Source organism: Lepisosteus oculatus, chromosome 4, assembly GCF_040954835.1.
Source record: "Lepisosteus oculatus isolate fLepOcu1 chromosome 4, fLepOcu1.hap2, whole genome shotgun sequence".
NCBI classification, from domain to species: domain Eukaryota; kingdom Metazoa; phylum Chordata; class Actinopteri; order Semionotiformes; family Lepisosteidae; genus Lepisosteus; species Lepisosteus oculatus.
In genome coordinates this window covers 42564718-42853075 of record NC_090699.1, presented here as the reverse complement: position 1 = coordinate 42853075, position 288358 = coordinate 42564718, and the positions used below count along the sequence as shown (strand labels likewise).

General features: G+C 36.8%; 3 protein-coding genes across 3 annotated transcripts; 2 read left to right on the top strand and 1 right to left on the bottom strand.

Annotated features, from left to right (window-relative positions):
* The first annotated feature begins 133352 nt into the window (after nt 1–133352).
* Nucleotides 133353–143604, top strand: LOC107077408 (uncharacterized). The gene is made up of 6 exons (XM_015347670.2): nt 133353–133541; nt 134302–134384; nt 135277–135391; nt 136715–136827; nt 142171–142285; nt 142828–143604. The coding sequence occupies exons 1-6, from the start codon at nt 133490–133492 to the stop codon at nt 143001–143003; spliced, it is 654 nt and encodes a 217-aa protein (XP_015203156.2). The 5' UTR covers nt 133353–133489; the 3' UTR covers nt 143004–143604.
* A 13774-nt stretch (nt 143605–157378) lies between these two features.
* ccdc172 (coiled-coil domain containing 172) lies at nt 157379–187207 on the bottom strand. Its single transcript, XM_015347681.2, has 8 exons — nt 187053–187207; nt 183508–183593; nt 180200–180316; nt 179448–179613; nt 170421–170522; nt 169772–169874; nt 160679–160766; nt 157379–157760 (listed from the first exon to the last, which is right to left on the bottom strand). Exons 1-8 carry the CDS (start codon nt 187129–187131, stop codon nt 157716–157718), a joined length of 786 nt encoding a protein of 261 aa, XP_015203167.1. The 5' UTR covers nt 187132–187207; the 3' UTR covers nt 157379–157715.
* Nucleotides 187208–194969: 7762 nt separating this feature from the next.
* On the top strand, nt 194970–282766 carry LOC102690596 (GDNF family receptor alpha-1). The gene is made up of 9 exons (XM_015347899.2): nt 194970–196048; nt 196721–197023; nt 198273–198356; nt 253725–254076; nt 258718–258827; nt 260817–260951; nt 271012–271211; nt 278575–278619; nt 279997–282766. The coding sequence occupies exons 1-9, from the start codon at nt 196009–196011 to the stop codon at nt 280147–280149; spliced, it is 1422 nt and encodes a 473-aa protein (XP_015203385.1). The 5' UTR covers nt 194970–196008; the 3' UTR covers nt 280150–282766.
* The last annotated feature ends 5592 nt before the right edge of the window (nt 282767–288358 follow it).

Below are 288358 nucleotides of genomic sequence, written 5' to 3'. Positions count from 1 at the left end.
CACCTACAGTATTAACTTTTTAGGAGTTAAAAATATGCTCAATCTACACAGAAAAAAAAACGTCTCTAACTTTGTTTCTTCTTATACTTTAAAAAAGAATAAGACCTACAGAATGCATTAGCCATCAACTGTTTATAAAACCAGTTTATAACTTTGACATGGCACTGTTTGTAGGGTTCTAAAAGCACCAAATGGGTGGGCACATCATTTAACACTGTATATCATGACCAGAAAGTTGCAGTGCTTTCTTTTGATACAGAGAAGGCATTCAATTACAGTACATATGGAACTACATACCAGATATTACATTATTGGAAATTAATGGTTTTTGTCATTAATTACTTAAGATGACTCATGTTTTATACATTAGATCAACCACTTGTGTACAAATTGGGTCAGTGATATCTCTACTGTATGTTCACATTCTGCAGAGACTTAAGATGATTCTCTGTTATCAGCATTAATACTGTATGTATTATTTCATTAAAACTGTTAGCAGAGGCTGTTATACAAAAACCTAGCATTTCTCCTATTGACAGGCATCCAAACTCCATTTTCTATGCTGTTCCGATGATACAGTATTACCCTATTTCTTTCTGCTATTGATAGTTTATTCCCCCACTCTTTAAACTAATAACTTTGGTTGCATTTCTGCTTTGAAAATCATCCTTATGTCTTTCAATCCCACTGATATAATATTCAATAAGAGTTTTTGGATTATTTTGGTATTAAAGTCTCTCTTAATTTTCAGCAGATTCATAAAAAGAGTATATTTGAGATCTTGAGTAAAATGAAATCAGATTTGACTACATTAGCAGTAGGGAGCCTTGGCACTTCTGTTACATTTAGAGCCTTTGTTATAGCAAATCTTTAATTATCAAAGTAATCTTCAGCACCTGGTTTAATTAATGAAGTAATTAAGTATGCAATGTGGTTTGTTCCAAATGTCCACAAAAATAATGCACTTACCTGCTCCCAAATAAGGAATTGGTAAGGTAAAATGAACTTTTAATTATTCTTATTATTTGTAAATGTTAGATTTGTATCCTGGATTGGTCTTCTATCGACAGTTCACTAAGGCGCAAAACCACATTCAGTGATGGGACAAGATAATAACCTACAGCAGTACAAAGAGTAAGAGGATGGCTACTCATCAGTTTTTATAGTTCTCCATTTTAAAGGACAAGAGCTATCCATTTTCCTTCACAGCAGTGTGACTCATTACAGGGTTTTTACTGAAATGTGTACATATGAGATGAATCTACATACATATTGTACATACTTGTTTGGCAAAGCTGTTTTAACTATTTTGTAATATTTTTTTATATGGGCAGCAGCCATATCGCCCTTCAACTCACAGATGCCAGCTACTGAAGTTAAGCAGTTTTGAGCCTGGTTAGTTCCTGGATGATGGACCTCCTGGGAAAAAAACAAAGTTTGCTGTTGGAAGAGGTATTAAAGCAGCCAGTAGGGGGCACTCACATCACAGTCTGTGTGGGTCCCAATGCCCCAGTATAGTGATGGGTATGCTATACTGTAAAAAGGTGCCTTCCTTTAGTTGAGACATAAAACCAAGGTTCTGACCCTCATTCAGGACACTCCATTCCTGGTTTACGTATCTCAAAGACCTGTTCAAGCTAATGTAAATGCGAGGTGTTAAATGAAGACTGTGTTGCTCTCTCAGCAGGTGGTCAGATGGTTTAGTCCCTTCTCTAAAAGGACATGGTTTAATGCAGTAGTACCATACACCCACAAATACAGTTTACCTGAAATAAGAGCAGCTTTTTTGGATAAGTGTATAATCCTGACTAAAAAAAAGTATTTTTTCCCTATAATGATCGATGGTCAAAATGATGCATGTAATGAAAACCCAGGAGAGGGAGAAAACCTAATGTTGCAATTAACTGGACTTTGTCCGATTTGTACTACTTAGGGATAACTTAAAAATAGTTGAAATGTAAGACCACAGACACAGTAGCTCACAAAGCTTCCTTTGTAAGTGAACTGACAGTTGAGGCTGATGGTGGCATCTTTCATGTTTAAGCTCCTGAAAATTTCATAGGTGTATAGTATGATTAACTCACCTAATATTCAGCTAAAAACATCAAGATATCAATCAGGGTACTTCAGGGATACTGATCTAAAGAAATGATTACAGTATTTAGCACATCTGCTGCTGCCTCAATGTAAGTCAATGTACAGGAATGACAACTGAAAAACAGAAAACAGCATCACAGCTGAGCCATCACACAACAGACATTTCCAATACAGAAAGCAGAACGCCTGCTATCAAGGGAAGTTAGTGGGATTGGCTCCTTTTAAATGTAATTTTTTAAAGCTATTAGGTGTAACTGAGGTTGACATTGACATTGGGACAGCGTCTCACTTAAAGATAGTATGCAAGAGGTGTCAGCATGGAAGAATGAGGGAGCAATTACTCTCATCCCCCAGAGTCAAGGCTTGAATACACTCTTCTTTCCAGAAAGTAAACGACTAGGGAGAGTGATAGCATACTGTAAGTCAAAGTGATCAGTAAATGAATCAAAGGCATTATTTAGAATAATGTTCTTAGAAAAAGCTTTACAGGAAGTAGGGACACTGTTAACTGAGGGTAAGGGAGAATTTTAAGTATGTTTAAAGTATACTGTGCCAGGGGCTTTTCAATGGGTTCAGTGAAAATCGGACATCTACAGTACTTAACATCTCCATACTTAACAATGGTGAGATGTCAGTTTGGTTTCCCTGGTCTATTGAAAGAAATGTCAAAAACTAACCTTTCAATACACTTTCCAACATTAAACAATACAGACTACACATTCTGTCCTATTGGCGTTTGTATATTACTGTGTTGCTGACAATTCAATGGAGAGGGACAATTGCCTCATTGCTTATTTTATGTTAGATCTCTACTAGTTTAACCCTGACAGATCTGTCAAAATTGTGCGCTGTTATATTAATGAAGTCTGTTCGTTAGGGAATTCAATCAAATGCTTCTGTTTATTTCATACATGCTATTGTACAGTTATTGCAATGACTAGGGTTTATGTGTTCTCATGTGTACAAGCTTGAACAAGTTTTACAGCAGCAACTATCAGGCTAATTGGTCACTTAATTGGTGTATTTTCTCAGTTCCACCTTTCCATGGTTTCAAAAATAACCTTCTGTGCATACATTACTGACAAAAACTTGTTTGATTGATCAACATGTTTCCACCTCCCAGTAGTTGTCTAAATAACTTAGAAGAAGCTACTAATTGATCATTGTTGGCACTAAAGTCCGTGGGAATTACACAGTCCTATTATAGGCTCTTTTATTAAGGCTGTAGTAGTTCAGGTGGGTAGCTGCATCAGCATGTGTAGGCTGCAAAGGAACTAGTAATAGGTTTATTCCATAAACCTATTACTTGTTCTTTTATTAAGGGTTGGGCACATTTTTTCCTAGCACCCTTTCAGAGAAACTAGGTTTTCTTTTCATTTTACCCAGCAGCCATATCACCCTACAATTCACAACTAGTAACCTACTGAAGCTCAGCAGGTGTGAGCCTGGTCAGTACCTGCATGGGAGACCTCCTGGGAAAAAAAGGTTGCTGCTGTATGTCCTAATGCCCCAGTATAGTGACAGGGACACTATACTGTAAAAAGGTGCCTTCATTTGGATGAGATGTAAAACTGAGGTCCCGACTCTCTGGGGTTATTATATCCCAGAGTGATTTTTGAAAAGAATAGGGATGTAACCCTGGCATCCTGACCAAATATCCCATTGGCCCTTACCAATCGTGGCATCCTAATAATCCCCATCTTTAAATTGGCTTTATTACTCTGCTCTCCTCCCCACTGATAGCTGATGTGTGGTGAGCGTTCTGGCGCACTATGGCTGCCGTCACATCATCCAGGTGGGGCTGCACATTGGTGGTGGTGGAAGGGAGTCCCCATTACCTGTAAAGCGCTTTGAGTGGAGTGTCCAGAAAAGCGCTATATAAATGTAAGCAATTATTATTCCAGTTATTTGGACAGGATTAAAATCATAATGTGTAATACAATGCAACTTTCTAAGAACTCAAAAAAGTTCACTTAGATTTAGTTGCAAACAGCATAATCCAAGGGTTTTCTGATGTTAAGATAAAACAAAAATAAGAGTAAGAAGAAGAGGAAAACAGTGCAAAGGCCACACTTTCTTGTTATCTGTGGGGAATAACATTACATCCAACACATTAGTGTATTAATATCCATTTATTTGGCAATGGGTTTCATTTTGCATGAAGAAACATAGATCACATTTATAAAACGAAACTGGGTTAATAAAGAAGTGGCTGAAATACTGTATGCATTAAGAAATTATTATATGTTCTCCATAATTTTGCTTTGTGGTTATTCCAATCCAGACAATATGGTTAATTTCAACTACATTATTTTTGGCTGTAGTCTTTGTCACCATGACAGGTCATGAGATTTATTTGTGGAGGCATGAAATATTAATTCTTGAAAAATAATGAATTACTGAAATATTTTATGAAGTATTTTATTTGTATTTACATTTTTCCCCAACAGTAATTGGTACCTTGTATAGTTATTTTGGCCAGGTTTCTTGTAATTGTAATACATTACTTTTTTAAAGTAACATCCCAGTAGTGCTTGTTTTAATGGAGGGGATTCTGTAGACTGTGCCCTGAATTCACAAGTCTGTTTCACTCCCATGAGCTGAAGAATTAGAAGATGAAACTTCCGCCAAGTGTCACAATCAGTAGTGACAATTTTCTTTTCTCACCCTGTCTGGTTTCACACTTCAGGATCTATCTGATGGATTCCAGACCTCTCTTGTCTCTATCTCCCACGCACATAAACGCAAAACCCAAAGGGACTTTGACAACTACTTTTAGGCACGTGTTGTTTCAGGTGATCACAAATTGAGTCACTGTTTATTTTGGCAAAAGCCCAGAACACTGCAAAAGTAAGGAACATTTATCACTATAACACTGATGATGTTGTCATATTTGCTTCAATCTGTCATGTGCAAGGACCATTTAGTCAAGGTCAGATAAAAATGACTTGGTAGCATTTTGACATTTGTAACTATAAAGAACATGTTTTAGTCGTAGTGTAATTACATTACAAAAACATGAAAAGTCTAGTCTTAAGTTATGCTTGAAGATTACAAGAAATTACACATAAAAGGTCAAATGGTCAATTTTTGGAAAATATGCCTAAGTACAATTATGCAATACACAAAGCACAGACAACTATAGCCAGAGAGATGCAGCAAAATGCAAAAATCAACCAAAGAGTGGAAAAACATATTCCAAACTTTATATGGCAAGCACTGATGGTAATGTTTATAGTCCCCCACTTATTAATTTTATAATACAAGCAGGGGTTTGCTGATAAGAGATTCCTGAATAATGAATTGATTGTTTTCCAAAGGGTTTGCTCATGTTTGAATTTCTTATGAGCCACATTTTGTTTAAAGGATGAAAGATGAAGCTGTACTTGCTGAACTGCTCCTTCCCTGGTGCTCTCACCTCTAGTGCTGCTCCCTGCACCAATGCTCTGCCATCTCACCGCTGATCAGCTGCAACACTGCTGCAGTCTTGTGACATTACCACTGAAGACTGAATCTTAATAAAAAAAGCCCCAGTGCAGATTCATTAATTAAAGCTGTGTTCTGCACCAGCTAACATCCAGACACAGCAATAATATACATTAAACCGCACACGTTAGGGAGAAAATTAATGTTAACTAATTCACATTCTGCCCGATCGCCACCCATTTGCATACTTAGAAAGACTGTTTTTCATGAAGCAGCACTGTGTAAAACAGATAAGGACATTAAAACCAAAAAGAGTGATGGTTTCCTCCATCTGTGTTCATTTATATTTTGAGGCTTTTCATCTCCCAGCCGAAATGCATGACTGGGGAAAGGGGGTATTAAAGTTCTCTACAATTACCACTGAACTCCAAGAGAATTTGATCATTTCAGAGTAGTATGGCTGCGCTTACAGAAATCTCTAGAGTTATGCATATTCTTCAGCATAATAACTTTAAATAAAGAAACATGCATTGTATTGAAGGGTTTCTATAAGTGCTACCAGCCTACTCACCTCCCCTGCTTTGCCAGAATACACAGGTTTTTAATCTACAGTACTATTGCACAAATATGAAAGTACTACAGAGAAAAATTAGACAAAAACTGCTTGCAGCCTTCATTGAATGCTATAGAATTTTATATTTTTAAAGAAATAAATAATGCATTCAGTTTAATTATTTATGATGTTTTGCTTGCAAAATATTATTTCTGTAACTAAACCTGGAGTGCTGTTTATTGCATGACTGTATAATATTGATTTTAACTCCTTTCAATATGTTGCAAAGTTGGCAACCATTATTTGAGGTACATTCTGATTTTGGGCAAGGGGACCTGAAACAATAGAATAATAGATAAATAATGCAGTGAGAGTCATTAGTAAGGAACATACGCTTGTGAGGTGTTTTACAGTCTATTCCTTAAGCACAAAAGCCACATCATCACTAAATATGTTTACATGAATATCAGAATGAGATGCATTATCCTTCTTAATATGAGATCCTTGAATTGCAGAGCTGTGAGAAAACCAATTTTGTTATACAAATTCTCTCAAAAGACCTTGGTGGCATTATTTTGCATGTGGAAACAAAAATACCTTGGGGTTTACAGTATAACTATACCACAGGAAATTTAAATCCACAATCCATAGTAGTCAATGTAACAACAATAATAAAACAACCACTTCAACACTGCATGTTTCAAGCCCAGGGTTCCTTAATAAGAGGTATCCCATATAATTTAAATACATTTGTAATCTCCTGGTACAGCATCTCTCAGTCAAATGTGTATAATTTCAAACCGAGTTTTTCAGAAACATTAACAATTTAATAACATACAGTAATGAAATAAGGCGTTAAACAAAACACTGTTGCGTACTGAACAAGAGACAAAATCAACATTTTAAATGTAGTTTTCCCACACCATTTGAAGAACAATGTAAATAATTTATGTAAGAAATACCTATTTATTTCAATAGAAGATTGTAGCATAATAGCCATGTAACATGAAACGCATTTATAAAAAATAAGATTCTTAAATGCCACTTAAATTACTTTGTATGGGGTTAATAACAATCAATTTAACCCCTATAGCAATAGCAAGCACAAGAATATTAAATATATTTAAAAGGGTATTTCTGAACAAGTCCCGTTTTAAAGCATATCTTCTTTATTTAGAAATTACCACTTTATTATTATTATTCTGTCATTCTTGCTATTGGACAAAGTATAACGCATTAATGTGAAAAGTAAAGCCAACTGATTTCCCCAACACATCTAACATATTATCCAGAAAAATAAATGTGTTTGTCTAATATTATTAATTCATCATTTGGGATGAAATATTCAAAATGTTGCAGATAAATTACTTTCACATAATAGAGACAGGAATGGTAAGAGTGGCAACAACTGTGTTGGTCCTGGCACTATTTCTTCTCTCTCATCTTCTTTACATATAAAATACAGTAGTAAATACCTGGGATTCAAATAAGTCAATTCAGGATATAATGCAAATTAAATGCACTGTACAAGTAGGTTATGAGTGGCAGGCTTACTCTCTGTGACAGGGTGAGGGGCTCAGCAATCCGGGAGGACTTTGGAGCAGAGTTGCGGTTCCTCTGGATCCAGCTGAGGTGTTTCGGGCATCTTGTGATGATGCCCCACATCCTGCTGGATGTGTATGAGGCATGGCCCACTGAGAATAGACCCTGTACCTGGGAATTCCTCAGAAGGACCTGGAGCTAGGAAAGGGAAGACAGGTCTGCTCTGCTCAGCCTGTTACCCCACAACTCTCATAAGAAGTAAGTGGTTAGAAAATGGATGCTGAGTAAACAATCAAAGACAAAATCTGTAACGGCAGATTAAATGAACTGGATCTGTTTAGTCTCAACCCAAGAAAGGATTTTATATTATAACAGTACAGTGGACCCCCTTTATAAACGGTGTGCACACTTATGCAACCAAGGCATTGAAAGCTTTTTATTTTTAATTCTTTTTCTTAAAACTGATCCATTTGTTTTTCACTTAAATATTGTTTTTAAGATCTTAAAGGTGAAAAAATGTCTGATATGATTTGTTTTGATTTCTACCTTTATATCCACAAAAGCTGAAATTTCAATAAGGATGTGTAGACGTTTGATAACTACTGTTTATACTATAAACGTTGAGTAACAAGACTTTACCATGCTGCTTGATGAAAAACAGTAGCTCATATTACTACTTCTTTAATATTATACAAGCTATAATAATTGTATTAAATAACTATTTCGCAAAAGGTTAAAGGAGGTCCCTAAGTATTGAGCAATTTTGGCATAACAAACACTGAGGTATTACAGGAACCAGGAAAGGCCAAAAATAATAAATCACTGGTGCTTGATGGTATTTTCCCAGCTGTGTACTGAATGGAATGAGGGATCTTATTCCTAGACATTCAGCTAGAGTATTTCTACTGTCACTAAGGATTGGAGCTGTATCTACAGATCTGAGAAGTGCAAAGGTAACACCAATGCATAAAAAAGAGAGACAAAACTGGTGAAATTATATGCTAAAATGAATGTTGCAATATACAGGTATTAAATAGACAAATTTAAATAGTGAGAAAAGTAGATCTTAACTTATCTTTGAACAACTAAATGATTTACCATATTTAGATTTTCAGAAACCACCGATTGTCTCCCCCATTAAAGGTGATTTCTGACAATAAAAGGCATGAGATGCCAAGATACTGTATGCGCAATATAATGAATAGGAAAGTAAAATGAAGTTAAACAGGAAGACAAGTCATTTTAATGAGTATAAAGTGTAGCCTGGGGCAATTTTAAACAGTGGTGCACAACAATCATCTAAGCCATTTAAACCATTCCTCTCCATGAAGTATATTGTTTTAATTAATCTAATTTTACAATTTTTTTTGTTACATGTACCCAATTTGAAATAGTTAAATTTATGTTTTTCACAGCTTGGCACACGGTTCCAAACTACAGTATATACAGGGAAGAATAAAGAAGATTAATATTGTGAGTCACGTCCATGTGATGTATCAGCAATGTGTTTGGGTATACAGTATTACAAGCGGGTTCAGTCTTGGTATTTTCAAAACGAAAGAAAATTATGTTTTTTTGGGGGTGGAATTTGGCTGTGATTTTTTTTAGATTGGAAGGTCATAATTCTCAATTCTGAATCTTGATTTCCCACCTGATAGCAGATACTAAAAATATCAGAATCCCCTGAAAGCTGTGAATATTTCTAAAGGCATGAAAATAACAGGCCATTAGAATAAGTAGTTTCTCGGTCGATTTACATGATAAAGATACCTCTAGCAACATTTAGAGTGGGGGGCAAGAAAATCATAAGATTCATTGATGTTCATGGTTTTATAAGAAATCTAATATGCATTTTTATATATTCATTTATATAAAGCACATATTTATGTAATAGAACAAGTAATAGGTTTATTCCATGCTGTAAAAAAGAAGAACACATGCTGATGCAGTTACCCACCTGAACTATTTATATAATATATAAATACACATTTATATATTAATGGCATGATTTGTTTTACATATTTTAAAATAACATTGTTAGAAATTGTTAGACTGTTAGTCTAATGTTAGTATTCGACATACTACCAAATCAAAACTTTTTCAAAGTAGAAATTAGAGCAAAAGAACTTCTGAAGACTTCAGAATGGCTGCCCAGCTCACAGAAGCATTTCACACTATTGTGTGAAACTACAGTACTGTAATCCATTTTTATTGGGGATGTAGTGTATCAGATATTACAGAGAGAATAATATATTTTTGTTAAGATTCATCAAATATCTACAATGCATTGTGTGGAATGAACTGGTTTAAAAAGCTTCTAGAATGTCCTGATTTGGGGCATAGTACACACACTCATACTGTACCATGGAGGAAAAAGGTGGAGAACAGGTGTAACATATAAACTCTGAAACCCACTGACAGGATGTGTCTGAAAAGAGTGTTTGGTTTGTTTCTCTTTAGCTGGTATAGTGATAATTATATTGAAAATTAGTTTCATTTTCCATTACATCTCAAAGTGAGAACGAGGAGGCTGGAACCTCAGCAAAGTGAGAAGTGACCAAGTGTTACATGTAGCTGTAAAGGAGGAAATGGGTAGGGGAAGGGGTATCACAGATGAAATGTACTGTAAAAAAGAGGGATTTGATATCAATGAGAAAGTAAAAGAGACAGGTCATGCTGTAATATGGTTATACTTTACCTGAACACCTTTTGCACTAAGACTAGTATTAATGCAAATGGAACTCTGCTTAGGGCACTATTTCAGCATACATATATCCTGTATATAAGTGCAATAATCTAGATACAATGGGTATCACCTGGCTTGAATAAAAATTTCCAGTTCCAGTTCTTTTAAACAAAGGGGAGGTTTGTGGAGGTACAGTATAGGTTTCTGAGATTCAGTGATCAAAGCAATTTTAAAGCTTACCTGGGTAAACCTTGATTAACTAAGTTTTGGATAAATGATGGAGTGTCGGTCAACCGTTCAGGAAAAGAGCATTAAACAGCTAGACAGAAAGGAGAAAGAGAGAGGGGGGTGACAAGAGACAGAAAGGCAGGATGCGAGAGCTCCTTGTCCTGGTTATTCATAAAGACCAGAATGGAGTTAAGTGTTTGAGTCTTGTTAAGAGAGCTTTCTATTCTTTTGTTGTTACAGAACTCTGTGATTTCCTGTGTAAACAATCCTGGTTAAAAACAACTTCTCCTGGGTATTGCTTACATTTGTACAATACAGAGGTTCCCATTCATTTTGCAGCATCCAGGTTTACAAAGAGAGATTTAACGGTCTCTGTAGTGTTATATAAGAGTTTAAATACTTTGTAGAAGTCTGGGGTTTTCTGGGTAGTTAGGACATAGCCCCCTTGATTTTATTGTGTGTAGAGTTGTAAATCGCATAACTTTGTATGTTTGAGTGTTGTATGTTTATGTTGTGTGTAGTTTAGTGTGTGTTATTGTCATTGTTAATTAATATTTGTTTAATCCAGTGGGACTGAGTTATTACTCTTTTCACCAAAGCTGTGCTAGAGAACAAAGAACTATTGTGTCTCTCATACCAACTGCTCTGGTAAATTCTTTGCAGAATATGTAATATTATATTTAATATTTTAATTACTGATTTATCTGCTTGGTTCTTTCTTATTCTTTGCATTTTCCCACTTATGTGGGGTCTGCTTGTTTGCACCGATTTTTCCACTTCGTACGGTCTGCGGCATCGCGGTACGTGACTCTTGTGAGGTGCATTTCATCTTTCAGCCGATCCAGTCAGCGCTGGTCGTCCACGGGGCCGGCAGCCTTCCACATTCAATTAAAAGGTGGTCTTTGCCACTGATGTGTCATTGCTATGGAGCACGTGTCCATACCATCGCAGGCGCGATTCCCTCATTTTCTCAGTGATTGGGGCGACTTTGAGTGTTTTTCGCACTTCGTCATTCATGACATGGTCTAGTCCATCACAGCATCTTCTGCTCTGCTCCATCGTATGGAGTGCCTGTTCATGTTTCTTTGTTGTTGGCCAGCATTTAGTTCTGTATAGGACCACTGGTCTGAACACTGAGTGGTAGGCTTTGGATTTTAAGTGCAAAGGGATCTTCTTGTTGCACAGTACTCCAGTGACCTGCAGCCATTTCATTTATCTGCTTGGTTATTTTCTGTTATTCACCATTTTGGTACCCCCTATTTGTAACATTATTTGTGCAATAATTGTTGCATTAAAATGCAATGCTGTCTCGAGTAAATGCAACATTTCTTTTCTCTGTGATGCCAATAAGCTTCTGGAGAGTCCTGCAGGTCTCCCCCTATTATAAAGTATTTTGAGTACTATCTCTGATATGTGGGGACAAGACGCATATTTACAATATTGTTGGATATTGTGAGTGGCATTTATTAATTTTGCATTTCTTAAATTATTTTTTAGTTTTATTCAAATATTTGTTTAAAATGGAACTGGGCGTACCAAGAAAAGGACTACTTTACCGTAGATTTGCATTGTATAGTACAGCGTGTGAACCAAATACCTTGACACCAAAAACTACTTTCCACAGAGGTTAAAGAATTTTGTGAATATCTACAGATATATATATATACTGTACATCAACTACAGTATTACTACCATTCACATACTGTACATTGACTTCATCTAGATGCAATGATTAACACCACCATGGTTTTTACACCACCATGGTTCAGCGTTTCATACCTCAACAGTATAAGGGCAACTAACTTCAATTGTTTTCATTAATATATATAGTCTCTCCATGAAATACCTTGTTGAATTCCATTAAAGCAGGCACATTAATAATAGAAGGTCCAATACAGTCTTTGTTCATGGCATGTAATCCCCTTTTCAGGAAAAAATACTGTACAGCCATGGTTCTTTTTAAAACAGTAACTGGGCTATGTATTTTATATATATTTACATATAATATAATGTCATGTGGTTCATGGCATATGACTATAATACTAAGAAAAATACACATTAAATGAAGCTGCCATTTTATTAATATCTAACAAAAGATTTTGTTCTGACCAGTGAAAGGCTGATTGCATTACATCGCTGTAATACAGTGAGCATCCCGTTAATGCAAGATTTGATTAACATTCTAGTTGTCTGCATCTGTACAGTATGTGGTGCTTTCAGTACTACACCAATGCATGGACAATTATGTTATATTTTTTAAATTAATTTATATGCTGTTTGTATCTATTATGAATGTAACAATTAATTTCAGAGCTGTAAACCAACAGATGAATGGAATGATGAATCAAGTGTCAACTACCAAAGTAACAGTTTATGAGTATTTCCTGAGGTGAGAAAAATACACTAGATTTAAATTCTTATTACTAAAGTCAATTTGCTTGATCCATCTTTACCTCGCATATTAGGTAAAAACACTTTTCTAAACATTTAGCCTGTATTTCATATACTGTACATATTTAATTTTATTTTCTGTTTTTGTGGACATTTAACTTCTTGCACCCATACAATCACACACTTAAATTCAAGATTTAATTAAAATATTATTTTGTATAAATGTGTGTACACTATTCGCAGTTCAATACAATAAAGCATCACTGGAAGGGGGTGAATACTTTTACAAGGTACTGTATAGGAGGGGACACTTCAGTAATTATGTACCAGCTCACCCACTACACAATGTGGCATAAGGTGGAGTAGTGAGAAATGGCTTCATACTGTAAGTTGAATTTCAGTCTGCCAAATTGTGAAAGCTCAAGTTCAAAACTTGCCAAGGCACTGGGGTTTAGCACACATTCTGGTATGTTAGGGATGTTTCACGGCCCTCATGTGACACACTGGCTGAGCAGACGAGATAGTTTAGATGTTAACAAGAAGAGAGCAGGCTTCTATGTCTCTTCCGCCAAAAAAAAAAGTCTATCAGTTTTGATTGATTTACTGTATAAGTATGCAATTGTGTCTTTCTCTAAAACTACATTGAAGTGTGTTCGGGTTCAGAGAAGTCAGCAGAATAGTTTTCATAACTTCCGGACTGTCTTAGAGAATAATATTTCAGAATTCCCTCACAGGAACTCACTGACAATGTTGGCCAGAACAGAAATGACTAAGGTACTAAAATTACATGGTACTAAAATGCTTGTTTGTAGTCCTGTATTTCTGGTTCGAAAGCATTAATGGATTGTTTTGTTTTTGAAGTGTGTAAATTTTACCTTTAAATCAATTTTAAGGGAAGGTAATGAACCTGCAAACTAGTTATATTTTGGATCGCAATAAATAGTTCCAGGATATTTGTGGCTGCAATGCAATAATGCAAAGGAGCCTACAGCAGCAGTGCGATTGCGAACAGTGTGAGACCTACTGATTCCTGTCAGACAATATACGAGACACAGGATGGGTAGAATTCAGAAGTGAAAAGCACAGAAACCAGTGAATTGGGACTGGAGTTCATACAGGTTCATCTTTATAACTCTTCCTCAAATAGATTCAATTTTTTTTTCAGAAGTGGCTGATTGAACCCCAGATTCATGGGTGAAATACTGTAAGCTTCTGAGCGATTCCAATCAGAGCACAGGTTGTCCTATAGTCCAGAGGTCTGTGCTTAAGATCAGGGCTCTATTAGTAGCTGCCTGTAAATAGGAATCTTTAAGTGGAAGAGGACATTTAGCCAAGGGGAACCAGGGCTTCTTTACAGATCAGTACCCTGTGGGTTGCTGGGCGCCTATGAACATTTGGTGTTATAACTGAAAGCCCTGTCAATCCTCCTTCCAACACTACTGTGCACCTTTTCACTGCCATGAAAAAGATGTGTGTTATGGCAGAACATGTAGTTACTACATCTTTTTTGTCGGTATGAGGGGTATAGCAAAGATCTGAGTCTGTTAGCAAGTATTTGCTTCAAGACTCGATGATACAGTAGGTAAGGAAATAAAGTTTGCACCTGCTATTTTAAAAATACAATTTCCCAGTATGGAAGTTAGTAGGCTTTCTTCAGTGGACATAAAATGTCTGGACTTAATTCTAATTTTTATGGATAAGTACAGATTCAGCCATTCAAAATGCACGGTACAATCCCGTACCGCGCACAACTACCCACAAGCCACCGCAGCGTACTGCAGTACATGATTGGCTGGCCAAAATGACCGACGGGCACTTGTGGTGAATTGGTCGGTAGTAAAAAGATTTAATCATTTAATCTCTTTACTGTGCACATTTTAATCCGCTAAATCTTGAATATTTATATGGATTTTTACAACTAAAGGGACATTTTAGTAGCTGAGCATAAAAAGAAGAGGAGTGTAACACATCTGAAGGTCTTAAACAATATTAATTTAGGAACATAAACATATTATGAAACTGTATATGGCTGGTATTGGTAGTTTAAAGAAAAAATACAAACCAGTATTCCATTTCTCCCTAAGCATTTTAAGCAAAGTCTTACATGTGGTTATTTTGGAAACGTTTTCATGTGCTCCTTCTGACCATATTACGTTTATATACTTTGTGAGAAAAGTGATAGTTTTAACCTTTTCTGCAAATATACTTTTTATCGGAGTAAACAAAAGCATACTTTTAGAATTTGATTAATAGGGTATTTTATATGGAATCGCGTATCTAAAGAAATTAATAACTATATAATTATATTCACATACTGTAGCTTAAATCCTGCTAAACTAAAAATTAGGCACAAGAAGAGTATTATTGGACAATGTTGTGAGGCTCTGGTGAAATTTCTCTGTAAACTGAAGATTTGAAGATATTATTAATAATGAAGCGAATTCGGGTTTGGCGAGGATCGACACATAGACTCAGACTTTGTGGAGTGAAAAAGGGCGTTTTATTTATTTTCGCCACAAACAGCCAGACAGCACTCCCGTGCGCCAGAGAGAGAGCAACACACAGGGGTGCAAAACCAGGGAACTATTTACACGAAAACAGGCGATCTCCCCAGACTGTATGCCCATTTCACAGTGGGTCAGCTGCACTGGTCAGCGGCTTTCCCAATCCCGTCCCGCCCCTCACCACATACCCCATCTGGGTGCTCTTGGGCCGCAGCACAAGGCGAATGAGCTACATTAATGTAGGGCTTTCAGGCTCACGTGGGTTTGCGCCCTACACCCTGCGGTACCGTACATACAGTACAAACATGTTGTGATATTTAGAACTATAAAAATGTCAATATATTGTCCATAATATTTGCTATTTTAGTTTTAAAGAAATGTTTATTTGTTAAAAGAAAACTCATAGGGATAGCTGGATTTGAATACCCAACCTCAGGCTTATAAGTCAGTCACTTAAGCCATCACGCCACAGACGCATAGTGGTGAAACAACCATACACATATCAAAAGAAAGTCTTATACTACTGTTTCTGCTACAGTACCTTAATATAATTATATGGTTATTAATTTTTTAGATACACGTAAGCTTTTGTTTACTCTGATAACGAGCATATTCGCAGAAAAGGTTAAAACCATCACTTTTCTCACAAAGTATATAAAAGTAATATGGTCAGAAAGAGCACGTAAAAACTTTTCTGAAATAACCGAATGTAAAATTTTGATGCTTAAAATGTTTAGGGAGAAATGGAATACTGGTGTGTATTTTTTCTTTAAACTACCAATACCAGCAATATACAGTTTACATAATATGTTTATGTTCCTAAAATAATATCATTTATGAGCATGTGAAAGGCATAGTGAATTTGAGATTCTCAAAACTTACTTTGTATGATTGGAAACGAATATGTGATCAGATCAACGAAATGCTGTAGTGTCACTTTTTGTCAATGAAAAAATAAAGTATTTTCGTTTACAAAGAAGGTTACAAAGAAACTGGAACAGAGTAATTCTTTAAGTTTACAGCTTGTCCAAGGTCATTCATTATCAATACTATTAGTAATATCTTTGGTAAAGACTTTGATGCATACAATATTTCAGCATAATTAAAATATTTATGATCAAGCTGGTAGGTTGTGTACGTTTGTCCAACTGAGCAATCTTGCTTTCATAAAATATACCAGCTTTTTAATGTTTAATGATTAACATGATGTAATACACAGTTTACATTTAAAAGTCTAAAGAGTATACAACTTAAATTCTTAATTGAATAAAGATTGTCCCTCAGCAGTGATTGGGATTCAAAACCGGGTGTTTTCTGGTAACAGCTCAAATGCTGTACATGAGAGGTTAAGCTTTATTAGCTCCACCTGGTGGTGATTGCTGATACTATTAACATAATCTAATTTGCATGCGGTAAAATGCGGTAAGATGTGAAATGACGTGTAAATGTGCGTTTTGATGCAACACACCCACTGCGTTGTACCGCAGCGTACGTCTTGAATGGCTGCATCTGTATATGCCACTGTTGCTATTTCTGTTGTAACCTAGTTTACAGTATTTTAAAAAGCCACTTACAAAAAGTTAATTATTAGCAAAACTTGAGCTACAGTACTGTGCATGGATACAGCAAAAATATACAAAGGAATACATTCACATCAAGTGGATTTTGTTTGTTCTGTTATTCATGCTCTTTTAGAGCCTCTAAAAGAGTACCGGGCCATAATTAAAATATAATCTCAGTGGCTGGAGCCTCAGCTGTCATCCTGCTTTGCAACTTCAAATAAACCCTTTGGATCAAAACGATTGATCTTAGTTGTGTGGCTTCTTATAATGAGCTAAAACAAGCTACCAAAAAGGGAGGAAGAGCTTCACTTGAGCTTATTCTAGCCACCAAAGTCAGCAGCATGGCAGAATGATAGAGATGATGATAATAATGAGGAAAACATTAATAGAGCTAGCAGTCAGGACTCCAGAAGATGTTGCGAATGCTAACATTTCCCAATGGGGCAGTTCAGCACAAGAGCTGCAATGTAAGAGGAAAGTCTCCCACATGAGCATTCTAACTTCAAATGGAATAAGATGCAAGCTTCACTTAGGGCCACTAAACACATACTGTGTGGACAATGGCAACGAAATAAGACATTCCTATCAATCTGCCATGTCTTAATTAGGGAGGGGCAGAGGGTTCTTGTCTGGCTTTCACTTTAAGTTTCCATTTTGACAATCCAAAGGTAGATGATAAAGGGGTTTCCAAACCCATATTTTATTTTTCCTGTTTGCCTTTCTGAATCAGTACTGGCTTGGTTTCTCTCAGAAAAAACTCTGAAGCAAGCTCATGCTTGAAATGGACAAGAATTATTCTGCTATGGAACTCATAAGGGACTGATGACCACTTTCTTCTAATAATCAGTTGACAAAGCTTTATGTAAGCTTGGTAATTCCCTTGACATTGTTTTATTGCTTTAACAGAGCATCCTAACCGTGGGAGTAAACACGGTTAATGTTCCTTTATATGTAATTCAATGTTTTAGAAACACTAACAAATACCTGCTATTAATTGCGATGATATGATAAGGAGCTGTAATTTACTAGATAGATAATTAATAGATAAGATCTCTTATCAGTACCCTTGCAGCAGTTTTGAGTTCCTGTCACAGCAAGTTCCTCCCATACAAACTGTAAATATTTTACAAAGAGATATGCCAATGTAATTTTAGTCACTACGTTGAGCTTACAGCTATCCCACTTTACTGGGTATTTTTTTTCTCCAATCCTTTCTTTTTCTCCTGCATCCTGCTGCATTCCTACTTTTAAACAGAAACAAAGGATGACAAACATGGTTCCAATTTGGATTACCTTGCAATCAAATCTCTGACACGGCAGAGTCAGCAGAATGCTTTCTAGGTAAAGATCCACACAAAGATATACACCTCTTGATTTAAAAAAAAATACTGAATCTAATATGTGACTCACATTGTAAACCTGGGTCCTGTAAGAGATCTCAGGTCTGAGCTGCATGTTAAGCTAACCATGAATGAAATTGACCAAAGTGAAGCACATACTGTAGTTGGTAAAGCACTACCAACTGTGAACATAACCCATTATCAGTGAAAACTGCATTAGCTCCCCTTCTAAATGCTTTAAATATAATGTTGGTGGTCTGGAGCCCATGATATAAGCCATGGATGACTGGGGAGCACACATTTCAGAGTATGTGGATTGAAATCTGTTTCTCCCATGCTACAGTGAAGGTTTGTGCAGTTAGCTAGGTATCCATTTCTGAAGCTAAGTCAAAGAGAATGAAAAATAATTGCATAATGCATTAATCATTTAATGCATAACTTGCAGCAAAGGTATCTACTATTTCAGTGCCAGCCAGTTACAATTGTGGTACAATTTTGCAGAAAATGCTAGTGAAACTAGATTGCCAAAAATGTAGTATGTTCTGGCCAGTCAGTAACATCTGTTACATGTAATTCCTCTCACGTGTCAGAACCTAGCAAAAAGGATTGCAAATTTACTGAGAGACAGAAAATGTCCAGTTTTTTATGGGAACTAATATAGTGAGCATTATGTATAGGATGTCCACTAACTTCATGAAAGCCAAGAAACTATTTCCCTGCAGTTCAATAAGCACATAATTCAAATAATCAAATAATACATTTTCCTTAATCTGGTGTTAGAAAACAGCAAAAGCTTTACAAAAGATTAACACATTAACAAAGCGGATTTCACTGATCAAAAATGGCAAGAAAGGTGCAATGAAATATTCTAAATGTAAGGAACTCTGAAAGCTTCCTTAGTTCTCCTTTATAAAGGAGGGAATTTATCTGTACTGGGAATGAGATCAAACTTCTTTGTGCATAGCATTTCTAAACATTTGAATGTTTGAAAGTGTGAAAAGAAACATTTGAAAATATAATGAAAATAATTTTGCTTTATATTCAAACACATTGTCAATATATTATACAGTATGTGTGGATCGTGAATTAGAGCTTGTTTGGAAAGAAATTGATATATTTTTATTCATCCTTATTCATTTCCAAGCACTGCTTAATTGAATATATGGTGGCAGTGAAAAGAGGGGCAATTTAGAGATATAACATGTTATTGGACTGTGGGAGGAGACTGGAGCACCAGGAGAAAACCCACACTGCCAGACAGAACATGGAAACTTTACACGGACAATGGTTCTGATCAAACTCAAGACCCAAGATTTATGGGATAGCAAATTGTGCTGTCTGTATACGTTTATAATTTATTATATGTAATAGATTACTGTTCGCACATATCCAAATCAGAAACCGTGGATAAATGGTGAGATACGTGCCAAACTGAACACTAGGACAGTTGCTTTGAATTCTGGTGATATGGGTAAATACAAAAAATCCAGATACGACCTCAGGAAAGCCATCAGAAGAGCTAAATACAACTACAGAGTAAAACTAGAGTCATATTATCACGGCTGCAACACACGGACCATGTGGAGTGGTATACGCACCATTACGGACTACAAAACGCAACCCAGCTATATCGCACAACAGTCTGCCTCTCTTCCTGATGAGCTAAATTCATTCTATGCTCGGTTTGAGGTCAGCAACGCAGATCCAGTCAGGAAGATTCCAGAAACGCAAGACGGAAACCCACTGATCATATCCAGAGCGGATGTGTGTAAAGTTTTTAAAAAGACCAATCCACGCAAGGCTCCTGGCCCTGATGCCATCCCTGGCCGCGTTCTAAAGGCATGTGCAGACCAGCTGGCAGATGTCTTCTTGGACATATTCAATCTCTCTCTAGCTCAGTCTATAGTTCCTTCCTGCTTTAAGAAAACCACCATTGTCCCTGTTGAACACCTCCCTCTGTAATTGGATCCTGGACTTCTTGATGGAATGTCCGCAGGTGGTGAGGGTGGGCACCAACATATCCTCTACCCTGACTCTAAACACTGGAGCCCCCCAAGGCTGCGTGCTTAGTCCTGTCCTCTACTCCTTATTTACCCATGATTGTGTCACCAGGCATAACTCAAACTCCATCATCAAGTTTGCGGGTGATACAACAGTCATTGGCCTGATCACAGATGGTGAGGAGTCAGCATACAGGGAGGAGGTTGAAACCCTGGCAGTATGGTGCCAGGAGAACAACCTCTCTCTGAACATCAGTAAGACTAAGGAGATTATTGTGGACTATAGGAAACATCAGGGTGGAGACCACACACTTATTCACATCAATAGGACTGCAGTGGAGAGGGTCAGCAGTATTACGTTCCTGGGAGTTAACATCTCAGAGGATTTAACCTGGACCCACCACACCAACACCGTGGTCAAGACAGCACGGCAGCGCCTGTTCTTTCTCCGCAGGCTTAAGAAGTTCGGCATGCTGTCACATATCCAGGCCAATTTATACAGGTGCACTATTGAGAGCATCCTGACTGGTTGCATCACTGCCTGGTATGGGAGCTGCTCCGCACGGGATCGCAAAGTATTGCAGAGGGTGGTGAAGTCAGCGCAGCTTATCACCAGCTGTGAGCTACCAAGCATCCAGGAGATCTACTCAGCTAGATGTCTGAAGAAGGCCAGGTCCATTCTCAAGGACCCCAGTCATCCCAGTCACAAACTGTTTTCCCTCCTACCGTCCGGTTAACGGTATCAAAACATTCGGTCCTAGTCCAACAGACTACAGAACAGCTTCTACCTCCAGGCAATAAGACTGCTAAATAGCCAACCCGCAGCTCCTTAGCAAATCACCTGTAATGGCTAGATGGACACACAATTCTCACTATATTCAGCATAACTGCACTACATGTATATATTGCATTCACCATGGACACATAACAGCTCTACTCACATTGAGTTTTATTCAATTTCAAAAATGTAACCTGTGATTTTTGTGAATTTTTGTGATTTTTGTGATTCTTGTAATTTTTGTGAACTCGCAGAAAAAGACAATTCATTGCCAGCAACTACTGCTGCATGCTGTATTGTTGTGCATTTGATAAATAAACTTTGATTTGATTTGATTTGATATGGATTAGTATAGGTACTATATAGTATTGAATGTGTATTGGTATAATATTCAGTACCCTTGATTGTCAGTAACCCTTGTTTCCCTTTAGTTAGTTCACAATTACAGTTAAACACTATCCCCATCCTTAACACTAGATGGCAACCGATAATTTAATGTATTCATTAAAATAAAGGAGTTCCATTTGTAGAAGGTGTAAATACCAAACAAAAAATGCTATGAGCTACTTTCATTATCAGGAAGGTCCTTTAACAATGTGAGCAGTACATATGGAGAGTCAGCTGCTCCTTGCCAAGAATAGTGTGCTGCCAAGTTAAGATGTAAATCAAACAGACTTTCTGCTGTAACCTTGAGAGGCTCAAGAACACTGACTCAATCTGTATACATGAATCCTTTATTGTTACTCAGAAATCAAATAATTCTGCCTTCTGTTGACAGGAAAATTGCCAGCGCTACACAAAGTCATTTCTCTCACACCTTCTCTCTCCCTCACTCTCTGTACAGATCCAGCTATTCAGAATGGGCAGGGGATACTGTAGTAGTTTGCAGTTCAGGGGCTACAGGGTACCACAGCTTTAAAAAATACTCATTTGTGGGGCTGCACTACTTTGCAAAACCGCCAGGTGGAGCAGTGAAATTTAACTTTAAATTTAGAATTTTAAACCATATATTGTACAATACAGTACTGTGCAGTCCAAGGTTTACTGGGAGGTTTTTTCTGGCATAATTGGCTCCAGCATGAGTGTGTGTATCTGAATGAATTATTTAAAGTGATGGTTTAGTGATTCAGGATTTCTTCATGGAATTCTTTGAGCTAAACAATGGAGGGAAGAAGGGTTATTTTTACAGTTGCCATTAACTGGAGAATACAGTAAATACAGCAAATACATTAAAACCGTATCATTACATTGAAGACAGACGTGTTACACCTTTAAGCGAGCCAGTGACTCACCCTTGTTTACTTACTGCATGTACACTGTCTACCAATGGTCTTGTTACACAAAATAGACCACAAATTTTAGTCCAAAGCACTTGCTTATTAAACTCAGAGATCCTGGCTGATTTTACTTTATACTCGCCTCATTTAGCAGCAACAGAAAAAGAAGACGTACACTAATTAAAATTATTGGAGGGCGCTCTGTTTCATTAATTTCGACTCAAACCTGTCGAAAGCGATATAGAAGTGGGTAATGTCTCCCCCATTAAACAATGTGCTTATTCCGTGAATGCTGCTAAACTAGAAGCATTGCCGAAGGTGATATACTATACATTTGCTGGAGCATGGTTTAGTTCAAAAAAGGAAGTCTGTTGAGTTCCCTCTGTTTATTGGTACCAAACCCTGATGGGACATCACGGTTCTATACAGATTACAGAAAAGTGAATGTTGCAACTCCACCAGACACCGTATGTACTGTTTAACCGTAATCAAGGATCAATGTGCTGTTCCCTTTTTGTAATAGGGTTATTCCCTAGAAAATAGACACAAGAAGGGCATGGACAATGTTATGTGGCTCTGCAGGACTTTTCTGTAAACTGAAGAGTTAAAGGAGACACGTTGTTATAATGTTAAAATGTTGCAATTTAAACGTAATACGGAATATATTATTAATAATATTAATCATGAATGACCGTGGACGAGGTGTAAACTGAAGAATTATAGAGAAGAAACATTGAGTTTTGTCTTTTCAGCATGGAATTAACCTCTAGAGCAGTGGTTCTCAACCTGTGGGCCGTGGTGGTACTGCAGTGGGGCTGTCAAATCAGGGCCGACGCTACGGTGGGTGCAATGAGTGCAACTGCACCCGGGCCCAGATCTAAGGGGGGCCTGTTGCTAACGTCATTAAAATGACAGCTTTTAGTTTTAGAAAAGACCATCTGTATTTGTATTTCTATGCGTCCCTGAGGAATATCGTCCAAGTTTGATGAGTTTGCACAAGGAAAAAGATACCTTTTTGGAAGTTGTGTACTGTGCAAAGTAGGTGAATTTGACAAACAGCTAATGTTGCTTAAAGAACTTAAAATCTATCTGACTGTACTGTAGCTCTCATGTAATTGAGCAGAAAGTCACCTTGCTCTCGCAAGCGGCTTGGTTAGACTTTGTGTTAACACACTGCACCCTTTTGAGTGGCTTTTTATCACCTTTGTGTGCATGGGACATGGGGGTTGTATCCCTTCCTCAGTTTAACATCTGATAAGTCCCCAGTAAACTGAGAGTCTAAAACACCTGCCTTGTGACATTTCTCAAACTGCTCCAAAGTTGGGCGCAGAGTAAAATCCTCAAAACTAAAAGCCATGATGGACACTACAATTACCAATAACACAAACTGTAGTACTGTAATACAAAGGACCACTACAAACAAAAACCATCCCAAGTACAGCACGTGTGAGCCAAGGAAACAAATATTGGCTCCACAAAACAAATCAAAGATCCTGAACAAGCCAAATATACCAAATATACTGGATCCGCACTGTAGATACAGCAAGTTTAAAAAACTGGGATTTTTAAAGAAAATCTAAAATAAGAAAAAATGACATGTCCCTGCCTAACTTAGACATTACGTGACTTTAAAAGTTGAAACTTTAAAGAGTAGGACCTCATTTATATTCACCATTGTATTAAGAGTTACAACAGATACCATACAAATCTTAACACAAATCCCAAAACTTTTAAAACAGAAGCTGTGAACTCTACTTCACACTGGCATGTTAAGATCTCGGTGTGCCCAGCAGCTCTTTTGTTTGGATTATAGTATGAATGACTCCCAGAAGCAAATCCAAGGTTTCAAAATTTAAAAAAAAATCAAACCTTTGGATGAGAGAAATGGTTATCTTTTGAGATGTTGTGTACTGATTGCAGAGATCTGAATCCACACAAATTGGATGAGTATTCAACATTCTGCATTACAGCTCGATAATTCAATTGTTACCTCAACCTGAGTTGATATCAATTTAATTACTAAGAATGATGTACTTGCTTTTGAGTATCTAGTGTAGAAGAATCCAAGTTCATTTACGAAACGGTCTAAATGAATGATATACTGACTGTATGTCCCTCTTTTGTACTCTGCTAACCCTCACTATAAGATCTGTTATGTTTATATGCACATTTTATGCATAATAAATGTATTCTCGTGTATGAGTATCCGTGTGTGTGCGTTGTTTGAGTTATCCCGCAAGGTTGATTCTAATAGCCATCAAAGAATAATTTTGTGACTTACTGCTACAATGAATAATTGTCCCAGTAAATGCACAAACCCCTACATTTATTGGTGCCTCGTGAGAGGATGCCTACAGAACATTATATTGTTTTGCACTTGTTAAACTCCAAGATCCTGACTGATTTGACTTTATATTTGCCCCATTAAGCTGAAACAGAAAATCGAATCTTTAAAAAAATATATATTTTAAATTGTTAATCTTGGAATTTGATTTATTATTGTTTATAATAGTTATATTATAAAATCTCTAACATCAACAGAGGTGTTGCTGTTTATAGCCTCTCATTAAAAAAAATGCACTGAACTCTGCCACAGGCACCCCTTTGAATTTTTAACACCTTTAACTGTACAGGGGGTGGGATCCCCAGTACCCCGCATGAGAACATGAATGTGGATTGAACATTTAAATACTGTTATATATAAAATTAATACCCTGATACAACCAGCTAAATACATATCAATAGATTAATACAGTACTTAACAGCAGTCAGAAACTTATTGGTAGCAAATTCTTCAAAAATTAAGAAACTTCATAATTCAGAAATGTCATGATTGTTACACAAGAAATGTGACAATGTGTTACAGTTAAGATCAGGAGAAAAAACGTTTGTGTTTATCTGTGGCGGCTGCAGATGCACTTTGCAATGGCTGAATAGTTAACCCTTCCCAATTGCTTTGTCAGTCTGTCAGTGGGGGAAGAGGGGTGTGCGTCTCCTTAACATCCGACACTCCTCTGTATGCTTAAGTGATTGTGAATGTCAAGTAGATAGTGATATATAAAAATGATAAAAACATCAATGTAAACATCATATTTACAATTGGTTTAATTTGACAATGCAATTCAAACTTGCGTCACACAGAAAATAAAAATGGTTGTTAAGTTCTCCAAAGTCAAGAACTGAGAGTTCAAGTAGGGATCTGCGTCAGTATGTGATGCCTAGGCTGCAGAGGAACAACTAAAGGTTTATTCCATGCTGAAAAGGGAAGAAAAACACAGTGTTTCAGGTGTGAAGAATAGAGTTCCAATTCAATTGCAGCCTAAACCTTCCCCCATACACCCTCCCCCACAAAGAAAGCACTGAAAACTTTATATGTGTTTTGCATACATAGGAAAAGTAATTCTCGCATTATGAACTTGCTTACAGCTGGGATCCGCTTTATTCAAAATAAGGTTTCTGAAAATGTAAAAAAGGTACAATATGCTGTTTATATAAAAGTTAGGAAAATTTTCACAAATTGTGATCTTTAAAATGCCTGTGGTTTAAAGGCTCCATGTCATTTGTTGGCAAAATTATTGACATCTGAAGCATCCCGTCTGAAAAATAGGCGTTTTATATATAGTGACAAATGAACCTGAACAAAATAGTTTGAAAATGTTACCATTAAGAATTTAACAAAATTATTGACATCTGAAGCATCCCGTCTGAAAAATAGGCATTTTATATATAGTGACAAATGAACCTGAACAAAATAGTTTGAAAATGTTACCATTAAGAATTTAATATTGTTAATAGTGATCAGATACGTTATTATAGTTCTGTTTCAGTGGTGTTTCTCTTTATTATTCCTGATTATAAACGAAATATAAACTATTTCGTTTTAAGACTTGTTGCAAAGGCTTGTCTTGAATTGCCCCATTGGGATGCAGTATTTTGAATTGAATTAAACCGGTTGAACTGTTTTTTCTCCCACTGTTGACAATATTCACATTTGCTCATACATATTTTCAATTTATTGAACATGTTGTGATGTATAAAAATAAAATGTGAATATATAGTACATAATATTTACTACTTTATTCTTTTTTAAAAAACGAGTCTTTGTTAAAAGAAAAACATGTGCCTTGACAGGGAATCAAACACTGAGCTCTGGGTGGACAAAGCAAGCACCCAATCCACTGTACCAAAGGATAAGAGACAATGCTGAAACAGACAGGTTAAAATGTTTCCAACTTAATCACAAGCGAATGAGTCAAAGAAATTGATGTGGAATACGGTAATGCTTTGAGCTATATAAATATATAATATTTAGATCCTTAAATTAATATCGTTATTAATGTCTTTAGATATGCGATTCCATATTATATTCCTTATTAAGCAGATTCTAAAAAGTACACAGTTTTTACTGCAATAACAAGCACAAGTATTCATAGAAAAGTTTAAAACATTATAGCTTTTTATAAAGTATATACACTTAATATTGTCAGAACGAACACGTCAAAACTTTTCCAAAGTAACCAGTTAGTTACTTTGATGCATAAAATGTTCATGAAGAAAGTGGAATACTGGTGCTTTTTTTAAAACTACCACTGCCAGCCATATACAGTTTGTAGAATATATTTATATTCCTAAATCTATATCATTTATGACATTCAGAAAAATTATGCTCCTGTTATTTTTATGCTCAGCTACCAAAATTTCCCAAAATTCCATATTAAGTGATTTAAACATGCACAGTAGAGACAATGAAGCAATCATTTAACTATCATCTAATGCAGTATTCACAGTGCCACCTGTCAATCATCTATGGCCAGCAAATCACATGTGTAGCGGCAAGGCTTATTAAAAATACAGGAATTAACTTTGCTGCTCCCCTGCCAGTCTCACTCTCCCTCATCTCATTGGTGCTGGACACAGAGAGGCCATTCCATTTGGTTCAGATTTAAGGTGTTTTTCTAGCTGATAGAGTTCCTGATAAGGAACAACTCCCAAGGCTTAGATTCTCCAGCCACCCTAATAAATGGTAATCTCTAGCGCGTTACTGTCTGGGAGATTCCAAGGGAGAGTCTCATCCCAGGTTGTTTACAACCTTTATGTCAGAGAGCATTGTTACTCATTCTCCACCTTGATCGGCCAATCAGGAACTGGTAGGACAGGGTAACCCCACGTGGGTCTTAAATCGAGTCGAGAATGGAGATAACCAAAGTATCCGCCTGAGGTTTGCCCAGCAGCAAGCCTTGTGAACTGCCGGTACCCCACTGGAAACGCTTGCCTGATCAACGAGTGAACTACAGTTGGAACTGTTGACCGCTGAATCTCAGTATTCAGGACTAAGAGCTACATTGGGAACGAACGCGTCTTCTTCCCGTCTAATCAGCATGACTTGCTTGGATCCGCAGTCACTCTTCATGTGCACAAACTGCTAGTTCAGCCAGGACTAACTAGCCGGTCCTCAGAGAGTCACTGCCAGTGCACCGCAGCAGGAATCTCTCCCTCCTTTTCCCATACCTCCTGACAATACTCAAATATACATCCATACCAAACCTGACACTGATGTGGCTGTCTCTATTCTATCTAATTGCATCTCTGACATAAAAATTTGGATGACTCAAAACGTTCTCTATCTTAACTGCAACAAGACTGAAGTCAAGTTTATTGGCACCCCCCATCAACTTCGTAAAGCCAGTCCTGTAACCCTATCTGTAGATGTACTTGAGCTTCAATCAAAATTGAAAAACCTTGGGGTTATTTTTGATTCTGGCTTAACATTCGACCCCCATATGCAGCATACTGTCAAAACATCTTTTTTTCACCATAGAAATATCGCTAGACTACGCCCTATGCTATCTTTAACTGTGGCTGAAAAGCTAATCACCACATTTGTATTTTCTCGAATCGACTACTGTAATGCTCTACTCGTTGGGGTATCTAAATCTACTCTGAACAAACTGCAGTATGTCCAAAATTCAGCAGCCAGAATCCTGACCAGGTCTAGTGCAAGTGATCACATCACTCCTATCCTGGAGTCCTTGCACTGGCTCCCAGTCAAATTCCGTGTAGACTTTAAAATCCTCATGCTCACCTATAAGGCTCTGCATGGCTTGAAACCTCAGTACCTGTCTGAACTATTATCGCCCTACTCCCCACCTCGCAACCTTCGCTCTTCTAATTCTGCTCTCCTTACTGTCCCCCAAGCCCGTCTACATTGTATGTGTGACAGGGCCTTCTCCTGTTATGCCCCCAAACTCTGGAACTCTCTCCCCAAGGATATCAGAGAGTCACCTTCTCTAAACTCCTTCAAATCCAGACTCAAAACCCTCTTTTTCAGAAAAGCCTTTACTTTACTGGTTCTATTCTTCACCCCTCTGCTTTTCCTAGTTCCACCATCCACGGTCTCCTCTATATATATTGTAATTGTGTTTTATCTTGTGTATTCTTCTTATTTATTGTTGTTGTCACCTGTAAATCGCTTTGAGTAGCCACCTTTAAAGGTGCTATATAAAATAAAGTTTATTATTTATTTTTTTTCTTTGTTGCAGATAGAGCAATTTCAGAATCTACAGGTCCTACTTGTCTTAGTATCTGATATGAGCCTTGCCATCTTGCCAGTAGCTTATTCTCTGAATTAGGTAACAACAGCAGAACATTTCTCCTGCCTTGAGCTGTCTTTCTTTGGCATGTCTATTGTACTATTTACTTTGACTTGAGCCTGCTCAGGTTTTCCTTGGCCAGATTTCCTAGCAATCTTTTCCCTCATGTTGATGATATAGCATATTTATGTTGGTGGAGTCTGCAATATGACCTTTCCAGCTCTCCTTAATAAGATCTAATGGACCATGAGGCTGTCGACCATATAACATCTCAAATGGAGAAAATTCTGTAGATTCCTAAGGCACTTCTCAAAAGGCAAATAGCAGGTAAGGCAACATCTTGTCCCACTGTTTAGGCTCTGTGTGGACATATTTTTTAGCATATGCTTCATGGTCTGATTCATTCTTTCCACCAGTCTATCTGATAAGATCACTTAGCCATATACAATTTCTTGCATTAGGAATTTGTCTTTTCGCATACCCCAGCTTGCTCTCCATGAGACACAGAGGCACACAGGAGAGAGAAGCTTGGGGTCAGAGCTTAGGGTCAGCCAATTATATGGTGTCACTGGAGCAGCTGGGGTTAAGTGCCTTTTTCAGGGGCCCCAGAGAGTAGGGTTTCTCGGCCTGTCTGAGGATGATAAGGGCTACCTCTTAATGCTGAAATATCGAGATGTTTATATAGTTCCTTCAACAGGGATGATGTGTAATTGGTACCTTGATAATTCAAAATTTCCCTGGGTATACACACCCAACTAAACAACTTGACCATTTCCTCTGCAACCCATTTAGCAGTTGCTGTTCTCAGAGGAACTGCTTCCAGATATCTGGTCATATAATCACTGCTGACTAATATATATTTATTACCTGGAACTGGGAGATAAAGGACCCAATATCCATTGCAATTCTTTCAAAAAGGAGTATCTAGCACAGGAAAAGGAATTAAGGTATGACAGTTCCTTGCTAATTCTGGTGCCACTAATTGGCAGTCTTTACAGGACTTACAATATTCAGCTACATCTGGCCTGGAGAGGGACAATGAGCTGAATCTTTTCTTCAACAGATTCAATACAGGGTCCACTGTCCATTCACCTCACAGGCCTGTACCCCAGACACCCTCTTCCTGTAATCAGTCACCCCATCATGAAATCCCTCCCCTCCTCTGCCTGTCCATCACAGCTGACCAGGTCAGAAGGGAGTTGAGGAGACTCCATTCAGGGAAAGCAGATTATTTTGTATATTTTCACCTAAATAACTGAAGGATTATGGAAAGTCTTTGAGCAAAGCATAGCCCTAACTTAAGCCATTTAGACATTTCTGGTTGACATGGCTGTGTTTTAGGACAGAAAAGGAATTTAGGAAAAGTGATATGTCTGAGTTTTTACTTTTTTTTTTACCTGTAGGCCTTATATACTGAACACTACTTGGATCTACAATGGAACGTTGTCTATGATGCCCAGAAAGCAAAAGATTCAAGGTAAGTGATCATGTTTAAACCTTTCATTTGATATTGAATGCATGGATATATTAACAAATAAAGCTTCAAAGAAAGCAACTATATGTTTCAAACTCTTGCCTTTGGATTTGACTGCACAGGAACATGAACAAATAAAGCCAAAGTTTAAGGGGTATTCCTGACTCTAAGACTAACATAAGCTTGGAACCATGCTCATTGAGTCCACAATTCAGCCTAAAATTCCAATTACACAACACTGGTCAAAAATAGAATTTCACAATTATTGATTCCCTCTCTTTGGTTAGGTGAGGTACAGTAGCTCAGTCATTTCAGGCTAATATTTGCATTCTGTGAAGTATATTTTCACCTAAATTAGTGAAGGATTGTTGAAAGCCTTTGAACAAAGTCTTAACCCTAACCCTACCCTAAGCTACTTCCAAAGCTAGGATTCCCACAATTCCCACATAGACTTTTTGGGTGGCATGGCTGTGTTTAAGGACAGAAAAGGAATTTAGGAAATGTGATATGTCAGTATTATCTAGGCTATTGTTTCTTAGTCTTTCAGGGAAATCACATACAGTACTGTACATTTATGATACCTGCTTACAGTGATACCCAGAGAAAATGACTTACTAAATTTGCTTAGCCCCACCATAATTCAGTTGAATAACAATCTAGTAATGAAGATAGCTAATAACAGCAATTCATTTATGAAATAAACTATAATTGAGCCTCCAAATAACAAACATTTTATTTTATCCGCTGAGTGAGCTTTTATTGTAGGACTCCTCATCTCCATTCCAACTTCCTTCTCATCTACTTTTATTGCCCTGATAAGTTCACTACCCACAATTTGCAATGGTTCCATTACAACTCTAGTATCATTCATTATCAGAACACAACTTATTGCTGGTCAGAGTCATGGTAATAAAGATACAAGAGCTACAATACAGTATGAGACAGAGCTACGAGTTTCACCATCATGACACTGTAATGGCCAGTTTCATGAAGAGAAATTCAAGACCTCTACCAGACATATGACACTTTTTAGAAATATATTTGTAGAAGAAGAAGTTAAAAATATAATAAACTGCGGATTAAAATAAAAGAGCAAAATGTTTTTTTTTCATTATAATATAGTAAATCTGGAGTTACTATCCTTATACAGTATGTGCGCCTTGTGTTACTGGCAATATTCAAAGCACTTTTCTTTCTTTCGACAACTAAAACGGGCAACTAGATAAAGGACAGAAAAACAAAACATACAGAAACAGAGCTACTCTGTTTGATCAAAATGAGTGAGTTTTTTTGCTCAATTTTGGAGACCTGCAATAGTTATAATAATTTAAATAGTTTTAATAATTTTAAATATTCTTTGTTGGAACATGACACTGTAAGGGATGAGATTTCTTTTAGTTTGATTCCATACATTTGGAGACTCTACGTAAAACCAACTATTAGTAAATCACCCCCCTTTAACTACAACAACATTTATCTTGTTTAAATTTATATTAGAAAGAATCCTGGAAGATTCCTTCACAGCAAAATGTTGTCATTTGGGCCATCTAGGCATATCCCTTGATAGTAAATATTTGCGTTTTTCTTCCATTATCCAAGCTTCTAAGCAGTGTAACTAATAAAATAGGTCATTTTTATTCCCCATGGGACTTTTGAGATGGATTCAAAATTGCAAAAACAATTTAAACACAACCAATTTTAAATAGCAGTGCTTTTGCTGCCAAAAAATTAAGTTCTACTTTCTTAAACTGTCTAGCTGCAACCCTAACCTTTACAGTGTTTCTAATGGATCCATTACAATCTCTGTATTTTAAATGAACCTTGTATATAATAGCTTTAGCGATACTTGTTTAATAGTGATGTCAATAAAGCACTTTGGAACTAAACTGCAGAAAAAGGGGAGGCCAATGAAATAGAGATATACTGTAAAGGGTGTGTTAATAGCCACATAGAAGTTAAAGCTATTTTAAATTGTTACCACAACAAATGCAGCCTACCAAAAGTCTTTTCTTAAGATATCATCAAATTGTCAATAATGCACATTCATGCGGCATTGTGTTCAACAAAGCTTCATAGCATTTATTTTCTTAGCAGATGCAACTTAATCCAGAATGACACTACAGTGTTGAGGACTATGCAACACCAGCTTTTGCAGAGCCACTTATAATGCACTAAGAGCTTGGGTTTAGGAGTCATTCCTAGTGTGGAACAATAAGATTAGTTACTTGATCAAAGTTACACGGAGTTCAGCCTATAGCAAACCCAGGGCTTGAATTTAATACCTGTACATCACACAGTTCTCTTATCCTTAACCAATGTACCGTACCTCAAAATATCTATAGCCAAGGATGATATGCATTCTGGTCTTTTTCATACCAGAAAAGAAGCTTTGTTTTTCTCCAAACCAATAAAGTCTCAAATCATATCCTTTAAGAAACATAATTGAATATACAATAAAATCTTGTAATGTAATAACACTATGAAAGCTGTGAGAACAGCTTCCTGTGTCAGTATGCGCGGGGGAACATGCTGTGACTGAGTCCATTTTTAAATGTATTGCTGTCTTGCACATTATTTGTGGTGATGGCCCATGCTGTTTGCTTTCTTTTCTTCACTGTGTGAAATATTACATTATATTTATGCTGAATCTTGCAGTTTGTTAACCCCTCCACTTAGTATTCTGCTATGCAACTTTATCTCTAACATTTTTACATTTCCTTCAAGTGTATAATATTTCCTCATAAATAATGTATACAGTATGTATCATTTAATATAAGTCTTTCTGGGTAAAAATGTCAGTCAAATTAATAAATAATAATAAAATTATTGTTCCATTCTTGCTGCTGCTGAACAAGAAACCTCTATGATAGGTAACACAGTGAACATTTCCAGAAATGCTTTTGCAATTATAATAAAATAACTGCTTATAGTGATCAATATCACACTATGTTATAAGTACAAGATAGAAATGACAATGTAGAAACACCTTTTATAACGTTTATATTATACATTTAAATGATGTCTTTCCTACCAAGTCTGGAATTACTTAAAGAGGTTCTAGCAGTAGCAGTTTGAAGTTTTTTTTTTGTGTAACATTTTGATGAATTTGCATTCAGCCATTTGTTACAGTGCTCACTATGACAGTACTACAAAATGATAGGAAGGCCATTACATAAATTGATCTTAGCTTTGAATGTTTTGTGCGGTTCAGTGTACATTTTATCAGCTAATATTGGTCATGTTTTTTATACATGCAATATTCTTATCTTATAATTCATCATTTATTTAACAATTTAGCAGCTGAATAGAATACAATGGCACACAGAGCCAAGCAGACATAGGAAGTACCGAAATATCATATTTTAAAAGTATTATTGATTGTTTTAGAAATAATACAACTCCACATGATAAGATATTTTCTCAGAATAAAACAAATTACTGCATATAAAATCATTATGATTATTTCCTTAGTTAATTTGCTTGGAAAAAAACATAACTTCTGTTGTGGAATACACAGATGCAGATGCTTTTCTTGGTTCCCTTTTTAGCTACGTGTTACTTTTTTTGGTCGTAATAAACTGCACTGATCATTCTTGATCCAGCCTAGTTTATTTTAATTATTTTCTATATGTTGAAAAATAGGGCTTGGAATTCTAGTGCAGAGTAGGCTTTGGAAGTCCTGTAATAGGTCAACCACAATTGTTAGCGATCATATAAATTCTGCTAGGAAATATTTAACAGGTCTCCATTTTGCAGCGTGTGCTGTATTGAAATGTAAATTATTCAGTTGACCCTGTGTATGTTTGATTTTTTTTTCAGTTATGCTGATCAGCTGAGTTTTCTCAAAGTGAGTGACTCATTGACTTCAACTTAATCTGATGAGCACCCTGTAGTCCAAAGCATTATTGTTTTTAGAAGGTCTTATTTAATAAGATGTAAACTTGGGGTAACTTGATTATCTGCAGTCATCTTTTTACCCACTCATTTCTGTTTGTCCTGCTAGGAATCTTTATAAACAATTCAGTGAGCAGAAAATGACAGAAATTGAACCTAATTCAATTTGCTGCTTGCTCTCCTTGTAAAAAACAAGAATAAAAAACAAAGAAACCAATCAAGAAAGCAAGTATTTCTGTTGTCCTAGCCTTGCATCAGCATACAAACAGATGCTGGTTAATGACAGGTTCTGTTCTGTGGACAGAAAGAGTGGGGCAGGGGCAGACATTCTCAGAAGTGCACTGTTAAGCAGCTGCACGTGCCTGCCCATTATTTTCTCTCATTAAAACAAATAGCCTTTTGCAATACACTCTATAGATCGACAGTGCTGCCGCCATAAATAACTACGGAGGAGTATCCAAAAGCTTCTTTAAAAATTGAAACACAGCAGCAATATTTAAACAGATGGATTCTTAAACATTAATTACTGCATTGGTGCACACTGTGAATAATGCATGTTCCCACAGAGCTGCTATGAGGGACCAATTGCACCCATAGGCCTCACACAGCTCCTTGAATCCATCTGATTGTGATGACGTGGGACAATCACACTTGAATTAAAGGTGAAGTTTGCCAGAAGCACTGATACAATATAAAGGGTGCTCAACAAGCAACAATCACACCAGATATGCTCCACACCTCTTTTGTCCCTTTTTAATCTGTAAATCACACTGAGAGTAGTGGAGCAGAAAACAGACTTTAACATTCATTTATGTACACTATTGCCCACCACAATGCGAAAAATGATATTGTTCTTATGGAAAACATCCAAAGAAAGAATATTACCTAGATCAAAAGAATCTCCTACACTGACAGGCTAAAAGAACCAAACTCTATTTTGCCTTGAATAGAGAAAGATATAGTATGAGGGATTCTGATAAAAGTATTCAAAATCCTAAAATGCTTTCACAATGTCAACTCAACGGACTTCTTCGGAATCAATAGTGAAACACAAACCAGAGGACACAAAATGAAACTAAAAGGACTTAAATTATAACACTGAATAGAAGGCACTGCTTTTTAGTACATATAGTACACTGCTTTATTTATTAGGAACAGGCTGCCCAGATTTGTTGTCAAAGAAGATACTTTTGATTTTTTTTATGAAACGACTGTATAAAATCCTCAGATTAAATGCCTAACAGGCTACTGTATATGGACTGTACTGTATGACTTCTCATTAGAAAATTGTCCTAAGTTCTTAATATAGTGGAACTGTAATTAAGTAATCCTTAATTAGAATCAACCAGTTTTTGGAGTTGATCATGTTACTGTTGCCATACTATTGTAATCTTTAAAGTTTATCAATTGAAGAGCTTGCTTCTTATAATCTCATGAAAATGAAGAAAAACTGTACTGCAAAGTAATGCATGACACTACAGCACAGGGTGGGGTGGTGACTATGTGGCTAAGGAGCTGCACCTGTGGCTGGAAGGTTGCTGGTTCAAATCCTCCAGCTGGCAGAGGAATCCTACTCCATTGTAGGAAAAAGCAAAACTATCTTCTTTGACAACAAATCTGCTCCAGGGGTGCTGTACAATGGCAGACCCTGCACTCTGACCCCAGGCTCTCTCCCTGTCTGTGTGTCTCATGGAGAGCAAGCTGCAGTATGCAAAAAGATCATTCCTAATGCAAGAAATTGTAAAGGGTTAATAAAGTGATGTTATTATTATTAGCATGACATTTCTGATTTTAAACATTGCGTTACTTAATCAAACCCAGAATTTATGGGGGTTACAGTAGAAGGTGACTTTATAATGAAATCAAGATGAACCCTGGTTGTAGGGCAGGGGAGAGCTACTGTACAGTATGTTCTTTATATACTGTACCACATGAGGATCCAGTTCCAGCAAAAACAACAAAGTATGGAATGAGCTCAGCTTTGTGGGCTTCTGGATGATGGAGTTTGTTTCTTCAATGTTCTGTGAGCAGTTAACAATATCATGCTCTGTAACTCCTGCAATTTCGGTAAAATTCTCTAGTTGAAAGTTGAAATACAGATATACAGTTTACGTATTCATTGGATTATGTCAATACCTACTGATTTAGAATGTGACCTGGCATTTAGTACAGATGATTTCAGGTTTTACAAGCAATTTATAGTATTTAAACTTAGCATAAACCAGCATGACTTAGTTTTTCATCAATTACAACATTCAACACTTTAAAATCCTCTGCCTATACCTAAAACACCACGGTCTCACTGACAATTCAATGTTTTGTTTTCTTTTAAAAAGAGGAAAGATAATCTGAAATCCAGTAACTAGAGAAAAGAAAATCTGAGAACAGACAAATTCATTGCAGTAGGTCAGTTCTATGGAGAGAAATGTCTGGGGGCTTAGTGGATTATCACAATCTATAAAATGCACAGTCATATAGCCAGAAATACATAATGGATATAGATGGTTAGAGAAGCGATAGGACCTAATTCAAACATACAGCACGCAAAGCCCCCAATTCCCTGGAATAATTAATTTCCCAGAAGCCTAGCACCAGATATCGACACTACAGCAGGGATGCAGTGGATATCATTTTTAAAGTCAGCTCTCAGCTGAAGGTTGTGAAAGAAGAGAGTTGAGGGGGGGAGGTTGAGGGAAGGAGGGGGGGGGGTTAATTGAAAAGCAGGTTTGTGTCAGGATTGTAGTGTGTGTCCTGAATCCTTAGAGTCAGCACTGATCAGCTTTGCTTTACTGAAAGATCAAATGCTGCATTTCAAACTGGAAAGCAAAGATGGAGGAGAGAGAGAAAAAAACTACATTTTGCCGACTATTGAATTTTAATCTCTCCCACTTCAGTTTAATTAGAAGAGATTTTAAACAATTATGTACCCCTCCTCTTCCCTAGCACTTGCTCCTCTGGGCAGAATGTCAGCAGCTTTCTGGAAGAAAATCTCCAGGAAAAGCAGGTAAACGTGTTGTGGTTACCATGTCGTGTAGCTCAGCTCTGTTTTCTACTCTTGGTAATTTTTCAACTGTGTATTAGCCTTATATGTTCAGCAGGTAAGAAAAGGAAGGCCTGACTGGGGTAGTTTGTAAATGGCATTCTCTTTAAAACGGGTGTAGAGATGCAAGATGTCAAATCACAGTTCAGTGAAGGTTTGAAAATTATTTTATTTACTTTATTTATTGTATTTAGAAAATTATTTTAATTGGTTTATTTGGTAATGAAGAGACCTCATTGAGATCACATTGGACAGAGCATTTTTCTCTCCTTATCTCATCCCCTCAATTACCATACACTGTATTTAAGGAAACACGATTATATTAGCCCTTTGATCCTTCATATGGTACAGATGTCCATTTGCGAGACAATGGTATACCTTACTTATCCTAACTGCCACATTCCTAGTAAATACAGCATAACACAGGTGTTTGTCTCTCATGCACAGCATTTAATCACCATACATAAAAAATCTCTCACAAAAAATTCCTAAACAAATCCAACAAGGGATTTACCAAAGGTTCATGGTAAGTATTTTATTGGATTTAAAGTAACTACTGGTTTTGGCCTTAGGTTCTGTTTGCCATATCCCATGTAAACCTTATATAAAACACTTTCTCATAACAAACAAGAGGAAAGAAAACTCTATTACGAAGGTAAACAAATGTAAAGCTCCATTGAAGGTCAGAGGCAGGAAAGACTGCATCTGAAAACTGAAAAATCAAAAGGCATTTCCTTTCTAAGAAAGTCTTATTCTTTTTTCCACCTAACAACAATAAGCTTTCATAAGAGAAGTAACTTTGTGAACAGCTCCACTTCTGGCCTTAGCTTACATACTGTATGTAGTAGAAATGAAATCACCTCTTATTAATAAGTCAAAGGAATTTAATTTTTTGTTGTGAAATCAATTAATAAAAAATGATACTTTCAACAGTTAAATTTCCTTTGCAGTAATATATCTACTCTATATAATAGGTGAGGCAAACTCTCCAGGGTACTGTCTAGGAAATAACTGAAAGCTGACAAGTGGTTTGTTTTAATTAATAATAATAATAATAATAATAATAATAATAATAATAATAATAATAATAAAAATAATAATAATAATACAATAATAATTGTCATTAATTTTCTTTTCTGAAAAAGGGCAGTTATGGAAAATAGCTATAATCAAAGCTAAACACTAAGTCAAGCAAGAAAAAGTAAATTGCAAAATGTTGGAGGCTTAACCCAGTTTGATTGATCAATGAGCATGCTAGATGACATACAGTGCATCCCTCCCAATAACATCACTTTGGTGTATGTCTGTCAGTATCACCCCCAGGTTTCCAAGACAGTGTTCTCCCTATTCCGCAACAAAAACTAATTGACTCCCAAAGCAAACAAGACCAGCAGATACAGTACATATGGGCATGCACCAATAGGCAGGTTTGCATTCACGGTTTTTGCTGAGCAAATGGATATAAATAGCTTTTCAGAGGTGAGAGAATGAGAAGCTGTCTCTAAGGATGATATCCTTGTTGGTTGCTGTGTTTTGAGTACCACTGAGCCTCTCAGTGAATCAGACAGAGTTTCAGGGGTACTGTTTTTTTGGACAATGCAGCCACCTTTCAGCTGCAATGAGCAAGTAACTGGAAAGTTATTAGTACAGTACCTCTCTAAGGCTGCAGCATGGTTCAACAGAGACCTGCTTTCAGACCTCATACTGTAACCCCAAGCTTTTTAATCACTCTCTCTTCTCCTGCAGGCACCTCCATGTCTGTGGGAAACACTCCACTTCTGTCTCACACACAGATTAGTCTCAGAAGATCATTCACATCGTGATCATGCCCTATTGTGTTCTAAATTCTTCAGGTAGTTTATTTAAATTGCTTTACAAGTTGCTTTACAGTTTTGACTTAGTGGAAAAGCAGATCTATTCTGCAAAGTGTCTTTTCTGATTTATAGCCTAAAAGACATAAAAAAAAACAAAATTAGGCAACTCAATGCTATTTACTGAATACCTGTCCACCTGGTTCCATTTTGGCAAAAAGCTTAAAATCTGAAAAACTTTAATGTGTAACAACTTGCTTTCTGACTATGACAATCTATGTTTAATGAGCACATTGATGTTAAACAATGTTAACTGTCTACACAGAGCTTGCAAACATTTCCGAAACCTAGAAAAACAATTGCATGTCTTTAGCAGCTATTCAAGGGCAGGTACCTTAGAATGATTCATTAATTGAAATTTAACTAACAAAGGAATGCATTGTTGCATCAAAAAGAAAACTCAACCTTTCACCTAGCAACATGACCAGTAATAACTTGTTTTTAAAGGCTATCATTTAAAAATATACTTTTTTTTTAAATCACTAACATTTATGTAGGGCGCAGACCTTTTCATTCCATCAGAAAATTACTTTCACTGGGAGAAATTATGATGATGATGAAGAAATTACTACTCTCTGGGGATTTTCTTTTACAGCCCACCTAATGACAGGGACACTAAAATGCAACTGGAATGGCTTTGAAAGCATTTAACTACTAATGCAATACCTGATATGTACTTACCACTCTGATTGCGTGTGCTGGACAAATAGGTTTCTATTTAGATTAGCAAGAAAAGTAATAAAATGGAGGATAGCTATCACATATTCTGCCTTTCTACCTGCTACAATTACCAGGACTCAAAAGTAATACTATATTTCATCACACCCAGATACACCATCTCTACCTAATCACAACTGATTGTTCCTAGCATTTCCTTTTCATTTTTTTTAAACTGAGAGAACTAAAATCACTAATCATGCAATTCTTAAAGAACTTTTGTCACTTTGAAATCCTTGTGCAAGCAGAAAGAGTTCTGAAGACAATATACATGCCCACTCCAAAACACACACTATCATCTGCTTTTTCTCACTCAAGCACATACTGTACAACAGGGCTAAGACATCATTCAAGGAATTCACACTTAGCACCCCCGGTGCTAAACTTCTAAGATTAGGTCATTATAGTGCAAGACATTTAGGAAAACTTTTTGAACCCACTCAAACCCACTGTCATTTGAAAACTAGTATACTACTTTTTGAAGAATACACATCACAAAATTCAATGAAGTTTTAAATTAGCTACAAATCATTACGCTATCCAATGTTCTGATAAAACTGGTATAACAGCTGTGCTCAGGGAAGAACAGTCATATATTATAACCAACAGAATGTCAATCAAAAGTGATATTCTCAGATGGAAGTAGACAAATCTGCAAAGGAAAAAGAGCATATGTTTAGAAAAGGGAACATAAGATCAAATGCCTATACACTATGAATAAATCTATGAGATGTTAGGTTCTGAAATTACATTCACCTTTCCATTTTTTGTATAGCTCAAAATACTATATTTGAAAAATAATTAAAACAGCAGAATATACCCAATTATGTCCAATTGTTAGAATGTCTCCAAACATTTATTTATATTATTATTAACCACTATAATTCATATCAGTTTAGACTAAAAAATCACCTTCATTTTTTTCAAAAATATTCGTACAGTACAGTACATTGTTGGGTTTTTTTATAGACAGGTCACCCCTGAATACCCCTGGACGTCATTATTCCATTTATACATGCACACATAGTTTAATTACAATATCAGAAAACATTTGCTAGGAGGGCATATTCCTGTATTGCCAAACAGATTAAAATTACAAGTCTGATGAACAGCTATTCTGATGAGGTCAGATTTCAGGACCATGGACAGCTGCACACAATCTAGTCAGTCGATACCATAATGGGACTTCTTTTAAATTTTTAACAATGCAGAGATCCGTGGACTGGCTTCTTGAGTGCTGAAGCCATATTTTAAATAAATGTTATTTAAATTTCACCATTATCTAAGGATTGTGTCAATGTAGGAATGATATGCATCAAGAGAACATGGTGTTTTGAAAAAGGTTTTAGCTTTTTCAGGCACTGGAAAGATTTCTATGGCAAAGGCTATCCCTACAGATATTATAGACTATAGCACATCTGAGAATGAGAATAGCACTGGCTGGATTTCCACAGGATCAACAGACAAATTTTTAAGCTATAACAAAAGGGGTGGTACTGTATCTAAAGAATATGTGCAAGGGAGTCAGAACCAAGCCTCAAGGGAAAAACAAAGCATCAGAGCACCAGGTAATTAAGTGCCTATGCCTAATTGCTTGGGATTCCTAAGAACAAGTTGCAAGAAAAAGAAGCTTCTACATTAGCATGTAATTATGATGTGATTGGAATCACTGAAACATGGCTATCAGAAGATGATGGTGATGAATACAACATTAGTGGATCAACAGCATTCTGAAGAGAAAGGAAAGGGGGAGGAAGGGAAAAGTGTAGTACAATATATGTAAAAGAGCATTTATGTACAGGAACTAAACCTAACTGTAGCAAGAGTCTCACAAATTATATGGGACATTTATTAAAAATGTTCAAATTAGTATATGACTCATCACCAAATTCAAGTTATTACTTAGAATTCATCATTGCATAATGAAATTAAGAACAATATGTGTAAAGGAAGAAATGTTTTTCATTAGCGAGTTTAATTTTCCTCACGTACATTTGAAAAACCAATTGGAATGTCAGCACCAGAAGGTGAAATAGTACATATGACTAACGACTGCTTTCATACTTGGTTTGTTAGAGTACCTTTAACAGGGAATGCCTGTATTGATCTAGACTTTTCTTGCAATCAAGACAGAGAAAGAAAAACGGAGAGAACCATTAGGGAAACTTACCAAGATCCAAAATAATTTCAGAAAAGAAGAAATTATTACATAAAGGAATGTGATTACAAGAATGAAGAAGAAGAATAGTACAGGATACTGGAGGCATTAAATATAGATGTCAGCAATTTAAAGTACTGTGCTTAAAGCACAATACAGGTATATCATACAGTACTGTACATGTCAAAAATGCAGTGGACCAAATGGTTTAATAAATTAATTAAGGTTCAAGTAAAGGCATAACTTAAGGTTAAGTTTTAATATAATGCCTTAGCTTCAACAAACAAAACTGGAAAAGCCGTCTAAAATATAAACACATTTTACAGACAATGAGCACATTCTAAAGCTCAACTGCACTTTCCAACTGAATAAAATATTTGTACTTTTTATCTTGTTTATAAATAAAGACTGAATAAATGTAACTAATACATTTTCATTTTAGCCGCATTAGTTCAATGATTCTTGCAGATAGTGACAAACTAGTGTATTTGTGAATGGAAATTGCATGTTTATTGGTGTATGTACAGCAAGTGCGATTGGGTATGTTCTCCTTTAATAGACTGTATTTAAAACTGAGTATTTTAAGGATTTCATACACTTCTAGCTTCTTACGCTTCTGGAAAGAACTAATTCTGGAAACAAAGGATCATCAATCATCACAGGGCACAAATACACCAATCAGATCTGGTCACCATATCTTTGGTAGGTGTGAAGAAATCAGAACACCTGGTAATCAAATTCCAGAGCACCTGGAAAAAACCCACACGAGCACAGAATCAAACCCAGGGTCAAAGAACCATAAGGAAGCAGTCCTAATCACCATACCAACCATTGATCATAGACTTGCTAGCGAAAATATTAGGAAGCTTCCAAATAAAGTTCTGGAACCTTTGAATCTGAAAGCAGCTAGAGTAGGATGTGGCATGTATTCCACAATGTTCTGAAATATTTGCAGCCCATCACCATTCTATTTCTCTAGCACAATTATATTTAGGTGAGGTTGTGACATATGTGGGATTGATCCACACATACCACCGGTTTACAATCTGGAGATTGTTCTAACAAGGGAAAATTACAGAAGTCTACTTCTCTCAAGCAAAACAATAAGGACCTCACACTGAGGGAGTCTATTCTAATAGTGTAGCCAGTGAGTAAATTAATACCTCTCTATACAGCTGAGTACCAGGAATTGTAGTAAATCACCAGGTTATATACAACAAGTAAGTTTATTACCATGTTACACTTACAACTGAAAAGTAGAAAAGAAAACACCAATCTGCTGTTGAGCCTTCTCCACTTGTTCCTTTGAAACCAAGGCATGCCTACTCAGTTCACGACCAAGTAATATACATAAAAATATTATTTCCATTTTTAACTACCAGTTACATTTCTAAAAATAAGCTTGAAGTCCACTGCCTTCTCACCTTAAAAGGTGTGTTCTTGAGAATGCTGACTAATATCACTCAAACCTGGCAGAGACTATCAACTTTTCTGAGCTTGATGTGATGGAAATATCACATGTGCAGGTTGTACCCAACCAGGATTCAATCAACAGTCTCTAAGGAATCTCCTGGCAGCCAAAGCCACAAAGTGTATAGGCAGGCAAACAAACTCAGTGAAGCACAAAGCCAGCCATGTGCCAGCAGTTTTGCCACGCCTTTCGATTTGCAGTGTCCGACACCACTATACCAACTCCCACGGATTGAACCCTGCTACAGACACACATGTCATGCAATTGCAAATGGCATCACAGATACCTCAGAATACCCAACCATGATTACAATGCAAGATGAGCCTCGAAAGGCAAAGTGATGGACTTGCATTTTCTTCAAAGCACAACTGTCAAGATGTGAACTGTCTAAAGAGATGTTGCAGGAACATTTCCTAAATAGCTATCCAAAAATACATTGCCACTACCAGTCCAAAGAAAGGAGGCAGAAAGTAATCCCTCTTTCTGTCTGTCTGACTGTACATGTTAGCCACCTAGTTCTCATGCCTGCATTATTTACATTTTTCTCAGTGCATAATCTATACACCTCAGGATCTGAGCAGGAAAAGGGGTTGAGTTCTGCTGAAAAACCTGAAATGTTCATTTAACCGAAAGAAAAAAAAACAAAAGTCTCGCAGATTGTCAGATAGCAGGGAGAGAGTAATGATTAAAGAAAGTGTTTTTTAACTACTACATTAGTTGAACAGTTTGCATTGCAGTCACATCGCCAACCTGCTAATCCAATTACACTCATTTAAGAGAAAAGCAATCTGTTTTTGCAAATACACAGCAGCAAGAAAAAAGTGCTTATGCAGCAGTGTGTTCAGCTGAAGCACAGGCCAGGGAGCCGGAGGGCAGGCAGGCATCACAGGCAAGAGAATAAATTACACATTCCAGCCACTCAAGATGTGTTTACAGCTCACAGAGCCACGGAGAAAGCAGGTTGGCTGCCAAACAAAAGCAACACAAACAAAAGGAGGGAATATCCTGCCATTGTACCCTGCCATGTTTCTATGCCAATGGACCGTATGGCTAAGCTAGTGCCTCCATCAGTTCTTGTACCACTTTTTTATGCTATTCGCCAGGGAAAATCTTTTAAGTTTAACTACAAAGAAAAGGCCTAGATAAGCAACACAAAAGTAAAAGAAGTGGCACCGCGCTTTTTGTTTTTCTGTTATGTTTTGAAATAGTTACCTGCAACGTATTTCTGCTGACCAAATGTACCAGAGCAAAAGTGTGGGGTACTGTCTGTTAATGTTCTAAACCTGGGAAAAATCAAAATAGGGAAGCACAATGTTAGCATGTTTAGGCAGTTAGCATTGCAAACCCACATTTCTGCTTCACATGGGGCCCTTGGTCCAATTCCAATTGGTGCTATTTTCACCTAGTTTGTACTGTATATTCTCCCCGTATTCATGTGGGTTTCCTCCCACAATGTATATCTGTGTGTATCATGCAATGGACTGGCATCCTATCTAGGGTGTATCCCAGTTTGCACCCATTGCATAAACCCTGCATTGGAAAGAAGCAGTTAAGAAAAAATTAAAATTGTTAATCCAGCTGCCAGGGTTTATTTCTAACTCATTAAAAACCTGAATAACCAAATAGCATCACAGTACTTTCCCTGTGTCAATACAGTGATATAATATTTACTAACACAAATCTTTAGACTCTAGAGGATGCTGTCAAAGCATTGCAAACAATACTGAAAATGACATTTAGACATCCACATGATCATGTTATTATTTAATGCTGTTGCAACACTGAGGCAGAATTATTCTTCTCCTCAGACAACAGAGTTATACAAGATTTTGGCAAAGCTCATAATGTAGACTGCAAAATGACATTTATATTAACCTATTCCAGGATCAAATCTCAAATAATCAAACACAGAGAATGAATATTTGCTTTATTTTAAATTAATGCAGCTAAATAACCCATATACGCTACTGTTAATTATCAAAGATGAAGACTCCAGCACTGACTCCTTAGCTGGCAATGGGGGTTGCTACAAAACTTATTTAAGCTTTGCACTGCATAGGGAATCAAAGGGATAATTCCAATCAAATTAAAATGTGTGGACAAATATGCAGACATGATTAATAATAAATGTGCTACAAGAGTGAATATTTGCAAGCAATAATGACCGCTATATTACCACATGCATATAACCATATTCTGGAACATTATGACACCATGTGCACCTGTGTGGTTGTAACGTAACAAGCACTTTCATTTATATGTCTTGTGCATTGACCAAATTCTCTTTTATAAAGTTACATTTTGCACATCTTGAATAACCAAACAAACAGGATTAATTAAAACCTTCAGATAAGGGCCTCCTAAACCTGCACTTGGATTTTAAAGCCATTCAACACAAAGGCTCAAACTCAGTTCCAGAGGGACCTAATTTATTGTGTTTTTTTCCACCTGAACTCTCCATTAAATAGTTTGTCCTATTATTAAACTGCATAATTCTAATTAATAGCCAGGCTTCAATGTGTTTTTAGGTAACTGTGAAATTCATATTTTAAGTAATCTACTATAAAAGAACTTAAGATATACAGTATGTAATCCTACAGTATGTACTGTATGTATATTGTAAGAAACATAATTAGATTAATTGTTGAACTGATTACTCAACTTGGAAGAAAAACCAAAAGACATTGGCACACTGGACCAAAAGACCCTGCAGGAGTTTAGAATCCCTGATGTAATGTCTTTCTGCTTCACAAGTCTTTTGCTTATTACTTCTGTGTCAGCTATTGTTTACCCATTTCCTCAACTTTGCATGGTTCTGTTGTTACAGCTGAAGTGCAAAGTTGTTGCAGTGTTTGCAAAGCATTGATTAGCAATGTCACCATGTGAAACCATTTTGCATCATTGATGTTCAGGGCTTTGACAGTGTTGTATAAATATTGTAGACATATAGTACAGTACCATGCAACATCATTACATGCTGCTTTGGGGCAACATTACATAATTCTCAGAACCAAAGTATAATGTTCATACAATTGTACTGTAATGTTAAATGTGTGTTAGTGACATTTTAACATTGTAATAACATCTACAGTATACTGTAAATTATTCTAAAGTAACATCTTTGGGAAAACTACACATAAGACTTACAGTACAGTATAATGTTTTGGAACATTGAAATTTTTCACTAAAGCATTTTCTCTGGCACAACCAATAGTGCCAACATACATTGATTTTTAATGTACTTTAGGTCCCAGGTTTTCTATCCTTCAAAATAAGAATAATAAAGAATAAAGAAAATAATAATAAAGAATGAACATAATGAGTCACAATTGAATTACGAATAAGTGAAGTCTCTAATATGTAGAAATGTGTACATGATGTTACTATGTAACATTCAGAGAACATTTAATCAGAACATTGATTAAACATTTATATACAATACTTCATGCTGAACTGTTCAGCAATATTTTGTTATTATACCATGTACAACGCAACCAAAATATCAACTTAGGTTGAATTGCCAGAACATAATGTGTGTGATTCTAACACCATGAATTGCAATGGGTTTATCATACAGTATATAGGTGAATTATTTAGAGATAAGGCAATAACTTAACAAACAACATTAAATTCTAACTTCATGGCAGTGCAATAAAAAAAACACATTTGAAAGCTATTCTAAAGAAGTCTTATTTTAATGTCTTTGAGCTTATTTCAGATTTTTAGAACATTTTTGGCTTCATTCATGTAACCAGGAGCAGGAGATCTCTTTGGAAAGTGTGCGTCTCTTTGGATGGACATTGCCTACATAGTACAGTAAGCATATTGGTCACTGTAGTAGTGAAAATCATTTGAACATTTGAATTTCTATGGTGTACCAAGTATATAGAAAGCACTCAGACTATTTCAAAATATAATCAACATTATGATTATATCCATGGATTAGATCACAAGAACAGACTGGTTGAGAAACAGCAAGCAGGTTCACATTTTCTGTCAAATGCTCAGTGCTCACTGTCTTAAGCCTTTGCCAGTCCAGGGCTATATGGAAGACTCACCACGTTTCTTCCACATACTTGTTTAATCAGGAATTTGCATCCATCATGTTCCTGCCAACCTTGGCTTCATCTTGACGTCCACCACAAAATCATATTTCTTGGTCATTTTACTGGCTTCCCAGATTCTGCCCAGTGTTGTCGTCATGAGGACCCATTCTTTTAGATTGTGTGTTGCCAACAGTTTCCTCATTCTTGCAGTGATGTGTTTTTAATAACAGCCACCTTTCTATGCATCTCAGCACTGCATATGTTTTTTTTTAATATGTGCAATTCAGAGTCTGGAGTTGTCATGTAAAGACATAAAGGACAGCTGGAATGTAATTGCAATTCTTATCAGACATTCAATTTTGCAGTGTCTCTTCACAAATACTAATGTCAGTATAAGAACAGCCTTTCTGAACCACTCTTCTGTGACTACACTGTGTCTTAAATAATACATTGAAAACAATGTTAAAAACAATACTGAAGTATTTTTGTTAAATAAAAATAAATGGTAAGTTAATCTGAACTTTGAAATAAATGGTCTGTCTTCATCTGCTGCTTATGATGAAAATGTAATCAGAATGCTTCAATTATTCTTTAATCATTTGAAGCAATAACAAAAACTCTTCTTTGCTCTGTTCTCATTAGTGTTCAAAAACCACTGCTTTAACTGCTTTTTTTAATTCATACAAAGCTTCAATAAATAACATAGGGATGAGGAGAGAAAGGGCAGGTAAGATTGCAAAGAGAAGAAGATGGAAGCAATGTAATAAAGGGTCACATACAGTACAACGTAAAGCACAACAATATATAGTACTTTGCATTAAATAAGTTAAGGATGATTTAACTAAGGCTACTTTAAAGAAATAATTTAATATTAACATGTCTTAATATAACAATTCTATTCTATTTATACTATTTATACTCCCATGAAACTCCCATGCAGAAGAATGGGGGGAACAGCTGACTGGTAAAGCACAACAATATATAGTACTTTGCATTAAATAAGTTAAGGATGATTTAGATGTGAAACAAGCTGTTTTAAACAAACTGAAACCCATCAGATAAAACTGCTAAGCAAACAGCATTCTTACCTTCCAATAACTTTAATCTGTATCTACAGGACATTAAATGAATATAAAGTAGTTACAGATCTGTATTTAATAAATATGAAGCAAAATATTTTTGTGGCTTTGGCACTTCGGCCACTGGATTGAATGTTTTGCAAAAGTGTGCTTCTTCCAGGAAGAATGATATACAGGTTTTTCTTGCCAATTCTTCACAGAATGCTCATAATAAGAGCTGATCAAAGGAGTAAAGGACAATACATTATTCACACAGCATCTGTGCAGTATATCACATTCTCCCTAAATACTATTGCTTTAACAAGTGTGTCTGCCCTCAGAGGTTATTCAACACAAATGTTTTCATAACTTTTTTTGTATCATTTCAAAACTGGCACTAAAATAACCTCCTCCAGCTCCTTAGGAGTACCAGATATTGACTCCTTCTATCTATAACAGGTGCCATATGCAGGCTGAGCAAAATGGCCCAGATGTCACAAGTTTGAGGCATAACCAGTCACAATCTGTTACAAATCCCTGTACTCCCTTTATAAAAGGAAAAATGTTTAAAAAGCACAGCAAGGTAAACTTATAGAGGCATGGCACACCTTGACAAATGTAACAACACAATGGTTTTAAAATGCATTCTAAGCATGCTTGAAAAAACTACCTGTGTATTTTTATATTGTATTGTATTTTGTAGGGGTTTTGTGAACTTATTGGCACAAAACTTACTTTAGTTTGGTTACTAAGAATCAGTCGGCAGATCGACAAGGGGTCTTCACAAGGATTCAAAACACATGGAATGTATTTATCAATTCATAAAGCAATGTGCAGAGAAAAGCTTTCAAAATATCAGGTGTATATACAAAATAGATATCAAACTGAACCAATATCAGCCTTACTATGTTTAGAATACAGCTGGTTACACTAACTTCTTATCAGTCTTATTAACATAATCAACATTCAGGTGCTCATAAGTAACTAAGGCTACTTTAAAGAAATAATTTAATATTAACATGTCTTAATATAACAATTCTATTCTATTTATACTATTTATACTCCCATGAAACTCCCATGCAGAAGAATGGGGGGAACAGCTGACTGGGTTCATTGTAGAGCTATCCAATCTTGGAGCAGGCTCAAGCAGTGAACATCCATCCTAAAGGTATATTGACTGTGGAATTGGACTGTCCTGGGAAAGACCCTCACTAACCCTCATTGTTACTTAATATCACTTAATTCTAAGTGAAATAAAAAGCCTTTTCTCTACAATATGCAGAGAGAAACCTGTAATCCATGTCAGTTCAACAGAATAGCAAAACTATGTGAAAAACAGGCAATTCCAACTATAATATATAATACAGTTTTGTAATGCTGTAAGACATAATGTGTCCCCACGACAACCTTAGAGCTCTGTACTGTCTTGGGTCTTTAAAAAAAAATGACTTTTGACTCTGGCATATTAATGATGCAAATTCCAGAGAAAAGAAGACTGATAATTTAATGTCCTATAACCCACACATCATTTACAATCTCTCTTTCCTAGCGTTAATCCCGCATCAGCAGGGTCCGCTTGTCAGCACACCAGTCTCCATTTGGTGGTTTGAACCAAATCTTTGAACTGACGTTGCCATTAACTGCGACTGAATTGGACTGGGAGGGGAACAACGTAACGTAGCCAATTCATAGAGGGAGATTAGGAGGCATGGGAAATTTGGCCAGGATACCGGGGTTACACCCCTACTCTTTTCGAGAAACACCCTGGGATTTTTAATGACCACAGAGAGTCAGGATCTCGGTTTTATGTCTCATCCGAAGGACGGCCCTTATTTACAGTATAGTGTCACATCATTTACAATCAAATATCCTTAAAAGCTCGAACTCTTGAACAACATAAAAGACAACATAAAAGTGGGAGAGTAAGGTAATAGCCTGTAGTGGCTTAATCAGTCCAAGTGGGAGTAAGTTTCAATTGTTGATGAACTCAAAGTGAGTCAGGTTTGCTTTGTCTTTATTCTTGTGTTGCATAATCCTTGGCTGTATATTAAATAGCAATGAACTTAAAAGAGAAAGTTCTGTTCAGCTGTTTCAGGAGCTCCCACAGGTGCCACTCATACGGAGGTATTTTATTCCTATTTTTGTGGTTTACAGGGCTCATCAAGTTCTGCTGGTACATTATGTGGAATAAATCTCTGTTAAACTTGTGAGTGAAAAACAAATCCCATTATAGACTCACTTACTGGAGCAACATAAACTAATTAAGCAAAACAAAGAACACTTTACTTCATACACCAAGGCAAAGCTGGTTTAGTGTTTAAAAAAATACATCAAATTGGTACATTAACTCAAATGACACTTTCCCAGTTTTGAAGAAAATAGCCCTACAAGGCAGAGATGTAATTGAATTGCTTAGTGACAAACCACATTGCTAACAAGTCAATTACATGGAGTCTGGGCTCTTCTTTAGGTGAAGGCTAATCCATTCCTTGGCAAAGAAACATGTTTCCAGAAATGGTGCATGATGATTAATGTTGCACAATCCAAAGAATGCTGGAAATCTGGACTTTGCTCCATGGTGCTAGGCTAATGATACAGTAGGTGTTTGAACAATGAAGATGCCAAACCAAGAGGAGTGAGGAGCACTATAATCTCTCAACTAACACAAAATCCTTCAGTAGATCATTTGAGTTTTCTGACTTACATACGAAATAATGCATATTTAGTAAAATTCTTATTTTTATGGGAGATAGATTTCCACTATTGTTTTTACGTTTATGTACAAATATAATATATTTGCTTGTGAGTGCATTGGCCTGAGTGCTTAGAGCCAAGGTGTCAATCTTCTTAATTAGACATATAAAGGATATTTAAAATCCTTTAAAGTTAATTAGTGAAAAAAACATTTCAGGAAAAATATAGGCACCCTTAAAACACCTTTAGGCCTGGTTAGAAATATTAACAATTATGCTGTTGATTAAAAGGTGAAGTATGTAACTGAGAGCTCAGGTGGAATGAAAACCAGAGGATATTGTGCCCCCCAGGAATTCAGTTTGACAACCAAGGCTTAAAAGCTTAAGAAAGTCCCATGGGGTTAGTGAATGCTGTAGATCCAGGGCATGTTTTGGATCTTATTTTCACTCTAGACATATGGTACTATAAGAAATCTGCCACAGTATGGTCATTTACCCTAATAGGGGTATTGGGAACATTACTGTACTGTATGTCTTTTTCTGTAGTCCAAATATGTCAAATGTATGAGTAAAGCAACCACTGCCTTCAGTAGCTTTTGCATTTTTAGCATTAGGGTTTATTAGGTGAGTTTAAGTCCAAACATCCCTTTTATTTTTTAAGTTTAGTTAATAATTGTCAGTTATAAAAAGAATAGTTAATATTCAGCACTGTACATTAAGTCTCAATTTATATTTTTTGAACTAATCATTACAAAATCTTCTAAATGTACAAAAAAGGAATCATCTAAATCTATAAACAGTATCACAGGGATAACAGTGAAAATGTCACTGCCTATAGAATTATTGGTGAAATGTTCATTAGAAACTATTAACAGATATCAAAACATTAATCAGAAGTGTTTACTACACTATACTGAATGCACATCATAATAAAAAAAGCTTTAGGCATTAAAAACAAACTAAATTTCAACTGAATTAAACCAATACATCTATACCATCCTTGAGCTACAGATAACAGAAATGTTTATCTGCAATTCAAGTGACTAAATGCAGTACACCAAAGATTAGCTCATTAATTGCTCTGTGATTAGTTCTGTACTGCTACTTTACAGTCACGGCCCAATGCCGAGCCTAATTAGCACCTGTAGGCCTTATTCTGCACACTTCAGCTTAATTATGCAAAGCAAAGGTTACCTACATATGTACAAAACACATTCTGCTTACAAGCAAAATCCTGAAAAGAAAGTACTCATTGTTACTCAAATTGCCATAAAATAACAGCACATGAAGTGTATATCTACAGTAGCAGGTGATCTGTGCTCTACTGAGACTTACAGCAGAAGTAGAATGAATTCAGCCTAGAGAAATCATGCTAACAGGTATTTATTAATCTTTGAATTTTGAAAGCATATGATTAGTATTTGACTATTCTTTTTGAGGTTATGCTGGCAACCTTTTTGAGGTTATGCTGAGGTTATGCCTTAAATTCTTGCCTGACAAGTGGCAATCAATGGGAAGTGTTGCTGTATAATTACAACCCTCAACATTTGATAAAGCCAAAAAAGAAGGTGGAGTCTGGGAAGGAGTAGGTAGTAACAAAGCAAAATTATTTGATGAAATCAGAAATCTCCTTTTTTGTCATTCACTCTGTGTAATTACCAAATGAGAACTGAACCTCTGGTAGTCTAATGACCTATAGTAAGTTACATTTAAAAGTGATGTGAAAATGTCTGTGTTATATAGTACCAGTATAAGTGTGTTGCTTCCCTGCATCAACACCATGTTTGATTTGTGCTGGTCTAAACAGAGTACACTTTTTTGTTCCCACAATATAGAGGCGTATTTTCCACTCCCAGTCCATTTATGCCCAGAATCATCAAGCTGATGCAGTGCATTTGGTCTGACATCACTTGCAGTTGAGGGAATTAAGTAAAAGTTTTCACCAAAAGTTTGTATTATATCATGTTAATTACAGTATGTATCTTTTTACTTATATTTTACTAAATCCGTCCCAGGATGTCTGGTCTCAAAAGATAACATAGCCACATGGGGTCTCTACGCATAAAGACCTGGCATAGTTCTCAGGGAAATGACCAGTGACCTCTCCGGGAACAAATGGTCTATTCAGCAGAAGGGGCTGCTTGTCACGCAAGCTGGCAGTAAAGAAAATATATGTATTGGTCATCTTTCTAGAATGACCATACTGTATATACCCACAATGCAAGCAGAGAGTCATGTGGGAGTGTATATTGCATAGTTTGTTTCACTGTATAAAAGAGCACTGTAAGCGTTGTCTTTTACTGTAACTCTTGTGTCAAAAAGCAAGACTTCCATATGCATATGAAATAAAGACGACTTTCAACACACAAACTCTCAGCTGATGCCCTTTGTTTGGCACAACACAGTGAATGCTGTATGTTGGTCTGCATTTGGGTTTTTGTATTTTATAATTAATAGTAATGTAATCTACAATAATTATAAATGTTAGTTAGATTGCCATGTTTAAACTGTGGCTCATATTGATAGCTAATACTGAAAAGATTTCCAGATCACAAAAACTTAAAAACCTTTGCTCTGATGACATCAGTATGTGTTTCTAAAACATGACCACAATAGAAGTTGAATGGTCAATATAATATATTCTGGAAAGAGAAAGTAATAAGCAGTGTCCCTCTGTAATTAAGTGTTCCACAGTGAGAGGAGTGTTAGATTAGTAGAACAGTAGGAACTGCAGGCAAATGGGTTTTCTGTGCTGCAAATACAAAAGACTGTGCTGGAAATACAAAAAACACATCAGCTTTCAAGCACCGCTGGCAACAGATTCTTTTTTATGAGCCACAAGAAAGAAATAAGATGCCAGAACTTTCTATTCTTCTTCTACCAATTTATCTTTTTGTAAAGCAAAAAAACTACTATCCCTTTTCTTCAAATTACTTGAAATAGATTCTTTTTGTCACCAACAATCAGCACAGTACTTTACTGCACTCCAGCCACAGTCAATACCTCAGCACTGCTCTGCTTACCACTTAGTCTGAGAGAAGATAAGAGAAGGGCAATGGCAGAACAATTACACACTTTGGCTTTATTTCCCCGTACACAGACTCTTGCGAAACAATTTCAGCTCTTAAATCTTATTACTGCCATTGTGAATGATGATGTGCATTTGCACAATGAATTATAAGATTGTAATTCAGTGAGGGTCTGCTTGCTCTGTACACTCTGTACCTTGTGCAGTAACACACAGTACAGTGACAATGAAAACTAAAAATAACATGAAACTGAATGAAGCAAAATGAAATAAATCACTCAAACAGAAGTTTTTAAAAAAATTGAGAATAATATCAGGCCTTCTAGGGAGGGAATGTTCTTAACATTGTAAAGCTCATTCTGAATTTAGAGTATCTCCAATGTTCTTTCAGTCCTATCTCAAAAAGAAGAATCTACTCTATCTTTTTGTAGATCGAATCTTTGGTCCATCTTAAAATCCATCTTTGCATTAATGTTCAACAGATTCAGTTTGTTAATTGAATAATATGATGTAGCTAAATACATGAAAAGCTTTAAAGTTTAAAATCCTGGTCAGATTTTAAAGACTTACCTGTTCATGTATGTTAAACAGAATACTAGAGCAAGCAATTATTTATTTTTTAAATTAAATCTTCAGTCAAAATATATTTTACACTGCAGCAATGGGTCAGAAGCAAAGTGTTACCAACTAACCCGTTAATTCCAGAGACACAATAAAACTATGAAAGAAGTATAGAATTTAACTCTTGTAACAAAGTTTATTTTTGCCTCTGCATTCTATAGAAAAATGCATTGACAAGAAAAAAAATCATCTCAATTATTTTGGTTATCATCATTCACTATTTTAGTGTTGAATTTACCCATATTTTAAAGTTGACATCCTTCCTTTTATAGTTACCCATTAGTAATGAATTGGCTTGTTTTTCAGCAACTCTTCTGATGAAATACTATATGTAATACTGATCAGACATTTACTTTTTCCCTCACTAGAAGTACTGTAAGTGCTGCAGACCAGCTCTTCTACTGATCACTATGCTGGTACTTCATGATCAGAGTGAATCTGTGCATTAAAATAGAATACAGTATGTGCAGCCCAAGATCAGGTTCAGGACTTGGGTTCAGAGGCACCACAACCATGTTCCTCTTGAACGTGTAGTGAGGGTGTGATGCTAAGCTCTCTTCTGCAGACATGGACCAATTCTCAGACCCTGGCAGCATTGGCTACCAAGTCTCTCCTGGAAAAGCATGGCTAAGAAATAAACATAAAAGATTAGTTGCATTTATTTAATTATCATTATACAAGGTGAAATGCTTGGTTTAGGGTTTCTTTTATTTTCAGGCATTTTAGAACCTTCTCCTAGGAATAATAAATACAGCTGGTAATGTTTAGTAAGGGACTTGCATGTGTTGAGATCTGTAGTAAGTGCAGCTACCAATGAGAAGACAAATTGAGGAATTATTTATAGAAGAATTAGATGCATCTGTGGATATTAATTGAGTGCTAAGGTATAGTGAGATATGACATACGCCCCTTGGCTGAAGCCTTGCTCATTGGCCATAGAATGCTATACTTCAGATAAGACCTTCAATTAAATGGGGAAAATGAAGGAAAATTGCTGAGGTTTTTTTTTTAATCTATTTTTACAACTAAGGTAACAATTAAATCTACAGTACAAATCCAGCTGGAAAACATAGGTACACTATTTGAAACTACACTGTAGGGCTCCTGGATTTTTACAAATATATAGATTGTGATTCAAATAAGATATTAGTACCACCATGACTAAGAACAACATGAGTAATCTTGATGGCTAGGCAGAGCTCTGTTAGCCTGCGGTTGCGGGACAGGGGAGGAGTGGTTATCAGCTTCACGTGTTAGCCTGCAATTGCAGGACAGCGGAGGGGTGGTTATCAGATCAGGCAGAATCTGATGGTTGTTGAGAAGGAAAAAAGAGAGAAAATGAGTTGGTCCAAGGAGAAGTTAATGGATGTTTCTTACTGGGTGTCAGAGAAAAAAACTAGGAGAATGCGAGTAGAAATTGAACAAGAAATATGGCTTTTCTGACAGTGTGTGGACAGAGCAGGAGTGTAGAAAAGTGTATGAGTACTGGAATAAAAATAAGCAAACTGAGTCAGCGTTCATATTAGGAAACACCTGAGATGTAGACAGAATATTATCGAAAAGACCGAATGGGATAAAACACAGAAGTCCCTGACAGAAAAATTAAAAGCAATAGCAGAACGAAATGAGGTTCTGTTTGCAGAAATGGAAAAAGCTAAGGGAGAATTTTATAAGCTAAATAAGGAAGTAGAAAAATGCAGCGACATAAATATAAGACCCAAATAATATCCTGACTGGCCTTATCCTGAAGGTCATACCTTGGGATGATTGGGATGATATGGGGTCGTGCCCACCTGGTTTAAAATTGTTCCCAACAACAAGAAGCAAGGGCACGAAACCAGACAGGAAGAAATGCCTAAGGTTGAAGATCCCCCGAGCGGATCTTGCATTAAAGAATATAAACCTAAGCCCGAAGATATAGACCTGTAGCGGCAAGGCTTAATAATAATACAGGAATTAACTTTGCTGCTCTCTTGCCAGTCCCTCTCTCCCTCATCTTAGTGGTGCTGGACACAGAGAGGCCATTTCATTTGGTTTAGAGTTAAGGTGTTTTTCTAGTTGATAGAGTTTCCTGATAAGGAACACCTCCCAAGGCTGAGGTTCTCAAGCCACCCTAATAAATGGTCATCTCTGGCGCCTTACTGTCTGGGAGATTCCAAGGGAGAGTCTCATCCCAGGTTGTTTACAACCCTAATGTCTGAGAGCATTGTTACTCATCCTCCACCTCGATCAGCCAATCAGGAACTGGTAGGGCAGGGTAACCCCATGTGGGTCTCGAATGCCCACAGAACTTTCAACCAATGGATGACCACAGTTCCTCCAGATAAAAGAGGCAGCACAGGGCCCAGAAAGTGCCTCCCCAGGACATTCTCAGACTGAGCTAGGACAATCATCTGATGGCCAGTGTGTCCGAGTGCATGGACTTTTCTTTGTTCTAATAGTCGAGACCGGAGGTCGTCTGCACGTAACCAAAGGATCTACCCGAGATTAGCCCAGCAGCAAGCCTCATGAAGTGCCGGTACCCCACCACAAATGCTCGCCTGATCAATGAGTGAACTACGGTCGGAACTGGCGACAGCTGAATTTCCGTATTCAGGACAAGCGCTACAACGGGAATGAACCGGTCTTAATCCTGTCTAAAAAGTGTGACTTGCTTGGACCCGCAGTCACTTTTCCATGTGCACAAACACTGCTAGTGCAGCCAGGACTAACTAGCCAGCCTGTTGCTGTTCCTTTGTGTTCGGGGAAGATCTGAATCCACAGAGATTGGATGAGTATTCAACATTCTCCATTAGAGCTCGAGAATTCAATTGTTACCTTAACCCCAGTTGATATCAATTTAATTCCTATGAGTGGCGTACTTGCTTTTGAGTATCTAGTGTAGACATTGTAATCAAAGCTCCTTAATGAAACGGTATAAATAAATGGTATACTGAATGTATGTCTCTTGGTTTGTAACTCTTCGTGATTGAATATATACAGATGCAGCCATTCAAAACAAGCGGGGTATGCTGTGGTATAACACAGTGGGCATGTCGCAGTAAACCGCATCATACCGTATGCAAATTAGATTATCTTAATATTATCCGGAATCACCTTGTAAAACCGGCAGGTGGAGCTAATAAAGCTTAACCTCTCATGTACAGCATTTGAGCTGTCACCAGAAAATATCTGGTTTCGAATCCTGATCACTGCTGAGGGACAATCTTTATTCAATTAAGAATTTAAGTTGCATACCCTTTAGACTTTTAAATTTAAACTGTGTATTACAGCATGTTAATCATTATACATTAAAACGTTGGTATATTGTACGAAAGCAAGATTGCTCAGTTGGACAAAAGTACACAACCTATCACCTTTATCATAAATATCTTAATTATGCAGAAATATTTTATGCACCAAAGTCTTTACCTAAGATATTACTAATAGTATTAATAATGAATGACCTTGGACAAGCTGTAAACTCAAAGTATTACCCTGGTCCACATTCTTTGTAACCGTCTTGGTAACCAAAAGACTTTATATTTTCATTCACAAAAAGTAACACCACAGCATTTCGTTGATCCGATCACACATTCTTTTCCAAGTAAGTCTTGAGAATCTCCTATTCACCATGCCTTTCACATGCTCATAAAAGATATTAATTTAGGAACATAAACATATTGTATGTAAACTGTACTGTATATGGCTGGTCTTGGTAATTTAAAGAAAAAATACACACCAGTATTCCATTTCACCCTAAATATTTTAAGCATCAAAGTTTTATAAAACGTCCCAAAATATGCGATTGCTGTATAGAATACATTTTTTTTTATTTATTTAACACCAAAATTAAGCTATTTACATCTTCCGCCTGAGAATATAGTCCCTCGTTGCTATGCAATGCAGAAACACAGTCACCAGTAACTTGCAAAGAGAGGACATTAGCTAGCCAATATGATAAAGGAATAAATGACTTGTTTTTTTATTTCTTTAGCACATTTATTTGAACATTTCCATCGATTGTACAAGCACTGAAAAACTGTCCGATCCCTAGTTTGTCAGGTATTTTCTTTTACTATAATGGACAAAAACTCCCTTGCTTTTAACAGAGCGTTTCATAATTTCTAAGAATGAAAATAATTTAAACTATGCGACACTTATCATTCAATGAGAGCTCAAAATATCACAAGGATCCTCAAGAGCACAACAAAGACAGCAGAAAAAGATATCAGATACATAAGAATCCAAGCTTTTTTATTTACGCTAAGAAGTAGTCTTTAAAATTTCTTTATCACACGGTGAAGTCAAAATTCCGGGATGTGCATATATTAGAGAATTTAGCTTCGAATGTGTGTCAGCCAATCAGATTTCTGGACTGGAATTATCCATTTTATAATAGGGAATATATTGAGGAATCCCGTATCTAAAGAAATTAATAATGATATTAATTTAAGGATCTTAATATCTAAAAAATATGTATCTATATAGCAGGTAGTATTGGTGTATTCCACTTTCATCACAGAAAAACAGATTCACAACGCGAAGCTGTGTCACTCTTCTGTGTAAAAAAAACGCTTTGAACACCGTGTTTTTAATAAGCTGCTGAGTAAAGAATGAGTAAAGGAAAGAGTTAAAAATAGGAATGTTCCTGCTGTCAGTCTTTACCGAAGATATCACTAATAGTATAGTGACACCATGCCTTTCACATGCTCATTAACGATATTAATTTAGGAACAAATTATGTAAACAGTACTGTATATTGCTGGTCTTGGTAGTTTAAAGAAATGTGGTTATTTCTGAAACGTTTTTACGTGCTGCCTTACACCCGTTGCTTGACAGGATAGGCTCAGCTCCCCCGCAACCCCTTGAATTGAATGAAAAAAAATTGAAAATGGTTGGATGGATATCAAATCATTTGGTTACAAAACTAATGAAAGTTTTTGAGGACATCATACTTGTAATAGTGTGGTACTGTACATAATGCAATGTGTTTTGTAATCAGTTACAAAACTGATTACTTAATTGTATATTAAGACTAAAGAATTCTGTAATTCTAATAATAAATGCATTTCTTTACATTTGTAACAAAATTTATTTTACAAAGTTTTCACACAACCAGAAATGTTCATGATAAACAATTGCCGATATCATCCCATAGCACTTACTGTAGAAGTGTAGTACTATAGACCTCGTAATTCACAATCATAATGACTGTATTTCAACCAATAATTAATTTCCTTTTTGTTTTGACATTGTACTCTCTGGGGGGTAATACAGCATACTGTAGAAGAGGTGCTTTAGAAGGTGGAGAGTGACTCTAAAAGCACCCAGGTCTGGGTGATTAATCTCCATCTCAGTGCAAAGGGGCAGGATCTCTGATAATACACTCTGGATGGGTACTAATACCTTTCAATTTATCTCATTTATGGTTCTGTTAGCAAACCCTTTCATGCCAAAAACACTAACTTCACTCACATAAGCCCTCTCCTCTCCTTGCCTGAAAACCGTGTCACTTATGACTACTAAAGGCATTTTCTGTATTGGTTCTCACACACCATTTAGATTAAAGAACAGTCTCTCAATATGTCTTGAAAATATGTTCATCGATAAAGTACACAGTCTAATTTTAGTTATGATCATTATCACAATGCCTTTTTATTCGATTTTTATTTTTCTGAATGATTATTTTGTTTTTCATCATAAGAATGTTTAATCTGAACTGTACGTCCCAAGTAATCAATTGTGTCCTAGAGAAAAACCCATGAAAAGATTAGTCTAGGTTGACTGTTTTGGTAAAACAAGTACAGTACAAGGTTATAAAGCTCCACCTGGCTCAGAAGACAGTCTAAAGTGTATTTAATAATATTTTATATTCAAAGCCAAGTTAAGTCTGTCTTACTCATGGCTTAGAAGGCTTGAAGGGGTGCATCATTCTTCCTGCTTTAAGCAAGAGATGAGCCTGTAAATACAACAAACTAATTTTCTGTGCTGTATAAATAAGGTTTATTTGAAAAAAAAATGACTTGAATTATTATTTACTAGTTTGAGTAAAAAAGTTCCTGCGCTTACATGAAGTACCAGTGATGAACATCAGAGTTTCTCTGTGTATAATTCTGAGAAAGTTCATTAAAAAAACAGTGAACAATCAGCAAACGAGCTCCTGCAGAGATGCATTTGATTTTTAAGAATTAAAAATTAAGATTGACACAAACTATTATTATATCATATTTATAACATTATTTTCCAATATTGAAATAATGATTGATGGTCATTTTTCAAGGAGAGAATTCTGAACTCAGTACAGAATATCAAGAGTTGTCACAAAATTCATTCTAAAAACTTCTGATTGATACAAGAAGTTTCATGAAGGAGGTCAGAGTATCAATTTTAAGAACACTGTTGCTTTACCCACGCTCCTTTGTATAGAAATTGTCTTATTTTCTCCATTTCAAAAGCAATTCCTCTTAGATTCCTTTTGTGCTCCCTGGTTTGCATTTCACTGTTGATTTTGAAGAAGTCTCTTAGGCTGATCTTAACATAGCATGCTGTGAGGTACAGCATAACATAGCATGTTGCTGTTTTTTTCTCACAGTGTGCCAGTGGGTTTTGGCACCAGCGATCTGCTCTCTAAGCTACAGTATGACATTTCTATTACAGCAGCAGTTTCCTGTGACTCTCACTACCTCACCACTTCATTAATGATCATCCACACCACCATCAAGACAAAACAATTTCTCTCTTCAGTCATTACTCAGTTTTGAAGTTTGCTCTTGTCTCAGTTTTCTCTCTACACCTGTTGTTCTCGGTACCTTTGGTTTTGACCCTCACTTGCTACAGACCTTGGCTTTTGTGGTGCTCTTGGATTTCACCCTCACCTGGTCTTAGGCTTCTAGTTGTACAGTAGTTTTTGCCTTGTGTTTGTGTTACTGTTTCCCAGACTCTGAACCACGCCTATCTCTGCTGCTGGCCTATCCTCCCATGGGATCCTACTCAATCATTACACACTGTATCCTTTCATTTAAACTCTTCACTTTTCATTTTTCATCCTATGATTGTTAATTAAATACATTTACAGTTTATATTTCTTTTACCTACATATTGTGTTTTGTTTTTGTCTAAATTAAATGTCAATTTCCAGGTGTCCATTGCTGCCTATAAAGTACAGGAGCTGGTTCTGGATGCTGAGATATTGAAAATTCCAAATTGGCAAATAAAATGAAAAAATACAAAGAAATGCAAAACAAATATTTTTTTTATTTCAATGTAAAAAGTAAAACATAATTAAAAAAATATATTTTTTATAAAATATCTTATATATAAGAAAGGGTCAAGTTCACAGGCTTCAGGCTGGTTACCATGGTGGCATACATTTCTGTCTCCCATGAACCTTTTGATAGATATTTAATCTTGGTCTAAATATTGGAGAATCTGTCTCCAAAAAAATTAACTTTTTATACTAATCAAGTCAATATTTTACAGTGCTCACTTTCAGCTAAATGTTAAATCTACCCAGTTGCTACATATACAAAATCCCAGTGCTGATCTTGCCCTTACTTGTGACCCATTGAGTACAGAATGTGCAATTTCACTGCTATGCTTTCGAGTTACTGTCCTAATTTGATAGTATGAAAATGGGCTACCAACCTGAATAAATAAAGTACGTTAAGTGCTGTCTTTCATAGTAAAATGTCTGCTGTTTGAAAAGCTATCGACATCTTGTACTGAGCTTTACATACAAGATGAGTGATGAATTAGGTGTGGTTCAAGTCAGTAGCTGTGTGAATACAGACTCTTCCTGCTAGACAAGCAAAGGGATTGTGGCTCGGCTCTGCTAAGAGATTTTTCTCTTGTAGTAAACAGTCTTATAAATCTCTTCTGCTTTTCCAGGGAGTCACTGTAGACTGAGTTCAGCAGTAATGATCAATCTCTCTCTAGCTACTCTGCTTGTAATTGGGAAGGGCCTAAAGGGAAGCGGGGGAATTGGGAGGCAGAGATCTTCAGAACATGGGTATCTTTTATTGACTCCCCATCAATCCCTGATGATGATGAGAAGCTCCTGTTATTCCAAACTTTGAAACCGACGAGAACTTGGTGAAAGACTAGATAAGCTTCATTTTCAAGCTCCACTGTCTTTTGGACTTGGGTTTTTTAAATTATGCATCTCTTCTGGACCCTTACAAAAAAGCTCCTATTCACCCAGTATCAGCCATGAACTAGCGGGATGTTTGGCTGGTACAATTCAGTGCAAGACATCTCATGTGACTTATAAAATAAAAATAACTTTCCATCTTCCTTCAAAAAACACCAACCTTTGCAAGAGAAGGCCAAATATAATTAGAAAACATTACAGTAAATAATTGGACCAGGTTTATCTGTAGATGTAGATGTAACAGACCAGACCCTGCCTTGCCTTGCCCTGCCTTGCCTTGCCTTGCCTTGCCTTGCCTTGCCTTGCCTTGCCTTGCCTGTCCCATGGTCTGCCAAATAACATAATGAGAAACAAACTCAGCACTCACAAACACCCCACAGCCCTACACAGCCTTTTTAAACCAAACAAAAAGCTTAATTGCATCCATGTGAAAATGTAAAGTACTAAACCCTTTACCAATTAATAATGACCTAATTCACCTCTAGTGGGGCTATTTACTAGTATTTTAAAGTCCTATAGCAGCCTCTAGTGGCAGGTCAACTATAATTACAGTCTTGCCAAAACTGGCCTGTCACAATGCCTTCCACTGATATTTGAACAAATCCATGACAAACTTTCTTACTTCCCTCTGGACACTACCTAATACTTGGGCTATGAATACACATTTGAACACCTGTTTTTTTTATATCTCCTCAGGAAAAAAGTTTGTAAACACACACATATTGCACATTACAGGAATCAATCTGTGTTCAGACTGACAGTAAATCGAGCTTAAACTAACATTTTACACATGTCACATGCAAGGCCACCTCATGGCGTGCTTACAACTTTATATAAATACTTTGCTTTACTTTTAATCTTATTTCCCATTTAACATTTTTGGGATTTTGTTTTAAAAATAAAGTTACAAAATTACAATTAAAAAGCCAATACAATACAAAAACACTATACAATACATCATTTAATAATTTTGTCAAAATGCAGAGTGAAGAAAAAAGAAGGAAAAAAAGACTTTCACAATTACCATGCATTTTAATCGCATCAGCCCATTGCATCCAGGTAATCTCATTGCAAATGCTGAGTGGAACTCTATCAGCACAGATTTTAACACTGATCATCAAATAAGCTACACAGGAAACTTGAAATGTGATTAAATCCCTTCCACAGAAAGCAAAAAAAAATACACTCAATAAAGGAGTGCATGTGAGAGATATGAACTGGCCTGTGCTGTCTGCCAAGAAACAGTGGATTTACTGGTCAGAGAGTCTTATCACCGAGCGCAGCAGAGCAGGGCAGACCCCTCATCCGGCTCCACCACCTCTCCCTTCTCCCACAGGCCCATATCCATCACCTTTATTCCCTTGCCATTCCATCTCTCGTTTTAGTCATGTCATTTTTAGTGCAGGGAAGGAGGGCAGCACAGAAGTAGGGGGAAGGGACCAATAAAAAACTACCATAAGATGTTTCAAAAGTCTGGTGCTTTGTTCTAAAGAAAAGAGGTAAGAGTTATCAGCACATTATTACAAAATACGAACAATGAACTCCTCTTTGTGGTTTGCAGAAAGTTGTAGCCTCCAGAATGGACCCCAGTAGATTTGAAAATATTTGAAAATAACTAGTGTTGTCTATAACAGCAGTTATCTGCCAGAGCCACATTTAAGGTATTGTCAGGGATGATAAAACCTGTAATATTTCCAATATGGTAAACCAAGCTGTTTTATCTATTGCTTAAATAAACATTAAACAATAAAAAGTGCAGCAAAAAAAGTATTTGCCCCTATCTGATTTTCTGCATATTTTAACATTTTTCCAATGAATCTGGTCAGATCATTTTTGTGAATTGTAGTAGTTTATAGAAGTGAGCCTGAGAGAAAAAATACCCAAATGTTTGGTGCTTCTTCCATTTCTTTGGTGTGGAAGGTAATCAAACACGCAATCTTGAGGTATAAAAAAGTGTTTACCCCCCCCAGTGAACTCAACCCCATTAAGAAGGTAATTAGGGTCAGCTGTTTAAATACTTTGGTTAACAAGTATGCCTTATTTAGGCCAACGCTACTGAATATACTTTAAATCTGACTAACTTTGGGTCTTACCATCTGAGTGAAGTTGTCAGTACACAGGTCCTAGAGGCACATCATGCTATGATCAAAAGAAATTCCTGAAAACTTCTATTGTTGCTACCTATCAGTCTGGAAAGAGTTACAATGCAATTTCTAAGGCCTTGGGGCTTCACAGAACCACAATGAGAGCCATATTGACAAAATGGAGAATGTTTGGGACAGTAGTGAATCTTTCCAGGAGTGGCCATCCTGCCAAAACCTCTCCAAGAGTAAGGTGTAAAATTGCCAAGGAAGTCACCAAGAACCCAAGAACAGCATCTAGGGAATCTGCAGAATTGCTTTGCCTTGGCTAAGGTCATTGCTCCTGACACCACCGTCAGAAAGCCACTTGGCAAAAATGGGATCCATAGCAGAGTAGCAAGGCGGAAACCACTGCTGACAAAAAGAAGATGAGTATTCGCCAAAATGCCTGTGGATGATCCTTAATAGTTCTGGAATAATGTTCTCTCAACATCTGAATCAAAAGGAGAATGTTGTGGACAACACGGGCCTTGTTATGTCTGGCAAAAAACAAACACTACAGTATATTCCAAAGTAAGAACCTCATACGAATGGTCAAGCATGGTGGTGGGAGTGTCATGGCTTTGTGGTGTTTTGGATAACTTGGCATCACTTAAGCAGCCATGAATTCTGCTCTGAATTAGAGAATTCTACAAGAGAATGTCAGGCCATCCGTCTGTTGACTGAAGTTGAAGCACAGCTGGGTAATGCAGCAAAACAATGATCCGAAGCACAATAACATGTTGAAGTAAAACATTGAGTTTTGGAATGGCCTAGTTTAAGCCTGGACCTAAAGCCAATTGAGATTTTGTGGCAGGACCTGACAAACGCAGTTCATGCTTGAAAACATACAAATGTGACTAAGTTGAAGTAGTTCTGCATGGAGGAGTGAGGAGTTTTAATAAATACATGAAATAAGTATCAAAATATTTGTTAATTCAAGATCTCTTTTATCTTTTTTTACACTTTGATTGATGATCTGATCAAATTCACTGTGAAAAAAACAGTATGCAATAATGTAGAAAACCGTACAAGGGGAAATACGTTTTTCATGGTACTGTATATGCATGACTTTAATGACATGTGCAGATTACAGATTTGTAAATCAGTAAATTAGAGATTCTCTATAATCTGCATCAACACCACATCAACAAGTCATATAAGACATTGTATAAATATTTAGTAGAAATGTATATGTGATGTACTTTACAAGTACAAGTGTACTTTACTCTTCAGTAGAACCATTTACTTAGTATCCAAAGAGATTTCAGCTTTAGAAAAGGTTTTAGCATTGTACAGTATGTTCTATTGGAAAAGATGATTTAATTCTTGATCATGAATTCATTATGGTGCAAAAGCCAGTAATTACATTAAAAAGAGAGTTGCAATTAAATAATCTGAAGGTCAGTTTTGTTTAAGAAACACTGGGCCAAATCTTGTTCTTGGTGTTCATTCCAGCTAAGCACACAGTAGCGCAACTGTAACTTGAAGTGAACTAACTTTAATTGTATTTTTGAATGTCTCCATATAAATATTGTTGGGATATTTCCTGTTCTTTGTAAAAATGTATGGAACTTTAAATATAAAAGAAATTGTGTACTGAACATCTAACAGGCCTCCGAAAGAAGTGCAGCCCACAAACAACTCCCCACTGCATCAATAACAAAAGCTCTACTCTCATCTGAGTAAAATTAAAATATCAGTTTTCATTAATATTTTGCTTGTGTCTGAGAAATCCCTGGCTTAGACTGAAACATCTGTTTAAAATACAGAAAAAAGGCACTACATGATATTGTAACTTAATCCAGAAGGGACCATTTTGTTTTGTTTTTGCATTTGAGTAAATTGAAATGTACTATTTTAACTTTATGAGAGGGCTTTATAAAGAGCATTATTAGGTTTAATTAAAGGTTGAAATCTGTTAAAACCAGATAACACTAGGGTATACTAGAATATGAATGACCTGCTGATTGTGTTTCTGGTTCACCGTCATAATGGCAGCAAGCTCCAATCTAAGACACAAAAACATCTCATAGGGATTGGTCTAAACCACATGGGAACAAATCGTCTCAACATTATTAGTGTTACATATTCAAAACACTCTGCTAAATCTTTACAATTATCGCTGATCTAAGCCTTTTTGCAGCATGTTTTCTAGTAAGGAACCAGAGGATATGTGATTTAACTGGCAATGCTATAATCATGTACTTTATTTAAACATGCAGAACTTTCCATGTGATATTAGAGTGAGATAATAAATAACCTGTATTCCCCTTGTAACTCACTCATTGTTGCAATCTGTTCTAGAATGAATTAGGCAACAGCTTCTTTTCTTTGAAATTATAATGTGATGGGGTTGTACAGTACATAGAGAGGAAACTGAAAATAAACCACTTCAAACTAAAAGGTCACAGAGATATTATCCAAGAAGGCAAGGGGAGACCCTGAAATTATCACGTATAATTGGTAAGTATCCACTATTCAAGATTGTTTTGACATTTTAAAAAATAGATTCAATAAAGAGAATTTGTTAACTCTCTTTTTGCTTTCAAAGTGAGAAGCAGCCTAGAATTAAAAGCAAATAGGAACAGATCCTTGGCATGATTGCCAAAGATTTTCTGTTCTTTACACTTCAGACTTGAAGGAGAAGTTTGTGCACTTTCTCGGGCTCAAGTGCACACCCGGACTTGACTGTAAAGATGGAGGATCAGTACCCTTCAGCATGGTTTATTTTACTTACATCCACGGAGTTACTTTTTTTTAAAGCAGTATGCAGAAAAATGTTTCTGAAATAAGCTTTAGGCAAGAAGGGACTCTTAACATTTAAAACATTTAAAGTTGCCAGAGTACTGACATCATTAGTTGTACTTGCAAAAATCTTATATTTTTTGTAGAATGTTTTGTGACATTTTCCAAATATTTTGCCACACTTCATGGTCATATTCAGGAATCTGTGGTCATTTTCTGCTAATTTAATTAAAGTGAGCTCTGTTTTCTTTAAAGTGCCAACTGCCACAGTATCTCTACATTTGTTACAGCTGACCCTTCAGGGAGCAATATACAGTTGTCCGTGATTCATACTGACCAGCACCACCATGGGCCTATGACTGCAATGACTGGACTTTGGTAAGCCTCATTTTAACTGGCAGCAACTTTCCCCTTTTACTTGCCTCATAAATACATCTTGCTGAAGTTATTAATAATAATCTTTTATTTTCAATGTTCCCCTATCCAGGGCTCCATTGTCCTGTTAATCCTTCACAAACTTGTCATTTGTCCATTATGGGACATCTGTACCCCCAGAATGAACATAAAGATCAGAGCCTGAGAACAGCTGTTTAAATGTCATAATGCTTTCCAATTTCCAGGCACATTGGAGACCTGGGATTTAACGTTTTGATAAAGTATTTCCTTGGCCGTTTTTCTGAATTTTACTTTCTGGAAAAAAGTAAAGTAGCTTCTCCGTACACTGGCTTCTGCTTCCTGAACACATCCTCATTTCAGAAAAACACTAACAGTTCCAAAAGTTAGTACTGCAATAGCAATATACACACAGGCTTCAAATGACATGTTTTAGCTAAAATACCTTATTAGTAAAAGCTCATATTTGTTTTGAATTCTAGTTAAAAAGCAATAAATAAACCATATATCAGCATGATTGTTGTGATGATAAAATCTTAGTGGTGACTGTGGTCACTTCCCAAATCTGCAGAGAATTCTGTTTAGTGACCAGCATTCCAGCATGCATATAGACACAAACACGCACACAATTACATCAAGGTCATTTTTCTCAGAAGCCAGGTAACCTACACGATTATTTTTGGAATGTGAAATTAAACTGGAGCACCCGGAGGAAACCCATGAGAACACAGAGAGAACATACAAACTCCACTCAGGCAGCACACCAGAACACAACTGAACCCTGGACTCCAGAACCACTACACCACCACACCTTCCACAAAAAAAGTACTGTATCATCTGTTGTAGTTTTTGCTGACCTAATTGCATACTACATACAACAGCCAGTGTCAATAAATAAATATAAAATAGATATGACAAGCTTTTAAAGCAATATGATACATTTAAGTATGAATATCTTATGTTAGGCTACACAATTTTCCTGTAAATTACACAATGTACAGACCCTTCTTAAAAACTGAATTGCACCCAATAAAAACCTCTTAAACTTTGCTAGTAATGCAGCTTTCATGAAAAGGTCAAAGTGAAGGCTGAATTTATTGCCGTCTGATGCATATCTGCATGCCCTCATGTACAGAACATCTAGCCTTTTCAAAAGTGTTTTTGTAGCTGTGTGATTAATTGCATCTACATATTGGACACTGCATGGACTCCTGGACTTCAATTTTAGGTCATTCTGAAGCCACCAAAATTTATTAGCAGCTCGATATCTCTTTCCTACCACCCAGTGTTATTATTCAGAAGTGGTGTTAAAGCCACAGAAGACTAATAAAAATCACACCATTGATTTTACTTCTGGTGTCCTTATAAAGATGCAGGATTAGAAAGAAAATACTCTGCTCTTGCCGGGGGCTATGACAGGAATTTTAACAAGTGGTAATTGTGTCTGAAGTGACTATTGGTTAAGACTGAAATAAGTCGGATGACTAAGACCACCATCACTTCAAAGTCACAACCTAAGGAAAAATTCAAATGGTCTTTAGAGATTCCTCTTCAGACACTTCTATTTTTTAATATCTCAACTTAATGTGAAATAGCTATAAATGATTAAATGTTTCCAATGCTATTTGAAGTCAAATTGATGAATAAATATTTCAATATTTCTGTTGAATTACTTAAATATTTTAAAACAATTCAGATAAACAGTCTGAAATATTTAAATGTTTCAAAATAATTATTTACTATTCTGTATTGGTTATCAATCCATCAATCAATTCAACAATTAGACAAATCTTTGGTGTGGAAGTCACTCATCAATAGAGATTTTCAAAATAATAAAATTTAATAATAATGTTTCTAGATCAAAAATGGACTCTCTGATGTATTATTCACCCCTCCTTGCTAATATAATTAAGACATTTTCCTGTTATGTCTAGTTTCTCTGCTCACATCCTAGCAGGTATTAGGATAACTTTTAAGTCGCAGGTAACTTTTTACTGCACTTCTCGCTGACTGTACTTACTGATTTGTGTTATGTATTATTGTATCATGTTGTTACACTGTGCTGTGTTGACCGTGCCAGGCTACTTGTTGCACTGTAATTTCCCTCATGAGATTAATAAAGTATCTATCTACTGTATCTACAGTAAGTCATCTTTTAATGATTTATTGAGCACTAAATTACAGTTTTCAATCGATTCACTTCATACACTCCTCACAATCTCTTCAATACCTCTTTTCTTGGTTTTATTACATTCTGAAGACCAGATTTTAATGACTATGAAATATAAAATATCCTGACTTGGGCGAGTTAAAAAAAGTACTGTCTGAAAGTACCATCTGCTGTGATCCCCAGTAAAGTCACTATTGGGACACAATCTTCAAAGCCCATCCCAGAGAAAATCCTCTCTGTTTTCCTTTGCCAGCATACAGTAGTAGAACTGTGTGATTACATACAATGAGAGGGGTTAAAATATAGTGCACCTTCTGAAAAAGATATTGCTGGAGAACAGAGTGACACAGGATTATTTAAATATCTGAAAAGCAGACTTTTGTATTTCTTAATTATTGAGTTCCAAAATATCATTAAATAAGTAGGAAATTAATATTCAAGACAATAATAATTTTAATATTTACAGTTCTGTGACATTGCGCTCAGCAATTCTTTAAAATATAAGTGTTTTTTGGTGGTGTCTGTAGTCGCTTGATGTTACTAGGGAAATGCTTTTCTATAAACCATCAAGCAATAAAGGCCTCCACAGTTAGAACATCTCAAAATGCTGACATCAGAGAAACACTAGCCTTGATTATATGACCTGTTCACAGTGAACTGGTATCTTGAGCATGAGGAAGACACACACTTAAGTTTTTTTTTTCAACTGCTTTTTAAAACTATATCTCACTTTCACAAAAACATGAAGTACAAAGGGGACTTATTATTATATTATAACCAGGCTGTTTGTGATTTTCTATAGACCAGAGATACATTTATCAATCATGCTTTCCTTTCAAACCTTTGATCCTTGATCCTTTCAGTCAAGACTGAAATGTACCATCTTATGTGTGATAACAAGATACATAAAAAAACATTAATGCATTAAAGAAACCAAGTCCTTATGTTCCAAAAGCTTTGTGGTTCAAGCAAATGTGTAGAAGAGTACATACAGTAAAATGTCATTACACAATATATTTCAGTACTGCACACATTTAATGGTTGAGTGCTGAATACATGAATTGATTTGTTTCTGTTATAGCTCTTTCCCTGTTTCTCCACTGTTCACTGTTTCAGTGGTCTGCTGAGCTCTTTGTGTAGCTAGCTGTTCGGGTTAGGGCTTGACTGTTAGTCTCCCGTGGTTTAATGCCACTGTGTATGATGTGTTTAGTCATCTTGAAATCTAGAAAGCGATCACTGCTCATTAAAGTTACTCATTAAAGTCTGTTATAATGTCTTATAAACCACTTTAATTTCTTATCAGCCTTCATCAGTCAGAGATTGTAGCAGAGAAAAAAAATATGTGAAATGACAGGAGCTGTTTTAAAGAGTACTTGTAGTGCTATTAAAGTGAAATCTTAAATTTGATGAGGGAAATTTGAAGTTCCCAATACAGACATTACTATAGTTTAAACATCTGTATTGCAAAATAATTACTATACATCATAGTTCAATCTGATGTCTCTATACTGCAACAATGTGAGAAACTAGTTACTGTACATGTGTCTATTCTTACTGTATGCTTTATTTTAGTAATACTAGTGGTAAAGGGGTTACATGAAAATAATTCCATATCCTTGCTGAAGGACTTTAGAGATTGACTTTAGCTAATGCCAGACATCAGACCATGGGACTGTGTGGTTAATAAGCAGGATGCATTTTTTTTCACAGGTGGTCTCCAGGGTTTTCAATAATCCTGGGTTGGATCACTCATCTTTTGGCTTTCATGAACTCCATTACAGCTCTGTGCACTTCAACAAAAGAGGTTTGGCACAGATAACAAAAAACCTAACCATTTTGCCATATGCTTGCTTGACACTTGATTTTTTTATTACATCTACAATTATCTTAGAAGTGTGCAATTGAAACCCCCTTGCTGTCACCTTGTATGAGTAGATAGTACAGAGCTATCTAGTGTATAATAACTAGCAAAACAGGGGTGGGACATAAATACTGACTAGCTTAAGTGAAATATTGACCATAAAACACATGTACAGTAACAGTCAAACATTAAAGGATAGTGCAGTCAGGACAATCTTAAACGGAGCTCTGTGTACTTCTTTGACCTTGATATTGTTGACCGGTTTCAGTTTTTTTTTGAGCTCATGTCATTTCCCATGTAAATCATATTATTCTTTTCCTGCTCTTTATTTTAAAGACCCTTATTTTTCTGTTACAGAGCATGTTATGCTCTTACTGGATTTCTTACTTTTGATCTATTTTAGTGATAGTATACAAAAGATTAACTTTTAAGGTTACAAACAAGAGGAGTTAATTTGGGCTTTTTAGCCCCTTTGATAATAGTTAACAGATTCAAGGATCTCAGACGTTTCTTTAAAGAAACCAGTATATTGGCTTCAATAACATATCTCGGTAGCTTGTCCATACTCTTAATTCCCTTTGGGTAAAGAATTGCTTTCTGTGCTCAGTTTTAAATGAACTTTCATGTAGTTACCATTTGTGCCCTCTGGTTCATGTTCCACAGTTCATTTTAAAAAATCTGTTGGGTTGACCTTGTCAATGCCTTTAGGGATTTTAGATGTTACAGGTCCCCACCTAAACGTTCCTGTTAAAAATTAAAAAAAGGTTCATTCCTTCAGCCTGTCAGTTTAGAACATTCCCTTAAGCCTTGGAATGTGACTGGTTTTGCTTCTCTGGATTGATTCCAATATATATATATATTTTATAAAATATTGACCAAACTTTTACACTATAAAGTAAACGAGGCCTTATTATTCATTATACAATTTGATTTCAATGGTATATTTTAATATGTATCCTAGCTTTTTGTTGGCCTTTTTGTTTCTCAACATTGCCTACTGTAGCAGATGTATCAATCTAAATACCCTTATATACAAAAACACTAGGTGAACTACTTATATATCTCTGAAACCTTACTCGAAACCTTACAATAAACCTTCCATGGGACCACCCCCAAAAGCTTTTATTCATTTTATTAATTTTCTTCACTTTCCTCCCCTTCTTATACACATCTAGTAAAACATCAAAGGTTGAAAAGATATCCAGTCACAGAATGGGCACTGGTCTAAATCAGTGCATATCATAAGTGGACAAGACTATTACTGTTGCCAATTTACACTTTATTATGAACCTTTACATATATACAGTATGTAAAGCCAGCAGCCATTTCATTCTGCAACTCACAACTGGGAACCCACTGAAGCTAAGCAGGTGTGAGCCTGGTCAGTGCCTGGATAGGAGACCTCATGGGAAAAACTAAGGTTGCTGCTGGAAGAGGTGTCAGTGGGGCCAGCAGGGGGCGCTCACCCTGCGGTCCATGTGGGTCCTAATGCCCCAGTATAGTGACGGGGACACCATACTGTAAACAGGTGTCATCTTTCGGATGAGACATAAAACCGAGGTCCTGACTCTGTGTGGTCATTAAAAATCCCAGGGCGTTTCTTGAAAAGAGTGGGAGTGTAACCCCGATGTCCTGGCCAAATTTCCTATTGGCCCTTATCATGCCTAATCATGACCTCCTAATAACCTCCATCTATGAATTGGCTTCATTACTCTGCTCTCCTCCCCACTAATAACTGATGTGTGGTGAGTGTTCTGGCACACTATGGCTGCTGTTGTATTATCCAGGTGGATGCTGCACATTGGTGGTGGAGGAGGGGAGTCCCCATTACCTGTAAAGTGCTTTGAGCGGAGTGTCCAGAAAAGCACTATATAAGTGTAACCATTTATAGCAATTATTATATCCAATCTGGAGCTGGCTCTGCTCATTACACTATCCTCTGTGTTATACTTTTAGCGAAATTTCAAAACAAATTATCAAAGTAAGCCTTACAACCCATTTAGAACTGTCATATGTCCAACAGCATATTAATCTGACCTCTGCACATTTTAAGTTATGTTTAAAGTGCAACTATTGAGCATACTGTATAAATGTACTGTACAGTATATAATTATTCTACAACAAAGAGAAAAAAAACAATTATAAACCATCAAATTGTTTTTTATTTGTACCTCAATTTATTGTCAAATACCATATGTGATATGAGATATCTCTACAGTATTTCACTATTTTTACAGACTTTCATTAATGGAAAATATTAAATAAATTTATGGAGCGGTGTGGTAGTTCTGTGACTAAGGATCTGGGCTGTGGCTGGAAGGTTGCCAGTTCGTATCCCACGCCTGGCAGAGGAATCCTACTCCGTTTTGGCCCCTGAGCAAGGCCCTTAACCCCAACTGCTCCAGGGATGCTGTATAAATGGCCGACCATGCGTTCTGACCCCAAGCATCTCTTCCTGTCTGTGGGTCTCATGGAATGCGAGTTGAGGTATGCAAAAAGGCAAATTCCTAATACAAGAATTTGTATATGGTCGATAAAGTGATCTATCTATCTAAATATTAATAAAATTATTCATGATTAAGCACTTAAGCACTTGCAGTGTTGTACTGTACGTTATTCCTCATGTAATTCATGTGTAGAATTCAGTGCAGAATTTGATCTTCCAATGAACAAAAAGTACAATTTTGTTTAGAAAATGTTTGATTTTGACAGCTATGTATAACATGCTGTATATACTTTAGTGTACATATATTCACAATGCTTTAGTTTGCAACATTAGTGCAGTCTTTCAGTGTCACACATCAAGAACTAGAGCTGTTTAGACATTTCTAAGAAATGCTATATGTGTCAATAGAATTATCCCCAAAGCGATTTTTTGAAAATTCTAAAATCAATACCTGTTTACCATGATGTTTCTGTCAAAGTAAAAAATAGAACCTTTACAAGCAGAATAGCAATAAAGAAGATAAGATTCAAGAACATTTTTTAGCTTGCCAGATTTAATGCTCTACATCTCTTTTAGGGAAGGCAAAGATCAGTGCCAGACTCTCTTAATGCTGATTACAGAGACTGTGAGTGGCACTGAAGGTTCATTTTAATCTATTACTCTTTAATATCTAAGAAGCCTGAGTCTGAATCGATTTTTAACCATTGAAACAATACTTAAGGTGTACCCAAAACAACTTGGTGCAACTTAAAACTTGAAAAAGGCAGGACAAAGTGGCACAGACAGTCTGATTAGGCTTTGACATCTGGAAAATTCACAAGTATCACTGATTTAAATTTACATCCAGGTCTGACAACCATCAGCACAAACACACAAATCTCCCCCCCACCCTGTCATTCAGCACTCAACATTGCCTGTTCTTCACTTTCCTTTTTTTTTTCGAATTCCAAGACTGCCAAGACTGCTGTGATATGCTCATGTGTCAGGCCTGTCTGCACCGGAGACAGCAAGCAACACGCAATGAGATGAAGGGATTGCCTGAGACACATAAAGCAAAAGGAGAAAAGAGCTGGAGAAAGAAGAGGCAAGGCAGAAGTAGATGTGAGCACTGAACTCAGAGGAGCTTGCTGGAGACAAAGACTGGTGAGGTGTAGGAATTAAAGGGATAAATTAGGAAGAAGACATGGATTTTCGCTTTGTGATCTAGTTTCTGCCCACTTTTTAGAACTCCATTGGCTAGGTTTGGCTAGGTTTGTGATTATATTTAAACCATACTTTTGCGTGCGCCTTGTAATATAGTGACACCCAGTATTTAATGTGTTTTATGCTCCAGGATAGGCTCTGAGATGCTGCAACCCTTATGAGAAACAATTAACGGATGGGATGGCTTCACTGAAGTTCAGGGTATCAGTCAAAATTGGGGCATTATAACAGATCATAGTTTTTACTTCAGCTGTAACCATCACAAAATATCACACACTGTACTGTAAATCAAATTATAAACTCAAGTGGATTCACCATCAATTATGGAGTTCTACTACGGAAAAATGTAAATTACTTGTGTTAAATATGAGATACTTTAAAGACAGAGGATGCGATTGAACACAGCTGTGCTATTAATGTATAAATGTGTTGACTGGAGACTGTTACCATCTCAAGCACCTCTCTCCACAAGAATCCAGACATCAACACACTTCCCATTCCATATTCACTTTTCATCTGTATTTGAACACACCCTCCCTGCTGTTCACAAATAATTTTTCATCACAGCCCTAATTCATGGTGGCACATGTAAAACAAACTAATGAATGTCTAGGTTGCTGTAAATTGCTCTCGGTATGTATATGTTCATTATACAGTAATTAATTCAATAAGCAAAATTACAGATCCCGGTAGAAAGGTGAATTTTGCTTAGCCCATTTTTTCAGCTTGTGTTTGTTTAATCACATTTCAGAATCCCCTGTTGCTTATTGTTTTTCTCCATGTGCTATTAATTAAGGTTTGTTTATACGTTGCTGTGTAGGAATTATGTGGGCGTCCTTCTTTCATTTGCCATTCATAGACAATTCGCAAAAGCTTTGAGCATTTAGTACTGCTGCATTATGAAGTCATACCGTTCATCAAAATTACAGAAGCACCATAGAAAAGAAATGTCTCAAGTATTATCAAAACACAAAAGAGGATAAGCCTTGAAGAGAGGACAGAGACAGAGAGACAGAAATAGAGTAGGGTGTCATTTCTAAAAACTGAAATGATATACTGTAACAAAAACAAGTCTCTGGTGGCTTACATTTTTATGTATGTTTTAATATTTTAAATAAACAACCGGTTCAAAAAGCATAACATTAATTATTCTACATGCATTTACAACAATCTATTATAATGTTCTTGTTGAACAAAGTTCATAGATCATGCATTAGAAGACCTACAGTAGGTATGACTACAGGTGTTATTCTGGAATTATCCACTAGATCAGTGGTTCTCAAACTTTTTGGACCAAGTACCAACCCTGATCAAACCTTAGCATCCCAGTACCTACAAGTCATCTTCCCAGAGGAACCACAGAAAATCTCAATGACCAACATGAGCGCACGCGCACACTCTCACATACACATAAAATAAAAATAGAGACACTTATAAAAATAACACTGAGCATTTACCATTTCAGTGAGAGGGGTGAGCTTGTTTAGTTGAGCAAAGCCTTGCAATGTCAGGGATGAGGGCAGTGAGCTTCAAACGCAGATCTGGCTCAGCATCCATTTTGCTGTGGTACTTTGTCTTGATTGCAGTGAGAGCAGAGAAGCCTTTCTCACAAAGGTAGGTAGTAGCAAAAGGCATCAAAAATTGCACAGCCTTTAATGAGAGGGCTGGGTATTCACTCCATCTTTGGATCCAGAAATGCAACAGTGACCGTCGTTTCAATTCTGACATCAGAGTCGCATCAGATGATAACTTGAGCAACTTCTCTTGCTCAGCACAGGAAAGATTCTTGGGTATTCCTTCGGCATCAACAGTAAAGGGGTTCCCGATCCACTCTGGTGTGGCCTCAACTGGAAAATACAATCACATCTCGAACAGCAGCATCAAGTTCCACACCATATGTGTGCAGATGGTTCTCCAGAGTTCACCTGCGTTGATTTTATTAACAAAAAGTTTCAGCTTTTTCTTCATAGCGGTGATCTTGTCAGACACATCAAAAATTGTTAAAGAGAGCCCCTGCAGTCCCATATTCAGCTCATTCAAAAGTGTGAATATATCAGCCAGGTAGGCCAATTTTACCAGCCACACCAGATCATCAAATAGACTTGCCAAGGGAGATTGCTGGTCATGCAAAAACATTTGTACCTCAGAGTGCAGCTTAAAGAGCCTCGTGAGCACTCTGCCCCTTGATAACCATCTCACTTCAGTATGTTGCAAAAGCTGCACATGTTCGCTGCCCATTTCATTACAAAGCAAACTGAACAGACGTGAATTCATTGGTCGAGCCTTGATAAAATTCACAACTTTGACAGCAGAGTCTGACACGGATTTCAAATCCTCAGACATTTTCTTGGCTGCCAAGGCCTCCCAGTGGATGCTGCAGGGCGTCCACTTCATATCTGGAGCAACCTCTCTAATTCGTGCAAAAACAATGCTGTGTCTGCCTGTCATCGCTCTAGCACGGTCTGTTCAAACTCCGACACATTTTTTCCAGTCAATGCCAATCTCTTCAATAAATTCATTCAGAAGCTGAAATATGTGCTCTCCTGTAGTTCTTGTTGGTAGCGGCTTGCAGTACAGAAAGTCCTCATGCGACATGCCCTCAAACTCATATCTAACGTAAACAAGCAAATTTGCCAAATTGACGACATCTTCAGACTCATCTAATTGCAGTGAAAAGCATCTGCTCATCTTAAAGTGCTCTATTTGCGTACTTTTGACATCGTCCGCCATATCAATAATTCTACGAGTGACTGTGTCATTCGAAAGGGCCACCAGGTCGAGCTGTTTAGCAGCTTTTTCTCCACACATAATAAGTATCAGCTCTTATGCCAACGGTAAACAAAGTTCTTACACAGGGCTTGCCTGTGTAGCGGCGAGGCTTATTAATAAGGCAGAATTAAGTGTTTCTGAGCTTCCCAAATGAGGCCCCATTTCTCTGTTCATCTCTGTGGTGCAGCCACAGAGAAACCATTCATGCAAGATGTTTTTTTTTATAAGGACAGCTTCCAAAGGGGGATGCACTTAGCTAAGCCTGGCTATCATGATCAATGGTCATCCATTGGCGCCTATCTGTCTAGGGAGTGCCAGTTGGACATCTGGACTGCATTACTAAGTGTCAGGAGTAAGTGACTCATATCTCACCTTGATCAACCAATCAGGAACTGGTAGGGCCGAATAACCCACGTGGGACTCTGATGCCCATGGAACTTTCAGCCAATCAATGAGCTGAAGTTCCTCCAGGTAAAAACAGGCAACACGGAGAGCCTGTGAGATTCAGATTCAGTAAGATTCAGTAAGATTCTGGAGAGGATTCTGTGGACTGTTCTAAAGGGAATTCAAAGGAGAATTCCAGGGCAGGACGGCCCAGGAGCAGAAGGCTCCCAGGGGCAGGACATTCTCGCAGCGCGCCTCCTGACCATCCTGAGACTCAGCCCGGACAACCACGGAACGGCCAGTGTGTCCGAGTGCCAGAACTTTCCTTTGTTCTAAGAGTCTAGAGTGGAGGTTGCCAGAGAGTAACCAGCAGCAGGCCTCGTGAACAGGTCGGAACTGTGAACAGCTGAATCACTATTCAGAACTAGCTCTTCATCAGGAACGAACCGGTCCTCTTCCTGACTTGCTGGGACCCACAGTCATCTTTTCTCCTGTGCACAAACTTTGCTAGTTAAAGCCAACACTAACTAGCCGGTCAGTGAGCATCAGCAGCGCACCGTCGCAAGCCGCACAGCACAGCCTGTAACTGAGCCAGAGAGCGCGGATTGGACAGCAACAACCTGCAACTGTTTCTTTGTGCCCGCAGGAGATCTGAATCCCCAGAGATTGGATGAGTATTCAACTTCAATGCATTACAGCTCGAAAATTCAATTGTTATCCCAACCAGTTGATATCAATTTAATTCCTAAGAGTTATGTACTTGTTTGAGTATCTAATGTAGAAGTTGTAACCAAGTTCACTTTACGAAACGGTCTTAATAAATGATATACTGAATGTATGTCCTCTTGATATGTGTAACACTTCGTAACTGACTGAATATATATCTTTTGGAACAAGTAATAGGTTTATTCCATGCTGAAAAAAAGAAGAAAGAGAACACAACGTTTCGGCCGTGGAGCCTTCTTCAGGCTTCTTCTTCACACCTGAAGAAGGCTCCACGGCCGAAACGTTGTGTTCTCTTTCTTCTTTTTTTCAGCATGGAATAAACCTATTACTTGTTCCTTTGCAGCCTACGCATGCTGACGCAGCTACCCACCTGAACTATATATCTTTTGTATTCTGATAACCCTCTCGATAAGATCTGTTAGGTTTATATGCATATTCTATGTATTAATAAATGTATCCTCATGTATTAGTACCTGTGTGTGCGCGTTGTTTGAGTTATGTCGCATGGTTGGATTCTAAAGCCATCAAAAGAATCAACTTTGTGATTTACTGCTACAATTAATAATTGTCTCAGTAAATGCCCAAACCCTACAGAACTGGTGCCTTCAGAGAGCCACTATGATTACATATTTGGCGTCCCTGAACCGGTTTTCCCTACATTATTTGGCGTCCCTGGGTCGGTTTAATCTACACCTGCTTTAGCAATCCGCAAGCTTGCATAGTAAGATGTTTCTTGGGCTTTGGAAATTGGAGTGGCAATCTCACAGCACACGACACACTGTGGTCTTCCTCTGTCCCGGTGCAAGTAAATCCCAAATTAAGATAATTTGGATCGTACCGCCTTGTAGCCATTTTCTGATGCTTGCTGACACTAGCAGGTTCAGCAACAGAGTTTGTGTCAGTGGCCGATATATAATCCTCCTAAATCTCAACAGGTGTGCATGATCTGTCGGAGCTGGCATCATTACTCTTGGTGTCTATTCCTTTCAGCCAGGACATAATACTTGATTTTTGAGAGGTATTCATTTTCAATAAATTGTTGATGAATGTGGCGCTGTTGGAGAAATATTTCCCGTTTCCCCTTTAAAGGCAGTCAGACGTCCGTCTCAGAAGTTTTTATTTCATGGGCATGGATGAGAAACAGAGATACTTCATGTATTTTTCTCAAACTAACCCAGAACAGTCCTTATATATTTTTCTGTTATCTATCACGCTTTCCCATGCTTACAAGATTGGTGTGTTCCAAGATCACACACATTCTCCCACCTTCCTATTTGCTGGAGATAGCTTTTTTTATAACTACAATTGGTCATTTAAGTTCATAGCATGCATTTCTATACTTTCCCACGCTTACAAGATTGGCGGTGTTCCAAGATCACGCACGTTCTCCTACCTCCCTATTTGCTGGAGATAGCGTTTTTTAAATACAATTGGTCACTTACTTCATAGCATGCATTCCTATAGAGTGGTATAGAATTACATTGTAGCTCTGTGTCCATTCAAGTATTAGCGCGCGCTGCACCGTAGTACGTAGGCTGCATATTGACACGTATTAAAATAGAAAATATGAAAACCCATCCCTATTTTTCAGCACACACAACACAGTTCCAGGGTCATTTGGTGTACCACCTGGCGGCACTCCGTGTACCACTGCAGGTAAGCGTACCACAGTTTGAGAACCACTGCACTAGATTATACACTAGATAATGACATAGGTAGTGACATGCACAACATAACACGGTCTAATTCTAATTATACTGTAATTCACAATTACTGTAGACAATTACTTAACACCCCTCAAGAGACTATATTTTTGTCTTTTTATTCAGCTATCCAAATAACATTGTAGCGACACTGTGCAGCTTTGTACAGACACATTATGGCCATGCATACTTGGAAACACTAGAGTATTTTGTATAATGCTGCCACAATGTTAACACAATGCTGGTGTAATATTTACTTGTCACTCTGGCAGTGTAATGTTCTTTCATCTTTATACTTATCTTTATATATTTCATAAAACATCACAATGTAGCATCTTCTAAAAACATATGCACAGTGTAAAACATCTTGCATATGTGTAACGAAGCTACAACTTTGTGTGTGAAAGTCTCACAAAAGCACACTGCTTTCCAAAAGATTTAGAAAAAACATCACAATGTTTTCTGTTAGCTGAGATAGTCACCTCTGAGACCTCTCTCAGACATCTATATCTACAACTGGACTTGATCATCCTGGAGTTTAGCTTACACACAAACGTTATCTGCAGAATGGATGAACCATCAGCAACAATATGGAACATTAAATTACAGGAGAGATATTGTGGATATGTAGCCAATATCAATTTTCTATCCCCAAAAAACTACAGTATAGCAGGCTGAAACAAAATGGATCATACCAAGCTCTTTCAATCTGACATGAGGCCAAAATACAGCAGTGAGAGAGAAGAACAGTGGATATTAAATGGTGTGAAATCTTGAAGAGGTAATTCCCCCTTCAGTTCTGGTACTCTGTACACACCTGAATGGTGTTGCCACAAGTGACCAATGCTCTCCTCAGTCATCAAACTGCAGTTTTATTTCTGTCCCCACTCCTTTACTTCTGTGGCCCATGTGTGAGAATTGTGTCTAATGAACTACCAGCTTTCAAACAAGCAAAATGGGACAAACAGCCTCTACCCATTTGTAACCCATTTGTTCTTATATGGTATATTTTTAGAAGACATACGTTCATTATACTTCTAAAATAGCTGCTTCCCCTGTAATGACCTGCTTTTCATCATACCTATCACAGTCTTATACTACATCTTTTTTCATGGGAGGAAAAGAATCAGAGCTGTGACTTGGTGTAGCACAGCGATAGTGGGAAGAATTTCAAAGAAACAAGGCATAACAAGGTTAAATAAAAGGCATAACTGCATCTGAGCTTTTGATATTTAATGATGGACTGTGGTGGTTAGCATTGCTGTCTCGCAGCGCTGGGGCCCGGGTTCACTTCTTGGGGTGTTATCTGTGTGGAGTTTGTTTGCTCTTTACATGACTGTTGAGATGTTCCCTGGGTGCTCCAGTTTCCTCCCACAGCCCAAAGACATAGTGGTAGGTTAACTGGCTTCTGGAAAAAATAGGTCTTGGCATGAGTATGTGTGTGTGTACTGTATGTCTGGCCTGCAATGGACTGGCTTCCAATCAAAGGCTGTAACTTGCCTTGCACCCACTTCTTGCTGGGTCAGACTCCAGTTCCCCCATGACCCTCTGTTGCGTAAAGTGGTAAAGAATGATGGATGAATGGATGATTATTTAATGTTTTCATTATCTTTTGTTCCAAGGTTTTTTTTTACCTCTGTGATTACTTATTTTGCAGCTTTGCTTTGCTATGCTCTGGCTATAGTTTTCAGCATGAGTGTGACAGCTGGGTTAACCCAGAAGAGCAGCAGTAGCTCTAAAGCAGTGTCTTTAAAGAAAAACCAAATGTTAGAGCATCTGGATCAAATACATATGTTTCACATGTGTATGCACAACAGCATTTTTACCCATTCATCAAGCACCTGACCATAAGCACAATACCAGATGGACTGAATATCGCAACTAACAATATGAAAGCATGCAATGTGAAATATCTAGGACAATTAGAATCATAGATACAGTATGTTTAAAAATAGCGACACTGCTTGTGAAATGATGGTTAAATTGCCATTTTATTCAAGAACAGTTTTGTTTATAACTATTCTCAAGACACTTTATCTAAAACGTAATATCAGTTGTGTTATTTACAGATGCAATTGTAATCACCACTAAATTTTTAAAAAAATAAAAAGCAATTAGGCATGCATTTGGACCGTAATATATTGGTTATATTACTTCTACATGGTATAATTGCAATAACGAATACAGAAGTGAGAGGAAAGGTTGAATACTGACTTGTGGGGGCACATTAGAGTAATTTCCTAAGGCAAGGGGCACCTTAGCAGCACTCCTTCAAAGTAAGGGTTGCATGAGAGGCATCTTTTTTATATAAACGTGCCCAAGAGGTATTCCTTCAAAGAATGGGAGGCATCAAATGCATACGGTACATATTACACACTGCAATAGGAATTGTAAACAGGTAAACAAAGTACCGTGTGAATTATTATACTTTAACTCAGGACTACACTATCATGATTTGGTACTTTAGAAATGCAGGGGAATATATTTCGTCTCTAACCATATGACTGAAAAAAACAAGAGAAGGTCATCATTTGTTCTGCATTATATCAGGCCATATGTCTGTTTCTGCAGGAAAAGTTCTCATTTTTAGTCAATAAAAAGACAGAAAGGCATAACTTTATCTCTAAAAGCAATAAGCCATTGTCTTTATTCATTAACACAATAAATGGATGGCAGATATCATACATTGTCTTATTTGGTCATGGCAGGGCTGGACCATTAAGAATATAAAGCGAATTCTGTTGATTGTATGCATCAATAAACTTAATTGACTTTAACACCTGCAAAGAAAATTCTGCTCCTGTAAATTACTTACAATATATTTTCTCTGCAAAAAGGAAGATCTAAAATTTGTGTTCCAGTTTTTTAGATAAAACCAAACAACTTATATATCCTACCTTTAATTTAAAGCCACTGGGAGACTGCTTCAGTCTCACTTTCTCTTCAAATCATTCAGTCTATATCATGCAGTTACTGTCTCAAATTAAGATTCTTTGTCTTCAGACTCTAGTCCATGTGCTATACACTCTGGCAGGGAGGCACACCTGTCATTGTCAGTTTATTAATCCAATTGTTATAATTTGGATGCGTGTAAGGGTCTGAGCTGGATTGAAATTATAAATGAGTGTTTATCTACATGGCAGGCTGCCACACGCTCCCCCCTTCGCTCTGATTGAGACACAAAGTGTGTCTCACTCACTCTCTCAGTAATGCAATATTAATGTGGCAAAGCTATAGGATTTGGAAGGGGTGATTAATGTGTGTCATGTCTTACGAACACAAGCAGCCTATAATAAGTGGTGTGCTCCAAACTAGGTGACAATAGAACTCCAAACACCTGGTTTTCTATCAGTTGAGCCAAGTGTGTAACTGTAAGACATGCTGAAGTGATAAAAAGTCTGCCCAGAACACAAAGTCAGACACATTTACAATAATACAGACAAATACACACTAGAACTCAATATATGTTTCTACTTTTCCAAATGGCACATACTGTACATAAATACAATTCAGTCACTTTGGACCCGTATCCCTACTTAAGACACACAGTAGCTACTTCTTCAGAATAAATTCCGAAATGTATTAACAATTATTCTGTTGTGTCACATTCTTAAAATACATTGTCACAACAGCAGGAATGAACACAAGACTAGTCAATTGTAATATATAGAGTATTATGAAGAAACAAACCTGAACAAAATGCAAAAAAGGCTCCTTATTATTTTGGCAAACTATTAATTAATGTTATTTGTAAATACATTCAGCGGACATTTCAGAATAATATTAAAACACATTCCTTCATCTCCACATATATTACATTAGAATCAGATACTTCTAAATTACACAGTAAACTGTTGCTAGCTACTCAGAAACAGTTTTTGTTTATTTCAGTACAAACACTTTGATAAATCTGCTAATTGGTTTATTTTTCTATTTTTCAAACACAATATTGTGTATCACCCTACATTATATTTATGGGCTCTCTTTATGTTCGCATTTGACACTTGACACCTTTATGTTTAATCAGGAATAAAGGTAGTAAGGCAGGAAAATGGTAAAACAACTACAGCGTTCATTTAATCTTTTAAGCATCTTCATTCCTTGAGCAAGAAAGTCAGCTCATGGCAAATTGGAGGCAAATCCTTGATTAATAAACCTCTATATCTCATAATCTTGACAAAACCAATTTTAAATGTGGAAATACGGCAATGATTTATCTCGTTAATCTGACATAACCAATTTGAGGTGTCAGAATCCCAAGATAATTTATCCTGTGATCTTGGCAAGGCTTGAAATGTTGAGTTCTGATGATCATTCTTCTTCCAATTCCGACACCTTCCCCTCCTGACTCTTAATACAGAGGCCCCACACATGTACACTTCAAAAGCAAAAAACCTTGAAAACCTTTATCACACCACAGCGTTCATTTTATCGTCACTATCACATTTGCTGTGACCATATATTGACTCAAAAATAGAAGCTTTTAATGCTTTTTTTTTACCAATAATGCCTTTTTTGACAACCTCTCTTTGTAAAAACCTCTCTTTGAAACACCAATTTTAAAGTGTCAGGTTGCAGCTTCTGGAATGTAGCATATCATCTCCAGGTGAGTTGGAAAGGGGCTAATGCATGGTTATTACAGAGTGCTGCTTTCACTCAGTGTGATAAGCCCTCCCAGTAAGGTGGCAGTAACACATGCTGGTGTAGCCACAGATTTAGTTAAGAATGAGTGATATGGTTCTAAATGACACAGTGTGAGACCTTCACAGTGATGGCTTTTTAAAATATACTATAAAAATAATAGCTTGGTAGTAGTGTGTACCTGTGTACCATATTGGTGTCAGTGACAACCCAAACTGGGGTTGCTGAAAGACCCAAACAAAACTTAACATGCAACTGATCAATGTTTTTCAAAGTAAAATGCAGTGGTTAAAATGAATAATTTTCAAAATACACATTCTACTCCCACATCCATTTATTGAGTTGAATTTGCTGGAACTACTGTATCTGTGGAATATACCTTGCTCAAAGCTGCAGTGTCCCTACTGTACCTAGAATTTTAGCCATCCAGTCATGATTACAGAGATTTTACCGCTATCCTATGCTTCCATTCATGAGAATAAATAGATCTTGTAAGAGGAATCAGAATATACCATTAAAAAAAGGAATTCTTCAGAAAAACACATTTTATTTTAAAAAAATGGCTATAAAGGAACATCAGGGAAAAATGGGGAACTTAAAAGTGTTTAATCACAACACTTGCATTTCTTCTGCCAGGAATTACCAGAGGTTTTCTTTTTCTTTTTATTGTCAGGCTGTTTTCACCCAACCATACAGTACATACAAAATCTCAGGGTTATAGTTCCCTTAGCCCTGTTGTGCCATGCAGGACTGAACCACGATACGCTCACCCTGACAGCACACAGGAGCTCCTTACACATTCCATTGCAAAAAAAGTTTTGCAACTTCACTTCCATGCACCTTTCACTACCAGTGGTCAGCTGACAAATTTCCATATTTTGCACATCTTTGAAGCAAATATTTGTTCATCTAAGAAAAAAGAAAAATCCAGCAAATGCCTTAATTAGCCTAGAGGTACAGTATAGTGATGTATCTTTAATGTACTGTACATTATGGGTTTATCTTGCAATAATACTGTCATCCCTATAGTCCCCGAGAGGTACTTCGAAGTTCTCTGAAGATGAGCACTTGGAAATAATTTAACACCACAGTAAAGAAATGACACAAGGCACATCTAAATAAATTACATGAACACTCATATAACTGATATTAAATCTACAAAGACAATACATACTCTAAGTATGAAAGAGATGGATTTATTTTCTTTAGTATAAACACAGATTTTAGTTCTTTTTTAATAGATTCTAGAATTTTAAAATCCCCTTGTTAAGAAATACAGAGACATTTTCCACAATATTTCTAAAATACTGAAACATATCTGCAGTGAAAGAGCAGGACATACAGTATGCAGCGGTATTGGTGTTTGGAGTCTGTCTTGATAGTTCAACTAAAATTTCAATTCAAAATGCTCTCTATGCGTCTCAGCTCTATGTGATCTGCAATCAATGCAACCAGGAATGCTGATGACATAGTGAAATCAAAAGCTCCTGTTTTAATTATAAATACATGATTTTTTTTTTCATTCATTCATGCAGGTGCCTGATTGTATACCCTTCAGTCCTGTTATCACACAGTTTGTTCTTATTGACAACAGGCAGATCTAGATGCATCTTTACGCCTGTTTCCAAGTGTTACCTTCATTAACAGCCGTCTAGAATATGCTAATATTTTCCAGCTCTTGTGAGATGCTAAGGGAGACTAATGAAAAAGCAAGTGTTCATTGCTTTAGAGAAAGAATTTTACCGAAGACACAATTCATCAGCATACTGCTCTGTCCTGCAGCTGTGATTTTTGTAGTATCTTTTAATGATAACATTGACACTCAAAAAACAAAGGCTTTTTCACTCTTCAACCTCCTTTTTTAAATCATTGATCAGTTTATTTTTCTTGGCAAAAAAAATAAAATAAGGAGAAACCTTAATGGCAAGATCTTGCCCTGTATGATGGATGGAGTGTTTAACATCTTAAAATACCTTTGGATTCTGTGACTGCAGGGACACTCGGCAGAATTATTTGTGCTGTCTTCTCTCATACTGCAAAATAGAGGAATTATAATACTATTGCAGCAGCTGGGGAATTTTCTTTGCCAGGGTTTTAAATATAGCTCCCCGGAGTCACACACAGACTGCCGCATTGCTGGTTCCCTCAATCGCTCCACAATCTTGCCCATTTAAGTGTGCCATGATCTTTAAGAAATGCACTTGGTAAAATCAGGAAAAAAAAGGGCATGCATGTTCCTATAACATACATTCTGTGGTATAATTAAGTACAAGAATTACAGATGCAGCCATTTGTCAAAACTCTTGTTAATGGTAAGCAAATTACGGTAAACTGTGATGTGTCACAACATACTAAATTTAGCATTTTAATAAAGAACGATTGGTGGCACATGTCTGTGTAGATTTTAGTGAAATTGTAGCCTCATTTAATCTGTTTTACTACTTTTTTTAAAAATCCACTTAATCTGGAAGATTAATCTGAAATCATGTAACTAAAGAACATTTCTGGAGCCGAAAATAAAAATTTGCCAAAGTATGACGTTTCTGAACATTATTAACAATATTAAGTTATGAATATAAACATAATATTCAGCCTTTTTCATTAACATTTTCTGCATTAAATTCTTTAATTTAGTCATTTGTTTTGATTATTTTGGGATACTTGCTTTTTGAATGAACACTTGCTACAGTAGGTCAAATAAAATACAGTAAAAACATGTTTATTCAGGTATAAGCTACTGTATATTCTGTAAGTACTTATAAACAGATAATCTCTGTTTAATTGTTACAATTAGTTACGTGTTTCATTGTCACACATATCAAGAATGAATAATGAAGATTTGCAATTCTTCCCTTGACCATTCAGTATTCATTTATTATTCCACTATTGAAACAGCAGAATTAAGACTCCAGTCAGTTCAGTAATTATCATCCAATATCAAATTTACAATAACATTTTTGGAAAAGGTTCTCAAATGGGCTGTTGCTGTTCAGTTACAAGCTCACTTATCTGCAAATAAGCTGTATGAGCCTTTTCAGTATATGATCAAATCAATGAATGCATAACACTGAACAGCTCTTATTAGGGTTACTAATGGTGTACTGATGACTGCTGGCTGACAAGAATTTTGTATCAATTCTTGTTCTACTGGAAGTCAGTGCTCCCTTTGATGCTATCAATTAAGTCATCTTGCTGATTCATTTAAAGATTGCCATTAGTCTTTTGAGGAACTTCTTTATCATAGTTGAAATTGTATTTAAAAAACAGAAAATAATTTGCTTTATTACTGATTCTTCCCTAAAAATGTTAGTTATATCTTGCATCCTGCAAGACTCTGTTCTTGGTCCCATTCTATTTCTTATGTGCACTTCGTATCAGATTCTTCACAATAATGGCATTAGTTATCATTTCGATGTTGATGTCACCCCAATTTATGTTATCACAAAACCTAGCATTAATCAAGCACTGTCTGCCTTGTCATACTGCATTAGTATTAAAAGTGGAGGCAAGAATTTTTTAAAATCTGAATTTGGAATAGTTTAAAGCAGTGGTTCTCAAACTGTGGTATGCGTACCAGTTGTGGTACGTGGATCGCTGCCAGGCAGTACACCATATGACCCTGGAACTTTGTTGTGCGCGCTGAAAAACTGGGACAGGTTTTCATATTTTCTATTTCAATCAAATTAGTTTGTGTCCAATACGCAGCCTAGAGTACGTACAACGATACAGAGCGCGCTAATACATGAGTGGACACAAGAGCTCCTACAGTATGTAATTCTGTACCATTGTATAGGAATGAAAGCGGACAATTGTTTTTAAAAAAGTTATCTCCAGCAAATAGGGATTTTGGAACAATGCCAATGTTATCAGCACAGGAAAGCATAGAAATGCATACTACAAACGGTGGCAATCTTGTGAGCACAGGAAAGCGTGATAGATAACAGAAAAATATTTAAGAACTGTTCTAGGTTAATTTGAGAAAAATACACAGAGCGTCTCTGTGTTTCGCTCCCATGCACATGAAATAAAAACTTCTTTTAACTTCTGAGACAAACTCCTGAAATGGAAACGGGGAAAAATACAACCTTGCAGATTGCTAAAGCAGGTAAGCCCCACACTACTTGTGAAGAACTTTGTTTACCGTTGGCAAAAGAATTGACACATATTATGTGTGGTGAAAAAGCTGCTAAACAGCTCAACCTGCTGCCCCCTCCGAAAGACACAGTCACTCATAGAATTATTCATATGGCGGATTATGTCAAAAGTATGCTGATAGAGTCCGTCAAGATGAGCAGATGCTTTTCACTGCAATACGATGAGTCTATAAATGGCGTTGATTTGGCCAATTTGCACGTTTACGTTCGATATGAGTTTAAGGGCATGTCCCATGAGGACTTTCTGTTCTGTAAGCCGCTACCAACAGGAACTACAGGAGAGCACATATAGTATTTCAGCTTCTGAATGAATTTATTGATGAGAATGGCATCGACTGGATAAAATGCGTCAGAGTTTGTATAGACGGTGCTAGAGCGATGACAAGCTGACACAGTGGTGTAGTTGCACAAATTAGAGATGTTGCTCCAGATATGACCTCCAGTATCCACCGCGAGGCCTTGGCCATTAAGAAAATGCCTGACGATTTAAAATTTGTTAGACTCTGTTGTGAATTGAATCAAGGCTCGACCAGTGAATTCAAATCTGCTATGTTCGGCTAAACAGGCTCACCCCTCTTAGTGAAATGGTGCTTTTTTATTGCTTATTTTTAATTGTTGTTGTTGTTCCTTTTGTCATTCTGTAAAGCTCTTTGAGAAGCCACCTTTAAAGGCGCTATATCAAATAAAGTTTATTATGATAATATTTATTAAATGTTGTGCATGCATGCGCGCTCATGTTGGTCATTGAGATTTTCTGGGGTTCTTATGAGAAGATGACTTGTAGGTGGTACTTGTATGCTTTGGTTTGATCAGGGGTAGTACTTGGTCCAAAAAGTTTGAGAACTACTGGTTTAAAGCTATGCTAATTGGCATTTAATGGCTGACTACTGCTGGTGCCTTAATTTAAGAACTGGGTTCAGCAATCTTGGTGTCATATTTCATCTGAGCTTAGCATTTTAACCTTATGTTCTCATTGCTGTGAAAGTAGATCACAATTTTGGGGATTTTAACTACAGTGCATGAGCGTGTATTTTCTGTTTTAGCTTCCTTGCAACAGGTCCCTGTAGATTTCAGAATTAATTCCTAAAAAAGCTCCTCACCTTTAAGGTCTTGAATGGCTTGGCTCTTAACTACATTCAATGAACTGTTAACTACTTAAACAAAGTTCTAAACCCTTGGAAACCATGCTACTGTTGCTCCAAGACTGTGGAATGATGTCCCAGCCTATTATACTATAGATCTTACATGTCAGTTAGTACTTTGACATCCTGTATAATAATGTATTTTTTATTCTGGCTTTTAATTGTTTCATTTACTGAATTACTTTATGTGTATACATATTCTGTTTGCCTTTGGCTTGTTTTTTTTTAAAGGGGTAAGTTTGAAAGGTACTGTGTAAGGAACAGCTTATTAATAAACTGAGCTCTCAATTAGCTTATGGATTTAATTATTCAGAAAAAAAAACATTTATTTTCCAAAATGTTTTAAAATGGATTTACATTGAGGTTACAAACAAGATGTGTTAGGTTAATTTTGTCTGTTTAGCAGTTAGCTTCAATGGTATGGCCAAGGAGATTCCAGACTCCAGACTACTACTCTAGTCTACTCTACTACTGCAACTACTCTACTGTGTGAATAAGTGTCTCCTGTTATCTGTCTTCAATGCTACTACTTTTTTACAGCATTGAGTATCTTGTTATCTTGTTTTATGGCACAACTCATGAAAGGGCACTGAATATGCACAACTCATGAAAGGGCACTAAATATGCATAAGAATAATAAGCACTATTGTCTTGCATATGCTGGTGCACTACTATTGGAAAAGATGGAAGGTATTTCACTGAAACAGCTGCCCTCACTGCACCGTCTGAAAAAGTGTTATGTACAAAACAGTACATATGTCATAGAGCTGTGTTCAATATATTAAATGGAACTCATAAAAGCTCTCAGAATAATACATTTTTCACTTTTCCCCCAACAATCAATAAAAAAGAAGTGGTGGGTTTTATTGAGGTGATTTTGTAAGCTAAGGTAGGTGCTTTATTTGCAGTATAATGCTCTTAACAGTCATTTATCATAACAAGATAATTTAAAAACAAAAAAGCCAATGTCCCGAACAGATCATTCAATAATATGCAAGTCCATAGAAGTAGTGCCTCCTTTGTCTGCTTTTAGAGGTCATTGTTTTACCCAAATAAACTACTGTATGTTGCCCAAAATACTACAGTTGAGGATTAATAAACCTGTTATAAATGGAAACATCTAAAAGTCCATTTAAAACTGAAAACATGAGGCACTTATTTGCCCAGAGGGTTGTAGGATAATGGAACAAGTTACTCTGTGAAGTTACTGAAGCCATTAGCATGGCTTCTTTCAAGAAACAGCTAGATGACAGCCTTGAATCAATAAGTTACTATCGAACGGACCAGATGTGCAAATTGACCTCCTCTTTTTTGTAACCTTTCTTATGTTCTTAAACCGTCAATTTCCTCAGAGCACTGCAAGAGAACTCCTTAACTGGCTGGGGTGAGCCTGTCTTTTATTTTAGGAGCTACTACTTCTTGTTACTTGCCAGAGGCCTCTTAAAGGCATTCTGCTCTTTACCTACACATTCTTCAATTTACAAAACCAAACCTTCTACACACATAACAACGACATTTTCTGTATGCTACATTTTCCTAAAAAATAATTGTTTACTAATTTTTGACTACTCACAATTAATTGATGGAGGGCAATCCTTTGAGTAAATGATGAGCCTCTGGTGTATTTAAATAGATAGGTAGCCCAGTTCATAACACTGCCTTTCCCCATATTATTAAGGAGTTATTAAACACTAATTACTCATGAATTCCCTACAGCAGATTATTCTGATAAAGCATTACCTTAAAACCTTGACCTGAGATGGCTATGAAAAATGCTGGGCCGTCAGCTGAGCTGCTATAATGTCAAACGATGCACCACAGCCTGAATGCAGAACAGTCTTTTTTTCCATACTCTCCCCGTCATTGTCTCATGGCAAAAGAACCTTTCAGAGTTGCTGTCAAAATGAGGGGCTTTCAGCTGTGATCCTTAACAATACTAATAAAGAGGGGTAGTAACAAGCATTCAAACATCTGTCAGTGCAACAATGAAAACACACTGTAAAACCCCTTTCCACGTGTACCTTCTATTGTTCTCTTTTATATTTAAGATATTTTGTTCTTGATGAAGTTTTCAAGGGTGGGAAAGAGCAGATCTGATCTGTTGATGGAGATAGAGACTACAAACATACAACAGGCTTGTTTACATTGCCATACAAGTGGAATTAAGCACAGAATATTCATCATGTCATACTGTCAATCAAGAGATCTCCAGTATGGCTGAAAGTAACAGCAAAAGCAATTTAATAAAAGGAGCAGTGGGAAAAATAGTATCACTCCCTAGAATAAATTATGGCTATGCTTAGTTTTTAGCGGATTAATCAAATGCAAAGACAAAACCCCCAGCCAGAGATAAGATAACTGTTTTTTGCTCTTGACAATTGGAAATCTTAATATAGCAGTAATTCCCTCATCAGATTTGTCTTCATTAGTTCTGTATTTGGTGTAAAGACTGATGATGAGAAATTCAGATATGATCATCTTCTCTTAAAACCTGCTTGAAAACAGAATTTAAAGCATCCTATTTCAGGGCTGGCTGTTAAACAAGGACTGTGTTTAGCCAGAGTGCTTCATTCTATTTCTAGTGTATCCTTGACACACACATTAAATGCTGACTGCTCGACAATTTGTCATTCAAGACTTCCAGCTTGCAATAAACTTTGTCCCCTCATCCACGGTCTTCCTGCAGCCAACCTGCCATAAAAACAAACAGTGTGCAAAGGGTTGCAGGAATTATTGTAGAACTACTGTATAATCTACCAAAGCAAACAACTGCAGCCAGGACATTCAGACAGCTCCATTTGTTTGTGTTCCTCTAACTCAGTGGAAGATTACATTAAATATTGCAATTTGTAGTTTAACAGAAACCTTTCTCCTCGAGGAAGAATGCTGTTAAAAGAATAATGGATTTTTTTTACACTGCTGTGAGATTGATCACCACATTAAAATTTTCATACTTTACTTATAAAGAGTCGCAACAGAGATAAAACCAATGAATAAAGAAGTGGCCTACAATCCTGGTCGTACAGTTTACAGAGCTCAGATCCTTCAGATATTATGGGTGGCTTTAGTAAGCTGCTATCATATTAATCTTGATTAATATAACAAAAGAGTAAGTTAGAGCTTGTCTGAAATGATCTTGTGCATTTTCTGGACCATGGTTGTCTCCTGGGATCAAGGTTTGTCACAATGTGGGGAATGTGTATGGCATCAACCTATTTGAATGCTAATGTGTAGAGCATCTGCCCAGAGTGATCTGTTCTACTTGAATCATTGATTTAAATTAGAGTACGTTAGCCTGCCAAGAAACTGTAACATACTGTAACTGTAACAAAACAATCTACTGTATGAATAGACCCACACCATATTTTCCAAAATCTTCAAATATGTACTGTATATAAGATGCTCACCCTACCTTGAATCAATTGCCAAATCCACTGTTTTCATTTATAAACAGTGAATACATAAGAAAAAATCACTGAGAAAAAACTCAGTGAAATAGTTCACTGAATGAACAAAGGCTCACATAAAAAAAACAATTTAATACAAGAAAAAGAAAATGACGTATCCACCTTTAGTCATACTTTGAAAAGATTAAATTTGACTTAAGAACCATTGTACCAATCACAATCTGAATGCTTTAATCACAATTCTCACATTCTAAATGCCAAAAGAATTAAATACCACATTCTTGATGTTGAAATTGAAATCCAAAGCGACCCCCAACATCAGGTGTCTAAATGTCTTTTCTAAAACTTTGCTTAGTAGTACTTTATTTCTGCCAAGGTTTCAGCATTTTTTTGTCTGCCTTTGCAAGCATTAATCAAAGACTCAGTTTCTGACAACATCTATTGAGTGTTAAAGAAAAACAAGTTGTTTGAAAAAACCTTTTGAAATGTTCCATTAGTACAAGCTGAATCACTAACACACGGCTTGCCTGTTGATTAGTGAAACTGCTAACGGCCCTGTCATTCAGGAATATGACAAAACAGTAAAACAGTGATAAAAGTGATAAATGCCTGTTAACTACATCTAGATTTTAGTTATTGCAGCAGTGAAAGGTATATTGCACAATGGAAGTTGTCAGCATACAGAAATTAAGATTAAAAAAGAGAACATATTCAGATGTATTTTTAAATTATATTTAATGGGCACTACATTGAAGAACTGTTGAATAGATCCATTAACAAAAGCTTTAAAATTTCCCATGGTATTTATGGTATAAATTAATATTATGAGTGCACAGGTTTTTCTTTTTCTTGTTTTTGACAACTAATTCGGTGAAAGCAATGCCTACTAAAATTGAATTGTAACTACAGGAGCCAAGTAATTAAAGTAGACAAGAAGATTAGGATTTGACTCTTGAGTTTATCTTTCTTGAAAGGCTAATTTGCAGGGGTGGTATTTGTAAAATACTCTTTAACAAAACATGTATTTCCTCTGTCTTTAAACAGGACAATTAGAATGTTAAAATGATAATAAATTGCAATCTAAATTCACACATTGAAGTCAAACAGCTTCTCTATATAACCACATGGTTCAGTGCTACAAAATAAGCAAAAACTGCTGAGGAAACACTATTATTATGTTCGTTTTAATATGTTAGTTTAATATTTATTAATACTGTATGTTCTCCACTGCAAGGTTTATACTGAGCATATAAAATGTCTTCTGTCTTACTTTACAGGGCAAAGGGCAAATACAATTGCCTACTGACACTGGACACTTCACTTAGTGAACTAAACATAAGCCAAACAGAGGCTTATTCCTGTTGGATTGTGAAAACTGATCAGCCTCAAGTGCTATTCAATTTTCCACTTTAAACATCTGGGCAGATTGTATTTCAGAAGAGAGTAAAATAAAGGCCTTTGCCATGAACAGCTTATAATAACCTGTCATGTATTACATTCCTACAGCTGTAGTAATGTTCTTTCAGAACATACAAACCACTGTTTGTCTGACAGGTTTAAAAGAAATACAATATATAAGCATTGCAAGCCCCAAAGTGCTCTGGAACACAACCAAAAAGTAAAGGGATATTTGAACAAAAAAATGTTTGCAAAAGTCACAGTATTAAAACAGTGCAATGATATTCACAGAACACAATAATTAATAATAATAATTGCTTACACTTATATAGCACTTTTCTGGACACTCCAATCAAAGCACTTTACAGGTAATGGGAACTCCCCTCCACCACCACCAATGTGCAGCATCCACCTGGATGATGGATGGTGGATTCAGTGCTAAAAAATAAGCAAAAACTGCTGAGGAAACATGCAGAAGGGTCTAAGTCATTGTTAAAGAACAAGTACTGTAACAATGTTACAGTACATGTTCTGTAGGACATTTAATCTTACTAAGAGAGAACATCTGGCTGCGTCTGTACTGAGCAACAAATACAGTAAGTAAGAAACACAACTCCAGAACTAACAGCAGTCCCTAATAAAGTAATCAGTAATCAATATACTGGATGTTGTCCATGTGGAGCTTTTTACCACACCTTCACTGCCTTATCAGCAGGTTAACAACACAATTTAACTAAAGACCTAGAAATATCTATTTACTGTATAATGTACCTTGTGTCAAAACTATGCACTTCAGTGCTAGAAATGGGTTAATTCTTTTCCTTTTCCTCTCTGTTTCTGAGTTTCCAGTGCCCAGCAGCATGTGGGTTCTTGACAGGTACAAATCACCACCTGCCACTCTGTGGATGGAAAATGACAGATAGATAACTGATTCAACTCTAAGAAAGAAAAAGATGTTAGCAGGGTGAAGAGGAGAAAAGAGAAAATTGTAGCAAAGAAAATGTGGAGATGGGGGCTAGGAGTGCTACTGAAATAAAGAATCAACTGAGGAGAGAGTTTGAGAGTTTTTAACAGATGTTAAAGAATAAGCAACTTGTGAAAGTGTATCGCAAGAATGTGAACATTGATTCTAATAGCCTATTATATTGTTAATAGAAGCCCTAACAATACAGGAACATGTATTACCCTGCTCCCAGTGCCATTAGGCTGTGTCTTCATTTACACCCAGTCTTTCTTCCTCACCCTTATCTTCCACAACTTTTTATGTTATGAAACAAACTCCTTCTTTCCGAGGTCAGTTGCTGATTTGCTAGCCCATTGAAGCTACACGCCTTACCTTTACTGTCATCATTTTTATTCAAAAGACACTTCAGATCATTAAGCTACTAGGCTACAACATCTAACTCCTCAAATCAAAGCAAACATTACTCAAGGTACAGGGAGCATTCTCTAGATTTCCTTTTCTTTCTTTTCAGCTCATTATCTTCACTCCTTTAATTATACATTCCAGCTCCCTCCTGCAAGCAGTCTCTTCCATCTGTGAGCAATAATAAGAGACACTAAGGCTGCATTTAACATTCTGTTTCAATAATCATTGTCAGCTTTCCCAGTTCTTTCCCACCTTAATCTCCTCAACAAGGAGAACAAGGGTCTTGATGAAAGCAGGTAAGAAAGGGTGTCTCATAAATGTGCAACAGAGACGCACAACAGGGCTCTGGGAATGTGTTCACAGAAAGAGAAAAAAGAGACAAGCTCTTCCAATGGACACAAGTTAACTACCTTGTGATAACCAACAGTGAGACTAAGACCCTTAACCCCATTTTTAAGCAAGGCATTTGATAACAATCCCACCTGTGTAAAAAAAAAATACAGTCGTTACACAGAAGTTGGGTTAAGAATTGTTTATCCTCAATATTTGACATGAACTCTTTGCTTGTGAAACGTTGGGGGTATGTGAGAAATGAAAAAGAAATTACATATTTCTGAATAAATTTCAATCTCTTCAAACCTCCAACCAATTATGGTAACGTCAGTAGGCTAATTAAGTGCTATAACAGCTCACACCTAAAGAGGAATTTATTATTAATAATACAGACTGTGTGGAAATAAAGCTCTAAGGACATGGGATTCATCTAACTGACCTCATCTGGTCAAGCTTTTAATTACCTGACAGGTGTAACTGACCAACTGCATATATCCTACAAAATTCTTTAAGTGAATGAGAAAAATATTTTGTGGATGCACTTAATGTTATGATGTGGCCAGTTACAGCCTCGAGAGTGGCGACACATCAGAACCCAAGCACAAGAGACTGGAGAGATGTGGAACACCCAAAGAGATCCAACTAATTGAGGGCTAGGATGCCCCAAAACAGACAGCTCATCCCAGCCCACTGACCAGAATCTGGGACCCTCAGCTCCAGGACAGAACCGTCTGGAAGCAGTTCAGAACCATAGTGTCACGATATTAGTCCCCACTACTTAAGGGTGCTCCAGCCCTTTCACTCAAGACTGTATTCGGTGCACCTGTTTCCCATTCCCAGCCCACCTTAAAGCCAGGCGCTGACGCTCTTCCGGTCTCTGCATCTGATTTCCATATCGTGCGAGTCCGGGACCTGGAAGCGCCTGGTCCCGTTAAGGTTTTAATCTCTGTTCCCGTTCCTGTTCCCTCTCTGCCGGTTCCGACCCGGCCTTCGTGGTTTTTAAATCCTTGTTCTGATGGATCTTCTGGTTTTGGACTTACCCTTGTGTTTTGGATATTCCCAAAGGACTACTCTCTCGGATTGTTCGCCTCGGCCACACCTCCCCAGTGCACCAGCGCACTTTGGACACGCCCCCCTGTCTTCAGCCCCGTATTCCTGCATGACGTTTCCCTAGTGTTTCCCCACTCCGTCAGACTGTGTCGTCCGCATTGGGTCCGGAAAGAACTGTTCGTTAAGGTGGAGGCCAGCAGAGAAGAGTCCAGGCTATCCAAAGCAGAGGCCAGGAGACACTGTGCAGTCAGGAAATGGAACAGAGCATCAAGGACGCACAGGGAGAGCTCCAGGGTCCTGGACAGCAGAAGCTGCCTCCTGGAAGTGGGATGGAGCACAGGGAAGGGAGGCCAGCAGAGAACAAGTCAAGGGAATCCATGGAGGAGGTCCTGGGCTACCGTGCAGTCAGATTCTGAAAGCAGAGTACAGTGGAATGGAGTCTGAGCAGACTGCCTAAGCAGAGAGAGGTTGGTCAGTGTCCAGCCTGGTGATCTCAACCCTGGTAAATCAGCCCATCGACAGGAATTGGGCAGCCTCGGCTATTGACCGGAATCCCATGCTGAGCTCCCAGGAAAAGGGTGTTTCTGTCTCGGAACAAGATTGGGATCCCTGAGGGAGAACAGGAATTCAACTTTGGAGCGGAATTCTGGTGTTGAGAACGAAAGGCAGGGGTGCAGACGGACTTGGGAACTCAAGGTGAGAAAACCACCTGGAGAGGCTGCAAAGGTATCTGCTCAGGGGATCAGAGAACAGAAGAGCAGACAAGACAGGGTCAAATAAATAAAAACAAAATGAAGGACAAAAGTGCAGACATGAAACTGCAAGGGTGTGAAAAGAACAATGATGGAGCACATTGTTAATTGAAGGCGGATCAACTAAAGGGGATTTAGTTTATACAACAAGCCCCGGAATACTGTGAGCACTTGTAAGAATGTGACAGTTTCCCAGGGCAACCGTTAGCCGAAGGACGCTGTGGGAACATGATCATAACACTTTGTAATCACTTTAATTTTAAATCATTTTCCTAAAGCCTACCAAGAGGTCTGCCTGTCTCTGGTTTGGTAGTACCAGTCACTTTGCTTCTATTTTAACGATCCTGTGTCTTAATTGTAATTGGAATCTGAATGGACTGAATCCCCTTCCTCCCTATGAGCAGTACAGTATGTTTCCCCTCCTTTCCTCAGGTTAAAGGGTATATTTGCCTGCAGGTACTGTAAGTAGATGATGGTTGGTGGGTTGGTTATTAATTTTGTAGAGCACTTTTGTAACTGGAAAGTTTTAATATAGGAAAAGACACTTTCTGAAGTACAGCTCACCCCTGGGAAGTACACACACAGATCCAGCAGTTCACTGCACAGTATAGCAGGTGAAAAAGTGAGGTATTATGTCACTAATTAAACATTTTAGGTGGGGTGAATTAAACTGAAATTTAGCCCCACCATATACAGTACTAGCCCACCTGGTCTAGCACTGTTGCTGTACATGTGTATAAGGCGTACTGTATACTGTATCACTGTAATGAAAGGCTACTATACCTTGCTCATTTTATTATCTGTTCTTGTACAATGGTTTTACAAAAGAAGAAATTAGAAATACTCATATACTTGCATGAAAGATTATTTAATGTGAATATGCAGTGAATGTAATCTTTTTTTTTGCAAATGAAAACTGGAAGTGTTAAAGTAAGTTCAACTCAAATCCTTTCAAATCACATAATATACAGTACATTGTATCGGATGGCATTGTGAACTGAGGTCTCCTTCAGAGGCATAATGCAAACTAATTATTACAGATCCGATCAGGATCCCTTCTCCTCTAGCTACTGGTTAACCTTCTCATTACTGCTTGTAAGGCTGTCCAGTCAGGCCAATGTTTATCAGAGTTTTTGTTTTCTTAATGAGTTTGACACCATTAAATGTTATCCTTTTTGTAGAACAGTACCAATGAATTACAGGTACTGCTGCAGATCAAGATGAACAGAGGTGCCTGTAATGACATGGTAAAAAGATTTGTGCTATTCTTACAATGGCAGCATTTTTACTAACTGCTGAAATTTGTTTTTCCTTGATTTTTGTGAATATTAAACAATGAAATGGGATTAGCCTGAATTAATCTATTACAATGCATGAAAATTCAAGCTGATGTGATGATAGGTTCCCACACTGGTCTATATTGTATATAAAGATTGTGATCAAGAAACTCGTTAAATGTTTTATACTGTCTTCTTAATTGTCTCTTCTTCATTGTTCATGTGTGGAAACATTCTCCGGAAAGTTTTCTTTGCTTTTCAAAGAGTAAAGAGGATGGTGCATTTGTCAGTTTGTTCTGCTGATTTGTCTCTTCTTCTTGTCATTACACATAGTAAATCACTTTTAATTCATTTCATCCATGTCTAGGGAATGACACTGTTCTACAATGTCTCCATATTCAGACAGCGCACTGCTCTTATGCTCTATTATTAGTCTTGATGGATACCTGAGATATTAAACTGTACTTCTCCTTTAAGCCAACACACATGTTTTTTATAAGATTTTTATTATTTTATTTTTATAAGACTCTTGCTTATAAAATCAGTGTGGGTTACACGTGTAAGACCATTTGTTTCCCATGTTGGCTTTTAATTTGTTGACTGCTTTAATAAACATTTTTTCTAAAATAAAGTTATGTTGCCCTCATGACATTTTGTTGACTAGGATCAATTCGAGATTTTGCATCAGGTATGTTTTATTCACAGTATTTAAAATGACATACTTAACATTTTTAGTTCCCATTTAATCTTCACTGTCTCAATCAAAAAAGAATTGTACAATCTTTAATCTTTCAGAATGTCTGAACCACAGCTAGAGACATGGTCAAACAGAGAGAAAGAAAAAAATGAATTCCTGAGAGTAAAAGCTTGTGTGTACTAGTTGAAAGGGGAAGCGGGAAAGAAAAAGGACCCATTTTTCCATGCATAAAAAGTGTTTAAATATTTAAAGAGTTTTCTGTTCATATAAACATCAGATATATCAGATATTAAAACAAGAAGAACATTTTTATTAAAATTCATCAAATATCTACAATGCAGTGAATGGATTGAACTGGGAAATACATACAGTAAACATACTGTATAAACTCCACACCCAGGGAAAAATCTGATGTTTATCAGTTTGTTTAACTCTACCTGGCCTAGCCTTTTCCTTACACCTAAAAGTGGCATTATAAAGACATCAAAATTATTTCAAAATGACCCAAAGCTGAATAGCTGGCTTTACAGCATGAAGAACTTTTGGTTTGTGTCACGATATTAGTTCCCCCTCCTTAAGGGTGCTCCAGCCCTTTCACTCAAGACTGTATTCTATGCACCTGCTCCCTATTCCCAGCCCACCTTAAAAGCCAGGCGCTGACGCTCATCCGGCCTCTGCATCTGATTTCCATATCGTGCGAGTCCGGGACCTGGAAGCGCCTGGTCCCGTTAAGGTTTAAACTCTGTTCCTGTTCCCCGTCCGCCGGTTCCGACCCGGCCTTCGTGGTTTTTAATTCTTTGTTCTGATGGATCTCCTGGTTTTGGACTTACTCTTGCGTTTTGGATATTCCCTAAGGACTACTCTCTCGGATTGTTCGCCTCGGCCACACCTTCCCCGTGCACCAGCGCACCTTGGACACGCCCCCTTGTCTTCAGCCCCGTTTTCCTGCATGACGTTTCCCTAGTGTTTCCCCACTCCGTCGGACTGTCGTCCGCATAGGGCACAGAAAGAACTGTTCGTTACAGTTTGTGCTTCTTCACAAGTCAAGGAAATAAAAGGGCTGTGGCCCACCCACTGCAAGAAAAACAATTCAACTATTAAGAAGCAAGACACAGCTGCGTTACATCTGGTGTTTTGCTGAAACGGGTACCAAATTGTCTGATAACAACATATACTGTAGCTGTGGTACTTTTACAGATTCAATGTAGAAAGCAATTTGCAATTTACAATTTCAATTGTTTTGATAAGTTTATAGTCTCTCCATGAAATTCATTGTTTTCTAAGGTGCATTAAAACAATGAACATTAAAAAACAAGGGCTAATTCTGGCTATAAGGATGGCATATGATCCCCTTTTTGAAAAAAGAAAACAGAACACCCACAATACATTTTAGAATACTTGCTGTTCTATGTACATATGTTTATATAAGTTGGAAAATATGTTGTATTTTCAAGAAATATGATTATTAGATTAATATAAAATGAGTAAAGCTTCCAGCTTCCATGCGTTTTGACACAAAAACTATCAATAACAACTTAGTGAAAAAAGAACCAGGAACTTCTTATATGCCTCCATTCAGAATGCAGGTTGTGCCCTATATTTAACAGACTGCTGGTTCAGATCTGAGCAATGTCAATGCACAGCAAGTCAAGTGCCACCAGGGTTGAGTAGGGACATCATCCAGGGCATCTTCTGCCTGCAGTGGTACAGTTGTCACTGTGTTTTGCTTGCTCTCTCTACTGACTTATTGTGAAACGTATAGAACTGCTGCTTGTGCTATGGGTCATGCATTGATAAATGTAGTAATATTTGTTTCAGAGAATTCATGCATTTACAGTACTCTAACATCCCCCTACCAGTGATACAAGAGCTACAGCGGTCAGCTGAGCTGAGGTGATTAGCAAGTGACAATTACAATACTTGGGGTATATATAAACAAATTAGAAATTCAAAATTTGTTTGAAAATCAGTTTTATCTTTTAATCTACCAGTGTCAGTCCTATTCTATACCACAGATCAGCTGTGTTAAAGACTGCTTTACAATTCTGGATATATACCATTAGACATGCAAGCCTCCAGCTGTGGAACTACTCAGATGTAACCATTTTAATGCTAAGCTGGCAGTAAATTTATCTGCCTTTCTGCATGATGGGTGAGAAGCCCTGACACTGGCTGGAGGCACTGTTCAGGTGCACACCATTCTCTAGTCAGCAGCATTTTTTCATAGCTCTGCAAACAACTTTCAAGCCTGACCTCAACAGCTGTTGCCAAGCTGTCTTCCAACAAAACTTTCCGAGAGGGGGTTTCACAACTTTGCTATCAGGTTAAGAGAAGAACACTTCACATTTAAATCAAAGTTACAAGACAAGAAATCCCAAAGTCTAGTTAATGTACTCAGCAATATATAATGTAACTTTTCTTACACAGAGTTATTAACAGCCAGATTCTGTACATTAACGCTACAGTACTAATGAGAGTGACTCAACTAATAAAGGTGCCCACTTCTATTGTACATTATGCTCAGTGGTTCAGTCCTCACACATTCGGGTCTCGTTCATATCATCAGCTGACTGTTACCAGTTTTTCTCAAGTGGCAGAGTGCCGGCAGGATAGGTTTGGTCAGCTATGGTTCTCCTTCACCAAAAGCTACCATCCTCTCATGTCAGTAAGTGATATGCAACTCCTCCAATCAACATTCCCTCACCTGTTAGACAGTATTGAAATGATGTGTGGCTCTTCTCTCATTTAATTCTCATCGACATTCATACTGTACATGAAACATTAGTGGAAAACCACATCTGATAACAAGTCTTCATGTAAAAAATGGATGGGTATACAGTATAATAAAAATAAGTGGTGCATCTAATTTTTCTTTCAATAAATAAATAGTCCAGCACAGAAAATGGCAGCTTACTGTATGTACTGTAGGTGTGCTTTCAAATTATATATAAAGATCCATTTCAAGTCCTTAGACTAAAACTCTGCCTGTGATCTGCAAATAACTTTCAAAAGGAGATAGCAACAACACCACTTTTAAATAACTTAATGGAAATACAAATAAATCATCAAAAGAAATCGTTCAGATCCAAGATTCCGATTCACAAGATTTCAGTGAGAACACACTCTGACTCAGCTCTTCTTTACTAAATGAAGCTGGCTTGCTTTAATCAGAAAATAGAGTATTAAATATATTAAAATAATGTACCAACATTTCAGCATTGCAGCCTTATTTAGACAATTGTTCAACTGTGCAAGTAATCCCAAAGTAGAATGACATTTTCAAAAACAGACTCATTGCAAAACATCTGCACACCTAGTTCCACTCATTTTGCCTGTAGGTATGAAAGATAAAGTGAGATTAAAAATCCAAAAACTGTTTCTAATACATTAGATGGTAACATTAATAACAGATTTCACTAGGAATGACAACGCCCCAGGATCATAGTGTTATGAACTATTATGGAGCGAATATTGGCTTAACCCGCTTGGCTGAGGGCCGACCTCCTGGCCATAGGACATGGAGGTCAGGACTCCCACGTAGGGTGACCAAGGGTTAGCTGCAGAGGTGGAGTTGGGGTGGAGATGCAAAAGTCATATGCGAGGGAGAGTAGGAAAACACATTGATATTTATAGCATTTGGTGGAGGAAGGATGACGGGTTGGCTAAAGGATGATGGCTAATTACTGACAGCTGAGTACGATTGAGTGTGGTTGTTGTCATCCCTCCCAAACATTCGTTATAAACTCCATATAAAAGTCCACTGCTACTGCTACTTTTCTTCTCTAACAGACTGATGATGAGTAATGAAGAAACTGCAGAATGAACAGATTTATTTGCATCTGTCCTTCAGACATACTACCTAAATTAATGGAACAAGTAATAGGTTTATTCCATGCTGAAAAAAAGAAGAAAGAGAACACAACGTTTCGGCCGTGGAGCCTTCTTCAGGTGTGACACGGCCGAAACGTTGTGTTCTCTTTCTTCTTTTTTTCAGCATGGAATAAACCTATTACTTGTTCCTTTGCAGCCTACGCATGCTGACGCAGCTACCCACCTGAACTACAACTACCTAAATTAATGACAACTTTATCTTCTAATATAGTCATGGGCACCTCCAGTTTTCTCTGGTTTTTATTCCATCTCAGACCCCATTCATTTACTTGAAAATAATCAAACTATCATTTAATGGTGGTATGATTGTTGATGTTTAGAACTAGAGTTACACTACCCCTAATAAACTTTGTAATGGTAAATGTATTCCAAGTGAAAGCAACTCTGATGTAAACAATTTTTTTGTTAAAATAATTAATGCAGGGAACACATTCTAGTTGAGAACCATGGTGTTAAAGAACAGGAGGTTGTTTCTGGAATCTGACAGGCTTTTCATTCAGGCCTCTTTCCAGCTCTGCTAAGGGTAAAGAACAATGTGACAGAGCCAGTACCCTCCTCACTGCCACAGTAATTTTTGATCAGTAAACAGGTGCCCTTAAGGAAGGGCATCAGAGGAATGATGTCTCAAACCAATGATTATGCTACCTATTCATATACAGTAAATAATAATAATAATAGCTTACACTTATATAGCACTTTTCTGGACACTCCACTCAAAACGCTTTACAGGTAATGGGGACTCCCCTCCACCACCACCAATGTGCAGCATCCACCTGGATGATGCGACGGCAGCCATAGTGCGCCAGAACGCTCACCACACATCAACTATCAGTGAGGAGGAGAGCAGAGTAATGAAGCCAATTCATAGATGGGGATTATTAGGAGGCCATGATTGGTAAGTGCCAATGGGAAATTTGGCCAGGACGCCGGGGTTACACCTCTACTCTTTTCGAGAAACGCCCTGGGATTTTTAATGATTCTTCATCCGAAGGACGGCGCCTGTTTTACAGTATAGTGTCCCCATCACTATACTGGGGCATTAGGACCCACATGGACTGCAGGGTGAGCGCCCCCTGCTGGCCCCACTAACACCTCTTCCAGGAGCAACCGTTTTTCCCAGGAGGTCTCTCATCCAGGTATTGACCAGGCTCACACCTGCTTAGCGTCAGTGGGTTGCCAGTTGTGAGATGCAGGGTGATCTGGCTGCTGGCTAATAAGTAAGATACAGTAAGTAATATACCTTTCTTATTTCCACATTATCATGGTGTAAGACTGTCATAGAAAGCAAAGAGAGGTCAATATGAAAATAAATTAGCTTCAGCATGGGAGGTCACCAGATGTTACTGGTATTATCTGTACCTTTTCATATTGTGTGTGAGTTGTTTGTGTCTGAACAAACACGGTAGTAAGTGATCTCTAATCTTCTATGTATGAGCACGCTCTACTGAGCCAACACCATTGCTTGCTTCTTTTTCTAATGAACTCTCAAATGATGCCAGTAATCATTATGCACTTGATTAACACAACTGTATATACTGTATATTAGTTTAGGCTATATTACTTAGTAGACTTTCATACAGGTTACACAGCTTATATGGAAATTATAAGCATTTTAAGATTGTCATTAGAAAATATAAACATTCCTGGTTAATTTAGAATCTGTAAGAAAGATAGACTGTATTATGTAAAAAGAAGACTTGCAATGAAAAGACAGAATAAACCAGATGAAAGTAGTCTAGATATCTAATAAAGGAGACTAAGTCAAAATAATTTTTACTTGACAATTATCTGTGTATTCAAATTTGGTGAGAAGGCATTTGAAGTCACTAAAGAGCACATTATATTACAAAAGCATTGTTCAGATCTAGAAGCACATCAAGTCAATTTATGAGGGCAGAATCACTAATTCAATGCAAATTTTCATGATCCAGGAATTTTAGCTATGAGGATATAAAGTTGTAGTCATTAATATTGACAGAGTCAATTATCTAACTGTGGCTAGAGAAGAGCTGACAAAGAACAATAACTACAAACAATATAAGTATGATTTTATGAAACATTATCATATATAAACAGCTCAGCTTTTTATGATAAAGACATTCAGATTCAAATCAATGAATATCTACTGTATAAACACCCAAGGATGGTACAGTACCTACAAATGGACTTCTGATCCCAGAAGAGTGCATAAAAAGAAATGTGTCTCTAAAGACAATGGAATACAATGAATTGAACCACGAGAAATAGCATGATTACATGCCTGATGCACAGATAGAATGTTTAGAGCATTACATGTAAAGAGCATAAGTGAGTGAGGAATTCCATTATCTTTCAGGTTAATGAAATTATTTTCTGAAGGACACCTCTACACTTGAGTATTTATAGATTTTGTATACATTCAACCACAGAAATATGGTAAGTTTTAATGCCGTGCTGAGAAAATGAGGGGTGGGGTGGCTGATCTTCATTTATTCTGTATTGATTAATCACTTTAAGTATCTACTGCTAGAAAAAGAGTACATGCTTCCTGAAACAAAAGCATTGTTATGCTAGGTCACTGGTATTTTACACTGAATCTAAGTGATCAATTTTAAAAGAGCTAATTTTTTAAAGAGCTAAAAGTAAATAGTAAAGCCTGGCGTGGGAGTCCACTTGGGTCTGGATGTTCGATTGCTTGGCATCCAGCCATGTGCACCGAGAAACCATCCTCTCTATACCACATTGCCATCTACTGGACAACCACGTCACTGGTCCGGTCACAGACGTCAGAAACACAAAGCACTGCATGACGTGGAAATAACAAAACCGGCATTCTAGCAACAGATCCAATTCCCAATGCGATGGTGTCTACATGCTGAAGATGGTATTATGTTGCATTGAAAAGCAACAGAAGGTTATTTTCAAAGCACATTCTACCCAGTACAGGAAGACACAAATCAGACCTACAGTATCATATTCAGCTTTTTCTTCAATGCTAAGTCATCTTTCTTAGGTCCAGTACCAAATGTACTGGACCTAAACAGCAGAAAGAAAGGATGTTGGAGTAGTTCATCCACTAGAGACATTCATTTGGAGTATAGGCTATAGCTACGGTCCATCACCACTGCAGACAAATATTTCTAGTTTGGGCTACAGTATGTCATTTCCCACCTGGGACTGAGATCTTCCAAGTGCACAACAGGATGGGTGAGATAAAGTTGGCCAAGGTGTCCTCATTTTGCCATGTAACAACAACTGGAGTGACCTGCTATGTGTAATGTGATACCAATGTGTCCTGTAAGCACTCACTTTCCCCTGAGCTGGGACAGGGGTCACAGCCATCAGCAATCCTGACCAAAAACTGAAGATTTCAATCAAAGGAGTATAGGATGAAAATAACTGGAAGCACCCAACACAACAAAGGCTATTATTAAACCTATTAATATGCCTTACATTTTCTATTTGAGGCCTTAAAAAAAAGCAATTGATACACAATGTGCTAGTATTTCTTTTTTTGCAGGAATTGAGTTCTATAAATTTTCTAGGCTGCTCTCTTTATGTTTTTTTCCCCTGCTGCATTAGCTTAAGTATTTTAATTCAATAAAATCACTACAGTGCTTAGAACTATTTGCTGCACTGGAGGTCTTGTTGAGCATACTGTATACTGTATATGAGGCAGCTTTTCAATATGACTGTGATGGTTTTGTCAATATTCACTAATGAAAGCCATTTTAAAAATATATCAGTTATTCACTATGAAATATGATATTTAATGTTAAGTTATACTTCTTTTTTAATTGATCCAGTAAAAAAAGTCGAATTCCTTGCTTCATCTGTACTAGTACAGACTGTAAACACAAAATCTGAAGATATTCTATTTTTCCATAAATCTAGAACTCACCAATATTTCAATCCACCCACCTGATTTGGAATAGCCAATTGTGTTTTCACGTCTCAGCTCACAGCTACGAACGCTACAACTGCACACAGGGGAGAATGAGGAAGTGTAGGAAGACTCCTGCAACCCTTCCACCTTCAAGTCATTTGTCTTCAAACACATTAAGTGTCCAAGAGGCGACAGGAGTCACTACAATATATACTGTACGTAGCTAAGAAAAGAGGCAGACTACAGAAATTAAACCCTACAGTACCTTTAATGGCACTGTGTACCATGTGTACCGTGATTTGGGGTATTCTGGTCACAGCTGGCCCTTGACATTACCTAGGCTCAAACCTGTTTATAGAGCTCAACCTGCATACCTCTGCAGTTAAGCCGCTCGGGATGTCCTGATCATTCTTCAGATTTAAGGCTTTTTTTCAAATTAAAATTATGTTAAAATTGACCATGACTTATCAAATGTCTGAATACAATCTTTAAGTGACCTTTGACAGTGGAATAGCATTGTAAATATGAGTTCAATAAGGTGAAGTAAAGAACAACAACATAGCACAGTCAAGTCACACATTCGATTTGAGCTTTCAGTGATCTTGCCCTTCTGTAATCGTTATTTTCTGATTTTTGCCTTTGTTCATAACACAGCTGTTTGTAGGATCACCCTTGCATATTGCCTTTTATTTCTTTTTACCCACATGTATGTACACCTATACTGTATATTGTAGCTTTTATTTCTACTGAACACACTACTCAACAATTTTAGTGTCTGTCAGACACATAGTGGTATATAAAGGGGGAATGCATTATGTCAATTGAGAATTCTGCAAGGGAGATCATTTAAAACCTTTGTCTCACTCCTCAGCTCTTTTTTTTTAAACAAGCTCACGGAATCTGCTGTGATGGGACTCAAGACCCAGTGTCTTTTCTGGATCCCTAGGGACACCCTACTTAAATGATAAAGTCTGCATCGAATCAAACACTGAACCACCTTGCAGGAGCCCCACACTGTGCAGCACTGCCACTCATCAACTTGATATTCACAGCCTTCCCGGCTAATAGAATTAAATATAAACTGACAAAGCCATTTAGAGGCATAATGTACAGAAGGAAAAGAGCAGAAGCAATAATCCAAATTACTGGGGAATTAATTGAAAAGTACCAATAAAGGCTAAGATGGAAGTGATGCTTAATTAATGAGATGCAGTGTACACACTGTATGAACTGAGGTGTGAGCGTGAAAGTATGCCGAGCACGTGCTCTCCAATCAGAAAGAATGCAAGGGGGGGAGGGGCCAGCTGGCTGCCATGGTGATCAGTGGTGTGCTGTGGAACAGGTGATTGATTGCTCGCTCACTGTTTGCGAAGAGAGAGCATGCCAACTGCAACCTTGCCATGCCGTCTCACACACATCCTTCACAAGCAGATGGCTCCATTCAAATCCTGATCAGGATTCACACTCGGGTCTTTCATCAGAATCCTGGGTGTGAGCTATAGGCTGTCATCCCCAGAATAGCGGGCATAATTTCCTGACAGACTACATGGGACCTGCAGAGCAATCAATATTAAATAAAGGGTTGAATATTAAATATTCAAATAATTGGTTTGGGTTTCCTTTCACTACTATCCCTGTATGTCCATGACACAACACAATTAAAATACCACTGTTCACAACATTTTGTTGTTATTCAAGAAAATAAATAGAATGCCACTGTATGCACAGCTTAGTTTCACAAAGGGATTTCAAAAACAATCTCCCAGTGAATCTCCCACCTTTAATCGGCACAATTCATATTAAAATAGTTAATAGTAATAGTAATAGGTAACAGTGCTTCCAGGAGGTCTGCATCATGGAACACAAACAATAGTTTCAATTATTTTCTCTACAAAAAAAGTTGTTACACACAAGGGAAATAAATATAGTAAATATAGCAAATTTATAACAGATAATTCAGCTGTGAGCTAGAAATTCAATAAGAAATTAATGTGTGCATGGAGTTAATTGGATTTCAAATAAAGTTTGTATGCTAAAGGTTATGTTAAAATCACCGAGGAATCGTTTACAAAATCAAAATCATTTTAATACCTTTAACATTGTTTACAACAAAAAATCCCTTTCTTTTTCAGTAGTATGCTGCAATTTAATCTCTAATGTACAGTTCAGTATATACAGTACATACTGCATACATGAGCCAAATGACTTATAATAATAATAATAATAATATCTGTATACAGAGTACAGTCAAAGTACTAAGACACTGAAATAATACAACTGTGACAAAACTACAAGCATAAAATTGCAGAGGGAACCACAACCTTATCTAACTGCTTGACCTTGTAGAGCTCACTGACAGCCTTAAGCCTTATGCAGATGATTACAGAGAAAGTTGACATTTATGCAATGGGTATTCAAATGTACAATGAAGGAAATTCTTCATGTTAGCACAGCAGAGCTCTGTACCTATATTAAAAATGTTAAAATATCTCTTCATACGAGGAGATAAAACAAACGTAATTCTTTGTCATTTAAATTAGAATTATGATTTTACAAATTAAAAAGCAGCTCCATGCTGGTTGGAAGCCCCTTGTTTTGCACTCAGAGTGCCAAGTGGCTCGGCATGTTCTGAAAGCATTTTAGTTTAGTAATCACTCAAATACTTGTCTTTGATGAAAAGGAACCATTCTCCAGCTGATCCACAACAAGAAAGACATCATGCATCTTTTACAAAATTCCCTTCCTGGCCACTTCTCATTTTTACAACAGGACTGCAGCCCCCTCTAGTGTTGCAATCTCTGCATTTAGAGTCCTATCAAATAACCAGCTTTCAACATGGATTCTCCCTATTTGGCAACTGAAAACACTTTAATGAGTTCCATGGTCCATACTGGAAAATTTGGCCCCTAATTACTTATTATACATTTTTAAATTATTAGCTTGCTCAAATGCAATGTTTTTAGAGGTTATGTTCTCAAGGTACATCACTAGTTAGATAATTAGAATTTATATTTACTTTTTGCAATTCTCTTTCCCTCTTGCGTACAGAATTGTATCAAGGTGACAACACAGTTTCATTTCAATGCAAGAACTGTGTGATGCTATGTATTTAAAGATTATGTATGAGCATGTGATGCCACAGCTCATGGAAGAGAAGAGAAGGGAATGGAAAGAGGAGGGGGGATACACTGTGAAAATACTACTGGTAACAGCGTTACAATGTGGATTTACTAGGGTCCATCCTTCACCACTGGGCTTCAAAAGCAACCCTACAGACTGAACCTGTGATAGACAAAGACCCAGTGATGTGTATGTAGTAATTCAATGACTGGATGCTCACATCAAGAGAAATCACTTGAGAGATTGTTTCTGTAAAATACTGTACCTACAGCTACTAAATCCAATGGATATTATTGAAGCCAAGGGTTAAGACGCTAATATCATGAGGTTACACTTGTGTGCTTGCTTTCTACATAAAAGTATATAGCAACCCCATGGTTACTAGTAAAGTGTGGTGCCTTCTGGAAAATCTCAGTTTTATGTTGTTTAATGATGGCAGAATACATGTATACAGGAAAATCCAAAAGATTCACTGAACACTGTTTAACAGCATGACATGACATTTTTGTGGTAGAGAGTGATGGTGAGCAGAGGAACTAATGTCAATTTCAGTAGTTATCTTAATGTCATCAAGGATAATCTCATTGCAGTTATACACAGACTACATTCTGGAACATCTCCCAGCCATTGATACAAGTAAAACAACATCAATGAAAACTCTTAATCGTTTGACATTGTAATGCTAGCCAGCACATTGCAAGAGTAACTTAAGACAGTTCAATCTGTCATACACTGATGTGCCTAAACCCATCCCATCGCCATCTGTGGTACCTCCCAGCTACAATAAAACTGCAAAGCATTGCAAAACACAGTATCAGCAGCAGTATTACCTCTGTTTTACACAGTAAGCAAACATTACAGGAATGTTCAATTCATTTGTATCTATCACATTACTTATTGTTGCTAGGAATTCAATATTTAAATTCAATCAATGCAGTAGTGTTTGCTCGGATCACGCATCTATCTTGTACTGAGCTCATAGAATATCACAATACTTTGTAATGCAATAATTTTGCTATGGTGGATTTATGGTAAAGATGCATTGGTGATCTGTAACAAACATATCTACACTAGGCCCTCATCACATGACCACTGTTGAGGTCTCTCATAAACTTTCATTATGTACTTAATTCCATTCTGGAAAATTGTTAAGGTACCTTTGTATTTATATTTTGATTTAACAAAGAAGTATTGTTAATTTCATTTATGTATTCACTGTTGTCTATATTTTTGTCTTTCCTGTGGTAAATCCACAGTGTTGTCCTTGTCTGTTTGTTTAACCATTTTGAGTCAAATTACAGAAGCTGCCTCACCTCTGGTTTAAATGGAGGCTTATCTGCCCATCAGGAGGAGCTGGGGGTGGAGCTTAGGACATTTAACCTGACATCTAGGACATAGCCCTTTAGCCTTTTTTTAAAGTTTTTGTAGTATCCAAGTCTGTGTGTCACTCGTCAATCAGTGTGTCACTGACGGACAGCCTTGGTGTGAGTCATTGTGCAGCACCAGAAAAAAAATTGACCAGTTTTTTTTAAAACACAACCAAATACAGTAATTATTATACAAAATGACTAAATGTTTATACAAACCTAACTGATAGCTATTTTATATAATAATCAGTAATTGTTATTAATCAGCAATGTACCTGATAACTTGTCTTTGTCACTTTTCCAGTGATTGTAGACGTTTGCTCCATTTTCTTCCTGAGTGTACTTTATTCTCATTAGCTGGTACAAGTGGTTGACTTTGTGGCGGTTCAGTGATTTGCTCCTGATGTGGCTCATTAGAATGAAACTCTGAAGTCTGCAATAGCTGCCTGAAAAGAGCCAGAGACAATAGAAAGTCATACCATCTCAGTATACTTGCCCATTCACCATCTAGGTTATATTGTCAGCAAATGACCATATTACACCCAGTTTCTTATTCTCCTTAACCATGAATTTGAACTCTGTGTACAACTTTATGTAAGGTGTCTGCCAGCTGTGTCAATTTTATTAGATTGGGGCCCATGATTGTATGGTACTTAGAAAGTGTTCTTTTTCTTCCTCCTTCATTTTCTTCCAGTATCTCTAATTCAGATATGGAATTTGCCACACTGCACTGATCTTGGTTAAGGGAATCTGAAGCAGGAACTTCAAGGTTGCTGGGTGTCCACACAAGCATGCATCATAGGGGGAACACAGGTCAGCAGCAATAATGTCAGTATAGGACGGAGTTCAGCGATGCCACGGGAGGCTTTCAGTGTGGTACCAATATTTTTTTAGTCACAATAAGCCCAATCAACCAGATCCATTTCTACCATTGCAAGACGCCAAGATTAGAGTAGAACTTCATACTGTATAGATTAGAGCAAGGAAGCGAGGAATATTGCTTGCTTATTATTAAGGTTAAGAATAGTACATAACAAGGAGGAACCCTGTCGTCAAAATGTAACCATACAAACATTGCACAATAAATGTAACTCTAGTCACTTCACAATCACCTGTGGGGTTACAATTATAAACTCTTCCCTACATATACTGTACTTGTGTGTGTTAGAGAAATGCTTCTTGACAGTTTCAACAATTTGCTTTCTGAGGAAGAGAGCGAATCTTTAAAAAAAAACTATAAGAACTAAATTGGAAGATGACCTAAATGGATTAATTTTCCACCATGGATTCAGGAAAGGTAATCTGGCAATCTCATTAAAAAAGTTCTTTGAACAAGCAAAAAATTATGTATATACACAGAGCATAAAATATACTATATTTAGTTTTCCAGAATACATTTAATAAGTTTTCTCATAAAAGGTTAATTCTCAAAATACAGTTGGGGAAATGTGTGCATGAGAATCGGTTAATATACAATAGAGTACAGATAAAGGGAAAATGTTCAAATTAGTACACTTCAAACTTCACAGGTGGAAACTACATGAACGTGCATATAAAACAGAACTGGAGGCACATCTTTGCACAAAGGGCTGTTGGAGTATGGAGCAAGACTGATTGAAGCTGATACCCTGGCTTTCTTTAAGAAATAGCTGGATGAGATCCTTGAATCAACAAGGTGCTAACTATCAAACAGGCTATATGAGCTGAACAACCCCTGTAATTTCTTGTCTTCCTATTAATGTCCAGGGAGCAAGATCCACTAAGACATGCTCACACCAGGACTAATTTTCCTAGAAACCAATTAACCTATTGGTATGTCTTTAGACTGTGGCAGGAAACTGGAGTACCTGGAGGAAATCCACATGAACATGGGAAGAACATACAAATCCCATTCCAAAAGCATCTCAGGAATTGAACCCAGGGCCCCAGTGCTGAGAGATAGTAATGCTAACCTCAGTGCTACCCTTTAGAATATATTATATACTGTAATATTGCAAAGATACAAAAGCTTAGTTGTAAATGGCTTCCTAGTTCTAATGATTTCCATACTGGCACATGGATGCACAAATGAAAATGGTATGGGACTATACAGTTATATACTAAAAATAAAAGTGAAAAAGAGGATAATCTACATTTCTGCTATTACCTGCTATAATTTCTGCTCACTTATTTCATGTCACCAATTAATTTTTCATACTTCATGCCACTTGCTGTTGTGTACATCAGAGACCATGAGTATCAATATATGCCCCATCACAGACCACACAATTGTGTGCCTTTTGGCATACAATTTAGCATAACAAAAAAGTGTGCTATAAGCAAAATACAAGAATCACAGCAGTAAAATTCAAAGAGTAGAACACATTTAGTTTCCAACCTATGCATAACTGTAAGTACCTCTAGTTTCTAAGCAGAAACTTCAACAGTTTAATCTGAGACAAGATTCTGAATTTATTACTGTATGTATATGTCATGATCCACCAGCGATGAAAGACAAGCTTTGACAGTAATTCTTATATCTGTTAGACATATAAGACTAGTGCCTGTAATTCGTATATCTGCTAGACATACAAGACTAGTGTCTGTAAAGAAAATCTCATTATAGGCTCCCATATCCCTTGTTCAAATATGGGATCTGCCCTCCCACGCCATTTTCATCAAGGAAAGTTCTCAGTCTTAGGTTTTTGGTCTCCAACATACAGAAAGCATTACCAGTGTGAAGAAGGATAAAGATACTCACTAAATTATGTCTACTCTAACTCTTACACAAGAATCTAATCTCAGAGTCTGGTTTTTGGAGACTGTGCCACACACATGCTTACATTCCATTATGTAACCAGTGACTGATTGGAAATCAATAAGGTACCTAAGGGAACACAAAAACGTTTGGTACACTCTGACTCCTATGAACCATTTTCACCTCATAGATACATCATAGCAATCAATGCGTATTCCATTTCAAACATACTGCATACTGCATTAGGAGTTCAACATACCATCATGTTGGTTTGAAAGCATAACTGTTGAGTATATGTACATAGATATAAAATTTCTGTTTGTGGTGACCGTGGTCAAGGTCAACAAAACACCTGAAACAGGGCTGCTCATCTAATCACTTGTGAAAGGCTTAGCAAGACTGCCTTATGGCTGGTATATGAAGAAGCACAATAGCCAGTACGCGCTGATCAACAAGAAACAAAAACAGAAATATCAACACCACTTCATGTCACGCCTAGCATAAGTCTTAAAAAAGATAAAAAGCCTGTGGCATAAGGAGTGTTTTAAATAAACATATCGGGACAGGGCTACAATATTCACTTCCTGTTAGACAACATACTAGGTTCTTCAGTGCAAAACAAGATCAGTGAAAAGTCAGATGCACCGCATGACAATGTATCAGTTAATAAAAGTTGTAAAAGACTCTGCAACTTTTCTTCAAGAGAATATCAGAAGCATTAATCTAATGACACAGCGTGGAGAATTCACATCAATAATTTCATCAGTTGCAATGGGAATTCAAGTTTGTCTCTGCTTTGCAAGTTCAGAGCTTAAACTTTGTCTAAGACTGTGAAAATGCATTACTGTCTTTCAAGGCAGAGATTTTTAGTAGTGTATTCTAGACAATGGGCTTTCAAGGTCCCACTGCAGAGCCACAGAGTGAAAAGGGTGATTTAAAAAGACATGGAGTACACTTGGCTTTATTATTAGCTGAAGAAAGGCATGCCTTATTTATGCAAAGACAGAGTAGTAATAATTCTGCACAAATTACACTGAGAGGAAAACAGCTTTCAATGGTAACTGCTTTTTAATTAATACTATTTTTTAATGTATACTGTACCCTACAAAACATTATTGAAACATCTACAGTACAAAGAGGCTGTTGGGTTAAAGATAGAGATAGATAGATAATACTTTATTTATCCCATAGGGAAATTGATGAAAGATACAGTAGTCTGATTACTGTTGTTCATGGACATCATAAACACTATATTCATAATTCTTTGTTTCTTGCCGATCCTGATTAATATACTGTATATCATAATTTTGACTTGCTGACTGGATTTGGTTGTTTTAATATACTGTAAATTGAGGCAGCCAAGAAAAAAACAAAGATTCACCCAATTTGCTTTTCATTGGCTTTGCGGTCACATGGTCAACTACAGTAGCTGTAGTTCAGTTTAAGTTAATTAATAACCATTTACCATTTGTCTTGGCCATTCTTACATGAAGCAGAGCAACACAATTAAAATAAAATAGTTGATTTCCAGAAACTATAAAAAGGTTCTGAGATGTTTCTTCTTCATGGATACAGTGCAATTAATCAGCATACAGTATATATATATCGCTGCAGGCTAAACTATTGATATATATTACAGTTCAAACTTGGCAAACATGGCTTTGTACCGTATATAAAAATGTTTAGGAACAGTAATCAAAACATATTAAAATGATCTAATGTTGAGGATCCTTTTACTAACACATATGTACACAGCTCCTTTCATTTTCCTAACAAAATAATACTAAAAAGAAGTGGAAAGCTTATAGCTGAAAAAGCCCTTGAGAACTTCCATTTGAAAAGAAATCACTGTGTTCCCCTGCTGTTATGGAGACAAGAAGGATTTATATACAGCACTGCACAGTCAGACATCCACCCTTAACATGCTCCTGTGTTTCAGACTTAGATCAGCACAATCTTGTTATCTTTCAAAGGCATTAAAATGCCTATGGGCAGATAATTACACTTAAAAATCTTTCTAAATTCCTCAAAATTTGGAAAGATGTGAAAAATTTTATAAAATTGTGATAATTGTTTTAATGACTTTGCTTTCCATCTCTTCCCGGTCATTTCACATTTGTGTGACCCATTTTTTCTTCACTGCCCTTCTTTAACTTCAATCATACTGTGTGTTCCATTGGTTTTCTTTGAACATTTTGGAACATTCCTATTTCTTCCCATGATCATCTCTTTTTATCTCCTACTCTAATTCCAGCCCCATCACACAGTCATCTTTGTCGTGACTCCCAATCATCAACCCCGCAGCATTGTTTGTTTAGGATGTACCCTGTATATTCACACAGTTTCTTACTGTACATCTTGCTCTCTGATTCCTGCTTTTCTTCCCAGATCTGTGAAAACAAAGCTAGGTGAGATTCTCCATTGAACACAGAGCTCAGAAACAAGGTAAATACAAAACTGGAAGCTAAAACCACCTTTATGCATTCTGTTATTTAGCGTTCCAATAAGTTCTTCTTTCCAGGAAAACCAAAATTAGAACCAAAATTAAATGCTAAGTCTCGGTGTACAACCATTAGGGTCAGAAGGAAATATGCAAAAGGCCTACAATCCTTTTGTTTGTCTCAGTTTTCCCTTTGCATACTGTACATATTGCTCTGTTTTTTGCATTCATTCACTGCTGGCAACATCACTTGCAATCCATGGCACTGAAGTTTTTTTTTTAAATAGAGAGAAAATAAGTAAGTTTACAGATTTTTCCACTAGGCCTTCAGTGACTAATTTAAAGACAGATTAAATAATCATCACAGTACAGTATATAATGAATATCAAGTTTCTACAATCCTTTCAGAAATGTTACACGAGGCACTATTTATTACTTCTGAAAATTGCTAACAATATCTGACATGTGAAACCCCCTCCATTAAATATCATTTTTAATGTTGTAATATTGGCAATTATCATTCCTGCGCATCAGGACTATTTACCATTTTTCTCAGCCCCACAGTTCTACTTTTCTCTGCTTCAGGATGGTGAAGCAGCTATCTCTCTCACAATTGCAAATACAGTAACTGGTAAGTATCTGAGGTTGTAATTTTTGGAAACGTCTGGTCTCAGTTAACTAATGACATTGCCCAGGCTCAAATCATTTGCATTACAGGGCACATCCTGTACTTTACATGAGGAGCTTCACTGGTTAAAATGCCTTCATTCATCACAGTTCACCGTATGCACCTGAAGTTGAATGATAAGCCCAATATGAGATTCTCATACCTCATATTGGCCCTGCACTGGTAGGTTGAGCTGGTCATAATCTCCCAGTAGTTGATAGTTATGTTGTATCTCTTCATGTTTGCTTTTTCTATATCTTTGAAATGTTTCTTCTGGCTTTCTATGGTGCAATTACTTTCAATAAGCTGGGGGAATTGGACCTTAGCCTTCAGTTTGATATCAGTCAACCAAAAGTCATACCTAGGGAGCTTTCAGTTTGACATCCGGTTGACATGACCAAAGCACCAGAGCTTGTTGATGATCATAGCTTTTTGCTTGCATTGACTACTTGGGAGAGAACAATGATGTTGATGCATCTTTCCTTCCACATGATACAGAAAATCTTCCCATGTGTGACAGTGGACCACACCTCCCACTGCACTCCCCACTCCGCGGTGAATGGGAATGCACAGCTACCACACCGGAGGCTAATCAAGGCTGCGCTTTAAAGATCCCCACGCGCCCGCAGACGGTGTTCACCATAGAACCGGATGTGTTCCCCTCACCGGCGAAACAAACATTTACTCGGATCCATGAAAGGATTCTCTCCAATACTAGAGAATAGAACATTTGCAGACAACTACACACCGGCACAGGGCACAGAAAACAACAAGCACTCTGCCAGTGCTCAGGCAGCTTCCTATTACATCCGACACTATCACACATGCAACATTCCTACTTTTGTACTTTTGTTTAATTTGATTTTAGGTATCACAGGTTATATCTAGTGTATTAACTTTTATCATGTCAGCTTGCATTCAGCATTCAGTACAGTAGTATTACCTAAAGGCTACTGGTAGTCTGATTTCAAATATACCTTCTGGGGTAACAATAAATATGGGCCCATCCATCACATCAGGGTTTGGAAAAGGGCATTTTCTTAGCATTTTCATACTCATTCAGACTCATGTCGTGTCAGACAGACAACAGCCTCAGGGAGACACCCCAGCTCCAAAGCATGGAAGCTGACAACTTGAAATCAACTGTACTGAACTTCCATTAAAAACTATTAAAGATGTAAGCTGTTGTAATATGTATTACAATTGCATATTTGCAACCAGTTTCTAACAGAGCACCTTCCTGGTCAGTCATTACACTTTACAACATGCACATAATGCATTGTTTTACTCCTGTCATGTGAGTTTCTGTTCATATTCATTCAAAGCAGGGTGGGATGTTTAGATAAAAAAAGATAAATTTATTGGCCATATACAATTTCTCCTATTTGGGATTTCTCTTTTCGCATATTCCAACTTGCACTCCACGAGACACAGAGACAGGGAGAGATGCTTGGGGTCAGAGCGCAGGGTCAGCCATTTATATGGTGCCCCTGAAGCAGTAGGGGTTATGGGCCTTGCTCAGGGGCCCAACGGAGTAGGATTCCTCTGCCAGACGCGGGATACAAACCAGCAACCTTCCAGCCACAGGCGCAGCTCCTTAGCTACACTCACCGGTGAATCAGGTCTCACCGATACAATGAACCTTGGCAAGTGTACCCCTGTGCTGAGGTCAAGTCATTCAAGTCATTCCTGCCTTTCCCTCACTGTTTGCTCATGTCTATGACACCTCTCATATGAATCAGTCTGACACAAGCATCTGTTCCTTGTCAAGTGCGCATTTACTTTAAAAAACTGCTCCACACGAGCAAATACTGTATATTTTTTAGAAGGGGGCTGAAAGCAAACAATAAATTACACATACCCCGCTGTACTGGTATTCTGCATTCCACATTTTTAATGAAATGACTTTGAGGGACTTTCTCAAAGGAATCACTGGGAATCCATTTACTAAAAGGTTCAATAATAAAGTATACAGTATATACTGTAGCTTAAATGAAATGATGAAAAAAACAGTAAAAATGATAAAATATTATGAAAAGTAATAGGTGTAAAATATATTATCAGGTTAAACTTTAGTAACAGTCCTAATTGTGGAGAATATATACATATAATATGAAAGTAATATTCATTTTAAATTGAAATAAAAAACTGACATAATATGCATGTTCATTAAAGAATTTTATTAAAATTTAAAAACAATCAGTCCCTTAACTAATTTTCAAGTGTTACAGAGATCAATTTAAGAGCAAAATTAAAATAAATTAAAACAGCACACAAAGCTGTTCATTGGCAAGAATGCAAAACTTCAAAATGAAAATTTCCAAGCATCACTAAATCCTGACAAAGTTCCCCAATGTAATTACTTGTAGATATAGCTTCAGGGTTCTGGATTCATAACCAGAGAGGACTCATAACAGCACTATTCATAACAGCACTATCACCAAGGTGGTGGCCTTGGTGATAGTGCTGTTGTTTTACTTTCTGAAAGTGCGTAGAACTTACATTTTGCATGGGGATTTGTGTAAAATACATAGCACCTGTACAACTGCCCTGGCTACTATTCCACCTTTGTGTTGTATATTAAGTACAGTACCTTTCCCACATTTCTTCCACTCCACTCAGCGGTATAAATGGGCATAATAGAGAGAGAGTCATGTACTCTCTATGCTCTTATTGCTACTGAACCTCAGATATACATAGAGCTAATGAGCTAACAGACCTAAGAATGGACTTTTTTTGCAGTGAAATGAAAAATAATTGACCGACTATCAAGGGATAACAGGAATAAAAGAGTTATGATTAGATTTTCACATTTCTGCTGCATTCTCCATAGCTCGGAAAGAAAGACTGAAATTACAAGGGTTCAAGGTACTTGGTGCAAGAAATATGAAAAGAAACCAACAGGGGGGTTTATTGACTTTGGATGTAATTTCTGTTACAACACTTCTTAATTTCTATCTACCGCTTCATCTAGAGAGGAAATGGAATGGGGAATCTAATGGTTTGTGGAAAAGTGGATAATAACTAATTCTTCTCTATGGCCTGGCATTTTTATTGGGCATTGTGGCATTTATTCAAATAGGGTTCATTTGCAGTTGGATGAAGATTGAAATTAAACCTATATTTCACATTCCCATTAAAACTAAAAGTGTTCATGTGGATATTTATGGATTTTGTGTAACTACCACAGTCGCCTATAGTAAAGTTCTGGGGTACTGGGTTTATAGGCTCATTTTGTGTCACACAGGCACTGCACAAACTGTATAATCTCATGTGTGCCTCACTGCATAAGCATGCTGGGAGACACAAATCTAGCTGACTATTCACACTAAAAATGCCAGCATGCCTGTCATACAAAACCCTAGTTTTACAACTCCGAAAACCATTTTTACAATGTATTACCTGCTGTTGATTCCCCATTGCTCAGTGTGGTACTGTACATGCATAATCCCCTTAAAACATCTGAGCAAAATTAACAAATAAATTGAAACCTTCAAGTGATTCACAAGGACAGATTCCAAATGTCTTTAAACTTCTTTAAAATACTTCTAAAATCTTTTGTATACCTAGTTGCCTACAAATTCGTCCTACATTATTAATACAGTGCCTTCTTATTTACAGAGTGGCAGTAAACTGGTACTGCCCCAGGGTGAGCTGCCTTTAAAGACAGCTGGTACTGATGGTTTACTGTCCTAGCGACAGCTGATCAGGAATTAACAAGTCAGTAATTCCAATCAATATCTTTCACTGTCCAAGAACTCCAGTAAATTATATCCACTAAGGGCACTTAAAACACACTTCTTTCACAAACCCTATGCCAGCTGGCCAGCCACTGACAAACCTGTCATTTGGTTCATATATTACCGCAAGTGGAAACATTTTACACTCATAAAAAAGCTCTTTTTTTAGGCTGCAAAGTTTTGATTTTGAAATCGGTAGCTGGAACCACAGGAGCTGAACACTAATAATAAACGAATTTCATTAGTTTAAATCATTCTATATGTTGACGCATTAAAAATTTAACAAATGTTATTGTCTAATTCCACTCAGTATATTGTGTTTACTGTACAAAAACACAATGCAGCAGGATCCATGCACTAAGATGCACAAGGCAACAGATTAAAAACATTTAAGATTGCATTCTTAATGGAGGGGGCCTCTGCTATCATAACATTACTCTGGTAGATGAGTATCCAAACATTAGAAACACCAAAAAAGGAAAAGCACAGTTTGTGAGGAAAGTGATGATGACAGTATTATGTAATCCTATAAAGGACACTCTGACAGATGTGCTCTCAAATTACATTGTGCGATCCCAGCTTACTGTTATAACCAATGATTAGAGAACATAAAGAACACACATCTTAATTACATGAAAGAAAAATCTTGCTCTTAAAGTTTAAAATCCCCAAAACAAAAATTCTGAATGATGTTCTATGACCTTCAACCATGCCTGAAATTTACCAGTATTCATCCCTCCTTCCTCCCCATCACTGTCCAGCAGCAGCTGTCTGACTCTTCACACCTGTTGAGGCGTTTTCTAAACTATGAGCAAGCATGCAGACACCAAATTCGTACCAAACTCAATATGTAGCAAATCTCAAGATTCCTATAGGATGTCTTTGAAGCTCTTGAAATCATTCTCATTTTGCTGTATATGCTGTCATTGTGGCTGGGTGACAGGAAGAGGCAAGATGGGCTAAAGTCCTTGACTCAACTTCATACAAATCCGAGGGGAGTGACCTGTCACCTGCTGCAGAAAGCAAAAGCTTCCAAAGCACTTCAGATGTTCTTTCTGAACCAATCTGAAAGCAAATCCCCTGAAATATGTCAAATCAGGAGGGAAAGGAAGCCAAGAATGGATTTCGGAACGAGAGCAAGAACACAAGACAGAAAGAGTTCAGACTTCTAGCTAATGAAAGACGGCAGGTCCTCTATGACAGTGGAAGCCCAGAGGAAAGAGGAGGTCAGAAGCCAAGCTAAAGCCAACAAGACAAGCAAATACAGCCCCTGAGAAGTTTATGTTGTCTGATAAAGAACAAGCAGGCTAGCTGCCTGGTTGATACTTATGAAGGCACAACTAAATGCATTCAGTTAGTTAATGCGCAAGAGAAGTAGGGTTTTGATTTCTGCAGTCTATAATAACAAGCACAATTTTGTGCATCTTTTGCCCATGACCCTCCTGCTTAAGTCTCTTACCACAAGGCCCCTGTCTGCTACACAATTTTATTACTTTCTGCCTCATTAATGATGCTCCAGAAATACAAGATTTTAGTGAGCAGTATATATTTTTTAAAAGAATCCTGTTTTCTGTAAAATGAATAAATCACAGGATTTATACAATGCAGACAGAATTTAATGGAAACGTACCGTTTTCCGCTGATAATTTATACGTGATTAATATTTGAAATGCTGCTCATAAAGAATTCATGGCTATTTCGTGCCAGTGCGAGTGCGGAGCTCAAGAGAGTTTGAAAAACAGGCCCCTGAGCTCTCTGCAGGGAGAACAGACAGCTTTACTTAGTATCCTTTAAGTAACATTAGGGTTTTGCGTGTCCCTGGCAAAGTAAATCAAGGTTTCCTCCCAATAGGTTTCACTCTATAAGTGTCTATCCTGAGTCATCAAAAAGATTTTTTAAGGTGAAAGACCACCATCTCATTTTAATGGAATGTAAGCCATTTACAAAACATTACTAGTAGCTTTAAATAAAGGTTATTTAAAATGGATCCCTAGATACAAAGACTTTTTCTAATTAATCCTCTACAATTACAAATACAGTAATGCACAACTCCTATTATCAATTCATGGATGTAGTGTATTTTCATTCTTGAGTGGATGAAATAAAATGTATTTGGAATCAACATTGTGAATATTTATAAGTATTTAAACAAATAACAACATACTGTATCTCAAATGCATTGTTTGATTATATTGTTATGCATCTCCACACTTCAATAATCTGGAATAAATATATATTTTTCAAAAAACAGTACTTATTCAAGGGGATTCAACAGCTTAACCTTCTAAATTTCAGTCCCAAAATTTCAATTTCTCACCAGCATTATGGGGTATGAAATAGGAAATATATAAAATATAAAATAATGTTTGCATTTCCAGCCTTTACTATATTAGTCTTAGGGGAAGACAAAACTATTGTTTTTTTTGTACCAACTAAGATTTGTAAAACACTGTGGTTCTTACAGTACAGAATGTCTACATGCCAGCTGTTCTCTTTCACAGCTTTGGCTGCTTTCTTCTGTAAGCTGAAGTCTGGGTCATTCAGTTCTATTAACTCAGCCTAGGGCACTCGGCTGCCACTAGTTCACTGGTCCATGACACTTATCTCTGCAACTCGGAACACTTAGAACTGATGGCTGCAGGCCACGAGTATATGAGGCTCTATTATGTAAGGAGGCTGCCATGTTTAGCTGTCTGCCCACACTTAACATCTTCTTTGGCTGCCGTTTGTTCACTTGGCTGTCTTTTGCAGTTATGGGGAAACACAGCTAATCAGAGCTCAATGTATTTTGCCATGCCTATCATACAGGGTTCTTAAGAAGTTAGCTGGCTTAACTGTAACTGTATTATGAAAACATACTAATTATCCTGCTACCATTAAGTCTATAAATCCCTTTGTGCTGACAGTGTACTGTGTGGATGAAAAGTAATGCTAGTTTCTCAGGGAACCAAGGTAATCTTCATAACCAGTATACTCCCTTTCAGGTAAGGGTTTCTACCATTTCCCTGTGAGCATATACTATATAGTTGTTATCGATAGTGAACTCACAACATAGAGGAGGAAATCTTTGACTTTTAAAACTCTGGTCACCCACCAGAGCTTATGTGGGGGAAGTAATATCCCGGCCAGAGTTTAGGATAGGGCTGTCAAAATTCTGAAGCCAGAACCATGGTGTGGTGGATGTTATATTCAGGCCATATAACCTAGAAACAAATGAGGGAAAAACAAACATACTGCAGTATTACAGATATCCAGTATGAATGCCCAGTGAAAGAAGCACCTCACAGAGGTGCCAGTGACATTTAAAGAAGAACAGAAATTAGGAATGCCATAAACTTCAATACTCAAAGGAGACTCTTATTGCTTAGGAACAAGTAATAGGTTTATTCCATGCTGAAAAGAGAAGAAAGAGCCTTCTTCTGACACCTGAAGAAGGCTCCACGGCCGAAACGTTGTGTTTTCTTTCTTCCCTTTTCAGCATGGAATAAACTGTTTACTTGTTCCGTTGCAGCCTTCGCATGCTGACACAGCTACCCACCTGAACTACTTATTGCTTAGACAGACTTGACCCTTGTACTGTGTGCCACAGAACAAGGGACAAGTCTAACTACACCTCTAAAAAGATTGATTTAGAGATGTTCACTTCAAGTGAAAACTAGATTCCCATAGAACGCAGACCTGAGTCTACCATTTGAGAAAGAGACATTCTCTCACAGAAAAGAGAGCCCACAACATGATGTTCCTCTTGGTAGATGTGAGAGGCATGGGACACACCATCTATATGGATAATGGCCATCCCGTTTTGAACAGTTCTTGCACAGCTAGAGAATGATACCAGTAAAGCATCAGACTTCACTGTGACAGACGTTCTGGAAGATATGCCAGCAGAGATGATACTGCCAGTAAATGGAAGGTACTCTAGTGTTTGCCAGTGTCTTCACTACATCCTCGAGCAGGTCAAAGTATTCTCACTGCAACAGTCCCTGTAGCATAACAGAAAATAGAGGGCTTTTGGATCCCATTTCCTCATTGAAAAGATCTCAAAGGTCTGGAAAGTACAGTGGAGACTTCAAAAGCTCAAATAGACCATTATATCACAGCCCTCTGCAGTTGCAACTGGTTCAGCTTCAGCTGATGTACTCAGCGGCTCTCCACAAATCACTGTACAGTACTGTATGTCCTCCATTACTGCTAGGTTTGGTACCAGCAGTTGCCACTTAACCACTTAGAACTTAAATTCTTCCCAAATAGGTCCTGATTTGTTCCATTTGTTAAAGAAGATGTTGGCAATGTGTCCTTAGATGGCTCCTGAATACCAAGTTACCAAGTACTGTACAACTAGATGTAGCCCTGCTTCTGTTTGAATAGAAGTATATAATTCTCTCTGACATATTCTATTTAATGTCCTTGTCCATGCACTTGTCGATAACTGCAGGCCATGGGGTATGCTAATTACAATTCAGAATACTATTTTCTGATAACATCAGCTCAGGACACACAGTACCTTTTTGTTAATAGAATATTGCATTCAAAATGTTTTTTTTTTCCAGAACTGAAGTTATCAGTATTAGTACTCTAAAAAAAGGTAGCACTGCAATAATCTATTCTATCATTCTTCCCTTCTAGTCTCCTACAAGAAAACACCCTTTAAACAACTACAAAATCAACTTTAAGAGCACCACCTACTGTATAATAAAATTAGTCTTTATACAGTACACAATGTTTAAGAATATCACTTAATGTATAGTGTTAAATGAAACCACCATATATACCATACTCCATATGGACTCAAGCATTTATACTAACATTTATGTACTATATACCAGTCCAGCTGCTTAGGAATTAAAAATTCCAGTTCCAATGAAGATATTTAGACATCCATCCATCCATTTCCTACCAGCTTCATCCACTTCAGAGTTGTTTGGGAGTCAGAGCTCATCCCAACAACCAACATGGTGCAAGGAGTAATACAACCTGGATGGGAAGCCTATCTACCACAAAGCAGACAGAAACACAAACATGCATACACCCACACCAGGGCCAATTTTCACAGACATACTGGTAATTAATTTAGCAGTTTGTCTTTAGACTGTGAGAGGAAACTGGAGCATCTGGAGGAAACCCAGGGATAACATACAAACTCCGTGCAGACAGCACCCCAGGTCTGAAATTGAACCTAGGGTGACAAAGCTGAGAGGCAGCAATGCTACTCGTATTTAGACATTAAAAATACAAATTAATTTACTATTAAAAGCATTATAAACTGTAATATAAAATGCAAACTCCACAAAGTTCGCATACTATAGTAAGGGAGGTGTCATAAAATACTAGACAATTATAGTAAGGCCTCGACAATTGAGAACTCAGCCCTTGCACATTCACTTACTCTTGATTTGGTCAAACCGGATTTTGTATTGGAAGAAGTGTACAACGGAATGAAACCGAGCCAAAGGTTGTTAAGTACAGCTTTCAAATTAACTGCGCAACATACTAAGATCTAGCTAGTGAGTGAGCTTCTCCCTGCTCTTTGACCAAATACTCACTACCCAGTATCCATAACTAAAAATTGTGTTTTTTTGGTACTGGAATGAACATTCCCAGCTCTGTGTCAGCTGCACTGGGGATGAGAGAAATTAATCTGTCAGTGAGCCTGTAAAGTCATATCCAGTCTGTTAACTTTCATTACAGAGGGGCATGCAAAATGTGAAGTCAAGGAAAGTGACTACTGGATGCAGAGGAATGATTCATCTTGTTTATTTTAGTATATTGCTATAAGTTTGTGATTACTGCTGTTTGTTTTAAATATTGATCAATGTTAGATTACTTAATGTAACTTTACTTATATCTTTTAACCTTACATACTTAATAGTGTAGTACGAAATGCAATGGGATAAGGTGTATTGTTTATATGAGAATGTGGCTATTCATGATGGTTTTCACTCAACCTTTGCACCAAACAAATGTTGCAAATGTTGAGACCCTACTGTATTTGAAAGCACACTTGTATGTACAGTAATGGCTTACAGATGGGAACGATTCCAGGTGAAACATGAATGATAAACTAGAGTGATATAATTTAAGGCTGCAGTTGAGTTACAATATTCACTAGGGGAGTGATTGAAGCTCCTTGATTAATAATACAGGCTGTGTTTATAAAAGCACATCTGGTTGATGGGTTGAATAAGAGACATATTGTTTTGTGCAGAATTTGTGTAAAAATAATATCTGAGCATATTTGTGCTGAAAAAAACAAAAGCACATCTGGTGAGACAGTTAAGTTAATCTGCACAAGAAATAGCATTGCAGAAAATATCTCCAGGTGACATCAGCCATATGGCCTGAATCAGCAACCATCAATGAGAGCCCATTGTCATCCCTCACAGGAAGATTAAACACAACCCACATAACTCCACATTATACTAAGTAGAGCCCAAACTCTAAAGATGCTTGGGTTAACTACAGGACCACTACTACTCATATTGTTATTATGATTATCATTATTATTTGTTTAGCAGAAGTCTTTAGCCAGAGCAAATGATAATACAGACAACCATGGAAATTATACTTCAAATTATGATGTAGAGAGGGTATGCTTGGTTACAGGCAAGGTATTATCTTTACTTTAGGAAGGAATGGGAAGAGAAGGAACTCTGATGCTGTTGTGAGCATGCTTGATTAACTTATATCATTATAAGTCATCGTACTGTATTTTATTTCCATTTTTTGGGAGTTTTTGTTCAACTTAGCTCTCAAACTCAATGGCCATAAGGTGCAGCATTTAGGATAGTGGTATAATTTTCTTAGTTTTAGCCAAGAACAGTGGTAACTGTTGCGCTGCAAACTAGATCAGAATTCTGAGAGGTAGCTGAGCAGATACCTACCTAGTTCGTACAAAGGATGCCAAGCATGTATTTAAACTGTACTGCAGTTAATTTTAGCTTTCCTGTTTGTTTCAAAAATAAATCTGTTTGTGGATAGTACATCAGTTATTATAAAGTACTTTATATTTTCCTGCTATTCACAACTAAACTTACATATATTCATGCATATCAGCATCACTGTTAATATAAACTAGTTTTACTAAAGTATTATAATAATTTTCATATTGATCTGATTATGTTTTAGCTGATATACTGAATGAGGCAATAATCGCTGAAGATTGGGTGATTATTACTTGATCAGAACACTTTCTCTCTATATTTTAATATCTTCCAATTAGTACACTTTGCATAGAAGATTCCCACTGGTAAAACACACAAGAGTTTGGTTCTTGTCAAATAAATTGTCCTACCAAACAACAAACATTTCAATTTCTTGACTCACACAAAATGATTATGATGAGATATTAACGAGAAAGCTGCAAAAAGCAAATGAGGTATACGCTAGTGAGAGAGACTAGTACAATCCATTATCATCACTACAGTACAGTATATTGTAGTTTCTGTTTATATGACAGCACATCTCTGTAACAGGACAGCCAGAACTGGACATTATAAACAGGGTTGAGCTACCAGAGGCTGGCTTTGAGACACTATGAAGTCCGCAATGTTTACATTCTCACAAGGATATTAAGCCTGCTCCCCTAGGAGGCTGACATCCTATAAAAGAGAGTAGACATTGTCCTCTCGGTCTTTCTGATGGGGAGAACAGTTGATCTCAGCACAAGATTATTTGTGGTGATTTAGAAGGTTTGTGAATAAACAGTATGGTGTATCTAGGTTTACCTTGTTTACCCTTAGTAGCAACCTTGACTGTTGCTGTGTCAGCCTGCCATTAAGAAACAAGAGAGGAAGAGTGGATTGGCCTAAATGGTTTTGGCTGAATTGAGGTTACAGTCCAATGCTACTTAACATCTTAAGTTGGATTTCGTATAGACTAGAAATGGTGTTGGGAAAATGTACTAACAGTTTGCAATCATCTACAGATTTAACTCTCATAATAAGGGATGGCTTTATGTGCAGGTTCCCTGCCACACTGCTATTTAAGGGGGTTCTGTAACAATCTCATCAAGAAAAGCCTTGTATTCTTAAACCTGGGCACGATTTCAGGAATAGGGTTGAGCACCAGAGCCAATAAGGTGGGTGTGCAGCTGCCTTCTTCTGGGGGACTAGAGAGTGTTTTAAAACCCTGGCAAAGTAGGCAATCAAATCAACCCTGCAAATCTTTGGGAAATGGACAGAGACTAGAGGATCAACGTACAAGCAAACAAGAGCATGCAAAATTCTACAGAGATAAATATCCAAGGATAGAACTAAATAAATGACCCTGAAGCTGTGGTGCTGTACTACCTCCCACAGAAAGTTATTAGTACTTATAATAAGAATATTGCTTCACTTGTACAGTATATCTTTTTCTTCTGTTGTTTAATTGCATACATTTGCACTTGCTCAAATGTAAGCTGTTTGAATTCTTAATTCTGCATGTGTTCCCAAATGACCATTCTAACACTAGAACTAGGACATAACTACAGGGAGAAAAATGAGTGGGAGAAAATCAGACTGGCGTTCAAAGAGCTCCCAGGATACAGAACGGCAATTTTACAAGAAGGTGCAGATGTGGCATTATTTCAGGAAGCAAGAGGGAGGCAGTTTAAAGGATCCTGATCATATGTCAAAACTTGCAGTGTTGATATTGTATACATAATTATAGTACCTGAGCTAGAGATACACTAAGCACACTTGTTACATGAAATCTCTATACGCCTGTCAGGCAAATTCAATAGCAGAAAGAAAAAAAAAAACAGAAAGGCACAATTAATTTCAGAGGGAAAATGCGAAGCTCATTTTAGAATGTCATTCATCACTGTTTCCAGAATATGTTCTGACAAGAAAACAGCCTGCACTTACTAAATATGTACACCTACAATTTCAGAGTTACAAATGCTGAACTGGGGTGTTAATTAAGTGTATGTGAAGCAGAAGAACAGTATTTCTTCAAGATTTGTGCTCTTCCAGTTCAATTCACCCCACAGTTCAACTGAAACCCACTATAAAAAGCACTATAAGAGAACCCAAGTGTCATCAAATTTCACTGAGAGCTTCCGTTTTCAAATGGACAGAAAACAGTGTTTTACTCAATTTTATATATGAATGCTGGTGTTAAAACCGTGCCTATACATTTCACCTTAGAACACAATTTCTGAGGCTATCTTTCAGATGCCTGTTTGTACCAAAGAAAATGTTTAATCTTAGCATTAAAACAGACTGCTTTATAGACCTTATGCTAATGATTTGAACTAAGAAGAAGTACTAAGAAGGAGAAGAAAATGTAAAAGTAATTCAGTGTTAGGGTATTATTCACACACATTAATAAAATCTGTTTATTAGTTGTATGCTTTGTAAAGAAAGAATGTTACACTGGACGATATATCAGGTCTTCAAAGCACTTGCATATTTTCTGGAGGTTTACAATTTATGCAGAACTTCTTAACTAATCAAATCCATAAATTTCTCTTCTCTAAATGATTGTTAGTTAAAATGTTTATATTTGAATTTAAGATTCCAACCAAACTATTCAGAAATACTGGTAGAAGTATTGCAACACTATGTACACTGACTCATTAAGCATTTGTGTCATATCCAGTCTGTTCTTACACAATAATTGTTGGCTGCACACCGCATTCCCTTACATAGTGCAGGGAAAGAACTTTAAATTCTCTGAAAGGGGAACTTTAAAACACTCAAAACATATCAGTGCTACATCTTGCATATCTCCACAAGCTGTTACTGACAATAAGGGATATCATGGGATTAATAAACTTCAGTTGTTTGTTGGTTTTCTGCTTTTTATCAAAAGGTGAGTACTTTTTTTTTGTTGCTCTCAAAAATAAAAAATTGTAGTAATAGTAAAACTAAACTAATGGACCACTATGATGATACGTGGCTCAAGGTATTCATTAAAGATGAGTTGTTTTTATGCCCTTTTCACATGAAACATATATAAATTAACTTTAAACTTTCAATCAGATCTTATCTTGAAAAATAAACTGGTCTGATCTACCAAAGTTCAATTTATTGGTCTATGGTCTATTGGTCTAGAATAAACAATGTTTTGGATGTACTTAAAACAGAAGGTAGTAAACATCAAGATGGATTTGTGGAGAAAACAGCTCTTTTGAATGTGATTACTCCAGTGAATCCAGATTATGTATCAAAAATGAAAATACACTGACAACTACTGTTAAAGCTTTTTTTGTATTAACAATTTTGATTGTATTAAAGTTACATAATAATATATTTTTATACATGCTGTGAGTGTCACAATAATATTGGAGAGTATTTCAAGAACATATTTAAAAAATGTTTTAATCCAAAATGCTTACACAGCTGTTTGGAATTTTTCAATAATATGCTGATTCAAATTATTGCAGAATTTGTTGAGTACCACTAAAAAATAAAATTAATACTTAAAAAAACTTGTATCAGTGAGATGTATCATGATTTTTTTATGCAAAGTTCTTTTATAACCCTAATTCTGCATTTATGTAGTTGCCTAAAGGGGGCAATTTGATGTTTGGAGTCTGCAATAAGATATGTAACCTGTGCTTGAATTCTAGTTTTCACCTCGTCCCTTGCCTCTGATATAAAGAACTGCTCTACCTCTTCCATTGAGCCTAAAATCGTCCATGCAGAGCTACAGGTACTGCAATCAATCGGTCGCTTTCTACCACTGCCTGTTTGCTTGTTCTTTTTGGCAATTCATTTACTGTAAATGTTCAGAATAAAACTATGAAAACACTACTGTATTAACTTTGGCTGCAGGTTGCTCCTTCATGTTTAAACTACAAGTTAATTAGACACATGAGAATGATTGTAGCCTTCTCTTTACGGGTGCCATGTCAGAACCACCTTGGCACAGTTGCACACCATCTTATAGGTGCAATCCCACAGTGCCTCACAGGATGCCACTGGTGCAGTCTTAACAGTATCTCACAGAACTAGCTGTCCCTTCTACCAACCCCCATATATACTCCTAACTTCACATACTGTACCTCTCTGCGCATCAGTCGATGGGATTTCAACAACACTAAAGCTGTTTAATAGTGGGCAGTTAAAGAACAATTTGTATTTAAGCAATCACAGCAGGAACAAAATCACACTGACTTGGACCTGGAGAATATGACAGCTCAAACCATCTGTTACAACTGTGAAACAATTCCAAACTTGTTGGAAATGTCTGAATGTAATGATAAAATTATCAGTCCTTACTTGAATACCAACTTACTTTCCAGGCACCTTGTTTTATACTGGGATACTTTTCAAAACTACATTTCAATTCAAAGTATCACTATTGCCATTCTGTCATTCTGAGAGTTTACACTGGATTTTATTGAATATGCAGGCTTGTACAAAATGATTCTTGGTATTATACTGATTTACTTAACATCTTCATTATAATTGAGACACACAGTACTCATAATATGAGTATTTTCCACCTATGTTTTTTACAATGTACTTTTCATGTACTGTAAGATAATGTGTTACTTATAATGTAACAACAAGCTAAAGCAGATGTTCTTCTCTTCTCATAGAATTTGGCAGAATGTGTAGGAAAGGTCATTGACAACTGGAACGAAGAGCAGGTTACATCTGTTTTGGATTCCCTGCAAACAGCTATTGATTTACTCAACAAGAAACAAAGACAACGTAAGGCACAGTCAAAATACTTGTACATGTTTGCAAACCTTTTCCTCCACTCCAAAAACTGCCTTTTGCTTTTTCTTGTTCTAAAACCTGAGGAATTTCAGTTCTGTTTGCAAGACAGGAAATAGATTGATTTTGTTATGTTAAAAGCAAACCTGCTTGTTTTATTCCCTGTTAGTCACACAAACAGTAGAAGGCACATGAAATTTGCCATCAGTGCTTTGTATTATCCTTGATCTAGAGTCATGAAAGCTACTATAATGTGGCTTTGCCGGTCACATTATAGTAGGTCTATAATGAAGAGGTGGGTCTTCAGTTCTGAATGAAAACAGTAGGAAATGCTTAGCCACACTGAAGACAAAACTGGGATAAAGCAAACAAAAATTAACATAGGTTTATCATAGGTTACAGGAGACATTAACTTTATTAATAACCTGTGAAAAATTCCAAAAATACTGAACCATCTTTTCTATTAAAAATAGACCTCTGAAATACAGTCAAGAATGTCAAGAATGGCCCTACTATCAGAGCCCTCCAGCCTCAACAGGGTTTAGCTTCTTAGCACACATTCTTTCTCAGAATAGACTAAACCTGAACATTCCCCTTTTAAACAAGTTTTACATGTCTATTTAAACCAGACGCCACAGAACATAGCATAATTTAAATAATTTTATAGCATCATTTACAGTAACTAATTTTTAAAATCTATTCACAGTTCACATATACTGTACTGTAATACCTGTATATAACATGACATGTATCAACTATACAGTACACCACTTTTCTTTGAAGAAACTATTAAGCTGTCCTTAAAGCCATTTCCACATTATGCTGTAGCATGATACAGTAGATTTACAAAAAAAAAGCACAAAGTTGCTAGCTTTTGGGGATCTGCAGGTTTGTCCTGGTTTTTGATTGAACAGGAGCTGTGAAATGCTTAATTGTGCCATACATTTGCTGCAAGAATAGCTTGATCTTACACTACGTCACTGACAGAAAAGGTCTATAAAATACAAAGGACTGCAGATTTCTACAGACCAAAGTGACAATGAGGGTGGCATAGTAGATTGGTGGTTGGATTCTGGGCTCAGCTCTAGCAAGTCCTGTCTTCTTGATGGACTTTGCACACCCCTCCCATTTTTTCTCATCCAAATACCATCTTGGCAACACAGGAATTTTAAATGATCGATCAAGACATTTTTACAGGAGGAGTCCTAAAAATACATATAAGTTACAAGGCACTGAATGCCATTAAAATGACTGTTAATATTGCATGTTAAAGAATATGTTATAACCTTAAGAGTATTGCTATATTTTTGGACTTAGGTTGTGAGGATGTTGTTCCAAAAGAATGCCCAGCCCCACTGCCCCCCAGTGATGGAGGCCTGGTGTGTGTCACTTTCAATGAGACACGCTACTGCAAACCCATGTGCAACCAGGTAACCACATTGAAACAGGAAACAGCCAGGGGACCAGCATTACGTTATAGACTGCTTTTGAAACCCCATACCTGGAGTGTCACCAGCTATCGATTTCAAAAAGGGCTATGCCAGGTTTGCAAAAAAACAAACATGCACACTGTGTTGATGTTAGCAAATTCAATTTAAATTAATGTAGCTTCAAATGAACTGTGACCTTCAGATACTTAATTTATGAAAGTCAGATGTGGACCTGTGACATCTGAACTACAGCGCCCATACTCTGAATAAGCATCTTTGCTGGGTTCATTCAGCAACCTCCCAAGTGTGTTTGGAGTATACAAAAAATATCAGCTATTTTTTTTCTTAACAGAAAAAGTTCTAACACCTTCACATACAGATTTGCCTTTTGTATCACAAGAAATCTTGTGATATTGAAATCTTTTTACTGTACCCGAAAGCTTACAAAGAACTCAGAAGGCTAGAAAATGCTTCTGCTGATCACTACTACCTAATTAAACCTTTATGACATCATATTCCAACCTGCATATACTAATACTGTCAATGACATTAAAGGATGAACAAGTGTTCAGGGTACGAGATAATCTGGCATTTCACATGCAGTGGGCAGTGTGCTCATAGGAAAATAAGAGCCAAGGTCTCAATTTACCAAAGAGCCTATACTTTATTTTTGTAGAGCATTTATTGTCTTTGTCTCCCATTAAAATGAGGAATAAATTAAAACTGCACAAGAAGCATACCATTTTATTAAAGAAAACAAGGCCTTTATTTCTGTTTATATGTTGAGGCCAGTCTTTTAAACATCTTTTTGATATGTTTGAAAAGACAAAAAGACTAAATAATCTCTTTAGGGTAGAGATTCCCTCCAAGCTATATTTATTATACCAAATACCTGTAATTATGCTTTGTAATCAGTCTTCTTCAGATGCCTTCTTTTGGGCATCTATAATAATAAGTTATAGGTTTTATTCCATGCTGAAAAGAGAAGAAAGAAAACACAACGTTTCGGCCGTGTAGCCTTCTTCAGGTGTGAGAAAGACAGGGCAGTAAGCAAAAGTAAAGTAGCATACGGCATGGAGAACTTTACTGCAAGGAGAACAAAAGCTGGGAGAGAGGAGGAGTGGGAGGCGGGGCAAATGGACAGACAGAGTGACCAATCAGGTAGTGTGAAATCAGGATAGGTGAAGAGAGGTGTGAAATGAAACCTAAAATGAATAGAGAGAATTTAGAAGAAAATTAGACTTTCTGATGTTGGAGTTAGGAAAACAAGCTTTGAGAACACAGACAGAGAGATTAGTGTGATCATGGCCATCAGAGGTGAAATGAGAATCAATAAGTTTGAAGAAATCTTTAATCTTCACAGCTCTAACATGTTCTCTGAAGCAGTCTCCGAGTCTCCTTCCTGTTGTCCCAATGAACATGGCTGGGCATGTACTGGAAGAGATACAGTAAATAAGGTTGCTGGAGGTACAAGATGTCATCTGAGTGATCCAGAATTGTCCTGAGTGGCCTTGAATGAGGGGAGTGGTGGCACTGTGGCTTGAAGGTTGCCGGTTCAAATCCTGTGGATAGCAGAGGAATCCTATTTCATTGGGCCCCTGAGCAAGGCCCTTAACCCCAACTGCTCCAGGAGCGCTGTATAAATGGCTGACCCTATGCTCTGACCCCAAGCTTCTCTCTCCCTGCCTGTGTGTCTCATGGAGAGCTGGGGTATGTGAAAAGACAAATTCCTAATGCAAGAAATTGTATATGGCTAATAAAGTGATCTTATCTTATGAGTGTGGTGTTAGATATGTATTTGCAGGTATTTGCAAGCTCTGTTGCAAGGGAAAGTGCTGGTGTGGATGGTTGCTGAGGGTGGTCAAAGGAGCAGTGAACAAGAAGGTCATGCAGATTAGGTGGTCGGCAATATGAGATGATGGGGTGGTCAGAAAAGAGGGCTCCAATGGAGGGATCATCCAGTAGGATGGAAAAGTCCTGGGGATAGAAAGTGTGTTGGGGTGGTAGGGAAGCACTATAATAATAGTTCAGGTGCTTCTCCAAACCTGTTGTTTCTCACTTCACCTCTGATGGCCATGATCGCACTAATCTCTCTGCCTGTGTTCTCAAAGCTGGTTCTCCTAACTCCAACATCAGAAAGTCTACAGAAACTAAAATTACCCTGCAGCTAGGATCACACGTTTCCCCTTCTCTTAATGACAGACTTATTCTTCTAAATTCTCTCTGTTCATTTTAGGTTTCATTTCACACCTCTCTTCACCTACTGTATCCTGACTCCTCACTACTTGATTGGCAACTCTGTCTGTCCTCTGGTCCCACCTCTCGCACCTCCTCTCTTCCAGCTTTTGTCCTCCTCCTAAATTACCTTTGCTTACTGCCTTGTCTTTCTCACACCTGAAGAAGGCTCCACGGCCGAAACGTTGTGTTTTCTTTCTTCTCTTTTCAGGATGGAATAAACTTGTTACGGATTCGGTAAGAGAAACCGAATCCAGTGAGTGAACCCACTTGCAGGAGCTGACAAAGCCTAGCCGTTATCCAAAGAAAGCCGTAGTCGAAGGAACGAGCCGAGAGTCCAGGGGAAGCCAAAGATCCAAAAGGGAACGAGTTACCGAAGCCAAAGCATGATCCGAAATCGTAGACAGTAGAGCAATCCAATAGTCCAGGGGAAGCCAGAGATCCAAAACAGAGCGTGAGTAACGAAGCCAAACCGTGATCCAAAAAGCCGTAGTCAAAAGGGGAGAAACCGTAACCGAAAGCCAAAAAGAACACAAGGTAGAAGAAGGAGTAGCGTGACCAGGAAGCTTGAGAGGAAAACCAATACTGAGCAAAGAGGTAGGGAAAGACAGGTGTTTAAGTAGGATGAGACGGGGGTGTGGTGGTGAATAGGAAAACTGATAGGTAAACTGATGGATTTAGGGCTACGCCTACTTCTGACTCTTCCGTTGCCGAGAGGCAGGGATCGTAACACTTATTACTTGTATCTATAATAATATTCAATCACCGAAAGCAGAAGGAATTAGAAGCTTCATCCTTGTTATAAGAAAAAGCTTTTGTTCAGATGAGTGTACTCAGGTGTATGAGTCATACTGTAAATGACTCTGTGGAAGTAAGTGCTGCCTCAACAAAATAAGCTTAAAATGAGAAGTCCATTGGCCCGTCTAGCTCCTTGGGTTGTTTGTATCAAATTGATTTGAGGATCACATCCACCCCTTTTCTTTCAACACGCGAGTTTATCAGCTTTAACAAGACACCCACAATCCTTTGTGCGAAAAAGTGTCTCATTTTGAGATTTAAATGCACTTACCCATAATTTCTACTTGTGTCCCCTGGTTTGTGTTTCACCGTTGATTCTAAAGAAGTCTACAGGATTGACTTATTCAAAACCTTTAAGAACTCTGGATTCTTGAATCAGATCCCCTTTGTATTCTTCTCTTTTAGCCTGTCAGTGTAGGGCATTTGTTTGAGCCCAAAATGTGCCTACTACGGTGTCTGTTTTTTTGGGACTAATTCTAAAGCAGCCATATTGTTTAATTTTAATATGGTGACCAACTTTATATACATGAAACATCGTACAAGATAGATATAACATCCTTGGATTTAAATTTTATACTTTTAGCTATATATTCAAAAATTGTGGTTGCTTTTTTATTTTTTATTTATTGCTTCCACACATTGTCTAGAGGAGTACAATAGTGTGTCAATGTAAAAATGTAAAGCTTTTTCATAGGTAGGGATTCATCCTCTTTGTTTTTTTATTTTATTGATACCTGCATTTGGCACTTTGCAATTATCTATATTAAATGTTACCAGACTGGTGTCTGTTCATAACTTTGCTGCTTCAGAAGTGTATGCTTATCCTCAAAGTTTGGTATCATCTGCAAATATAATTAGTTTACTCTGCCAGAATTTATTTTTCCAATACACAGTATACAGTAAATTGTAATGAGCAGTGTCCTAATACAGATCTTTGTGCTACTTATTACAACACCCCAATCTGAGCATTCATCACTTATCTCTACTCTCCTGTTTCTATGTAATTCTGTAGTTTTTATTAGAACTAATATCTTGACTATTTTAAGTAATAACCTTTATCAAAAAACTTCAGAGTATCAAAATATATTGTGATGTTGTAGTTCCTATTTGTAGTTCCATTATTGCAATTATTCAACAAATGTTGAAGTTGTAAAGTGAGTCCACCAGCAAATTAAGACCCTAAATTCTGGAGTACCAATACCATAAATAACTGCATCGTGTGCAATTACCATTATACAGTATATGTACGGTACAGTACATACTGTAAACAGAGACAAGTGCAGACAGGCAATTAAGTACTTTTCAGAGAGGCTTAATAAAAGTTTGAATATTTATTACACTAAAATCCCAGTTACAAGGACAATAATATTAAATGGAAGTTAATGCGCCATCTTATTTTTCCCCATCATTTGTTATTTTGATCATTTAATGATTACCCTATTAATGGACTGAATACTGTGTTGACATATTACAGAGCAATTCAATAATTTCTTTACTATTCTGCTCTTTTCTGCTTATAAAAATTTGCTCAACAGCAGCTTCACAAAATAGTTTATCTTAGTCATGACATACTGCTGAAAACAACTCATGATTGTCCCTTTCATATTCAAAAGAACAGTATAGCATACAATGTTATATTGTATTGTATGCCAGCAACCATATCACCCTTCAACTCACAACTGGCAAACCACAGGAGCTAAGCAGGTGTGACCCTGGTCAGTACCTGAATGGGAGACCTCCTGGGAAAAACTAAGGTTTCTGCTGCATTTGGTGTTAGTGGGGCCAGCAAGGGGTTGCTCACCCTGCAGTTCATGTGGGTCTTAATGCTCCAGTATAGTGACGGAGACACTTTACTGTAAAAAGGCGCCGTCCTTCAGATGAAACAAAAAACTGAGCTCTGCGGTCATTAAAAATCCCAGGGTGTTTGTTGTAAAGAGTAGAGGTGTAACCCCAGTGTCCTGGCCAAATTTCCCAGAGGCTATTACCAATTATGGCCTCCTAATAATCCCCATCTATAAATTGGCTTCACCACTCTATTCTCCTCCCCAATGATAGCTGATGTGTGGTGAGTGTTCTGGTGCACTATGGCTGCTGTCGGATCATCCAGGTGGGGCTGCACATTGGTGGTGGTGGAGGGGAGTCCCCATTACCTTTAAAGCGCTTTGAGTGGAGTATCCAGAAGTGTAGCTAATTATTATATTGTTGGGTTATGTTAAAAAGCATGCTTTACAGATGACTTTCAAAGCTGTTTTCAGCAACGAAAAATATAGCCAACTTTCTGGCCAACTAACTGGCTTTGTCTTTTTTAAGGAGTTTGATTTTGCATTCTTGAGGAGAAGTCGATTGTATGAAACATGTGGAAAACACAACAAAAATATGTGGAGCACTCAGTACATTGGTGGAAATACACTGGCTGTCTGTAACAGTGAGTTTTTCAATATTTTAAATATTTTATCACTGTGAAGCACATACTGCATATGTACTGCATTAAATTTATTATTTTAATTCATGTTTTTAAAAAAAGCATATGAGGCATTCTGAAAAAGGTTTACTCCCAGAGGAAAATATAGGAATTTTAGGAAAATCCTATTGACTTTGACTGTTCTTCTTCACAATAGCCTTTAGTTTGACTGTAGTGCCTAGATTTTTCTATCCCTGGAAGAAGGACTATCACTCTTATATTATATATGAGATCAACTATAATCTTAATCTGTAGATACATTCCATGCTAAAGGTACTTTCACTTTAGAAAACTTCCCTGCTAATGAAGTCAGATCACAACATTAGAGAGACTGTCAGTGTTACCATTTACCATAGTATATTCTCGCTGAGGTATACTGCTCTGCTACACATCTGTTTTGGTAAACACTAAAGATGAAATACTATCCTTAAATTTAACCTTTCCCCTTTATTTTATTTTCTCCTCAAAATTGCTTTAACACATATGCTGAATACTTTTCCCCACAGAATCTACATTGCATGTTTCTGGAGTTAATAGCACATATTTTCCAAAGGACCAAGACTGCAAGAAAACAAAGTACGGTCAAAAACAACAGATAATAAACACCTTTATTCAGGAGCTGGCTGACCGTGGCATAGAAGACAACCATAAGAAGGATTTTGACTGCCTTATGTGTGGATAAAAAAAATATCCACTATCCACTGATACACAGGGTATGGGCTTAAAAACAGTCTCCAGTCTACACTATATTCACTTTTTAACTTACACATAAACTCCTTGTATTCACTACGTATTCTATGTTTACTTATAAAATAATAAACACATTTACAATTTCAAAAACTTTTAAATGGCTACAATACATCCCTCTTATAAGTGTACAGGGTAAGTGTTGTGAAAGTGTTTTTTTTTATAATTGTACAGTACCATGAGGTCGGTGTTTCAGATAGTTAAAATATATTAGTTGAAAAGCTGATGAGCTGTCAAAGTCAGAATTATAATAAAGTAACTGAAAGTAAAAAAGGAAGGACTAGTGTCATGGGAAGATGGGATAATCGTAAAACACTAGGGGAAAGATAATGAATAGGACCAACAGGACCATGCCAGGAATGGCATGAAAGAATAGCTTGCTTGACATTGCCTTTTTATTTCACAAATGCCTGTTTTTACCATTATCTTTTCACATTGGTCAAATTTGATGTGTTATCAGTCCTTTTCATTTGTTTAGATTAGACACAATGACTGTGCGTGTTAATAACCAAATAAAATGCAGAGCTTAAAAAATACCACCTACTCCTGCCTGTTTCTCTTACCCTAAACTGTAGATATTTAGTTGTTCAAAGCAATGCCAGTTGGAACAAAATTTTAACATATTTCCACAGTAACATTTAAGTTATGGGCCTTACTGTAAACCACAGAGGCACTGATTTTTGAGGAGACTAAAAACCATTAAAAACTGCCATCTTTATATGTGGCCATATAATGTTTACAATATATAGTGTCTTACCACATGTCTAAATGAATTACATTTAATAGCTTATTACAGCTGCCAATTACAGGGGCAACATGTCACAGCACTGATTCTACAGGTTGCTGTCAGATGTTCACAGAGATATTGTACGGAACCACTGCTCCAACAGCAGGTAACTCATCTCTACTTGAGACATGCATAGTGCAACTCAGATGAATGTCCTTTTAGCATTTTTGTTACATTTCCCAATCACTGTCTGTAAATCCTTGGGCCTGTCTAAATTAATACGTCAGTCAGGTCTGCTGCTGGTTTCACAAGAAGCACATACATCAACAGTTCTGCCTTTTACAAGGTCCATTACCTTAGCCTTCCTTTTACATTGCACAGCACACTGCAGAAAAGACCTTTGGCAAATTTGCAGAACAATTTCCTGGCTTGCTCTCCTATCTTATATTTCATTGCTATTCCATTCTAATACTTGTTAGCAGAAATTTTTACCGTATATTAAAAACTGAATGCAGGGCAACCATCACAACCCACACTTAAATACATATACTGTAACATTAAACAAAATATTATCAATTTATGGTTGGCATACATTTTAATCTTATCTTTAACAGAACACAGAACAGTAATGAAAAAAGAGCATTAACTTGCACTAGCAAGGGAAACAATGCGTTAGACTTTAAAGAGTTAGCTATTTATGCAATTTCAAACACTAAGAAAAAAAAAGGTCTGAATTAAAGGGCTACAAGCATTGAGGAATGCAGCAAGTAAATTGTCCTCGTCAGGGTAATAGGTCATCTGGCTCATCCAAAACACACTTGAGATTTCAGGATTTTTTTTATTTTGCATATATTGTAAAGAATGGTCATGGCTTTGATGAAAAGAACAGTTTTTCAAGCCTGTGTTGCATGTTAGCTCTACTCACATCAAAACATTTCCAGCTGAAACAGATTAAAATATACAATGAACGGATTACTCGAGCAATGTGCAGAATAATTTCATATACAGTATACTGCTAATCTAACTATAAAAATACTCAATATCTAAATCTTTCATATCTTTATAAAAATATGGATGTATCTATAGCTGTGAAAACAATAGATTAGCTATTTGAGCTACTCTGCTTTTCCACACTTTATCGTGTTGTTCTCATTTAGAAATACAGTATATCTTTGGTGTGCTGTTGTACTTGATGGTAAAATAAATGGAAACAAGTTTTTTGAATAAATCTTCACGTTCAATTAGGCCAAGACATTTCAGCCTGTGGGCGTCCAATCCTCTCCACTGCAGTACTAATATACACATGCTGACCATTAATTAGGCAGCTGATTTCTAAACCTGCTCCTAGAGGACCACAAACCTGATGGTTTTCATTCCAGCTGGGCCCAATTACCCAAAATGAAACCACTATCAAGTTGTTTGATAGGAATATTTGCAACTTGCTTTTTCTACTTGAAAGTCTGGGATTATATTTCACTGCCAAAATTAAATAGTTAAAAGATTACCTATAACACATTTAAGAGTTGAAAACAGTCAAACAGTTCAAATTAATCCCACAGATAAATTAATTAAAGGGTTTAATACAAAACTCAAAGCTGCAATGGAACAAAAATAAGCAGCTGTGTGGTCATCCAGGACCAGGATTGAGAACCCCTGTTTTAGATGTCTGATTGCAAATAGGATTGTTACTAAGACTACTACTTTCTAAGCATTAGTCTATTAGTTCTGTATTCTTACATGGAGTTTAATCTTTAGAATATTGCATTCTAAAGGAACATGAAAGGTGCAGAAGATGGTAAGGTGGTCTGGGACCTTTGCATGGATACTGTCTTTACACAAGGAAAACCCATCTAACTGGTTTTCTGATGCAGGTTTACTACTGCCAAAGGACTGAAACGTGGATTAACCTAGCATTCAAGATACAGTCTGCTCAGATGTACTGAATGAGCACTTTGAACAAGCTATAAGCTACTACCTTCAACATTATGTTCTCTAACTGTGACAAGTTAGTCTCTTAAAAAAGGAAATGCTTCCCTTTTCCCGTAGCTATGCTACATCATGGCTGATTCAACTAGGAAACAGAAATCCTCCCGAGTATCCAGGTTTGCTACAGAAACTCATGGTCTCTGTCACCATCTTGTGGTGACCTTGGTATACTGTTCTCTTTCCCAAAAACTAATGTAAAACTAATCACAAACAATGAAGGAATCACGGACAGATCATTGTATTATAGGTTATATTATATATTAATATATATATATTATATTATATATTGTATGTTCTTACACAGTATGCATTATTGTTATTGTATTCATAAACTCTAGCATGCTTATTAAGAAAAATCTGTCCTTTTTGATATTTATGCCCACAACTACTGTAAATGAAGTACCATAGCAGTAGGGAAGGGGTGTACAATTCTTTTCTAGTGTGAGAAACTACATTTTCCTGAAAATGTTGTGTTGCATTGTGGCTGTGAACTAAGTTGATCACTCCAACCTGAAAAACAGAATTCCATAGAAGAGTATCAAGTTATAGAAATACCGTTTAGTATTTGCACCCTGTATACACATAACTACATATACATGAAAAGATGGAAACAAGTGTGTAGAAGACTTTTTAGCTGAATATTTTGTTAAACAAAAATTTATTCAATTTTAACTAAAATTATTGTCATGACTCTATACAGTACAAAGAAAGGACTTAAAGCCAAAGTAGTTATACCATAAACTGGAGAATAAAGTTAGTTTTAATTACTGTTGGTCCTGATCACTAGTACTCACATTTCCAGTTTACTACAAATTGATATGATTTACATATATTTAATACAAGAACAGTGATTTAATAATATAAAGTTATAGATAAAATAGAAACTTTCACAAAATTTAATGGATCACTTTAAATCAATTTTTAGATCTGATTTTATAGTCGTACAGGTATTGTACATCAGCAGAATTTTAGTGAGCCTTAAGAGGCTCTGGGCATTTCAATTTGTGATGCACTTATATTAAACCGAGACAGCTGGTGGAAGAATATTAGTTTCAGCATTACATACAATAATTATTTTTCTTTATTGTGAAGTGTAATTAATTGTTATGAATTCATTAATCATTGTTACTGAAGCATTCCATCTATTTCCTTTGGATTCTGTTACTTGGCTGCACTGTTCATGTTCTATATTCCCCAGATTTTATCAAGATACCTTTGATAAATAAATATTTTTTCTACCTGATACTGTGAACCAATTAAAATGCTTTTTGAAATCTCTATTTGAATATTATTTTTGAAAAAAGTAAACATGTTATTCAACTCCCATATTGAAATTAAACTTCCAACTTGTATTTACTTCCTCTGTTGCCATAAACATGTTTATTCTATAAAGGAACAAATAAAGGTTTATTCCATGCTGAAAGGAGAAGAAAAGAAACACAACATTTCAGCTGTGGAGCCTTCTTCGGATGTGTTTATTCTTTATACGTGCAAGTGCAACATCAATATTGCCTGCAGCTGCTTCCTGTATAAATAGTTCAATCTGCCAGAGAGCATGAGACAAGCTGTTTTATTTTAAAAATAAAAAAACCCCAATAATTTACAGGACTTCATGTAGAACAGAAAAGAAAAAAATAATAATATTACAAGTTTGAATGCTTTCATTTTAAATATGTAAACTCTCAACTGCCATGTTCTTTAGTGAAAAACTTTGCTGGGCATTTTTAAAAATGTTTCCTAGCACCTTACTCTTTTATAATCTGTTAAGAATACTATTTATATCAAACCATGTAACAGGGTAACTCTGTGAGTAACAAAGTATCCTGATGAGACACTCCAGGCACAGAGGAAAACACATATGCACGTGGACATGTACTGTAACTGGCCTCACCTATGAAAAGCCAACTCCTGATATACTGCTTACTTTAGTGAGTAAACAGTGCTGGTCAACTTGGGGGTGTTGGACCCCCACTGGCAAGTGTGTCAGGAAGCATCAGAGGTCATGGGAAGGCTCTGATGTTCAACTCATGGGCAGCTAGACCCATCAGGATCAAAGCTTCAGGGGAAGCTCAATCTCAGTAATACATCTGGTAAATGTAAACACTCCCAAATTTAGAATGGTGCTGGGAGTAGGAAGACCCCTACACATATTTTGTTATTGAAACCAGGAAAGCTCTGATAAAGTAGCAGCCTTGGGCATCTCCATGTCAGTGTGCCAGTAAGTAAGATGGTGGTTATAGAGAGGACCGACCTAACCAGAAAACCCAGAAGACCTCAGACTGCTACTAAGTACTAAACTCTTAATATGCCTAAAGAGGCCACACAAGAGATGTGCTACCTTCTAACTAAATACAAAGCAACCTGCAGTTAAATCTCTCTCTTTGCACTCTGGATGCCACCACACAAATTGGAGCCTATATCCCTATCCATAAAATGCACCCTAATCAGGAAAGACATTTCTAACTGAGGTATCTTTTACCCAGGAAACCCAAGTTCCCTAAAAACACACAGAAAATCACTCTCTCTATAACAAGATTCGAATATTTATCTCCAGTCAGGTTTGATTTGGATGATCAAGAAGTAGGGGCTCTCGTCTGGCACAAGCTTCAAGTCCCAACTCCTCTCTCTTCTCCATCTTGTCTTCTCCCACCTGCCTTTTTCTCTTACCTCTCCTCTCTGTGCTCTTCATGTGAACGTATACTGTGTCTTTCTGCCCTGCTCCTTTGCAATCATTATTCCTAGGCATATTAAGATAAACTTTAATATTGTTTCTGCTCAATCGACCCCCAGACCTCAGCAAACATCCTCTCTGCTTTGAAAGTAGAAGTGTTCACTCTTCCCAGTGTCACACACATTATCTAAAATCTAAGAGACACTTCTCAGTCACCCAAAATTGTAACAGTATGTACACAAATTTAAGTAAAGCATGCAAGGACTTACTGTAAGGTTAAATCCTGGTTAGATACAGCAGTTGCAGTCTGGATGCCACCTTAAGTCTGGTTACACAGGGGTTATGTGGCAGATTTCCCCCATGCTCACCATCAAGGGGGATCTGTTACTGTAACACTGATCTTTAACTGAAAAACATAGAATTCTAAGTTTGTATAGAGGTGGTGCATTTTGTAGTCCCATTGAAATAAAAAATAAAAATATTTACCTCAAATGTTTAAACAATTAAAAAAACAATTTATAAGTAAATACAGCTAATGAACAGTTAGATTCTTCTGTCTTTAGATTTAATGCAAGTAGCATATTCTTTCTACACTGACATCTATGCACATACAGTGTATTCACATCAGATCACCACATCACCACAGATTACTATTTACTTATTTATTCGGTTGCACCTGAGAGTGCTCATCACCATGCTCATCAGAATCTTGAGTCTAAAGTGCCACAAGCAAACAAATTTATTTTTCATAATACTGTTTTTGTTTTGTCCAGCACAACTATCGAATTCCCTTTCAAAGGAAAGAGATATATTTAAATTTAATTATACATACTGTACATTAGCAACCCTTCAGTTTAATTTCCATCCATTAAATAAAGAAAAAAGAGCAAGAAAAAGCACAGTATGCTCCTTAAGCACAAAATATTTTAATTACTCCACTGACTGCAGTATACAAATAATTAGACCAATTGAGAGAAACAGATGTATTCAGTAATTGCTGTAATCCTTACAAAACATGGCACATTTACTATGTATATTCAGTGATTATCTCAATGAGAATTGCTCTTCAGACTATGAAAAATTAGGTTAACATCTGTGTCAGTTATACTGCCCCTTATACTGCAAATAAGGGCCTGCATTATACAACTCTCAGTAAGATGTCGTTATAAATAGGGGGTTATGAAAATAGACGATACCTGAAATGTCTGGAATAGTGCGAGCGGGATAATCAATTATTAAATTAAATAATCATTAACTTTAAATTAGAAAGATTTTGCAAAAAATATACCCAAGATTTAGTGAAAAGAGTTATAAATCAGGCACACTGCGTTAAGCACAAAAAAAACAGCACACAACATAACATAAACATAGAACATGCAAGTTACACTATTTACAAATAAGGTGTCTCAAAGGTTTACATTCTGACTGACCAGAAAAACCCCAGATTGCTACTAAATATTAAAATCCTATACAATGCCTACTACGCCCATAAATAGAGATACTGTACATGTAAATCTACACTCTGCACAAAACAGAATATAACTTTGAGTTAAATATCTCTATAAATCCAGATGCTACAAAATTATCTCTCTTTACCAGAATCCAGAGTTTCCTAAAAACAACAGAATGGCAAGCGCTCTTAACAAGGTTCCAATATTTCACTCGGACTTGGTCTTAAAGGCTGATCAGAACTGTCACGGATGCTGGAAGGGACGAACCGTGGAATGGCAGGAGAATGGAATAGGACCCTACATGTATGTGTAGCGGCAGGATGGGGTTTAGCCTGGACTCAGCAGTTCAGGAAATGCCGTATAGAAACCTATGCCCTCAGGCCACGGACATGGGGTGACCTGGTGCTAGGCGGGTCTCAGGACATCCGAACCTCAATGCTGAGCGAGAAAGAAAGCGTGACTCGGAAATATATAGCCCCCCAACAGAGAGACACCGGAAGGACAGAAAAGCACAGGAAACTAGGAACAGGACAAAGTAGGGGCACCTTATAGCTGTAGAGGGCTTGTAAGCACTTCCAATAACTGTAAACATATGATATGGGACAAATTCATAAAAGTAAAATAAATGTCTTATGAATCAACCCACCAGAACAATGGATTTTAACTTTTAGAAATCACTTTATTAGCCATATACAATTTCTTGCATTATGAATTTGTCTTTTCACATACCCCAGCTTGCTCTACATGAGACACACAAGCACACAGACAGAGAGAGAGAAGCCTGGGGTCAGAATGCAGGGTCAGCCATTTACAGTATATGGTACCCCTGGAGCAGTTGAGGTTAAGGGCCTGGCTCAGGGGCCCAATGGAGTAGGATTCCTCTGCTAGCCATGTGATTTGAACCAGCAACCTTCCAATCCACAGGCACAGGCACAGATCCTTAGTCACAGTGCCACCACTCCACCCATTCTGCTAGCTAGATAGATACAGTAGTTCTAACTAACTATCATGCTTAAATTCGAAATGATTTGCTCTTTGTAGGTATGTTGCAGTTATATACAGTATGCTAGCAGCTATACAGTATTACCCTGAAACTCACAACTGGCAACTCAATGAATCTAAACAGGTGTGAGCTTGACCAGTACCATGATGAGAGACCTCCTGGGAAAGCTAAGATTACTGCTGGAAGAGGTGTAAGTGGGGCCAGGAGGGAATGCTAACCCCACTATCTGTGTGGGTCCTAATGCCCCAGTATAAGATCGGTGGGAGGAAACTAGTTTTAGGAGTCCAAATACCTCCACATTACTAGTGGAGAACATGCAAACTCCACACAGAATGTGTTTCTGTCCAGAATAAGACCCGACTCAAGCTATGAAGCACCAATGCTAACTGCCATCCCACCATGTCACCATTTAACAAAAGTGTTTCTGAAGTTTATTTTAACCCTAGAGATATTGATGTATTTTTCAATATTGAAGTTCAGTTGTTTCTAATCTTGGATTGAATTCAAAACAATTATACATTGCTACCCCCTCAATGAAAGTCATAGAAACACACTGGAGAGTTTCCAGCTCTGCAACAGTACGATTAATTCTCCCTGTCAGTGTTTTATTTTAGAAACAGTAACTACAGACTCCATTTCAGTCATGGTATTCATTGCCTCTAGAGTAATCATTGTAAAATATAATGTAACACAAACTTAAAAATATTCTTTCTCAAAAATACAATACGAAAAGACAAACATACAAGCTTATGTTTCCGTGGTCATATTTTCTTTGTTAACATCTCAAATATTGTTATATATGGGATTAGCAGAATCACTGCACATGTGATCATTAGGTACCTATTATGTCTGGCATCAGGTCACATTGTTTATCAAAAATGTATACTATCATTGAAGTGTGAATACCTGTGTTTAGATTTAGTTTACAACTCCAAATACACTAGTTAAGCAGATATTCTTAAAAGTCTTCAAGAAAAGGAATTTGCTGCCTTCTCTAATTGTGTTCCCCATCCAGACACTAACTACTGTGTATATAACATTGCTGTATTAAATACATTTCTAGACAATGGGGGATGTCTGAGTCACTAGCAAAATATACAACAATCATGGTATCAATATTCTTGGCAAAAATGTGTTTTTAATTGTTTTTAAAACATAAAAAACAAGAGAATCTTAGCATCACACTAAAGAATAAAGCAAATAATAAGCACACTAAGGAAGGCTAAGTGTTGCATTGCCTTTCGTGACAAACACTTCCTTCACAAATTCGCACATTTAGCCAAATATAGGTACCTGAACAATATGAATTAATAAAACATGAATAAACATGAATAAAAATAAAACAGTTCAATCTGGCTAAACATATAAAGCACGATATAGTCCTTACATTTCTAGAAATATAGGTCTAGCTGGACTTTTTGTGTTTTGCTATTTCTATTTTCAATGTACATTTCTTTTGTTTCATCTTATTTTGTAACTTTCAGTTTGATCATCTGCAGAAAAAAGGGAAGGTACAGTATATTAGAAAGTTCAATAGTATTTTTAAGATATTGAAAACCAAACAAACGAAAGCCTTACCACCAAGACCATAAATATATTTTATTCCACCATCCAGGTGGATGCTGCACATTGGTGGTGGTGGAGGGGAGAACCCATTACCTGTAAAAGCACTTTGAGTGGAGTGTCCAGAAAAGCGGTATATAAGTGTAAGCAATTATTATTATTATTATTATTATTATTATTATTATTATTATTATTATTATTATTATTATTATTGCAATCTTGCCTCCAATGACAGTAGTGCACACTAGATGTCCTTCTTGAATGTCTTATGAAATAGCTTAACATCCTGTTGTGAAACACTTTGAAATTAAAAAATAACGGGACGCCAAAGCGGTTTCCACTAGACAAATAAATGATTTTCAGTTTTCTGCAACTTATATGTTTTCAAATGATCACATGGTAATGTAGACTGGAGAAAAGATTTGCTAGTTTATCTACTGTATATATATAGTATATCGTGTTTTTATTGCCTTTTCTTCTTATTGTCCCTGGAATTCAGAATGGATATCAGACCTAAAGAAAGGTCAGCAAGTTACGGGTGACACCATCTTACTCATCTTTACGTTACTCAGCGTTACTCATCTTACGAACTGTGATATACTGTATGCAACTAAGGATACAATTTTCATATGATGACTCCCATGTATACCACAAAACCATTGTACAAGCATACCAAGCGTGCCTTTTTTAATATAATATAAAATAAATAAAATCCTTAAGCTGGTTGAAAGGACTTACTTACTAATGAGAGCAAGTAGAGGTAATGTAAAGCTGGTGAACTAATTATATTTGCTTTGCTTTTGCCTTATTTTTACTTATTAGCACTTTCATCCAACAATATCAGAAAAGAGAGCCACAGATAAAAGTGGCAAAAATGTCAAAATAGAGAATCAGTCTGTTAGAATACAGGTTATAAGGCTTGATTAGGCTGTTGAATGTATACTCATCAATATTCGAGTAATTAGAAAGAAACTCATGTTGCCCTCATTTTAATAGGTAAGCAATGTTGTTTTAAGGAACACACCTCTCCTAGGACTACGTTATAAAGACATCTTTGAGTGCTGTTTAGAAGGCTCTATTCTTCTAGAACGCAAGCACATACAGTACCTAAGATTACACTATGTTTCTGCAGGTTACTACAAATACAGGCAAAACAGTTTAATATCACTCTTACTAAAGTCAAAAAGTCTTATACAGCCAATTGAAACACCTTCAAATTATATAAAATTTGATATTAACATCCAATTCATTTCAATCCGCAACATCACTTTGATTTGCCATTCTATTACGACTGTGTTTTGGCATGCTTGGTCTACCATATTTGTAAACGACTTGTTATCACATAAGCATTTCAGCTGCACAGTGCTAATTATTGTGAGTCAAAGTCATATTAATACAGAGGGATACAGTACTTTGCTTATTCTAAATACAAATGTAAAAAGCTAACACATGGATTCCTTAATTATAAAGAATAAATCATTTTTTTTCTCAATCTAAGAAAGTAGAAAACCTCTGGTTGACACATTTTCAATGTATCCATCAAAACGTTTTAAAGAGAAGCAATCTAGGTGTCTGTCATTGTTTTCATGTGACCTCCACTACTAAAAGAGCACATACAGGAAAGTATAAGGATGCAGAAAATATGCTTTTCAACTGGTTTAACATTCATATGTGGTTGAAACATGGTTGCTGTTTGCTGAGAATGCTGACAGTTTTGACATAGAACTCATGCATCACTTGTTCAAGAGTTTTTTTGGAATGCTTTAAAGACAGCTGCAAGTTTGAAGTGGCAGCTGGTGCATCTGCATCAGTTTTGTGAGGACACTTTCTCTGAAACATGAAATTGCCTCTACTTTTTGATGGTTACACTGTAGATAATGATAATATGGATAAGACAGGCCTGTTTTACAGTGCTTCCTGACAAGACACTTTTCATTTGAAATTCACAGTATCAGAGGATCACATGATGGTTACAATGTGCACCAACATTATCTGTCGTGGACAAATGTAAACTCTTGGCAATCAGGAAATCTAACCTTTTCACAACATCAGCTTCACATATTATTAAAGTTTTCAGTACTTTAAAGAGATAGTATGTAGTTTCAATTATTCTAACAAACATTGTAATATTTGTTTTGCCAGGCCTATCCAATAAATAAATATAATTGAAGTATTCTATACCAAGTGGCTGGAATAGTCACACTTCCTAAAGCTGTGTAATATGCATTATCTTGCCTTTTAACATAAACTCAGCTTGGTTTTAGATACCGATGAGGATGAGGTAATTGTGGTGATCCACAGTCCAAACTGCACCATGTGAAATAATACGTTAACATAGCCGCACACTCTGAAAACATCTGGCATCCATGAAAATTCTGAAATCCACTATCATTCTTATGATTTTTTATGCTCCAAAATTACATATCATTGGAGCAGTGCCTCTTAATCTAATCTAAAATTATTCCTACAAATGTTACATCTATCAATATAAAAATAATTCCATATGCACTATTGAATATGGCTATCCTTGTCCATTAAGTGCCCATCACTTTATTGGCCATATACAATTTCTTGTATAAGGAATTTGTCTTTTTTGCATACCCCAACTTGCTCTCCATGAGACACACAGACAAGGAGAGAAGCTTGGGGTCAGAGTTTGCCATTTATATGGCACCCCTGGAGTAGTTGGGGTTAACAGCTTTGCTGAGGGGCCCAACAGAGTAGGATTCCTCTGCCAGCCACGGGATACGAACCAGCAACCTTCTAGCCACAGGCACAGATCCTTAGGCCCCCACACAGCCCCATGCAGTATCAGAGGATGCACTGAAACATGCACTACTGCATATTGTAACAGATCAGCTTGATTTGGGATATCTTTTTTGGTGAATTTTCAAGCTGAAGGAAGTAGAAGGTGTTCTTGCATTCTGATAAGTAACTGTGTAGCCAACATTTTTAGTATACTATACTGCCAATATAGAAACCACTACCAATACTATAAACCTTCACTAAAATGTGGTTTGGGGCTGTTCTCTTATTTGATTTTTTGCAATGCAAGTACTGTAAGTCTAAAACTGTAATATAAACCCAGCATGGAATTTTGAATACGCAATCAGGTTTAATGACACTGGAACTGTCATGCACCCCTGCCACTCCAGGGCACTTAAACACAGAACGGGCCAGACTCACTTGCATCTCATATTTGCCATGGTAGTATCTGTAGGTTGAATTTTAAGATGAGAAGTAACAAACTATAAGATACTATAAGTTGAGTGAAACATAAGAACTAAGTAATTCATACACCAAAGGGGGCATCTAATACAAAAACGTAGAAAAGATATCCACAATTTTAAATCTAAACCAAACTGGACTTCCTTCACAATACCAGGAATAATTCTGAAAGTTTTTTTATTATTATTTCTATATGTTCCTAAAACCTACAATGCTAAAACTGATAAAACTCAATGCTTTAATTTGCTGGTACACATTAGTTGAAAAGTTTATCATAGGTAAATGAGATAGCGCTGCTTCTTAATAACTTGAATTTGTTTTACAGTATGAATACAGCACAAGGAATATAAACTAACTATAATCTAATAGTTTTAAGCCTGTGTGCAAAAACATATGTAAAAAACATATGTTGTATAAAAAGTATGCATGACTGAAGCATGTTGGAAAGATTCTGTACTGTATAGTTTCTCCAACTTTTTTACAAGCCATGTAATTTGTAACCATCAATTTTAAAACGAATAACGGAATATAACTGTCAGGAACTAACAATGATATTTTAAGCAACCTGAAGAAGGCTCCACGGCCGAAACGTTGTGTTCTCTTTCTTCTTTTTTTCAGCATGGAATAAACCTATTACTTGTTCCTATATTTTAAGCAATGTCTGCAAGAGCTTGAATACATTAAAATAAGGGTTATATGCAAATTTCAGTATAAATCTAATACAAAGTCATGTAAATGTTTTATTAATATATCGAGGAGACTGATGCACATCTGGATTTGCAAACTTAATACAAAGAAACAATTAATATTTATTCTGACTAATTCATACTTTCCAGATAACATAAAACACTGAGGAGTTACATTGGCTACTTTCACATATAACACTGTATAATACAGTTTTATATACATAATGTAAAGACATTTCCTTTTTTTTACTGTCTTTGTCTTATAAGGTTTTCTAAGAAATATCACTTGACCATGAAATTTACTCAAATTTAGCCCACTATTCCCTTGTCATCCGAGAACAGCATAACATGTTATAATGAGATTTTTCACCATTCGCCTCCGATTTCAGTACAGTACATTCACCTTTGTAGTCATTTCTGCTCTGTAACAACACATTGCACCAAAAGAACTGAAGCCCTGTATTCAGAAACACTGGCAACTTTCTATTTGGTAATTTGCTGTCTAAAACTGTACTTTGATACAGCTTTATAATAAAATAACAATATTATTTATAATTTAGATAACAGGTATTTAATCGGACACAATACTAATGTGAAAATATTACAAGAGTAAAAAATATTTTTTAAATCCGCAAAGCAAAAGCTTCATAAAGGCTGCTAATGAGTACCATTTGCACCATGAGAATTTTCCTCATTTGATTTGAATCATATTCATAACTTGTGTGCCATTTATTTCAGAATATTATTACAGAGCCTTTAAATTGTTCTATAACCATAGCTGCATACAGAATAAAACTTTTGTACTCTGGACAAAGGTGTGCTATACAGCAAATATCTTCCAGAGCTTTTGATGTCATCTATTGTATTTTTTTCCTGTTTCAAAATGACAAAAGAATGAGTATTCCACATGAGAAATTAATGGAGACCTGGTTTAAGAACCTAAGAAAGTAACAGGAGCTGTGAAATAATTTAGTAATAAAGAGTCTTCATCATAATAAATTTAAATAAAACCTTTTTAATTACATCTAGTGTGTACAAAACATTTTTGACCACTGTCGAAAACAAAACTATAAATCTGCTCCAGTACAATATGAAAAGCAAGACAAAGCTAGCATCTTAAGCTCTATTCACATTAAATCTTAACTGCTACCGTCTGCCTTGTTCCACTTGTTCTACTTGTGTCAACTCACTTTGTGCTGTGCAGCAAAAAGATAAGAAGCAGCTAACGATTTCCAGAAGCATTCGCTGTTTGCCTTTGCTGTGGTACTTGATAGATGTACGTACTCTACACACCTCCATCATCAGCCATTGATCTCTCCAATGCAACTTAAATCAACAGTAGCTGCTTGAAAACTGAATGCCCTTTTGTGCTAATTTCTGGAATGCAAAAAGAAAGCAGTAAGACAGATGCATGTAAGACACAGTACACCAAATAAAACTTCTAAGAACAGTTTAAGAACCTAGACCTTTCTAAGAAAAAAAAACTGCACAGCATGAAGGATGAAGTCAAAGGTGCGGGAACACTGTATTTAGGATGTGTTTGCATGATTCTGTGTCTCCTGCTTCAACGCAGTGATATATAGATGTGCTCCTGTAATTTATTGGTACGTACATGCCCAGGGCAATAAGCAGTCTGAGGATTTATTTCCAGACGGCACAGAGCAGCGAAGCAAAATTGTCAAGTTAAAATTGACTGAATTGACTGAAAATTAAATCAAATACTTAAATATTAATAAAAGTAAATATTAAAAGACACATGAGTTTACCAGTTTTAATCATATACTGTAGTTGTTATATAGCTGTGTGGGAAGAGATGTACAGACGCAGCCACTCAGAACATGCAGTATTTCTTCTATATACATTACCTGTACTGTGGAGCGTTGTGTTTTGCGATCAATAGGTGGCACTTGTGGTGCGTTAGCTGTTAGTGAAACCATTGCTTCATTTGCTCTGTTTCTCTACTGTGCATGTTTAATTCCGCTTAATACGTAATACTGATATGGAATTTTACAACTAAAGTATAATTTTGGTAGCTGAAAATAAAAACAGAAGTATAATGTAATATATACCTAATGTAAGTCAAATTTCAGCAACTAGTAATCAGAAAAAAAATTGCTTTAATTTCTGATTGAATACATTTCACACATACTGTACTGTATGCCATACAGTGGCATACTGTACATTATACCTAATCTACATACAGTAGATGGTAGTGGAACTAAATATAAAAAACGAAAGTACAAAGCAGTATTCCACCTTCTTCATAAACATTTTATGCATCAAAGTCTTTAACTCAGTAACTTACAGTAGTTATTTTGGAAAGGGTTTGACGTGCTCGCTCTAAGAATATAATGTTTACGTACTTTATAAAAAGATAGAATGTTTTATACTTTTTAAGAACACGCAATAAGAACACTTTCTGTTGTAAAAAAAGTTTATAATACTGATTTAATACTTCTTGATAGGGAATATTCATATGGAATCATGTAACTAAAGACATTTTGGCAACTAAAAATATTACTGGTGGATATTTTGGAAACATTTTGAAATTTTTTAACAACTTAAATTTTTCTTATAGTGAGTAATGCACAATGAAACACAGCAGTTTTAGCAGAATGGTTTAGATGGCCACCTATTACACAGAAGATGAGCAGTTCAAATCCCAGACAGACCATTGCTTTGGTTTGTTTTTTACATAGCTGAATAAATAAATAATGTATTATTGTAGCTTGTTGTGCATGTGATGTGCCTCTTTCAGGTTTACATCTGCATTGAGAAAATCGATATTTTGTCTCAAGACAAATTTCAGCAGTGAGTAATCGGGGAAAAAAATTAACTTTAGATTTTGATTATGAAAAATATATTTCACACATACTGTACTGTAGTGGCTTTCAAACCATATGGTATCATAGTGTATATATATATATTATATTTATACTGTATACGATCACACTGCAGTCCATTGATCTGTACACTACTGTTTTGGTATATCTATGGATATGACTTCATGTGATTTGCATGTGGAAACAAGACCCAGTGGGTGTTTTGTTTTGATTATGAATTAGTCCCTGAGGCACACTATCCACGGCTTTGAACTTACAAAAAATATCAAACATTTGTTGTGCTTGCATGAGAGAAAGGGTTACCTTTTGAGAAGTCATGTATTGCTTACAAAGTAGCTGATATTGACAAACATAAATAGCTAATTTTGCTTGAAGCATTTAAAATCTGTCTGCCTGACTGTACTGTAGCTTTCATTTCATTGAGGAGAAAGTCACCTTGCTGATACAAGCAGCTGTGATATCAGATGAGTTTGTATTAATACACTGGACCCTTTTTACTGAATTTTCATCACCTTTATTACCTTTCTCTGTCGGTGGGGGGGGGGGGGGTATGGGGGTTGGGGCTGAAGTTATTATCTCCGTTCTGATATGTCCCTAGTACCGCAATGAGATTGTAAATGTTAAGTGTTGCATTTACTGTAATACCCTTTTTATAAAATAATTTAATATTTAACACATTGTAATACACAGTTAAAAATTAATAGAAAAAATTAATAGTCTAAACAGTACACAAAATTCTATTATCGGAAAAAGATTGTCTCATGGGGCTCAGCATTGACCGCAATTTGAAACCAGGCGTTTTCTGGTGACAGCCCAGATGCTTCCATATGCCATGTTAAACATTTACTGCTCCACCTGGAGCTTTTACAAAGTAATGCAGTCCCACAACAGAATATTTTTTAAAAAGCACCGCACACTATGGTACCCTGAGCTGTGTGTGGTGCAATGTGCTACATTATTCAGCATGCATTCTGAATGGCGGGATCTTTAACATAAGATGGCAGGATCTTTAACATCTCACAATATAAATTCAAAACAAGTGGATTATTTCAGATCCAAAACTGCTATCTTTTTCAATTGTTGGTACAGTATTGCTTTCAATAGTGGCCAAAGACCCTTCTAGACTGAGTCTCTACTGAGTCTTTCACTGTAGACCTTTACAGTAGACCCAGTGTTGATTAACCCAGTTAATAACACATTGTAATCAGTATAGTGTTATTAAATATATATATATATAATAATTTACCCATGTCATGCCTGTACAATAAATTGTCTTTTTTGCTACAAAAAATATTTTCATTTTTCCAATAAGAACCGGGGATTTGTATCAGATATAAATATTTAAGATGCTGAATATTAATCACATAATTAGGCTGTGTATAAAAATGTTTTGTGATGAAAGTTGCAACGCTCATGCACATCTACACTACATTAAATAGTAGAAAATAGTACCATTTGGAGGAAATGGATTTCCGAGCAAAGAGCTTCTCTGACACTTTCTAGGTTCTGTTCTTTGTAGAATTTCAGCTCCCTTTGAAGTCTGTATAACAAAAAATGAGTTACAGAAAAAATATTTTGAATTAAATATTTCTGAAATTGTATTGCTGGTTACATATATTTAAAAACAATCCAAGGTAATTTTAGCTTTTTTTATTGAATCATACACAAATCAAGGGTAATGCAAATGGAAACTGTACTTCTGAAGTTAATCCCCCAATGAGAATAGAAGTACACAACTAACAAAACTAATAAAATAAATAAAATCACACAGTTAAAAAAATATAAATTGAAGCTTAATAGTTTACAATGTCATTAGTTTAACATGAGATATTTCTAAAAGGTATACTTTACTATGTTTTTAAACAAGAACTCCATCTTTACACATCAGACAAACCATGGTAGTAAACGGAAAGCTTTTGTACAAAGCTTTATATTACCCTTTACATAAATCACCCTGTCTTCCAACTTAATTGTAATAGGATGTTATTTCCAAAATCAACAACATTCTTTCATTTTTCAATGCAAGCACTTGCAAGGTTTATTCCATGCTGAAACGCAAATAAAAGAAACACAACGTTTCGGCTGTGGAGTCTTTTTCGGGTGAGGCCTCTTCACACCTACGTCGACTCATCTTTTTTATAAGAACTGTCCTCTTTCAAAGCTCTTTAAATCACTGTTCGGCAGATCTTTTCCTATTCCACCTGTCTGAGCATTTAGATCTTTTTCAACTCTTATCCGATTCCATCTCAGCTGAACTCAGCTGAGAGATACCTCTCTTCCTCCTTCTCTTTCCACTGCAGTTTATTCAGCTCTGCCTTCTGCAAAACAGACAGCTCCTCCTCCTTCATTTGTCTCTGATTCTGCCTTCTGCTCCTATCGCACAGCCACTGATCTCTCTAGTAGATAACATTTCTCTTCAAATTCCCCAGCAGGTTTCTCAGATTCCTGAACCCCTTTCTCACTCTGTAGCCGACATTAATTCCCGTCCGCTGAAGCTTGAAAATTCCCTCCATTCACTTCTGCCTCCCGCTTCAGTCCCACCCATTTCCAGTCTCCTTCTACCCATCCCAGTGTCAGAGTTTCACCCTCAGCACAGCTACTGCCTCAGGGTCTCAGGTTGAAGCTACAGTCCATTGTCATACTCTTGCTCCTCATTTGCTCTGCCAAATTCTTGAAGGTAAAGATGTCAATCTCATTCCTCTCTCCTTAGTCAGCTCTGAATGTATTGATCGCTGAGTAGTGGATTGTGGAGATCTTGCTGTTACTCTAAAATCCTGGGATCCACGTCTTCTCAAAAGTGAATTTATTTTGTCTTTCTCTATTTTCAGAGTTGTCATCTGTTCTGTCTACCCCCTCAGGCACCAGGAGTTGGACCACTACATGTACTATATCGTTGATCTTTCTGTTTGTTATGCTGGTTCTTTAACACCACAAAGCCTTTTCAGCTAAAGCTGAGGCTGGTCTCACTGCAGATAATACTGTTGACTGATCCTGTCCCAATACTGACCTTTTCCACCAAATTTTTAGCGGCCTCAGAGCGCACACCTGCAGGATTTGTGCATCTACTGCCCCCTCCACCTCATTCTGTTGTAGCAGCAATGCTTATTAATAAGACCAAATTAAGTGTTGCTGTGCTTTTTCCAGTGAGGCCCATCTCTCTCTTATCTCTGTGGTCCAAGCCACAGAGGAGCTATTCATGTTTATGCACTGATTTAGGGGTGTTTTTCTTCCTGACAACCAACAGTTCCAAGGATCGGGATGCAACTAGCTACCATGATAGATGCCCACTCTTGACATCTGGTTGTCTAGTGAGACCCTAAGCACATCTGGATTGTGGTCCTAGAGGTGCTTGAGCAACTTGGCTGTCTGACAATCACGTGACTGCCAGTGCTAATAGGTGTTGGGACTTGTAACTTTTTCCTACATGCCGAGCCAGAGAGAGCCCTATGTAAAGACAGAATTCTGCCCGAGGTCAAGCTTGCAGCAAGACTTCATGAGCTGCTAGCAACCACCGTTGTATCCACCTGATCACCGGAGCAATATAGTTGGACTTTTGTCAACATCTGAATACTTTTATTCAAAGGTAGCCTCCCAAAGAGTGACTTGCTCTGACAATGCAGTCATCTCTGTGCAGACTTCAACTTGTCCAGCAACACTAACTACCAGGTCCCTGTAGAGTAACAATGGTCCAGCGCAAAGCTGACAGAAGAACACTCTCTCCTTCTCCCCACGACACTGAGCCACACCAGGACTGGTGGGGCATCGAGCCAGCAGACCACGGATTGGATACTGCTTCGGCTGTTCAGCTGTCAGCTGTCAGCTGTTCCTTAAATTTCCGTACTGGGAGATACAAATCTATATACTGGATGAGTCCAAATTCAAAATTCTACATTATCGACCTTGAGAATTCAACTGTTATCTCAACACAGGTTGATATCAATTTAATTTGCATAAGTAATGTATTTACCTATGAGTATCTAATGTAGAATCTGTATTAATGAGACTGATTAATGAGATAGTACAGTCAAATTGTATACTAAATGCATATTCCTTGTCTTGTATCTCTTCATGATTGTGATATATTCTGTATCTTTGTAACCCTCACAATAAGACGAGTATACACTTATGGATGCAATGTATCTGACTGCCTTTTCGGTTTTTTAATAGCCGCAAAATTCACCAGTTCCTCTGTATTCCATTTTCCAGTGTAGGGGTTTTGTGCATTTAGTGTGACAATTATTAATTGTAGCAGTAAATCAAAAAATGATTCTTTGATGGCTATTAGAAAATCGACCTTGCGGAACAACTCAGCAACGCATACACACAGATACTAATACACAAGAATACATTAATAATAAAATGTGCATATAAACATAACAGATCTTATAGTGAGGGTTAGCAGAATACAAAAGGCATATATTCAATCACGAAGAGTTACAAATAGCAAGAGATACATTCAATATACCATTCATTTATACTGTTAATTAGCTTTTTGATTACAACTTCTACACTAGATACTCAAAAGCAAGTACATCAGTCATGTGAATTAAATTGACATCAACTGGGATTGAGGTAACCATTGAATTCTTGAGCTGCAATGTAGAATGTTGAATACTCATTCAATTTATGTGGATTCCGATCTCCCGCGAACACAAAGGAACTGTCACGTTCGCTAACCCCTCCTCTTAAGGGCGCTCGACCCCTTCCTTGTTCTGCACTATTGTCTGCACCTGGTCCCTAATCCCGCTCCCCCTTAAAAGCCATACCTTAGCCATACCTTACTCCTGGTTCCTCATTGATTTCCACATCATGAGAGCCCGGGGTCTTGCTGCGTCTGGCTCCGTTATGCTTTTAACTTCCTAGTTCCTAGTTCCTAGTTCCCCTCGCCGGTTCCGACCCGGTTTCTGTTCCCCCCCCCCACCGGATGGATCGCCTGGCTATGGACTATGGACCAAATTTCCCGTTTGGATTTCCTACATGGATTGTTCACCTGGATTCACTCCCCCTGAACACCAGCACTGCATGGACACGCCCCCCTGTCTCCAGACCCTCTCCCGCATGACTTTTTCCCTAATGTACCTTCACTATTCTGGATCGTGTTGTCCGCATAGGGCCCGAAAAGAACTGTTTGTGACAGGAACAGCAACAGGCTGTTGCTGCATCCAATCGGCGTCGTCTGGCTCGGTGCCAGACAGTCCTGGTGTGGCTGGAGGTGTGGGAGAAGAAGGGAGAGATTCCAGCTGCAGCGCACTGGCAGTGCCTGAGGACCTGGCTTGTTAGTCCTGGCTGAACTAGCAGAGTTTGTGCACATTACTGCGGGTCCGAGCAAGTCACACTCTTTAGACGGGAAGAAGACCTGTTTGTTTTCAAAGTAGCGCTAGTCTACTAGAATACTAAGATTCAGCTGTCGAAAGTTCCGACCGTAGTTCACTTGTTGATCAGACGAGCACTCACGGTGGGCTACCAGCAGTTCACAAAGCTTGCTGCTGGGCTAGCCTCAGGGGGATCTTTTGGTTACGCGCAGGCAACCTCCGGTCTCGACTCTTAGAACAAAATAAAGTCCTGGCACTCAGACACACTGGCCGTCACGTGATTGTCCGAGATGAGTCTGAGAACATCCTGGAGAGGCGCCAACTGGGCCCTTCCTATGCTGCCTCTTTTATCTGGAGGAACTACGGTTGTTCATTGGTTGAAAGTTTCACAACATTCGAGACCCACATGGGGTTACCTTCGCTCTACCAGTTCCTGATTGGTTGATCAAGGTGGTGGATGGGTAACAATGCTCTCTGACAGAGTTGTAAACAACTTGGGATGAGACTCTCCCTTGGAATCTCCCAGACAGAAAGGAGCCAGAGATGACCATTCATTAAGGTGGCTGGAGAATCTCAGACTTGGGAACTGTTTCTTATCAGAGAACTCTACCAGACAGAAAAACACCTTAAATCTGAACCACATGGAATGGCCTCTCTGTGTCCAGCACCACAGAGATGAGGGAGAGAGACTGGCGGGGGGAGCAAACTTAATTCCTGTATTATTAATAAGCATTGCCGCTACACCAGAATCGGATCTTCGACTCTGTACCCTGTCTTGTATCCCAGACTCCCACTTCTTTCTTTTTTTATGCTTTTCTAAACTGATGCCCTTCGCTGTGGATGTTCAGTAACCAGGCAGGTTTTCTCAATGACTGTCAATTTTAATCTCCAATGTTGGTCTGAATCCTGTTATACATTCCTCATTCTTTCAGAATTGGAGCCGCTGCCTCTGCTATCTTGGATATTCAACATTAAAACACTGGGCCGTTCATCCTCCTATGCAGTCAACCGTAATGTACCCACCACTCCATCAAGACATTTCAGCTGCTTATTATGCACTGCTAGTATGCCTGGAGTGGGGGTGGCTGTTGTGCCAGGGCCACCAGAGTTTTTCCCCTGAATAGGCATGTAGGGGATTTTTCTTCTCCACTGGTCAGGCTCACACATAGCCTCTACATTTTCCTTACCTATTCTTCTCTCTTCTTTCTTTTATTATGCATCGGCGCATACTTTTGTTTGTCCTCATGGGTGTTGGGAGAGAAAGTGGGCGGAGGGTCCATCTTTGGGGGGTAAGTGAAGCTCACTTCCCCCCAGAGGGGAGCCCTGGCCACATTATTCTCAGCAGCTCTAACATACTAATTATCATCTTCTCTGTCCCGTGAGGGCCTAGTCCAGTTGCAAAGCACTGCCTCAAAAGCAACTCTCAGTGAATCAGGGGACATCTTTCACTTCCTTCTCAAATAACTTTCTCGTCATTCTCAACCCCTCAAGCAGCACCTCTCAAAATGATTCCTCAAGTCAAGGGGTGCTTTCTCTTTCCCCTTGAGGGATTTGTCCACAGTTGCGAGGCAGTGCCTCTCATGCGACTCTCAGCGATTTAAGGGTCTATCTCCTCCTTTCTATCCCCTGAGGACATAGCCTAGTCATGAGGCAGCTCCTCTCAAGTGACTCTCAGTGACTCAGGGGTTGTTAATGTTTACATACCATGGAGGCTGCCGAGTCAGACAACCCGAACGGACCCCTTGGGTTACACATGCTTTCCACTAACTTTACTAAATCCTGCTTCTCCCCTTGAAATTTTCTGTTTTGGGGACATGGGCCAATGCCATTAACTGGCATATTATTCTTTACGTATTATGATTGAACCAGGTTTTTTTTTAATCTCCTGACCAAATCCCTGCTGGAACTTGCCAAATTCTGCCACTCTGTGCCAATAAATCACATGGCCCCTCGGGTATTTTAATACCCCACAATTACAAAATAAGATGCTTCACTTGCAGTTTCAAGCTTCAAATCCTTCAACTCCTACCTATCATGGCTCAATAACTAACCGGCACATTAAATGGGACAGTCAAAGGTTCCATTAAAGATAATCTATTCTACTGCATTTGCCTTACACTGTACCTCCATAAATCTTGTCTTTTTTAAAATGCCTGATTTGAAAAATATTATTTATTTGAAAAAAAAGAAAAAAAAGAAAGGCTGTAATAGAGCATGCTCAACACCTCTGTATTTTCTGATGCTACTGCACTGAACAGGGAAAAGTACATCAGCATTTAGTAATGTAATTAAAAATGTTTTTCAATGCAAAGTGAATACGGAAGAAACTGTATTTATGCAGTTATTTTATTGGCTCCTTTATCCAAATTAACCTAAAAGAGGTAAAACAGGAAAAGCATCCTTATATAACATCCTTATATCAAAACAATTTTAATTACCAAGAGAGAAGAATACAAAAATATGGAGGAAGAGTGTGTTAAACTACAAAAATATTCAAGAATGAGCAGAAGACTTATTCCATTTTATATTTTATATTGTAAAAATGACAGTTTCTGGAATATGTTTTCCTATCCTCTCTTTGTCTTCAATCCTATACTTTCCTTTAATAAATTGTTGTGCTTGGTGTATTTTAATAAGGCAACACAAACTGCTTCAATTTTAAGTTGTACAAATAAAAAATTATTAATTTAAAATAAGGCTTAATTTTATTTATATACCGAATAAAAACAGACACAGGATCTTCTCCTGGAAGATCTCACCCCCCTTCTGATAACACATAACAAACATAATTTAAACAAAAATCTGCCTGAATCAAAGCAGAATTAAATTATTCTGGTTTATTGGTGTAAACACACCTAGTGTGTTGAAGATGACAGCAGGCTAAGCCAAGGGTTTAAAACGGATATGAACAAGGATAGAATGTCAATTAAGAATGTGAAAATGAACGCTTATATGAAGGTAGAGAGACAACAACACAATAGCAGGCACAAATTGAGCGTGGAAAAAGAAACAATCACACTTTATCTTTTACCAAGCCATAATTGCACTCTAGAAAAAGCCGTCTTCTAAAATGTCAGCTTCACCAAAGGAATAATGAAAATTGACAGTATGCATTATATTGTTTAGCAGCCATTATACCTGTGATTAATGAAAACACTTAACTTAAATTTACAAATCACAAAATCACAAACTTCAGCAAAACCAAAAGCAATCACTCTCTTGGTAATGTACAGGAACTGTGAGGCAACTGTACCAAACAAAATCTTTCCAAATGATTTAAATCTAAGAAAAGCGTCATTTACTTCCTGCTACAAATTTAGTATTGATTTCCCTTTCATTAAGTTCTTAGCATGCTGCATAAAGCTTATTCTTTACACTGATCTACAGGAAACAGATCAAAGTCTTAATTACATAGATGGAACTAATGTTGCTATTTTATTTGCACACCCTGTAATTTATTGTGCTACAAAACAGTGTTTAACGCAAGTTTACAGAAAAATTTTACTGATTTTATAAGAAAAACAGCAGTACATAAATAATGTACATACTGTAAATACCAGTTATGACCAGATCTCACTTTGACAGTATGAAATATAGTACTTATATTTGGCTTGAAAACTGTAGTGTCCAAGTTAAAAAACATTTTAGTAGTAATCTGATATAATCAACTACATATTATTTTGATGCTGATAAAATCACAAAGCCAAAACATTATTTTTAATTATTAAAAAGTACATTATAAAAATACCCTAATTGGGAGGGGAAATAGAATTAGTCTTTGTAGCTTAAGTAGTTTCTTAATGAACATTTTATGAAAATGGATTTAAACAAGCTCTAGGACAAACATTAGGTTTAACTACATTCAGCTAATTATTGACAGGGTGAATATGAGGTACAAATTTTCACTTATTTCCTAAATGACTGTAATAATAATTTTGAATTGGGCAGATCTTTGCACAGATATCAGAACTAAACAGAAAAACATTTTTAAGTGATTAGTATTGCTGCCTCGCAGTACTGGGGCTGTGGATTCAATTGCTGGGGTGCCATCTGTGTGGAAACTGTATGTTCTCCCCACATTCATGTGGGTTTCCTGTGAGTGATCCTGTTTCCTTCCTTAGTCCTTTTGCCTTTTGGGAAAACTGGCCCTGGTGTGAGTTAATGTATGTCTGTGTCTGTGTAGACACAGTATGCACTTTGATTTCGACTGTTGCTTGCCAGGATAAGCTTCGGCTGCCTCCCGACCCTGTATTGGATAAAGCTCTGTGAAGCAGCAATGCTAACCACTGTACCAAAATGCCGCCCAATTTGACCCATTATGATATCAATTTTATTTCATTTTAAAAAGTCCTGTACAGCCAGAAAACTACATTCTTCTTTATAAAGCTTGATATTATACAATAAATAAGAAAATAGAACAAGAAACAGTTCAATATGCCATAATATCTGATCATGGGATACATTAATGGGAATAACCTGACTTTGCACTTCATAGGGAACAGCTCAACAGAGTGCAGATTTTTACTGAAGTCTCCAGGAGTGAAATTCTCATGAAAAAAAAAGGAAATTATGAAGCCAAAACCCTTCAATCATTTATTTAATCATTGGTTTAAATATATTTTAATTTGTAAAAAGTATTAAAATTTATTAAATTGTGAAAAAAATACTTTAAAAATATTAACTGAAATCAATATTTTACTCTAAAAACTATAGATCAGACTGTCAATCAGACAATTAATTAAGGTTAAAGTACCATACTTCAAAGTTTTAATTATATTTTTTTCAGTGATTACTGTACAGATTTTAAATATTTCTTATAACATATATCCACCAATTGTATATCTACCAATTAATCATGTAGTTTACTGTGCTTTCATTTCGCCCAAAATGATTACCAAGGAAAAGCACAATAAAGAACTGAACATGTAGCAGCTCACAGTCCCAGTGATGTGAAAACAAATTTACACTATTTATGCACAGTAAAGCTGCAAGGACAACTGTCATATGACATGGTAAAACATTTCTTCCCTATAACTCAATTATAATCCTAGAACAAATTTGCATTAAATCAGCTCCCTGAAATATTCAAAATTATAATTCATTAACTGTAGGAATATGTGAGTGTATGGAAATGCTTCAATAACATAAGCTTTGTTAGTCTTGTACTCTAACTATTAAATCTGTTCGTAAATGGCTAAGTCAAATGTTTACCAAACCAAATTTACTTTCTTACCTAAGGAATTCACCATCAGTCTCTGGTTTCTGGTGAATTTTTAGTTTTTCAGCTTTCAAAGTTTCTGTGAAAGTTATTGCTTCATTCAGGTTTTTTTCAAGGACTAAGAGAGAATAATAAACAAATAACAATTTGAGCCCACAAACAGCTGAACAAAAACTGCTTCAGGATGAAATAGTATCAAACAACAAAAGTAAGAATTTCTGTCATTTTCACTGAGCACTTACAAAGCCCTTGGAAAACCTGTTCCACTAAGGCGTATCACAAGTATCACTGTGCACTGTTTTAACTACTGTAAATCAAACCTCTAATCAGAACGTGCACAGTTTGCAATAAATAAGATGGCATACCTATTAACTGCTTTATGTCTTCAGTCTACAAGCAGGCATATTTTTAACACTTTTTGTAAAACTGCAATCAATAACAATATAAACAAATCATGAATCTATTTTATCTCCATGGTTACATATTTCATGATAGCATAAAATAAATTAGAATACTGCTGAAACATTAAATAGCTGAAAAAAGAGTAACATACTGTATGTTATTGATGATTATATAAGGGGTCTGCATTTTCTTGTCATATAAACTGAACCTATTTACTGAGAAGTCTACTAAGGTCGCAACTCAGAACAATGTTGTAAATCACCTTTTGTTTTGTCTTCAAGCTCCACCATCTGTAGCTGAAGTGAGCTCTTTTCTGACTGCAAAGCATTCAATTGAATATTTTTCTGTTCCATACACTCCATTTCTGAAACACACAACCTGAGCATTAACTTGGAAAAGTTCTTAGCTGAAAAATAAATAGACTGTTTGGATAGTTTTTTTCCAGTATTGTGCATCCCTAATAGCACTTTTTAATTGCGTAATAAAAACATTCACTATGTAATTACACACTGGTGCATCTGTTCAGTAGTACCACTTCATTCTTCTGTGCTGCACTACTGGATATTGTTTTGTTCAAATTTAATGGACACAATCATGGAAATCTACAGTAGCAAGAGTAGGTAAGCATGCTGCAGAGTTTAAGACTAGACAGGGTTGAGTCAGTACTGCCTTAAAGATTACACAAGATGATCATTTTATGAGGGGTTGAAGTGCAAGGATTAATATTTATGCATAATATTAGTTATTCGTTTAACTAATAAGCTCATTGGTGGGAGAGAGAAAAAGACTCATTTTGTAGGAAACAAGGGAATTCTTACATACCCTACAGTTTGTTGTTACATTTGAACTAATTCTCCGAGCTAAGTACTTAATAACTTTTAATTAATATAATAATTGTCAATAGAGTGAACAGTAAAAAGAAGAAGAGGTAACACAAAATATATTGATCTTTTCCATTCAAACTTTTTTAACTCTATGTAATAAACCGTATCTAAAAAATTGAATTATTACTTCACAGATCTACAAAAATAATTTCTGGAAGGAATCATTACCAACAGAAAAGCGGAATTTATAGCTCTTAATGCCAAGGAGAAGAAAACTGAGGCTCAGGTGAAAATTTGATTTGTAAGCTTTGTTTTATATTGCATGGCAGCTAATTTTTATTCTATTGATTGTAAAAAAATACAACTGAAAAAATACAATACTGAACATTTGTAAGATGCAAATATATCTGAGAAACTCAATGACACAGAACCTTGTACACAAATGAACAAATCCCTTCCACTAACTACCCCTTCAGTTACTTCAGTTACTGCTAACAAACCCTAATGCTAAATTTAAAAATAACAGCAGATGTAAATATTGTCTGTAAACTTCAAAGGTTTATGCAAAGCTCAGAATAAAGAATAAATAATATGGGTCTACTAAATAGCTGGATCTTACCCTGACTCCTGTATCCCAGATAGAATTGTACTTTCCAATAGTACTTTCAAACAGCTCTACCAAACAGCTCCCTTTCATAGGCAGTACACTAACAGCTGAGCTATTTAACACAATAACAATAACCGATACAATAAACGTACACAACCGCACAACGTGAGTATGCCCTATAAACTCAGGATGATCTTCTTCAAAATCAGTATCATATATTTTATTTAAACCTTCTATTATAAGAGAAATCAATATAGGAAAAAGTCAACACCTACAGTATTTACATATGGTCCACAACAATGTTACACTGTTATTATGAGAACACTTACTCAGCAAAATAGATTTGTTTTACTTTTTGTTACTCAGCTATGATAAAACTGAGGTTCTGTAGTTTGGAGGCAACAATACTGATAGGACTACTATAACTTCAGCACTTAACTCAGAGGATTTAAAAATTTGCCTCAAAGACTCAGCACGTAACCTAGGCATTATATTAGACACAAGGCTATCATTTAACTGTCATGTTAAAACATTCTCAAAAACATACTTCCTACAGTTAAGAAATATTGCAAAATAAGGCAGATTCTCTCCACTCAAGACAGAGAAATTAATACATGCTCTTACTGTATATACAGCAGGTTAGACTACTCCAATGCCCTACTATCAGGGAGCACCCATCACTCTTTCAACACCTTACAGCGAATTCAGAATACAGCAGCTAGAATTGTTACTAGGAGCAGAAAGTAAGACCATATAACCCCCAAACTTAGCTCTCTCATTGGCTTCCTGTCAGGTAGAGGGCGGGCTTCAAAATCCTTCTACTTACTCATAAGGCTCTCAGAGGTCAAGCACCTGTCTATCTAATGAAACTTATTCATTTATACCATCCAAGTCGCCCGCTTAGATCACAGAATGCAGTCGTTTTTGGTTCCTCTCCTCCGTTGTCTTCTGGTCTTTTCTGTTCTGTATTCACAACATGTATGGTCACTTGCTTTGTTAAGCGCCTTGGGGGAACCTTGTTGTGCAAGGTGCTATATAAAAATAAATTGAATTGAATAGATTTGATGTCCAAAATGTTTAGAAATTTCAATCACTGATTAATCTAAACTTCATAATTTAGTGTAACACTTTGTGCAACTCACAGGATGAGGCTCATACAATATATTTTTAAAGTGTGAAAATTTTATAACTTGGACAGTAGCTTAAAATAACACCTTTATCACACAGTACTTTCTTACACAATCATGGTTCGCTACATTTCTATGCTTCACTATTCCAATGGGCTTTACAGCACCTTCACCATGGTAAAGTATATAAACTACTATACTGAAAATGTGGTAAATTATCTTTATAGAATATTAAAAAATCAAGCTCCCTGTTTCTTAGATGTAAAGATCTTACTACAGTATTTGTGTAAACTAATAATTACTTTCTGTGAAGCCACCATAGGCAGGGTCCGGTGAGGGCAGTGCCTTTTCCCTGAAGTATTGCACCTTTAAAGGGGAACTTCAATGTTATTTTTACAAAGGAGTTATAAAGAACTGGCACTGATGAGTGCATTTAAAACCATAATGAAAGTACAAAGTATATGTTAACATGTAGCACCTCCAATTTACATGACAAAATAAATTTCCAGGTATGCATATATGTCATATTCCCATCATCCACAATTCAAAACGAGGCAACAAAACTACTGGTAATGTGAAGCAGTCCTATTACATTGTACACAAGCATACTGTACTTGTGAATACATCTGTTATAATCCAATAGAAATATTACTCTTTATTTGTAAAACCAAATTTAATACACATCTTAATTTAGGTCTTGAACACAATTATGATAAGAACGAATCATTTAAATTGTGAAGACAGATTTTCTTCTATTTTTCTCTCAAGCCACGATATCACCCACTCACTGCTTTCTCTTTTCATTGGTCGCTTATTATGGGCAAAAATTGTAGAAATGGCACCTAGTTGGAGCACAAGTTTTGATTCAGAATCTGAAATGAAAATGTATTTTATATAACGAAGTCTAAGGCTTCATTATCATGTAAACTCCAAATCAGAGAAAATTTCAAGACATGTCCTATACCAAGTTTACAATACTCTAAAAAAAACATCTTTTGGAATAAACATATGCTTTAAACCTAGCAAATTTTGCTACTGTATTAACTTAAAAATAATATTATAAAAATGAAGCATACAAGGTGATATATTTAGATACATTATCTACTGATTTAAATGAGTGTTATTAAATTGAACATATAGTTTTGATACGTTTTGGCAACAAATACTACTTATTTGTTAACTCTGCATGTAGATCATGTTGGAACATTTCTGGGGTGAAATGTCTGCTGCACAACCTGTACTTATTCACTCATACTGTACATCTCTCTGAATCTTTTATTATCCATCTCTTGTATAGCTGAATATCCCTTGGAAAAAGAAACAGTTCGACTTTCTGCTGATCCAATCCTCTGTTTTGTGTGCAGCTACTATGTTCTGCGCAGCCAAATGCTCAACAGTGAAGCATTGTTAAAAATATGGACACCCCATCGAATCAGCTTGTAACTGTCCAACTACTTAAATCTCAGCCATTCTCGACAGCCTCATGAGACCGCTGGTTAAAGATCTTCCCTCATATATCAAAGACACCAACCACGCGCTCCAACTTTTTAATGATTTCCAATTTCAGGGTACCGAATGCTACATTTTTACCATGGACATCACATCTCTGTACACCATCATTCCCCATAATGACAGCCTTACAGCCCTCAAGCACACGCTGAACAAACACACAGTGCTTGATCCACCCACCCACACCCTGGTACGCCTTGCAGAATTGGTCATCACACTGAATGCATTCTCTTTCAATAATCTTTTTTACCAACAGGTCAGTGGAGTTGCCATGGGCACCAGAATGGGACCCAGCTATGCCAATATTTTTGTCGGCTGGGAAGAAGAACGCTTCTTCGCTTCCTACACTGGCTATGTCCCTGACCTCTACAAACGATATATTGATGACTGCGTCGGTGCCGCCACATGCTCCAACGATCAGCTTGAGTTCTTCCTGCACCATTTCACCAACTTCCACCCGTCTCTCAAATATACGGTTAACATATCTTCCACTACTCTTTCATTTCTAGATATCAACTTCTCCATCAACTACCCCCGACTGTCCACTTCAGTTTATTACAAACCCACGGATTCACACAGCTACCTCCTGTACAGCTCATTTCACCCCAACCACACTAAAACTCTCTTCCTTTTTCACAGTTCTTTAGGCTACGATGATTATGCAGCGAGGACATCGACTTCGAGAACCAAGCCCTCGAAATGTACTCCTTTTTCATCAACAGAGGATACCTCAGCAGTGTGACTGACAGGGCCCTTGCCCAAGCCAAAAACACCCCCCGGACCATCAACCCGATCAGAAACTTCCGCCGTAACCACCGCATTCCTTTGGTGCTTCCTTACCACCCTAACACAATTCCTATCCCCAGGACCATTAACCACAACTTTTCCATCCTACAGGATGATCCCTCCATTGGGGCCCTCTTTTCTGATCGCCCTATCATCTCATATCGCCAACCACCTAATCTGCGTAACCTCCTTGTTCACAGCTCCCTTGACCGCCCTCAACAACCATCCACACCAGGCACTTTCCCTTGTAACAGAGCTCGCTGTATCACCTGCAAGTACACATCCACCACCACAATCATTCAAGGCCCCTCAGGACAATTCTGGATCACCCAGACAGCATCTTGTACCTCCAGCAACTTTATTTACTGTATCTCTTGCAGTAAATGCCCAGCCATCTACATTGGAGAAACAGGAAGGAGACTAAGAGACCGCTTCAGAGAACATGTTTGAGCTGTGAAGATTAAAGATTTCTTCAAACCTATTGATTCTCATTTCACCTCTGACGGCCATGATCACACTAATCTCTCCGTCTGTGTTCTCAAAGCTGGTTTTCCTAACTCCAACATCAGAAAGTCTACAGAAACTAAAATTATCCTGCAGCTAGGATCACATGTTTCCCCTTCTCTCAACAACAGATTAATTTTCTTCTAAATTCTCTCTATTCACTTTAGGTTTCATTTCACACCTCTCTTTACCAATTAGTGACTGGTTACATAATGGAATGTAAGCATTTGTGTGGATACAGTCTCCAAAAACCAGACTTTGAGATTAGAATCTTGTGTAAGAGTTAGAGTAGACATAATGTAGCAAGTATCTTTATCCTTCTTCACATTGGTAATGCTTTCTGTATGCTGGAGACCAAAAACCTAAGATTGAGAACTTTCCTTGATGAATATGGTGTGGGAGGGCAGATCCCATATTTTAACAAGGGATATGGGAGCCTATAGTGAGATTTTCTTTACAGACACTAGTCTTGTATGTCTAGCAAATATAAGAATTACAGGAACTAGTCTTAAATGTCTAACAGATATAAGAATTACTGTCAAAGCTTGTCTTTCATCGCTGGTGGATCATGACATATACAGTACATACAGTAATAAATTCAGAATCTTGTCTCAGATTAAATTGTTGAAGTTTCTGCTTAGAAACTAGAGGTACTTACAGTTATGCATACGTTGGAAACTAAATGTGTTCTACTCTTTGAATTTTACTGCTGTGATTCTTGTATTTTGCTTATAGCACACTTTTTTGTTATGCTAAATTGTATGCCAAAAGGCACACAATTGTGTGGTCTGTGATGGGGCATATATGGACACTCATGGTCTCTGATGTACACAATAGCAAGTGGCATGAAGTATGAAAAATTAATTGGTGACATGAAATAAGTGAGCAGAAACTATAGCAGGTAATAGCAGAAATGTAGATTACCCTCATTTTCATTTTTATTTTTAGTATATAACTGTATAGTCCCATACCATTTTCATTTGTGCATCCATGTGCCAGTATGGAAATCATTAGAACTAGGAAGTCATTTTCAACTAAGCTTTTATATCTTTGCAATATTACAGTATATAATATATTCTAAGGGGTAGCACTGAGGTTAGCATTACTATGTCACAGCACTGGGGCCCTGGGTTCAATTCCTGAGATGCTTTTGGAATGGGATTTGTATGTTCTTCCCATGTTCATGTGGATTTCCTCCAGGTGCTCCAGTTTCCTGCCACAGTCTAAAGACATACCAATAGGCATATATGGACACTCATGGTCTCTGATGTACACAACAGCAAGTGGCATGAAGTATGAAAAATTAATTGGTGACATGAAATAAGTGTGAGACTCGGAGACCGCTTCAGAGAACACGTCACGTCAGGGCTGTGAAGATTAAAGATCTCTCCAGGCCCACTGTTTCCCATTTCACCTCTGACGACCACGACCACTCTAATCTCTCCGTCTGTGTTCTCAAAGACGGTTTTCTGAACTCATACATCAGAAAGACCACCGAAACCAAAATTATTCAGCAGCTAGGATCACACATTCTCCCTTCTCTTAACGACAGACTACTGTTCATTTAAGTTTTCTCCATTCATTGGAAGTTTCATTTCACACCTCTCTGCACCCATTCTGACTTCACACCTCTTGATTGGCCTCTCTTTCTGTCCCCTGCTCCTGCCTCTCACTCCTCCTCCCTCCCAACCTTTGTTCTCCCGCTACTTTACCTTTGCCTACTGCCCTGTCTCCCTCACACCTGAAGTAGGCTCCACGGCCAAAACGTTGTGTTCTCTTTCTTCTTTTTTTTTCAGCATGGAATAAACCTATTAATTGTTAAAATATACTGTATATGTGAGTTAAGAAAGCCAAAAGGGTATTAATTTTGTTTGAAGACCAAGTTTCCCTTTTAACTTACAGGGACTAGAGAGCAGAAAAGACTACTTTCTGTCCCAATTTGCATGAACTCTAGCTCTCACCCACGGTAAGACAAGCAGTTTGCAACATCATGATGAATGTACAATACTTTCACAGAGTTCCCAATTTTGTGCCAACTTCAAACTGCAGTTCCCCTTTCACTTACTTATGGGAAGCTGACAGGAGCTTGTAGTTTAGTTGTAGTTTAATTAAAGCAGGTGATCCAATTAAGACCAGGTGTTTGTACTTCTAATGGATATAAGCTCAGGAGAAGAGACAGACACGGACAGTAGCTGCTAGAGAATGTGCCAGAGAGAATAAAAAGGGGAAGAAGAAGAAATCTGAATCAGAGTGGGGGAAGAGAGAGTAATGTTTGTAGGGGGAAGAACACTGAAGGAGAAAATTGTGAGTAAGACACATTGGTCAATTGAAAGGAAAGTACAAACTCTTATGTGCTTAAAAAAGGAGCATTTGAGTGAGGGGTTGTAGTGGAGATGCAAATGCAGTATATTAGGGTGGAAATGATATCTCAGATTTTACACATGATGATAACCATTTTAAACATACTCTTCTCTAACCAGAACACCGTAGCTTCCTTCTCAATGACTACAGATACTTATTTAACCCTGTTACCAATTGTCCCCAGCGGCAACCACTACATTTCACTATTAATTACTTCATTTACAAAATGAAATGTATGGAAAATAAACTCATTTATATAATGTTCTTCCATTTCAGTAAGCCTTTAAATGGGAGCTCTACAGGGGTAGTTTCTGTGTCAGTGTCTAAAAGCACACACATCTTAAACCTTTAAGATAACTTTTCAGGTGGATGAAGATGATCTTTGTCAGAAAACAAACCCACCCAGGCACTTGACTACTTTCAGGAGGTACAATGCTACATATTTCTCTGAATCCTCAAACAATATTCAAAATTTTAGATTTGCAGACCAGAAAGGATGACTCTTATGAAAAACATAAACTGGAAATTTGAATGATGTAAAGATGGAATGAAAGGAAAATTTAAAGGAAGGCTTATTCTGCTATAGATAGCATAATGCTCCAGCTTTTATACTCAATGCCATTAAACTAAAATAATAAAGCACAAATGACCAATTTGATACTCATCCTATTACTTTAAAGCAGTTGGACAAACTAAGGACGTATTGAAAACAATAAATGAAATATTTCACAAATAGTGTAGGTTCACATTATTTTTTCCCTTAAAAGCGAAATTTCTGAAATAGTACGCAGTGTATTACATTTGATAATGTATTCTAATTATTTCCTTTTGTAAACTACCCAAATACAAAGAAGACTGAAAACCTGAATGTCAATGTCAATCTTTCATCTGTTCATCATTCTGTCCTTAATGCCTCTCCATTAACGTTTTTTATAGAAATCTTGATAGCAAAACATTATTTTCTTATTCTTATTTAAGAAGCATCAAAAGCATTACTTTTAACTATATCAGTGTGGGCTGGCACAGGACACAGTCTCCATATTTGTGAGCAATCCCTTTTGGAACGAGAAGGTTTAAATACCTCCAATCAGCCCTGGATCAGCTGGCTAAACCTGTTCCACAGCAATGCACTTTGATCCCACTGACAATGACCTACAGTACTACACATTATGAATGCAGGATGTCATTCCTCCTTCACCATTTGCTCTGTTAAGCAAGGAGCCTCTTTCCCTCACCAGGTGTGCTTCATTTTTAGTTTTCTCATGAATGGGTGACTTTTCCTCAAAGCCACCTCTGTCTCACAACCCCCTTACAACTCTCTCATCATTGGGATCTTTTCTCTTTGACGGATAGCCCTTTTGTATCTTAGGGCATTTTTAGTTGTATCATTAAGCACTTGTAAACAGTGCCACAACCTCTACTGTTATTGTAGTTACATATTATTGATTGCTCTGTCTATGTGCATCTGGAACAATGGTATAAAGTCTCTTGGCAAGGATGCAATTGTCAACTGACTTATCTGGTTAAATAAAGAATTATTACTGTGCACCAGTTAAGTGTACTGTACCTACCCTTGATTAAAAAAGTTTCTTCCTCTTCCAATTTAAGTATTTCTGCCTTGGTTCTGGATTCCATAATTGCTTCTCTGTCTGTCAGTAGACTGTAATCATCATTGAAAGCCATGATCTCTTTCATAAATTTTTCCTGCTCTTCTGAGCATTTTTGTCGTATTTCCCCCTGCATTTTACAGGGTCAAGACAGAATTGTGAACAAATGTTAAAAATAATAAATTCTATTTATTATTTTAAATTTGGCACCAAGATTTACACAACTCTGAACAATTTGAGAAAGCACACATTTTACACAAAGCACAAATAAAGAGGTTAGAAAACAAAATAATACTAAATTATTTCTTGTTTGCACAATTAAAAGAATGGATGTACTGTATCTGATTTCTTCATTACAATTTGGAAAAAAAATGAATATGACATTCCTCCTGGCTAAACGCGGTGAAATCAAGCAAGGCATTATATCTGTCTTGTACATGCATCAGCACTGTACAAGGCCTCCCCACTGCGCTTCAGAGCTTTATGTAATAATAATTTGCTTCCATTTATGCACGTTATAATTACAGAGAATCACACTAAACACATACAGTACAGTATGAGGTGGCAAGTCAGTAAACAATAGAAAGTACAGTTCTTAAAGCTTTCTTTAGATAGTAAAGAAATAGTTCTACAGTATGTGCTAATAGATATCCACAACATGCAAAGCATGCTAATAGATATGAACAACATGTAAAACACACAATAAATAATCTTACCAGGGATTCTATGAGATTGTGCTTTTGTTTTGAAAGGTCAGCTTTCTGCTTTTCAGTTGCTTCTTTGTGCATCCTTAATAGGCCACACTGCAAAGCAGTTTCAGACAGAATCCGGGTCTGTAAGACAATTTAGAAAAGGATGTTTCTAGGGTTGAAATTTGCATAACCATTTTTACCATAAATCTCTGATTACTTAGTCATTTCATTTTCTGAGTTGTTTTGTAGAAGTAAATGCTTTCATAACATTGTAGGGGTTTGGGTGTTTTAGTTTCTTGTAACAGTCAGAAATTGTAATGGTAAATTGCGAGAGAATTTGATGACTTCTAGGAATCAATCAAACATAACTTACAGTCTCACCCAGGGATTCTAAATATACAATATACAACCAAACCAAAATATACATAAAAAACAACACCGTAATAGAATATAAATATATTTGTGAAACAATCAACTGTGAACATGAATGTCTCATCGTTCACATCAGGGATTGATCCTGATGTAATCATTCAGGGATTACAAAGATCAGAGTTAATAACTTCAGAGTAAAGATACTCATCGACTACAGTATATTGAGTTGCAGTCTGTTGTAGACTATCAGTCTAAACATCAAACATGTGTGGCAATAATAATTCAACTCTCGAGAATTAATATGTGAATGATGAAATAAAGTTTTGATGATTGGTTGAGATTCCATTAGGTTTGGTTCTGGTATCCACCCTACAGATCCCTAATTTGTGGATCTTCCTTTGGGTGATGGATAGTGACCTTTGACCTGTGGTTTTTGGGAACCAACCTCGAGACTGGCTGGAGCCTATCTGTGCTATGTATCATTAAATGTACAGCATGATACAGCTTTACGATGTCTTTTATCAGAGGTGCCTTAAGCCACCTTTCTCTGCATTTAGGGACAGGCACCAAGCTGCTTTTTTCAAAGCACAGAAAGATTATTAGAAATCTTAAATAATACTTAATTCCTAGTGTAATAATAAACCTTGTCCCTACAATATTTTCCACAGACATTTTGATGGTGGAAAACAGGGCATGTTCCCATTGCACTGATTACTGGAAAACTCTTCCGATCCTTCAACCTTCTGAATTCAAACTTATCATACTGTACCTACCCATTTGTCTCTGTCACCAACTACACATAAACTTAATTTGATTAGTAACTCTCACTTTTATCGTCTTTTAAACATATTTAAAGCTTGACGCAAGATGCAGATAAAAATCATTGCAAACATCTGTTAGCAAAATGGAAAATTAGAAAATATCTCTACAATGAAAGCAGATGGCAAGAACTGTATAGAAGTGAAAATTGTTTATTTTGACAGTTCACATTTTCTAGGTCATTCAGTAATTACTACTATATTGGCATTTAGATTCTGAATATTTCACCTTTTTTCAACAAGCTTTTTAAAACTGTCCATTCAGCCGTGAAAGGCAAATGTTATCATTCAGCTTCTAATTACATGCTACCTGCCTTCACAGAACACAAGTAAATTAATATTTGCTAGATGTTTTCTTATGACCCCCAAGCAATCTCTACGAAGTAGCTGTCATAAATATTGCATTCAGGACTCATGTTGAGCGTGAACTTGAAAGTAATAACCATTTCATTTGGCATGTGTTTCTAGCATTAATTTCCTCTGATCTTTTATGCCAAAATAGTTTTTTTTTTTTCATATAAGCTGCCTAGCCAACCAAAAGTGGATTAACATACAATTTTTAATAGTCAAAAGGAAATGGGGTGGCTCAGGCTACATGGCAGAAATGACAAGCATCAGACTACAGTTTATACAATGGCTTTTCTCATTAGAAACACACATTACTGCTACCTGATGGGACACTGCAGTGAATTATGCAAGGAGCATGAATCAAAATGCACAAAGTCACAAGTATATAGTATTCATATAAAAGCCTACAACTGTCAGTAATTACCCAGGACTACATTATGTTGGCCTTGTTTTAAAGAAAACAGAATCTCTCACTGAAAATACACTGTAGTTTCATAATATAACTGTAAATATATAACGTCAGAACACAGAATTGGATCATCTTTTCAACAAGTATTCTGAATTTGTAGCAGAGTTATTGTCATAATACCAATACAGCAAGTTTAAAACTGAAAACATTGGTTGCCCCCAGCACCTCTTATTACAAATTAAGCACTGCATTTCCTTCTTCACCAGCTTTAGTACATTGTACTTTCACTCTAATTTCAACAAATTGTAAAATAAAATGTTAATTAAGAAGACAAATTTTAAAAATTATGACATATTATGACTATAATTTTATTTATGTGTCTTTAAGCTAAAAGATAATATATTAAAACTAAAGTGACTGTCAGCTGACATTATATTTGGTATTCATACAAATGCGACCAATTATTATTAGCATTTGTACAGTAATTATTTTTCTGACAAAGCTGGCATTCATGTAAATGAAAGCACTTTTGATTTCTGCCATATATTGCCTAAGAAGAAGGTTAATCTAGCCTTCTCATATATATTAGCCTCTGTTTAAAAGGTTTACAATTGCAGCTTGAGATTGATCTTTTTTGAAGAGCTCTTGTCAATAAACAAGTCATCATTTAAAAGTGCTGAAGATTATCAATATTTCAATGGTTTTAATAACGATATGTGAAAGAGATTACAATCTCTGCAATATAAAGAACAGGGTCACTTAACTGAAGTTTACAAGTGTTCTGTCACAGGGAACATTACAGCTAAACGGTTAGAGATTCTGGTAATTTCATCAAATTATACCATACTTTGGATGTCTTCCTGACTGAACAAATTTCAACTAACACAGCAGAAATTAAAATAGTGGATGAAATGAGTTCTCCTGCACAATTTGCTGCAAATAAAAAAGAGGCAGAATCATTGCACATTTGACACTCTGTTTTGTGTTTTATGAATTATATTTTGGATTGATAAAAATGAAATGTGATTTAAGATAAATTTCATTCAGACTTCAAATCTGAATGTCACCACATCTACACATCTATAACTTCCTCATCAGTGACTTGAATCCATTTTTAAACAGCTGAATGTTACTCAGGGTTGAAAGTTCGTAATCCAAAGATAAGAGTGAAAAAACACCAATTCTATCACTGTCACTATGTGCATTGTCTTCCAATTACTACAGAAAAACAAACATTCATTACACAAGTAACATAGTTGATACACTGTACCATTTTTAAAAACACAAAAAAATAAGAATGCATACCAATTAATTGTTACAGCTACTACGGCTTCATTCCAATTGCTCGCATTTACTTCCTAGGAAACTTCACAATTTTAGCTTACCTTTTCTTCTACTTTCATTTTTGCACACTCTAGTTCTTCCATTAAAGTCTTGTGTTTTTCTTGATACCAGTCAATTTCCGCTTTAACTGAAAAAAAAACAACAGATCGGTTAATAAAAACTCTACAGCACCAATAAAACACTCAATATAACTGTAAATAATGAGACCTGCAGGTTTTACAGATAGCCCTACTCACAATGAAAGATTTATCAGAACCTTGAGAAAAATAATAAAATTGACCTCATTTAATATCAGAGGGTGATGAAATTTCACTGTTGATTGATGTACTGGATTATATATTGATTTGTCCTCATCTTTAAACAATGTTCATAAACGCTGAAGTTTATGGTTTTAGATCTGTAACAAATTAATGATTAATTAAACATTTTCATGCACGGTAAATCTATTCAGCAAAGCATTTTCTTTTAAATATAAATCATACTTAATGTTAATCTGGGAAGTATAACAGAATTAAAATTATGTGTAATTGACCTTCTAGCTGGAAGCGACCTTCTTACTTGTCAAATGAATATGGAAGACTCTTCCATGAAGTTTTTTTTAATTATTAGGTTTACAGTAGATTAAGACTAAAACAATTTTTTGTGTTTTTTGCCATTTGCTGCTCAAGCTTCAGGTTGATGTCTGCACTCAACTCGTCTGCAGGTGCTTGTTTGTTTTCCCTTGAGTTTAACGCACAGATATCTCCAATCCCCAATCATGAAGTATGTTGATCATTGTTGATGAGGTCTTTCCCTGGGAGTTTACCGCTGACATTAGACTTTAGATATCACTGCTCGTCAAACAGCAGCATGTGGAGCAGTCTTGGACACTGAAGCTCCTGCCAAACACACAACAAACAATCTACTCTCTTTCTATGAGGTCTCTTCTTGCCTAATGCCTAATTACCAACCAGGCCTGTCCAGCACTTTCATGCATGAGCCTAGGTATGCTGGGAAGTTATTTGCTTTATTTACTGTAATTCATGACCACACTTGTCATAGCCCTCAAAGGCAACACATTTGGTCGCCCTCATTTACCCAGTGTAACAAACAGTTCTTTCCGGACCCTATGCGGACGACACAATCCAAAGAAGTGGGGAAACACTGGGAAAACGTCATGCAGGAATACGGGGCTGAAAACAGGGGGGCGTGTCCAAAGTGCGCTGGTGCATGGGGGAGGTGTGGCCGAGACAAACAATCCAAAAGAGTAATCCATAGAGGGTATCCAAAAACACAAGAGAAAGTCCATAGCCAGGAGATCCATCCAAACAGGCAATTAAAACCATGAACCGGACCGGGACCGGGCGCTTCCAGGTCCCGGACTCGCACGGTGCGGAAACCAGATGCAGAGCCAGGATGAGCGTCAGCGCCTGGCTTTTAAGGTGGGCTGGGAAAAAGGGATCAGGTGCACAGAATGAAGTCTAAAGTGAAAGGGCTGGAGCACCCTTAAGGAGGGGGGACTATAATTGTGACACCCAGGTGTTGCAGTTTATTTGGTCCAATATCTGTACATTGTCATTTCCTGTGATTCTAAAATTTACCACAGTAATTACAACACAAGATCTCTATTTTTAAGACGTTAAGCAAACGCCTTAGAGCCATTCTCACCCCTCTCTTTTGTTTTCTGTGCCCCACCTCTTTCCCTCAAATCTGTGTTCTCCGTCTCTCTGTACATTTAACAGTTATACAGCAGAAATCGTACATGCTACAATCTCTCAATGGAATCTGGAACCTCTTTAACACATAAAACAGACTTTTGATTTACAAATATAAAAAATATGAAAACTCCTAATTATTTTGTTCAGTGCAGCCCCATTCAGTCAACTTCTGTGTTAACTTTAATCCAGTATGGAACTCAAGAGAACTGCCTTGTTATGTTTTTTTTTAGAGTCTGCTTTCTGAATAACCTTTGAATTAAACTCCAATTGTTCTCCACATTGCTATGATGACTTTAGACTGTCATTGTTATATTCGACTTTGAACCTGGTATGCCACAGTGAAAGAAAAAGTTTCACTGTGTTAACTGAATCCGTTGCTGTTCTCAACAGCTTCCACTGTAGTTCAGATGGTTCTATGAAACTGCAATGCCTTAGTGCAAGCATCCCTGCTGGGAAATAATATTATAAATTACAGTAGCTGGGTTATTAGTGTAACAATTGTGGTCCCGCTGGTAATAATAGATTAAGCCAGCATAATAGGTGGGCTTTATTTTTGTCTCCCACATGTGACCTGTCAATGGTATTTGCTATTATTTTTTTTTCCAATCCCACACAAAACAATGGTTTAAAAGAGACTGCAGGAACAGTAGCCAATGTACCAGAATTAAAACGCATTGTTTCACTCATTTTGGACAACTGAGGAAATAGGACTACTGTACTACATCAATGTCAAAGGTGATGCAGGAATTTATAAAGTTTTGGCCTTATATTGAAATATGTAAAACAAATCATCAATAGGAAATTGGTGCATCATACAAGTTATCTATTATAAATTTATATCTTACAAATGAAATGTTAACTAATGCAAGATACTGTATGCTGATATGCTACAATACCAATAGCTGTCAGGCAACCCAGCAAAGTGCTGCAGTGTCTCAAGGCCTACAGTATGTCAGAACTGTTTTGGCAGTATTATAAGGAAAGGTTCGTTAAACTGGCAGTGCTGAATATGGAAGAACGGTCTGAGGAAAGAAACCCCAAATTATCTGCGTGACAGACGGTAATCTGTTAGATATTAACCAGGTTTCAGGTACATTTTGTAAATAATCTTTCAATACAACAATATACAGTACAGTACATATACCTGCCTTTTCCTTTGTTTCAATAATGTATCATTTGAGAAGTTCGTTTTAGAACAAATACTGTATAAACCTAATTAATTTACAAACTTAAACAGGATCAGACGGCACTTCAAGACCAGTATTAGTAGCACAACGGGTATTACGATATACAGTAAGTGAATTGTATACAGTATGTACTTGCAAAGTTATAAATTACCATATTAAATAATGGTTTATATAGTTTTTACAATCCTAAGTGATGGTGTAGGGCTAATGTCAGAAGTAACATTATCGCGTGTTTAGTCTCGATGGATGGTAATAATGTCATCTTTATCGATTTCTCAAGCGTTTATATCTCTTTAATGATGTGGCATACAGTAACTGGTTTGTTCGACCACAATAGTTTTCCTGTAATGTTAAGGACTACTCCTGGGAAAGATGTATATTTCTCTGACACTGCATTACAGTACTATGCAGATAGAGCAACAATAACTTCAGTGGTTTCGCAGCAAATTTAACTATTCAAAAGTATATCGTGGGTCTTCTAAAACATTCCAGTTATACTATCAATTTGTCCTGTAGGTTAGAAGAAAAAAATATAACGCCCCATCCAACAACAATCCCCCCATTCTGTTTGCGACATAAACCAGGCTCTTCAGTTTTTTCAAAACGAAGAACACGTTTTGTGCTCATAATATTTACACCAAATAAAATACGAAGTTTTTTTTTCTCCACTCAGTCGAATATGACGATATTTTTTTTAATTACCTTCCAGTAAACGACGTCTTTTCTCTTCAGCCTCTTGTTCTGAAAGTAAAATGTGGTGAAACAACGAGTCCAGACTCATATTGCAAGTTAATTCAAACGTCTGGAAAAGTTCGAGAAAAACAGCGGTTCGTTACAGAAGAATATGAATTCTTCTATTTGCGGAGGTAATGCACGAGTGACCACAGAACACCCCTTAGGTCCCGTGATAGACTCTTCTAAAAGAAGTGTAATGATGCTGAGATTGCTTTATAGTATATACAGTACAGTAGCAACGTAAATCCACTTAATTTTTATATAATTTATATGGTAACGAGTATTTGTAATTGTTTATTCCTTAAAAGGTCGGTGTCATTTTCTGACAGTCGATGGTTGTAGCGTTTTGGTTTGTTAGGTTTTTTCAGCGGTAGCTTATTGGGCTTCTATTTTAATAGGATTTCAACAGGATGTTGCTTTTAGAAAATGATTTAAAGAGTGATTGCTGTGGTTGAGTTGGGCTCTTTTACAGTTTTATATGAGATTTTACTAATACGCACGGACAAATGTGTTAGTTTAAGACTTATTTTGCTGTAACTTCTTTTGCTGTACTCTTCCACTTTTAAATTTAAATCAGTGACGGATTTCTTTGCCATAATTTAAGTTGATCGCTGCTTGCATTTCAGAGTGACTGCCGGACGCTATTCGTTCTATCATGAATTATCATTCAGGAGAAAATGGTTAAATAATATATTTCACGTTTATATTTTTTTCTTACACTGTTTATATAAATATGCTGGGTGTTTATAAACAATATGGCTCAAAATGTATTTCCCTTTCCCGCTGATTTCCGGGCACCTAACAGTGGAAAGGAAGATTAATTGAGGGGTCATGGTTGGGTCCTTACTGGACCAGCTTTTTAACTTTTTAAGATCTTAGTAAAACGTATACCTTAATGCAATTATTTTTGCTATTCTGAAATTGTCTATACAAACTCTAGCCACCTTTTGTCTTTTATTTAGTGTTTTATTGGTGGATTATGGAATATTTTGCTTCCAAAGTCTGAATTGTTTTTATCGTTTTTATCATTTATAAATTGCATGAAACAGATTGCCAGGGAAGGAGTCATAATAGAAAATATAGCTAGACTTTAAAGACTAGGATTTTAAGGCATCAGATTTCAATTTTTGTTTTGTCAATCGCAAGAAATATTCAATTTGTCTCCTCATGCTCCCCACTATGGACTCGCTATCAAACCAAAACTGCTCTTCTGCTTCTGCTAGCCCAGAGCACTAACAAAAGATTTACCTTGTCAAACCCCATGCCAGTTTAAACTAGTTACAATGGCAGAAAAAGAGAATGCTGTCTGGGACTGGAGTTGTGGTGTTATCCTGGCATCACAGGTGAAGTTCCTGCAAGTCTGAAACATAGTCACCAGATACAGGGCATTCATACTGTATACCACATCACCAAAGCTGCCAAGTGTCACTTGGAAATAGTGGAACCATTAGTATACAGTATATAGGTCTGTCCTAAAGTATATATTATATTCAGTTGTGGGTTCAGGTCCCCAAAACAAACACTGCTGCTGTATCTTGAGTAATATGCCTTACGCCAGTTACTCCAGGCCACCCAGCTGTATAAGGTGGGGACCAGCATTTTAGTGTGGTAATTACTGAAATGGTCCAGCTTCATCCAGGGGGAGAGTCACATGCTCTCTAACCCGCTTAATGCTGTGACAACACAAAACAGGTTAAGATCTGGCCTGATGAGGTCAAGTGTTTAAAATAGGTAGAAGTAATAATAAAATTTTACAATAAGGAAGTAATAATGCAGGAGAGTGTAAGATGTTGCATGCAAAAACAAAACAACAAACATGAAGCTGTATTATCTGTACTTATACCTTCCAATTATATTAATTACTTTTTCAAATGGAAAAACAGTATTGCTACTGTAAATGTTTTTCTCTTTGTTGAACAAGCTATTGTGTAATGAGCTATTTACACCCAAACACCACAGGTAGGAGCCCTGCACAACACACATCCTGTCCTGCTTAATTTCCCTACTGATACACACCAAACCTGTAATTAAAACACCAAAAAAACACCTTAATGACATTAATGGTAAGTGCTGAAAAAATAACCCACGTGCAAACAAAGGTGTGTACTAAGTACTGCATTCTTCTTAAAGTACTGATTAAAATGTCCTTCCAATAGGATTTCTGAAGAGCCTCTGAAAAGCAAACACTAAAGGATATTTTAAATATTGATTTCTGGTGTGTTGTTGTTATAAGTTAGGTTTGTTATTAGAAAAAATGTATGTGCAGTATCCATTCATCAATTGTTTGGCAAGTACTGTATACAGTATCTGCCTCCCTAAGACAAAGACAATAGTTGTTACACTTTTCTAAATGAGCAAAAAGAATAGTATAAAATCACCAACATTCGAAAGCATTTTAGATCTCCAGTTTATCACAGCTGCCTTTAAGTGAGCTATTAGAGCTGCCAGCAAAAGTATTGTTTGATGTTTGTAAGCATAGTCAGCAATCAATAACTTTAATTCTATGCCATTTGGCCCTTTAAGATTTGTCACATCATTCTTTACTTTATTCAATTTCCCCGCCGCAGTGGAAAGAATGGTTTTGAACCAGTGCCATGAAGCACATTAAAGTGTGAATGGGAACTCATTTATATAGCAAAGACTATATCATTTTGACATTCATTTGGAAAATTAATAGTAAATATTGATTGAAGCTTTACATAAAACCCAGATTTATGCTGTACACCTTTATAGTGAGGTTAGCAATTTTGTTCCTTTGCAAAAATGTGCAGAGTCATCATATTGCATTTATGTAAAATTAATGCATTCTTTTTAAATGCAATTCTCACCCTTGACCCTAAGCCTGATGAAAACTGTTCTAGTAGTCCAATCATCATTTGTAGTCTACTGTACAGTATGTGCAAGAGCTTATTGAGTATGTAAGTTCTTTCATACCTCAACATCACACTACTGTAAGAACATAATTGAAGGGTCACAAAGATTGAAAATGACTTTCTTTTAAAAACATATTGCTGTTAAGAAAGATGAGTTTTAATAAAAACTTTAATTTGGGATTGTGGACTTCACAAAGAATGGCTTCCAGCCTTCAGTTTTGAAACTTAACAAGTGGATACACTTGTATTTGTGTAATATTATAAACATGGTATGTTTAAAATGTCCTTAAACATTTTGCAGATGTTTATACCATATCATTAAATTGGTGGAAACTGAAAAACAAAAAGCATAGTAAATCACTGAATAACATAACTTAAATATTTTGTCCTAGGAACAGAGGTTAACTGCTGCCTGGTACATACAATGTATAACTGAAAAGATAAGATGTAGTGTGTTGTGTACAAGGTTTAAATGATTAAAAAATAAGGAGGCAACAGATAAAAGTGCTTCTTTAATTTTTTTAAGAAATGTAACTTGAGTGCTTGTAGTCAACGAAAAGTCAATCTTCAGTCAATTATTTGTAACCTGCAAATCAATCTGCTCTAAAAACGATATACCGTACAGTATAACTATACAGTATATAACTAGGGAAGCAGAGGTTAATCCACTAATCCAAGACTGAATTCTCAAATGACAAGGCACTATTAAAATGTATCAATATTTAGGTGATCTACTGTACATTTGTGAGGGAATGCAGAATTTTAATTCAATAAAAAAAATCCATGCTCAATCATGTACGGTTATCTTGTGCTTGTTGGTTTATAATTAAATGTGTCTACTTGTAGGTTTACATTTGATTCATCTTAATACAATGAACTCTTTACTTCCCATTCTTCACAGCATCTATGCAAGTTATGAGTTATGGAGGTGGCCAGAATGCACTATTGAAGGCTCTGTATGTCAGTGGGATTTGATAACACTGTTTTGTCACAGAAGTGCTGCATTTCAATTCACGTCTAGCACATCCTGGCACATCAGTTGTAGTGATTAGACTTTAAAAGCATGGGTTATGCAGTGTCAAACACAAGATCTAAATCTTTACTAAAGAAACAGATTTTGCTGTATGTGTAGTTAAAACTGTGTCTTATATTTACATAACACAAATTAGATGTGTTAGTTTTTATTTTATTTTTCAGAAAGCTCTAAAAGTCAAAAGTAATTTAGGGCATAAGCCCCAAAATACAGTCAGCATATTGTAATATTATAGCTGCCTCACAGCTCTTGGGTCCAGTGTTGCATTGCTGTTTGGACACCTTATGTGTGGAGTTTGTATGGTCTTCCTGTTTTCACATTGGTTTCCTCCAGGTGCTTCAGTTTCCTCCCGCATTCCAAAGATGTGCTGTTTCAGCATATTGCGGTGTCTGAATTATCCATGTCTTTGTAAGTGGGTGTCCTTCAATGGACTGCTATCCCATTCAGGGTGTATTCTTACCTTGTGCTTATTCAGACTTGTTCAGTTTTAGCTTTTAACATCATTTTGTACCCGGAAGATAGCAAACAGTGATACTGTGTTGGACCCTTTGTAAAGATATAGTTGTGCACCTCAAGATTTGTATAAGGTACTGTATAAGGTACAGTACCAAAGATATAATAAAATACAATTGATGTTTAAAACTGCAGCTACCTACAAGAAATGGTTTACTGTAGAATAAGATTTACTGAACTTCTCATCCCCCAGTGCTGCACCTCCTAAAAGTGATCATCATAAGCAACAATCGATAAACTTGGTTATCTCTGGGAGAATTTCAACAAGACTTCAGGGCCAGGAGAAAAGCTGTAATGAGAGGGATCTCTGTAGTGAAAAGGCAAGTCACTCTGTGAAAAAAAACCTTACAGTAGGAACAGAGAGGTATTGAAGCTTCTGAATAAAGCTGCCAACCCTTCAAAGATTGTTATCCTGGAGGTCTCAATAAAAATGTTATTTTTTAGCGAGAAAGTACACCCTCCCCCAAACAAAAACCATGGACCCATGTAACTGATTTTCAGCCATGGGGAGCTCCATTCAATTTTGGAATCCAGCAGGTTTGTGGTAGAGACTGTTCCTGCTGTTGTGTCCCCATTGCACATTGGCAGTAACCTCGAAATTAGCAAAAGAACAGCTCTTGAGAATGTTATTTTAATAGTCACATGTGCTCTTCTTTGTCTTTGAGGTTTAACAATTCAGATGGCTATTCTGAATGCAGTAATTGATTTGTTTCTGTTCTTTTACCTTATCATTTTATACACTAATGGTCAACAAGATGTTCAGGTAAAGGGTGTGTAAAGAAAATGATTCCAACTGCTCAAACCAATTTTAAGATCAAGAACTGTCTGTCACGCACCTAAATGATCAAAATTGACTGCTCTCTCCCTTGTCCTTTGCAAATATAAAAAATAAATTTCATCCTTCATGACGAGTGGCCAAATATAAGACCAGAAATGCTTATTTAAGATATATCAAATGTTCTCTAATTACCAATATAATGTTGTAATATTTTATATTTTAAACGATTAATATTCTATCTTTTACATTCTGAATTCAAAACATTGTTTGCAAATTGTATTACCTGATAAGAAAAGTGTACAGTACAGTTTACAGTAGACTGACAGTGAAGATTTCCCACATCTGTAGGTTATTTTTTAGTTGCATTATTAGCTTTAAAATGTATGTAAAAAAATGGCAAAATTCTTAAATTCAAAGCCTAAACTCAAATAGGCTATTCAGAAATTCGTCGTTGCTAAAGGTCTTTCTTTTGAGCAGAAACCGATTGTAGCCGGTTTCGTAATGTACATATTTACAACAGTTAGAATAGCTCTTCGCCTTGTAAATACAGTAGTATATTTTTGTCTTCCTGTTCTTAGAATTTTCTGTTTATCTCGAGCTCGTGCTAGACTGATATGACTGCAATGTATCAGTGGGTATCGCAGCGTTTTATGAGATAATGCTGAAATGCCTTTGGAAACAGCCAGGCGGCTCCATTGGTCCATGTTTCTTCTCTTGGTGTTATTAGTCTTTCAGACATAGCCTTCCTCAGCTCAGGTAAACACAACGGGGAAACCAAATTAGGTACAGTAGGTTCTCACGGTTTCAGTTTGTAATCACCTTTTATTGTGTCTTTTATGAATACGAGCTTATCGAGTACATTATGTGTGACTGCCTTTGAACGTTTGAATTAGCGATAGAGAATTGTAGTCTGCAATTTAAAACTATATTATTCACTTTGTTTATTTTGCTACATTAAATATCTCGTTTAAAGGGATAGATGTGTCCTTCATACTGTAACTCCACTGTTACCTGTGAAAGGGCAAGAAACTAGGGTTTAACGTTCCGTTACCACAAGATTTGTACTGTATAAATGTACTGTATACATTCTGTACTATAGTCTTCATTGAACTTTCCTGTCCTTTTTAAACTGGACTTTTTCTTACTATATTTTTTTCTTTATTTTGCTTTGTGTGTTATGCACCAAAGCCTGAATTTAATGCGAAGGTGAGCACTGGAACTTAAAGGTCTTTGTTCTCGTAAATCGAGTCCTGCTCTCAGAATTATTTTATCTAAAAGGTGTGCACTACGTTTTTGAAGGCTATATAGTTAATGTAACCCATAATCAGATCATAGTGATTTATGCGTAAATAAACCAAGCGATGCAGGTTTATGCATTAAATCTGGTTAAATCTGCCAGGGCAGGTTATGATTTTAAAAACAGAAATATTCGGCATGGTAATTACCAGCTAGCTGTCTTTTCCTCAAAAACTTGAATTTTGCGTTCATTGTTGTTATCAGATACTGAATGTTTTCTATAGTTTATCAATGCTTGTCAAATCTGTCATTAACTTTTCATTAAGTGGAGATCTAGTGGGTCACAGTGGTCACACAGCTTGTGTCCTAGGATTTATTCCGGATTCCTTTGTGTTTCCTAACCCTTTCCCAGGACATGATAGATTAACTGGTGTCTCTGAATTGTCCATATGTGGGTGCCCTACGCTGGACAGGTCTTCCGTCCAAGGTGAGCCCAGCAACGCACCTCTTCGACATTTTGAGACGGGCACTTTTGAGTCGCTTCAGCCTGCTAAGGCTCGCGGCATGCTCAGAAAAATCAACTTTGCGTTATGGATAATTAGAATCATAATAGCATGATGATGAAAGGATACGAAAGCAGGCTACACATTGTGCAAAAGGGACTTCAGATCGTTGTATGTGGTCGTTATCGAGGTGATTAGCAATGCTTAACATTGAATACACGAATATGTAATGTACCCGTACGTCGACCAATGGATCTGTCGAGCCGGTTGGGGCATATTACTGTATTTGCAAGATATTCAAACGAGCGCTTACTGTAGGTAATACTGTATGCCACACTTCATGCCATCTTTTAGACATGATATACAAGTTAGCTGTGATAATCATTAGCATTAACATAATATATAGCAAGCTTTAAATGAGCAATTATGAGATGTCATCGTTTGGAGACAGAATACGGCTTGGAGCAAAACGGGCGAACACAATTGCGCAGACTAACAAGTGCAGTAGCTTGTTTCTTTAGGGTCAGACTGGTGACTGAAATCCATTTGCAATTCTGTAACGCTTTTAGTTCAGGCATGGTACTACTTTGAATTACCAACTTTACATAGCTTCAGATTTTCTTGCTAGTTTTATGTGTAAAACACTGAAGTGCGCTGACTGCGTATAATGCACCACCATGTACTGTATGGTTTTCTGACAGATCACAGTCCGCGTATGTCAGAATGCATATTGTTAGTGTCCATATTCAATTTCAGTCTGAACTTCTGAGTGATTAGTTCTTTGCAATCACTGCAGGTCTCGTTGAAGCCCCCTTTCTGCAGCCAGTGCGCCTCAGAATAAAGCAATTCTATAACCATCATCAGCGATGAAACTGACGTCAGACCCCTTCTAGCGCTGTGAATCTGATTCGTTTTAACAAAGTACAAGAGGGTTCAGGCTTTTGCCTCGGTTTTAACGGGGGGGGGGGATGTCCAACTGAAAACCGAATCAAAGGAATGGGTGTTTTTGCTCCTGGTCCGGTTAAATGCCGTGGTGAATAAAAATTTGCTTTCAAACTTTTAATCTTTGAGAATTTTACTTCTGTATGATTACAGACAGCTTATTTTGTTGAACATATTTTTTATTATCGAAAGTTTCAATATTTGTATAGGCTATTTCAAACTGTACTTAACCGAAAGCATACTGTAGGTGAATGCGTCGTAATACAGCGCAGTTAGGAAACATTTGATGATTTCCCTAACTTTAAGGACCTTTTAATAGTACGGTTGATACCAATCAATCGTTTTGTCTCCAGCAGCGTTGTTGTCAGAGACAGTAGCTCTCGTGGGTAAAGTATTATCAAGCACAGTGGTTCCGATTGCATAGCAAAGTATACAGTATCTCTAGCGCAACGGAAACGGGGGAGAAAAACGTGCAAGTTTGCATTCGTAAATATTCAGACATACTGAGCATTTTTCTTTTGGCACGATTGAGAACCGGCAATAGTCCAACGTTGTGTTGGAAATTAAAAAGGGAAACCAGACCTATCCATCATTTACTGATCAGCGCTCTGAAAATCTGAAAGGGCTTTGATTTGGAAGCTGGAAACTGCTGCCGCTTTGTTGGGGTTACTGTACAGGGTACGTCTGAGTGGACGCATCATTGTGTGCTCAGACTGAAGCAAACGTTGGTGTGAGCTCTGTAGTTTGGAGGCAGCTCGCTTGTCTGTTTTTTTTTTATCTTGCGGTATTTTCCTGGTAAAGTGTCTGTATTAGATCGTTGCGTGCACGGAACGTTTGTTGCAGTTTCGGTGTTGACAGCTACAAAACTGGATTAAATTTGGGATTTTTTAAATTCAACCAAATCGCCTGGATATTATCTGGAGTATCAGTTGCTTCTGAGAACTCAATGGATCTGAATTGGAATTGTATGGATTTTTCTGGGGAGTCAAATTTGTAATTCATTTTGTTTTTAAAACATTTAAAGTAAACAAGGAAACGAATCGCAATGATTCTTGCAACTTTATACATCGTGTTGCCTTTGTTGGGTAAGATGAATTATATTTCTTTCTTTGTTATTACCAAAAGCCATCAGTGTGTTCTTTAAATATTGGCATATATTTGTTAGTAGAGGAAAAAATATAAATAGCCGATGGAAAAAAAATACATCTCTTTATCTCACACTGTATATGGGGAAAACGTGGAAAACAATATGCATGTGTCTTGTTTGATTGCGCGGTGATTTGCGCTGCTTAATTGTCCTTAAATGATCCAAGGTGGAATTTTCATCAAAAACACTTCAATTAAGTTTGTGAAGAAACGGTGACGCTGTGGAGCTTTCCAGTGATCTTTTTCCTAATACAGTACGGTTTTGTTGAAGAAGGATATGTACTTTTAACGCTTATATTTGTTATATTTTGTTATATTGTTATTTGGGAATGTTGCTTAGTAAGCGACTGTTTAACATTTTCTTTTGCTTTGAAAGTATTGTGTGGCCATATGGTAATATGCCGTTTAAATGGTGAAATGTATAACATTACACTTATCAAATTCACTTGGAAAAAGTTTTCAATATTAAAAAATAAATCCATACAAAATTGAACTTTTTTACATTAATTTATACGCAAGGAAACTTCAGCGAATATTAGGCTGCCAGGTCTTTTTTCTCTCCTCCTCAAGCGAAACAGCTGATTAATAAAGGGCTTTTATTCCTTCGACAGATGTACTGTTGTCGGCAGACGTGAATGTGTTGTCTGGGTCTAACCGACTGGACTGTGTCAAGGCGAGCGAGCAGTGTTTGAAGGAACAGGGCTGCAGTACAAAGTACCGGACGATGAGGCAGTGCGTCGCGGGAAAAGAGAGCAACTTCAGCATGGTGTCTGGACTGGAAGCTAAGGATGAGTGCCGAAGTGCCATGGATGCGCTCAAACAAAGCCCCCTGTACAACTGCAGGTGTAAAAGAGGCATGAAGAAGGAAAAGAACTGCTTGCGCATATACTGGAGCATTTACCAGAGCTTGCAAGGTACAGTACAGTATGTCACAGTTCTCTTTAATCCTTTCAGGAGTCAATGATCTATTTTCGTAAATAAAAAAAAACCCTGACCTACTGTAATGTACAGACACTCACGAAATGTTAAAGTAACCCTCCAACACTAATGAGAAAGCTGTTAGAATTGAAAGCTCAAGTAAGCATCTTCATGCACACTACACAAGGACAATACCTGAATAACAATGGAAAAAAATACAACTTGCTTTTGGGTGCTACACTACACTATAATGAAGGTTGTTTTTTTGGGGGGGGGAGGGGGGGGTCAAATGTATTTAATTATTCTTTGTGAAAATTGGGTTTCTGTGATTGACCCAGGAATCATGGTTTCGGGGTCAGTTTCCAGTCCTACATTAAAAAGATTCCTGCAAATTAATGATGTGTGAACCCATTTGGTCACTGGCTGGCTTTGTGGTGCAGCTTGCTGCTAATCAAGACTCTGGGGGCTTAAAGGCAGGACATGCCAGAGGGTGAGATTGTGACCACTGTTGCATAACCTGAACAGTACGCATGATCATCCATTAATAACACAATTTCCCAGAAGAAAACAAAAATCACTGACCCAACCCAAAATCTTCTAAACACCTAATTGTCTCAGACATTCTACCCTTTAATGTTACTTGTTAGTTCATTGTTTGTAGGAGGGAGACAATTTTTCATGTTTGAAATGGTTAGAAAGGACATTGATATACGAAAGAGAAAACAAAAGAGTTGGCTTTACACTATCCAAAACATGTAACACATTATAGAATTGTTTTTTTCACGTTACGTTAAACTTCTGATGCAAAACTAACATTTTTGCATTTTGAAGATATGTCAAGGTGAAAAGAATCTGCTCCATTTCAAACAGAGACAGTGAAATGATTTGCCATGATAATTGATATGATTTTATAATTGACTTCTTTTAAATATTATATCTATTAAACTAAACAACTATTAAAGAAAAAAGTTAAAAATATAAAAAAAAACGATTTAAAAATTCACCCTTGTACTGCCTTAGCTTGGCATTTTAGTCTGATATAAAAAAGTAAACTAAATTACATTACAGTGTTTATTAAGACACCTTGCATATACAGTACATAATCACGTTCAATCTGAACACACCTCATAATGTTAATTGTTTACATGGAGAATTGGTGGAACAAGCATACCCACATTGCACAACTTGTCAAGACTAAGACATCCTTAGGAAATAATTTTTCATCATATGACCGTTTCATTGCAGGAAATGATTTACTGGAAGACTCTCCATATGAGCCAGTGAACAACAGGCTTTCCGACATATTTCGATTAGCACCCATCATATCTGGTAAGAAAGTTGTGCATGTATTGAATTTTGTAAATTTAGAGTTAGAGCATTGATGAGCTTCCTTATAAAACATTTATGTTTTGAACTTTGATAATCCACATTATTTTTCTGTTATGTATCCTCATCCCAGCTGTGGTACCTGCTCATAGTGCTGTGAATGTCTTTAACCCAGTTGCAGATACAGTATGCAGAAACAAGAACAGTAAAATAAAAATGTTATTCCTCAGTACTAAATAAAATAATCAACCCCTCAAGGTTTCCTACATTTCAAACATTAAATATAAGTGGAAAGCCTAAAGATGTGATAAGTTTAAACAATACAATACTCTGCAGGTAAATAATAATGCCACAAGCAAAACATACATGCTAATACATGTAATGAGGAACTTATAGTGCAGAAAGAGAACATTGTAAATATGAACTCAGACTGTAAACTACAGGACAGAGAGCTGTTGAAAACGCTTGTGCCTGTTAAAACTTGTGATTTAGTTAGCTGTCTATAAGCAAGACTAGAGGGACGTACTGGAACTATTTGAAACTGGCTCTGTAGAGAACATTTTTTGCCTCTAGGTGTCACTCTTATTCCCTCATTTGGAATCAGTGTGGCAAGTGGTACAGATAGAAATCTGATATCTGTAATTACCTGCCAACTGTAATATGCAGGGATTGGAAGATATTGTGTCAAATAACTGGGCGTGGGAATTGCGTATGAGCTGGGATGTTTTATGTACGTAGTATGTTTGATAGAAGCAAGAGAACTCCCTTGTGTCAATCTACAGTATACGGGCTGCAGATTGTAGAAAGTTCTTGATATGTTTAACACATTTGATGCATGTGGTCAGGTTTTGGGGGGTATTTGGCCATTCTTTCATCAAAGTACAGTTGAATTCTATAGTTTCACATGAGAGAAATGGTGGCAATAAATCTGTTTGAAATGACTATACTGCAAATAATAGTGATTTACAAATAAAAAGCCTTTATGACTCTTATAATATTGAGGTTTCACAGTGATAACTATGTACTATACATTTGGTCAGCTGCATTAAAAATTAGCAAGGTACCCTACACAATATTCAGGCTCCAAAGTTCAACCCTGTTGTTTTTATAACGGCATTTATGCAGTAGATGTCTCTGTGAACAAGCCTTTGTAGAAAAAAGTCATATTATTTCACTTTAAAAGACATATGCATATTTGTGTTATTAGTTGTTGTAGTATTGTGACTCAAGTATATTACCTAATCCAGTATTTTCAAATCCCTTTTTGGGTAAAGGTCATTTCAAATTTAAAAAACTCATTTTATTCTGCAGAATCATCTCTTGTATATGGTTCCAAAGCAGGCGCTCCATAAATCTAAAATACAATTACAAGTCTGTTCATATTACCTTCCAGCATATCACATTTTATTGAATAAAAACACTGAAGACAAGTGCAAGAAGATCACTGTAGTTCTGCATTCTCCTGGGACATAATTCCTCCAGTAATTGCATGCAGAAGTGTAATAGTGGAATAAAAAACCCAATCTAATTTTATGTAGCCTGAAACAAATAGGATTAGAAACCAATAATTAATAAAGGTACCTTCATTCAACTGCCTGGTTTGTATTGGAGCTAATTCAGGTGATAAATAGAAGAAAAGTGTAGTTTTAATTGACTTTGAATTAAAATGTAAATTATGCCTTAAATTGCCTGTACTTAGATTAAGTTTTATGCTGTTTATGACTTTGGCTCGTATCTTACAGTGGATCAATAGAGAACTATACCTCCAAAATTTAGTAAATACTCCATTCCCCTCTCTGTCTGGGCAAAGAGGTAGAGCTATTTGTTTACTGACTTGAAATATTTGCTAATGAATAAAACAGCTTGTTTTGTTTCCTAGGTAGAGTAATGCTTTTCCTTTGTTGACAAACACCTAAATGGAACCAAAGAGACAGCACCACAGTGTAATTTAACAAGCTCATAACATAATTTTCTGCAAACCTGTGTTAGACTGAGTGTGGCTTAATTGTGTAACAATTTGTTTAATAACCACCTCTCTGAGAAGAGAGTGCTTAAATAATTACTGGCTATGTGCTCTGTACCAATGGTTTAACAATAAAAGTAAAATTCTTTGTTCTTAGGACAAAGTGATAATAGTGTAACATTAAAATATCATACAGGTATGTGCATGCAAACAGATTGTATACAGTACTGTAGTATAGCTTAAAGAATATCCATACCATAGTATATTAATTCTGCTATGTACAGTATGAGTGGTCCTAGACTATTAAAGAATAACTGGAGAACTGAAGGCTACACATTTCTTTGCTAATTTATCAATAAATGTAAAAGGACTTTTATTCTGCTTATTTAGGGGAAAATCTGCTACATATTTTAATTAAATGGATAAACATGCAGAATAGTGTTACATATGTCTTGAATTTCCTCTTTAAAAAACAATCCTACTTTTTCCAATGAACAATTCTAAAATAAAAATGATTAATTTTGCACTCAAGCAAAGTCTTAATTGATCATTAAAACAAATAATAATGCTAAGAATTAATTAAAAAGTGTCTCTCTAGTTATATAGGAGTAAGATGTGTTTCAGATTCTCCAGTTCTTGTCATTGATTGATTGTCATATTTTTCTATGAACTGGATACAGAAAGCTTATACAGTTGGTTCTTCTTGTGCATTTGTAGTATTTAGTGAAGTTATGGGTTTATTTAGCAACTCCTACCTTTCAGATTTAAAAACAGATCAATGTAGTGCATAACAAGTAAAAATAAATCAAGGTACTATAGCACAATTAATATTTCAATACATACCCAGTTCTTTAATTTAATAAGAAAACATTCACAGTCATTTAATGAAATCACATACATTCTATCTTTATACAACAAATTATACAATAATTATCACTATTCCTCTGTACAAACTTCCTTAAGTATGAAACTGTTGAAAGTTGAAAGTTGAAAGAGTTGAAAAATCCAGAATGGCTGCCTCATGGAAATGTATAAATATTAGTAGTCACGTGCCATATTTTAAATAGGCAATTACATTCTATGTCACATGAGGTAAATATCTAGATCGTTATGTTGAAGAATTTTATATCTGCAAGTGTCAAGATCTTAAGAACCGCAATCAAGTACAGTACAGTATGTCACAATTAGAGACCTAAGTAGGAGACTCAGTTGTGTCTTTTGTTTATTTTCTCAGAAGAATCGTTCTGGTACTTACTGAGCAAATCAGACTGGGTTTCCACTGAGACCTATCAATAGTGAAGTGCTTTCTTGAAGATCTCCACAAATGTGTATACATATGAATCCTTTAAAAAGTTGAGAGAAGTAAAATAAACTGCTTGGTTTCAAAATGCTCTTGAATAAAGATTAAAACACCATGGATTATAAACTGTTAAAGCATCAGACCATTAAGTATATCGCTAATTCTTTGGAAAAAGTGTTTCTACAATTACTTTTTAAATTTCAGGTGCTCTACATTAAAATATTCATAATACCAATAGCTTTCATCAATCGTGGCACACAGGGAGTGACAAAAATAATTCTTTGAAAATTTTATATGGCAGTAATTCATTTTAACCGAGCATTCATACAAATTAATTCATTCTAGCTCATGTATCTTCCCTTAAACTTTTTTGTAAATTTAAATTGATAATTGTTATGCCGGGCGTAACAGATAATCAGGTAACAGTGTTCTAATTGAAGTTTTATTAGTCTTTAATAAATGTGAATTGTGGTAAAGTATGCCTGGTGCAACATTTGTTCATTACTAACACTAAATACTGGATACTGACATAATCCTATTCTTTGTGTGGAAGCATGCACTCCTTTTTTGCTCTTCATTCACATGTGTAGAGCACTTTCTTAATGCCACTTCAATTGATGTTAGCATTTCTACCTAGATGGCAAATTTGCCTCAGACTTGCCAGTCCTTGTTTTTTGTATGGCCTTTCATTGATGGACTGTTGAAAGACATTTCAGAGAAAATTCTAAATGCTGTATCGAGAAAAAATGTTAAACCATTAGCTTCATTTCAGTTTCCACAAATGTTTTCATATCATTGGTCACTTTCTGGTTATTGTGTTACAGATCACAGTGTTAAGGGCACCTTAAAAATCCTGAATTCAAAGGATTTCTAAAAAATACAAATGCACCAGTCTCAAAAGTCTAATCAAGTAGCTCATTACTCAGTGACTTTATTATGATTTTTCAAATTGATATCATTAACCTAAAACAGTTCCTGAACAGTGAAAAGTCATAATGCAAATGTTACAGAGCATGCAGTAGTATTAGAATTTCAGAATTTATTATTACAGACCAACTGAAGATACAGAACTCATAAGAAAGTGGTATAGAATTACAATGCAATTCATATGAAAATAAGTAAAAATTAGTACATTCGAAAGATTGTTAGAACACCTAACATTATTTTTGTTGGGGCCTGCATTGTAAGTAATTGTGTTTCTGCCTGCTAAGTACTGTAAGTGCCAGTGTGGAACTGGAATGGATGTCTCAGACAGAAAACAGTGAATAATACAGCAGCTGTGTATCTGAGCTGCATTGTCAGTTTAAGCCACTGGAGGCTGCCTTAAGGACAATTTAGAGAAGGAAGTAATTGAAGGCATTTGCTGAAGTTGTTTCCAATTAAGTTTTACTTTGAAGGGGAACTGCACTCCCGATTTCTCAGACCAGTAATTACAAATTCGGTAAGAAAATCAATTCATTGATGGAATAGAAACAATTTTTAAATTTGGAATTAAGCACAAAATCGTGAACTTTGTCAAAGTGCTGTAAGTTGCCATGTTGTTGCAAACCCCTGGTCTTGCCTGGTAGCAGCCCTTCCTGTTCACGACTCACCGCAAAAACTTGTTCCAACACGATCTGCACTCAGAGTTAAGAAGTTGTATTTGTCGGCAAAACTGTCTCGAAATCGAGAGCAATATTTCTATTGGATTAAAAGAGATGTATTCACAAGCCCGTTTGTTTACAGTGTAATAGGGCCGCATCATGTCATTAGAAGTTTTATTACCTCATTCTAAATTGCAGAATATGGTGTTACACAATCTGTACCTAGTAATTTGGTCTATTTTGTAATGTACATTTGATGCTTTCCAAGTAAATGTACAGTATAGATTTTGCTTTTATTGTGGTTTGAAATGCACATGTCAGTTTGATCCACTGGGACAAGAGGTGGGAGCTCTGGGGTTATGGCAGCAACTTCATCTGCTGGTTCATGCTGGAGGATTCTCGTAACGGCTTCGACAACAGGAGAAAAGTAGGCAAAGGAGGATAAGGACCAGATTAGAGATGGAAGGTGACACCAAGAAGAACACCGGGCTCCAGGCCCACCCTGAAGTTCCCTGTGCAGTTATACAGTATTCCATTTAAGAGTATAAAGATAAAGAGATAAATAGTACTAACATTACTAACATTTGTGTACATATTGCAGCCAATGAATGTGGTCCATTTATTCAGTATTTTGGGGTGTGACATTTGTGTGTTAACATTTAAGAAACAATTTTACTCTATAGCAACTTTTACCATCTACTAAGTCACTGATCCATAAATAACAGCAAGAGCCTATTTTGCTACACTTCAAGCTAACTTTGATTTCTCTCAAGCAGTTTCCTTCTGTTCCAGATGTAAAGAAATAAGACCCAGTCTGAGCATGGTTTCAAACTATACTTGAATACCAAAATGTGTATGCCGTGTTGGCATTTTTTAATCATAAAACGAACTGGATTGAAAAAATAAAATACAGTAAATGCTCAATTCTGATCAATGACATCTGAAAATACATCCATATACTCTTAGAAATGTAGTCAGCATAATTCACAGCAACATAGGCAGGCTTAAATACTTGAAAGGCAGGATTTTACCTTCAAACGAAGTGAACAGTGTAAAAGATTTACACTTTCAAAATTCCCAGCTTATCTCTGTGGAAAGCATGGTGCAATTGTTGAGTTTGCAGATAAAAATCCTTTAATGTCAGGCCATTGTCATTTACTGTTCTCTGCTCAGATGAGAAAAATGAAACATGAGGGAAAATGTGACACATAATGTAATAGCAGACTCCAGTAGAGATGGTTCTTGGCTGTACTGAAATTGCACAAATGATAGGGTAGAAGTAAAAGGAAAAAAAACAGAGGACATCAAACAATTTGGAATAGGAGCCATGAATAAAGATGAGTCTTCACATAATTTCATCATTCCCTGATGTCTTTGGAGCACACTTCCCAATAAACTGTTTGTCATTCGAGTTGATGATGTGTTATGGTTCAATGCACAAAAAGTACAATGACAAAAGGAATCTGTTGGTATATTAGAGAATATTTTTTTACACAAATAAAAGCTTGAACGACATCTGTTTGAGAGGGAAAAAACTACAATAAATATGGCCGAGAATTTGTTTATAAAGTAGTTTATTTATAAGTTGTAAGAACTGGGGAATCATTAGGAGTAAAACGCTTTAAGGCCTGTCGGAAAAAGTCTATGAACTCTGAATCTGAGTTTCAAAGAGATTTTCAGTGACCAATGACATACAGTACAGTAAGACTACAGAACCTAGGCAGACATTGGTCAGTTTGTTTACCAAAGACCCACATGGGAATAATGGCATATTATTTATGAGTGCTTCTTAGTCATAAAGTCATAAAGAGTTAAACTATAATTACAAAAGGTATGTTTTGGTGACTGCAAAGACCATCATTCCAGGCTAAAACCTAATCTTAAATTAACAAGATGGTTAATTGCAATGCTGCTTCATATTTTATTGATCACATTTGCTTTTCACTGAAAGAAATCAAATGATGGACAGCAATAAATAAAGTTATAATATCCTTAGTTGGTGGCTGAGACTTAAATCAAGCCTGTAAAAAATCATTTCACATAGACCACGCAGCTCTGTAAATCCCTCAATCTGATGACATGTTGGAAACTTGTCAGCGCTGCTTAAGACTTATAAATTACTCAGATAATTAGCGTTCTGCCTGGTGATGCCTTTTGGGAGGTGGTTTTGGTTCAATATAATCTAAGGAAGCATGAGAGAGGGGCAGTATTTTCATGCTGGGTGAGGTTTCTGAGCCCATGTGAAAGTGATTTGCATGGATTTGTATTTCAGCTCTTTGATAAGAGAGCCTGTTCTCAATTTTATAGGTTGACGGCTCATCCTGAAGAGTTTAAAGTAAGAAACTACTATTTACCCCCAGGGAGTTCTTGGAGCAAACAGCACATCCTTTAAACTATTTTTCTGGGCAGGTTTCTCTACCTTGAAAGGAGCTTAAGCTTGCCTCTTTTTGTAATGTGCACATTGGCACAGAGAACCCAAACTTCCTAACTATCAAATTACCTTCTACCAAATTGTTAGTGTCATTGTATAATACCCTTCAAATTGCTTATTATACATGGTAACTGGATATTTTATGGTTCTTGTTCAAAATGATGTAATGCATTGGACTTATATAGTCCTTTGAAGTAACATATTACTAACACTGGTTTCCTTTGACTTGGCATCCCTTTCTTTTCTGCATAGGTATAATACATCTTGACCACAACCCTGTGTTTTAATTTTGTAAATGGTATTTCTTTTTCCTGAACTCAACCTGCTGGATAGATCTAAAGAAATCTCTTCATAATGGACTTTGCCATTAGGTGTACAGTATCAGTGACATGTAAAACATGTTATTGCTGCATTTGTTCTCAAACAGGAGCTGGCTCATTATAGATACACAGAAAGTAGATATTGTATGTGCTGTATTTGTTATAAAGGAAGTTATTTCTAAACAATTGCTTTGAATGAAGGAAAACATTAAAAAGTTTAAGATATGGAAACAGCAGTCTTTTATTGTTTCGTAAAGCAAAGCCCAAAACCCATGAAAGCAATTTGTTTTAATGTGATGAAATTACAAAGTATTTCCTTAGAGACCAAAAGATCTAAAACATCTTTGAATGAGAATACAATATTTAATAATCAAGGATTAGGTAGTTATCCAGGCTGTACTATTGCAGTGAAATTCTACAGGTTTATTATTTGCAAAAATATAGTACTGTTGTTTTTTATATATATATACTATTGAAAGGGAAAACAAAAAAGATACATAATAGAGCCACAACAGTTCATTGGACCACAGCTGATTCTGATGTCTGTAGTGTTAAAGTAAAGAGCAGATTACCTCCCCCTGGATGAGATGCTGGTCAATCACAGGAAGTACCTCCCGCAATACTGGTCCCCCTTATACAGCTGGGTGGATCGGAGCAACTGGGATAAAGAATCTCACTCAAGCATACAACAGCTGGGTCTGTAGTGAGAATTTGAACCTATAACGTGTTAGTCTGAGTCCAAAGGCTTACTGTACACACAACACTATGCTACCCCCACTGCTTGATAATTTGAAATTGAATTGATAATTGAAAAAATGGTAAAGTACAGGGCCGAATAAGTATTACAACAAAACAGACATACTCTAGTTAGTGTTAGCCAGGTATGAAACAATCACCAAGGAGAAGGGTTCATACAAAGAGCCCTTAGTGCAAATAAAGTTTAAAGTTAATTAGCCTTAATGAAATTGCCATTCATGGTATTTATACCTATATTCGATTGTAAACTTGTTGTAAGTCCAAATGTTTTTAGATCCATATTGAATATACATTGCTACACTGCATTCAGAAGAGGCATTTAAGATAGGAAGAAAAGGATTGAACATATTGAAACATGAGGTTTGGCACTTTGGCAGGTATAAAGGAAAGCTGGCTCTGTGCTGGAGCTGCTTAGGAATCGTCAGGTTCCTTTTACTTGCTTTGATGGAAAAGACACAGCAGCACCTGTGTGATGCTTTTGTTTACATGAATAGATTGTAATGCATCCCTCAATCTGACAGAAAGCCGAGAAAAGGAGGGAAAAGAAAAATAAACCAAACTTAAAGAGAGGACAATTGTGCTTTTGTTCAGTAAAAGCAAAATGTAGCCCTAAGGTATGGAAAGGAATAGCAAAATTAAGAAAATGGGGCTTTATAGTCTGAAAATCAACCTTGACAGCAGGCTCTTCTGAAACAGTGGCAGAATTGGAAGGGTAGTTGATAATGCCTCTTCAAAGCACATGTAGCCTGGTGAAAGAAAGGAGGAAGTCAGAGACCTTTCCTAATTACCTCCCTTGGATTCGAGGTCTTTTTGTTGTTGCCTTGTATTTGGCCGAAGCTGCAGAATATCTAAATGATAACTTCTGATTGATGCCCTCTCAATGATGATGAAAACAGTTTTGGATTTACATTCGGAAAAATTCCCCTTAAAGCAACTGATGTGTATTGCTGTGCATAAATATGAAGCTCGTGTTTTATTTTATTTTTTTAAAGAAGGAGTTGTCCTTTTGGTGATTCCCTTTATCAGTTCTTTAAGACAAATTTGATTTTACAGCTTCACGGTAGTGGTGGAGTGAATGTCCGCAGAACTCATGGCCAAGTTTACTGAACAAAATAAGGAGGACATGTGGAGTCAGAAATTGAGAGACGAAAGGATAAAGCTCCCTACTTTCATTTAACCTTCTGTAATTCATGTAACTGTAACTGAAGTAAACATAAACATTAATTCTACATGCTATTAGTTAAACTGAAGAAGTCAGAACACTTTGTATGGTTTACATTCTCTGCAAAATGTCTTTAATGCTGGTCTGGTCATGTTACTTACTCATCATTAAGTAACAGTTCAGTGATGCAGTGTGGGTTCAAAAGACCAAAATGCATTTATTCAGCAGCACTTACTGGAATTATTACTGAAATTAATATTTCATGATATGTCAATGCCGCTGTCTGATGGTTCTTACTCTGAACATGCTCCCTTTACTGAACACTTTCATGGCTTTTTGCTTAGAAGAAATTTTCATCCTTTTTTATGAAAATAATACTGCCTGGGATATATAAATGGTGGAGACTTATCTAGCAAGAGAAATGTTATCAGAACTTTTTCAATTTTTCTACACATTTACTTAGAAAGGTTGAAGCTAATGATTATTTTATTAATTCAATTAATAATTGTAATTGCTTGTGCCGTTTTTTTTTAACACCAACTGCAGTGACACTGATGGAAATGTAGCACTGGACAATCCTGTTAGCCATGTATGCTGACCTTTTAGAACCCAATTCACAGGACATTATGATTTGCATGTTGTAATTTATTTTCTTCAAAGTCTGTTTTTAATTTGTAACATGAGCGACTGTCATACGTTTGTGCAAATCTTTGCCATTCATTGCAGCCTGTGTACATGCCCTACACTGTTACAAAAATGAAGCAGCTGCTAGTTAATCACCAGATAATGCCTGTGATTCCAGCAAGAATACAAGCTTATTTTGCTTTCACTCTGAGCTTTCCCTATTAAGGTGTTGTCTGCTGCAGGTGAACAGATCTCAGTCCTCTTGGTTGGTTTTAAGTATACATATTTGTTGTTGGAGGGATTCACATGATAATGTGTTTTCATTACAAATCAATTGTCCTGAATTAATATGATTTTTTAAAAGGAAAAAAAAACCTTCTATTATTAAAAATGTCTATTATCACAGCACTTTGAGAAGCCACCTTTAACGGCACTATATAAATAATACAATTTATTAATGTTATACTTTTTTTAGATGTAATTGCCAAAGAAAATTACAGGAGATAAGGACCAGATTTTGATAATTGAATAACTCAGCAGCGCAAGGGCTAGGTCTTAATTCCCCATTAAAAAGATCAAAGTTGGAGCAAGGTGTTCCAGTGCAATTGAGCTGCAGTGCAGTTCAGGGACCATGCATAGTGTGGGGTTTCAGCACAATCGATAACACCATACAGTAGTGTGGGCTCATTAACATTACTTTGTGAATTGATTTTGATAATAGCAAAAAGCCTGCTTGCATCTTCCATGTGTATTTTAAATGTCATCTTAGGCAAGCTTTTTCTCATGCAATACCAGGGCTCACATTTAAGCAAACTACAAACAAGGGCCATCAAGCAGAAACTAAAATTCAAGAACAGACTAAATCAACAACAAAAAAAGTGGGAAGAATTTGGACAAACCCTGAAATGTGGATTGTATTTATGTACAGGCATCAATCAAGATGGTAACTTGAGCTACTTCATCGATCATAGTTTTTTTCCCCAAATTTCAAACTGGTCGCATTAAATTAAACATTAAAGTTAGTAGGTTTACCTGAAAAAAAATCTCAATTTACTTTGTGATACAAAAAAAAGGTACTGTAGTCATTAGCCAAGATGGTGACATGATCTGTGTATTACAAAACATTTTTTAAACCTTCTCCTTGGGGACTACCAGACAAACTGAATTGACAACGGGCAGATTTAATCAACACCCAGAGTTGTTTATGCCTGACAAGGTGCTATGATAATTTTTACACCCAGTCTGGGTATTAAACTGCCTTGCAGCCTGTAATTTGAAGTGCCCCTGCTCAAAAAGTGGGGAAATTAACTCTAAATTTGGCAGGTTTGATTGAAGTGCCACCATGTTTAACAGCTGTTTAAATGTTCTTTCTGTAAAGACCAGGATAGCTACCTGATTCCATTTTATCTTGTTTATTGTCAAAGCTTGTACCACTAACCTTTTCTGTTAAAACCTGTTTGTCCATTTAACTTCATCTTTGGTATCATTCTTTTGACCATACAATTAACTTAATATACAGGGATGCTCCAGATCACAATTTTCTCCTCATTGCATTGTCTCAAAATTTACAACATTTGTTCATTTGTTTAAGGTGTTACTGATTTGCTTTTCACATGTTGCTGTGCATTTTTCACACATATACTAGGTTTGACATTTTTTAGTGAAGGGTTTGGACTTGGTTGCCTGGCCTTAATATGTTCTGTTCCTGATAAAGAAAGAAAGCAGTCTGTATGTTGTATGGAATCCTAATTTAAGTGACAAAAGAGAGTGTCAAAAAGATCTACATTCTTTGTTGTGATGTTTAAAAAGATGACTATACCACCTATACCACGTATGGTAACACATTCTGTGTTTACATTTATGCTGTGTCCTTGACCTAAGTGCAACATTTATGGTAACACAAGAGGTTGATCAGGACTGTGCCTGGTTTATATACTTTAAAGTGCTTTGTGTGGGATTTCAGCACTAGTAGTTGCAGCAGTGTACAGTGGTATGGGCTTATTAACATTTGTTTGCTGTCAGGGAACCTATAGGTGGAATAGGAGGATCCTTATGCGTGACCGGAATCCCACAGAACGCAGAGTAGCAAAGGGACAATCCGAAAGACGAAATCCAAAGGCTGGGTCGATAAGGGAGGCAAAGGGTCCAGTAACAAGAGATATCCAAAACAATCCAAAAGTCGAAATCCAGAAGGCGAGGTCAAGGGGCGGAAGCAGAAGATTCGTAACAGGAGATCAGTCGAAAGGCTTGGAAATGTGCACTGGAGAATACATCAAAAGGCTTCTCAATAGTGAGCATGGGAAGGTGTGTGAAGGGGGTTTAAATACTGAAAGGAAAGGGGTGTGATTGGATGATTGGTTAGGGAGTGAGAATTTGAGGAATATGATGCATGGGAGAATGTGATGGGTTCAATCAGGGATGAGATTGTGAAGCAGAGGTTCCGGGAATGTAACGTTGTTTGCGAGGGAGAGTGTGGAATGTGACAGGGACAGAACGGCGTTTCCGAGGTACAGTGTGGGGCGTGACATTTGAAAAGTGATTTTAATGATGGCACAAGGCATGCTAGTGACTTTCATGTGCAGAGTGGACTCCAATAAAGAATCACTAGTCTCTCCAGAATGCCTTTTCTAATAAAACTTTTTACAAATAACTACTGTACACTCATACTCTGTCCGCATCTCCATACTTGGAAAAATGCAGCCTGTAACACTGACTACTCCTCTCCAAAAACTACTTGTCCAAGACTTGGCAGATAAGATTCTTGTAATAAAGCATTTACAGTATGGTAAAATTGTAAAATGGGATTCCTATGGCCTGACCACCATTTTGTTCTCTTGCTGACATGTGTCCTGTACAATAAACTGCCCGAATCCTGCTTTTCTAGTTAATTTCACGTTGCATTAGTATCTTCTGAGGCGAATGCATTTGCAGTAGTATACAATGATTCTCCCATGCTAACCAATAAAGCTGTCTGACAGCCATTGACAATTTGCACTATTGTATACTGAACATTTTGAAGTGGTTCAAGGCCGACCACTGTGTAATCGATCAATGTCAACTTGGCAAATGGCTCCAATTAACAAATGGATGATAAGAATCATATATAAACAATTTTGCTTTATTACAGTATTTCTGAACAGGAACTGTTGTTGGTGCTTCATGCCTCTCAATTACTGAAGAAAAACATTTCACTCTTTCTTGGTTACTAACATTATAGTAATAGTAATTCATTATAATTCAATGACCACAGTGATTTACTAAAGTTTACTTCTAAACTTTTTTGGGAGGCTTCAAAACTGCCTGATAGTGGGGCCACCTGAAGTGCATATTGGTTATTTCCACAAAGCAGTAACACTTAATTACATTTTATATCGTACGTAATATTTGTTATGGATGAGTTATATAAAGTTCTCATTATTTGAACACAACAGAAAATTAAATTACATTAAAAAGGCAATCAGACAATAACTGAAATATAGTTTACTAAGAACACAACAGATCTATTTTATTGGTCGAGACTCATTTATCTTTTCCTGGAGGATGTACTGTACACTTGTGTTTTTACACTGTACCAGTTACTATGTTTTTTAAAATCCTGAATATCCAATCACTGTTGTAATGTCTAAAAGACAACGTTAATGGCTCACAGCTGGGCAGTTGGTTTTGTGCTACTGTAACTCATACTCCTTTCCCTAAATTTCATTTGTGCTGTGCACTACAGTATATTGTTAAATATCACTCTTTTGGGATAAGCCACTCCCTTCAGTACTAGGCAATTACTTTGCCAGCTGACCTTGTTCTAGCACCCAGTTTATCACAACTGGCCTCATAGAGTCAAAAATCGTATCAAACAATCAATCACTAGACTACAAATGGAAGCTCATTCACATTAAAACACAAAAAGGCAACTTCTGTCTCGTTACATTCACTTTGCTCTTTATCACAGGGTGTAATCACAATGGACAATTTCCCAATTTGATATAAGTATCACGTCTTTCTTTTTTCTTTTATTCCTTTCATTTCTGTGAGCTCTAACCACAGCTTTCTTTATTATGGCAGTGAATGTCTTGCAAAATTAAGTTTTGAAATGCATCCTGTATTTAGCCCATACATAATACATTGCGAATACAAAACTGTTGTTTTCAGGCAGTGTGCCACAGGATAATAGGGTATGCTGTTGTGATAGATTTATACAGTTGCCTACCCAGACAAATATAGTAAAAGAAAAATTAAATAATGCATCTTAATTTGAACATTGATATTAATTGTATTTCTTTTCACATAGTTTCCAAACATAATATTGATACTGAGAAATACCAGCAAAGTGTAATCAATTATAATGCAGTTCTCGTTGAGATTACCAGCTCAGCTCTGTCATAAAACTACATTAAAGTTCTTTATTTAAAGATATTTAAAGGCCATTCCTCATAGATCTGTAAATTCTTGCATTTATAAATCTTCAAAGAAACAAATTAGTTTTTATGCTGACTTTTGTGTTTTATTATTAAGTTAATGTGATAACGTATAGTACATTTTCTGCATTTCCAATAGAAGTCGGGTCTCACAAATGCTGTTTCAAGAGTTCTGTACTAGTCTCTACATTTTATTTATGTTTGCTTCTTGTAAGGGTAATAGCTACTGCTCTAAAACATTATTTAACTTTCCCTTGAGTTTCTGGAGCACAGTAACACACGACAAACCTGATTTATCTCAGAGTTATAAAGGCATGAGTTGCATAATCATGGTTTTTACTTTAATTATTCATAAGTGTAAACATATTTGTGGTTCTGACCAAAAAGACTTTCAGTGAAAGATGCTCTGCCTGCAAAAGAACAGGCAGTTTGTGTTTGTGTTCAAACCAGGAACTATGTCAGGGTCTCAGATTCTTTTCTGAGGGTCTTCAGGGTTTTGTTCCACCCTGGCTCTTAATGACAAATTTGGTCTAATTATTTATTTAAATACCTTAATGGCAATACATCAAACCAGACATCCAGGTCTTTAAAAGGTAACTAACTATACCTTTCAATGAAGATACTGTTTTTAAGTAATCAACTGTCAACTATATTAAGAGAAATCCTATATATGTGCAACCAAGAAAATAGTTAGGGAAACTGTTTAATTGACTAATCAGGTTGGAACAAATACCGGAAGACACGATGGGCCTCTGGAAATTGAGAGAACTTCTGTATGTGCATGTTAGCCGACACAGCAGTTCAGGGGGTGTTTTGCATGGTATTTTCTGTCCTAGTCTGTGATACATCAATAACAAGTGTAAGTGTATCCTTAGCTTTGGATGAATCTGGAGTAGGCTGCATTGCACTTAGCTGAGACTCTGCCTTATAATCGACCATCCCTGTGTCAAGTTAAGAGTGATAAGCGCAGGTTGATACTAAGGAAATTGATTTCCCTGCTTCTATCTACAACCCTATTGTGAACAGAGTGAGGCTGTCAGAGAAATGTCTGTGCTTTAGAAGAGACATTGGCAGGCGGTGACCCCAGTATGTCCCATACTGTAGAGTACACAGCAAAGACTGTATCTTCTTCACCAGATCTGGCTTCACAAAGCTTTTTTTGATGTTCTTGCAAAAATCTGTACTGGAATGGATCACCATTTGGTGTGTACTCTGTTCTATACTGTGCTGTATACTGTATACAGTACCCAACTGCACTGTATTCTCTTATTCCTGAACTCTGTGACAGGTATTTCAACATCATTACATATCAAAAACCACTATTAACAGAACATTCTGGTAAAAAATGCAATTATCATGGGCATATGGTTATTATTAGTTTTCACAAGGAATAGCAATCCCTGAAAAGAAAATGCTTTTTTAGGAAACCTTATTGAGACATTAGGGATATGACTTTTTGGCTTAACCCACTTGGCTGAGTTGATCTTGAGTTAACCAAGGGGTAACTGTAAAGGTGGTTATGTGGTGGAGAAGGGATGCAAAGAGACAAATACAAGGGTAAGAGAAGGGCTTGCAATGGAATGTATAGCTTTTCGGGAAGTGACACCTTGAGGGATTATAAGTTACAATAGTAAAGGTGAAGGAAACCTTGGTTGCTGCTTAGTCCCTACTGAATTTTCATGAAAAAACTCAATTAATGCCATCTATAAAAACAGAAAGAGAGATAATATCTACAGGTCAATGTTTTCACCAAAAACAGATTCATTTAAGGAAACCTTTGTTCTTCATCAGTTCTTATATACAGTATTCCTGTTCCCTTTCTTCAGCTCTGTGCCATACCTTTTTATAGTGAGAGCGCTGTGCTGAGCATTCTCATTGAGTCCTCAATAAACACGTCTTGCAGAGGGAAGGGGCGGCAGTCAATGGAACAACACAGTGCCTGTTGGGAGAGATGTCCAGGGCAGGGTTCGAACACTGAAACCACAGGACCCTACTAGAAACAGGAGGGCACATCCAAATTATTTATTTGGGTAAATAATATCTGAAGAATCTTTATAAGGTGGAACAGAGCTCAGATGTTGGGGTAGAATCGCTCCCCACACAGGAAATTTCATAGGATTCTGCACCTTTCATTTTTATGGTTACTCATTTGAGTGTCACAGTTTGAAAAGGAAAAAGAAACTACAATAATAATATTAAGTGAAGAACTTTTAAATGATTTACTAATGACTGCCTCAGGTCTGCTGGGAAGGTTTTTGTTTATCCAGTTGCTTATTTTAATTGAGCACACAAGGGCTGTTTTGAGATAGATTAATCACCATGCCTTAATAAGATCCCAAGAAAGACATTGGAAGTTGTTTTTTTTTAAAAGCCTCATGCTGTCAGTTTATGGTCTAAGTTTGTGATCCTATGTTTGACTACAAAATTTGGGGAAACAAAATTAAAGAGTAAGTAAAAGAGTAAATGTTATTCCAGTTGACAGATTTTGGTATGGTACTGATTTGCTTTACAGGCTTTAGTTAGAGCATCTAGTTGATGATCAGCATATTATCTGTCTGGGATGTGTAAGGAAGCATAGCCTTGAAAACATGTACAGTATGGATAGCTACTGTACAAGATTATATTATAAGTAATGTAAGGGACAACAAAAAAACCTCTCAGTTTAACAGACCAGTAGGAGCCTACATGGAGCCTTTATTGCCGAATGTCCATGAAATCACGTATTACTTTTTTCAGGCCAAAACACACATTCATGTGAGAAAAATATACATATATTAATACTATACTGTATAGTACATGCTAACTGGATATTTTGACTTTTTTAACAATTGCAATCAATACAGTCAATGAGAATTGTTCCTATGCCTTTTTTCATGAGCATACAAGCTCTTTTTTCAGGTGTGGTAAATACTGTATACTGGATAAAATTCATTAAAGCATACAAAACACAAACCCATCATAAGCAACCTACCACTATAGAGCACCATTGCTATTCCTGAATTCCAAACCTTTGTAACATTTAACTTTATTATTTGTGCATTTCATCATTATTGTGGTGACTGTCTGTTATTTCTTATTTTACAGGCATAATTCTCCTTTTTGTCCATTAAATAAAGTCTGTTAATACACAGAGGATTTTCTGTTTTTTAAGTATTGAATTCATGGAGGGGTGAACTAGTCTCATTTTTGATACTCTGAATTTCAAAAGGTGTTTTACCAAGCAAAAGGTCGTGCTTTCACGCACTCAGCTTGACTCTTCATAATATCTTCAGGCTAAGAGAAAATATAATATAATCAGAAGTGTCTTCTGTTGTTATTCACGTTAACTACAGTGTTAGGGTGCAGTTGGAAAATATTTTTAGATCAGGTATGCTTGGCCTAGCCCTGGGAAACTGATGACAGAAGTAGAAAAAAAAAATCAAGATTACAAGTTAAAGAATTTTCTTGCTCTCTGACCCAACACAGAGAGTAAACCTGAGCAGTGTCACCATTATTGGACAGGCTCATAATATTTTAAATCATCCCATGCTGCTGAAAATGGGCTATAAATAATCCACACTAGTAATGCAGAGTTCTTATTTTTGTATTAATGTGTAAGTCTTTTACATCCATTGTTTGGAATTAAATCTGCAGTATCAATTCCCCAAATCTCAGAGTCTGCAAATGGTGAAGATCAAGATGTTTGTGGAGGAACCAGCTATTATGCACTTCTCCCTGACTGTGTTCTTATTTAATACTTTTATTTATCTCTTATCACAGTTCTGCATTCTGGATATACAGCTTTACCATTTATGATGGAACCAGAAATTCCCTTTTGCTTCTAAAAGTTTGTATTTTAAAAGGTTTCTAAAGAAAGATGTGGCTGTAAAATAGAAACATAGGAAATGGAATCTGTCACCTAGTACAGGAAGTTCTTGATTTACACAGGGAATATGTTTCTGAAAATGCAGTATACAGTAACTCAAAAACTAATTCCCCATTAAAGTGCATTCTGGGGTCCACTCCCAACCAGGGGTTTGAACTTCTAAATGAAAAATACACAAAATGATTAATGTCAGATGTCTACATAGATGTACTGTACTAAAATGCATTCATAAGGCAAGTGTTGGCTAATGTGTATCAGTTTCATGTAAAATGTGAAGGGAAGCACCGAGCAGTGAACTGTATGGAAAATGCAGGAATGATGTGCCCATCTGGACTGCCCAAGTATCTTCAGTGTTTTTACTCTCATGGAACTTTTTCAATGCCATCCATTCATTTTCTAATTGCTTCTTCCAATACATAGGAAGATCTGGCAGGGGTGATGGAGCCTATACCAGCAAGGAATGGGCAAAAGGCAGGGTGGGACACCAGTCTGTTGCAGGGCAGAAAGACAAATACTGACAATCACACACAAAGGCCAATTTTCCTAGAAGCCAATTAAGCTATCAATACATCTTTGGACTGTGAAACCCACACAAACAAGAGAAGAACATACCAACAGGACTGGAATTGAACCAAGGGCCTTAGTGCAGCAAGGCTAACCACTGTGCCATCATGCTTTTCAGTGCCATTTTTTATTAAGCACATAATGTATAGTACATAACATTTTTAATATTTTTTCCTCTGAGTATTTTAGGTCATTTAACATAAAAAACAAAATTCACATTATCAAAGTGCTTCCCTGTTCCCCTCTCACTTTAGCACAAAAGTAAAGCATTTCTTTTTAATAGTAAAGGCTTCATTAATAGTAAGAATGTGTTAATGAAATCATTTTGCTTCTCATTGCACTCCTGCTGATGCAGTTATTTAAGGTGTCTTCAATGTCCCAGGAAACAGAATCCCCAAGAATATGGAGCACAGAAATGCAGTTTCAAGTCTGATTTTTTTCATTACCAACCTCATCATTACCATCACACAAAATAAATAAAAATAAGACAAAATGTTAAGCTCAGTATTCATTATACCAGAAACAGTGTACTGCACCTGTACATAAGATCTTAAGAAAGGTTGCAGATGGAAGAAGGACCTTCAGCCTAGCTAGGCTACTTGATTATATGGTATATAATTCCAAGGACTTCATGATGTATACTCAGCTTAAACTAAAACTTGACCATACAGAATTGCAGTTATGGTGCTGGAATTTGTTGATGTAGCGGCACTTCACTGTACTGTATATCTGTGTCATTTTGACATATGCACTTAGTCATGCAAGTTCAACACTCGCTTCTGTAAAGAAAATGCAATGCAGTACTCTATATGGATCAGTGAGTAATGCAGTCAGATGATTGCACCCTCCTTTAAGCATAGTGGAATGCAACTCGCTGATCATATCAATGAATTTTAATAAATTGTCACAACAAAACTTATTCCATCTCTCTGACTGCACTATTGAAGAAACACAATCTGAAAACATTAATGGAAAAATAAACTGAAGATAAGACTGATGGCATCGTTATTCTTCTTTTCAAAGGTCCTACATACCTTTCTTCATGAATAATTCATCTCTCCTAGCAGACTATAAGTAACAAGTCCCATTTGGCCAGAGTGCAGATGAAGAGAATTGAAAAGGTGCTGAGACTGTTCGTGTAATTTAAGTTCTGCTGTCAATTAGCATTTTTATCAGGAACCTCTAGACCTCCAGCTGACAAGCAGTGCACTTATGAAAGACATTCTGAAAAAATACCCTATATATTACACCTAACATATTTTAATGGAAGAAGTCCAGTAGCTTGAAATTAATCTCTTTATTTTGAAAGCATTTAACAAGTTTATTCAGTGCTACATTTTTATATGTTTTATTCTGTCTTGTGCTTAATTACAGTACAAATATTTTAATTTTAATCCTTGCAAGGCTCAATTAAGAAATATAAATAAAGCTTGAAATTTAATGTGTAGGAGCTCAAAATGTATTTTTTCTGAAGACCAGAAACCGAATCTAATTATCCTTAATTATTAGTTTACACAATTACTACGTTAGCCTGCATATTAAATTCATAGCTTGGCCAGTGTAAGATTGTGCTTGGAGTGAATCATATTTGCATATGTAATACAGAACCACTTTGAGCTGGATTACATTTTCATCCTCTTACCTTTGTAAAAACCAAACAAGCTCTAGTCAAATCAAATCCATAAAATATTGACCATCTTAAATCACACTATTGAAAGGTCCTAACGATTCAGATAGCAATCTCAGGATGCCAAGTCTGATGCCAGGAGAATGACAAGCAGTTATGAGAATGAATACTGGACTGTCACAAGATTATTAATAAGAATGATGATGATGATAATACAATTTTGTTTCTGAGCCCTTTTCAAGAAATACAAAGCACACACATAACAGAAGCTAAAAGAGTAAGGAAGAAAAAGCAAAGATCTAGTAAAGGATAAGTACATCTAAATTGCACATTAAAATCTATAGTGAAATATAGGTTTTTATGCAAAAATGAAAATATCAACAGCTGTAAAATCTTTAATGTTTTTGGACTGTGAGATCTACAGACATGGTTCTTGATGAGAAGATGAGAAGAAGGCTCTATTACTCATTTTGTAGCACAAAGTCAAAATAAAAAGCTTTGAATGATCAGATTGCAGATTAAGGATGGATTAAGTCTTAAAAATAATATGGAGCTAGATGGAGATAAACCTTTCAGTGTTTTATGTGTGAGCAAAAAGACTTTAGTCCACTCTAAATTTCTGCTGAATTTTTGACTATTTTGTACCATAGAAGATACCCAAATAAATTATATATAAAAACAATCTAATTTAATGAAACAAAGGCAGGTATCAATACTTTGGAATCAGATGGAGAAAAAGCAAAAGCCATAACTGAGCAATGTTACATGGTTGGAAGAAAAATCTTGTGATGATCTTAACATGCTATTTTAAATGTCATCATGGGGTCAAGATTAAAACACAAGGTTTCCAGATCTTATCAAGAGGCTGATTTCAGCATCATCAAAAGCATACTCGCAAGCTTTGCAAAGCAGATGTGTACTTATGAGCATAACCTTAGTCTTGTCATAGTTTATCTTAAGGGTTTATTGGCTTTTCTTAATAGCAGTCAGATACAGTATCTAAAGTATATATATTGCAAGCCGTCGGTATTTCTGTCTGATTTGTCTGTAAACAAATGTCATCAACCCATATTCATGTTAGACATGAATGCAATTTTTCAGACTTGTCACACAGACATGTTAGTGTTACAGCATATGCACTTAAGGTCCTTAATTTAATTCCCACTATCTTCAGCATCAGAACGTTTTGGACAGACTCAAAATTGCAGTCACTGAACATGACTGGCCAGAGAAGAGGTATCAAACTCAGTACCTTAAAAGCCACAAGATTTCTAGTTTATGTTGTAGCTTAGCATATCAGCCATCTTATTTTTTAGGATTATATCAAAGCCTTAAAAGTTAAATTTATTATAGCCTTTATTATTATAAAACTTCTCCAGGGTTATATACAAGACCCCTTGGAAGTCATTCGATTTTTCCATCAATAAATTCACTTAAATTGTGCCTTGAATACTGTAACTGCTAGAAAACAATCTATATTGCTCCATTACAATATATAAAAATATACCCCCCAGAATCATATCTCTTCAGATCTCTGAAGCTTGAATGTGACAAGCTGTATAGCAAAGTTGTGTTGTTTATGTAATTTTATAGGGATAACGGGATAAACTTCATGTTAGGAATTCCCCTAAAGTGGTTCAAAGGACCTATTCAGTTATGTATTCTAGAAGCAGTTTCAGAGGCAGCCAAGAAAAGTGGAATAAAGTTAAATATGAATAATATGGAGACTTAATACAGAAATGCATGAAATCACTTCCTCCATAGAATCAGGTCAAAGGGACTTAAAAATGCTAGAAAGACTCCTTTCCAGTAACGATAGAGCACTTCATTTGTATACAGTAACTAAATGGATATGCTTGATGACTGCAGTTTTGCATTTATTTTTACTTGTTTCCAATTTGGAAATTCAGTGCAGTGGCGCCTATAGCCATCATGCAAGTGCCCCGTGGAGGCTATAAATAAAGCCTCATAGCCTACCAAAATAAATACTTTTTAAATAAGCTTATTCATATCAAAGTGCTGTAAGCAATTTTCTAAAGTGTTCCAGTTCCATTTGTGGTCAGCTTGTTGTGACCTGCATGACCTGTTCAGGTCTTTTATAGAGGCACTGCATAGAGCACATTACATGGCTTTGGAATGGCTTCCTCTGGTTAGTTATTGTACTCTATATTTTCTTTCTTATGTTCCAGTTACATTAGTGTGCATTTTCACCTATGACGAAGAGAAACACTTTCCATGTAAAAACTCCCAAATAATCTGATAATTCAGTGTTACGGTAAATATAAAGGGGATGTATGGGTTGCAGTAATTCTTTGTAATTTATCAGGATTAAATCCTGTATTAAATTATTGAGTGTTGTCCTTAGTAAATAATTATCAGTAAGCATTAGCAAGTTTTACCACCTTGTGTAATTAGATGTACTTTTCCAATTGATACAGGGAAAAAACAAAGCACTTTTTGCTAAATTGTGTTCAGAAGATAATGAACTGTCTAAGCTGCATTAGAAATACTACTTCAATAAATCGGGCTGTAAAACTCAAATGTCATCCTAACCTTACATCTGTTTTGTGCTGCTGTTGCCCAGGACCCTGTCTTAACTGGGGGAAAACAATTTTACATTTAAAGAGTACTCCTATAAAGCACCATCAAAATAAACTAACTTTGGTCATATTCACTACTTACAGGATAAACTAAACCATGAGAGAATTAAGGAACAGGAACACTAAGAAAGCTCTTTACTGACACTGTTAGCTACTGTACATGTAGTGTCAGCAGTGTGGATTGATGGCCAGGACTCTGGACTCAAAAGGTTGTGGGTTCAATTCTGAATGGGGTGCGGTGGTTGTACCCTTGAGCAAGGTACCTTTAAGAGTAAAATGCCCTTTTGTATACATAAGCACCAATTATACTATTGTTTTATACAAACCATTAAACAGATACATACATAAGAAACATTAACAATGAAGAATACAACTCAGTCCTCCTTTTCCAATTGGTTGATAACTTATTGATATTCACATCCATATGTTTCTTGAAAGAAACTCCAATGGACATTCATTTCATGTGTGAAGAAATCTCTTATTTTGACTCCTGCCTCTCAATTGCCTCATATTCCATTAGGTTACTGAATACTTCTCTCAGGTTTCCTCATACTTTCATCTGATGAAGAATAAAGGGATTCATTTGGAACAGTTTATGGAGACTAGTGGTCTGTGCTTTAAAACATTGTTTCTTATCAATCAGATAGTCTCATTGATGGTCCATTTAATTAAATTTCAATTTAAGGAGAAGAAATTGACAGAAGTTTTATTTTTAATGCATACTGTATAAGAAGGGTAAAGTGGGATTTTAAGTATTGTTAGTGTGTATATTACTATATATACTGTATATAGTTCAAGTATATGGATTTTATTAGGAAGTATATAGAACTACAGTATGATTTATGTGTTTACACTCAGGTACTGTATACATCACTACTTTGGCATGGAATGCAGTGCTACTGTAAGTCTGCAAGGACACAGAAGTACTTTTTTATCTCTCTGTTTTATCATTCAGGTATTATACATGTCATGAGTTTCACATTGTTCAGTGTTTGTATGGTACCCTAGTGTATGCACTCTATAATTTCATATACAGTATAACCGGTTCCGGTCAAGAGGGAACGCTGGCGCATTTGGCTGCCGCTCCTCTCACCAGTTTTTCATTTTTATCTATTTGTTTTTTTTACTTTTTCTCCTCGATTACACTGATTTCTAATTTATCTATTTTCATCCGCTTCACGTTATCCGCTCCACGTTATAAATTCACAAATGCGACTTCAACTGCATCGTGAATTTACTCAACTTAAGACCTTCACCACTTGCTACCGCCTTCTCTGGATTTCCTTCCCGTCTCGATTCATTGATCATGTCTCTGAGGTACACTGCACTGCAACTTCTTCAACTAAAACAAAGCTACTTCCTGGTCAAAGACACATTCGATTACTGCCGTTTTACTGGGATTTTACGACCGACTCGCTACATCCATGCTACAGGATGCCTGTAGCGCTACATCGCTACAGGATGCCGTTTTATTTCGTTCGTCTGCCTGCGTAGTCTCTATCCCTGCCTTTCGGCGCACGTCTGTAAATCCATCATGTAATGGCGCCGATCTAAAAAATCTCCTCTCACTACCGCACCTGGACCGCACTCCGCTTCCCCCTGCATCCCCGAGACTGGCCAGATCAGCGCTACTCAACACCCGCTCTGCTAACAGCAAGGCTCTTCTTTTTTTAACTATACCTCCTCCCTCTTCTTTGAGTGTCTTGTTTTAAATGTTTCTATCCCCCAAACTACTATTATTGCCACAGTTTATAGACCACCCAAACCCAGTGGAGTCTTCTTAGGTGAGTTTGCGGATTTTCTCTCATTCTTATCCCTTAAGTTTAAAAGGATCCTTATTTTAGGGGACTTTAATATACACATTGATTCAACCTCTTCCAGTCTGGCTAAAGACTTCCTTTCTCTTTTGGGAAGCTTTGACCTTACTCAGTTTGTTTGTACCCCTACACATAACAAAGGACACACCTAATTATTGCAAATGACTCCTGCTCTCCCCTTGATCTAGGCCTCTCTGACCACTTAGCCATTCTCTTCAATCTGGAATTACCAGTTTCTAACACCTCCTCCCCACGCTCTGTAAATTTCCGCAACTGGCGATCAATCGATCACCCAAGGTTTACAAATTCTGTTCTGTCCTCCTTATCCTGTTTCTCTTCCTCTGACCCTCTAGAGGACAAAATACAGTTACTTGACAATGCTTTTTTATCTACCCTTGACACCTTTGCTCCTTTAAAAACTTGAACCATCTCCTTCTCTCGCCCTGCCCGCTGGTAAAATGACCATCTGCGATGAATGAAGGCAGCCTCAAAACTTGAGCGTAGGTGGCGTCTTTCCAGCCTAAATGTACATTATCAGGCCTGGAGAGATTACTTATCTGATTATAAGGTTACTATAGAGTCTGCTAGATCCACCTACTTCTCTCACATCATTGAAAATCACCAAAACAACCCCAGACAACCCCAGACTCAAGCCAAACTGCCCTACCACATTACCTGCCTCATCACAACTTTGCAACACATTCTTAGATTTCTTTAGTTCTAAGATTGACAACATCCGGCATCACATTCTCTCCACTACACATATCATTTCCATACCTCCTCCCTCTTCATCCAACTTCTCTGGTTCCCGTCTCTCCAGCTTCTCTCTTCTTGACTCAGCATCCCTTAACAAACTAGTTACGTGCATGAAACCCACCACATCTATTTTAGATCCCATTCCCACCACTTTATTCCAGTCCTGTTTCTCTTCTCTCTGTCCCATTGTCCTCAATATTATACATGAATCCTTGAGCACTGGCATGGTACCAACGGTCCTCAAAACTGCTGCCATTACCCCTGTGCCAAAAAAGCCGAACATGGCTCTCGACAATCTTAACAACTTTCGCCCCATCTCCAACTTACCCTTTCTCTCTAAAATTCTAGAACGTGCTGTCACACTTCAGTTACATAACCACCTCATGACAAACAACCTTTTCGAACCCCTCCAATCTGGCTTCCAACAACTTCACAGCACAGAAACTGCCCTGGTCAAAGTCACCAACGATCTCCTAATAGCTTCTGATTCTGGTTCTCCTTCCATACTCATCCTTCTTGATCTCAGTGCTGCCTTTGACACGGTTGACCATAACATCTTACTTTCTCGTCTCAAGACTGTGTTTGGAGTTTCTGACACTGCCCTCAAATGGTTTGTTGTCTCTCTCAATAGGTACAGGTCTGAAATTGGTCTTGTCAAGTCTGGTGTCCCCCATAGCTCAATACTGGGCCCCTTGGTCTTCAGCATTTACATGTTCCCACTTGGTCAGCTTTTAAGATCACATGGCCTCAGCTTTCATTTTTACGCTGACGATACTCAAATATACACCCCTACCAAACCTGACACTGATGTGGCTGTCTCTATTCTATCTAATTGCATCTCTGACATAAAAATTTGGATGACTCATTATTCCTTCATCTTAACTGCGACAAGACTGAAGTCATGCTTGTTGGTACCTCCATCAACTTCGTAAAGCCAGTCCTGTAACCCTATCTGTAGATGGCTCTGTGCTTGAGCTTCAATCAAAATTGAAAAATCTTGGGGTTATATTCGATTCTGGCTTAACATTCAACCCACATGTGCAGCATACTGTCAAAACATCTTTTTTTCACCTTAGAAATATCGCAAGACTACGCCCTATGCTATCATTAACTGTGGCTGAAAAGCTGATCAACATATTTGTATTCTCTCGAATTGACTACTGCAATGCTCTACTCGCTGGGGTATCTAAATCTACTCTTAACAAACTGCAGTATGTCCAAAATTCAGCAGCCAGAATCCTGACCAGGTCTAGTGCTCACAAAGTGTTCACATTACTCCTATCCTGGAGTCCTTGCACTGGCTTCCCGTCAAGTTTCGCGTAGATTTTATAATCCTCATGCTCACCTATAAGGCTCTACATGGCTTGGCACCTCAATACCTGTCTGAACTATTTTCGCCCTACTCCCCACCTCGCAACCTCCGCTCTTCAAATTCTGCCCTCCTTACTGTCCCCCAAGCCCGTCTACACTGTATGAGTGACAGGGCCTTCTCCTGTTATGCCCCCAGGCTCTGGAACTCTTTGCCAAAGGATATCAGAGAGTCACCTTCTCTAAACTCCTTCAAATCCAGACTCAAAACCTTCTTTTTCAGAAAAGCCTTTACTTAACTGGTTCCATTCTTCACCCCTCTGCTCTTCTTAGTACCACCTTCCATGGTCTCCTCTATTGTTATTGTTGTATTGTTGTAATTGTAATTGTGTCTTATCTTGTGTATTCTTCCTATTTATTGTTGTAGTCTTCTTATTTATTGTTATTGTCATCCTGTAAAGCACCTTGAGAAGCCACCTTTAAATGCGCTATATAAAATAAAGTTTATTATTATTATTATTATTAACAAACATGCCTTATATTCAAAATAATTTACAAATCTGTGTCAAGAAAAACAGGTGGCTATGGCCAAGATTTTAATATGAGGCATCTGAACAGACCAGTCCTTGGGATCAGGACCAGTCCTCAAAAAGGTTGAGGAACCTCATTTTTGGTTTAAGCTTTAAATCAAAACATAAATATGATCATTTCTGAGTCATTTATGAGCACAATCAAAAATAAATGAAAGGCAGTGCATTGGAAGGCATTTGTTGTTGATAAAGCTTACTTCATTCTTTGCTGAAGTTTATCATGCATGTATTACTAAAGTTAAACAACTTATTTGCTGACTTTAAAATATGTATTCCACAAGGCATGGAATGTATGGACTTTTCACAATTACTAAATAATTTTACTTGTAAATTAGTGTAATCACAGATCAGGAGATCTCCTGGTTCCTTGTGGTTTCTCAGAATAATGTACAGCTTGCTGGCAATACCGCAAATGTATTGCCATCAAATTGCAGGGGTAATTGTTGTAGAAGTAGTGTTGCAAATTCAGTCTTGGTAGTGCAAATCTAGTTATGTGCCACCACATGGGGAATTACAGTCACAGTAAACTAACATTATACTTATGGTTGAGCCAGCAGTTTCTGGACTGTTGTGCAAAATCTGGACTTTGAGTGAGCACTTTTACTGGTGGACTCTAGAACCTCAGACATACATATTTTATAATAAATACTGGGATATTTTGACTTAAAAACTCAAATTCATCCTGCCACTACTTACAGTATGGGAAATAGTTGTCTTCATCTGTGGTCTGATAGTATCCTAATGTGACACGGCTTCACTACAGTTGTACTATAGTATAGCTCACACTCATTGATAGGTTTCTTTCCATATTTAAAGCAACATTTTCACACATTATTACAACATCCATTAAAATTAAAAATACCAGATAAGGAAAAGTCATAATCCATAAATTAAACCTTAGAGTACAGATTCATTGTACTGTAGTTTCATTAATCTATATGTAATGTAATCAAGGTTTTTAGAAGTTTATATTACTTAAAGTGCATCCTTTTCCTGTAAAGCCTTTAATTTTCATGCATTTTCCACTAAACAGACTATATTCAACCCATCTACTAAAAAGCTAAGTGCATAATGCAAACAGTCCAATATCAATATACTGTAGTACATTCTGAAACCATTGCCAGCACTAAGGTTAAAAGGCAATATTACAGGCACTCTGCAATGGCTGCCTACTGGGAACCATTTGTTGAAAATTGCTTTGCCCATCATTTAGTCAGCAAAAAGGGACAAAACTAGTATGTTAGCACTCTATTGAGTGTGGAACTATAAATGATTTAAATGGAAAGAGCTGCAGGCAAAAATTCTGGAGTCCAGACAGTGAAAAACAAAGCTGCTCTCACAATACACCTGTTCCACTGTGAAAGTTAACCACTACTGCCACTCTGAAAAGGCCATACTTACAGATTACATCTCCCCGCATACTACAGACACAATTACTGCTTTTTATTTCAGTGTTACAGGTGTCACTTAACTGATTGATTTAAATAATTCATGAAGTGCTTATGTACAGGCATGTTACTGGTCTTTCTTTTAGACAACCAAGGCAGAATGTGTTACTTGTATAATAATTGTGTGATTAAAGCATGTGTGCTGAATGACAGAGTAGTGCAGCTATTGGTATTGCTGTACCCTGGTTCAACTCCAGACTCTATTTGCATGGAGTTGATATGTTATTCCCATGTTTGTGTGGGTGTTCGCCGGTCGCTCCAGTTTCCTCCCAAAGTGTAAAGACCAACTGGTAGGTGAATTGGCTTCTGGAAAAATTGGCCCAGGTATGAGTCAATGTGTGTGTGGCTCTGTGTACCCTGCAATGGACTGGCATCTCATCCAGGGAATATCCTGCCTTCCTGCCTTGTGTCCATTGCTTGCTAGGATAGTCTCCCTTGTGATGTGTACTAATAATAAGTGCTCAGCATTAAATAACATGGGTCAATTTTTGCCTTGATGTTCTGATCCCAACTCCTTATTTATTTATTTATTTATTTATTTATTTATTTATTTATTTATTTATTTATTTAGCACATGTTCTGCATTTACACTGTCAGAAAAATTACCACACACCCAATAATTTAATGTGGTTTAACATTAGATACACTAAAACATTTTATTTTTGTTATAAAGCTCTCTGTTCTGAAGCTTTTTATGTCCTCTATACCTGTCAACACTCTCTCTCACAATGCAGACCTCTGCAGTACATACTGTGTCACATCTAACCTAATCTATCAGCCTTTAATTTTAAAGCCACAGGCCTGATTCTGATTGGCATCTGCAAAGTATCAACACATGCAATAACCACATAATCATGTTGTGTTGTAATTTTAATTGATTGATCTGATGGAAGATAAGCTGTCTGGCATTTCCCGTGGGATGGAAGTGAGGTAAGGCCATGTTCTCACTGAAGAGTAATAAACAAGTAATCAATGATGGAAATCAGGAGCGTGAGGGAAATGAAAAGTCTAATTTGGTTATGGAATAAGTCGGACAGCACTGTGACCCAGTTCCTTTGTTTTTGCATATTACTCTGCTGGCTTTGTTCCCCAAGGCATTGTAAGTAATACATTTCAGACGTACATCTACATGACATTGAGGACTAATTTCTGTTTCTGACATGACTCATTTTTAAGGTACAGTACTAAAACTTGCATTATGTGTGCCTGAAAGACTGTTAACCAATGTGATAAAATTACTAACCTTTATACACTGCTAAGGCCCAAGCCAAAGAAATGAAATGCAGACAGAATAGCTTTTTGTTGGTCAATTGTTTGTTCTAGGAATGACATGCACTGTATTTGTATATCAGCCCACCAGTTCCAACAATAAATTACTTTCTGGGTTGCTTTGCTATACAGTACGTCTACAGAATATCTAGCGCTAATGGGAGCACTGCACTCTGTAGTGGTTAATATTTGCCTAGTCCCTGGTGTTTGTTGGTGGTAAAAAAAACATGTCTGCATCCATCTCTCCATCTCTGATATGATCGAGGCAGGTGGCACTAAGAGGGTCAACCTTTACTGAGAAGTTGGGCATAGAGTTTCATGGGGTCCTGCTCATGGTGGCCCAGCAAAGGAAGACAATTACTGTACTTCTGGGAGTAATTGCTGGTGTGGACAGCAATCAGTTCAAGTAGTTGAAGGCCCACCTTCTAAATGCAAAATAAAATACAGCATATTAGTACACTGTAATTAATAAACAAAGTGTTATACAATTCTTCAGAGAACAAAACAGCTTCTCCTTTGATTCTTTTAATGTAATAGATTGGATAAATGGTGACCGTGTTTTTATAAATGTTTCCGTGCTTGTTCTCTCCTTTTATACTCCCCTTTGCATTGATCATACATTCATTTCCTTTTCTCTTGCTTCACTCCATGGAATGCTATTTTTTTAGTTTTTCCAAATTCTGTTTTAAAGATCAAAAAGGTAGTTTGTTATGGACATAAAACCTATTAGCAGTGGAAAGTCAGTTAATTGTAGTAAAGCTGGTCAACACTCTGTTGTATATAACATGTGACTGAATTAGACTCATGTATGGCTGTGATTAAATCCAAACATTTACCCATCCACCTATTACAATTCTTAAACACATGCTGATGGCTTTCTGTTCACCAGAAAGTTTGTGGGTTTAAATGTAAACCTGCCATCAATAGTGGGTCTGGTACTGTATATTGGCATCTGGTGTCCAGGTTAAAAAATTGAGTTAGCTCTAGCATCTACCACTTAAAGCTACACACTTTGTATATCATATCTGAACAATGTTTTGAACCACCACCTTATCTGAACCACCACCAACAAGGTGGATGCTGCACATTGGTGGTGGTGGAGGAGAGTCCCCATTAACTATAAAGCGCTTTGAGTGGAGTGTCCAGAAAAGCTCAATATAAGTGTAAGCAATGATTATTATTAAGCAATAATTATTAACTTCTTTAGACAAGCAGAAATACAACACTTTTTTATCAGCAGGAAAATACAGGTCCATGCTTTTATACTTCAGAAACAATCAATACTAGTTTTTGAGATTACAGAGCATTACTTTTGTTATTATGCAGATTGTTTACAAACATCGGAAGTTGTCTCATGTCATCTGGGGCCACATACAGTATAATAAATCGCTAAAACTGTGAAAGGACTATACTAAGTTTTAGAACTATAGTTTTTGGTAATTCTCTCCCAAGCCAAAGTTTTTTCACATCAGTAATATGCCCATTCCCTTTATCAATACAATTTCATGAAAGCCTATACAGTAAAACGTTTTGCACGTAGGTTATTCTGAATTTGAATGAATGATGATTAACAGCTGGAAAGCACAGATTTCTGAATGGATTGAGGAACTTACATGAATAATCATTTGAGACATACCACTTTATGATCACTAAAAGGGTTAGAAGAAATGGTAACTTTTGTAGTCATGATAGAATAGTTATTTAAAATTGCTTTGCTTTTCATTTTCAGAAATGGTGCTGGTGGGTGTTTGTTGTGCTTGTGAATTGCACTGCAGGGTGAATATCGGCACAGAAGGATTAAGCTGGATGTCTAACGGCACTTAAAGTTTTTGTTCCACTGTTTTTTTTTTCCTTGGCCTTTAAAAGCTAAGCTTGCAGATCTGCTTTAATGTGGCCAAGGGAAAGTCTTAAATGACCTTTGGTCAACAAATGTGTTAACATGCTTTGGAGAGCCCAGAGCAAAATAAAACAATGCACATGTTGTGAGAATGTTGCTTCCCAAGTGAAAAAGAAAACTGTGATGGTGTTCAGAATAGGATTAGCTTACCTATTGGGGAAACACACACCCTGGACCTGCTCCTACTTTAAGGAGAGTTGGTGGATGTGTTTATATTGTACATATGTGGAGGAAAATCTTAGGAATGTGAATTCTAGTGTCTTTTTACAGGTTAGTTTTCAACTGTTTTGCTATCCTATTAATTAGGTGGTTCTTGTAAAATAATTTAAGTTTACTGAATCATTACAATAGATGTTGCTCTAGCATGGCACCTGGACTTGTACAGAGGTAAAAACAAAGGTCTCCACATTTTCATTTCATATCATTAGGTGATTTATAGCCAGCTGGCTTTACTTCCTTTATTCATATTTCCTGGACCTTAAATATCTCCTGCCACAGAAACACACACTACCCATAAATGTCAAGCAACCTCTGCTTCCTAACTGTGTGCAGTAATCCATTACCCTGATTTTCTCCCTTCCCAAAGTCCAGCGTGCATCACAGTGGAAAACTTTTAAGCTGTGGGAGGACTCTTCTACCAAAAGTGTAGTTTTCTAACAAAGAAAAAAAATAACTTAACATCACTCTCTGGTTTGTGAAAAAAAACATGAAAGATTTTGGATATATATGGGAATTCATTCCAATGAAGAAAGTGTCTAGAACCACTTAAAAGAATTGGATATTACTTCCTTAATGAAGAGAAGCAAAGTCATGGGGAAATACTCTGGTTTCAGGGAGTAGACAAGTGTGGAGGACAAGACAGTAACTGCAGGCAGGCCTGACTGTCAGATAGGAGTTCCACTACGGTGAGCACCAAAATAGCATGACCACAGAGAAACCAAACAAAGAGGAGCATGTAAGAATGAAGATCCCTGCATCAGGCATGTTACAATTGGAACAGAACTGACATATTGTGGAACTATAACATTACAGCGGTCTCTTTCAGGTACTGTAAATCGGAGAAATCAAACATGCTCGCTATAAAATGAGAGAATCATGGTAAATATATACAGTACATATCAATAAGCAACAACTCTCTTAATAATCATCTAAGATTGTAGAAGGTACTGTTTAAAGAACACATTAGTTTTAAGTGGAAAAAAGGCATTGACAGTTGAAAGCTTCCCAATTATCATCACACTACAGTCCAACTAAAGTTACACAAGTAATACTCTATCAGCTTGTACACTTTACATACAGTAAATAAAAATGTATTCCATGTATATCTACTGTAACTATGTCAAATGGGTTTTCCTATACAGTATTTCCTATTGCAGTTTTTTTGTAAAAATTATTTTAAGGAAAACTAGTGTGATTAGTTGAAGTAGTCTACTTGTATTTTATCTGCCGGCCTGACACCAGGAGATTCAGCAACTCCAGATCAGCAATGAAAACCCTCCAGAACAGCTGGGCTTGGAGTCTATAATCTTACAGTACATTCACTGAAGAGAGCATTAGAGTGCTGTAACTAGTTACAGTTACAGTTTCTCATTGGAAATGACAAAGTTTGAAGTTACCCCTATATATCTCTTATATATAGGGTTTACTCATGTATTTTCACAGCTTATTCTGATATGTACATATATTGATTTAAGCTTGCATGTACTATATAGATCCTGTACATCTGTTATCAAAAGGGAGTTAAAAATCACTGTCTGACTGCATCAGGCACTGTGCAGTGAATAAAATGTACCTTCACTCCCTATGCATTTCACTAGTGTTTTCCTTTTGAGAGAGTGTTGACAGATAAATATTAATGCAAAGATTCCACTGGTAGGTGTTTACTGACAGTGTGAATGTATTAAAGCTTCATGTTAGCATTGCCTAATTAGGAGGGCTAGCTAAGAGAAATCAACCCACAGCTGCTGTCTGCTTTTAACATGTTTTGTGAAAGACTGGAGCATTGTCTGGAGAGTAAGGTACTATAAAGAAAAGCATTGGCTTCCCTCACATTCTGGCTTTATTCACCAGAACATACAGTATATAAAATCTTTTATACTAATATTTTAATTACTTAGGTTTACCTGTTTAATTTAATTACATCCTGAAGGGAACTACTGTATAAGCATTGCTGGTGACATGCAGAATATTTGCATATTCTTTGCTCTTGATGGAGTCACTAAGCATCATCTCATAATGCAAGTCATAAGACAAATACCATTAATTACCTAAAATAAATAAATAATGAAGATATTTTATTCCTCTGTAAAAGTACATTCCTATAAATACCGCACTGCCACCCAGTGAGATTCATTGGAGGCTCAGTCTGGAGTTTTTCCATTTGTTATTAAGAATTAGTAGTTTTAGAACATGTCCAAATATTTACAGATGGTTTTAGATTTGTTTTTCTTACTGGGAGACTATCCAACTTGCATTTGTGTGTTTTCACAGTAAAGTTAACTATTGAGCTGAGTGATGTGTTGTTGATGTGTGCAGCAACATAAAGCCTACATTTCATAACGATAACAATGGTTTTGAATGTTGTTGTACTGTAGCATTCATTTATACTGTTTTGTACACTTAGCATGGTATATTTTGATAACTGGAACACTTGTTAAGTTAAATGTGGATGAAGACTTCAGACAAATTAAAAAATCATCGCTACAATTATACATGGTGGTACTGTATGAAAAAGCCCCGACTAGCTCAGTTGGTAGAGCATGAGACTCATAATCTCAGTATTAGTGGGTAATGGGTTCGTGTCCCACGTTGGGTGCAAGGTTCTCTAATAATCCCTACTGGGCAGCAGCAGTATGGGGCGGTGTTGGCAGCGCAGGGTCACATATCTGTGACAACGGCAACAACACTTGCACTATCTGTACAGAAGAAAGGCCTGGCATCTACTTCCCTATCTTGCCATGAAATCTTTATGGACAGTGACGGTGGAACTGTCCATAGGGTCGCCATGGGTTGACACCAACTCGACACCACTCAACCACCATCACTGTATGAACATGGCTTGTCCTAAAGGTTTAAGACAGACAGAAGTTATAAGCTGTAATGTATGTTTTTTTCTACTGTTTAATGTTTTCTACTATATAGTTTGAATTGCCTCTATACATGCCAATTTCAGGAAACAATTTGACCCAGGGCTTAAAATTTCCATTGTTTCCATAGAATATTTTAGCCACTCACACAAACACACATAAAATCAGCTACTGCATTGATTTTCAGAAGCTAATTTCAGTTTGTTAAGGACATTGAAAATTGTTTTTGCCAGGGAAAAATCATGTACAGTATGTTATTAAGAAAATGTTCTAAAAACAATAGGTAGGAGAACTATAAAGTAGGAATGTACTGCTCTTCACCTGGGAGAGCCAAGGACTAATAGATTGAAAGCTGCAGCTGTTGGGAATATAACCTAGGAGAACTAAAACATGTATTTATAAGAGATGTATAAAAATCCCTCAAGAGTAGAGTACTTATTTGCTTCCTGTTCCTTATTCAGCATTCCTGTTCTTCCATTTCTGCACAAGTTAAATGAAGTGGGGAAATGAAGTCCAGACGTGTTTGCGTCACTGATTTTAATAACAGCCAGTAATGGGTCTGGGGATTCAGGTCTGTCTTTATTTACACAAAAACATTTGTTTTCTGCATGTGGCCATTCCTGATCTCCCCACCAAATGGCCAGCTGAAGTCACAGTTGTGTGTCTTTTGCCATGTTATTGTGCAACAAGTAGTCCTCATGTTGAGGCTCCTCGTTTTAAAATGGAAGGGCTCCTCTTTTAAGTTCATTCAGCCACTATCGACTGGGATTTGTTAATTTTATAATAAACTTAAAAATGTATTTTTAAGTCACGGGATATATTTTACATGTACAGTCTTTTAGACTGAACACATTTACTCTACCATGACAGCAAGTGAGTGAAAAAAAAAAAATAATTTTGTTCTTTAGAAACTTAATGAGATAGTAGACCTAATTTCTGTCTTACATACTGTAAATATATGCAGTTATAGGAACTAAATACTGTATTTGCTATTAGTGCTAGCCAATGCTTTCTGGTTTTCATACTGTAGTATGAAACTGTAGTTTCGTAGTCTATAGTCATAGGCCCAGAGTTTAATGAATAGTCCTCTTGTTTTTCTTTACTTTTAATACTTTGTTTACTTCTAATGCATGTGAAGCCTAAACCATGGTCCCATTGTGTATTACTAGGCTGCTAGCTATGGTAAAACAGCAAATACTTTTTAACAGGTTATTAAGCATTGATTTTTTCACTGGATTAAGAGGCATTGTAATACTAAGCACCTTATGTATTTCACACAGGGCCGCTAATACTGTTAACAGCTTTGCGGGGAGTTCTAATTCCAGCCCTGTGCTTGCACAGAGGCTGACACAGCGTCTCTGTGGCAGAACAGCTTTTCTAATTAACTACTGTTATTACTCCATACAGCCAGATAAGAAAGCAAACAGAGAAATAAAATATCCTAAGGGGCAAGATATTAAACATATTTGTTCTAGAGAAGAGCTTAAGATTTGAAATTAAATTTTCCTCTTTTTTACTTTTTGGTGAATAACCCTGAGCTATTTACATACTTATAAAGCATGCAAGGACGTGACAATACAAGTATTTGAGCCAATGTATTCTTTTTGTAATGAATTCTGATGGTGAAAGCAGGGGGATGAGCAAAACTGGAAAATGAATGTTCCAAACCACACAGCAGATAGGATTCCAATACAAAACTAGACCACCAAGCTTATTTTATACACATCCTTATTTAAGATGGATTCCTCAGAGGTACTCGGAGGTTACCAGGGAATCCCAATCATTTCCTCTCTGTTAGGATCTATCCATTAGTTATCCATTCTAAAAGCTTTATCCAATACAGGATTGCAAGGGAGCCTAACCACATAAACAACAGGCAAAAGGCGGGATACATCCTGGATGGGATGTCAGTCTATCACACAGACACAAACACACCAGAGATAATTTTTCCAAAGAAATTAAGTAGCCTACCAATACAGTATGTCTTTGCATTGTGGGAGGAAACTGGAGCACCCAGAGGAAACATGAATATGAACACCCACACAAACATGGGGGAACATACAAACTCAGCCGTATCACTCTGCAACTCACAACAGGCAGCCCACTTAAGCTAAGCAGGTGTGAGCTTGGTCAGTACCTGGATGGGAGACCCCCTGGGAAAAACTAAAGTTGCTGCTGGAAACGGTGTTAGTGGGGCCAGCAGGGGGCGCTCGCCCTGCGGTCCATGTGGGTCCTTAATGCCCCAGTATAGTGACGGAGACACTATACTGTAAACAGGCCCCATCCTACGGAGTTGGGGTGTAACCCCGGCGTCCTGGCCAAATTTCCCATTGGCCCTTACCAATCATGGCCTTCAAATAATCCCCATCTATGAATTGGCTTCATTACTCTGCTCTCCTCCCCACTGATAGCTGATGTGTGGTGAGCGTTCTGGCACGCTATGGCTGCCGTTGCATCATCCAGGTGGATACTGCACATTGGTGGTAGTGGAGGGGAGTCCCCATTACCTGTAAAGCACTTTGAGTGGAGTGTCCAGAAAAGCATTATATAAGTGTAAGCAATTATCATTATTATTTTAAACTCCACACAGATATCACCCCAAGAACTGAAACCAGCTCCCCAGCATTGTGAGGCAGCAATGCTAAACACTGAACCACCTACTACCTACTACTCATAAGTACTACTGATCAGTTTCTGGAGGGTACAATATTTTCTAATTAATCTTTTGTCTGATCTAGTGAGGAATATACTGCATCTTTAGAACTGCAAAATAGACCTTTTAGAAAAATTATATATTTGTCACATTGAACCAACAAAAGAGAAAAAAGAACACTGTATGTTTTACAGTCATGACATACTGTACAGTAAGTAAAATGAAACAGCCATTCTTAACCAGCCAGATTCCAAACCATAAACGCTGCCATTTATATCCCCACATTGTATAACATGATACAAACAGCAATATGAATTCCCGTCATTCCTGGGGAGGTGACTAGGAACAGATACTAAAACTGTGATAGAAAGGGAACCTATTCCTAACAAAAGCCAACATATCTGTGTCAGAAGCCAAAGAGCTGGACTCAGATCCTAGTACCCATTCAACACCTTCCCTCTAGGTAGATCACATGGATTGCCTACTCTAATTATCAACCCGCACAGCTATAAAAATCGCTTACAAGATGCATGGTTTGCCATGTTAAAGGACATTCTTAATCAACACTAATCTAAAAAAAAGGGGTCTTCAGTGTGCAGTAAGAGGTTTTCTCTCTAGGACATGTATACACAATAATGCTAAATGCCTCACAGTATTTCCACATCTTTTCTTTTTTGGGGTTTAGTTTAAAGATTCCCAGATTTACTAGGATAACATGGCCCCTTACATACTGTACTGTATTTCTGTTATCTGGCATTTCACTCTTCCAATGATTAGCTAATGAGTGAAAGTCTGATGTCACACGGCAGCTGCAGAATAATTGCTAACACTGGATTTCAAGGTTCTTGGAATACCAATCATAGTCTCACAGAGATATACTGGGAGGTGATCTGTAAACTAATTTAAAAACTATATATTAAAGATTAAAGGATTAAATGAATTTAAAAAGTGTATTTTCTTATTGGAACATTGCCCAATATCTGTTTACAGCTTTAGAATGAATACCCTAGGATTGGACTTTTTTATATATTCTCCAGCTAACCAGCCAGTGTATTAGCTGACAACAGCACTAATAAACTGCAAGCCAGTGGGCTGATGAGCAATGGCCTATCATAGTGATGACACTGAATGTAAAATAACTTCTAGAATAGCTGTGCACATTCTCAGCAGAATAAAATATTGGCCCATCTGGGTTGAGTGGTGTTTCAGTGCGGTACAGTAAAGCATTTTTATCTCTCCTTTGGTGAATGGGGGTTATAAGCGTATAAGCACACGGAGCAACTGGAATACAGGCACAGCACAGCTGGAGGTACACTGAAGTGACAGACGACTAGTGTTGCATTCATTTGATGCTGAGACAATAAATTTCACTCAGTTCAGTTGGGATAGAAAAGACGACAAAATATGAACCAAGACAGCAAGGTATGTCTGAACACATCAGAGTTAATGCACAGTATATTCAGGACATGGGATCTATGGGATTATGCCAACATAGAGCACTCTAAAGCTTTATGTGCCAAAATAAATTCTGAGCACTTTCTCCAAGACAGCAATTTAAATTAAATTTTAGAAATTTTAGCACAAATATTGTTGAGTCATATAATGTGACAGGTTAAGGAGAATAGAAAAACAATCTACCCTTCTAATTATCTGTGCACCGCGTTAATGACTTCACCCTGTAAATAAAGTTTGCGGGAAAATCTGTTTTTTGTAAAAGTGTGTAACCCCCTAATCTCTGCAGTGTGTTCAGAAGGCTAAACTAGGAATACTGTACATTCACTCTGAACATGAGCTTCAAATCTTAAGCAACTAGCCTAGTTAGAGAAAGGCAAATATTATCAAAATGTACTATTCTTTTGGTGTTTGTCACTAAATTCTATTCTCTTCATTATCAATGATCTTTATCTTAGACCTGTTATTAATGGAAATAATTTAAAAGAGAACTAAATTAGTATCCACGTTTTACAGTGTTGAAGCAAAAAGCTAAATTAAATCAATATTGTAGATGTTATTCCATTTTGCTGTTTAGAGGACACTATAAATTACAGTAATTGTATTAATAGATTAAATACAATAACAAGCCCTATAAAGCTCTCTCAATATTGTATATTTACATTTTCTGAAGGGTTTTGGTAAGATTGTTTGTGAAAGGTTAATTCAAAAATTGCAGGCTGTAGAAGTTAAAAGTAATGTAAATTATAAAAAAGTAAAAAAGTAATGTGATTGAATGGTTGAAAAACAGAGAACAAATAACAGGTGAAAGCTCCAATCGAAATAATGTACAGTAGATCAGGGATCTACCTTTGGGCCAATGTTCTGCCTAGTTTATATGAATGATCTAGAAAATGATCATTTAAGTAAACTAATGAAGGTTTAAATTATATCAAAATAAGAGGATTGACAAATACTGTAGATGCTGCAAAGTTAATTTAAAAAGATTTCATTAGAATCCAGGACTGGGCAAACACCTGGCAGATGATCTCACAGGTGAAGATTGTTATACCTAGGTATCAAAAACAAAGTATTAATTCAAAATTGAAAACACTTTGCTTGAAAAAGCTACCTCTGGAAGTCTAGACAAAATCTTCTAGACAATGTGGGACAGCAATAAAACAGGCAAACAATGTTATAATAAACTGTACTGTATAATTAAAAGTTGAGACGGCATTATATTAAAGTTGCCTGAAACTAGTAAGACTTGGTTTCAGAAGATTGTGTACAATTTTGATTAATGCATTGCCCACTTTATAATAAATATTACTGCTCTGGAATTGATCCAGGGAAGAACAAGCAGATACCCAAGTTTAATAAAATGTCCTACACTAACAAGCTAAAAGAACTGAACCTTTTCAGCCATGAAAAGAGAAGACTACCCTGGACCCATTTGTAGTATTCAAAGGCCTTGACAGTAAACCCAATAGACTTCTTCAGAATCAACAGTGAAACACAAACTACAGGGTAAAGTTTACCATGTGCAGGAGGTACTTTTTTACACAAAGTGTTTTGGGAGCCTGGAAGAAGCTACTCAGCCAAACTGTTGAATAATGGCTTCTTTCAAGAGATGACTAAGCTATTAGCACCAAAGGTCTAGTACTTACATGTGCCCAAATGGATTCCTTTCATTTAGAGTTTTTCTTATGTACAGTAGTTTTTTAGATTGTAGCTTCTGGCACTGCCAGCTTCCGGATGAAAAGTTTGAAGATTTTAAAGTCAATTTTTAGTTTAGTATTAGCATTACTTATATCAATTTCTTTCACAGGAATCTAGGAATCTCGTCTAAAGTACATCTCATCTAGGAATTAGTTCAACTTTGGACCCTATGCTTTCAGTATTGAAACCGACCCCTTGACTTGAGTCAGCAACTTCCTGATAATGGATGGATGAAAACAGTAACATAAAATTAAGTGCATATTGTAATTAATTCATGTTGTATAAAAGAGAAGCTATGAATAACTGTGGAACGTACTAATACATTCTTAATTCAAATGAATTCACCAATAACATTATATAAAATCAGTAGAATGATGCACCTGTGAGTATTACCCGGTAAGTTATACAACTAAAGGATAACACAGCAGACTACTAAATTCAAACTTAATCGCCTGTCTTAGAGTAAGTAGTTCCAGTTCCAGTTCAGGGTAAAGAGGAAAAGCAGTTGTTTTCTTACAATATCATGAAAACACTTTCCCCCTTTTGAAGAACATTAGTTGGTTTACTGTAGTCTATAACATAGGTCCTAGAGACTTGTTATGTGGACAGAAGCTCTTTTAGCATCACTTTCACAAACAATTAGATTTATTACTTGACACTTGAATGCTGGTGTAACCAAAAAAAATGTTTGTTCTTAAAGGTACAACAACAAAAACTGTTGCAGTGCTTAGTCATAACCCTGGTGTTTGATTTATAGTTTGACCTTGGCTGTAAGCTTAGATTTACCTTTCAGTAGGCTGTTACAGAAAACATATACATGTACAAAAATGAGTGATGGCCATTTTTCTGGTTAACATTGCTTCCTAACAACCTTGATAAATTGTCCGGTTTGGTACTTCAATTCAGGCTATGGCCAGAGGCTTCTTACAAATGCTGCAGAAAGGAAAGCCCATTCTTCTTGCTCAACCACCAGCTTATGTACACTTGAAGAATATCAGAATATCCAGGATTTAATACTTTGAAGAAGCAGATCCAAGCTTGCTGCCTACCAGTGTGATGTTCAACAGGTCCTATATTTCTGTTGAGCTAAAACCATGCTTTTCTTACCAAGCTAAAACTTAAACCTCCAGTCAAAGTGTACAATTAACAAAATTATTTTTTTCCCGCTTTTCCTGCACTGATTGCTACTTCATATTCATTAACAGAAGCAAATATTAATCATAGAGACTTAGATTAAACTTTAAGGAGGTGACTGCTGGCCGTACACTGAACTGAAATAATAAAGGCAATTATCAAAGATTTCAATTCTTTAGGCAAAATCTGGCTGCTATATTCCAAATGATTCAAATCACCTTTATCTTGTTAAACTAAAATATACTGTACTTGTACTGTAACTTAGTCATAATTCACATGAAAATTAAGAACAATGAAAAAGATCATACATATTGAAGGAACCTTTCTGTATGTATAGTAAAGTACACTGTGGATTCTTCCAAGTCAAGAGATAAACTGTCAAGTTTACCAGAACATTCCTTCACACCAGGGACATGTACATGTACTGCTATTTAAAGTACACAATTGTCGCTTGGCTGCTCATACTGTATACTGTATCAATATTTACTTAAATGTGAGTAGCAGCCGCCATTTAAGGAGCAAGGACTGTTCATTCTTGTCAGGCTTTACTGATGCAATTTTGGATTTACAGACTGTCCTTAAAGGCTGCCATTCTATGACATGAAGTGTATTATGAACTCATAAATGAAGAGCATAATGAAGACACCATTTTAAGTTGGGCACTGTGGAAAGATCTCCTCTTGGACTTTTTAAACATCAAGGCAATTCTCAGTAGTTAAAAAAATGCTTATTGTGAACTTTTATTTATTTTATTAAGTTCTATAGAACAGTTCTTTCTAAGAGGTTTAATAACATTTAATTATATTGTGAACTGTGACAGTATGCACAAAAATAAAAAAAAACTCCCAAATAATAAAACAATAAGCAAATATTTGTTTCACTTTCTTGCATTATATAAATAAAGTTCAGTGTCCCCTAAGGTGTTATAAAGAAAATCTGTCAACCATAGGCATCACCAGAATCTCTCATACAGAAATTTCATGGTTTATATTAGAGTTGTATTTCTTAATTTGTGTTTTCGGAATTTAATGATGTTAGAAATAATTCATTTCAAGTCATGTCTTTTGATCTCAATAATCTGTCTTTAGCATTCATATAGCTACCTTCTTAAGATATTACATCCGTGCCACAAGTATTCTGTTTATTATACACAATGCTTTTACATTTTATGAGCTCCTGAAGTTAACAGTTGGTGCCTACAGTATATAGTGCCTCATACATAGTTTTCAGTCTCCTAGCATAAACAAACAAAAAGGGCTATATGTTTTTTTTCTGCTTTGTCAGAATAATTTGTACAAGAGCATGCAATGTGTTAAACCAGAAACAGATTATGCTGCTATGCACATTGAGTCTTATGAGATGCACTTGAGTATTAATTAGTTCTAAATACCTCTTTGGGACTTACAAAACATGGGTTCTCACCAGTTATCTTTGTACATAATTGTGCAAGTGTGATCACAGGTAAAAAAAATCTCATGGGTGTATGGCTTTGAATGGGTTTCTGAATGAAGTAGAAGATAGTGTTACAAGGCACAGGAATGCATCAAACAGATTTTATTTACAGAGTTTAGGACTATAAACAGAAACAGTGCGAGACAAAACTGCTCAGTAGATCTTTACTTGTCAAGCTGCCACAACCTGTTATCCTTAAAAGTTGTTTAAGTTCTTACATGTCTATTGCATTGACTTCATAAAATGAATTTCTGGAAGTCTGGGCCTCAACGGTATGATATGTCAATTTTAAAAGATTCAGCCCAATTTAAGATCTTTTTATGCACTGTCTAACCAAAATATTCTGAGCTCCCAACACATACTGTACTGCACTGGACCTCTGCAAGCAGCAACAATAGTGTCAGTATGACATACTGTACAGTAGCAAAACTTTAAAATATTTGCAACCGAATTCAATCTCAACCTTCTAGTAAATTAAGATCTGGAGCTTTTATCTAGGGCTGATGATGGCTGTCTGTCTCATGATTCATAAGCTGATCATGCACTGCCTGTCACTGAAAGAGTCCATTTCCATTGATTAGGGGTTCCTAATATTTTAGCTAGAGGGTATATTAAAAATTCGAAAAGTCACTGTACTGTACCTTAGGTGTCAGTGCTGTTGTTTCAAAATCATACTTCAAAAAGAACTAAAACATTAATGCATAAATAAAACATCCTGTACACTAAGTGCTAAAAGCTTTAGCTTTCTTCTTTTCCAGAAGTCTATGACTAATATGCACGTCAACAGAGCAACACATAAGGCCTATGACATGGACAAAAAGATCTTGCTAAGTGTTCCTTCAATTACACAGCAGAGCCTGAGTTTTATAACCTTTTTCATACCAATCTAGCTCTCCCCCACTCGCATGCCAAGAGGAAACAAAAGACCAAGTGACATGGCCACAATTTAAAGTCAACATTATTCCAATTCATTATTACTGGTGCATTGAACTGAAGCCCATTTATGAATCTAGGATTCTATTGTGCACTTAAAACACTACAATGACGGAGGACTCAAATCTAATAAACAGTGCTGACAGTCATTTTGACAAGCAGTTAATTAACTGTATGGATCCTAAGAATCAGTTGGAAAGCAAGTGTTTAGGTATTTGGCTAGGATTTAAGGTAGGAACACAGAAAACCTTTGGTGACAGACCGGCTAAACCATCTGTTTAACCTTTCTCCTAAATAGGTGGAGCTTTTATTCCTGTTGTTGTTTTTTTTTAAATGAAAGGGAACAAATTCATCATTAATATCTACACCATGGCTTGTTCACACCTAGAGATACAGCAGAAAAATGTCCTATTTTTAAAAAAATAGCTACTGGAATAAAAGATGTGTCAATACATTAATTCAACAAAGTCACAAGTTAAAAAAATACATTCATGTAGAAATAAATCATTTGAAATAAATTTTTGCAGACTGAAATAGATTTTTATCCTGATAAAAATTGAGCAAAACGTTTAGTCACTAACATCTAAAATTTGTAATAGGATTTTAGCTATTTAGCTATAAATTCAATGAGACTATAAATCTGCTATAATCTAGGGTGGACTTCATATTCATATTTTACATCTATTACAAAAACAGAGAGACCATTAAATGTGTATCAACCTACACAAACATGCATGAATACAGTAAATATATTGGAAGATATTTAAGTTTTTACTAACTAGGAGAGGGTAGTACATGGTATTGCAGGGGTGGTATAATGTAGTAGGTTTGTCTTTGGACTTATAATTGGTGACTTGTAGGTTCAAACCCCCACTACACTAGATACTGCTGCTTGAGTAGGATACTCTACTCCTGTTGCTCCAGTCCACACAACTGCATACTATAAGTGGCAACCAACATTTCTAGAGGGGTTATCCCTGTGATGGACCAGTGTCTTGTCTGAGGGTCATGTGATATCCACTTATCACATGATGATCTGATATGGCTCATCCATACATACAAATTATCCATATGGTACGACAAATAATGAGCAATGAGAATTCCAATGTGATTTGATAACTGTGTTCACAATGGCATTTATGAATAGGAGCTTTGAGTATTGTTGTCATTTCTAAACATAGAGAAACTATTTCATATTTACTGTTATTCATTCATTCATTCAAGAAAGAAAACTGCCTATATTCTTTAAGAATACCAGAATTGTGCTAATATTAAATTTTAAAACTTGTTTTTATGAGTGAGAGAGAATGAAATCATCAGCAGCAGTAGGTCTTCATCTGATAAAGAAATTCTGTGCAGTTAAAACCAAGGAAATAGGGGAGATTCTCATGTTGTTTTATTCCAATGAGTAATCTTAAGCTACCGTTATTTATACTACAGGCCTGTAAACGAGAAATGAATTAACTCTGTCTCACTACAACAGGATTGACAGAAGGCTCCAAATTTGTCCCCCAGATCTATAGGACAGTTGTTAAATTGTGCAGAATGGGGGTCTGGAATATTGATGCACTCCTAATGGTGCTCGTGTTGCAGAAAGTGCTTCTTTAATATTGAGACATTATTAATCAATACATATGTGTTAAAAAAATACATCAATAGGACTTGCCAATTAGCTTTAAGTAAATATCAAAGAGAATTGGACCGCCTGAGATGTTCCCCAGCTCTGTTAAAACTCCCTGAGCACTTAAATAATAGTTTCTCAGCTTGAACTGCAGAAAACTACATGTGCTTAAAGAGAAGCTACTAAAATGATGCCTGAAAGACAGTAAGATCTAAAGGTTTTTTGTTGCTTCATACCAGGCTTTATTCATAAACTACTGGTTTTGCTGCCACGTTTGCATTGTTTGCAGAAAAAAAGCTACAACAAAAACCTATGAAACAATGTACAGTAGCATCACTAAATCAATAGGTGTTTTTGAGGCTCTTGAGAACACCTATTGAGTGATTTCATAAAACCACTGAAATGTGCTTTGGAGATAAAAACAAAATAACAAAGGTCTGGCTTGGCAATAAATACATTGGAGATTTAACTCTTTATTGTTCCTTCGAAACAATAACATCCTATGTGGACCAAATACATAAATATACAGTATGGACAAAACTTAGACAGTTATCAATAACATTCATCTTTCTAAATACATCAAGCATAAACCATAAACTACCCAATAACTAAAAGTGTTAGTTTATATTCTGTAGGTACTGCTTTTTTTTGGAGAGCCTAGGAAATACTGTTGGGCCTTCAACTACGTAAGGCAACTCCTGTTTTAAAACCCACTGGTGCTTATGAAAATCAGTGTACAACTATGGAGAGAGGCCTTCTAAAATTCATTCATGCCATTATTGTACAGTACATTTATTTTTGTCAGGACTCCTTTGTTGCCTTTTTCTGTCCCAGAGCCTTTATGAGATATTGCAGCCTCTAGAGAACAGTGTGAGGTGCAGGTGATTGTCACTCAGTTTAAGTCACATCTTCAGATGAATATTATTAACTGCTTTGCCCATGTTAGTGAGAAGTGGAAGCAGTCAATTACAAGCAGCACTTTTATGGCTACATTATTACCATTTCACTATTAGGTTCTTACCAATACTGTGCTGTTTGATCGATTTGTCCCTGGATGTTGATGGATGGTTTTGTTCTTCAGATGTCAAATATATGGGATGTCTACCCTTTATTTATTAGCTGCAGCCTAGCTATTTTGTTGCGTACCCTTTAAAATTCCATACAAAAAGCATATAAACATTAACTATGGGGAAACAACAGTATAAAAAATACAGTTCAAACCAAAGTCTCTGATCCACATAATGCTTAGATCTTGCATCTAGGTTTGCATTTTCACAGACAAAATAAAGAGCTGATTTTCAAAACAGTAATTTCAGCTGACCAAACAGTCGAGTCGCTTCCTTAAAGTGACCGGATTTTGACCTTCTAGAGATCTCTCTGTGATGCCATGAACGTTAGAAAAAGTTTTAGTTCTTGTAGATAATGTATGGTTTGGGTTAGGTTTTACACTTAAACCATTCTTTTCCCAGAGAACAGTTTGTCATGTACTGTATGACATTTTGGATGCTAGTTTGCTAAGTTAAACCCATAATATGTATGTCACACTGTTATTTAAATTAACCAACAGCAATACTGCATAGAATGAATTTCAGGGAAAAGGCACGATTCATTATTTCACCCTCATTATTTGAAACAACCATTAACTTTATTATTTAGTATTCCAATTGTTTTTATTACAGTAAGCCTAACAACTTTACTGCTGTATGACCACTACAGTATATCAATTATTTGTTATTCACAATGATATTCAGTGAGCGAATTGTGAGTCAGTTAAAACTCCTTGGAATAGAACTGAGGCTGTGAGATCATTAGTAGGTGATCATATTGAAGACTGAAAATTGAGATGCGAGTCAGAGCAAGCAGGGAATGCCCTGAAACATCTTATACATTGAGGCAAGACTATTTTTTCACCACAGATCTAGTATTAAAAACTGGGCACAGCTGTGACTCTCTTTCAGACAGAACGTACAATCTAGAAAATAATGCTGCATTGTCCCATCACTTTTAAAAATGGGGCCCTTAGTGATCTCAAACAGCACTATCTGATCTGATTGAATTATGGCTAAAGACCCTTATGCTCCTTTTTTGCACCATCCCTGCCAATGAAGCCTTGGGTCTGCCAGCCATTCACAGTTAATAGAGCTCTGCAATTACGTCGCAAGGCTCCCCAAAGGAAGCATCCATCTGCATCTGCCACAAAAAAATGACTCCCTTATGTGCTGTGCAGCTACATCTCTGTCCAGTACCAAAACCCTGTGGTACAGACTACAGTGCAGTTCCAGTATGACATGTGTTTGCATTGTAGACAGTTATCATTACAATAACTCTTGGTATTAAGCTGAAACCATTTATCTTCAGAGGGCCATTTGTGTCACAATGATTACATTAAATGTGTAGCTGCACATCTCCAGAAACTCCAGTTTCAGCCCTCAATGAATTGCATCTGTTTCCTTTGAACTATAATTTACATTGAGATAATCTCATCATTATTCACTATTATTAATCCATTGTGTACATAGACATGGCATGTATTCCTGTCTGATATTTGCAATATTTATTTGTATTATCTATCCATTATGAGAAAGCCATTTTTTCTTGGTGAGGGTCATGACAACTCAGAGCTTATCCTGTATATGGCACGAGCAAGACTGTGCCCTGGACACCTACACAGGGACATCTCAGACACATCAATTATTTTGTAAACAATTGAAATTGCTTTATTCATTACTTCTTTAAACACTGGTTAACCAGAGAGTTTTATAGGTGACTTTTTAACAAGATAAAAGAAATGGGCCATGTAATACTTGAAGAACAGGCGAAATATACACCAGTAACAGTGCATTGGGGAGGTCATAAATTACCTTTCCAGACAATCAGAGAGTGTATTGAACTAGCCTACACTCAAGTATCCAATGTAAAGCCAAAAAGACCCTTTATAGAATTTCTACAGGACACATCTGAAATTAACAGATTAAAAGAATTCCTTTTAAGGTACAGTAACAAACAAGAGAATCTCTTTCAGCGGTACCTCATGATGTTAGAAGTACAGACTGGAAGATGTATTCCTCCATTCCGTAAAAAAAGGATATCTGGCTCGTGCATCACCATGCATCTATAAAGGAAGGTTTTGCATGAAAAGAACAAGATTTTTATTTGTAGACATCATAAAAGGCTTGCTGTCCTGCTGTTTCTCCATGCCTTGCCCCAGAGGAGGCTCTTTTTACAGCCTGATCTCTATGCTGGTTGATTGGTAATGAAAAATCAGACAGAAGAAATTCATCAAAGTGTAATGCAATATCTGAGAAATAGTGTACTGTATATCCTCAACAAAGTTCATTCCCCAGAGTCAATGTGCACATTTAAATGCAGCTCTAGCCATGTCAACTGAAGGAAGGCAAAAACGCTCCCAGGATCAATTACTAGGGTCATGGCCTTGTATTATCTGATTTGCTGTAATGCCATGTGGTTTTATTGGATTGGGACATAGTTCTGAAAAACAGTAAGATTATTAAGCAAATAAAGTAAATAAAAACCTGGGGGCTACTTCCCCTTGTTTTGCCTTCCTTTGCACTTTCATAATCAGCCCATTAAAGAAACTTGTCGTGTTTTGCCATTATTAATGAACCGAATCAACAGAGGAAGTAGCTTTAAGACCCCACTGAGTAACTGTACAAATTAAATGCGTGCACATACTGTACCTGTAAAGATGTTATCTTATGACAAAATTATGATCTGGCCCTTATGAATTTTTAATTGCAAATTTTAAGCAATGTCCAGGGATTCATTTCCTTCAGTAAGCTGCTTAAAATCTAGTCCATCTCAGCAAAACCTTTGACTCGAGCAAACATAAAATAGAGAAAATACGGAGCCATTCCTAGGTGCTTTGACTCTCAAAGCTTACATCTGGAGTTCAGGATGGGGGACATTTTATCACTGGACCATGTGTTTTGTCCAGCATACCTCATTACTCCCTGGAAGATGTGTATATTTGGTGTAAATGCTGCTAATATTGGTGAGGTCTGAAAGTAGCAATGGTTTCCATTTAACAGGAATTCCTCTGACAAGCTGGTTTCCTGTGAGCTTGTTGTGTTATCAACAAGAACATATTTGGTTGAAACCTTATTGCAAAAGTTTGTATCACAAGCTAATACTGTGAAAATAAAGTTTTTAAGAGAAAACTTGCATGATGATTTCATTGTTCACTGAGGGCTGTAGTGGCTAGCACAATTATTTCAAAACTGACATATACTGTAAATGGGGAGAGTAATTGATGATCAGGTAATCAACATACAGTATAATGTATTCCCCTGGATTGCAAATAATATCAGCTGCTCAGAAAAACCTGCTTTGATCAGTGTGAATCCAGGAAAGTCTTAATAAAAACTCATTTATACTCTAAACACATTTATAAATGGTTAAGAATGGCTGTCTCTATCATATAATTCCAAAAGTCTTTATTATCGCAAAAGGAAATTCATTTTGATTAAGAACCACTTTTGCTGCCCATCTACCATTCTCAAGCAGCTCATTAGAAGTGTAGTGAAGGTCAGATTGATATAGCAGAAGGACAGAACCCAAAGCTCTGAGGTTAGTGCAGCTAAGCAGTTTCTCATGATGCTTTTCAATTTCTTTATTAAATGAAAGCACATGGAAAAATATAAAACTGCAGACCCACTGCAGTTTGACTAAGTGATCTTTAAGCTACAGCAAAGAGCAAAAACGTTAATCCACTTCTTGTGACAACGGGTAACATTTCTGTCCATGTCAGCACCATTTGAGTATGCAATTTGAAATATTAAAATACAAAATCTGAGCAGGCTTTGAAACTGCAGATAAATTGGGGTGATGATATACCGTATACACTGTAGGTGTAAACATGTGAGTAAAACACTTGATATAAAAAGGGCATTGCATAAAGAGACACGACTATTTCTGTAAAATCATTCTGTTTCATGAAACTGCACCCAACTCCTCTGACTCCATGTTCTGTAAACTGAAAATTTTAAGAGAGCCATCCTTTCAGTCTGCCAGTTACTCATTTGGTATGTTTGATGCAGAGTGCAGGTCAGTTCACTTCATCTGCGGTTACAAAACCTGCAAAAACCATGTAATATCACTGAAACCAAACAAGCTAAGGTCACTTGAAAAGTTGCTCTCTGTTTGAAAGAGGACTTCATATGGTTCCGGTTTGACTGTTGCCCTGTCACAAAGTGAAGTAAAAAATCACAAACTAAACTATGGAAGTTAAAACCTACCCAACTGCCAGAGTAGTACGTTGCCATTGTCACTCCCATGCAATGCAAACCTACAGAAACTACAAATCAACATCTACAGATAAGGTTTCGCGATACTTAAAACACCTGAGCTAGTTGATTGCATGTACAATATGTAACCTTTTTTCATTAACAGTCAATAAGGGATGATTGTTCATGCAATTGACAATACAGTCAGCAAGGTGAAAGGGACCCCATTGTGATTTAGAGATAATATAAAAATAATCTTCTAAAGGGACTGTGCTTTCCAGAGAAATACGCAAAGCTCATTTGACACATTCTGATTCTTGTGCAAGTATTTAATAGGAACACAAATAACGCAAATAACACAAAAAGTAAAAAATAATTCATTGATTGGCACTTATTCTCGTATATGATTTCAATCACTTTGAAGTGAGCATGGTGTGAAAGTACCACAATGTAAAAACCAGTAAAAAATCTATTCCTATCTCTACTATTAAAAAGAGCAGCAGCTCTTTGACTCTTTCAACTTTTTGCAGGGCAGTTCAGTAGCCTTTTTCTCACGGCCAGACTGTCATTCCTTCAGCCAAGCAGGTTAAGGCCAATCTTGGATCTCACATTACTCACCTACTAAACTATTGAAAACTGCGCAGTAATAAAGTACAGTAATGTACTGTAATGTATATTAAACAAAAATCAAAATTATAGCATCTGGGGTTTGATAATTACATGTTAAAATTAGATGACCAGCACCATCAAAGGAAGTACACATCAAAAGAACCTGTAAGCAGCTGTTGGATTCTTGATATGTGACTTGCTGTTTTTAATATTTTGACAGTTAAACAATTCTAATTCAGACAATTAAACTCATAACCATTACAGATCCTTTTCAGCATCTGCTTTAGGCAATTGTGCTGTTTAGGGAATTTTGAGTAGTAGTAGTCCTTTCATCTGTGCTTGATTTGCTATGCAGTATGGGTGATTCAATTTCTGACCTATCTTTATTCAGCTAAATCGTCACGCCTGTGAAACTTTCTAAAGCTTCCAGATGACTATTCAAACTGGATTTGTATAAGAATTGTTTTTTTAATTGTTCCCTTCTGTCAATTTAAATACACAAGCCATTTATTAGCTGGTTAGTTATTTGCACTGACAAGTTATCAATTTCTTCATGAACACTGGGTTTGTCAAGGAGATTACTCAGAAGGGACTGTGCTAAAAGTGTTTGCTGTAAGTCAGACCAGACAAGAAAAATACTATAGAGGATTTTGCAGTTTGGGATTTTTTTTCAAATATTTAAGGGTAAAAATCAAGTCATTTTATGTATATACTGTAAATAGGAGATGGTCAGAAACTTGTGCCCACCAGTAAATATAGGTTTTTAATCCCCTCTCAAGTGGTGAATAATTTCCATGCTAAACTGACTCACACGTCTGGAAGCTTTGAACATATTCTAGGAGAAACTAAACACATCATTCCACATAATCAATCAAATTGCTAAAACAGTGGGAAAATCGCCCCAAAGGATTTTGTTTGTAAATTAATCTTTTTTTTAATACTAGAGGATGCAGTCTTAACTATCTATTTCTCTAAGACTTAGAGAAGGAACCCAGGAACTGGTGACACTAATTTATTACGCAGACCGTCTGTCAGGAAAGACAGATAAGACTGGAGCTCAAGGTTTTCAACCTCACAGATATGTCAGTCGCAAAGTGCATGTCATCCAGATGGCTTCTGCCAAATTAAGATTCAGAAATCACAGCGTGGGTGGGAAAGAGGAACCACTGCTGATCTCCAAAGACCATGAAATTATATATAATAAACGCACATGTGCAGGGCAGTGAAAGACTATTTATTTTGAGGAAAAAAACAGGGCTAATATAAGGGACAGCCTGCCTCCTGTCAACTGAATTTTGAATTCTGATCCATCTGTCAGCATGACTGGTTGGGTTCAACATATGGTTCTTAAAACAACTTTTGTATCCTGCAGCCTGGGAGGCCAATAAAGAATATTGTCTCCATATTTCTCTTGCACAGATGCCTATCCCCATAGAGTTGTTTTTGTAGACAGTGTAACTCAGGTTGGAGATGCAAGAAAAACCATCCAGCCACAGGTGCAGATCCTTAGCCACAGAGCCACCGCTCCGCCCAAGATGAACTTACAGTATGAATTACATGAACCTACAGTAAATGTACAGTAGGATCGTTGCCTGGAGATTTCCTGCCTTCTTTTATATTTAACAGGAGATATCTTACAGTACAAGAGTATCTTTAAATCTACTCTAATGAGGTACCTCATATTAGAATTCAAATATTTCTGTCAATATCTAAGCCTGATGTTGACATTGCACCAACAGAGCTAGTCGGGGCCTCATGCAACATAATGCATGAAAGATGATAGCAAATCTGGAGATATTTTTATGTTTTTACAGCTACTCAAAACTCATACTTACATCATGTTAAGTGCTATGAGAAGATACTTTAATATAAAGTTATAATAATGACAATAATAATAATAATCATCATCATCATCATCATCATCATCATCATAATATCATCATCATCTTCCAGTTTGAAAGAGGAATGGATAAATGAAGAGTTAATCTTGACTGTAATAACCCACTTTTCCTCACTTCATCTTTAGCAAAAAGTTAGAAATGATTTGAAGGAGGTACTCCTGAGTGGAGTTTGCAGGTTGTTTTATGGGTTTTTACCTGGCACTTTTCTTCCCAAAGTCTATATTGTCTGGGTTGATTGATTGGCATCTCTTTTCTCCCAAATGAATGTGCATTTCCATATGTGCCCTGTGATAGACTGGCATCCCATCCTATCTTTCTTTGTAACCATTGTCTGTTAGGTCAGGTGCAGGCTTGACTCAGGGTTACTAAACAAGGATAGATGAAGCATATTTCTTTGTGATTTAACTTAGTGATTAAAATATTTATCATCACTTTCTGTGGAAGAATTTGAACTGGACAGAATTCAAGACTTTTCAGACTGATCAATCATTTTAACTGAGACCTTTACTTTTTTCAATTACATTTATGAAAAAGACTTATGCTGGCACATAATTTATATCTTCTAGATAATGTGGCCAGGCAAAAACATTTATACACAATTATAGAATATATAGTTAAAAGTATAGAATTTAAAGCAAGGGATATATTGCAAGACCTTGTTTACAATATTATGCAGTTTTGGTCACCATTTTATAGAAATCATAATGCTGATCTGGTATCAGTTCAGAGAAGAGCAACCACATACGGTACATGCCAGGACCTACAGTAAGGGAATGTCCAACACTGACAGGCTCAAGGAACTAAACCCTTAAGTCTTGAACAGAGAAGATGACAAGAGGACCTGATACAAGTATTTAAAATCCTCAATTGCAGTTAGAAAGTCAACTCTTCAGAACGAATGGTGAAACATGAGCCAGAGGGTGCAAGTGAAAACTGAATGGAAGTGTATTTAAAACCAAGAACTGGAGGCACTTTACCCAAAGGGTTGTGAGAGTATGGAACAACCTAGTCAGCTATGCTATTGAAGCTGATACCCTGGTCCTGTATTGGTCATTTTATGTATTTTTCTCATTTCTAGTGGCAGGTATATTCATGCAACATGGTAGCAATCCAGATGTTAAGCTTTGCCTTATTGGTGACACTCTTGGTAAAAAGTGAAGCAGCATGAAATAACAGGCATTGAGAACCTGACAGTGCTGCAAAGTCTAGTTCCAGTGGATGGGAATTAGTTGTCTCCATTCACTTGTCTGTCTTGTTGACTCGATGACACTTCCTTTTACTTCCTTTCCCTCCACAGGAGAGCCAGCAGTAACAAAAGAGAACAACTGCCTGAACGCTGCCAAGGCCTGCAACCTGAATGACACCTGCAAAAAGTACCGCTCAGCGTACATCAGCCCCTGCACCAGCCGGGTCTCCACGGCGGAGGTGTGCAACAAGCGCAAGTGCCACAAGGCTCTTCGGCAGTTCTTCGACAAAGTACCTCCCAAACACAGCTATGGGATGCTGTTCTGTTCCTGTCCCCCTGTGGATCAGTTAGCCTGCACGGAGCGTCGGAGGCAGACCATCGTTCCAGTGTGCTCTTACGAGGACAAGGAAAAACCAAATTGCTTGTCTTTGCAAGTGTCGTGCAAGACGAATTACATCTGCAGGTAAGATAGCTGCCGACATGGCATGATTAATGAGACGGGAGTGGGAAGCTTTTCAAGTCACTGAAAATGACTTAAGATTTGGTTTTACAATTTCCACAGGGATATTGGGCAGCTTAGGAAAAAAGAGCAGAAAAAGATAGACCAATAGCTTAGTTGGATATTAAAAACTATGCCACGTTTGGGGTTAGGGTGTTTTCCTTAAACTTTTATAAGGACTATTAAATGGATAGATCTATAAGTTTATACTGTACATGTTATTGTGAAAAGTAAAACTTTTTTACTAATTAACACGTTATGCAAAATCCTTTTATTTCTGTTTGGCATTTCTCCTTCCATGCATGGCTATCAGAAATTCCTGGCAGCACAAGGATTTGCAGTGGGTGGGAAGGTGTCCATGACTCACTATACTGGCAATATACTATTTTTGAGTTGAGGTCCATAGGGGATCACGCTACAAAACATGACAGTGATAGCAGCAGTCTCAGACCAAATGAACCATCCAACAACTCCATTTCCCAATTATACTCTGATTACAGAGAGTGTAACGCATACGGCCGACATTGCAGGTTGTGCGAGCCAGCTTATCAGCGCGGTGACGTCACCGCCCTTCCCTGTGAATAGCAGAGACCACAGCCGTTGGGCTGACGGGAGATTTTTAGCTCAACTGGCTGGGTCCCTGTTGAATGATGCCGGAGGCCCGGGTTCAAGTCCCCAGTGGTGGGGGGCCGACCTTAGGTGGGAGCGGCGAGGGTGCATACCCACGTGAACCCGAGAGCGCTACGGGGTAATAGCACATAGATCATACTCTGATTATCGCTATTATACATGTAATAATGCCTCATCGATAACCAAGATTTACAGCACTTTCAAAGAAATCTAGTTTATTTTGGATCTCAAAGCATCTTCCAGATTCAATTTTCAGATTTAGGAACTTTAATTTACTAAGCGAAAACAATACATGCTGGAATATAAAAGATGTACAGATCAGCACCCACAAGTGAAGAACATATAAATTAAATATCCATTATAGCATGAGGTTTAATTATTTTTCACCTTTAAGGTTTAATGGTAAAAAGAGGTTAACTCTTAAATGTAATATGTACATGTAAAGTCATGAACTGCAAAGGCCATTCATAGCTATAGTAAGAGTTCTAAGCCAAGAACTAATACTTGTTAAGAAAATAATCAAGTTTGAAATCTTATTAAAAAATTAAAATATCTCCAGATTTGCTATTATCTTTCATGCATTATGTTGCAAGACACTAAATCTTTAATATACATGTTTTTCTCTCAATTAGACTGTAACTGTAACAGCAAACATGAATTGATTCTGCTTTGCACAATAGCCAATCTGCTTTATTTGCAGTCAGTCTCTTACAACTCTTACAAAGAATCTTTCAGGGACAATGTTATACAGTACTGTATTTATACTAAGGGGACCCATCATCTGATGTTTTCTGAATGATGGAAACCAATGTGACAAACATTTGAACCCCATTAATGCAGATGTCAGTGAGTTCACTCCATCCCAAGTTCCTTCCTATAGCATTAAACCATATTACTCAAACAAAAGCAATCTTACATTCTACAAAGCTAACTGTAGTTCTTTATATCTCCTGAAATTGAGACAGACATCCTGTCTAGTAAACCGCCTTCTTTCTTTTATGAAGGCAAAACATTTCAAAGCTGCTCTGAATGTTACTTAAAGGGCTCTTTAGCAATGTCAGGAATGATGAATGTGTCATTTTCAGAAGCCTTACCAGGGGCACACCATGCTGACACAGCTAAAATGTTTACTAGGAAACAGCTAATCCATGCCCATATAGAAAGCTTAATAGCTGCACCAATCTGCATGAAAATTAAACACATTGCTTTTTTAAATATGTAAAGTTATTGTTTGGATATTTAAAAGCTTGCAATTATTTTAAAAAAAGGTTATTTTATAACCTGGTAGGACCCCACCATACCCGACACAAAAATCATAAGACATGATGAAAAGTCATTTAGACTGTCTAAATGGTATTCTAACACCTGAGCAGTTTGTCATTTGTAGAGGTACTTTAAGGTGTTAAAGTTTGAAAATCATAAAAAATGCAGTTTTTGGAGGGGGGTCAAATTGAAGGAAGAAATGTGGGTTTCCAAATGAAAATGTATTATAGCAATATGCTTGACAGAGCTGTAGTCTATAAATACAAACAGGTAAGAATGTACATATACTATACACAAACATCTGGGATATGATATTTCAAACTACAGTATTGAAACTAAACAAAAAATTCAGTTTCATCAGATGATTAATGCTAAGCCGGTGGAAAACTTCCAAGTACAATTATGTGAGGGATTAAAAAAAAGCATTAGTAGAAAAATAATTTGGAAAGTCCAAAGTAATTTGGATTGTAGCCTTGAGGTTCTTTCAACATGATAGCATGGAAATTCAACAACTGCTACACTCTGGCAGTGAAAATAAGAAAGCTAGGCATCATCTTAATTTCCATTGGCCCGCCATGTTAGATAAAGGCTAAAGTTGTTGAAGAGGATCTTAAAAGTTCCAGAATTTATGAAAGCCTAAACATGACCGTTGAAAGCCAAACTTGGCATCATGTGGTGTAACAGGGACGATGCTATTTTAGACTACAGAGAAAGGTGTTTCAGTTGTATTATCGCAGTACAGCCTGCAAAACCTAATAGAAGGTAAGAATCTCTGCTAAAAAAAGAAAATAGGTACTGATGGGTAAGTCAGAATAATCTATTTTGTGAGTTTTGCTGAAAGAAAATTTTAACAAATGAGAAAATGGTATTATACCAGCATGGAAAGGGTGGAGCTTCTATAATCAAACACTCTATAGTGATTGCAGTGCATCTTCGAGAGCTCTTCAGCTCTAGGGCCCTAAGAGTACAAGGATATTAAACAACCAGGACTTCAGTGTTCTAACAAATCGGCCTTTCCATCAACATGCTAATTCTGCACTTCTGACACTTTTATGGAAATTGGTGAGCTGCTTTCTCAGGCCAAAAACAATTTCTACATCAAAAACCCATTTAAATTCAACACCATTGACTATATTAAATATTAGTTCAAATCTAGTTAAAATAGATTGCCCAGTATTATTTTATTTCTCTGTTTTTTGTGAGATTAACACAATACTTCTGAAACACCTGTCCCTTAATACTTAATGCAATTATCTTGAATTGCAAAATTCATATTTCTGAGTAAAATAGAAGTGTGACTAGTTTGATGTTATGTGCGTATATATTGTTTACAGTAAGTTCTACTATTATACTACAAATGACTACAAAACACTACAAAAGCAAGTGTTTATGTTGTACACAAGATTTAAATAAAAACGATCTTTCTTAACTACAAACTATATTTGCCCCTGAACATTTGACCTAAAACAAATGGTTGTTTAATTATGAAAGCTTTGTTTGTGACTTAAAAACACATGATGTACAGTATTTGCATTCAGCTAGAACTCACAGGGTTTCTACATTAATCAGACTTTTGAAAGGTTTGCAGAAGATTTTGTAAATATATACAATATACAGTATCTTGAACTCTCACAGTCACTATAATGTTTAATATATTTTTAACAAATTCATTAAGCTTAATTTTACTGATATTTTCCTGAAGCAGGTGCACTGGCATAGTATTGAACATACATGACATGAGTAAATTCATTTTACCAATGAACATTTGTTATCGAGAGGGAGTCTACTAGACTAGTACCTGTGTGGTCACCTTTGAAAATATTACAAGCAGTACATCTGCATCTTATGCTTTGCATCAGGTTGCATATACAGCTATGTGTATCATCTTTCATCTTACTCCTCTCATAGGGTTTACCAAGTATGTGACTGTTCACTGGTCTCTGAGACCTAAAAGCAACATGACATCCCAGCTCATGTGGCCTGATGTTCAATGGGCCTCAATGCCTGGTGAGCAAGGCATCTAGGCACAATTGTCACAGTCCCACCTCGCAAGAAAAAAAATTCTCACGTGAGCAACCTTATTCAACACTCACTCCTGAATGAACAATTAATTGAAATAACACAATGAACATTTAATCAATATCCAAGATCCAAGATTACTGTTCAGTTTTCTAAAAATATAAGTACATGCATAGGGATCATTTTGATGCTCAGTACAGACTTAACATGCATAAACATTTATAATCATTGATTAACCGTGAGAACAGGTACCACATGCACAATTAATTTATGGATTGATTTATAGATATATTGAAAATTAATCTGAATTATATACTATATACCCCTTTCATGAAGTTTACAGATTCACCCAGTATTAACAGGCATTAATCTTCATTCACAACTACCTTAAGTACAACAGGGAATCCAAAACCGGAATGGAAAGTCGAAATGCATGCTAGGTAGAAAAGAGGACACACAGGTTTTCACAAAAACACATTGCTTAAACTCTTTCCCTGGAATCATTCAGAAAGCAGTTGATTAGATCCTTGAATTCATACAAAACTAGCACCAAAACCATCAAAACATTCCAAATGTATTTTTTTTCTTACCAAAACTAATTTCAATGAAAGGACGCCTGGTGATTTAAAAAAAATATTTTGTGAAAAATGAAAAATGATGCCTAATGATTGCAAAATTACATTTTGTGTGTAGGTCACGCCTTGCAGATTTCTTCACAAACTGCCAGCCGGAGCCAAGGTCTCTGAGTGGCTGCTTGAAGGAGAACTATGCTGACTGCCTCTTGTCTTACTCAGGCCTCATTGGTAAGACCTTCTCAAAACCTCCTGTGTTTACACGTTCAAAAGCTTCATTAACCAGCTGAGATGAAAAACCCCAGCCACACTGTGGAGTCAGATTGCATTTTTCCATTTCAGAATTCACTTGATTCTCTGTGGCAGTACAATCCTTGGGGAGGAAACTGTCCAGAAAGTCTTTTGTAGGTCTCCCTAAATTGTCAGTCACATCAGGCCTGTGCAAGATTGGTTAATTGGCCCAAGTAAGCCTCAGCTGATCTAATTTAAGCCTATTTCTGAGACCTTATGGCACTGATGATTTAAACCTGCTGCCCATGAAATTAGACCTTGGGAGCCCTGCTCTATGGGTGTAGAATGATTCAACAGTGTTAGACACCATGAAAGTAATCGAAAAATATGATTGATCCTAGAGATTAGCAAGAAGAAATTAGGACTGTCAGGTAATTTCTGAGGTAGAGGTCTGTTGTGAAATATAGTCTAAATAAATGTCAGCAGAATTAAAATTGACATGAATGGTTATGTAACTGTCACTTTGGACAAAAGTGTCCGGTAAATAAATAAATGTAAATGTCACTTAGTATACAGTATACATACTGAGTCTTGCTGTTACTTCTTGATAGTGGAAATATATATTTTTTAAGTTTGGAGAGGTTGCAATTATGATGTCGTCATACTAAAAAGAAAATTAAGGAAATTGTGTACCAAAAGTTTCCATATCAACCAGACATTTAACATCTAAACACCATTTTATTTTATTAGTTCTTTGTGTTTTTTTAGTTCTTTATATGACTAATTAGACGGTAAAAACTAAGAAAAGTGTAGTTCCCATTGGTAGCTTGGCTACACAACAAAATACAGTAATTAACAGTAATTAATAAGTTTCACGGCAGGGTTTAGGTTTGGCATTGCTTGGGATTTGCTGGCTCTGGCAGGTCAGCTCCAGCTCCAGCCTGGCTTCAGAGCCAATTAAGAACCCCAGTTCCTCCTCTAGGTTGCCTTGCTCCAAGTTCCGGAACAGCTCTGGAGAAGTTCCACTCCAGCAGCTCCGACTCCAGCTTGAGCCTCATTATAAGTGCTGCAGAAAAGTCTTAGCCATTTGGCTATTTGCAAAGATAGCATAAAATTTCAAGAAAATTGCAGTTAAAAGATGTTGGACTTTTACTGTAGGTGGAACATTTATAGTATGAATACACAGGTTTTCACAATGACAACTGTTCTTAAAATGTGTGTTTTAAATGTTTTGCAAAAACTGTTCTTTGAAAGATAAAAGAAGTAGAAAGTCTGTATAATTCTGCCATTTGCTTAGATGGCTTATGTTTCTATGATGTGAGCTAGAACATTTGATCACTTGGTCAAAAGTCGCAGTCACATTGTGTATGCTAATAAATGTTTAAAAACTGTCAGATCATCGTAATCACAATTATTAATGATTTCAACCACCCCTGGTAATCTAGAAATGACTAATGGGGTGGTTAAACATGAACTCAAATGGAAGATTTTAACAAAAATACATTTGCATATACTTTACTGAAACAGATACTGTACTTGTAAGCTCAGTCAGTGTTCTTGATGGGGTGTTCTCATTCAGTCTCTTCACTTTTTAGTCAGAGATAAATTACAGTTTATCATGAACGTTTTTTCACTGTTTGCAAAAAAACTGTTACAGTCTTAGATACACCATGTCTTTTGCAAGTCTTTTGAGAGTGTGTGCACATCTGTATTTGTGACTGTACTGGCATCCTGTCCTGGGTGTATTTTGCCTTGCGTCTGCTGCTTCCAGCTCCCCTGCCACCCTGAATGCTTAGAAAATGGATGGATAGAAGTTTCATGCTTTGCAACTGCAGTGACTAATGAAAAACAAAATTGCACAGGGATATTTGAGCTGAAGAGTTCTGTGTTCCTGTATACCAATATGATGATTCTGTCTCTCTTCATTAACAGGATAATTTATTTGCATCAGAAGATCTAATATAGTCTGGTTGCTCCTGTCTCTTCCAGGCACTGTCATGACTCCGAACTACCTGAGATCCAGTCAAATCAGCGTGTCGCCCTGGTGTGACTGTAGCGGCAGTGGGAACAATAAAGAGGAGTGTGACAAGTTTGTGGAGTTCTTCACAAATAACACATGCCTTCGTAAGCAAAGCTTTCCAAAATGTATCTCTTTAAAGATCATTTTAAGTTCTGTCTTTTGAGAGCAGAGTAATGTGGAAGCAGAGAAGAGTAAAGACCAACAGACTACTGTCGGGTTCAAGTCCGGCTTTGGCAATGTTCATCATCATAGACAAAAGACAGCATATGGTTTATACAGGACAATATCACAATTCTTCAAGTCTCCGTTGTTTGATTAATGAATTAAATATTGTTTTGTTTTTTTTTTTACGATACATCATATCTAAACACACTGCAAGTTTTTAACTTAAATAAACCAGGTAAGTCCACTAAAAAGTGTTCAGCTTTACTAAACCTGCTGTAAAAAGGAAGTCATAAACATTTATAATTGATTTAAAACATCAATTATACTAATATTCTAGATTACAATATTATATTCTACATAGTTCAATTGTCAATGATCATCTTGTGGAATTCCAGTGCCTGTTTTAACCTGTAGATGAAATATTCCGCAACAATCATCCACAACTCACACAAGTAACATTCAATACAATGTTACTTCTAGACAGATGCAAATTGTTGTGCTATGCACTGAATGGTTGCTAGATACCAGCTGAGCATGTTTATAACATTATTTTCATTACCTTACATTAAAATGTATCAAGTTCTTGTAACATTTATATGCTACGTTAGATGCCACACTGCACATTGAAGCTATTATTTGCTTTCGGGAGTTCCGGTATCCATTCAATGTTATTGCTACATTACAACAGTTCAATCAATTGGCCTGTCATTTGTTTGATTCCTCATTGCGTGACTGTATGCTCTGTGCTCTCTTCAAATTGTGAGCTTGTAGTTTGTGAATCTACATGTAGAGCATGTAGGAATGTAGTTTGTTTACCTATTAAAAATACTACAGCATCTGTATGGTTACATCTGTCTGTAGAGTGCCTTCTAGTGAAGCCTCAGTGGAGACTTTTCAGTTTAGATTAAATATAGCTTTCCTATGCTCACTTTTTTACAAGAAAAAAGGTGCCCTCTCAATCCCATGCCATTCCAGGCATGGGTTGTAGTTGTAGGTAGAGCCCTCAATTTGAGGACATTCTGGCTTAACCTGATATCTACAGTATGAGTAAGAGGGATTGAGATTTCAGTATGTGTATCCTTTCTATTTGTTTATACATTCAATGGCTAGATCACACCTCATCCTGTATCAGATGAAGAGAGTGCCTTGTATTTGGAGGTTAATGCTGGTTAAACTGGAACAATTACTCCTGCTCACATGCTGTGGACCACAGGCTGTGGGTTTCTCATGCATTCAGGCAGAAAGGTGGATGGCTCTGAACAGACTCTGAAGCCTATCTCATCTGATTAAAACCATTTCTTTGCTAATGGCAGCTGACATTTTGGAGTCTGTGTTCTTCCACCTGTCAGCACTTTCCCTTATTTTGAAAAACACCACTTACATCAGGTCAAAGGCTATATCTGTATGTGGAATGGTTTATCCAGGTGATTCACTGCGAGTACATCAAATTATAGGGCTATGGTCATGTTCTTCTAAAAAGATAAAAACTACAGTTAACAATTGTTCATTTGGTATCCCGTCAAAAGTCAAAAACCCTGCTGCATCTTCTCCACCTCCATTCATTTGGGGCCATACTGTATGATGTCTTTCCCACAAATTACAACAAGACATGTCTCCATTTGAGTGTGGTGCAACATGTCTGGGGAGGAGAGCATAGATTAAGGAAAATAAAAAACACTGTTACATCGCATCTACTATTTGCAATAAACAAAGCTCAGGCTAACGTTAATAATACAAAAGCAATAAAACAAAAACTCTTCAGGTGGCCATAACACTTGACAGGGAGTTTGAAATATTAAATTTCCTTTGAAATTCAATGTATAAATGTGCGGAATATGAAAGAAGCACATACAACAGTATTGTCATTGAGGTAGAATGTATAAATAAGCACTAGAGTAAAAATGTCCAGCACTCATTGTTAAATGTTTATCCTGCCTTTATCTACATGAACCAATTCAAATAATTATGGGTGCACTTGAGCTTGAGCTCTGCCAATAAAAGAGAGTAAGAATCTGCTGCTTTTTTCCACCTCTTTTAACTTTTGACTTTGAGTAGAGTAACTGTTACAATATTTTATGGACTTAAACCTATATGGAAAAGGTTCCATTCTCAAGGAATGTACTGACTTTAATAGGGAGAGCTCTAGGAGACACGACAGTTCTATTTATTAGGAAAAGATAAAGATCAAAAAGGGATAAAGTCTAGCTTCAAATTAACATCTATGTTACATGAGCTGTAGGTAATCTAAATAGTTGTGTGTACAGATGCAGTGCATTGTTAAAGTAAAGTAAAAAAAACAATTAGTTAAAATTGAACATAATATTAAGCATTGCAAGTCAACAGCACTAAACAGCATTTGGACTATAATGCTGTTACAGAATATGTATCAATGCTTTTTGCTCCATGATTTACCCCACGTACATATGTGGAATATGAAGTCCATAAAGTCATAAGATATGGCTCAAGTTCCCAAAAGATGTTTTTGGTGAAACAGGAAAAATATCATACAGGTACTGTACAAACATATTCGCTCTGATGTAGAGTAGATGAAAATGTTTTTTGCAGACCTACAGATAAGTTTTCTGCATAACCAGATGTATAATTTTGAGCTTTTGTGTGATTAGAAAAAAATAAACCCGTTGGAAATCCCTTTCTTTCTTTAACAACACAAACAAGAAAGACGAAAAACACTGGCTCTGTCATTTTGATGGCAATCTAAGTGTCATCTTCAAGGCACCACCTAGATCAAGATTTAGAACAGTTAATCTTCACTGCAATCACTGATGCAAAAAAGGATGTCTAGTTTGTGACATAAATGCATATTGGCTGCTGGTAATAACTGGATTAATCATATGATGAAATGCAAAATTTCAGGCATGTTTTGTCATCTACACATCAGGTGATGCAATGGTCTATCTAATTTCAGAGGAACAAAAAACCTTCCTCCAAAGCTATATGCCATTAGAAAGTAGAATACCCACCATTACTTTGTGGATCACAATACATGAACAATAATGTACTAAGCTATTCAGGAATAAAGCTTTTCTTTTGCAAATAGATTGTCACAGTTGGGCTGAAGAAAATAGGAGAGATGTCAAGTTCCCAGCTGTTCTATAATGAAAAGGTTATCCCACCTTCTCACAGTTGGTAGTGCATACAGCAAACAAGCAGGTTCCAAAGAAAGGTCACATGAACTCACTGCCTGCCTTATCAAATTTCCATTAATCCAACAGGGGGCCAGAAGAAGTTTTGTTACCTGCAAACCCAGCAGGAAGGTAGATAATAAGCCACTTACTTCAGTATTGCAAAGGACACACTAAAGAGGATGGACTCTAAGTGGAAAATGGCAGGAGTTCACGGAGGAGGCAGCAATTTCTGTGATTTCTTTGCTGAAATGTGCTGACAATACTTTGCATATTTCGTTGTCATTACTACTTAGTATATTGACAACTGCTAGCAGATCCGAAGTTCGAAATCAGAATTCACATTAATTAATGTAATATTAATGGATGTCTGGCTATAGAGGTTGATAGAATTTGAACTGTGTACTTTATTAGCTAAGAAGCCAACACAGTTGAACTATTACTAGGATTCACTACGAATACCAACACTCAGATATTAAGCTTATTAAATGGTTTGAATGTTTAAGTCACTATAAAATTAGCTTAACCCACTTGGCTGAGGGCTAACATCTTCAGCGTAGGATCCCCATATGGAGTGAGGAGTGACCAAGGGTTAGCTGCAAAGGTTGGCGATGGGGTGGGGGTGGGATAAAAAAGACAGATGCAAGGGAGAGAATGGGGATTTAAGTATACCATTAATAATGTTTTTGGTGAGAAGATGACATCTTGATTGATAACAGATTACTTACACCTGAGGCTTGGGTCTTGTCATTCCTCTCAGACTTGTTATAAACATCATTTAACAACTCATCCATGTCAGTACTTGTCATGTACTGTACATGTGCAGTATATAGAAGTATATTGAAATTGACAACCCACTGAACTATACACATTAGTGTGACATAATTTAGTATATTCATTTAGTGGATGTTTTTCCCATTCATCTATACAGTGGTGTGAAAAAGTGTTTGCCCCCTTCCTGATTTCTTATTTTTTTGCATGTTTGTCACACTGAAATGTTTCAGATCATCAAACAAATTGAAATATTAGACAAAGATAACACAAGTAAACACAAAATGCAGTTTTTAAATGAAGGCTTTTATTATTAAGTGGAAAAAAAATCCAAACCTACATGGCCCTGTGTGAAAAAGTGATTGCCCCATAAACCTAATAACTGGTTGGGCCACCCTTAGCAGCAAGAACTGCAATCAAGTGTTTGCGATAACTGGCAATGAGTCTTTTACAGCGCTGTGGAGGAATTTTGGCCCACTCATCTTTGCAGAATTGTTGTAATGCAGCCACATTGGAGGGTTTTCGAGCCTTAACCGCTTTTTTTAAGGTCATGCCACAACATCTCAATCGGATTCAGGTCAGGACATTGACTAGGCCACTCCAAAGTCCAAAGTTTTGTTTTTCTTAAGCCATTCAGAGGTGGACTTGCTGGTGTGTTTTGGATCATTGTCCTGCTGCAGAACCCAAGTGCGCTTCAGCTTGAGGTCATGAACAGATGGCCGGATATTCTCCTTCAGGATTTTTTGGTAGACAGCAGAATTCATGGTTCCATTTACCACAGCAAGTCTTCCAGGTCCTGAAGCAGCAAAACAGCCCCAGACCATCGCACTACCACCACCATATTTTACTGTTGGTATGATGTTCCTTTTCTGAAATGCTGTGTTACTTTTAAGCCAGATGTAATGGGACACACACCTTCAAAAAAGTTTTAGAAGTATTACAGAGTATTTTCCCAAAAATCTTGGGGATCATCAAGATGTTTTCTGGCAAAACTGAGACGAGCCTTTATGTTCTTTTTGTTCAGCAGTGGTTTTCATCTTGGAACTCTGCCATGCAGGCCATTTTTGCCCAGTCGCTTTCTTATGGTGGAGTTATAAACACTGACCTTAACTGAGGCAAGTAAAGCCTGCAGTTCTTTGGATGTTGTTGTGGGTTTTTTTGTGACCTCTTGGATGAGTCGTTGCTGTGCTCTTGGGGTAATTTTGGTCAGCCGGCCACTCCTGGGAAGGTTCACCACTTTTCCATGTTTTTGCCATTTGTGGATAATGGCTCTCACTGTGGTTCGCTGGAGTCCCAAAGCTTTAGAAATGGCTTTATAACCTTTTCCAGACTGATAAATCTCAATTACTCTGTTTCTCATTTGTTCCTGAATTTGTTTGGATCCCAGCATGATGTCTAGCTTTTGAGGATCTTTTGGTCTACTTCACTTTGTCAGGCAGGTCCTATTTAAGTGATTTCTTGATTGAGAACAGGTGTGGCAGTAATCAGGCCTGGGTGTGGCTAAAGAAATTGAACTCAGTTTTCCTAAGATGTGATAAACCACAGTTGATTTATGTTTTAACAGGGGGGGCAATCACTTTTTCACACAGGGCCATGTAGGTTTGAATTTTTTTCCCCTTAATAAAAACCTTCATTTAAAAACTGCATTTTGTGTTTACTTGTAGAAATACATAGAAATAGAAATACATTTATTTTAAGAGACGAAGATTAATTGTAATAAATATTCAATACACCTCAGAGTGCACTTCTGTCATCATACAGTACTTATCAAAGTAATGTTTGCAGACTACTGAGGTCAACATATTTAGATTTCTAACAGGAAACAATTAACAGGCAGATGTTTGCGCACATACAGTACCTTCCCTCTCCTTACCTGATTGCAGATAAAATGGAAGGCCCAATCTGTAATTTAGTTGAAATTCTGTGGGGCTTTTTGCCTAATAGGTACTGAAGTACAGAAGAAATTTGTGCTACGAAAACCTTTAAATACAGATAAACACTATTATTCAATTTGAGTTCAAGTTTATTGTCATTATACTCATATACAGGTACAGTGTATGCTATTTAGCTAGCTCTAAATAACAAGAATACAATTGTATAAGAAAAGAAAGACAGAGACAACAGGCAATGTGCAAAACAACAACAGGTAACAGGTAATGTGCAAAACAACATCAGATATGCAAAATCATACATCAACAGAATGAAATAAAGGATAGAAAATTATGGGGAGTGAGCTTCATGACATGTGAGGTAAAGGTAGATTTCAGTGTGAGAGAGGCTGTTTAATAGTTTGATGGGGGGGGGGTAAAAACTGTCTCTGAGTCTGGTAGTCTGGGCCCTGAATGCTCCGGTACCATTTTCCAGATGGTAGAGGGTCAAACAGTCTGTAGCTGGGGTGCGTGGGGTCTTTGATGATGCTTAGAGCTTTCCTCAAGCACTGTCTGTCATAAATGTCCTGGATGGATGGGAGAGCAACCCCAGTGATGGACTGGGCAGTTTTCACCACCCGCTGTAGGGCTTTGCGGTCAGCAATACTCTAGTTGTCATACCACACTGTGATGCAACCTGTCAGTGTGCTTTCTGTAGTGTATCTGTAAAAGTTAGTGAGGATCTGGGGACATATCTTTGCCTTCTTCAACCATCTTAGGAAGTACAGGTGCTGTTGCGTTTTCTTGATCAGACAGGTGGCGTTGAGAGACCATGTGAGGTCCTTGGTGATATGGACGCCAAGGAATTTGAAGTTACTGACCCTTTCCACTTCAGTCCCATTGATGTGGATAGGGGTATGTCCGTTTTGTAGTTTTCTGAAATCAACTATCAGCTCCTTGGTTTTGCTGATGTTGAGGGTGAGGTTGTTGTCTTCGAACCACGTTGTAAGGAGATTGACCTCATCCCTGTAGGCCCTCTCATCATTGTCTGTGATCAGACCTACAACTGGTGTGTCATCGGCAAAATTGATGATGGAGTGTTTGGCCTTACAGTCATGGGTGTAGAGCAATGGACCAAGCATGCAACCCTGGACTATTATATAGTATTGGCTGTAAAAGTTGCCAAATCATGCCAAAAACACAAAGTTTAGTAAACTGGGAATGTGTAGCCTCAAGTCTAAATCTGTTATTTTTTTTGAGGAGACAACTCAAATCCTACAGCTATCAGCTTAACTTCATTCTTATATCTCTTATTTGTAATAGCTCATATAAGTTTAGCTTATCACTTCCCTATGTGACAGATAGCTGCTATACATAAAGGAACATTTTAACTGAGTGTTTATCTCATCAGTCATATTAGAGGAAGAATTCACCAATGTCAAAGCAAATTAGAAAACATACCCACCAAGGGCATTCAGTTCAGCAAAGAAAAGGCACTGTGTTTTTGTTTTAATGGTAAACATTTAGTCTTGTTTGTAGACATTACATTAATGGCAAAAATGAATATTGTTATATTGATAAATATGTATAAATTTAAAAAGGTTAAACAATCTACTTACTCCATGAGTGGTTATGAATGATATTGTGAAGGACAAGAATGATTCATTAAAAAAATATTCCTTTTAATACTTATCAGTCACAGTGCCAAACATAGGATTGGAGTATGCATGGGTACAGTGTGCTTTGAAGATGGCAGGAAAGATGGCACATCAGAGCTTACATAGCTTTCCCACTTTGGCATTCATAAAATGCTTAAAGTAAGGCCCTAGATTTCCTCCTCAATAGCAGCTAAGAGCAGAATCCATAGATCTGAATGGGAAGACCCAGGATCAATGCATTATGGAAAGCTTGTGCTTTACATTTTAAAAAAGCTTTTTGCATCTGCTAAATTTTCCATTTAATCACCTCTGATGTAAACAAATTTATCGAGAGGAGCAACAGGCTGTACAGTTGTAGCCAGTGACCATACAGTATAAGACAGCAGGCCATGCCCTTAAAATACTCCTTTAAGTTGTGGATATTCGAAATTCAAATGACCTTAATTTACACCAGCAATCCTGAAGAGAAAGTCACAAGACACAATTTAAAATATTTTGTACATGCAGTTTTGTTGGTCCTACTGTATTTTGCTCAAGAGAAATATTATCAATCACATAAAAAATATGATAGATGTTTCTAAAGTAAAACGTAAAAGACAGCAAATTTATTTTACAATTAGAATGGATTGTTTCATTTAAACCAATGCCTTAGATCTCCGGGTTCAGGAGGTGTCAATTCTGTCTTCTCCTGTGACAAACATTTGCAAGTTCAAGTTTAATAAATAATTCTGTGAGTCTGAAACACTTTGTGCTTATACAGTAGTCTATATGTGTTAGAGATGTGCCGTCTCATAGTTAAGAGTAATCCTTGCAGATTTTGAGTATTCCTGAACTGACCATATGACATGATATGAACATTGCGAGTATTGAATAATTATGTAAATTCCACTGTAGAGTCCCAACAACAGCTAACAAAAACACAAACAAACAGTAAATGTTTACCAAAGCAGCTTGTTCTGCTTATATAGACTGTTTATCTGCATGTCTCTTCAGCTGTTGACTTGGTGTCTGGTTGGCTGCTAATGGAATTGTTTCACACACACTACCCCTCTGACTGAGTTCAGGATCAGTGGTGGTTTTTACTTGTGCTTGATGTCATGGTGAAGTTACAGCTTAACAGCTTTAGCCACTGACTCTTTTATTTGCATGTATGTAACAATAAAAGGGACCTGCAAGCCTAGTACTTCAGTGAAGTACTGTAACTAAAGGTTTAAAATCTGCTGCTGTTACATCTATGTTAGAGCTAGTTGGAAACCAAAGTGCTTAATAACTAAAATCCTGGTTCTTATTAGCTCATTTTTGTCAAATTTAGTAATTGTGATTAAAGTTAAGCTATTTAAACCTTCACTTTTGAGGTTTATGAAAGGTAGTGCTGCACAATACTTAAACAGCTATTACTACGTTAGCTGATTCTTGTGGATATAGTTGCAGCTTTTGATAGGTACTGTAGGTTATGGCATTTTACTGGATCATATAGAAAATAAGGGACTAATTTAATTCACAAAGGCACTTCTTGAACATACTGTACAAGAGGAACCTATCAACCTATTAATCTACCAACCTCCTATTGAATTTCTTAAACAAAGGATGTCGCGCCACAGAAAGAATTGTTGCAACTATCTTGCAACAGGCTATTGCATAGCACGTAGAGCTTATATTTTAAAATATGCTTATAAATAACGTATTGCCATCACTGTTAGAAAATATCACTGCTTAGCCTGTTACTATTAATAATAATTGCTTCCTAATGTTAAATATACAAAACTGTGGGAAGGCAGAGAAAATGAATTTTGGCCAGAATAAAAATGAACTTATTTCTACTGTAATCTAGAACATGTGAAGATAACGCCACTATTAAGTATAAACAAAACATGTGAACAAACTAGTTGAAAAGATACTTCTGGGCTTTTTTCTCTAAGTTAAAAGTATTCAGTGACCCAAGGAGAAAATACATAATTATTCCTCAGAGACATAACTACTAAAGGATCAATGGTTTTAACTGTTTTACTTCAAAGGAAAAGTGTGTTATTATTAACTGGTATTATAAATTGGTCATAAGCATTCTTAAGCTATTCAGGTTCCTGCAGAATAATTGCTTAATGTTTTTTGTTCCAATTAAAGATAAAAAATGTCCTTATACACTGTGAAAAAAATCCTTTAAATTTGTGTTCGCAAAGTTTATTCTTCTATTAGTTTTTGATTTTTTAAACAAAAATAACTTGTGATCGCTTTAGTTTTCCTGTTCTCATTTTTATAGAACCTAAGCACAGAGTTCTCACAGTGAAAAAAGTTTCTTCCTACATTGGAGCTGTTAATTGTCTATAGTTTTTATTTCACATTGTGTAATAGGAACACTGGTCATATCACTTCTGATACAATCTGTCCTTGTGGTTAAAATCATTCTGGACATGTTTTACAGAGTTCCTCAACTCCAATGTTAACAGTTTACTAAATCTCATGTGCTCTGTGCAGTATTATGTCTTCTTAGCCCTATAATTATATGGATCCTCAGATATTTGACAGCTGAATTCTGTCTCTGTTTTCATTTTCTTCTTATAGGGAATGCTATCCAGGCCTTTGGGAATGGTACTGATTTGAGTGTATGGCAACCTATGCCACCTGTACAGACGACAACTTCTACAACAACACCGTTCCAAGGTTCCAAAGGCAGGTCCACCACCACTCTGAACTCATCAGCTCATGTCAATGAGATCAACACTGTCGATGAGTCTCTGTATCCCTTTTGTGCAAATTTGCAGGTAAGAGGTGATGTGACAACTAAACAACCCATCTTCTAAGGTAGGAAGTGAATGCTACTTCCAAAGCTCCTTAACTTTTAGCTCCAGGGTTTTCTTCATTAGCAGGTTATTACTAATAGGCACACTCTTGTTTCATCTTTTGCAGCAGGATTTCATTATAATCTAAATATGTTGATTTCATACATACATGACAAACCAAAACTGTAGTTCAGGTGGGTAGCTGCGTCAGCATGCGTAGGCTGCAAAGGAACAAGTAATAGGTTTATTCCATGCTGAAAAAAAGAAGAAAGAGAACACAACGTTTCGGCCGTGGAGCCTTCTTCAGGTGTGAGAGAGACAGGGCAGTAGGCAAAGGTAAAGTAGCGGGAGAACAAAGGTTGGGAGGGAGGAGGAGTGAGAGGCGGGAGCAGGGGACAGAAAGAGAGACCAATCAAGAGGTGTGAAGTCAGAATGGGTGCAGAGAGGTGTGAAATGAAACTTCCAATGAATGGAGAAAATTTAAAAGAACAGTAATCTGTCGTTAAGGGAAGGGAGAATGTGTGATCCTAGCTGCAGAATAATTTTAGTTTCGGTGGTATTTCTGATGTATGAGTTCGGAAAACCGTCTTTGAGAACACAGACGGAGAGATTAGAGTGGTCGTGGCCGTCAGAGGTGAAATGAGAAACAATGGGTTTGGAGAGATCTTTAATCTTCACAGCCCTGACGTGTTCTCTGAAGCTGTCTCCAAGTCTCCTTCCTGTTTCTCCAATGTAGATGGCTGGGCATTTACTGCAAGAGATACAATTAATAAGGAACAAGTTATAGGTTTATTCCATGCTGAAAAAAAGAAGAAAGAGAACACAACGTTTCGGCCGTGGAGCCTTCTTCAGGTGTTTAATAAGGTTGCTGGAGGTACAAGATGCTGTCTGGGTGATCCGGAATTGTCCTGAGGGGCCTTGAATGAGTGTGGTGGTGGCTGTGTACTTGCAGGTGATACAGCGAGCTCTGTTGCAAGGGAAAGTGCCTGGTGTGGATGGTTGTTGAGGGCGGTCAAGGGAGCTGTGAACAAGGAGGTTACGCAGATTAGGTGGTCGGCGATATGAGATGATGGGGTGGTCAGAAAAGAGGGCCCCAATGGAGGGATCATCCTGTAGGATGGAAAAGTTGTGGTTAATGGTCCTGGGGATAGGAATTGTGTTAGGGTGGTAAGGAAGCACCAAGGGAATGCGGTTGTTACGGCGGGAGTTCCTGATCGGGTTGATGGTCCGGGGGGTGTTTTTGGCTCGGGCAAGGGCCCTGTCAATCACACTGCTGGAATATCCTCTGTTGATAAAAAATGAGTACATTTCGAGGGCTTGGTTCTCGAAGTCGATGTCGTCGCTGCATAGTCGTCGTAACCTAAGGAACATTCTGGTGCCCATGGCAACTCCACTGACCTGTTGGTAAAAAAGATTATTGAAAGAGAATGCGTTCAGTGTGAGGACCAATTTACCATGGACATCACATCTCTGTACACCGTCATTCCGAGCCAAAAACACCCCCGAGCCAAAAACACCCCCCGGACCATCAACCCGATCAGGAACTCCTGCTGTAACAACCGCATTCCTTTGGTGCTTCCTTACCACCCTTACACACTTCCTATCCCCAGGACCATTAACCACAACTTTTCCATCCTACAGGATGATCCCTCCATTGGGGCCCTCTTTTCTGATCGCCCTATCATCTCATATCGCCGACCACCTAATCTGCGTAACCTCCTTGTTCACAGCTCCCTTGACCGCCCTCAACAACCATCCACACCAGGCACTTTCCCTTGCAACAGAGCTCGCTGTATCACCTGCAAGTACACAGCCACCACCACACTCATTCAAGGCCCCTCAGGACAATTCCGGATCACCCAGACAGCATCTTGTACCTCCAGCAACCTTATTAAACACCTGAAGAAGGCTCCACGGCTGAAACGTTGTGTTCTCTTTCTTCTTTTTTTCAGCATGGAATAAACCTATTACTTGTTCCTTATTAATTGTATCTCTTGCAGTAAATGCCCAGCCATCTACATTGGAGAAACAGGAAGGAGACTTGGAGACCGCTTCAGAGAACACGTCAGGGCTGTGAAGATTAAAGATCTCTCCAAGCCCATTGTTTCTCATTTCACCTCTGACGGCCACGACCACTCTAATCTCTCCGTCTGTGTTCTAAAAGACGGTTTTCCGAACTCATACATCAGAAAGACCACCGAAACTAAAATTATTCTGCAGTTAGGATCACACATACTCCCTTCCTTTAACGACAGATTACTGTTCTTTTAAATTTTCTCCATTCATTGGAAGTTTCATTTCACACCTCTCTGCACCCATTCTGACTTCACACCTCTTGATTGGCCTCTCTTTCTGTCCCCTGCTCCCGCCTCTCACTCCTCCTCCCTCCCAACCTTTGTTCTTCCGCTACTTTACCTTTGCCTACAGCCCTGTCTCTCTCACACCTGAAGAAGGCTCCACGGCCGAAACCAAAACTGTGACTCTGTATTTATGACAGGACTATAAACACAGTCCTTCATGGGTAGTCATGTCCAATTTCAGCAAACACCTCTCTCTTTTGGGTTAAAAGGCTTAAGGCTGCTTAAGAGTATATATAATTCTGCTGCATGCTGTAGCCTATGTACCTGGACCCCAGATTCACACAGCACCTTCCTGCACTAAACCATTTTTGCCAGAATACAGGCAATTTTCTGCTAGGAGTTTTTATATTCTCCCTAGCTGTACTCCCCCAATAAACTCCAAAGCAACCTCCACAAGTTATAGGCATCCTTCACTATGATCCATGCCACAGAACCAATGCTTTCTGTCCACTACAGTCAAATTCCATTTTCAAACATCTGTCTTCTTGGGGACATCATAGCACATAAGCCACCAGCCGAGATGAGCACCAAATCCATTATACCAAAAGGATATCCCTAGCTACTGGGAGTCCTGAACACTCATGTGAGGAATGATAGCACAATAATAATCTCATCTTATACTATCTGTGTTTGATCTGTGGGGTGTTCATGGTTATTGGCCTCTAGCTGTGTCATTATTGGGGAGTATATTGCACTCACTGTTTCATGGTCATCAAAGTCTCAGATATCCTCAGTCTCTGGATATCTGACAGCTGTCATCCTCCAACTTCCTGGGTTCAGCCTCCTTTCCTAAGCAGACAAAACCACAACAGGAGCAAAAGATGGCAATCTAAATGTTAAAATGTACTATAACAGCAGGGGCTGAACATATTCCAAAACAAGTTCCAGTTGTTTTAACACACAAATCTCTTACTGGATCACTCCACAGGTTATATAAAATAATGCGTTAGTACCTTTCACAGAAACTTTTTCCTTTCCTTTCCTGCACACTTTCCTTAGAAACCCTTCCTGCCATCGGACACCATTGGACAAGACTCGAGCTTCCCAAATCTAAGTGGTGTTGTCCCAGCCAACTGTACTGCATGCATTCACTACTATACTGTGAAGAATTGTGCATTGTAATCTTTAATAAAACCCTGGAGACATGACAAAAATAATTTACAAAAAGATTCTAGCCATTAAAACTGGAAAGAACATCAGACAGCAGAGGGGAGGAGTGGTTAGGGCTCTGGATTCATAACTAGAAGGTTATGGATTCAAATCCCTGGGTGGAACACTGTGGTCATACCCTTGAGCAAGGTACTTCATTAAAATAGCCAGCCATATAATTGACTGCAAATACAAGACACTGTGTAAAAGCATCAGTCAAATAATATCAGACACAGATGTCACGTTTCAAGAAATAGGTGAGAGAAACTGATAGCAAGCAGCTAGACTGCTTTTGATTTTAAAGCAAACTAGTTTTGTCCCAATTGTTTCTCATTACTATTAATTATCTATTAAATACAATATACATTACAATACTCACAAATTCTGATTTTGGCGACTGGCATTTAAAAACTATGAACCAAACATCAAAGATAGATACTATTGCACAACAACAAGAAGATTCCATGATATAGTTTAGAAGTTAATATAATTCTTGGACTGCTATATTGATGTTTAATTGATATTATAAATGTTATTAAAATAACATTTTAAGTTGAAGGCCCTCTTAGATAAAGCTTTTTAAAACCAACAGTATATTAATAAAAGGCATAATAAAGTAATTCCTGTATAACCTTTTTTTCTTTCATATTTGTCCTATGAATGTTAGAAACAATTTATTTAAAGTGAAAGGATGCCTTTGAGTAATATGCTTTGGTCAGAGCCATACCCACTCATTGCGTTTTTGTAACCTTATATCAGTACCATCTATTTCTACCATTCCTCCTGATGTGAGGGTTAAACTAAAACCAAATGGGAGTCACAGAGTACCATCTATAATAAAGCACATTTTTGAATAAGATGGGAAACTTGTCCTTTACATCCAATTCAGTCTCTTTCTAAATGATTTCTCTTTCAGAAATGATTGCTCCTTCTTTAATCCCATTTATTGTATGCTTCAAATGTAGTAACAACAGGAAGTATATAATTTCCTTAAAAGTCTCTGCCTCATTTGCATAAAATCTCAAAGCAGATAGTAACATACCTTACAACAGTAGGTGTGCCTTTGTTTTAATAGTGTAGGATAATGAATATATAGCACAAATACAGACATTCAAAGATATTAACGCCAGCCCTGAAACATACTGATAATGCAGATAAAGGACCTCTCTTACAATAAACAAGCAAGAAAAGGGGTCTGGTACAAGACTGAACTAGTCAAAAGAAATAGAAGTCCCTTCATACTGTAGCCTGCATCTAGAACTTGAAAGCATAAATTAGAGAGGAATTTTAAAGTACTCATTAATATGATTGTGAAGTGTCTTCCAACAGTATGAATTTAGTTCTAATTCTTACAGACCCTATTAACCTCTGCTGACCTCTCCCACTGTAGGTACATTTACAGCAGGTATTTTGGAGAAGAGCTGCTAAATCTACACAGAATGAATTGTTTGAGTTTCCAAAGAACTGAATTTTTTTTAAAATGTAACAGCTTGCAACAAAAAAAACCTTCTGAAAGGATAGTTTTTAATTTATTGCCTGTGCTCAATAGTGTTCGCGAAGAAGTCTTTGTTGAATATAAAAAGGGCTTTACAATGATTGATGGGTATAAAATGTCACTGCAATGTTTTATTTGGAGTCTCTTGAGGTACAAACTTGGGGTATTAAATATACTGCCAAGCTGCCATGTCTGAACTAATTGGCAGTCATATTAACATTAATAGTGACACCATTTAGTCCTACTACACTGAGACCGAAAGGTTTCTACAGTCCCACTGTGCAGAAGACAAGAACTGAACTGACATAAAAGCCACCAGTAGACCAGTGTGCTCACATACAGATTAGCAGAGGACCAAGGCTGCTACTGGAATTTGTCAATTGAACCTTCTCTTTCCTGTTGAAGGGAAATGCCAAAGTTCAACAGCTAAACTAGTTTAATACTTTTATGACAGAGATACAGGTCAGGAATGAATTTTCTTCAGTGTTATGAACAGTGTAACAGTTTCTTTCAAAACAACAAAAACTTAAATAAGAATATGATGTCAGATAGCCCAAGGATTGTAACGTACTTTTAGGTTCACATATTTCAAAGATATTTTTGTTCCTTTTTGAAAATAAAATGCAATAATCATGCTTTGAACCAAAATGACTGGAACTCCTACTTTCCTGTGCTTAGTAAAAGGAAGTCTGAGAACAATACTACTATTGATACTGCGGGCAATATTTCTTTATTGTATCAAGAGCTGGAATCCAAAACAAAGTGGCTTTTGTTGTAGCCCATTAGATAATCGATTCATAGTGAACCACAGAATGGAACCATTAAGAGTAAGCAAAATATACGTTTGACAGCCAGCATTTTCAAACCTCTCTCCATAGGAATAAATTAGACTGTTCAAGACTGTTTCTCAACAGTAATCTATTACTGGAAAACTTCTTGCACTTGTTGTCTCTGAGTACAATAAATACTCCCTGAACCACTGAAAAAATACAGACTTAGGTGTCATATCCACACCTATTTTAGCATATGTGTCTTCAGAAAGATGTGTCTGACATTTGTTTTTTTTATATTAGGTATTCACATCTCTTTTGAAAATTGCAACGTGTTTTTCCCCACTCACCGAAGACCTAAAAACATGCCAAGCTGTAGCTTTGAAATTTTTTTTTCAAGTTTTCTTTTCCTGTAACTGCATCTTACATGAACCAGCTCTGGGCACATTTGCAGCAAGCTATGTTTTCTCCTTTAATTAAGTCGGTGGATTTACAGGAAATAAAAACATTTTATACAGACATCAGCAACAGCCTTGCTGACTACAGCACTGCTTAATGTGCTCTAACCTAAGGTGCTCTGATGGAATTAACTTTTTTCACTTTGAGGCTTTCCCGGTAGAAAAAAAAAGTTATTGAAAACACAACAGCATAAAAGACAAATTCAGAGTAAGAAACAGTTGTTACAGTATCCACTAAGATGCTAACAAAACATGGTATTTTTGGCAAATAGTTTATGGTAGACACCTCTATCTTTTTGGGGGGGATTAATTTATAGGATTTTAAATACATTATGCCACTGTTCATAATCAGTTATGGGGTATACTGTATGAACAAAGGCTTTAAAAATAATGTGTGCCAGATTGAGGCCTGCTGAAAGAAAATGAGATAGTGCTGCAGCTGTATTGTTTCATTCACAATGCTGTTAGCCTACACCTTTTTTTTACTACTGTATCTACTGGAGAATAAGTACAGTATGTAAAAAATCATTTAAATTCATTGTTGGTGTTACCTGCCTGATTCACCAGGAATTTCTGTGTATCTACACACATGTACCTGTTTCATTTTAATCTGTTTCTTCTGGCTTCAGAAAAAAAAATGTTCTTCACTAAGTTCTATGAAAACTCTGGTGACAGTAGCTAGCAATCAGCATGTTAGCTCACAAATCTGAATGTTAAAGATCTCCAGAACAATCCTTGCAACTGACTCATGAATGTATTTGCAATATTTGTATAGGAAAATGTGATTTATTGCAAGAAATATGTAACTGAAAAAAATAGGATGGGTTTTGAGAGTGAGATAATATATTTATGCAATGCCATTAGCATGAATGTAAGACAGCTTCCATTTATATACTTAAATAAAACTGGAATACTTTGGTATTCAACTTTAAACATTTATCTCCCTTCAGCTTTACCTCACAGCTCTTGTAGTGATACTGAGATATATCTGCTCCTTTTGGAACAGATGAAATATTAACTAAACGTGAAGGCAAGGGGGAGTCATAACTATGTACTGTATGTGGCAACTGTATCCTTTGTTTAATTGACCCTTTTTATGTTTAATGTCTGCAGGCTCAGAAATTGAAATCAAATGCTACAGTAGATGCACATCAGTGTGTAAGTATCTAGGACATTTTCTTCATCTCTAAAGAATACTGCTCAGTTGAGCAGATGTTTGATAAAGCAGTGTTTCTTCTAGAATTTTTATGTACTAAACTGAATATCCTTGCACATACACATAAAATAAGCATTTTCTGTTTTCATTTATCATGGCAGACAGTTTACACTGTCACAAACATAGCAACCCCAGGGAGCTCTTCCTTTATCATTGTAAAGAGCTCCATCTGCAGACCTTTGCCACTGATTTAAAGGGTTAAATTATAGGCAACTACAGCTTTTTCCCAAACACAATTTACTTCAATGGAGCATTCTCTGTATATAAAACTCTTCTTAGTGAAAATGATTTTAATAGACAAAGGCTCCAGACATGTATCCTTATAATAATATTGAAAAAAATATTTCAGCACTGAAATAAATCATCAACAAGGAACTTCAACACAAGAACTGATTTTTGCTTTACACAGAGCTTAAAATAAAATAAACTGCATGACAAGAGCTCAGCGGCCTCTGTTATAGTAGTATAAATAAGGCCTTTACTGTGTTTTGAAGACACAAGTGTAATTGCCCCTCTCTTTCTCCATGCAATGCTGTGTACAGTATGTGCTAACATCAGCTAGTGTAAAGGGAAGTGCAAGCATACGATTTTCCATTCAGTTTGTGGTACTTTGGTTTGTTTGTTCCTTATCTTTTGCCATTTAAAGCTCTTTAAATGTCATGCAACATAATAAATCAGCATAATTCTATTGAGTGACATTTAGTATTTTGCTTTTAAGCCAGAAGTGTCATAAAACAGGTGAACCCATTTAAAAATATTTTCTGATTACACACAGTCAAGGTTTGTTCTATTTTTGAATGTTTTTTTTTTCCTTTTAAAAGCTTTACATGGGACTTTGTGTAACTTCTTGAAAAGCTTATATACTGTAGATACTGTAGACATAAGGGGTGTCTGGATACAGTATATGTGTTACGTACTCAATACACAGAACATTTTGTCTGCAATATTAATGCAGTCAAATATCATCACCAATTAAATGAGAAATTAGTTGAATGACATCAAATAGAAGTATTCCAAATCTGATAAAAATGATAATATAGATAACACAATGTTTTCCTCGGAGAACAGCTCTCTGTGCTTTTTCAGTCTAGGAGCAATTTATTCCAAAAGCAATCCTTTTATTGGGAATAGTATTGTTCTAGAAGCCATGAGGTTTTGAATTTTGCGGCTTTTAAGAGCAAAGGACATAATGCAAACAACACTGCATGACTCTTTGATATTTTTCAAGTACTAAGTAATAAATGATTGTAATTCCTTGATCAGAAAAGGATCAAGAATGTCCCTAACTAAGTTTAAATTTTGTTTCTCACTTTTCACAGGATCTGCAGATTAATGACCCAAATCCTTCAAACTCCATGTCCAAGATCTCCTCTAGGGCCACTACATCTTCCCATCTGAGTGGCCTGATGCTGATTTTGGTCACAATGGTCCATTCAACCATTATGGCTTTTAACTTAGCAGAAATATTGTAGCCACAGTAAATAAGAGAAAAGGACAGACTTGTACAAATACTAAAAAAAAAATGTTCCCGGTCTTGTATTTTTTTTTAATTCTGGTTCTAGAGGCTAGGTTGAATCTCTGTTCTGAGATAATTTTGTTGTAACTGGATTTTGTTTTTCAAAAAAAAAATGGAAGCTGCTTTTGGTGTTTTGGGGGCTGTATGAATACTCAGTGCAGTGCTACATTCCAAACCAAAATGGCTTGTGGGCATGTGGAGTCTTTCAGTGAAAACAACTTAGAAAAAGGTAAGGCTTTAAGATAAGGTGAGGGGCAGGAGGCGAAGGGCAGGGATTTGATTGGTGTACAGTAACTTGGTTTTAAGACCTGTGAGGAGCATTTTCATTGTTGAAAATCTTGTTTGTGGTGTACATGTGTGCAACATCTGTCTTTTCCAACCTGACAAGGGATGACAATAATGCCAGGGTGGCTGGCTGGACTTGAGAGCCACGCAGTGAACAGATGGGTCGGCAGAGAGGACTTCTCAAGACTTCACCCTTTTTAATGGATGGATTGCTACAGATATTTAAATGAGAAAAACCAAACCTTTTACCTGTAGTAATGTCCTCCTTATTTAATTGTTTATGTAGATGGTTTTACAATACTGAAGAGTTAGTTCTGTCCCAGACATGAATTTCGTCTTGGTTCCGTCCTCCATTTTGTTACCTTCACATGAAGAATTAACCCTTCAGTTCAAAACCGTTCACACAGTCTTTATTACATCTTCTTTCAGTTTGACAAACCCCCTTATTACTGCAAATCCTGGGAAAAAATATGAGAAATCTACAGTAACTGCAAATTCTTAAACAGCTTGTTAAAACTGAGGGCATCTCAGACTTACAAATTTACAGGATTTGGATTTTATTTCTGTCATATAATAATTAATATATCCAGTAATCTTACCCCAAACCAGATCACAGTCCATTTAAAATGTCTGTAATGATCACACATTCAATATATTAATTTGCTCGCTGTTAAAATGGTATGCATATTGTTATAGCACCAAAAAGGGACAGAAGTAAAAAAAGGGCATTAGGAATCGTTATCTACAGATTTTTCACTACAGTTAAGAATGCTGCCAGATTCTGCTTGCATACTACAGCAAGGACTCTTCTGTAACAGTTTCAGAGCCCATCCAATTCTGTATCTGATTCAATCAGATATGGATTAATATAATGACCACTTTATATTAAGTGTTAGTCTCATTGCACATAATCACAAAAACAGCCAGTTTGCAATTCAACTGCTACACAGTATATACAGTAACTTCATATTGCATTCACATACATATTGTATAAAAAACAGTGTCATTTGCGTAATGTTGTCCGTGATCTGCAATAAAAAGACCATGTCAAAGTCAGTAAGAGAGATGAACCTGATCTAAGCATAAAATATATTTCTTCTATAAGTTTTTGTAATTTGTAAAAGTGCTGCTAAATTACTGCCTTCGCACCATAGTGAACACATAGTATTCATGTCTACTGAGTTTAGAGAGTTGCAATTAATTACAAGATAAATAACCCTCAATCCCACATTAATTAGTTATATCCATTAATATGATTTACTGTGAATATCTGCATACAAAAATAAACATACTTCAGCAACACACATATGTTACCGTTGTTTATATTGTGGTGCATTATTTTATGTGGCTTTCGCATATATTACACCACGTTTCAGGATAAAAATGTATTGGTCACATCTATATACAGAATATATAATATTCTTATGTAACTAACCAGAGAAGATGAAATATGTATGACAAAGCCACAAATGAGGACAGAATTTGGAAAATGTGTATTAAAAACAACATTTTCTTAAAGAAATGTGTTAATATGCTTTGTAGTTTCTCTTGGGGTTTAGGCTTTCAAAAAAAAGTGATACGTATAATGCAGAAAGCTTTTAGCAAATGTATTTTTTTATATTATTGTTACATCTGTCCTATATTAATAGGACTAGTATGTTAAAACACTCATTTCTGCTGCCGCCCAACTATAAGCTTGATTATGGTGAAATACCTTTTTATTTTTCTAATTGTGTTTTTCCTTTTACCTGGATGGAATTTTAATATTTTGTATTAGACTACTTTCTCCAAAGCAAACATGCAGCACAAAATATGAGCAAAATCTCAATATATTAACATTTTGTGTATCTGACAGTTATCATTTGGGGTTTATTCTGTTAGGAAATATTTGCATGCCAGTTTGTTACTGGCTAATGGGCACATGGCCAAGCAAATTGTAGCCTTTGTGTTATAGACAGGAACAGAAGCAGTCTTTTCCAAACTTGGAACCTGAGTGTCTACATTGAACAACTCCTCTTATAGGTTAAATAAGAGGATCTAAGACACCAGAAAATGCTGCAGAGGTTGGGTTTGGGTACAGTAATTATAATCCCAGAATGCAATGTAATGAAACGTTCATTATTTGTAATCATACAATCCACATTATTTTGGTTGTAAAAAAGAACATTTATACTTATGAAAAGAAATTTAAAGATCCTTCAGCTATATGCCACATTACTACTTAGCTTGTGAAAATGTACGACCTATTCTACAAAAATGATCATTAAAAATGTTGACCCAATCTTTGATACTGTCTTGTTTTTCTTGAAAGTACCCTTAAACTTTTAAGTCTTTTTTGATACCCCATAAAATGTCAGCCTTTAATACAGTAAAGATGTGCTCATGACAAAAGACATGTAACTTCATGTCTGATGTGGTTCTGACAAAGATGTGTAACTTCTTTAAGTTCATCTAGAGCACTTAGAATTACTAGTGGACGAGCAAATACAAAATATTCCCAAAATACCAGAAACAATTGTTAGCTTAGAAATATGAAAGACTAATAGGTATAGAATGCTAGAGGTAAAAAAAAATGAGACTGCACTCTAATCACCTTTAAAACACTAAGTAGCATAAAAGCATCTCTTTCAGCTAACTATTTGAATATAGTGAATTCTTCTCAATATTTTATCATGTGTACAGTCTGGATAAAATACTACATATAAATGGATATGTGACCATTTTATCTATTTACAATTACCTAATAAAATACATCTTATAAATTATGTGACTAAAAGGTGAAGAGCATATTAGGGTGTGGCAGTGAAGTGTGACTCAGATGCACACAAAACAGATCTTCTGGTACAACAGTTCTCGTAGGCTAGTTAGACATATCAGTGCAATAAAAGTGATCTAGATCTTCCCTAGCCTCACACCTTAGATGGGTTTTCAGTAGTCCAGTTAGATCCTAATGAATGTGATAGAAGGACAAAATATTTAGAGAGCTTTAGCTTTGGCTGTCTGGCAGAGGCTGCCTGAACCCTCTCACTCTATTGTGAGGACTGAGCTGGGGAGCTGCTGCAGGGGTGTAGATGGGGCTGCAGGAGAGATACAAGAAGGGAATTCCTGGGTACGAGTCTTATATTCATAAGCGAACCTTCCTCCTGAATTTCTGAACTGAATTTCTGTTATATACTCCATGTTGTGTGTCCATTGACATTTTCTGTTATATTGGTGATTTAAAAAACACAGACAGTTGATATGACGATAAATTATTTTCAGGGTATGTAGAATTAAAGACAGATTTTGGGTTACAAGCGTTGCTCTACAAACCAACACCTGTAACTGAATAAACAGATCTCATTATGAGACCAAGTGGGAATAGTTGACTACAAAACTGCCTCTGTAGATTTCACAAATGAGCAAGACGCCCCTTATGAATTTAAACAGCCTCATCCTACATACCCAGGAGACAGATAAAATCTCTTGCTTGCTCATTTTTATTGTTCTGCAAATCTAATACAGATATATCCTACGCGTAATTAAAATATATATTTGCTCGTTAAACAAAATAGCAAATAAATTAGGGGGAAAAATCACACTCAGCATCTTCATAAAGATACGTTGGATACAGATGTGCCTTCACATGACTACCAAGGGGTTTAGCAGCCTGAAAAATATTAGCATGGATAGGTGACCTTGTTGACAGGAGTCATTTAGTTCATGAGTAAAGTTAGTTTGTGGTTTGTATATTTTCTTTAATTGCTGTAGCTCTGTAAGAAATCTCTGGCAATTTTCGCAAGCCAGTTAAATCTCAGCTCAGTTTGTCAAACATAATATTCCTAAATGCTACTCACTAAATGAGTAATGAGCTATATTCTAAAACAATTAAAAACTATTTTGTCCTTTTGAGTAAGAGTAGAGTAGACCAGACTCACAGAAGCCTGAATTACATTTTGAAACCTCATTTCCATGGTCAAATAAAGGCTCTTGTGTAGGGAAGTATGTTTCACTTGTTTCCCATACTAAATGTCATTAGCTCACTGAATGCCAAATTCTCAGTGAACATTAATGTTGACAAAACAAAGGTTATGTTTTTCATGGATATTTTATGCACCTGATTCATTTACTATCCAGAAAAGTCATTGCTCTATTAATCAGCAAAACGACGTGTCTTCAGGAACAAGAAAATACCCTCCATGAGCCAAAGAAGCCTGAACTACCCTGCAGTTTACTCTTTCAGCTCTGTATTCAAAGCCTGTATCATGTTGACTGGAAGATTTGGTATTTCACAAGCAGAAGAGACCCAAAAGCTCACTTAATTCCACATCGAGACACTTGCATGACATTTTTCTGGCTTTTGAAGTCCAGGAAAAAACTGCAGCAGTACATTTTGTTTATTCCTTATAAAGTAGAGCTTTCCGATACTGGTATTTGAATTTCTGTGGCTACTGGCTTTCAAACTGAATGAATTTCAGTTACTTAATTAAACCCTAACTAATAACTTTATAAATTAAACATGTTCAGGTATTTCCAGTCATAAAAAAGTTATTAAGTTGCAGTACGTACTGTATACATTCTTAACTGATCATTCTAGAACTGGAAAGAATTCAAAAAGGTCTAGTCTATTTTGTATATATTTTTTTAATTGATTGTTCACCAAGCCAAGAAGACAGTAGAATCTGTTAATCACCTTTGGAGCTGGGCTCATCAGTAACTGATCTCAAAACCTTGTGTCTGCTGATTTATATTCGCAGAACATACATTTACAGAACCCAGTAACTCATAATAAAGTATGGTTTAATTAGATCTTTAAAAACACTACAAACATGGGGAGGCCATTCAACCCATTTACTTTCTTTGGTTACTAATAGATAATCAATTCAATGGTCTCACCCGGCCATTGTCTGAAAAAAGACAAGGTATCAACTTAACTAGCTTGTTCCAGAAACTCACTACCTTTTGTATTAAAAAGTGCCTCTTGCTCGTTTTAAAATGCTTTTCCCTGTAGTTTCTATCTTTGTCCTGTTTTGTTTCACTGCTGATCTGAAGGAGCTTAATATGTCAATACCTTTGAGGATTTTCAATTCCTCAATCAGGCCAGCTCATAGTCTTTTTATTCAAAACTAAAAATAATCAATTTTTTAAGGCTGCCAGTGTAAGGCATTTACAGTATTTAATAGTGTGAATTTACCTGGCTTCTATTAAGATTCCAGTGCCGCATTTTTTTGTAATGTGACCAATATTACATGCAGAACTCTAAATGCTTTCTCTAGTCTGAGGACAAAAGTGTATTAAGCACAATCAAAACTAAGAATAGCAGACATTTCTTTACACAAGGGGTTATGGAAATATGGAGCAAGCTACATACAGAGCCATGCTGTATAAGCTGATACTCTGATTTATTTAAAGAAATTGATCAATAAGATCCTTGGATTAGTTAGCTATTGAAAAAAAAAAACAAATGAGCAAGATGGGCTGAACGATCTCACTGGTAAAAATTCATATGTCCTTAACTCTAACAATAAGATCCACCATTTCTAAATCCATGTCAATTATATCCTCAAAACCTCAAACTCCATCCCTATTCTAAATGCTTGGCATTTATGTCTGGCTGTGCAGGCAGGGTATACAGTATCTTTCAGATATGTCTGGATTTGTTTTTTTGTACCTTGTGCTGTGCCACGCAACATATTGGTGACAAGGTTCTGTGACTTGCTTTAATTCACACATTTATATGATTCTGTTCATCAGTATTTCTGACACTCTTTAACATATTTTAAAGAATCCTTTTCAGTACTGAATGTCTCCTGAGCAGTAATGTTGTGTAGTCATGCATTCTGCTTGAAGTATTCTTTGCTCAGTAATAAACAAAAAGTATTAGTAGATAGTATCAATAATCACCAGAAACCATTCTGAAATGTGCCCTGGGCCCTCAGGACACTCCCCTACTTCAAAGCCTCCATCCATACCTATCATGTCCTGAGCATGGGCAGAAATTTGATTATTTTTCTATGTCATTTTATTTTCCAATGCTTTCCCCCCAAAAAAAAATGATTGCAAAAAAAGCACACATCAGAATTCTATTTAAGTACTCTTTTACACTCAAATTGTGAAAATCAGGGACATCAATAATGAATGACACTGCTGAGTAGCTACTGTATACTTAAGGCGCCAATGTACTCCTCCAATTCACTGCTATTTTCAATTGGGTTTCCAAAGCTATAACCTAGTCTTGGATATTTAACTTGAAATGAGGACCTTATTAAAAGGTGGAACACAAAGTTCAAGTACAGGAAGTCAGGTACATTTGTCCCATGTTAACTATTTAACCTTCCTTCCTCATTTAAAAATGCATGAATGCATGAAAAATGTAATAGCATATAGAGTAGGTTTAAACTAGCTAAAATGAATAAAAAATGTGAGTCAGTCAAGTTTCATGCAAGTGAAATAACCTCTGAAAACAAACAGTAATCTGACACTAGACTGCATCTGGTAATTCAATTATGTATCACTATGCTATTTTTCTTCAGCCTGCCCTAAGGGTTCCTTATAGTCCAGTAATACACAGTAAAAAATGCTTTTTCAGATAACTTCTAGTAAAATCCACTGGAGTATAAGTATCTTTGCAATAGAATTTGAAACCAATAATAACCAGTAATTTGTTTTCATCTTGCACTAATGGTGATATTAACAAGACTGGTATGATGTGTACACTTGGATCATGTATTTAATTTTTTTATGTATATTAGTTTGGCATTGTAAAGTAACCAAATGTAGACCAGAAAATGTGTAAACAGACACATCCAATGGGATTTTAGAATAGATAATTAACTGCTAGTGGTTAGTTAACAAAGCCAAAACTGGACAAAAATGGAAAATCTCTGATAACTGGATTTTCAGCTATAAAAGTTTTTATTCAGGCTATTACCCGAAGCACTATTCTGGAAAACAAAACAAATATCCATGCATCCTAAGAAGAGAGTCCAAAGAATTGCCAACAAATTAAGCTCAATTTAAAACACCACTTCTTGTGCTATGCATATTTCAATGCCTGTCAGCAATTTGCTAAGAAGAACAACAAAAATCTCTTTTCAGGTTTACTCTGATAAATCCAGACTCATCTAATCAAATATTATCTGAACATCGAATTGACTACATCATCTTGACTCTAGTTCTGCTAAGCATTATACTTAATGAACAAAACGGTGGCATTGTAGATAGTGCTACTGACACAGCTTTCAGGCCTGGGTTCGATAGCAGACAGGAGTGTAATGTAGTCAGATCTCGTGCCCTGTGTCTGCTGAGGCAGGCATCAATGTGTCACAACCCTATGTAAGATATAATGAATGGGTGGATTATTCTAGAAAAAGGCATTGCATTTTACCAGTGGTCCATAGAATCTATTAAATAGTTTCCCCATTTCTGGTCCTGAAGACCAGACTTGTCTTCTGTTTTGAATGTTTCTCCATGAGCTAATCACATCCTTTAATAAATGCCATACTGTAGCTTTCTTTCTTTACACAGTTAACAGTTAGATGCTAGGCTGTAGTTTCAGAACTCACTGCTCTGCAAGTTTTTTTGTTTTGATTACCCAGTGTCTAGATTTTAAACAAATGGTGCACTGCAGAAAGATTCTAAGATTACTTATTATTAGTGTGCAAAACAGTGCTCTTTCCAAATATGACTATGTATCTATTACATTTGCCCCACTGCAAAGAGTCCGGCTGTGTTGTAGCTATTGTTATGTCTACTCCACTGTGAAGTGGTGGATTGTGAGCAGCTGTAGTGGCCGTGCGCCACACCTAGGCTCCTTACTGATCAATGAGGGGGCAGATTATAGTGAAGCATCTGATGGAGTGAGAAGTCACGTAGCAGCAGGTGTTCCAGGATATTTAAAA

Coding starts and splice junctions, on each gene's coding strand:
- LOC107077408 (XM_015347670.2), top strand. CDS start 133,490: ATGGGATTAATAAACTTCAGTTGTTTGTTGGTTTTCTGCTTTTTATCA. Junction 133,542..134,301: donor TTTCTGCTTTTTATCAAAAG/GTGAGTACTTTT, acceptor CTTGAATTCTAG/TTTTCACCTCGTCCCTTGCC. Junction 135,392..136,714: donor CAACAAGAAACAAAGACAAC/GTAAGGCACAGT, acceptor TTTTGGACTTAG/GTTGTGAGGATGTTGTTCCA.
- ccdc172 (XM_015347681.2), bottom strand. CDS start 187,131: ATGAGTCTGGACTCGTTGTTTCACCACATTTTACTTTCAGAACAAGAG. Junction 180,317..183,507: donor AAATGAAAGTAGAAGAAAAG/GTAAGCTAAAAT, acceptor ATTGTCTTACAG/ACCCGGATTCTGTCTGAAAC. Junction 170,523..179,447: donor AGAAACTTTTTTAATCAAGG/GTAGGTACAGTA, acceptor TGTGTGTTTCAG/AAATGGAGTGTATGGAACAG.
- LOC102690596 (XM_015347899.2), top strand. CDS start 196,009: ATGATTCTTGCAACTTTATACATCGTGTTGCCTTTGTTGG. Junction 196,049..196,720: donor CATCGTGTTGCCTTTGTTGG/GTAAGATGAATT, acceptor TTCCTTCGACAG/ATGTACTGTTGTCGGCAGAC. Junction 258,828..260,816: donor GTCTTACTCAGGCCTCATTG/GTAAGACCTTCT, acceptor TGTCTCTTCCAG/GCACTGTCATGACTCCGAAC.